General features: G+C 43.3%; 1 protein-coding gene and 1 non-coding gene across 2 annotated transcripts; one reads left to right on the top strand and one right to left on the bottom strand.

Moving 5' to 3' along the window:
* Nucleotides 1-93356: 93356 nt before the first annotated feature.
* Nucleotides 93357-285320, top strand: LOC124567300 (uronyl 2-sulfotransferase-like). Its single transcript, XM_047131034.1, has 5 exons — nt 93357-93866; nt 258635-258792; nt 263151-263345; nt 269804-269970; nt 284732-285320. The coding sequence occupies exons 1-5, from the start codon at nt 93357-93359 to the stop codon at nt 284866-284868; spliced, it is 1167 nt and encodes a 388-aa protein (XP_046986990.1). The 3' UTR covers nt 284869-285320.
* Nucleotides 173944-174017, bottom strand: Trnat-ugu. Its single transcript has one exon. It is a non-coding gene; the product is annotated as a tRNA-Thr (tRNA).
* Nucleotides 285321-288358: the final 3038 nt, after the last annotated feature.

Here is a 288358-nt window from a genome sequence, read left to right as displayed (position 1 = left end):
GCTTTGGAACCCTGTCTATATGGTCTCCGAAGACGGTTGGAGGGAGTGCCGTTGCCACAACTGACCTTTCATTACCGCGCTTATGCTAACGATTTGATGCTGGTGGCACGGACAGGCGAAGAAGTACGTACGGCGTTGGCATGGATACAGCGATACGGGATGGCGGCAGGAAGCGTGCTTAATCTGCAAAAATCACGCTGCATGAATGTCGGTCGAGGATTACAACCGGGGGAGGAAGGCCCGCTCATCTTAGTTAAGACCATAAAATGCCTAGGTATTACGTTCCACACGGATGTGCAGCGGACAGCAGCGGATAACTACCGACGCATATTGAAGCTGATGCGGACAATGGTGCTGTTACAGAAATTAAGAGCGTTGGATATGATTCAGAGGGTGACCTATGTTAACGTATACCTAGCACCGAGACTCACTCACGTAGCGCATGTCCTGCCTTTAACGCGCACAATGGCATCACGGATACAAGCAACTTTCGGAACCTACGTGAGTGTGGGACACCTGTTTAAGATCCGATACACAATGCTTACGCTACCACCTGGAGAGGGTGGACTTGGTCTAGTGAACGTATATGAAAAGGCACGGGCGTTATTCGTCAGTACGATTTTCCGACAGTGGCGCGGTCAATTTCGCAATATCTCGGGTGCGTTGGCCGATGTACTAGCGCCCACTTCAATGCTGCCCCCAGTCGATGTGGGCCATACTTCACCGAAGCTGTCACATTTCAAGTCTTTTTTTTTGGAGCTTAGCTATGTCAGAGATTCCTTCCCAACAACACGACTACCGACGACGCGAGACGTATACCAACTCTTACTGCGCCGGTGCCCCAGGAATACCCTGGAAAAGAAGTACCCAGACAAGAACTGGCGACAGATATGGCGCGTTATACGGAACGTTTACCTCCCAACGTCGGTACGCTCAACATGGTATGTGGTGGTAAATAGGAAGTTCGCAACGAATCAACGGCGGCACGCGATTCATTTGGCAGACACTCCACTATGTTTAGGCTGCGCAACAGTGGACACTGATGAACATCGTTTAGAATGTAATGGGACGGCTCCAGTGTGGCACTTGGCACAACAGATATTGGCGTTCCTGTTACGCTCCGCCCCTCACACAATTTCATCAGAAACACTTTTTTTCCCCCAAGAATCTTATTTCCCGGTCCAAAAAACCAATGCAGTGACATGGGTGCGGGGAATGGTGGTGGGCTACGTGTATAACGAATCGGAAAAGGACAAAATTGATTTTTGGCATTTTCTCCTGGATGGACACACGAAGCTGCAACAGCATAAGAAATATCGGCAAGACTTCGCTAATTACTTGCGACTTACATTTACCGACCCGCCGGCCAGATGGGGTGTGACGGGTGAGAGATGAGATAGACGAAGAAGCCGAGATAGACATCGATCACACTTACGGACCCTTAGTTAATTTCGAGAAGACGACCCAGTCTTACACCAACGTCTGGAGAACGAGTCGATAGATGGTTCTCTTGCTCTATCGAACGTCGGGTCGTGAGCAGGTGTCGCCCCCGACACGAATTTCGTTTCATTGCTACAGGAGCATGTTTTTTTTTTTTGTATTTGTACTATCCGCAATGTCTTCATGTCTTTCATTTGAGCATTTTCAGTTTTATTCAATTCCTTCATTAATTAACTTTCTAATTAGCCACTATTTGTCAACATATGGACTTTGTAGACACTATTTATGCGATAGTACAACAACATGTATGTCAGCAAAGGTGGTAAGCCTGACATTGGATATAAAAAAAATTAAAAAAGAAAAAAAAAGAAAAGAAAAGGTAGCGTCAAAAAAAAGAAAAAAGAAAGGTCGGTAGAGCATTTGCCCGCGAAGAAAAAAAAATAAAAAGATAAAAAACAAAGTTGGTAGAGCACTTACCCGCAAAAAAAAATGGTTAAAGTGGTTGGGTAAAAAAAAAAAAAAAAAGATGTTAGAGCACTTGCCCGCGAAAGGCAAAGGTCCCGAGTTCGAGTCTCGGTCGGGCACACAGTTTTAATCTGCCAGGAAGTTTTACTCCTCAGTTTCTTTGTTGGTTGTGCGTTCTTTGCTTCATACTACCCTAGAACACACTAATAACATCTTTGAAACGTTTACACTATAAGTAGACTTGTTACCCGAAAATGATATCGTAAAAAATAAAAAAGTTATAAACTTAGCTAGAAATGTGGACTTACTTACGTTATAAGTACAACTGTTCGCCAAGAATCAACAGCAAAGTCTGTTAAGGTAAGTTATTACTCCAACTGGCTGACCCGGATCGAACCTGCACGACCGATTAACGACAATGGCTGGTGCCACCAGCAAGTCTGAGAGTGGTTTTTAGGCAAATTCTGGGCGGGCCCCAATTTCCACCACAGAAAGCAACTGTTAAAATACGAACACACACAGAAGAAAGTTTACACATTTCACAGACAGGTGGTGCACACGACTGCCCTCTCTTGAGTAAAGGGGGACTGTGGTGACAGAATGGACATTCGGCCACAACGTTAAATAAAAATAAATTTGCCAAATCTCAGATTAGTAGTAGATGGGACTAACGCTAACGCTAAGAAGAAGAAGAAGGACAAGAAAAAAAAGAAGAGTGTTCCAAATGGATCAGGTTACACTCAACATAAAGTGTATTGTTACGTGCGAAAAGTGATCCGGTCACTTTTATTCACGACTTTTTTAATTTCATGAATCGTTTCTGGAATATTGGACACATCTTCACGAGGTCTGATTACTAATTTTCTAAGAGTTCACAGGTTCTATACCCCCCCCCCCTCCCCACACACACACACAAACAAACAAATATCTCTAGACTTTTTCCACCTCCTACACTCAAGTTAAAGTTCTACTGCTTCGTCTTTGGTAAAAAGTAAAGTTTACAGTGAAAATATACACTCTGGATGTTGCACAAGAGTGTAGATTTATAGAATATTCGTAAGCTGTCTTTTCATTGATAAGCTATCGAACCCACATTATCGATGGTTGTACTCGTACTATCGAATCACTCGTCTAGAGCTAAGCTTCTTCCATAACATTTTCTACTGACAAGGGGAGGCCGCCAATTGTGAAACTCAGATTCGATTCATACTGCGCATAATAAAAGCTCATGGCCAGAGGTGGATTGTGGCAAAGCACCAAGATGCACTTCTCAGCCGTTGTCGAGAAAATCGACAGTTAAAAGAAACCGTTGCGGTGAAATACTCTCGACGATTACTAATTTTCTACAGCGTCGTGGCGCAGCAGTAAGCGCTGCGGTTCGTAATCCGAAGGTCGCCGGATCGAATCTCGCGCCATGCAATTTTTTTTTATTATTAGTTTTTTGTAATTCAAATTATATATATATATATATATATATATATATATATATATATATATATATATATATACTCCTGGAAATTGAAATAAGAACACCATGAATTCATTGTCCCAGGAAGGGGAAACTTTATTGACACATTCCTGGGGTCAGATACATCACATGATCACACTGACAGAACCACAGGCACATAGACACAGGCAACAGAGCATGCACAATGTCGGCACTAGTACAGTGTATATCCACCTTTCGCAGCAATGCAGGCTGCTATTCTCCCATGGAGACGATCGTAGAGATGCTGGATGTAGTCCTGTGGAACGGCTTGCCATGCCATTTCCACCTGGCGCCTCAGTTGGACAAGCGTTCGTGCTGGATGTGCAGACCGCGTGAGACGACGCTTCATCCAGTCCCAAACATGCTCAATGGGGGACAGATCCGGAGATCTTGCTGGCCAGGGTAGTTGACTTACACCTTCTGGAGCACGTTGGGTGGCACGGGATACATGCGGACGTGCATTGTCCTGTTGGAACAGCAAGTTCCCTTGCCGGTCTAGGAATGGTAGAACGATGGGTTCGATGACGGTTTGGATGTACCGTGCACTATTCAGTGTCCCCTCGACGATCACCAGTGGTGTACGGCCAGTGTAGGAGATCGCTCCCCGCACCATGATGCCGGGTGTTGGCCCTGTGTGCCTCGGTCGTATGCAGTTCTGATTGTGGCGCTCACCTGCACGGCGCCAAACACGCACACGACCATCATTGGCACCAAGGCAGAAGCGACTCTCATCGCTGAAGACGACACGTCTCCATTCGTCCCTCCATTCACGCCTGTCGCGACACCACTGGAGGCGGGCTGCACGATGTTGGGGCGTGAGCGGAAGACGGCCTAACGGTGTGCGGGACCGTAGCCCAGCTTCATGGAGACGGTTGCGAATGGTCCTCGCCGATACCCCAGGAGCAACAGTGTCCCTAATTTGCTGGGAAGTGGCGTTGCGGTCCCCTACGGCACTGCGTAGGATCCTACGGTCTTGGCGTGCATCCGTGCGTCGCTGCGGTCCGGTCCCAGGTCGACGGGCACGTGCACCTTCCGCCGACCACTGGCGACAACATCGATGTACTGTGGAGACCTCACGCCCCACGTGTTGAGCAATTCGGCGGTACGTCCACCCGGCCTCCCGCATGCCCACTATACGCCCTCGCTCAAAGTCCGTCAACTGCACATACGGCTCACGTCCACGCTGTCGCGGCATGCTACCAGTGTTAATGACTGCGATGGAGCTCCGTATGCCACGGCAAACTGGCTGACACTGACGGCGGCGGTGCACAAATGCTGCGCAGCTAGCGCCATTCGACGGCCAACACCGCGGTTCCTGGTGTGTCCGCTGTGCCGTGCGTGTGATCATTGCTTGTACAGCCCTCTCGCAGTGTCCGGAGCAAGTATGGTGGGTCTGACACACCGGTGTCAATGTGTTCTTTTTTCCATTTCCAGGAGTGTATATAAGTACTAATGAATTGCTTATGCATGTTGGTGAAGGCGGATCGCTCTCCAATTGTACCGCCTCCATTTTTCCGTTTTTTTTAACAGGGTGTACCAAAGCTCTCCCGTCCGCACTGATTTTCGACAATGTTATAAGTTGCGCTAGGGACCGCATCTACCTTCTTTCGAAGTTAGCAGGCAACTACGCTGTTATGCCGCGGCACGTTTCGGCCCATTCAACATCTGTCATTCAAGTGTAACGAGCAAGTAACGGAGTTTATATTTCATACCCGCCACAGCAAATTTGTGTTCGTGGGGTCTCTATTCTAATTCGAACGTTTGACTTACGCTGTACCGAGCGAGGTGGCGCAGTGGTTGGACACTGGACTCGCATTCGGGAGGACGACGGTTCAATCCCGCGTCCGGCCATCCTGATTTAGGTTTTCCGTGATTTCCCTAAATCACTCCAGGCAAATGCCGGGATGGTTCCTCTGAAAGGGCACGGCCGACTTCCTTCCCCATCCTTCCCTAATCCGATGAGACCGATGACCACGCTGTCTGGTCTCCTTCCCCAAACCAACCAACCAACTTACGCTATACGTATTCGTTTCGGAATATCGTTTCTACGTCTTCCGTTAACTATGCGTGGTTAACATTATGAAGACAATTAATAACATTTGTGAAATACAACTTTGTTTGCGTAAAACATAACGATGTTCGAAGTCGCCAGTTTTTCCACGACAAACGACTTTGAACAACTTATTATATGCGTAATTGTTGCAACTGATTGCCGGGAAGTATATATATATATATATATATATATATATATATATATATATATATATTTGTTGCGCATTTCAATAAAACAGGCTCTTCGCCAGGCTGTCAAGACCCAAAGGATGTCTACCGGCCGCCTTGTTATCCTCTGCAGTGTGGCGTCATAGGGACGCGGTATGGGGCGCATGTGACCAGCACGCACGCATATATATATATATATTTGAATTATAAAACACAAATACTAAAAAAAAAATGGTTGCATAGCGTGAGATTTTTTTTTTTTTTTTTTTTATTGTATTTTACTAAAACATACATTTCAAGTATTCAACAGTACAATTAATGATTAAACCATTTGCAACATTAAAAAAAAGAACCAGTTTTAAACTATTTATATGCTAAAACAAACTTTAAAAGTGGTTACAGTATAAACTTTGCTCAAGATAACTGAGATTATTCTAGGTGCAAATTATTGTCACCCAATCAGTAATTTGTAAACTGTCCATTGAATAAAAAATAATAGCATATTTAATACCAGTTTTCTTGACTATGAACCAGTTTAAATACAATCCAATTAAACACATACAAAAAAAAAAAAAAAAAAAAAAAAGAAAAAAAAAAGTTCCGGAAGCAATGTTAAAGTAAATAATAATAAGGAACCAAGTGACTCTTATTTTTCTTCTGTTCGTTCTCGTTCAAGGTGTTGTAGTGGTTTCACATATTTAACCAACACCCATTCTTTCAAAAATGATCTTCAGCATGTTGCCATAGTGCTTCTTGTGGTTGCGATACGTGCTGATTTTTGCATATTCACACTTCATGTAAACGCGGAATTCTATCTCGTTGTCCGACCCAAGTGTGTGGATGACGTAACTAACATATTTTCCCAGTAACCAGCTAATGGCGTTGGTTTTTAATTTCGGAAAGTATGTCATGTCCGGTCTCAGGAGGAGCGACGGCGTTATATATTGCGTAGAGGATCTGGTGAGAAAGGCGATTTGTTGCCTGATCCAATTCCAGTTATGCACATTGCCACCACAGGTGAATCTGTGGCTGAGTGTATCCACCAGGTTGCATTTTCCACAAAGGTGTGTCTGGTTTAAACCGATCCCATATAGTCTCTCGTTGGTGCTGATGACATTATTAACTGTTTTGTACCATGCGGAAATAGCGTCTGTAGATAGCCCGGCATAGTTGATGTTCCGCCATACAGCTTTCCAGTCACAATTTGGGAATTTCGTTTCAATTTTGTTTCTACCCTCATTTAACTTCCTTTCAAGTATGATGTCGCGCGCTGTGATACGTGTGTTGCTTCTGATTTGGTCACTAAGATAACTTGCTTCGAGGAAAAAGTTCCTCACATACTGCAGACGGGCATTAATCCTTCGCACATCAATCGGTGCTTGCAGGCTATGGGGTGTCACAGCCTCAAAGAGCTTTGCGGTTATACATTGTGGAAGTTCTCTGAGTATATGGAAAGTCCGTTTGAGGAACAGAGCAGACGCTTTATTGCCAATATGCACCAAACCGAGGCCCCCGTTTCTGACATCCAGTATAACCGTAGTCGCACCAACCCTGAATATGTCTCCTCTCCATAAATAATTGGTAACAGTGGACATGATCCCTTTCGCTACTAGTTTAGGGATTGGAAATACCTGCGCAGTGAAATACGCTTTAGACAAAACGCAGGAGTTGATGAATCTGACTTTTTGCACCAGGTCCATAGTTCGATGGATGTTCTCCATTACAGCACCATGAACTTTCCTCCTAGTTTCCGTCCAGTTAAAAGCAGCCATCCGCATCGGACATGCCATTAAGGTGATTCCCAAAGTTTTATGTTTGTTGTCTTGTTTTGCCCATGCCAGTCGAAGGTGATCTAGGCCCCGTAGATTCAATATTTGACTTTTGTTTTCATTTACTGTCGCTCCCGACGCTAGACAATATCTTTGGATTTCTCTTTCCAGTGTAACTGTCTCCTCCCTATTCCTTATTACAACGCCCACGTCATCAGCATAAGCTAGTATGACAGTTTTCTCACCACTCAATGTTATGCCTGTTAATCTTTCGTGGACAGTGCGGAGGAAGGGCTCTAAAGATACTGAAAATAAAAACATTGATAAGGGACTGCCCTGTGGAACCCCTCGCCTTATCTGTATGGGTTTAGATGTTTGGCCATTGATTGCTATTTTCGCATTTACACCTGTTGCAATATTCCTTAGCATGTTCACAATCTGGGGGTGGAACGCCATTCTTGACAGCGTCGCAAAGAGGTATCTATGACTAACGCGGTCAAAAGCTTTGTTGAAATCTATGAAGATTAAAGCACATTTTATACTTGTCACTGAGGTAATTGCAATGACGTCTCTGTATGCAGATAGACTTTCGAATATCGTTCTGGTCGGAGAGCAAGATTGGTGATGACTCAATATTTTGTTGGAAAAGGCAGAGAGTCTTTTGTTGATAATACGCGAAATTATTTTGTAATCAGAATTTAGTAGCGAAAGAGGCCGAAAATTGTTTAAGTTGGTTTTGCCTTTACTCTTAGGAATCAGTACTATTTTACTTTCCTTAAACTCTGCAGGGACCGGTTTTCCGTTCAGGACCTCATTTGCCATGGAAGTGATCTTGTCCCCAATTATAGACCAGTAGCGGGCATAAAACTCCACAGGGAGGCCATCAAGTCCCGGAGATTTGTTGAGAGGTGAGTTACGCACTGCCTCATGCGCTTCATCTTTAGTAATAGGTGACAGGATGTCAGCGTTGTCTGTTGCCGACAATTGTGGACCTAAAATAGTGAGAAAGTCCTCGAGAGCTGCATCTTCCACTGTGGTAGGGGCATATAAGGTTTCATAGTACCTGTGGACTTCGTCCAGTATTTGTTTCTGGCATGTGAGCCTCGTACCAGTATGCGTCTGGACTTCATCAATTAAAGTTTGACGTCTGTTTTTAGCATGCCGCACCAAGTGATACAGAGAAGCTGTTTCATCTGCTACGACTGATGTGGCTTTCGATTTAATTTTGAGTCCCTCCATCTGTTGCCGTTTAATGCTTAATAACTTGGCTTTTATTTTTTTGATATCATTTAGACGAATTACGTCATCATGGGCCTGTTGATATAAGTCTCTTAAAACTTTATAATAAAACTCCATTGTATTCCTCAACTCCCTGTGCCTGGCTGCACTATACTGCATGACAACTTTCCGCAGCCTTGGTTTAGCCCTCCTTGTCCACCAGTCTATGACTGTTGGGTGCTTGTCTACTGTGCGGAGGCACATAGTCCACGCAAACCTTATTTCCTGTTCCAGTTCTTCGTCAGTTAAAACAGAGATATTTAAGTTCCATTGACCTCTGAATCGACGGGTTGGTTGTACACTTAGATTAAAGCAAGTTAAAAGTGTACTGTGATCGCTAAAATACACTGGAATAGTCTCAACGTTTAATAAATAATTTTGCAAATTTGGTGACACGTAAATTCTATCTAGTCTGCTGCGGGAGTGGCTGGTTATATACGTGAACCCGACTGACGTCGGGTGCTGAAGTTCCCACACATCCTTAAGGTGTAGATCACTTACTAATTTTTTTAACTGTGGCGAGTAGTTGAAGTTGGGTTGTTGATCTTTCTGGTTTAAAACACAGTTAAAATCTCCACCTAATATAAGAGAACACGGATTTTTCCTCAATAAATAAATCAGTTCATCTTGAAAAAACTTCGCACGATCCAATTTGTGGGAAGTTCCTGATGGGGCGTAAAGGTTAATCACTGTCACATCGAAAAGTTTTATGCCTATGGCTCTTCCTGATTCTAGTCGTTCGATTTCAGTCACCGGAATGCCTTCCCTTATAAGAATGGCTGTACCGATATTGGCTTCCGTAGAAACATTAACAATTTCAAAAAAGCCTGGGATCCGAAATTCCGTTATCGCAACTTCTTGTAGCAACGCGATATCTGTTCCGGACTGGTACAAGAATTCCTTTAGTGCTGCCAATTTCAAGGGTGACTGTATTTTATTAATGTTAATAGTAGTAATGCTATAAGCTTGCAGCACAGACATACCGGAAGAAGCTATTTGGGATGAGGTTCGGTATGATTATAGCAGCAAACGTGCTTCCCTACAAGGCACGATCTTTACAAGCTGTGTGCCCATTACATGTACTAACTGGCTAGAAAATTTGCACTGCTTTTAAACAAATAGCTTGAGAAGAAAAGTATCCTGAAATCCTGACAATGCATTACTATAAGTCACTGTGGCCATTCTCTTTCTCCTCGTCAGTGTTGGACCTGATGACTTCATATTTGATATTCTTTTTCTTGATGTCTTTCTTCTCTGGTGTGACTTTCGCTTGAGGACGCGTGACAGCAAGGCCCGGTGTCTGTCGCAGCCGCCGGCGGTGGCTAAATGGGGCAACGGCCGTGGCTTGCGAGTCGTCAATGTTTGGTTCCGGCGTGGTGTCTGTTGTGTTGTTTTGCTGGCGAGGCGGTGATGCTTGTGTATTTCCTCCTTCGGCGCGGCGTTGCGCTTCGGAGTCAGCAGGTTCTTTACCTGGTACTTCCTCGTACGGTTCGCACTGTGTGGGTTGTGCACTTGATGCGGTTATTTCAGCCGTGACCTCAGACTCAGGGTCACATTTCCGTGAAAAATCACTACCCGCTGCGTCACTATCTGTTCGTGGCGGTGTAAGTCCTTGTGCGGAAGTGGGAGCCACATCGACCTTCATTCCATCTCCTTTTTCCACTTCCAACAGATCTTCAGGACTGGGCTTCTGCCTCCTGGCAACGGGTGTTTCACAGGAAGAGTCCTCATCAACATTTCTTTCAGTGTCCTCTAGAGGACGCTTTTTTGTGGGAATCTCGCTGTCACGGGACGGAATTTCAGCAGTTAATGCAGGTTTTAAAGACGGAAAGTCATTAACATTAAGTGCAACATTTTCAGAGGTAGTAACAGGATCCACGACCGCCGCTGGCTCTGTTGTATTACTGGCTGGCAACAAATCGTTGAGTGTCAATTTCCGGCGTTGCGTAAGGTTATTTGTTAGCACAAATACACGGCGAGGGCAGTCCTGACGGAGGTGACCAGACTCGTTACATACATGACATGTAGGGGTTTGTCCTGAGTACATAACATGCGCCTTGTGCCCGTCAACAAAGATGTGGGAGGGAATGTTTGCTTTCACTTCCATCTCCACGGAGCGAATGCCGTTAAAGCACTGCAGCTTGAAATGCGAAGCCCACCTTTCGTTGACTATTTGCCTGACAACCCCATACTTTGAAAGGACATCTTTAATTTTCGAATTGTCTACTTCTATGGGAATATTCAAAACCCTAACATTCCTAATTACAGACTCGGAATTCCGGAGTTTGACAGTACTTTTAGTACCATCACGGTGTATAAATTCCGTTTGATAACCAAATTTTGCCAGAAAGCGGTCTACACTCGCGGAATCGTTAAACTTTACAAAAATGCAGTATTCATCAGAGTCCAGCTGCATGGTATGAACAGATTCAGAATGAAGGCCAATTACCTCGGTAATCCAGTCGTGTATTTCAAGTGCAGAGGGCTGTACTCGACGGGTGTACTTGTCGAAGGTGAAAATCACGGTGTTTTTTCTCACGGAGTTTGCCATGGTGTTCTGCAGCGAAGAAATCTCGGACAACGCCGAAATCCCAACGGCACTTCGTAGAAAGATGACACGAAAGAAGACCAAATGCTCAATTGATAACGCTTAATTCACGTGCAAAACGTCAATAAACGAGCACAAAACACGAAAACACTGACGTAAACACTGAATGTTCACGGAGCAAACTTGAGGAGCGTGCGACCGCTGCGGCAGCTAACGCCAGACTGCAAGGATCGCGATCGCGTATTCGATCCGGCGACCTTCGAATTACGAGCCAGAGCGCTTACCGCTGCGCCACGACGCTGTAGAGAAATTATTAATCGTAGAGAGTATTTCACTGCAACGGTTTCTTTTAACTGTCGATTTTTCTCGACAACGGCCGAGAAGTGCATCTTGGTGCTTTGCCACATTACACCTCTGGCCATGAGCTTTTATTATGCGCAGTATGAATCGAATGTGAATTTCGCAATTGGCGGCCTCCCCTTATGAGCAAGAAAATCGGTCTTCGAACTATTGTGTATCGCACGTAACACAACGGGACCCTTATTCTTACAGGAGACAGTAGTGGTCAAACTAGCAAAACAGTCCAACAAACGTACGCTCGGGAACATGTGCTTCTTGAGATGTGGGCCATTTTACTTGTGTGAGAACGGCCAGGATCCAGAGGTGCGGGCTATTTACTTGTTAACACCCATTGCTCATTTCTTGTCGGTTGTGTTAACCATTATCACTTACTGCGTGTGCAAGCTGTCAGGGTAAAAAACTATTATGCCACAATACAGCTCTGCCTTAGCTTGAATTTTATTTGCAAATGAGGGGCAATACACTCGAGATGGGATAATATATTACCATAATTACCACGTGTGGGTAGATGAAAATCGTCGAGTGACCATGGACGCACATCATCAAGTTCGATTTAGTTGCAACGTGTGGACTGGATAAATTAACAAGTTATGTTTATCACCAGTTTCTGCGCGAAGCATTTCCCTCGCTATTGGAATACGTTACCCTTGAAAACAGACAAATGGTTCAAATGGCTCTAAGCACTATGGGACTTAACATCTGAGGTCATCAGTCCCCTAGACTCAGAACTACTTAAACCTAACTAACCTAAGGACATCACACACATCCATGCCCGAGGCATGCTTCGAACCTGCGACCGTATGCACATAGAAAACAAATGTGATTTATACATGAGGGGGTGCCACCTGATTTTCCACGTTACGTACGACTTTACATAACACGTTGAATGACCGATGGATTTATTGAGAAAGTCTAGTAGCGTGGTTTCCCCACACACCTGGCCTCAGTCCCTTAGAACATTCTAAATTTTAGATGTTTATATTGGTAAGAACCTGAAGTGGAAGTCACATCTTGCAGATCATCTTAGACGTGTAAGCTATGAAACCTTTGCGTTACAGACATCATATTTTGGATGTGAAAATGTCAAAAATATGACCTTTTTCCCTATTTTCGTTCACTAATGTCTTATGCCGTCATATTCGGAAGCAATTCACCCTTGAGGAAAAAAGTGATTGTTCCAGGGAAGTGTTTAATGAGGATTAGGATGGCGCCCGCTGTTGCGTTCACGTAGAGTGTATGGCCTGCATAGATCTTTTTGTTTTCTTTTAATCTAATTTTTACGCTGTTCACAAATTTCAACAGCTTCTAAACTTTTCACGCTCATTAAGGACATATAAGCACGGTCTTTCCCGAATGTACTTCTGACCAACAAGCGACTCGTAACTGGAGTCCAAATTTCGTTAAGCATGCCTTTTGCGTTCTTCTGGAAATATTTTCTTAGAAACTTTCTCCCCCAAAGAAATATTTCTTTATACCTAACCGAGAAGTGGAATAACAAATTTCATATATTTTTTAACGTAAGGAAATATTTTCTTAATAATTTTCAGCACCTGCTTCACTCCTTTAGGGGTTAATTTCCAAATACACTGAAACACGTTTTTTTTTTAATTTTTAACTGGGAAGTAAAATTCCAACTTTTTATAGATGTAGCTTTAAAATGCTTCAGTAGTTCTTATTTTCAAAAACACTTTCACCCACTACTCCATCCCCATAGTGGTTGAATTTCCAAAAACGCTGAAACACGATGTTTTTTTTTTTTTTATTCTAGAATGAGAAATCCAATACCATTTTTCGTAGTTCTAGTTTCAAAATTGTCTTAATAGCGACATACTTTCAAAAAGCCTCTCATCTTCTGTTTCACCCTCTTAATAGTGGAAATTCGGACATGATGCCTCTCCAAATTTCAAGTTTCTGTCCTTAGTGGTTTCCGCTGGGCGATGAGGAGTCAAGGATTCAGTCAATCGGGACACTGCCTTTTATATATAGAAAAGAGAAAGTGTGCTGTCCGCCCTAGGAACTATTGCAAACAGCTCTTTAAACAGTTGGTCGTACTGAAAACACTTCACAGTACATTTACTCCTTTGTGAAGTTCGTTGTCAGCACTAAGTCACAGTTTCAAAACAGCAGACCACTCACAGGTATAATACTTGAAATTCAAAGAGTTAGACTGTCCATCACTCAGCCTTAGTGCGGCACAGCAGAGTACAGACGTAAAAATCTCTGACCTCCAACGCACTACCGTAAAACATTTAATGCGTACTAACATTAACTTCTAACACAAACTGAAATCTTATCTGCTTCACAAATCCCACAACTCCATAGAATAATTTCTGAATGTGTGCTAGTATGGTTGCTGTGTGTGTGTGTGTGTGTGTGTGTGTGTGTGTGTGTGTGTGTGTGTGAGGGAGAGAGAGAGAGGGAGAGAGAGACAACGAACATAGTTAAGTATAAAGCACTGTATGTATCTAATCAAGTACTTAAGAAACCATGAAAGTAGTCAACACGTCGCCGTTTTCCTTGTGACAAAATTTGTGCAGAGAGGGTGAATTACCTACAACTCGCACTGCAGGTATAGAGGAAATTGGAAAATGCTATTGATGTGCGGCTTTCGAAGAATGGATTGATAGTTAGAAGCTCGTATTGTTAACCAATCAACAGGATGTAATAATGATTAGGAAGTGTATTTCTTTGGGCGAATATCCGCTTTTTCAAATGGAACAGTATCTATTAACATTGGTATACTAAAGGAAGGATTTTACAAGATACCGTATTTTGAAAAGTTGCCACACTAACACTTGTAGAATACCTGTGACAGCACACATAAAAAACAACACAAGTCCATGCACTTTGTTATGTGGATTCTGACCAGTAACGAGACAACTGACCATCTCTGGTTCTGTTCAAAATAACCATCGGCAGCTGCAATACACGCTCCCAGTCTGCTAATACAAGCTCCCAGTCTGGTACGGAACGATTGCTCCACACGTGCTAGCATTTAAGCGGAGATGTCTGAGCAGGCTGAAGTAATATATCGTTGCGTATCATCGGGCGTAGTTGGTATGTCTTTGCAGAAAGCGTGTTTCAACATTCCTCAAAGAAAAGAGTCAACAGGCGTCAAATCTTGGAAACGGTCTGGCCAGGTTCCAGGTTCTCTGCTCATAATCAAATGATTTGGAAACAACTGGTGAAAACATGCTGTAGTAATCCGTGAGCTATGGACTGGACAGGATCATGTTGGTACCACAGGTTCTTCCTAGTCTGGAGAGGAACGTCTTCTAGCGTCTGTGACAGATTGTCTGTCAGGAGGCTGCGATACTTGTGCGCATTCAGTGTTTTGTCTACGAAAAACCGGCTCATGAGCTGATAGTTCACTATCCCACATCACACGTTAGTGGTGGGATGATGGCGGCATGGGTGCAATTTTGATACCAAATTGATATGCTAATTTATTAAATTTATCAATTAATCACCCCCACCCCATCCCCCAGATGACGTCACGTGTTTCCCCAACTTGAATGTGGGTCCCCTTCATCTACCCGTCCGCTCTCCCATCTACCCTGCTGGCAGAAATTTCGAATTTTCGTGGGAATTTCGAATTTTGGCTGGAATTTCTAATTTTTGTGGGAACTTCTTTGTCCTAGGGCTGTGACGACGCCCCACCGCACCAACCACCCAGGAATTGGGCGGAAATTAAAAATGGTGGTGCCCTTTCTGGGTCTTGAACCCCAGTCCTTCTGGATAGAAAATCCAAGTGCACCCTCTAACGCACTGAAACTGTACCGATGCAGGAGAGTAAGGTTAGGTGAATGTTCTTTACTTATTTTCGTTGGGACACCTGAAGTAAAGATCGGGCCTAATTACGTAATTAATCATCCAGATCGGTCCCAATTACACAACTGTATGCATAGCGCTACACAGGGGGTGCCAAAAGTCGCAGTACAGCTCAAAAATTGGCGATGCCATACAACTGGTGTTATCTTGTTCGGAAAAAATTACACAATACCACTCGAAACTAGTGGCAGATGTACTCAAACTCTACACTTCATATAGATACGAAAAAGGGGTTACTATTCAACTACTGAGTTTCAACTTACTTTTCAAGGTCACCTAACTAGCCACTTTCCCCATCTGAAATACATGCATATGGATTATTGTACATAGGAAATGTCTTAGGTTTTTTTGTAGATTAGCGAATAAGACAGGAAAATATTCTAGTACCAAATCTTTGTTTGTTAGGTGTTCAAAAATGGTTCAAATGGCTCTGAGCACTATGGGACTTAACATCTGTGGCCATCAGTCCCCTAGAACTTAGAACTACTTAAACCTAACTAACCTAAGGACATCACACACATCCATGCCCAAGGCAGGATTCGAACCTGCGACCGTTGCGGTCACGCGGTTCCAGACTGAAGCGCCTAGAACCGCACGGCCACACCGGCCGGCTGTTAGGTGTAGTTTTAATAATGTCCAATTTAATTTTTAACTTATAACTTAAATCCACATCTGAATCATTTGCTTCTTCCTCCAGCTAGTAATCTCACAAATATAGAGAAGGTATCTTCTAGATTTCTCTGATTTATTTCCTGTAAACTACTTCTTTTATTGCTTTAACGATTAGTTCTGTTTATTTCTACGTTTCTCCTAGATGAAAGCGTTCGGGGGTTTTAATTTTTCCTCTTATTTCCTGTATGACACTGTTGTTATGACACTCCACATCTTCCTGGCTGTAGATTGCCAGTTCTTCTGCTGCACGTTTTTCTGGAATTTGGGTTTAGAACTTTTATGTTTACAGCTTTTGCAAACGAAATGATATTAAAGATTGTTATTCCGTTGGTTTTAAGCTCTGCAGACGGTAGTTCTGTTACTAACTGTGGCCGAGCGGTTCTAGGCGCTTCAGTCCGGAACCGCGCTACAGCTGCGGTCGCAGGTTCGAATCCTGCCTCGGGTATGGATGTATGTGATGTCCATAGGTTAGTTAAGTTTAAGTAGGTCTAAGTTTAGGGGACTGATGACCTCAGATGTTAAGTCCCATAGTGCCTAGAGCCATCTGAACCATCTGTTACTAGTGTATGACATCAAGCCCACCACATTTCATTATAATGCATCCATCCTTTTTAACCAGATCCAAGGAGGAATGGAGTTTGATAATCAGATTTTTCGTGTGTTCTTTAACATGGTAAATATGCTCCAATCCGTTGTTTTCGTCCGGGACTCCAACATATGGCCACTTACCACTGCTCTTTACACTAAATGCTACTACCATGTATTCGCCAGTCGTAGTAAGATTTATCCATACACTGTGTTTAAAGCCATATATAAACCCGGCCTGCACCTCCGGAATAGCTTCTTCCTTTTCCATTTTCAGCTTATATTCTTCCTTTATAGCAGTTGTCTTTTTCGTAAGCTCATGTTTTCTTTTCTTTAGTTCGATGTGCTCCATTTCCAGTTACTTTTTCCGTACGCATAACACATTAACTGTGCTTGAAGGTGTAATTTCTTTAATGGGGAATGGTTTAAGTCTGTGTGATACGTTTACTCTTTTTATTAGGACTTGTGGAATAATATTGTTCATGTCAAGCAATCCCGATTCTGCAATATCTATATCGCACGTATTCTGGAGACCAATGAGCACTGATAAAAATAAGTTCCTCCTGCCTTAACATGAAACTTTTGTATAATACTTACATCGTCTTTATTGGAGTCAAAGTTAAAAATCTTCACGTAGTTTATGGGTAGATAATTAAAACTGTATGCAGACAGAACAAAGCTGATAAGCTTTTCTCGGTGTGGAGTATCTGTAAGACTGACTTGTTCACCTGCCAATTTTCGGGTACACAAACTGCAGAACGTTATTAAGCACAACACAACTGTACGTTCGCCGTTAATGATGCCACATGGAAGCAAGAGGGACATAGTAAAGTAGAGCACATTGTCTTGTGCTTGTGACAGCCAGAGCGAGAGCACCAGCAGCAGCGAGTACTGTTTGTATAAAGCGTTTATTTTGCATTTTGTTTACGACCTTCCACTAAGGAAGGGATTCTATTTGTGTTTATCTGCTCTGCATAGTAACTAACAGTTCTTGATAAAACTTTACGTAGTTTTCGTGTTAGATTTCTTAGTGTTTTCTTGATCGTTTAGAACAGAAAGCGCCCTAAAACCGTCTTTTGTTTGTTTCGCGGCCGTTAGCCACTAGTCACTTGAATCAGCAGTTGTCTTGTGACAGCCAGAGCGAGAGCACCAGCAGCAGCGAGTACTGTTTGTATAAAGCGTTTATTTTGCATTTTGTTTACGACCTTCCACTAAGGAAGGGATTCTATTTGTGTTTATCTGCTCTGCATAGTAACTAACAGTTCTTGATAAAACTTTACGTAGTTTTCGTGTTAGATTTCTTAGTGTTTTCTTGATCGTTTAGAACAGAAAGCGCCCTAAAACCGTCTTTTGTTTGTTTCGCGGCCGTTAGCCACTAGTCACTTGAATCAGCAGTTGTCTTGTGACAGCCAGAGCGAGAGCACCAGCAGCAGCGAGTACTGTTTGTATAAAGCGTTTTTGTACTTATTTGCTGCGCTTAGCTTTTAAATAGTTTTTCTGGGAAAACCTAGCGTAGTTTTCGCGTCTCGTATTTCAGTGAGTGTTTCTTGATTATCAGAGTAGCTCATCAGAAGATTATCTTGGGAATTTGTCACCGTATAGAGTAGGGTAAACATAGTCATGTGTAGGGACTGTGGTTGTTGTGAGCGGACGCAAGGAGAATTGGCCACTCTTCGGGGGCAGGTGGAGGCTTTGTCTGTTAGGCTCATCGAGCTCGAGGCGCAGGCGTCGGCTCGTAGTGGCGTTGGGGCAACTGTGGTGAGACCTCTGCCTACTTCGGTGGCCTTGGAATCACATGGAACCCCTGATGTCGCTGCGTCTTCCGGCAGTGAGCATCTTACCGGTCAGCCATCACTCCAGGGTGAATGGCGGACAGTGGTGGGCTCGCGCGTGCCTGGCCGAAAGGCGAAGGTGGGATCTGGCCGCGTGGCAGCTGCCTTACCCCTTTCCAACAGGTACGGGGTGCTTCCTAGTGGTGATGACATCGTTTCCGAGCCACCACAGGATGCCTCGCCTGTTGGGCCAGTGGCCGATTCTCCGGCAAGGTCCCGACAGTCACAGAGGGCGGGCCTATTAGTTATAGGGAGCTCCAACGTTAGGCGGGTTATGGAGCCCCTTAGGAAAATAGCGGGTAGGTCGGGGAAGAATGCCAGTGTGCACTCGGTGTGCTTGCCGGGGGGTCTCGTCCGTAATGTGGAGGAGGCCCTTCCGGCAGCTATTGAACGCACTGGGTGTGACCGGCTGCAGATAGTAGCACATGTCGGAACGAATGACGCCTGCCGCTTGGGTTCTGAGGCCATCCTTGGTTCCTTCCGGCGGCTGGCTGATTTGGTGAAGACAACCAGCATCGCACGCGGAGTGCAAGCTGAGCTTAATATCTGCAGCATAGTGCCCAGAGTCGATCGCGGTCCTCTGGTTTGGAGCCGTGTGGAGGGTCTAAACCAGAGGCTCAGACGACTCTGCGACTATAATGGTTGCAAATTCATCGACCTCCGTTATTGGGTGGAGAACTGTAGGGCCCCCCTAGACAGGTCAGGCGTGCACTACACACCGGAAGCAGCTACTAGGGTAGCAGAGTACGTGTGGCGTGCACACGGGGGTTTTTTAGGTTAGAGGGACCCCCCCTTGGGCGGAACGATAAAATACCTGACGGCTTACCAGAGAGGGCATTATCATCGTTGATAAAGAACGTCCGTCCTCAGAGACCAAAAACAGGAAAAGTTAACGTAATATTGGTAAACTGCAGGAGTATCCAGGGCAAGGTTCCTGAATTAGTATCTCTTATTGAAGGAAATAGTGCGCATATAGTATTAGGAACGGAAAGTTGGTTAAAACCGGAAGTCAACAGTAACGAAATCCTAGACACAGAATGGAATATATACCGCAAGGATAGGATAAACGCCAATGGTGGAGGAGTATTTATAGCAGTAAAGAATTCAATAATATCCAGTGAAGTTATTAGCGAATGCGAATGTGAAATAATCTGGGTTAAGTTAAGTATCAAAGGTGGGTCAGATATGATAGTCGGATGCTTCTATAGACCACCTGCATCAGCAACCGTAGTAGTTGAGCGCCTCAGAGAGAACCTGCAGAACGTCGTGAAGAAGTTTCGTGATCATACTATTGTAATAGGGGGAGACTTCAATCTACCAGGTATAGAATGGGATAGTCACACAATCAGAACTGGAGCCAGGGACAGAGACTCTTGTGACATTATCCTGACTGCCTTGTCCGAGAATTACTTCGAGCAGATAGTTAGAGAACCAACCCGTGAAGCTAACGTTTTAGACCTCATAGCAACAAATAGACCGGAACTTTTCGACTCCGTGAATGTAGAAGAGGGTATCAGTGATCATAAGTCAGTGGTTGTATCAATGACTACAAGTGTAATAAGAAATGCCAAGAAAGGAAGGAAAATATATTTGCTTAACAAGAGTGATAGGGCACAAATCGCAGAATATCTGAGTGACCACCATCAAACGTTCATTTCTGAGGAAGAGGATGTGGAACAAAAATGGAAAAAATTCAGAAACATCGTCCAGTACGCCTTAGATAAGTTCGTACCGGCTAAGGTCCAAAGCGAGGGGAAAGATCCACCGTGGTATAACAATCATGTACGAAAGGTACTACGGAAACAAAGAAAGCTTCATCATAGGTTTAAGAGTAGTCGAATCATAGCTGATAAGGAAAAGCTGAACGAAGCGAAAAAGAGCGTAAAGAGAGCAATGAGAGAAGCATTCAACGAATTCGAACATAAAACATTGGCAAACAATCTAAACAAGAACCCTAAAAAGTTTTGGTCATATGTAAAATCGGTAAGCGGATCTAAATCCCCTATTCAGTCACTCGTTGACCACGATGGCACCGAAACAGAGGACGACCGAAGAAAGGCAGAAATACTGAATTCAGTGTTCCGAAACTGTTTCACTGCGGAAAATCGTAACACGGTCCCTGACTTCAGCCGTCGCACGGACGCCAAAATGGAAAATATTGAAATAAACGATATCGGAATTGAAAAACAACTGCTATCACTTAGTAGCGGAAAAGCATCCGGACCAGACGAGATACCCTTAAGATTCTACAGTGATTATGCTAAAGAACTTGCCCCCTTTCTATCAGCAATTTATCGTAGATCGCTGGAAGAACGTAAAGTACCTAGCGACTGGAAGAAAGCGCAGGTCGTTCCCATTTTCAAGAAGGGTCATAAATCAGATGCGAATAATTATAGGCCTATTTCGCTTACGTCAATCTGTTGTAGAATAATGGAACATGTTTTGTGTTCTCGTATTACGACGTTCTTAGATAATACAAATCTCCTTCATCATAACCAACATGGATTCCGCAAACAGAGATCATGTGAAACTCAGCTCGCCCTATTTGCCCAAGAAATTCACAGTGCCGTAGACACTGGTGAGCAGATTGATGCCGTATTCCTGGACTTCAGGAAGGCATTTGATACGGTTCCGCACTTACGTTTAGTGAAAAAAATACGAGCTTACGGAATATCGGACCAGGTTTGTGATTGGATTCAGGATTTCCTAGAAGAAAGAACACAACATGTCATTCTTAACGGTTCAAAATCTGCAGATGTAGAGGTAATTTCGGGAGTACCGCAGGGAAGCGTGATAGGACCTTTATTGTTTACAATATACATAAATGACTTAGTTGACAACATCGGTAGCTCCGTGAGGCTATTTGCAGATGACACGGTTGTCTACAAGAAAGTAGCAACATCAGAAGACTCGTACGTACTCCAGGAGGACCTGCAGAGGATTAATGCATGGTGCGACAGCTGGCAGCTTTCCCTAAACGTAGATAAATGTAATATAATGCGCATACATAGGGGCAGAAATCCATTCCAGTACGATTATGCCATAGGTGGTAAATCATTGGAAGCGGTAACGACCGTAAAATACTTAGGAGTTACTATCCGGAGCGATCTGAAGTGGAATGATCACATAAAACAAATAGTGGGAAAAGCAGGCGCCAGGTTGAGATTCATAGGATGAATTCTAAGAAAATGTGACTCATCGACGAAAGAAGTAGCTTACAAAACGCTTGTTCGTCCGATTCTTGAGTATTGCTCATCAGTATGGGACCCTTACCAGGTTGGATTAATAGAAGAGATAGACATGATCCAGCGAAAAGCAGCGCGATTCGTCATGGGGACATTTAGTCAGCGCGAGAGCGTTACGGAGATGCTGAACAAGCTCCAGTGGCGGACACTTCAAGAAAGGCGTTACGCAATACGGAGAGGTTTATTATCGAAATTACGAGAGAGCACATTCCGGGAAGAGATGGGCAACATATTACTACCGCCCACATATATCTCGCGTAATGATCACAACGAAAAGATCCGAGAAATTAGAGCAAATACGGAGACTTACAAGCAGTCGTTCTTCCCACGCACAATTCGTGAATGGAACAGGGAAGGGGGGATCAGATAGTGGTACAATAAGTACCCTCCGCCACACACCGTAAGGTGGCTCGCGGAGTATAGATGTAGATGTAGATACTGATTTTTTTGTTGCCTAATACGCGTAAACAGTAGTGCTCAGGGTGATCAAAATGAAGAGCTTTGTGGGAAATTCGGAACGAAAGTAACCCTATGGCGAGGCTACTCTTGACGCTTAACATTTTAGTGGTCATTTTGATGCGTATGTTTTACCTCAAAATGATGACTTTTCTATTATAACACTCGTTATTCAACCTGACTGCGTTACACACACTACATCTGACTCAGCTGTATCCAATTTACGGACAATGTCTTCTGACTACACTTATTGCAATAGTTGTAGGGAACGTCGTGCTATATTCACTGATGTTACAAGGAGGAAGCATTTGAAGGATTCGTCAAAAAATATATAGAAAATAGGCCATAAGTGAACAGAGGAGCAGCACTAATGTACCATGGAATTAAGCCAAAAGAACATAGGGCAGCGAATGTAAGATATGACCTAAACAATCTTGGAAGGCAAGTTAAGGAACGCGCTCACCAATGGGGAGCCACATCTAACTCGTTTATGAGAAGTAATTCGGAAGTATTTTATGAGGTCAATAGTAACGTAGTTTTAGGGACTATGAGCTAATAATGTAAATACCGTAAAACCCTTAAGTGGAAGGGACAGGCTCACGAAATGTGCTGCAGTGTTGGCAAGGTGCAGCTCCCGCCCTTTGACGCTTCACCCGAGCCTCTTTAGTCTGCTTACTGGTTGGCACCCAGAGCATGTCCATTCCATAAATCGTATTCGAGAGTACAGGGGCTATTTTCAAATGACATCATTTGGTACCAAGTAGATTAATAAGACGGTTTCATGCCGACTTGAAGGTTCAAGGGCAAGTATGTCATTTGGCAGGAAGTCTGTTACCGGAACTTAAGCAGGAAGCACAGTTTCTTCAAACGGATTTTATGAGCGAGGACGAAAGAGAAGTACGAGTAAGTTTGAGATGCAGCAGCTTTCCCGGCGTGAAAATAACATTAGCAAAATCTCTGAAAAATGTTACATGATGTTAACAACTACATCAAACATGTAAAAACAGCTGTAGGAAAGGTTCTTTCAAAGTGTAAGTAATAGCCATCATGGTCGCTTTAATCCACCCAATGCAAACTTGTTGTTACCCGACAGTGACAGCTTTTCCAGAGCCACGGCAATATATTGCAGCACATCAACGAAGTCCATCTGTGGTACTACGCTCTACAATCTGCGTTGATTTTTTGTCGTGGCAGATATGTGCACTCTATAGATTTGCCCCAGTTAGACCCTGAGGCCAAACTGCCCCTCAAAAATATTTTTGCTGCCGCAAATTTCTACTCCTGCCGTATAATAGTTAGGCAAGGAGAAGACAACCATCTAATATACTGTAGGTCTCTATTAGCCAATATTTAATTGAAATGTACGCTAAAACAGAAACTGAAAGCTTAAACTATGTGAGAAACACCCAGGCGCAACTGAGAGTGGATACCTCTGCGCATCTCAAAGACGCCGCTGCGAGATTGGATGCCGATGCTACCCAGCTTGGTCAGATGATGACACTGCCTTCATGTTTCATTGATGGCCCACGTTATTTGTATGAACGTACTCACGGCGCTTTGACTTATGTCCGCCATTACGGCCGTCGTAATTTATTTACAACGTTCACCTGTAATCCCAATTGGACTGTCACGACACCTTAGCGTTCCATCTTAAGTTTAAGAAAATGCTGGACCTCTTGACTAAGGGAAATATGTTCGGACCAGTGCAATATTTTATATTCTCTGTGGAGTCGTAAAAGCGGGGATTACTACATGTTCGCATATTGTTGTGATCCGAACAAACCATTAGCCCTGACATAATCGATCCTGAACAAGACACAATGCTTCACGATATAGTTAAGGCTAATATAATCCATGGACCATGTTGTAGGTTAAACCGAAATTCATTTTGCATGAAAGGAAACAACTGCAACAATAGGTACTTCAGATCATTTCTTAAAGACACCCAAAAGGGTGAAGACATATATCCACAGTACTGAAGGAGGTCACCTGGTGACAGTAAAAACTATGAACCGTTGGGCGGTACCTTACAACCCAATACTTTTATGTACTGTCAGTGCTCAAATTAACGTCGAGTACTGCATTCCGTCATATCTATTAAATACATTTGTAAACATGTAAATAAGGATAGTGATCAGGCAGAATTCTCCTTGTAAAACCAGAAGATGACATAAAATTTTATGAAAGTGGTCGTTACATCAGCAGTTCTGAAGCAGTCTGGAAAATGTTGGCCGTTCCTAATCGTGATAGATACACTACAGTCAACCATCTTTCCGTCCACCGTAAAACGGTCAGTGTGTTTATTTTTAAGTCCGTAAACGTGGCTGAAAAGATCTCCCCACAAATCACACTACTGACCTTCTTTGAATTATGCAAAACCGACCGATTTGCAAAAACTCTATTGTACTCTGAAGTCACTTGCTACTACGTACAGAATAACGACAAGTTTTACGCGAAGGAAACGGGGTTGGGAGTGACTGGTTGGGCAAGAGTGAAGAAAGACCATGCACTTCGAAGAGTCTACACCATTGATCGTCAAATATTCTGGCATTGTGAAGTGGCTCCTCGGGTCGCATATGTACCTACAGAAATTAGTATGTTGTGAGTCCCCAAAAGAATAGCAATAGTAATGGCGCGGTAAGTTCTTCGCTGGCCCCATGTGCTTATCATTAAAAGTCGGCAGCGTTCGGAACACTTTGCATCAACTGTTCTCTGTTTCTGATTGCTGTCACCCTCGGTGATCCTGAAGTTGTGACAGCGTAATGGCCTGACGAAATATTGTTGTGTTGGTGGATGATTAATTGATTAATAACGGTAAATGTTCTCATATTTAAATGCTTTATGCAATATGAGATACGATCACAAATGTTTAGTAAATATTATGAACGTAATTTTCCTTCTGCTGACTGCGTGGTATTATGAAGTCTTATTTCATATTTCTTGCTACAAATATGTACCACCCATTTGGTTGCAGAACGCTGCAGCTGTTTTCGTAGATTACACTGTAGGAAATACTGCAACTAGCCACAAGTTTTTTTAATGATTTTGTGGTACCATTGCTAGATTCGGGCCTGAACCCTTCGTCAGATGGTATAATTGAATTATTTTAAGATTGACATTTGTGTCCTAAAAGATAAAAAAGTTTTTGTGATCTTTAGTTTACAAAAGGTTTTACAATTGTGTCCTAAAATATAACAATGTTTTTGTAATTACATAGTTTTAAACTTACATATGCTCTATACATTTTACTTCCTCAAATACCGTTCTTTACATATTAGAACGCAGAGGTTTGATTTTCTTTTACAACCCATACTGATCAATGAACTGAACTAATTACGAGATGGTAGATACATTTGTTTACATCGACTGCTGATTACATGTACCACATGATATGTGTTCAGATATGGCATACTTCTGGAGTTACGTCAAAGATACTTCTTCGCAGCACAGGTAATTTTATACAGAACGTCTAATTATTTAGCTTTGAAAGATGTTGGTAATGCCCAATGAAGAATTTTCTCTCTGCCAATTAACTGTTATTCTAACATTTCAAATTATAGGAGTTGTACGAAATTTTGGAGGTATATTCGTTTTTTTAAATTCTAGTTGGTCATTCAGCATGCAGTCAGGTTCATAGTGGATGTAGTTATAAATTTGTAACTCCTCTAAAAATTCATCTGTATCTCTAAGTTTTTTTCGATGTTTATCTCTGTATTTCCTTGTTGGGCCAAGTAAGTGGCGGAAGTTGACTTATTTAGGTTGTTGAGCCTGAGAGCATCCATGTCATCACGGTACCCTATGCTGAAACTCATACCAGTTTGGCCAGAGTTTTGAGGAGCTGTTTCCGCTAAAGTGCTGTTTTTTTATTTTATTTATTTTTTGAGGGGGTGAGCTTAAGACCTACCTTTGTTATTAAGTTTGTTTTTATACTATTGTGAAGTTTAATGAGTGTGTCACAGCTGTAACCATTGTTGTGGCCTGTTAGTTTGATATTTTTTTAGTTCTTATAGTTTATCTTCAGTGTACAAAGAGATTTTTTTTCCATTCTGTTGAGCATTTTCCTACAATATGCCATTTTGTGTTGCTTGGGCTGACATGATGAGCTGTTGAGTGTATAATTTGTTGTAGTGGGTTTTCTATACATTTTAAATTAATGTTTATGATTGTGTCTATTAATTTTTAGATCCAAGAAATTTATGCCATTATCAGTTTCATGCACAAAGTAAATTTTAGATTTGGTGATGTTTGTTAAGCTCTTCTGTAAACTGATCATTTTCTTCCACTGCTCCATCAAATAACTGTGTGAGCCACACAGCGTTTGTAATATATTATTTTTTCTTTATTGTCAAATTGGCATTGAAAAAGAATATTTCTAAGTGATTTATGTAAATGTTGGCTAGCAGAATAGCTTGGCAATTGCCCATTTGAAGGCCATCATCCTGTTCATAAGTTTTTTTATTAAAGGTGAAACAATGATGCGCTCAGGCTCGAAACTAGTAATGATACAATAAAATCATTTCAAAAGAACTTGTGTCTGGATGCAGTGTTTCCTACAGTATAATTATCAGATTTGAAGACGACCACCCCTATAATGCGCTTTCACGAATTCATATTACCAGAATTTCAAATTTATACGATAGCAGCTCCCATCAGCTGTCAGAACTGAAAGACAAACAAGAAAACAATTTCACTGTCACGTCCTCACTCCCCACAAAGACAAATCCGCCTGTCCCTGACCCAGTTTCACCCCTGAAGTAACTGGCCAACTTTTCAAGTGCCTACTATAATTCCTCCACTATATTTTTGATTCGACGAAGGAGTCAGCTACAGCCAGTAGTTACAAATGGTATTTATTCTTTATGGGTTTAGGGTGTGCATAACTTATCCTTCTTCAGAAGCTATTAAGCGTTAACAACTCTTATAAATAGAAACGTATATTTGAAACTGGTAAGGAATTAACATCGGTAGTTACCATTCACTTCTGTTGGCTATAGCCAGGGTTGCCTTACATACGGGTTTCCCCGGATTTGTTCTAGTTTTGAGGGTGTCTTGTACACGGATTTGCCACAATTCGTAATTGAGAAGAATGAGAAGCCGCCGACAATCGACGACCTCGTGCAACTCACCGCCAGAGATCAGAAACAGAACAAGTACAAGTCTAATATTGCGAGCTGCATACTTAAAAAATAAAGGCGCCGGTGTTACATCTGTGCTTAACGGTCATTCTTCGTTTCCACTGCAGTTCTGCGGGTATGACGAGTCTGAGAACTGTGGCGCTGTGGTCGCTTCATAGTCGTCGACTCGTTCGCTCTTACTGAAGCGTGCACGAGTGTGAGAATAGTCATAACTTATTGCTAGTCCGCAACGTTATTACACGATGTTGCTGCTGTAAAGTATCACTGTCTATGCAAAATGTAAAACGATGTACAGACCTAAATCTACTGGAATAAATATGTATGCACAAATCCGTAAAAACACACAAAAGTGTAGGGAGTAAGGTGGAAAAAGACACGTCAGGATAGTGGTCACACATGAGAAATAAACACATCGGGATAGTGGTCACACGCAAGATAGGAAGAACACGACTATAATTTGGAAAACATGAAGTATGTAGTGACCAAGGTTCACATCAAAGAACACTTTATTCAGCTTGTCAAACGTCAGTCTATGATTATACCTACTGTGGTCAGTAATTAGCATGCTGTCTGCTTATATTTCACCCTTTAGTTCTTGCACATTTTAATCCTTTTGCCTATAATTTTATCACACTTTCAACAAATATCACTGTTTACTGTACTTTTTGCTTCTTTCTGCTATGCTTCACACGTACTCATTACGTCATATTATTTAGCCCCATTGCTCCATCTAACCGCTTGTCACCTTTGCTCTACCTAGCCACTCCATCTTTTCCCTCCCTAACCTACTTCTCTTTGTTTCCTCCTTACACATCTTTCATGAATACTTATACATATTAAATGAGTTATGGAAGCTCCCTACAGTACTATACTTAAATATTATAATAATAGTGACGCATCCTATAACAATAGTTTATGCAGAGAATATGCTTTACGAAAAAACTCAATGATTGATGGAAGTGAAAAGGCAAATACAACCTCAAAAGTCCTTAAGTTAAAGCAATGCAGGTTATTATGTTACATGATATGTTAATACAAGAAGATAGTTTGCAGTGTCACACATGCTAATAGAAAAATAGATATAAAAGAATATTACACTATGCCATGGCAAAAAAGCTTAAACATAAAAGAAAAATGGTTATGTAAAGCTGAAAAGTAAGAAACATCATCATTAGTATCCCACATACTTCCTTTACATTGTCTGTCCATGTGACACCTCGCTGGTGATGAATTTCATATTCACTTCCAAAATTTAAAATTTCCCGAACAAGTCGACTGTTATGACAGCGTTTTATACATAAACGTTACTTATCTATTAGAAAAAGAAAAGACAGATTAGTTCTATAGAATACAGTGGAAGTTAAATTTTTTGTGAATATAGCTATATACAAATCAGAAAAGCAAACCCATCGATAAACTAACTCAGAGACAAATCATAAAAGTACAGTAAGGAACCATACAATAAAAGAGTCACGGTTCAGAGTAGCAATCAATGCTGAGCCGTATCTTTTTACAACGATTTTTCGTGCACAAATGGAGAGAAAAATAAACACTTCTCCAATTATTGTAACGTATAACTGTTGCATGTTGTGTTGTTCCGATGAAAAAAAGGCAATATATGTTTAGAACCAAGGTTGAATGAATTGCATCAGATAATTATAAACTCCACATCAAAGAAATAACTGTGTTGTCTTAAGTCACGTTACCTTCATTCACTGTTGTCATCCAACCACATCTTCTCAAAAACTTTACTTTTAAGCTTATAAACACGAAATGCATCCATGTCGCATAAAACTGACTAATAAGAAACGAGTTCCCTAAGCCCTAACCATTACTCACTCTTTCTCTTCATTAACAATCATAATCATTGCCTCATTCTATTACAGTCTGCATTACAAATCTCATAATTGTCTTCTTATGTACCTCAACAACAATAATCTAATTATCCTATTACAACAATTAAAGAATCAAGGAGCAATTAGAACAGGAGTTAGGTGAATATCGGGGAGGTTTCAGACCATGGAGAAGCTGTGCAGAGCAGATAACATCTGTAGATTTTAAGAAGGCATATGACTGTCTCCACAGACCATCAGTACTCAAAATTTTGAGAAATCTGGGACTCCATCTAAAACTAATCAAAATAATACAACTCACTCTAACTAACACCAAATCAAAAGTGAAGTTTAGAGGAGAAATTTCGGAACCATTCCTCATAAAAACAGGCTTAAGACAAGGTGACTGCCTATCACCATTACTGTTCAACTGTGCACTGGAGTACATAATGAGAGACTGGAACAAGGACAATCCAAAGATGATAAGAATTGGAAGTGCAAAAGATGATATTAGCTTAAACTGCTTGGGATTCGCTGATGATCTTGCTCTCCTAGCCAACACCGTTAAAGAAGCCAGACAACAAGTGAAATCACTACAAGAAATAGCAGAGAAAGTAGGCCTTAGAATATCATTTGAAAAAAACGGAGATTATGCTAACTGATCCACCACTTGCAAACAAAATTACAATAGGAGAACAGGAAATCAAAATTGTTGATACATTTAAATATTTAGGTGAAATAATAACATATAATTTAAATGAGAAACCATCATGACACAATAGAATAAACAAACTGAACTACGCAAATTACATTACCAAAACTACATACAACAAAAAAAGCGTATCTATAGATGCAAAATTAAAACACTATAAAACAGTTACACAACCGGAAATAACGTATGCATCTGAAACTATCTTCAAAACAACTAATACAGCAGAAACTGACAGAATACTAAAAATAGAAAGAAGAAGAATTAGGACATGTAAAATGAACAGTATAAAATACATGGACATTGGAGAATAGCAACAAATGAAACAGTATATAAGAAAATAGAACCAGTCATGAGCACGATCAGGAAGAAACGCATCTCATTCTTTGGACATCTGATGAGACTCCAGAAAACAGAATTAGTAAAAAAATAATACAAAAATTGTGGAACAGCAAGAGCGACATTAAATGGATCACAGAAATTAAGGAAGATATAAAAGAACTCCAAATTACAGTAGATGACCTAAAAAAACAAGACAGAGAAAACCAGAATACTGCAAAACCCACAAACCAGACTACAAATGAAAATCAATAAAAGGAGTACAGGAAGAGTGGTCTCAGATGAAGAAAGAAAGAACATATATGAAAGAATGAAGAAATATTGGGCAGACAGAAGAGCAAAACACAATTCATATAAGAATAGACTCTAATAATTATATTACCTAAATATCATAAGTTATTCTTGAGCCAAATTGTATCCCTGTGTAACAACTTGTTTTCAACTTTGTATTTTTGACTAGAGTGGTCCAATGAAGGCCATAAAATAAAAATAAAAAACATTAATCATATTCACTGTATTCGTCTAAATATACACTTCAAATAACAATTCCCTGCTCTGCTTTTGTCCACTTATTTCCACATAAACAACACTTCATAGCTATAATCGTAAATATTACAGTTCAGTAACCACAGCATCAATACCTCACGATATATCCTCAAAAACGTCTTACATCCAAAGACCTATTACTCTTAACAATCTGTATGTATCAGCAAAAGAGGTAGAAAATGATATATGACTCTGTATTTTCATCACTGTATAAAACCACAAATATTTATAAAGTGAGCAACACACTAATGATAACCTGTGTAATCTCTCAGAACTGGTGTAAAAAAATACTGTGTGTTCATTTTATTAAAAATTATTTATTATTATTCAGATTCTAGATGAAATTTCAAAGTTCATAGTGGTTTGTTTAGCGTACGCAGCTTTCAGTCGATAGAGTAACATGGAGAGCTGCACCAAACCAGTCCTTGGGCTGAAGACCACAACACGCGTCGTGGCAGAAAATCGCTCGAGTTGTTGCAAGATAAATGAAGTTTGTTGTTCGACGATAATCGACCGACGCTTTTCAAAATCTGCTTGCCGAGCGAAAGGAGTCGCTTGTCATACGGTGGAACAGCATTATTTACCGCCAATTGTTGGTGGGCGCTGCAACGCAATAAATATTTTAGGACTAGGTAAATGTAGTTCTCTCATATGGATACCGCTTCAGAGAATAGTGTGTTGCCTTTTACCACGCGCGCGTTACTTACCATTTCATATCTCTGTTGTGCTACTAACCACATTACTATTCATCAAAATCCCTCTACTTCATGCATGCTAATGAAATACATCCATGCAAAGGAAAATGAACTTCATCAGAAACAGGGTCCTTAACATATGCCCTAACCATTACCTACTCATTCCTCATGACACATCATAATTCCTAACCATAGCATTTTTCTAATATATTATGATCATTATCCTCATAATCATCATCATAAGTATTTATTAAGACCTTCAATATTATCTCTAATGTATCATCATTACAATAACCTCACATCTCTAATATCCTCATATCTTGTAAGTAATCGATAGTAAATACTCTCTGCTCTGTTTCATTAATCAATGCTTACATGTGAAATAGTCCACAATCACACTTCATTAATAACGCTACTGAGCAAACAAGCCTTCATTACTGTCCAACTGATCGTGAAAAGAAAATCTCCGCAAATTACATATCACCTCGGACGCTGATAATTTCCTTCAGACAACACAATTTTGCTTTTAACAAGCTGTAATTATTCCTTGAACTGGTAGAAAATCCTTCATAAATTGCAGTTCATCAGTATTACTGTTAGCTTCAAAACACACTTTTCATCTGGACAACACAACTTCTATCTCCTTAATCTGTAAACCTCATCAGAACTGGTGCTAAATCTCTCATTTTATGACTCATGACTGCTACTGCTGTCTTAAAAGTGGTCGCGTTCAAAGCTTTGTACTTGTTTCGCTAATTTGTGTTTCACTTCCAAAAATTTCATATCAGAAAATGTTTACTGAGAGAATTTCTGTGACGATCAGTAAGATGTACCAGATATTTCTAGAAGTGATCAACATTTAGTGCTGTAACAGCGGCATATTTTGCATAAAGTGACTCATTACGTACTGCCGGAATTGCAAGTCGCTGTTCTGTTCAAATGGTTCAAATGGCTCTGAGCACTATGGGACTTAAGCTTTGAGGTCATCAGTCCCTTAGAACTTAAAACTACTTAAACCTAACTAACCTAAGGACATCACAAACACCCATGCCCGAGGCAGGATTCGAACCTGAGACCGTAGCGGTCGCGCGGTTCCAGACTGAAGCGCCTAGAACCGCTTGGCCACACCGGCCGGCGCTGTTCTGTAGTACGTTCAAATGGTTCAAATGGCTCTGAGCACTATGGGACTCAACTGCTGAGGTCATTAGTCCCCTAGAACTTAGAACTAGTTAAACCTAACTAACCTAAGGACATCACAAACATCCATGCCCAAGGCAGGATTCGAACCTGCGACCGTAGCGGTCTTGCGGTTCCAGACTGCAGCGCCTTTAACCGCACGGCCACTTCGGCCGGCTGTAGTACGTTCCTTTTGCGTATTGTTACGTATGTGCCACAGTCGAAGTTCAACGAAAATGCCTGTTGTTTTTCTCTATATCTTTTGCTAACGGGATCAAATATTTATTTCATGCGAATGATTGTTCTTTTTAACATTTTTAAACGGTTGTGTTGCTGTCATTAACTGCATGTAATCAAAGTTTTCAGTTTGTATGTACCGGAATGTACTTTGTCGCCAATGAGACACATTCTTAACCGTATCTCTTAAGTCACTAAAATTACTTTCAACATATTTACATTAGGATAGTACAAGAAAATTCCTTATACTTATCAACTAAATGGATAGTAAGAGAAGGCTGGTGTACAAAGAAACTGAAAAACATTTAGCAACCTGCTCAGGAAGTCATCGTTCGCCAAACGAAGCATCCAAAAAGTATAATCGGTCCCCTACCTACATTTGTACGTAATCAAATGCATGGAATTCAGATTGTCACTTCTTTTCGTAATTATCTTTTCTCCAATGCTCAGTATAATTGCGCGCGGATTGTTCACTGTCTTGTGGGTAAGTGTATTTTTTTATAAGAAAGTAATCGCGTAAGTTTTCTGCGTGAAAATGATTGTAAATATACGTAACTGTAAACTTTCTGTATTCACAAAGCTTCGCTGGTATGCCGCCAAGTCCTTACTGTTTCGACTGCAACAGAAACTGTGTTCTCGCGAAACGTCACCTAAATGCCATAAATTTGTATGGGCACGGAAGCTTTCTGAATATGAATGTATACAGTCAAATTCGTCTTTTTCGTCGTCGCGGTTAAGCTTTGTTTCAAGACGCTCGAGTTCGCATTAGTACTGTTCCTATAAGGGTTATTTTCTCGATTAATGTCCACCTGCTTAGCTACGGCCTTCCATGCAGCGGGCCCGGGTTCGATTCCCGGCCGGGTTGGAGATTTTCTCCGCTCGTGGACTGGGCGTTGTGTTTTCATTTCATCCTCATCATCGACACTCAACTCGCCTAATGTGGCGTCGACTGAAATAAGACGCGTTTGACGGCCGAACCGGAATAGGGCCTCCCGGGCAACAATGCTAAAAGATTATTTCATTCATTTTTTCCTCGATCAATTTTCTCTTGGTTTTCTTAAAAATTTATTAATGATTGATATTCTGCCGAGTCTGAAGATTGTACTGGCATTGTGTCATTTGAATCTCTGTCTGCATTGGTTGACAAATTCGCCATTTTCTTTGTCAGGTCATCAACTTTTTCTTTGTGTTCAACTGTTCTTTTTGTTCTTCAGAATTTAGTGTCAACAATTTCCACTTGTTTTCCAATTTCTTTTATCGTTGTCTTAGGATGTTCGTTTATCTGTGTAACTGTCGCACTGAGGGCTACGGTGCTGATTTTAGCTAACAATTCGTCCTTATCATTACACTGACTTGTCTTCAAGTTTTCGTGCTCACGGTCACGTATTGTAGTTTCAAAATGTTAATTATTGATTGAAGGTCTTTTTAATTTCTTCCCTAACCTAAACTGATAAATTTTGTATTTTAAATTTCGTTTCTTCCCGTGATTTTCTTTCCTCTTTCTGTGTTCTTTATTTTTTATTTTTTCCAGAACTTATTTAGTATTTTCTTCGTGTTATTTTCTATTCTCATCTTGTGTTTCCTTAAGCATCTGACGAATTGATTCTGGAAAGTTTGTCGTATTCGCGCAGTGTGGTTTTATACAACTGTTCACTAAAGGTGCTGTGTGTCATGTTCGTTCAAAAGACATTGACACAAAACCTGTTTCTGTTCTGTCTGTTACCAGCTGCACGGCAGTGGTGACTTTTGTTAGCTTTCGCAAGACTGTGGCGACTTATCGCCGACAGACTCAGCTTCACAATTTACGTGTTCATTTCACATCGTTTGTTCAGTTTCATTATTGTTCGCTTAACTGTTAAATTTCGGGCTCCATACAATATTAATCAAATTGATAGAACTCACCTTAACCAACACTGTATCAAAAGTCAAGTTCAGGGGGGAACTCTCTGAGACATTCATCATAAAAACAAGTTTAAGACAAGGAGATTGCTTGGCACCCCTGCTGTTCAACTGTGCTGTAGAATACATAATGAGGGAATGGTTCAAGATTAACCCAAATAACATCCAAATTGGAAGACCCAAAGATTGCGTAAGTTTAAACTGTCTAGGATTTGCTGATGACCTTGCTCTCTTGTCCAACAGTATTCAGGAAACCAAACAAGTTATCTCACTACAGGAGATAGTACAGGAAATTGGTCTTGGAATATTCTTTGAAAAAAGTCATCACGTTAACTGACCCACCATTCATAAACAAAATTGCCATAGGAAATGAAGAAACGAAAATTGTAGATAAAGTTAAATATCTGGGAGAAATCATTACATATAACCTCAATGAAAAGCCAACATGGCATAACAGAATAAACAAATTGACTAGAGCAGAATATATCATATCTACGTCAGTGGAAAAAAGAAGAAACAGCGTAAAGTTTTCTTCTTTTGGAAAGCAAATAAAAGTGTCATTAATGAATATCTTCATAGTCATCTCCAAGCTTTCACCGCGGGACACAAAGATATTGAGCATCTTTGGGCGGAGTTTAAAAGTATTGTCCACCACGTGCTGGAAAAGTAATTGCGTAGCAAAAATATAGGGGATGGAAAGGATCCACCTTGGTACAAGAAACATATTAGGAAGTTGCTGAGAAAGCAGGGAATTTTGCACAGTCGTTTTAAATGTAGTCACTGCCCCACTGACAAACAAATTATGCGAAATCGAAGCAGCTGGAAGGAGGTCAATGAGAGATTATTTTAACGAATTTGAAAGTAATATTTTATCTGCAGATTCTAAAAATAACCCCAAAAAATTTGGTAGTACGTAAAATCTATAAAGGCTACAAATAATTCAATACCTTCTCTTCCTGACAGTACGGGTAATGTAACGGATGATGATAAACAGAAGACCGAAATTCCAAACTTAACTTTCAAAACCTCGTTTACGGTAGAGGACTGCAGCACCATTCCCCCTTTCATTTATCGAACAAACGCAAGGATGGCTGACAGAGTTTAGCATATCTGGGATTCTAAAACAGTTAAGATCCTTAGATGCCAGAAAGGCATCTGGCCCAGACGGTATCCCGGTTAGATTTTATGTTGACTATGCTACAAATATAGCTCCATTCTTATCCATCATGTATCAGAGATCATTGTAACAGCGAGAAGTTCCATGGGACTGGTAGAAGGCCCAGGTCAAAGCGGTCTATAAAAAGGGGAGAAAATCGGATACACGTAATTACCGCCCAAATTCACTGACATCTGTTTGTTGTAGAATCATGGAACATATTTTGTTTTCTGACGTAATGACCTTTCTAGACTCTGAGAAGCTCATCTGCAGAAACAAGCACGGTCTTAGGAAACAGCTGTCATGCGAGACACACATCCTCTTCCATTTCCATAATATTGTCCTCAAGTACATTGCCCTTGTATTGACCCTCTATATACTCCCTCCACCTTTCTGCTTTTCCTTCTTTGCTTAGAACTGGGTTTCTATCTGAGCTCTTGATATTCATACAAGTGGTTCTGTTTTCTCCAAAGGTCCCTTTAATTTTCCTATAGGCAGTATCTATCTTACCCCTAGTGAGATAAACTTCTACATCCTGACATTTGTCCTCTATCCATCCCTGCTTAGCCATTTGGCACTTCCTTCGATCTCATTTTTGAGACGTTTATATTCCTTTTTGCCTGCTTCATTTACTGCATTTTTATATTTTCTCCTTTCATCAATTAAATTCAATATTTCTTCTGTTACCCAAGGATTTCTACTAGCCCTTGTCTTTTTACCTGCTAGGTCCTCTGCTGCCTTCACTACTTCATCTCTCAAAGCTACCCATTCTTCTTCTGCTGTATTTCTTTCCCCCATTCCTGTCAATTGTTCCCTTATGCTCTCCCTGAAACTCTGTACAACCTCTGGTTCTTTCAGTTTATCCAGGTCCCATCTCCTTAAATTCCCACCTTTTTGCAGTTTCTTCAGTTTTAATCTACAGTTCATAACCAATAGATTGTGGTCAGAGTCAACATCTGCCCCTGGAAATGTCTTACAATTTAAAACCTGGTTCCTAAATCTCTGTCTTACCATTATGTAATCTATCTGAAACCTGTCAGTATCTCCAGGCTTCTTCCATGCATACAACCTTCTTTTATGATTCTTGAACCAAGTGTTAGCTATGATTAAGTTGTGCTCTGTGCAAAATTCTACAAGGCGGCTTCCTCTTTCATTTCTTAGCCCCAATCCATATTCACCTACTATGTTTCCTTCTCTCCCTTTTCCTACTACCGAATTCCAGTCACCCATGACTATTAAATTTTCTTCTCCCTTCACTATCTGAATAATTTCTTTTATTTCATCACACATTTCTTCGATTTCTTCATCATCTGTAGAGCTAGTCGGCATATAAACTTGTACTACTATAGTAGACGTGGGCTTCGTGTCTATTGGCCACAATAATGCGTTCACTATGCTGTTTGTAGTAGCTTACCCGCACTCCTATTTTTTAATTCATTATTAAACCGACTCCTGCATTACCCCTATTTGATTTTGTATTTATAACCCTGTATTCGCCTGACCAAAAGTCTTGTTCCTCCTGCCAGCGAACTTCACTAATTCCAATTATATCTAACTTTAACCTATCCATCTCCCTTTTTAAATTTTCTAACCTACCTGCTCGATTAAGGGATCTGACATTCCTCGCTCCGATCCGTAGAACGCCAGTTTTCTTTCTCCTGATAACGACGTCCTCCTGAGTCGTCCACGCCCGGAGATCCGAATGGGGACTATTTTACCTCCGGAATATTTTACCCAAGAGGACGCCATCATCATTTAACCATACAGTAAAGCTGCATGCCCTCGGGAAAAATTACGGCTGTAGTTTCCCCTTGCTTTCAGCCGTTCACAGTACCAGCACAGCAAGGTCGTTTTGGTTAGTGTTACAAGGCCAGATTAGTCAATCATCCAGACTGTTGCCCCTGCAACTACTGAAAAGGCTGCTGCCCCTCTTCAGGAACCACACATTTGTCTGGCCTCTCAACAGATACCCCTCCGTTGTGGTTGCACCTACGGTACGGCTATCTGTATCGCTGAGGCACGCAAGCCTCCCCACCAACGGCAAGGTCCATGGTTCTGGGGGGGGGGGGGGGGGGACGATTTACATAAACGATCTGATTGATGGTATTGACAGCGTCATTAGACTGTTTGACGATAAGGCTGTAGTCTACAGGAAAGTAGTATCACACGAAAGTTGTGAACAAATCAATGAGGATTTGCAGAAAATAAGTGCATGGTGTAATGACTGGCAGTTATCTCTCAATGTTAGTAAGTGTAACCTACTGCGTATAACAAGGTGAAAATCCCCATTAATGTACGAGTACAAAATAAATGCCCGGTCTTTCTAAGCGGTAACATCCGTCAAGCATCTGGGTGTGACTATTCGAAACGATCACAAATTGAATGATCAGTTTACAAAAGTAACGGGCAAGGCGAGCTCTAGATTTCGGTCTGTTGGTAGAATCCTGAAACGATGCAATCCTTCAACAAAGGAAATTGCTTGCAATACGTTGATTCGTCCTGTCTTACAGTATTGTTCGTCCGTATGGGACTCTTACCAGTTGGGTCTCATTCAAGAGATTGAGAAGGTCCAAAGAAGAGCGGCAAAATTCGTGACTGGTACATTTAGCTATCGCGATAGCGTTACAAATCTCATAGATAGTTTGAAGTGGGACACACTTGCAGATAGACGACGCGCTAAACGGAAGGGGCTGCTCATTAAATTCAGAAATCCGATCTTCCCCGAGAATGTAGAGCATATACTTTTACCACCAACTTTCTGATCGCGCAGCGATCACCATTCAAAGATAAGGGAAATTAGAGCTCGTACTGAGGCGTTCAGACAGTCGTTTTTCCCTCGCGCGATCCAGGAGTGGAACAGAAGGGGGGGGGGGGGAGGGGGGGAATATGACCTTGGCGCGAATTGTGCCCTCCGCCACACAAGGCTTGGTGGCTAGCGGAGTATGTATGTAGATGTAGATATCACCAAGAACACCTACAACAAAAACAGCATGTCAATAGCAACAAAATAAAAACACTACAAAAACAGTCACTCAACTAGAAATAACTTATGCAAGAGAAGACATTTTCAAAACAACAAACACTGCACAAATAGACAAAATACTCAAAACAGAGAGAAGAATCATCAGAACGCGCAACAACAAATCGTACCAGAAAGATGGACACTGGAGAGTAGCTACAAATGAAACAATCTACAAGGAAGCAGAACCGGTGTTGAGTACAATCAGGAACAAACGCATTTCATTTTTCGGGCATCTAATCAGAGCACCAGAGAACAGGATAATCAGGATAATAATAGAATAATTGTGGAATAGTAAGTGCAACATTAAGTGGATTACAGAAATCAAGGAAGATATGGATGAGCCACAGATTACACTGGAAGAAACAAAACTGACAAAATCAGGAAACTCACAGACAAACAAACCAGACTGCAAACGTGAATCAACAAACAGACAATAGGAAGGGTGATCTCCGATGAAGAAAGAAGGATGAGATCCGAGAGAATGAAGTACTGGGCTGACAGGAAACTGAAAAATTCTTTGTATAAATTTGGCTAGAGTGGTCCAATGAAAGCCATAAAATGTAAATAATAGTAACAAATAAAACTGATAATAATTGTGGATCTGCGCAATTTCCTGCAATCTCATATAAACCATTCTCATGTAAACTATTGGTATTTGCTAATTGCTCAAGGTGTTTTATCTCATCCTGTACCGACTCGTTATCTTGCAACTCACTGTGTTGTCTTGTGCTGTGACGAACTTACTTACTGTTTTTGGTGTACCAACCATGATGAGACACTATTTCTTGGAAAAACAAAACGCTTACAACGCCCAAACAAACGAAATTCTACTATCTTGCACGCAAATGATGAAAGAAATCCTCACAGAACCTGTACTATTATGGTAACTGATTACGTAACGAAGTAATCGATAATCGTCACACGACACAAAATTTTCTCAAATTGGACACAATTTTGAATGAATTGCCTGAAAAAGAAGTACAACATTAGTAAAATTAGTGCAGCGGTATTTTTGCTTTCGAGAAGTCCTACACTAAGTGATTACGTATTACCAAAAGAACTAACGAAGGTCGACATATGTAACCTCCCAACTATATTTTTGTTTCAATATGAAATTTAGACCAACTTTACCTCCCACTCTATAAAATCCACGTATTACCAAAAACCATGTATTCATAAACTGTTATCGAAGTTACATTCGTATGATAACCTTTGACTAAACAGAACGTAATTTTAACTGAACTGTAACTGATCTGAATGCAACTTGCCTTTGTATTAAATAGGAAACGGAAGTACAACAATTATATGGCCGTAATCAAAATTTCCACTTACCTCGCGTCTTGACAACACCGTTGCAGATTCTACATCTACATCTACATTGATACTCCGCAAGCCACCCAACGGTGTGTGGCGGAGGGCACTTTACGTGCCACTGTCATTACCTCCCTTTCCTGTTCCAGTCGCGTATGGTTCGCGGGAAGAACGACTGTCTGAAAGCCTCCGTGCGCGCTCTAATCTCTCTAATTTTACATTCGTGATCTCCTCGGGAGGTGTAAGTAGGGGGAAGCAATATATTCGATACCTCATCCAGAAACGCACCCTCTCGAAACCTGGCGAGCAAGCTACACCGCGATGCAGAGCGCCTCTCTTGCAGAGTCTGCCACTTGAGTTTATTAAACATCTCCGTACCGTTATCACGGTTACCAAATAACCCTGTGACGAAACGCGCCGCTCTTCTTTGGATCTTCTCTATCTCCTCCGTCAGACCGATCTGGTACGGATCCCACACTGATGAGCAATACTCAAGTATAGGTCGAACGAGTGTTTTGTAAGCCACCTCCTTTGTTGATGGACTACATTTTCTAAGCACTCTCCCAATGAATCTCAACCTGGTACCCGCCTTACCAACAATTAATTTTATATGATCATTCCACTTCAAATCGTTCCGCACGCATACTCCCAGATATTTTACAGAAGTAACTGCTACCAGTGTTTGTTCCGCTATCATATAATCATACAATAAAGGATCCTTCTTTCTATGTATTCGCAATACACTCCCTGCACCAAGTGCCTATCCGCTGCAGATCTTCCTGCATTTCGCTACAATTTTCTAATGCTGCAACTTCTCTGTATACTACAGCATCATCCGCGAAAAGCCGCATGGAACTTCCGACACTATCTACTAAGTCATTTATATATATTGTGAAAAGCAATGGTCCCATAACACTCCCCTGTGGCACGCCAGAGGTTACTTTAACGTCTGTAGACGTCTCTCCATTGATAACAACATGCTGTGTTCCGTTTGCTAAAAACTCTTGAATCCAGCCACACAGCTGGTCTGATATTCCGTAGGCTCTTACTTTGTTTATCAGGCGACAGTGCGGAACTGTATCGAACGCCTTCCGGAAGTCAAGAAAAATAGCATCTACCTGGGAGCCTGTATCTAATATTTTCTGGGTCTCATGAACAAATAAAGCGAGTTGGGTCTCACACGATCGCTGTTTCCGGAATCCATGTTGATTCCTACATAGTAGATTCTGGGTTTCCAGAAATGACATGATACGCGAGCAAAAAACATGTTCTAAAATTCTACAAGAGATCGACGTAAGAGATATAGGTCTATAGTTTTGCGCATCTGCTCGACGACCCTTCTTGAAGACTGGGACTATCTGTGCTCTTTTCCAATCATTTGGAACCCTCCGTTCCTCTAGAGACTTGCGGTACACGGCTGTTAGAAGGGGGGCAAGTTCTTTCGCGTACTCAGTGTAGAATCGAATTGGTATCCCGTCAGGTCCAGTGGACTTTCCTCTATTGAGTGATTCCAGTTGCTTTTCTATTCCTTGGACACTTATTTCGATGTCAGCCATTTTTTCGTTTGTGCGAGGATTTAGAGAAGGAACTGCAGTGCGGTCTTCCTCTGTGAAACAGCTTTGGAAAAAGGTGTTTAGTATTTCAGCTTTACGCGTGTCATCCTCTATTTCAATGCCATCATCATCCCGTAGTGTCTGGATATGCTGTTTCGAGCCACTTACTGATTTAACGTAAGACCAGAACTTCCTAGGATTTTCTGTCAAGTCGGTACATAGAATTTCACTTTCGAATTCAATGAACGCTTCACGCATAGCCCTCCTTACGCTAACTTTGACATCGTTTAGCTTCTGTTTGTCTGAGAGGTTTTGGCTGCGTTTAAACTTGGAGTGGAGCTCTCTTTGCTTTCGCAGTAGTTTCCTAACTTTGTTGCTGTACCACGGTGGGTTTTTCCCGTCCCTCACAGTTTTACTCGGCACGTACCTGTCTAAAACGCATTTTACGATTTCTCGTAAGCACAACAGCAAACAGCAAGCAGGCAGCGGCTAAGCTCAATTTCTGTCTCTAAATATACATTGAAACTGTTGCATGTGATAATTCGTAATGACAAACAATGAGGTGGGGAGAGTAACTATCCCTATGAAATGATATTCCAAGACAATGTTCAAAAGACAGAGTAAAACTTCGCGTGGTCTTCACGCCTAACATTGGTCTCAACAATACTATGCTTAACAACGTGAACAATGATTTAAAAAGGGTACAAAGTTAATAGGGAATTTCTATAAAAAATCAAACAGCTTAATCAATTAACATGTTAATCAATGACGCTGGGAACTGGGGTGGACTTTCTCTCAGCTCCGATTAAGTTAAATAGCTGACATTAATAATTTCTAGCTGTCTGAAGCGTTAATGAGTTCAAATACACTTAGAACACAACAATTCCTTAGGAGCATTGCATGATACTCACTGATATGACAAAGTCGAGGAGGGGGCAAATTAGGGAAGAGGGAGTGGCGACCTCAGAGGCGGTGCGCCCCAGTTCTTGTCGTTTCCCTCGAGCGCTTCTTTCTAAGTACGCCTCTAACGTTAACGATTTTTGTGCTTGGGATTTGATATCAGGTGCAGTCAGTGTTAGCCGAATTCGCCGCCAACACAAATGCATCATTGCCACGGTAGATGGCGCTGACAAGTGAAAGTTCCTCTGACCACGCGTCGTGTGTTCCTTGCACGTTTCAAGCCGTGAGATTGACGCAGCTTACTCTAAGCAGCAGAATGGCCCGGTCTTGATGTCGACCCGAGGTGATGTTTGTGTGTGGCCAAGTAGATGGAAAAGGTCGAGAGGTAGCACGACTATACGAAAACAAGTACCCTAACAGACACCAATCACATCACTCAACGTTTCAAGCCCTTTTTGGGTGTTTGTGTAATTACGTGTCCTTTCAGACAGACGAACGTGTAGGGAGGCGGCGGACTGTGCGTACATTAGTTTTGGAGGACCGGGTTCTGCAGGTAACTGAGACGAACCCTAGTAAAGCTCCACGTAAGTGACCCGCCAACAGGGTGTAAGCCAAAGTATAACTACGAGTATCCTGCATGACAACCGCTACTATTTCTATCACCCACAATGAGTGCATGAACCATCAGCAGTGGATTTCCCTCTACGGGAAGGATTTTGTCGATAGTTTTTGCACCAGACCATCACTGTTATGGGATTTCTGTCATCAGTCCTCTTTACCGACGAGGCGAACTTCACCAGAACTCGCATCATCAGTTTGCATGATTCTCATCTGTGGACTACAGACAATCCTCGGGAAATGTTTGAGGCGTCTCATCAGCATCGGTTCATCCTCAATATGTTGGCACAAATTCTTGGCGACCATATACTAAGACAGGTTATCATTCCACAACGCCGCGACGGAGGAACTTATCTAGACATCTGCGAAATACTCTTCCTAGGCTGCCTGAGAATGTGCCTTTGGCAATACGACAAGTTATGTGGCTTCGGCATGAAAGAGCACCGACTCTCCTTCCGCATTACAGTTTGCCTACATCACAACAACATCTTCTCTGGACGTTAGGACGCAGAGGCCCTCTAGCTTGGCCTGCTACTACTAGATCACCGGACTTAAACCACCTGTCATTGTATCTCTGGGAACACCTGAAAAGCGTTGTGTTTGCTGAACCAGTTGCTGTTGTGCACACTCTTCAACGGCTCGTTCAGGACGCAAATAATGCTATTAGGAAGGAGGCAGGAATTGCGGAAATTCGTACTGCGACGTGTGAACGCGTGCATTATGTCCCGTGGAGGCCAACTTTAACATCTGTTGTGATGTTGATGCGATGATGCTCTGTACTGTGATTCGGCACGATTTTTTGCGTTGCATGTGCACCGTCCATTTCAGAACACGTGTTCACAGGGCCTTTTTTCCTCCATTTTCAGTCAGGAATCCGTTCCTGCAGTTAGTCGGTTTTACTAACATTCATCCTATATCTATGTTTTCCCGGTACACGTATTGCGACTGAGTACGTGAACGCCTTTAAATAAAGTACACGAGGCTCCAAATCGCTCATAATCACATTACCACTATGTTCCACAAGACCACCGTTATTGTGAAAACAGGCTTCAACACGTCACTTCATTGATGCTCGTAGACGTTCCAAAATCCCAGACGTGTTCTGATTGCATTAAAAACCACCCATAATGTGGTCTCAGAATTCATTGACTACCTACAGGACTAAACTATACCAAAGCTTTTGAATACACCCATACAAAAAAAAAAAAAAAAATGAACCCAACGAGTTCAAGTTGGAGGACGAGACAGGTATAATATTTACGATATACGATCGATACACTTGTTTACGAAATGCTGTTTACCAGTACTTAGGAATGCCGATTGATAAAAGGAAACAGGCCAGTTTATCACATTGTAATTTACGTCTCACTTCCTGTGTTTCTATATAAACTTAGCCTTAGACACTAACAGTGTTTTAACGTTGGCTGCTACGTACTTGAACACACGTCGTATCGGGGAAAACATTGGTTTCGTCAAGCAATTTCGGGCGTCAATTAGCGGCACTGCAATGTGCAAAATTTTAATTTCTTTTCTTTAATTATAGCTGTGGGGCATAAGCGTGCAGAAACAGTAAGATTCTGTGTAGGGTTTCTTGGATGAAGAATTTTCTTCCGGAAACACCAACGTCTGTGCAATACCCAGAAGCGGAAAGTGAGCGCTACCCGCCGTGATTTGCGATTACGCTCAGGTACCGCCAGATAACGCTTTCTAGCGGCGTGTCCGTCATGCCAGCGAGGCTCCCCGACAGCCATCGCTCAGCTCTCGTGCTGCATACACGCCACTCATGCTCTCCTTGTAAGCGAAACGTGAAAGGAGCTCATTTGCAAGGAGGCTGAACATTCTACAGAAGTGGTTACAGGAAATGCAAAGGTATTTCTACAGTTCTTTTTTATGTACCTGGCTTATTTCTCAATTTCTTGTTTCTTATCAAATTTCCCTTCTACTTAATTATTTATATAGACTTTACAAACTGTCAATTAGATGAATCACGACAGCTGAATTATTGGAATTTGATTTGTAGCAGTTCGAAGCAACACTTTTTCAACTGACGACCAGTTTCTTTTAAGAACCGGTACACTTTCATTAGTGTTCCTATCTACCCATGTAATCTTCAACATCCTTCTGTAGCACTACAGTTCAAAAATTTCTTTTCTCTTGTTTTTTTTCAGAAAAAACTTCCTAATACTTAAATTTATGTTTCATGTTCTTGTTCTCTTTCTCAGGAAAACTTTTCTTCCTGTTCCCCGTGTCCATTTTATATTCTCTCTACTTCGGCCATCGTCACTAATTTTGCTCATCAAATAGTGGGTCTCGTCTACTACTTTTAGTATCTAATTTCATTATCTTATTCCTTGGCATCGTTTGATTTAATACGAATATATTTCATCCCTTTTTTTATTTTAAATTACGTGTAGTTATTTTAAACCACACGATAAAAATTGTATACGACACCATAGCCGCTGCAGAGCAACTGATTGCTAGTATGGGCTTTACATATCGTACATGAGTCACTAATTAAATTGGCAGTATTTATATGGAATGCGGAGATATATACACTCCTGGAAATTGAAATAAGAACACCATGAATTCATTGTCCCAGGAAGGGGAAACTTTATTGACACATTCCTGGGGTCAGATACATCACATGATCACACTGACAGAACCACAGGCACATAGACACAGGCAACAGAGCATGCACAATGTCGGCACTAGTACAGTGTATATCCACCTTTCGCAGCAATGCAGGCTGCTATTCTCCCATGGAGACGATCGTAGAGATGCTGAATGTAGTCCTGTGGAACGGCTTGCCATGCCATTTCCACCTGGCGCCTCAGTTGGACCAGCGTTCGTCCTGGACGTGCAGACCGCGTGAGACGACGCTTCATCCAGTCCCAAACATGCTCAATGGGGGACAGATCCGGAGATCTTGCTGGCCAGGGTAGTTGACTTACACCTTCTAGAGCACGTTGGGTGGCACGGGATAAATGCGGACGTGCATTGTCCTGTTGGAACAGCAAGTTCCCTTGCCGGTCTAGGAATGGTAGAACGATGGGTTTCGATGACGGTTTGGATGTACCGTGCACTATTCAGTGTCCCCTCGACGATCACCAGTGGTGTACGGCCAGTGTAGGAGATCGCTCCCCACACCATGATGCCGGGTGTTGGCCCTGTGTGCCTCGGTCGTATGCAGTCCTGATTGTGGCGCTCACCTGCACGGCGCCAAACACGCATACGACCATCACTGGCACCAAGGCAGAAGCGACTCTCATCGCTGAAGACGACACGTCTCCATTCGTCCCTCCATTCACGCCTGTCGCGACACCACTGGAGGCGGGCTGCACGATGTTGGGGCGTGAGCGGAAGACGGCCTAACGGTGTGCGGGACCGTAGCCCAGCTTCATGGAGACGGTTGCGAATGGTCCTTGCCGATACCCCAGGAGCAACAGTGTCCCTAATTTGCTGGGAAGTGGCGGTGCGGTCCCCTACGGCACTGCGTAGGATCCTACGGTCTTGGCGTGCATCCGTGCGTCGCTGCGGTCCGGTCCCAGGTCGACGGGCACGTGCACCTTCCGCCGACCACTGGCGACAACATCGATGTACTGTGGAGACCTCACGCCCCACGTGTTGAGCAATTCGGTGGTACGTCCACCCGGCCTCCCGCATGCCCACTATACGCCCTCGCTCAAAGTCCGTCAACTGCACATACGGTTCACGTCCACGCCGTCGCGGCATGCTACCAGTGTTAAAGACTGCGATGGAGCTCCGTATGCCACGGCAAACTGGCTGACACTGACGGCGGCGGTGCACAAATGCTGCGCAGCGAGCGCCATTCGACGGCCAACACCGCGGTTCCTGGTGTGTCCGCTGTGCCGTGCGTGTGATCATTGCTTGTACAGCCCTCTCGCAGTGTCCGGAGCAAGTATGGTGGGTCTGACACACCGGTGTCAATGTGTTCTTTTTTCCATTTCCAGGAGTGTATTATCAAGAAATTTAGGGGTAAGCCCTGCGTGTGCGATACATCAAGTGAGTAGGTCATGGGGCTAAAACAAAACAGTTATAAAGATCAAATGTGATAACAGGATGTATATTGAAATGTATGATTACCAAGCATCTGTATGAAGTTAAAAAAAAGCTCATTTTTTTTCACCGAGCAGTTGCCCTGTTTTATTTTATTATACCTACATATCAGATTAGAACGCACCAAGATTTTCTTATTTATTTTTAACAAGTCTGACGACATTCAGTAATTGAACGAAACCCATCTTGTTAAAAGTGCGGTATTAGTGCAATTATTTGCTGTGCTGCTTCCATTTTACAGAGTAAGATAGATCGATAAATCTATTATGACTAATAAATATTGCACTGTTATTCCGTCTCTCTCTCTCTCTCTCTCTCTCTCTCTCTCTCTCTCACACACACACACACGCACACGCACACGCACACGCACACGCACACGCACACGCACACGCACACCGTTTTCCGATGTACTTGCTCGTTTACCGAACTCTGGTTATCATTGAGTACCTGTATGACCGGTGCTGCATCAAGCAGTAGCTGGAAGAAATGCGATGTTAACTCTACCGTTGCTCTCAGCTTAGTCTTCGGACAGCCAAGCATCAGCGTTTGGTTCTTTAAGTATGGTACCCTATCGGAGACCATCACGGAGAACTGAGCACTGCCAGGTAGTGCTACGAAGGATACCAAACTGGAGCTCACATCGCATTGATTAGAAAATAAAGAATTCCTTTTAGGGAGTTCCTGCCACGCCGACATTGTTAATTTCATGACAATATTCCGGCAAGCATTATCGTTACGGAAAAGAGCGCAAAAGCAGTTTCTCATCCTTTAGTACTGACTGGCTGCTTTTTATCACTGTGGAAGACCTGAGACGGCAGTTAGCGGAGATGTGGCGCAGCGAACCAAACGTTCGTTCTCCCTCGTTCTGTCCAGGTCGGAGCTCACAAAGCCTCCTTGGTCCTTTCTCACGTTCATTCTGAACATTTTTTTGTGTTTCCAAAGTCTTCTTCTAGTAAGAGCAGCCTTTGGTTGGTTGGTTGGTTGACTGACTGGGGTTGAAGGGACCAAAGAGCAAGGTCATCAGTCCCTTGTTTTAAGGGTGGGACATTCGGACGGATTTACATCTCACATAACGATAAAAGGTAAAAGGCTAAAAAACGTAAAAGTGCAGTCGTGTTGTCAATGGTGAAAACAAAAGGAGAGAATTCAGCAAGTGGGCAACCCCAAGGCTATGTCAGAGGCAGGAAATATCCCACCCCTGAGGCGGTACAGGCAGGACCACCTGCTATTTAAAATCATTCAACCGCTAGAATGTAAAAGTGTGTATTGTAAAAGGAAACTAACCAAATCTAAAAAGCGTTAAAAACAGAGTAAAAGGGAGAGAAAAGGGGATCTTGGCCAGGGAGGGGAGTCAGGAATTTCCAAACACAGCTTACAGTAGGAGGCACCCCAACCCTCACCGCCCTGCCCCTACTCCAGAGGGAGATTAAAAACCTTAGAACTGAACATAAAAACCACTTTCACGGAGAACCAGTTCCACCATCCGGGAATCGTCTGCCAAAATTAAAGGTAAAGTCCGGGGAAGTCTGTACCTATTATGCAGAGCCAAAAGAAGGGGGCATTCCAACAAAATGTGGGCTACTGACTGGAAGGTCCCACAACCACAAAGTGGGGGTGGCTCATTACGCAAAAAAAAAACATGGGTCAGCTGGGTATGGGCGATGTGGAGACGATACAGGGTGGTCGAGTTCTTTCGGGAGAGGCGGAAGGAAGAACGCCATAGGACAGGCGTCACTTTAAGCGCACGAAGCTTATTAGACAGGGAGATAGCCTCCCAAAAGTTGGCCCATGATTGTGCCAAGTGGGATTTGATATGAAGCCTTAATCCGCCGCAGGAGGGGTTACAGGGAATGGAGGGGTAAGTGACTGCTGCCCCAGCCAAACGATCAGCAAGCTCATTACCTGGGATACCCACATGGCCAGGGATTCAAAGGAAGCCAACAGAACAAGCAGCATGGTGAAGATCAGGGAGACGGTTATGGATGGCCGAAACCAAGGGATAGCGCGAAAAACACCGGTCACTAGCCTGAAAGCCACTCATTAAGTCTGTACACAACAAAACGCGGTTAAGTTGGGACTGTTTAATAAAGGTAAGGGGCCGGGAAATTGCCATCAATTCCGTAGTAAACACCCCACATGCAGCTGGCAGGAGGTGATTTTCCATGCCAACACAGGACGTGAAGGCATATCCCACACGATCAGCAGATTGAGAGCCATCGGTGTAAAAAACAACAGCATCCAGAAACTCCCAAAAAATTCGGCGGAAAACAACAACGGAACACCAGTGGGGGAATGGAATCTCTCCGACCTCGGCAGAGATTCATCCGAATCTGGGGCCGAGGTACTAACCAAGTGGGGGTGTTGAGGAGGAAACGTAACGTGGGAGACAGGGCAAAGAAGGAAGCTGAAAATCACCGCGAAGAGACGCAAGGCGGGGCCCAACAGGCAAAACCCGCCCAAGGGCGGGAATTAGGTGGGCAACGTCCTTGGTCTGGGAACAGGATGGAATAGGAAGGGTGAGTGGGAGAGGAACGGACAGCGATTGCATAAGAAACCAGAAGCTGGGACCGCCGAACAGAAAGGGGGCGGGGATCCCAGCTTCAACCAGGAAAGGAGACTATGAACAGGGTTAGTAGGGAAGCCACCAGTGGCCGAATGGATACCATGATGGTGGACCAGATCCAAGGGGCGTAGTGTGGAAGAAGCAGCCAAACCATAAACTTGAAAATCATAGTCCAAGCGAGAGAGCACTAAAGCCCAATAAAGGTGGAGAAATTCAAATGGCTCTGAGCACTATGGGACTTAACATCTGAGGTCATCAGTCCCCTAGAACTCAGAAATACTTAAACTGAACTAACCTAAGGACATCACACACATACATGCCCGAGGCAGGATTCGAACCTGCGACCGTAGCGGCCGCGCGGTTCCAAACTGACGCGCCTAGAACCGCTGGGCCACGTTGGCAGGCAAAGGTGGAGAAGAGTGGAACAATGACCCGCACGCCGAGATGTGTGGGCAATGAATCGAAGGACATCGAGTTTATGGAAACATCCTATCTTCAGAAGTCTGATATGAGGCAGCCAAGTGAGCTTGTTGTCGAAAAGAAGACCCAGGAAACGAAACTGTGGGACCACAGGTAATCGTTGTGCATCGAGGTAGAGCTCTGGATCGGGGTGGACCATAGTATGGCGACAGAAGTGGACCACCCACGATTTTAAAGGAGAGAACTGAAACCTGTGTGAGAGGGTCCACGCAGGGGCACGCCGTATAGCACCCTGGAGCTACCGCTCTGCAGAGGCCATCGAAGAGGAACTAACCCAAATGCATAAATCATCCACATACAGACCTGGGGTGACCAAAGGACCAATGGAGGCCAAAAGTCCATCTATAGCAATGAGGAAAAGAAGTACACTCAATACGGAACCCTGGCGGATGCCATTCTCCTAGGTCTGTGGTGAACTAAAAACAGTACCAACCTGAACCCTGAACGACCGATGGAACAGGAACTGGCGGATAAAAATCAAGAATGGGCCCCGAAGACCTCACTCATGAAGTGCAAGAAAGATATTATGGCGCCAAGCTGTGTCATAGGCCTTGCGTAGGTCGAATAATACTGCAACTAAATAGCGGCCCTGGGAAAAAGCCTACTGAACTGCAGATTCAGAGCGAAGTAAATAATCGATCGGAGACCATCCCTCTCGGAAGCCACACTGGTAAGGGGACAACAGATCCCGAGATTCGAGTACACAATTGAGTCGACGGGCTACCATCCATTCAAGTAACTTGCAAACAATGTTTGTCAGACTAATTGGCCAATAGATTTCGACGAACAGGGGTTTCTTACCAGGCTTAAAGACAGGAATCACGATGCTATCCCTCCACTGAGAAGGGAAGTCACCCTGGAGCCAAATAGGTTAAACACCCAGAAAAGATGCTGTCATTGTGGAGCCCTGAGTTGTTGAAGCAATTGGTTATGAATGAAGTCTGAGCCAGGGCCCATATCATGAGAAGAAAGTTCAGAAAGAAGTAAAAGGTTTGGTGTAAGATTCTGACTGACAAGGGGCAAAACATAAGGTGGAAGCTTCAGCCTGCTGTTTCTGGTGAAGGAAATCCGCTGGACAGGAGTTTGATGCTGTTGCAAAATGGGTAGCAAGATGTTCCGCGAAAATCAATGGGTCCGTGCAAAGGCCATCCAGGAGGGCAAGGCCCAGGAGAGTAGATTGCCAATGGCAACCTTGGAGAGAGCAAAGTGTAGCCCATACCCGTGACAGAGGGACAGTAGAACCGAGGGAAGAAACAAAGCATTTCCAACACACCCATTTGTTCCGTTTGAGTAAGTAAAGGGGCTTTGGCGCGAAGGAATTTAAAGGTAATAAGATTGGCAGCGGATGGGTGCTCTTAAGGTGTTGCAAAGCTCGACGGCGATCACGGATAGCCGTCAGCGAAATGGTCCAGATAAACGTGGGATAGCAAGGCTAGCAGTGTGAACAATCGCATATGACACGTCACGTAGAACGTCATCAATACAACCCAACAAAGACGGAGAAAAAACGACCTGTGTGGTATACAGAGGTCAATCGGCGCGTTGGAAAGACCATCGAAATAATCTGTCGATCGGGGAGTGGGAAGGTAGCGAGAGAATCAAGAGGAAATGGTCACTATCGCAAACGTCGTCATGTGGCGACCAGTGTAACGAAGGGATGAGGGAGGGAGAAGAAAGAGAAAGATCAATTGCGGAAAAGGTACCATGGCCGGCACTGAAATGTGTAGGGGAGCCATCATTAAGAAGGCACAAGTTGTAGTCTGAAAGAAACTGATCTAAGAGAAGATCCCGACTAGATGGAAACGCGCTACCCCACAAGGGATGATATGCATTAAAATCCACAAGAAGGAGGAAGGGAGGAGGAAGTTGCTGAAGAAGATCAGTTAAGGCAGAAGGTGTAAGAGTCCTGTCAGGAGAGAGATAAAGATTGCAAACTGTGAACCCAGAGTCAAGATGGACTATAAGAGCAGCTGCTTCCAATGTAGTTTGAAGAGGAATCCACATGCTAGCAACATCCATATGGACCAATGTACAAACGGCAGCAGAGGCCACAGGGGGCCGACCAGATTTTGGCAGAAAGCACGGAACCCACAGAGGGTCAGTGAGTGATCATCAGTAAAATGAGATTCCTATAGAACCACACCATCTGCAGAGTAAAACGAAATAAGGGATTTCAACTCGGGAAGGTGACTGCAATATCCATTACAATTCCATTGGATAACCACAGAACGATGATTCAAATGGGGAGTGAATAGGCTAAAGCCAGTCATGCCGCCGGGTCACCAACCGTAACCGACAAGGAGGTGGCGACATCCATGAACAGCAGGTGAGAGTCAGGTTGCAAAGGTGGAGACGGGACCTCTGGCGACACCAGAGCCTCCTTGTCCCGAGATTTATGTTTCTTCTTCTTTTCTGTTTGAGATCAAGGAGGGCTGCACTGCAAAAGGGCGACAGCTGCAGCAAGATCTGGATCAGAAAGAGAGCGGGTGACCTGGAGGCCCACAGACTGTGGTTCTCACGGTCGTCATGTGACAGTAGACCTTTGGCCTGGATGGTACCGGGAAGGGGGGTCTTGGGAGGGCACCCTTGATGGGCAGACGCCAAAGAAGTGGGACACTTCTCCGCGAGGAGTGGCACCCACAGGGGGTGGTGTGGGAACTGCAGGGGAGGGAAGCGGAAGAGATGGATTCGGGACAGTGGTAAGGAAGGGAGAGGAAGGGATGAAGATGTAACTAAACCATAGCTAGAAGTCATTGACACAGAATCAAGACGTACATACTTCTTACAAGCCTCAGTGTAGGTTTGACAATCAAGAGATTTATACTTCTGTATCTTCTGTATACCCGTGGTCTAGGGGTAGCGTCTTTGATTCATAATCAAAACGTCTTTGGTCCTGGGTTCGATCCCCGCCACTGCATACATTTTGATAAATAATCAGCATTGGCGGCCGAAGACTTCCGGCATAAGAAGTCAGCCTCATTCTGCCAACGGCCTTGTCAAAGAGGGTGGAGGAGTGGATAGAGGTTCAGGGCACTCTCTTGTCCTAGGGGTGGGAAATTGCCCCTAAGGCGGAAGAATCAGCAATGATCAACGACATGAGGATGCAGAAGGCAATGGAAACCACTGCATTGAAGACACGTAACGTGTATCCACAGGACATGGGGCCTGTAATTGAAGAAGTGTCATGATGATCTCTCCATTGGCAAAAGATTCCGGAATAGTCCCCCATTCGGATCTCCGGGAGGGGACTGCCAAGGGGGAGGTTACCATGAGAAAAAGATTGAATAATCTACGAAAGGATAACGTTCTACGAGTCGGGGCGTGGAATGTCAGAAGCTTGAACGTGGTAGGGAAACTAGAAAATCTGAAAAGGGAAATGCAAAGGCTCAATCTAGATATAGTAGGGGCAGTGAAGTGAAGTGGAAGGAAGACAAGGTAGGGCAGAGGGTGTGTTACTGTGAACAGTTCAGTGAACGGGTTGTTCTAATCAGAATCGACTGCAGACCAACAGCGACAACGATAGTTCAGGTATACATGCCGACGTCGCAAGCTCAAGATGAACAGATAGAGAAAGTGTATGAGGATATTGAAAGGGTAATGCAGTATGTAAAGGGGGACGAAAATCTAATAGTCATGGGCGACTGGAATGCAGTTGTAGGGGAAGGAGTAGAAGAAAAGGTTACAGGAGAATATGGGCTTGGGACAAGGAATGAAAGAGCAGAAAGACTAATTGAGTTCTGTAACAAGTTTCAGCTAGTAATAGCGAATACCCTGTTCAAGAATCACAAGAGGAGGAGGAATACTTGGAAAAGGCCGGGAGATACGGGAAGATTTCAATTAGATTACATCATGGTCAGACAGAGATTCCGAAATCAGATACTGGATTGTAAGGCGTACCCAGGAGCAGATATAGACTCAGATCACAATATAGTAGTGATGAAGAGTAGGCTGAAGTTCAAGACATTAGTCAGGAAGAATCAATACGCAAAGAAGTGGGATACGGAAGTACTAAGGAATGACGAGATACGTTTGAAGTTCTCTAACGCTATAGATACAGCAATAAGGAATAGCGCAGTAGGCAGTACAGTTGAAGAGAATGGACATCTCTAAAAAGGGCCATCACAGAAGTTGGGAAGGAAAACATAGGTACAAAGAAGGTAGCTGCGAAGAAACCATGGGTAACAGAAGAAATACTTCAGTTGATTGATGAAAGGAGGAAGTACAAACATGTTCCGGGAAAATCAGGAATACAGAAATACAAGTCGCTGAGGAATGAAATAAATAGGAAGTGCAGGGAAGCTAAGACGAAATGGCTGCAGGAAAAATGTGAAGACATCGAAAAAGATATGATTGTCGGAAGGACAGACTCAGCATACAGGAAAGTCAAAACAGCCTTTGGTGACATTAAAAGCAACGGTGGTAACATTAAGAGTGCAACGGGAATTCCACTGTTAAATGCAGAGGAGAGAGCAGATAGGTGGAAAGAATACATTGAAAGCCTCTATGAGGGTGAAGATTTGTCTGATGTGATAGAAGAAGAAACAGGAGTCCATTTAGAAGAGACAGGGGATCCAGTATTAGAATCGGAATTTAAAAGAGCTTTGGAGGACTTATGGTCAAATAAGGCAAAAGGGATTGATAACATTCCATCAGAATTTCTAAAATCATTGGAGGAAGTGGCAACAAAACGGCTATTCACGTTGGTGTGTAGAATATATGAGTCTGGCGATATACCATCTGACTTTCGGAAAAGCATCATCCACACAATTCCGAAGACGGCAAGAGCTAACAAGTGCGAGAATTATCGCACAATCAGCTTAACAGCTCATGCATTGAAGCTGCTTACAAGAATAATATACAGAAGAATGGAAAAGAAAATTGAGATTGCGCTAGGTGACGATCAGTTTGGCTTTAGGAAAAGTAAGGGGCCAAGAGAGGCAATTCTGACGTTAAGGCTAATAATGGAAGCAAGGCTAAAGAAAAATCAAGACACTTTCATACGATTTGTCGACCTGGAAAAAGCGTTCGACAATATAAAACGGTGCAAGCTGTTCGAGATTCTGAACAAAGTAGGGGTAAGCGATAGGGAGAGACGGGTCATATACAATATGTACAACAACCGAGAGGGAATAATAAGAGTGGACGATCAAGAACGAAGTGCTCGCATTAAGAAGGGTGTAAGACAAGGCTGTAGCCTTTCGTCCCTACTCTTCAATCTGTACATCGAGGAAGCAATGATGGAAATAAAAGAAAGGTTCAGGCGTGGAATTAAAATACAAGGTGAAAGGATATAAATGATACGATTCGCTGATGACATTGCTATCCTGAGTGAAAGTGAAAGTGAAAAAGAATTAAATGATCTGCTGAACGGAATGAACAGTCTAATGAGTACACAGTATGGTTTGAGAGTAAATCGGAGAAAGACGAAGGTAATGAGAAGTAGTAGAAATGAGAACAGCGAGAAACTTAACATAAGGATTGATGGTCACGAAGTCAATGAAGTTAAGGAATTCTGCTACCTAGGCAGTAAAATAACCAATGACGGACGGAGCAAGGAGGACATCAAAAGCAGACTCGCTATGGCGAAGAAGGCATTTCTGGCCAAGAGAAGTCTACTAATATCAAATACCGGCCTTAATTTGAGGAAGAAATTTCTGAGGATGTACGTCTGGAGTACAGCATTGTATGGCAGTGAAACATGGACTTTGGGAAAACCGGAACAGAAGAGAATCGAAGCATTTGAGATGTGGTGCTATAGACGAATGTTGAAAATTAGGTGGACCGATAAGGTAAGGAATGAGGAGGTTCTACGCAGAATCGGAGAGGAAATGAATATGTGGAAAACACTGATAAGGAGAAGGGACAGGATGATAGGACATCTGCTAAGACATGAGGGAATGACTTCCATGGTACTGGAAGGAGCTGTAGAGGGCAAAAACTGTAGAGGAAGACAGAGATTGGAATACGTCAAGCAAATAATTGAGGACGTAGGTTACAAGTGCTACTCTGAGATGAAGAGGTTAGCACAGGAAAGGAATTCGTGGCGGGCCGCATCAAACCAGTCAGTAGACTGATGACCAAAAGAAAAATCTTCTTTTCCTTCTTGTAAGTGGAGCAATCCGGTGAACATGGAGAATGATTGCCATGACAATTAACACACACAAGAGGGGATGCCAGGAACTCCCCTCATGGAGTGGACGTCCACAGTCAGCACAGAGAGGGGTCTGTGGACAGTGGGAAGACATGTATCCAATACGCAAGTACTTAAACATCTCATAGGTGGTGGGATGTACGGCTTCACGTCACATCGATAAACCATAATCTTGACCTTCTCAGCGAGGGTATCCCCATCAAAGGCCAGGATAAATTCACCAGTGTCAATGCAACTGTCGTTCGTGCCATTGTGAACATGCTGAATAAAGTAAACACCCCACCATCATAGATTGTCCCAAAGCTCCTCATCAGTTTGAAGGATGAGGTCCCTGTGAAAAATTACACCTTGAACCATATGCAAAGATTGGTGGTGGTGGGGGGGGGGGGGGGGGGGGAGGGTAATGGATACAGGAATTGTGCCAAGATGGTCACACGCACGAAGGGCTGCAGACTGGGCAGCTGAAGCAGTTTTGATTAACAACGAACCCGACCACATCTTGCTCAGTGAGTCCACTTTGCCAAGCTTGTCTTCAGTGTGTTCCACAAAAAATAAAGGTGTGGTAGTGGTGAAAGTATCGCCATCAGTCCTGGTGCAAACCAGATAGCGGGGGAAAGGTTTCTCCCCTAGCCAACAAGCCTGACCCTCCTCCAAGGGGGTAGCCATGGAAGGGAAGGCCAAAGGGGCAGAAGAAGCAGCACTAAAAGAATCATTTCCATTCAAAGAGGTGGCCGTAGAACGGTCAGAGTGCTGGACCCATATGCATTTCATTTGCATAGCGTCCGCCCTGATACCACCCACTCCGATCAGGGGCTCTCCCCACATGTGCCATCCAGCCACAGCAAGGGCGGTCCGGCAGGGTGGCCATTGCCGGGAGTTCCGATTGTCCAGGATGACAAGCAACCACTCCAATGCTTACATGAGGAGGTCACAGCTCAGGTATCAGAAGTGTGATCCCTGCGTTTTCAGGAAGCTCAACCAAAAGGGTTCGTAGCAACCCCACCACACGGACTGGCTACCATGCTGGCTATGTACTCTAGCATCAGACAACGTCGTGAAGGAAAAGATGGAAGGAACTAGGAGGATATGCGCCGGAGACACTAGGTAAGGTACCCTTCCCCAAATGAGTAACACTACAGAACAGTAATTTAGTAATGGAGGTCAAAGCCCTGAGGAGGACCAGAGAATGCCAAAAGGATGATGTAATTACTCAACAAAACCAAATTGCAAAGCCAACATAACCAGAAGGATAGCGGGGCCAAAATAAACAAGGACACCAAGAGAGGGTGAGGAGAGGGTGGAGAGGAAGGAGCAAGGACAGGAAATGAGGGGAAGGGGAAGGAAATGCAGCTTGGGAAAGAAAGAAGGCTGCGATAGCTCGGGGCCCCGTGCTCGCCACGCACGTCCTCACGAAAGGACTGTGAGACCTCTGGAGGGAGCAGCCTTTGGCGGCCCAAACGTAGGACAGCTCACCTTACCAACGGTTATTTTATCACGTAAATTTCGCAGTGCCTCCCTTTCCAGTTGTATCGCTACTCCTGGATGCTTCAGAAGAAAGCTGCAGAACGCTATGTTCGTTACGTTGGTCCTTCGTTTCCTTGCCTCGGACTAATCTGCCATCTAGGATCATTTAAACTGGTCATTAAATAAGTTACTGGAGCTCAATAGTTCGTCCACTACAATAGTTTTTTGCCATGAGAATGACAATATTAAAAATTGGCTTCATGTTTGAATTAAATTACACGTGTATTAAAGATATTAAAAGACTGACTTAAAAATAACTTTTCTTCGGCAATTAATAATTATATAAACGCTAATTTGACACACATTTCCACATTGTGGCTTGCTGTTGAAGCACGATTTCCCCATAGTCAAAGGATTCTCCGACAAGGCCCTGAATAGGCGTGCAGCTATTGCTAGAGGCGTTCAGAAGTAATGTAACGCATTCTTTCTTCGGCCAATTTCAGCTGAAAAAACGCGGAATTTGTTTTGGGACATCGTGGAATATTCCCGATTTAGCCCCTATAGTTTCATGAAGTTCCAATAGGTTCAGCGCTCCAAGTCATGTCCATCAGTTCGAACCGGAAACAAAACCGCAGTCCATCGAGTGGCGCCACACAACCTCTCCTACGAAGAAAAAGTTCAAAGCCGCACCCTTAGCCAGTAAAGTCATTTCGACGGTCTTCTAGGACTCTGAAGGGGTTATTCTGTTTGATGTCCTCCCTTATGGGGCAACGATCTACCCTGAAGCGTATTGCGCTACTCTCAGGAAATTGAAGAAACTGCTTCAGCGTGTTTATCGCCTCGAAAATGTGAATGAACTCTCATTCTCCTCGATAACTTAAGGCCTCACACAGGTCTGCGAACCTGAGAGGAGCTCACGAAACTTCATCGGGCTGCTCTTCCTCATCCACCTTACAGCCCAGACATCGCACCTTCCGAAGTCCATCTGGGTGGCCCAATGGAGGGTGTGCTCCGCAGGACGTAGTACATGGATGATGGGGAGGTTATTGATGCAGCAAAACAGTGGCTCCGACGTCGACCAGTAGAAAGGTACCATACTCTCATACAGGCCCCCATAGTAATGTGGCGTATGGCCGTCATATTGAATGGAGATTATTTTAAAAAATCAGGATTTTTAGCCAAGATAGTAGCGAATAAAGAGCGGTATTGTAATCCTGAATAAAACTAACCTGCTTTCAGAAAAAAGTGTTGGATTACTTATTGAAGGCGCCTTGTAACACAACTAATCTGACAGAAAATAAACTGCTGTAAATTACAGCGCAAAGACAATTTTCCTTCTGTGTGAGACATGAGTGCTAAAATTAATCCGTTAAACTTCGGTTACATGATAAATCAGTCAAATCTTTCTCGTTGCGGAGCACTCTTCTCACGAAATTCCAATCACTGAATGCGAAAATATTTTGTTGACGCCGACCTACATAGGGAGAAACAATCACTATGATAAAATAAGTGATATCAGAGGTCATACGGAAAGATATAGGTGTTCGTTCTTTCCGCACGCTATATGAGATTGGAATAATAGAGAACTGTGAAGGTGGTTCGATAAACCCTCTACCAGACGAATGTGATTTATAGAGTATCCATGTAGATGTAGACGTAAACGTAACGATTGCTGATAACGTTGTAAACAGTTCTGAATGTGTTACAGCAAGTTGTTCGGTGCCTGAAACAAATTCATCAGGGTAGTCTCTTGGAAAGTGTATGATGACTTTCGGACGCCGTATAGAAACATTCTTCTTCGCAACAAACACTGTTATGACGTGATCATTTTATTTCAGTGTACTGCATCTACTGTTTTATACACTGATGAGCCAAACATTACATCACAATGATTCATTAGCATTTGCAAATTGCTGTGATCTACACCGATTATTCAACTGCAGAAAAGCAATGAGAATACTTAAAAAAAAAAAAACAGCCTTATGGCTCCAACTTTAAATTAATAAAAAGTTACTTTACGCAAATATAACTTTAACAAAACTGCAAATATGAGCTCACTAGTTGTGACATTAAGTCAATTATCAGGCCTTGTGAATATGAAAAGTAACAGTTTGTAAAAGCTATCAGGTTTAAAAAATACTCAAATAATATCTCAAAGACGTGAATTAGCTATTACGGGAAACATTCGGCAATATGTTTTGATAGCCTGAAAGCTCTACACAGCAATCAGCACAGTCTCGACGTCTGGCGTTCACATCGGCCGCGCGTCTGAATTCCGTGCTCGAGAGCTCAAGCGACAACAACAGGCAGGAGGGCCTGCGTACACCAATAATGGCTTCTAGAACACGCAAACCCACTATTAATACACAGTTCACTAAAATACTGAAACCAACAGCCAAGCTTTGGGTAGCGCCAAATGCAGGAAGAGATGTTAGACGTTATAATGTGACAACCGCAGTTACTATTAACGCCCATTAAACAATCTCCAAGGACGTGACATTTCACATGATAAATTTATAAACCACAACTAGCTCAAGGTGATAATCACCAGACAATCCGGACACTACCTTAAATACCAAAGCACCGTTTAACGGCGCAAAATTGTTACTATTTTAGTTGCCAACAACGAAGAAGTTTACAATTTCAATTTAAATTAGCGGCTGAAGTTTTATAGAGAGAATAAACTTTGATTCATAAAATTGACCACTTAATATATTAACAATAATAGTAAAAAAGGAATTGCGGAATATCGGCCACACTTGTAACTCAAGACAAATGCAACGGAACCAGGGCACAGCGCAATTACAAGGACTTGCAGAACCAAGTATCCCGGACCCACGTCCAAGTGATTTAAGGAATGACTAGCGAAAATAAAAGTGGCTACACGGAGCAGTCACATCCAAAAGTGCCACCACAAAACGGCTCACCATTTAAAATTAATCCAGGAGCTTGCTGTTAAAATGCACGCCAGGGTAAACTCCCGCGCTTTCCTCAGGATTCGAGATAGATACGACTCTTAAACAGAGCCTGTGTTGACAGGTGACTGCTTCCGCAATCCAGTTCCGCTCGCCGCCACAGCCAGGTGCCGGAATGTCAACACCGTGCGTCCTCGCAGTACGCCAAGCGCCGACTGACTACTCGCGATGCTCCGTGTGCTGTCTTCCGTCACTACCCCGAACCGAGTCTCACCTCGCTAGCCGCAGTCTTCCTAAATAGAAGGCGCCAGCCAACCAGGATGCCACAAAGGGCCTAACTTCGACAGACAAACTATCCTGCCAAGAGCATCGCAGGAAGTCACGCTCAGCATCTATAAATAGTTTGGCAATCGCAAGAGGGGGGAATCCCTTCAAATCCTAGAACGCCATGCGTGCCGATTGGCCTATAGCATCCGTCTTCCCTCCCCCACCTCCTCCTTTTCCTCGAACGGAAACGGATTCTCTACACCTCCCGTAAACTTGATCCCCCTCACCCGCTTGTCTCTCCCATCCTCTCCCACCCCCGTCCGCTGCCGCGCCTGTATTTCCATCTCTCCACTCTCCATACCCTCACCCAAGGTGGCTTCCACCAACTCCCTCTCCTTGATGATGCCCTCATCACCTCCATCTACCCCTCCTACCACCTTTGATCCTCCCCTACCACACCCTGTGTTTTTTCCCAAGGGCACCCTCTCTCCCTTCTCTCCCTCCTTCCTTCTTCCCTCCCTCCTTCCCCAGAGCTTCCCCTACCCCCCCCTACCTTCTTTCCTCCCCCTCACATCGCCTTTTCCACTGGCATCTGCACCCTCCCCTCTCCCTCCTCCCTCACCTTTTCCCCTTTTTGGCAGGTCCCCGGACTCGAACACGTAAAGTGAACAGTCGCGCGCCAGAGATCGTCGTGTGCCATCGTATTAGTGATTCAGTGTTTCGTCATTTGTGCTCCTTCGTTCACGTGCGCCATTTCTATCGTCTCTGTTTGTGTCCGATGGCTGAACGTTTTTATTTGGACGTTGCACCTGTGAACGACTTCATATATTTTAAATTTGTGTGTCTACTATTGTCTATCCATCGTGTAGTTTCGTTTTTCGATGTCTCCACTTGTATGGAATGTATTGTCTGTGGCCTAAGAGCGGCGTAGTTTTGCCGCTGCCGGCCTACCTTTTTTGAGGTTTCAAAATGACAATAAAGGAAAAAAAACAAGAGGGGGGGATATCTAAAAATTGTAGGAAAATCCTAAGGTTGACTATAACAAGTACCCTGAAATGGATATAGGTTGCAGTAGTTACGCAAACATGAGGAGACTTCAATACCATTAGCTTGGAGAGTCGCATCAAACAAGTCATCGGACTGAAGACGATAAGAACAACTACAAAAACAACGGAAGTTCTGTAAGTTTGTCAACTGTGTCCAGTTTCTGCGTTGCTTGGTCCATTGAAGAAGACATGCTGCTTCATGTGCTTGTGAACAATGGCCTATTACGATGTACCAAACCCCAAATGTCCACTGCATGTAACTCCCTTTGCAATGTTAGCTCGGAAACTTGTTGAGGTGGACCTCTACTCACTAATCACAGCAGTTTCTGTCGAGTTTGAAATCGACGGTCACTGACAAAGCGCGACACTCATCTCCGGCCTCTCTCTCTTAGGATCATTTTGCGACCACTTTTCTTATGCCATGTCAAATGGATGCGAGAGGTACATCATTTCTTGTAGGCATGTTTGACAGTCCATGTTGATACAAAACAAATCGGTTATCTTCAATCGCGATGTGCTCATGGTCACATTTAAACATTACAGATCCAATCTGCCATTGTGTCAGATCTTCACGTCGAACCATCACACTGAGCTTAATCCATACAAGCGACTGGCACATACACATCGCTTCACTGAAATGACTTACTTCAGTGAAACCGACTGATAGCTGTCCTACAGCCAGTAGCTTGATCTTTTATGACAATTACTAATACACTCAAGTTAAAAAAAAAAAGAACACCTAGAACGACTATAGAGAGGACGTTCATATTCACAGGACATGTCCATCAGTATATTCTGCAGAAATTATGAGCATTTCAATCACCTTGTTTCAGCATGTGCCCTGTTGCCTAGTAGGCATAGGGTCTACTACGGGCCCTGATTATTTGTTCCATGAGTGATGGCATCGACACGTATAAGGCGCCAATGGCGTCCTGTTGTATAGCCACCCATGCTGTATTCACTTGGTTTCGAAGTTCATCTGTGGTGGTTACCATTAGGTCACAGTGCAGTACCCTACGTTTCATTATGTCCCACACATTTTCGATTGGCGACATGTCTGATGATCTGGCGGGACAGGGCAACAGCCTGATATTCTCTGACACCAAGAAGGCACGTGTTCGTGCGCTGTCTTGCTGACAAATGGCGTCTGGAGTGTTGTGCAGAAAGAGTATGGCTACGGGTTGCAGAATGTCATTCATGTAGGTCACACTGGTCACAGTGACCTGGATACGCACCAACTTTGGTTTATAGTTGTGCCCAATAGCACACCACTCCATAAGTCCTTGGTTTGGCGCTGTATGTCTTGTGATAATGCAGTCACTGTGACCCCCCTCCCCCCGTCTGGATTCGTCCTAAAACCCTATCTGATGCCACTCCTGTGGCCAGTGTCGTCGTTCCATTCACCATTGCCGTCTAGCACGTTTCTGCACATGCGTTAAAGGTAGGCGAAGTGGACGACGCTCACGTAACCCATTCCGTATAAACCCCTGATTGTGTGCGAAGTATTATACGGTTCCACTGTTGCACCAAAGTCGAGGATGACGCATGTCTGTCCTGCAATGTCAGTGGGATGAGGTGTCGATCTTCTCGGAGGTGGGGAGGGGGAGGTGTGCGGTCTGCGTGGTGCCACGTGACCCATCTCTTCGTGAACCTTCCGTGAACCATTCTGCACACACTTGTTGCACTCCCGAAACACTTCGCACCACACGAGCAGCTATTTCCCGTATGGATGCATCACATTCTCTCATGCCAATAATGCGCCCTTTTTCAAACTCACTGATTAGACCGTCCGCGTACGGTTCACGCATACGTCTGCGAGGCATCCTGCACGTCTGCTCAGGTCGCACTGATCCATTACCTCCGGTTCATAGCGACAACGAGAGCGGCAAGCACATTTGACCAGCAGGTGGTGTTGCGCCGCGATATCGGTGTTGACCGTAAACCCGTGGGCTGACATGATGGCAGTGCTAATCATATCTATGGAACATAATAGTGTACATGCCCTGTAAATATGAACGTCCTATCAAATGGTTCAGATGGCTCTGAGCACTATGGCACTTAACTTCTGAGGTCATCAGTCCCCTAGAACTTAGAACTACTTCAACCTAACTAACCTAAGGACATCACATACATCCATGCCCGAGGCAGGATTCGAACCTGCGACCGTAGAGGTCGCGCGGTTCCAGACTGAAACGTCCTATCTCTAGTCTTTCAAGGTGGTCTGTTTTTTTTCTGAAGATGAGTGTATTTTGACTCGTTATATTACATTACCAGTCTTTCCTTATAGTTGATACCAATTTCTCTACGAACATCTATTATCTTGCACCATTTTCCTGCGGAACTGTTCCCTCAGCCCTGTCCCACCCAATCCGCCCCAACCCCCCTACTGTTCCTACCCTTCTCCACGGTTGCTTCCGAGGTTGCGCGCGCCCTCCTGGCTGCAGAGGTTGGACCATTACTAGACGTCACTTGCTGGCTTCCATTTTTATAAACGAATATTCCAACTAAATATTTTAGTCTTTGAGGAAATACATCTTGGCTCACTAACTGTGAAATAGAGGTTTTACAAGGGAGGCGTTTATCACATTGATATAATATCTCAGTACTTCTGCTGAAACACAATTAAACCAAGTTACTACTTTTCAGTGATATATTTGCCATCTCTTTAACAGATGATTCAGCAAAATTTATGTCTGTTAGTGGACTGTGGAACTCTTGTCTAAGTAAACATAATGAAGCTACTTTTTATGCTCCATTGGTTATATCTGTGTTTTCTGCTGCTGTGAATCAGAATTCATTGACTTTAGTTGTCAGTGCCTGAAATGTCTCACAGGTACTGACAACAGTGACTTTTATATGTTTTGAGTTATTCGTTTCTTAGCTAAGAATGGATAAATCGGGGTTGCTTTGTTCTTGTAATTCTGTATTTCAAGCGCATGGTGGATGGTAATTGCTTCCTTAATGACAGATTGACGAATTTTGCAATATTTTTTGTACTGCACTTTTAAATCTTGATCAGCGCTGTTTCTCTGCATTAAAACTAAACTCTGTTGTCCGGTACAAGATATTTTCATTCAAGATGTTGTTGTCCTTTTTTGTTTGAGTCGTCAGTCTTCTGATTGGCTGACTGGTTTGATGCCAACCTCTTCATCTCAGAGTAGCATTTGCTCTGTGTCCTCAATTATTTGTCGACGTATTGTAGGCTCTGTCTTCCTCTATAGTTTTTACCCTCTACACCTCCCTCTAGTATCAGGGAAATTATTCGCTGATGTCTTAACATATGTCCAATCATCCTGTCTCTTCTTCTTGTCACTGTTTCCGACATGTTCCTCTCTTCGCTGATTCCACGGAAAACCTCTACTTTCCTTATGTTATCAGTCCACCTAATTTTCAACATTCTCTAGTAACACCACATCTGAGACACATCGTTTGCCTTCTGTTCCACTTTTCCCACTGTCCGTGATTCGCTGCCATATAATGCTGTGTTCAAAACGTACATTCCCAGAAATTTATTCCTCAAATCAAGCCGATGTTTGATACAAGTAGTCTTCTTTTGGCCAGGAATGCCATCTTTGCCTGTACTACTCTACTTTTTATGTCGTAATCGCTTCGTCCGTCAAGTCTGTCTTCAAAACAGTAGAATTTCTTAACTTGCTCAAAGATGTTAGCCTCCAATGTAATTACCTGAATAACGATAATTAAAACCAACAGCTGTGTTGTAATCCAACGCAGTTTACTCAAAAAATGCTACCAGTTTCGACGCCAAAAAGCGTCATCTTGAAGCCGCAAGTGTAATATGCCATCAACGTACGAACCGCAATGGCAAAGACCATCTAAGTCCTCAAATGGAAACAATATAACTTATTAAGGATGTACGCGAGCATATGCAATCAACAAAGTCAAGTTCAGATGGGCCAAAATCAATTGGATTCCGTTTCTTCCTGGCAGTAATAAACGCATCCGTAGTCAGACGACTGACCGTTGTTGGGCTTATTGGAAACAGTACAACTTATTAAGCATGTACGCCAGGATGTGCAACCAACGAAGTCGAGTGCAGTGGAGCAAAAATCAACTAGATTCCGTATGTTCGTAACAGTAACAAACCCACCAGTGGTCAGACGACTGTCCATTGGTGGGCTTATTGCTGCAGTGAAGATATGGAATCCAGTTCAGCTTGGCCCCGCTGCACTCGACTTTGTTGGTTGCGCATGTTGGCGTACATGCTTAATAAGTTATATTGTTTCCATTTGAAGATTCCGTCGGTCTTTCCCATTGCGTTTCGTATACTGATGGCAGATTACGCTTGGGGACTGAAAAATTTTTGGAAATTTTTGGTAAGATCTTATGGGACCAAATGTTGTTATTTGCAGCTAATTACATTTTTACTTGTGAGCTACAGACAGTATAGGTTAATGGGCAACCTTAAGTTCTGTGCTAAGCTATACACACTAATGCCTACTTATAGCTAATCTCAACTGCCTGCAGCGTCACAGGTGTCTCAGTGTGGATATAAACCTACTGCAGTGCCTTGCTAATCGAGTGAATCCCGATGAGCGTGCCCCTGACACTACGCAGATCAAAATTACTAATCGCTGCAGGTTCCTATTCCGGTTTCTATTTCTAAATCCTACTAAGTACTAACTAGCCTACGTCAAGTACGGTGCATGTCGTTGTTGTGAAGTTAATGCACCCCACTCCCCCTAGCCCTGCACGTGGCGGATTCCAACTTACAAGTCGACCTGTCTACGCACAGGCGGTACAGGATTACGGTACTAGGACGCGTTCGGTAGTTTGCTATTGATCACGAATGTCCCTCAAGTATGCTGTCAGAACTTTTCGTGATATCTCGTTAGCCAGATGTCTCCTCGTGTCTCAGCAAGTCGTATGTGTCGTTGTTTGGTAGTTGCTGTCGTAATATAGCTGCTACATCATCGTAAAGGCGGCACTACATTGTCGGGAGAACCCTCCGATGAGCCACAGTCACACGCGGGCGTAGCCCTCTTCCCAAACCGGCATAAATATGTCGGATAGGTCCCATGACCAGTGAGAAAATGGATCAAACCCCGGGTTGGCTCAAAATACCCCATACCTAGCATTTCCTTTACATTTGGTAAGAGCCCTTCTGCCAGATTCGTCCGTTTTCCATGATTCCTGCCATAGTTCTTCGCCTCTTTTCCTTATCTCACCCTTATCCCTAACCCGAACTCTCAAAAGTCTTCTATTTTCATATCATCACTTTTCTGAGCCCAATACCATGCGGCTTGTTCCCTGATTTTGATGTCCAGAGGACAGAACCCCATTATCACTAATAGCCCCCCCCCCTCCCATCTGGAGATGTCCTGCAAGCCCCCGCCCCCACAGACCTTAACAACATGTTTCTCTGTACTCTTCTCACTGTCATGGCGGGCACCACCCTCGTGAGCCTGTGTGCCTAGACTCCAGAGCCGTAGCCCACTATTGACGTTAGTATGTTATTGTGGTACAATTTTATCAGGTGAGGGGGAAGGTGAAATCTTTTATGACCTATAGAGATGAGGTTATTAAGTACTTGTGACGCTCTTTGGGTCACGGATTCAATGCGCCTTCCGAAGTTCCACTTTTCATCGATGATAATTCCCAAGTAGCGTGTCTCACGTCGCCTAAGGACTGGTGAGCCCTCAATTCTCACAGTAGGATTTCTCACTAGCTGTCCTTTTAGCAGAAGGTAAGTTGATTTTGTTGGTGAAATTGACATCTTGGTATTTCGGCACCACAGTTGCAATTTTTACATGGCCCTATCTATTTTCGGCTCAATGTCTTCGCGGCTCCGGTCGCCATCAGCAGGAGGAGGTCATCAGCGTAGGCTATCACCTCTAGCACCTCATCACTCTGTTGCAGGTTGTCCAGAAGTGGCTCCATGTGGATGTCCCAGAATATGGGACCTAATACGAAACCCTGGGGACATCTCTTCGTTAAGGCTTTTCCAATTTTACCGTCAGGGTATGTTAGCCAGACCTCCTGATCCTCACAATAACTCCTCAGGCAATCATATAGCGGCCCTGGACACTCTTTCTCCCGCAAGCAGGAGAAGAGCGAAGGCCACCACAGGTTGCCAAAGGCGCCACTGATGTCGACCATGATGCCAACAACGTACTGGTACGGGGCCGAGCCGCAAACCTCAGCCGCCAGGGCGATTGCATCAGTTGCCGATCGCCCAGCCTGAAGCCGAACTGCCTGCTGCTCATCCCGCACAGCACTCGGTGTGCAGTCAGTCTGTCAGCTAGCAATTTCTCAAGTAATTTTCCATATATGTCTAATAGCCAAATAGGTCTATAGGACTTAGCTTCAGCTGGGTCTTTATCAGGGCCTTTCTTAATAATTACCACATTAGTGACTTTCTGGATTTTCGTGAATCTTTCCTACCTGAGGCATTCATTGAACAGGTGGGTAAGTGGACCTATCCAGCACACTATTTAGTCTAACTTAAACTGACTTACGGTAAGGACAACACAAACACCCATGGCCGAGGGAGGACTCGAACCTCCGAGGGAGGGAGCCGCGCGGACCGTGACAAGGCGCCTCAGACCGCACGGCTGGGGTCTGAAGATGACGCGTTTTGGCGTCGGAACTGGTAGCATGTTTGGAATAAACGACGTGGGTTACATACAGTTGTCGGTTTTAATTATCATTATTCAAGAACTTCATGTCCGAGTGCTGTCCTACTGTGCTCGATGAATTACCAGAGCCCACTGTAATTGTCCCCGACCTGTTGCAAAGGAGAACTGCAGTAATTTCCACGTGCTGCGAGGATAATTTTAGGTAGGGATTAATTTCTCGTCTACTGCGTGCTCTTGGGAAACTTATTCCCCGCGTTCGACCTGTAAATTCTTTCTGAATGATGCTACTAAAGTCAGAGTTGATGATCTATGAAACTGTCCTTTTCCCAGTTTAGCTAAATTTGATTGACAGAGATGCTTTAATGCTAACATTTGACCACGGTTGGAAGACTATTTATTATGGTGTCTCATCTGTTTCACGGTAGCTGTGTTTAGAAATAAAATTTTCTATCGCTACTCCATCCATTGTTTAGTTCATTGCTACATGTCGCCTGCATCACGGTAATATTACGAATCTCTGCACGATCAGTCTTATGAGTAATTTGTTTTAAATGTATTTAATTTCATCTTTTATTTTCCAGTAAAACGTAATAAAAGCGTGTGTGAGATAAATCGTGTAAACAGTTTCGTAAAATACGTTTGTCGCTAGAGAACGTGGTAGATATGTGTTTATTTACCAATTTAATGTGACAGCGACGTGGTTCACTGTACACCTATGGGGCAGCCACGACCTTATGTGTGCTCGGAACCTGTATGTTAGTAGGCACACATTCCTGGACAAAGGCACTCTGTAGTCGTTGATCATAGCAGAATGTCAAGTCACAAGCGACCTTTTTGTAATTTTTCTCGAATTTTGCAGCGCCACTACTGCGCAACACTTCCGTTCAGAACTTAACTTTAATGTATAAAGGACTACTGAGTCCGAAAATTATCGTAACTGTTACGAATGCAAATGCGAAAGTTCCCTTTACACCGTAGCTGGTGATTACGCTGCTAACGAAGTAGCGCATTGACGTCCTTGGAACTTTAGAAGCGCAGTCACAAATATAATTTCTCTGGAGAAACTACATCGGTTTTGATAAAACAAAAGTAAACGACATACAACACTCATATGTGAAATATAAGAATTATATCCAGAGTGTAGAACATGAAACACAGCACAAATAAGATATGGAAAAACTGCAGAAACATTATGTTAGTCCGCAGAGTTTGTCTGAAAAATGTGGCATAGATGTGTCAGTTTCGATTAGAACATGTGGCGTCAATACCGAGTGTGAGTTGCCCGTGGAACAACGCGCCTCTTGTACATCTTAATACTCGGCACGGAGCGAGGTAGTAGAGTGATTAGCACACTCGCATTCGGAAGGACGTAGGTTCACATCCTTGAACAGGCTTTCAGACATAGGCTTTCGTGATTTCCTTAAATGACTTCTGGTAAATACAGGATGGTTCCTTCGAAACGGTAAGGGCGAAAAGTTTTCTCACCCTAAAAAAATTTCGAGCCTGTGCTGCGTCTCTAATGATATCGATGTTCACGGGACATTTCCTTCCTCTTGTTAATGGGGCTGTCTATAAATGCCATTCTTTTTGCAGGCATGCACCAACTCGCCACAAGTCTGGAGATTAGGTCTGTGAGAAACGTCATATCGGTGGTCCAAGTAAAGGAAATAGGAATACACTGAAGAAAAGTCACGGGAGACCGATATGCACATAAACAGATGGCGATAGTATCGCGTGCACGAGTTCTAAAACAGCGGTAGTTTGGAGAAGCTGTCATTTGTAACCAGGTGATTCATGTGAAAAGGTAAACGATGTCATTATGACCACGCGACGGGAATTAGCAGACTTTTAACGTGGAATTGTAGCTGGAGCTAGAAGCTTGGGACAATCCATTCCTGAAATCGTTAGGGAATTCAATATTATGAGGTGCACAGTGCCAAGAATATGCAGAGAATACCAGGTTTCAGGCATTACCTCCCACCACGGACAACGTAGTGGCCGACTGCTTTCACTTAATTACCGAGAGAGGCTGCGTTTGCACAGAGTCATCAGTGCTCACAGACAAGCAACACTGCGTGAAATAACGGCAGAAGCAATGTGGGACATACGACGAATGTATCCGTTAGTACAGTGCCGCGAAATTTGGCGTTAATGGTCTATGGCAGCAGACGACCGACGCGAGTGCCTTTGCTAAAGCACGACATCGCCTGCAGTACGTCTCCTGGACTCGTGACCATATCGGTTGGACTCTAGATGGCTCGAAAACCGTGGCCCGGTCAGATGAGTCCCGATTTCAGTTGGTAAGAACTGCACCCGTGGTGTAGCGCTTTGATTAGTTCGAAATCCGCCACCGCTTAAATTTTGGTCAATAATCAGAACTGGCGGGAGAAAGTTCCGGCATAAGAAGTCACCATCATTCCGCCAACGGCCTTGTCAAAGAGGGCGGAGGAGCGGACAGAGGTCCAGGGTACTCTCTTGCCCACGGGACGAGAAACTGCCTCAAAAGGCAGAAGAATCAGCAATGATCAACGGCATGAGGACACAGAAGGCAATGAAAACCACTGCTTAAGACACATAACGTGTATCCACAGTACATGTGGCCTGTAATTGAAAAATTGTCATGATGAAGAACTCTCTATTGGCAAAATATTCCCGAATAGTCCGCCATTTGGACCTCCGAGAGAGGACTGCCAAGGGGGAGGGAATCATGAGAAAAATATTGCTTAGCCAACGAAAGGATATCGTTCTATGAGGCGGGGCGTGGAATGTCAGAAGCGTGAACACTGTAGGGAAGCCAGTAAATCTGAAAACGGAAATGCAATTGCTCAATCTAGATACAGTAGCGGTCTTTGACTGAAATGGAAAGAAAACAAGAATTTCAGGTCAGATGGTTCAAATGGCTCTGAGCACTATGGGACTCAACATCATAGGTCATAAGTCCCCTAGAAATTAGAACTACTTAAACCTAACTAACCTGAGGACGTCACACACACCCATGCCCGAGGCAGGATTCGAACCTGCGACCGTAGCAGTCCCGCGGTTCCGGACTGCAGCGCCAGAACCGCTAGACCACCGCGGCCGGCTCTGGTCAGATGAGTACAGGGTAATGTCACCAACAGCAGAAAATGGTATAAAGGAGTAGGATTCGTTATGAATTAGAAGGTAGGGCACTGAGTGTGTTACTGTGAACAGTTCAGTGATAGGGTTCTTCTTACGAGAATCGATAGCAAACCATCACCGACAACTATAGTTCAGGTATACGTGACAACGTCACAAGTACACCATCATTAGATAGAGAAAGTATATGAGGATACTGAAAAGGTAATAAAGTAAGTAAAGGGAGACGAACATCTAATATTCATTGGGTACTGGAAAGCAGTTGGCGAGGAAGGAACAGAAGAAAAGATTGCAGGATAATATGGGCTTGGGACAAGGAAAGAGAGAGGAGAAAGGATAATTGAGTTCTGTAATAAATTTCAGTTAGTAATAGCGAATACTCTGTTCAAGAATCGCAAGAGGAGGAGGTATACTTGGAATAGGCCAGGTAATACGGGAAGATTTGAATTCCACTAATAAATGCAGAGGAGAGAGTGGTTAGGTGGCAAGAATTCATTGAAGGCCTCTATGGGGGTGAAGATTTGTCTGATATGATAGAAGAAGAAACAGGAGTCGACTTAGGAGAGATTGAGGTCCAATATTAGAGTCCGAATTTAAGAGAGCTTTGGAGGATTTAAGATCAAACAGGGCAGAAGGGATAAATAAGATCCCATCAGAATTTCGGTAATCACTGGAAAAAGTGGCAACAAAACGGCTGTTCACGTTGGTGCACAGAATGTCTGGCGACTTACCAGATGACTTTGGAAAAATATCATCCGTACAATTCCGAAGTCTGCAAGAGTTGACAAGTGCGAGAATTATCGCTCAATCATCTTAACAGCTCATGCATCAAGTTGCTGACAGAGATAATATACAGGAGAATGAAAAAAAATTGAGAATCTACATCTACATTTATACTCCGCAAGCCACCCAACGGTGTGTGGCGGAGGGCACTTTACGTGCCACTGTCATTACCTCCCTTTCCTGTTCCAGTCGCGTATGGTTCGCGGGAAGAACGATTGTCTGAAAGCCTCCGTGCGCGCTCTAATCTCTCTAATTTTACATTCGTGATCTCCTCGGGAGGTATAAGTAGGGGGAAGCAATATATTCGATACCTCATCCAGAAACGCACCCTCTCGAAACCGGGCGAGCAAGCTACACCGCGATGCAGAGCGCCTCTCTTGCAGAGTCTGCCACTTGAGTTTGTTAAACATCTCCGTAATGCTATCACGGTTACCAAATAACCCTGTGACGAAACGCGCCGCTCTTCTTTGGATCTTCTCTATCTCCTCCGTCAACCCGATCTGGTACGGATCCCACACTGATGAGCAATACTCAAGTATAGGTCGAACAAGTGTTTTGTGAGCCACCTCCTTTGTTGATGGACTTCATTTTCTAAGAACTCTCCCAATGAATCTCAACCTGGTACCCGCCTTACCAACAATTAATTTTATATGATCATTCCACTTCAAATCGTTCAGCACGCCTACTCCCAGATATTTTACAGAAGTAACTGCTACCAGTGTTTGTTCCGCTATCATATAATCATACATTAAGGATCCTTCTTTCTATGTATTCGCAATTCATTACATTTGTCTATGTTAAGGGTCAGTTGCCACTCCCTGCACCAATTGCCTATCCGCTGCAAATCTTCCTGCATTTCGCTACAATTTTCTAATGCTGCAACTTCTCTGTATACTACAGCATCATCCGCGAAAAGCCGCGTGGGACTTCCGACACTATCTACTAGGTCATTTATATATATTGTGAAAAGCAATGGTCCCATAACACTCCCCTGTGGCACGCCAGAGGTTACTTTAACGTCTGTAGACGTCTCTCCATTGATAACAACATGCTGTGTTCTGTTTGCTAAAAACTCTTCAATCCAGCCACACAGCTGGTCTGATATTCCGTAGGCTCTTACTTTGTTTATCAGGCGACAGTGCGGAACTGTATGGAACGCCTTCCGGAAGTCAAGAAAAATAGCATTTACCTGGGAGCCTGTATCTAATATATTCTGGGTCTCATGAACAAATAAAGCGAGTTGGGTCTCACACGATCGCTGTTTCCGGAATCCATGTTGATTCCTACATAGTAGATTCTGGGTTTCCAAAAACGACATGACACTCGAGCAAAAAACATGTTCTAAAATTCTACAACAGATCGACGTCAGAGATATAGGTCTATAGTTTTGCGCATCTGCTCGACGACCCTTCTTGAAGACTGGGACTACCTGTGCTCTTTTCCATTCATTTGGAACCTTCCGTTCCTCTAGAGACTTGCGGTACACAGCTGTTAGAAGGGGGGTGGGGGGGGGGGGGGCAAGTTATTTCGCGTACTCTGTGTAGAATCGAATTGGTATCCCGTCAGGTCCAGTGGACTTTCCTCTGTTGAGTGATTCCAGTTGCTTTTCTATTCCTTGGACACTTATTTCGATGTCAGCCATTTTTTCGTTTGTGCGACGATTTAGAGAAGGAACTGCAGTGCGGTCTTCCTCTGTGAAACAGCTTTGGAAAAAGGTGTTTAGTATTTCAGCTTTACGCGTGTCATCCACTGTTTCAATGCCATCATCATCCCGGAGTGTCTGGATATGCTGTTTCGAGCCACTTACTGATTTAACGTAAGACCAGAACTTCCTAGGATTTTCTGTCAAGTCGGTACATAGAATTTTACTTTGGAATTCACTGTACGCTTCACGCATAGCCCTCCTTACGCTAACTTTGACATCGTTTAGCTTTTGTTTGTCTGAGAGGTTTTGGCTGCGTTTAAACTTGCAGTGAAGCTCTCTTTGCTTTCGCAGTAGTTTCCTAACTTTGTTGTTGTACCACGGTGGGTTTTTCCCGTCCCTCACACGTACCTGTCTAAAACGCATTTTACGATTGCCTTGAACTTTTCCATAAACACTCAACATTGTCAGTGTCGAAATAGAAATTTTCGTTTTGATCTGTTAGGTAGTCTGAAATCTGCCTTCTATTACTCTTGCTAAACAGATAAACCTTCCTCCCTTTTTTTATATTCCTACTAACTTCCATATTCAGGGATGCTGCAACGGCCTTATGATCACTGATTCCCTGTTCTGTACATACAGAGTCGAAAAGTTCGGGTCTGTTTGTTATCAGTAGGTCCAAGATGTTATCTCCACGAGTCGGTTCTCTGTTTAATTGCTCGAGGTAATTTTCGGATAGTGCACTCAGTATAATGTCACTCGATGCTCTGTCCCTACCACCCGTCCTAAACATCTGAGTGTCCCAGTCTATATCTGGTAAATTGAAATCTCCACCTAAGACTATAACATGCTGAGAAAATTTATGTGAAATGTATTCCAAATTTTCTCTCAGTTGTTCTGCCACTAATGCTGCTGAGTCGGGAGGTCGGTAAAAGGAGCCAATTATTAACCTAGCTCGGTTGTTGAGTGTAGCCTCCACCCATAATAATTCACAGGAACTATCCACTTCTATTTCACTACAGGATAAACTACTACTAACACCGACGAACACTCCACCACCGGTTGCATGCAATCTATCCTTTCTAAACACCGTCTGTACCTTTGTAAAAGACAACGATGAATTTGGCTTTAGGAAAGGTAAAGGCGCCAGAGAGAGACAATTCTGACGTTACGATTGATAATGGACGCAAAGCTAAAGGAAATTCAAGACACGTCCACAGGATTCGTTTATATGGAAAACGCGCTCGACAGTGGAAAATGATGAAATGTGCTCGGAATGCAGAGAAAAATAGGGGTAAGATGTAGGGAGAGACGGGTAAAATACAATATGTACAATAGACAAGAGAGAATAATAGGAGTGGACGGCGAAGAACGAAGTGCTCAGATTAAAAAGTCTGTAAGACAGGGATGTAGTCTTTCGCCCCTGCTGTTCAATCTGTACATCTAATGTATAGATTTTTATTTCCCAATGAGGGAAATAAAAGAAAGGTTCAGAAGTGGAATTAAAATTCAAGGTGAAAGGATATCAATGATACGATTCGCTCATGAAATTGCTATTCTGAGTGAAAGTGAAGAAGAAGAATGTGATTTGTTGAATGGAATGAACAGTCTAATGAATACAGAATATGGACTGAGAGTAAATCGAAGAAAGACGAAAGTCATGAGAAGTAGCAGAAATGAGAATAGCGGGAAACTTATCATAAGCCGGCCGAAGTGGCCAGCCGGTTCTAGGCGCTATAGTCTGGTACCGAGCGACCGCTACGGTCGCAGGTTCGAATCCTGCCTCGGGCATGGATGTTAGGTTAGTTAGGTTAGATAGGTTTAATTAGTTCTAAGTTCTAGGCGACTGATGACCTCAGAAGTTAAGTCGCATAGTGCTCAGAGCCATTTTAACCATTTTTGAAACTTATCATAAGGATTGATGATCACGAAGCAGATGAAGTTAAGGAATTCTACTACCTAGGTAGCAAAATAACCAATGACGGACGGAGCAAGGAAGACATCAAAAGTAGACTATCACTAGCAAAAAGAGAATGCCTGGCCAAGAGAAGTCTTCTAGTATCAACAACAGACCTTAACTGGAGGAGGAAATCACTGAGAATGTACGCTTGGGGCACACCATTTTGCATGGACTCAGGGAAAACTGAAACAGAAGAAAATCGAGGCATCCGAGATGTGGTGCTACAGACGAATGTTGAAAATTAGCTGGACTGATAAGATGTGAAATGAGGAGGTTCTGCCCCAGGATCCGAGAGGAAAGGAATAAGCGGAAAACACTGACAAGGAGAACGGACAGGATGATAGGACATTTATTAAGACATCATGGAATGATTTCCATGGTGTTAGAGGGAGCTGTAGAGGGCAAAAACAGGAGGGGAAGACAGAGATTGGAACACACCCAGCAAATAACTGAGGACGTAGGTTGCAAATGCTACTCTGAGATGAAGATGTTGGTATAGGACAGGAATTCGTAGCGGGCGGCATCAAACCAATCAAAAGACTTATGACTCAAAAAAAGAAGAAGAAGAAGAGAGAGAACTGATAGTAGAGCTCGAGTGTGGTGCAGAGCCCACGAAGCCATGGACCCAAGTTGTCAACAAGGCACTATGCAAGCTGGTTGTGGCTCCATGATGGTGTGAGCCGTGCATATAAGGAATGGAGTGGATCGTCTGGTGCAAGTGAACCGACCATTTACAGGAAATGACTATGTTCCACTACTTGGACACCGTTTGCAGTCATTCATGGACTTCACGTTCCCAAACAACGATGGAATGTTTTATGCATGACAGTGCGGCATGTCACCGGGCCACAAATGTTCACGGTTAATTTGAATGACATGCTGGGCAATTCGAGTAAATGATTTGGCCACCCAATCACAAGACATAAATGCCATCGAACATGAATGGGACATAATCGAGAAATCATGCAACACTTTCGCAAATGTGGACGGCTATACAGTAAACATGGTTCAATTTCCCTCCAGGGGACTTCCACAACAACTTCTGGAGCCCATACCAAGCCGAGCTGCAGCACTGCGCCGGGCAAAAGGAGGTACGACTCGATATTAGGAGGTGTACCACGCTATTTGTCACGTGAGCGTATACGTCCCAGAATCTTACGTGTCTTCGATCCCTTTGGTATCAGCGCCCTTTGCGATCAATGAACGATTTCCTGATGACCGTAATAATTTAACAGTCATACAGATATTTCTCCCTCACTTGGAAAGGAAACATCTTTCAAATAACTTTTGACCTTGTTTACGAGATGTCGGTGCTGTCATAAGGACATTTGGGGCTTCAAAACAGAGTCTCAAATTCTCGGTCCAAACTCACCATGGTTTCTTTTAAAACTACGAAAAGTCGGATGGTCAGTGTGGAAAAAAACCGTTTTGATCGTCGTACCAGCGTACAAGAAACGTCTGGTGATCTCAAAGGGCTCGATGGCACAGGTACAGCCGTGGAATGTATACGGCTTTCGACTCTGGAAGAACTTTGTGAGAGGATTTTCACATCTAATTCTTTTGAATGCTTATGACGTCAATCTCCATTTCAAAAACAATACAGTCAAGCTGTAGTCACTAGTACACAATTAATTTTCTTCTCCAAGACTGCCGGACATTGTGGCCGAGCGGTTCTAGGCGCTTCACTCACATCCATGCCTCGGGCATGGATGTGAGTGGTGTCTTTAGGTTACTTAGGTTTAAGTAGTTCTAAGTCTAGCGGACTGATGACCTCAGATGTTAAGTCCCATAGTGCTTAGAGCCATTTGAACCAATCTCCAAGACTTACCAATGTACTGAAATTTGCCAAATACAGAACAGCATATTTCGAGGATCACCCGTGGTAGATTTGAAACCTGCTGTATTTTGTTTTATTATGTCTTCTCCATCGTGTATATTACGCGAAGAAATTTCGTTCATTTCATGTGCCTGGTGTGAAAAAAAGTTATGTTTTAAGCATTTCTTTACAAATTAAGATTATTGTAATTAATTTCTATTGTAGTAACGAGTTACTTATTATTTTCAATTAACAAAATACACTAAGTGAAAAGATAATCTAGAAAACAAAGAAAACATGAATATAAAACGTGAAATAACAATTTTAAACAAAAACAATTGTAAGAAAAATATATCATTAGAATTTTAGTGAATGTTCACATTACCTTTCGTAGTGTGTTTTACGTAGTAAAAGTGAAATTGGGTGCAAGCAACGAGACACGTATTGCCAAGTTCATCAAGACCTTATACTGACACTTGGGAAGTTTTCTTTGTAAGTAAAGCTGAAAACAGAGAAATGGAGGTTTCAAATGAAGAGCAAAGAGCGTAGTCTGTTCCCTGACAGTAAAAGCAGCGTGGGGGCCAGAAATTCATCGGAGAATGGCAGAGTGTATGTAGAGCACTGTGTGTTCCTGACAAGGGTCAAGGAGTGACACAGGCGCTTCAAGGAAGAGCGGACGTCCTTCGCCGGTGACTCGCGATCTGGAACGCGACACCGCATAACCGGTACCGTTGACCGATAGGTGCCTGCCCTCGTTAGTGAAAACAGATACGGTGGCAGTCATCGCCGCAGAGGTCGGATTGAGTGTCGGATTTGCGAAGAACATTCAGTGCTTTCCGTACACTTGGGCTATTCTTCGATGAATTTCCGTTCCGCATTCCTCTTTGCTCTTCTACTGAAGCATCTACTTCTACGTTTCCAGCACCATTGAGTGCAGTGGACGCCCGAAGCGTGCACGTTCTCTCTGTTGTCACGTGATTGTGCATCCTGTCGCTCCAGCGAAGAATCTGGAGCCTCAGCGCTCTTATAAGAAACACACCTTCTTCCGTAGGCAGTGGCATTACGATCCCTTAGGTGGTTTTCATTTTACAGCCACCTGCTGATATTTTTCTCTCACTAATAAGAGAGGGGGGGGGGATAATTCCTCCGACACTCTATAATCGCCAACATCATACAAATTCAGTACGCAGGATATGCTTTCCCTTCATGCAGCCAGCAGGTGTGACTTGTATCCCCTTTGGACAATGGAACAAAAATACAATACCATTTACGAGAAGAGCGCTTGGTATTTCAAACAGAGGCAACTGCATGCTAAAATTCTGAATCAAGGGAAAAATTCGTTGTGAAACTGTACGGTGGAGACATGAACAGAGATACACGATATGATATCGCCTACCTACTGGCTTGGCTGGGTAGCGAAAGGATTCCATCCGTTTGGGGTTGGACACTGTCAAAAAGAGGACTAATTCGTAAAACAACAGAGAACAACACATCTCCAGTCTACTTGCTTTAAATTTCTCGCGAATGCACGAAAGCATGTAGGACACGTCACTGCAGCATTTAAAACGAAAAACAGTAATCCTGATACTCTGCCGTTGTCAATGTTATGGCCATATATGCGAATATGACAGAGTTCACCATTGCCAGACCTCAACGAGGAGGATGCTGAAAGAATTACGACGACGGGGAAACCCTAGCTGACGCCGAGGCTCCAACAGATTCCCCATATATATATATATATATATATATATATATATATATATATATATATATATATATATAGAGAGAGAGAGAGAGAGAGAGAGAGAGAGAGAGAGAGAGATGTCTATGTAAATGTATCTGTTGCTTGTGTCACTAGTCTCTCACAAGGAATTGTGTTCTTTACATGGATATGACCTTTCTTTTCCTTTTTAAGTTACAAATGCATGTGCATCTCAATCTTCCCAAAATCCTTGTTCTATTAGTTACCCTGTGGTGAGTGACTGAAACGAGTGATGTTAATTTTCGTGAGAGTATCCAGTAGCTATCTCCTAATGTAGTTTCGTCTGCTCCCCCAGTTTTGGCAACATCTTTAGGAGAAGAAGAAAGGCAGAGATGTCTAGCTTGATCATCAGAGTTGGTACAATATCACGCAAAAGAGTTAGGTTGGCAGGTAAGACGTCTAAGACGTCTGCATCTTTGGTCCCTCCCACCACCACAGGGGTAGCGGAAGCGGCAGAGTGGGGGACTGAAGGTGTTACTATTCTGCTGGAACCTGGTGAGTACTTACTGATATGTGAGCAGCCCACGGATAGAGGTATTTGAATTTTTTAGCGTGTGAATTTCAATCATTTTTATTTCAGTTACATTGGTAGTAAGGAGTAATCGTGCTAGTTATCGTGGGAACACTTTCATGTGAAGGTTTAATATCATTGTTGAGTTTTTAATTAAGAACACTTTGTTTATAAGTGAGCTAGGCTCGACGGGTAGCGCACAACAAAAATACTTTGTTTTGCCAGACCGGTAGTGCAGCGGATTAATTCTCAGTGTATACGAGAGACACGAAATTGAATTTTATATTGTTCATGAGGTTTTTGAAGCTTCCAAGTCAGTTGTCATGTGCAGCCACACTGCCATGTGGTCGATGACAGAGTCTAAGTCCATTCTTTGTTAACGTACAGTAAATGTGTGCGCTTTCAGTGCATGAGTATTGCATCACATGCATTCCGATTTCTACTGAATTTTTCTGTTGTAAATCAAAGATTTTCACTATGGAAATTTGAGTTTCTCAACCAAGTGTGAGCAGAGTAAAGCGTATTGCATCTTTGCAATCAGTAGATTGATTTCAGTCTGTAGTGTGAAATATGTATTTGCTTAGTCAAGTTATTTTGCGATTCAAGAATTGAGCACTTCATAGTACTTTCGCTGCTCGTGGGACTTGATGACATTTTATTACTTTTACACCAACTGCTCACTCCTTGAGCATTCGTATATCGTTTGTATGCTTTTATATATTTCTGTAAATTTTGTTGAAGTTATAACTGGGGCTTTTCTTTGTATGTACTGTATCATTTGCGACCACGTGTTGAGCAGCCTACGTTCTATCTAACGTATTTAGGCAAGGTACTCTCTGCTGAGTAGTCATTGTATTTTGTGATAGTTTTGGTAGTACTAAAGCGATGCTTATTTCAGTGTGTCGGTGTGTTGTCGTATAAGTGAGTGTGTGAGTGTTAGATTCATTTTCTTAATTCCTGTTCCGCTTGGTTTTCTAACCAATCCACATTATTGTTCGGTTTGGTGCTCTTACGTGTTTGATTGAACCTTCGTGTAAGGTAGTGGACTACTTTGCGTTAGTCAGCCAGCCAGTCAGGCAGCAGCAGCCGGCCGAGACATACGCAGCATCAAGGAAGTAACCGATTTTGTAACTTTTACGAGTTCCTACCCAGGAGCGAAATTTATAATATCATCTGTGTGCTTTAATAGTTTATTTTCTTGTGTTTCTGCGTGTTTTTTAACATCTAATAGCCACAGATCCAGAATTTTCGTTTGCTTTGGAAAGGAATCCGATTTTGTGACATATTACAAGTTCCTAATCAGGGTCCAATTATTTAGTTTCACCTGAGTGCCCCAGTAGTTAGGTTTTTGAATCTCTGTGTATTAATCAAATCTATTAGACACGGCTCCTGAAATTTCGTCAGTGTCTACAGTAGAGTACCGCAGAATGTGCCGATAGTCTGTTTACCTACATAGTTTAATTTTCCACGGTCTTTAGTACGGACAGGGACTACGATTGTTGTTTGTGGATGCAAGCCGAGTTGGTGACACTTGGCTCTCAGCTCCAGGCTTCAATGGCTTCGGTTCCACAGCTTGAAGCTGCAGTGGATCGGCACCACTGTTGTGTGCCGGCCGTGGGGATCCAAAGGACGTCCAGCACGTCCGAGTCCTCCGATCGGTCCTCACCGATGGCCAGCCTAGTTACTGCTCGCACTGAGGTTGGCACCTCAGCTGTGGTCGAGTAGGAGGTCGCCCCGGGGCGTAGCAGGCGGCGAAAGATTCTCAGGCGGCCGCACGTAAGGCCTCCCCAGTTTGTCTGACAAATAGGTTCCAGGTGCTGTCTGTGGCTAACACTGTCACTGAGCCAGATGCCACCGCCTCTTCTGTTTCGGAGGATACCTCTCAGCCTGCAAGATCCGGAAATCACAGAGGGTGGGATTATTGATAGTTGGGAGCTGCAACGCTAGGTGCGTTATGGGGCCCCTAATAGAAAGCACTGATGCTCAAATCATTATAGGCACTGAAAGCTGGCTAAAGCCGGAGATAAACTCAGCCGAAATTTTGGCGAAGAAGCTAACGGTGTTCCGAAAAGATAGGCTAAAAACGGTTGGTGGTGGCGTGTTTGCTACTGTTAGAAGTAGTTTATCTTTTCCCGAAATTGAAGTAGATAGTTCCTGAGAGTTAGTATGGGCAGAGGTTATTGTTGGCAACCAGAATAACATAAAAATTGGATCCATTTACCAGACTTCCCAGTTCAGATGATACAGTTGTATCTGTATGTGTATGGAACTGGGGGCCTAGAAATGAAGGAGAAGCTTCGTCCCCGCCGTAGCCCTTCGTGGTTCGCACCCCCAAAACAGGCTACCGCAGTCCACCCACCCCACCGCCGCCCCACACCGAACCCAGGGTTATTGTGCAGTTTGGCCCCCTGTGGCTGATGGCTAGAAATGAGTTGCAGAAACAATTCCCAAATGCTGGATCGGACGCGGAGGAGATGTGTCGTGGCCTGTTCGTTCGCCAGACTTGATGCCTCTGGATTTTTTCTTGTGGGGATTCGTAAAAGATATTGTTTATAAAGACGTTCCAACTACACCTGAAGAAATGCGAGAGAGGATTGTCAGAGCATGTGCTTCGCTAAGTGCCAAAGTGATAAGAAATACCACTCAATCCATGATAAGAAGATTGAAGCACTGCAGTGATACCTATGGTCATCTCTTCGAACACCTTCTGTAAATGGACATTCATGCCACCTATTTGACCTTCGCTGACCTTCAGAGACCTTACTGTTACACATCATTGGATTCGTCTCAATGGCCGCTATCAGAAAATAAGTACCAAACTATAGCATCCCATTTAAAAAAACAAAATTGATCTTCATATCTCTGACGCGACCGCACCTAGCAACAAAAAAGCAACGTCATATTGTTGTTGTTGTGGTCTTCAGTCCTGAGACTGATTTGATGCAGCTCTCCATGCTACTCTATCCTGTGCAAGCTTTTTCATCTCCTAGTACCTACTGCATCCTACATCCTTCTGAATCTGCTTAGTGTATTCATCTCTTGGTCTCCCTCTACGATTTTTACCCTCCACGCTGCCCTCCAATACTAAATTGGTGATCCCTTGATGCCTCAGAACATGTCCTACCCACCGATCCCTTCTTCTGGTCAAGTTGTGCCACAAACTTCTCTTCTCCCCAATCCTATTCAATACTTCCTCATTAGTTATGTGATCTACCCATCTAATCTTCAGCATTCTTCTGTAGCACCACATTTCGAAAGCTTCTATTCTCTTCTTGTCCAAACTATTTATCGTCCATGTTTCACTTAACGTCATATTATGGCCCCCTTTGTACCAGGCAACATTTGTTCCACAAACTTTTCAGCTCCTATCATACTTTCGGAGTTATTCTTGATGGCAACAGTTAGTGGCTCACGCTGTATATTCAGACATGAGGGAATAACTTCTCCGTTTCCACAGGGAGCCATGCAGGGCACAAATTATAAGGAAAGACAGAGACTGGAATAACTATCTGACCAAATGTGTACGGAAACCCCTTTTTAATGCAGAATTAACCACTAGATGTCACGAGAGGCGGACCCGCCACTACAAAAGGAGGCGCGGACTGCCGAGTTGCCAGAAGAGAAGCGGTAACAGCAGAATGGACCGATCAGGAGAGCTCTGTGACTTCAAACACGGGCTGCTCATTGGATGCCATCTGAGTAAGAAAGTAAGCAGGAACATTTCAACCCTGATGTTATTGTGGAGTGGAAACGCGAAGGAACTACCACAGTTCCAGCGAGATCAGGCAGAGCTCAGGTACCGACGGACAGAGATCCTCGACAATTGCGAATACTGGTTATGAAAATCGAATTAAATCAGCGGAAGGCAGTCGTGAGCTCCAATGTGCTACCAACAACTCAGCGACCACAGTTAATGTGCGTAAGTAATAAAAATAATAGTAATAGTATCTAGAGCAACGCCTCTGGACAGTGGATGACTCTGAACAAGTGATTTGGAGTGATGAATCACAGTATACCGTGTGGGAATCCGACGGAAGGGTTTGGGTTTGGGGTATGTCTGGAGAACGGCAGCTGCCACCATGCGTATTGCTAGCAGTGAAGTACTGAGTAGTTGGTGTTACGGTGTGGAGGTGTTTTGGTAGATAGGGTGTGGTCTCCTTATTGCCCTTCGGAATACGCTAAATGCCGAAGCATAAGAACAGTGTTTACAGCATTGTGTAGTGCGTAACAGAAGAGATCAGCTCAGAGATGATCACTGCTTTCATGAGCACGCCAGTGCTCCGTTTCACACAGCAGCATGTGTGAGGCAATTGTTTGAGGACAATAACATTCGTGAAATGGACTGACCCGCCGAGAATCGCAACGTGAACTCAGTTGAACACCTTTTGGAACGAGTTCGAACCTCGACTTCGCCCCAGACCTGACCGTGAAACACCAATAACATAAAGGAGCCAAATATGGTCCCTTATCCAAATATGGCCAACTTCTGCAAACTCTCCAGCAAGTGGCACATTCATGCAGTACTGGCATGAACCACTTCAGAAGGCGCTGATAAGACAGAGTGCGTGAAACATGAAACTTTCTTTGTAACTCTCCTGCATCTTTTGTTTTCGAAGCAAAGGGAGTTTTAGGTAAGTTTTGGTTACATAATGTGTCTCACTGTGAAATGTAAATACCAGGAAACAAGTTTTTTAATCGGATAAAGTCAGCGTTCTTTGCTTTATCTAGGATCTGATGAATATATTTTACATCAGCTGTACCTGTGGCAGCCGGCCACTGTGGCCGAGCGGTTCTAGGCGCTTCAGACTGGATTCATTTGAACCATTTTTTGTACCTTTGGCATCTAAGTCCCATCTGCAGTGCTGCCCGTTCTCCTACTATGTCCCCCATAATACATGCTGGTGATGAAAGTGATGGTGGTGAACACGCAGCATGCCCACTGCGGAATGAGCTATGTTCGCAGGATAACAACGGACAAACATGAATTCAACGCATACTGTGCAATTTGTGGAGCCATGAAAAATGCCATGGATGTGTTTCACGTAATACTACAGTTATGTGACGAGTGTTCATCAGAGACAATATTGTTATCAGGAGTGCCCCAGCCAACTGTGGTAGGACCACCGTTGTTCTCTATATACATAAATGATTTGGCGGACAGGGTGGATAGCAATCTGCGGTTGTTTGCTGATGAAGCCGTGGTGGACGGTAAGCTATCGAACTTTAATGACTGTAGAAAGATACAAGACCACTTAGCAAAAATTTTCAGTTGGTGTGACGAATGGCAGCTAGTCCTAAATTTAGAAAAATGTAAATTAATGTGGATGAGTAGGAAGAACAAACCTGCAATTTTCGGGTACAGTATTACCAGTATCCTGATTGACACAGTCAAGTCGTTTAAATATCTGGACGTGCCGTTGCAAAGCGATATGATATGGAACGAGTATGTGAAAAATATGGTAGGGAAGGTAAATGCTCGACTTCGGTTTATTGGGAGAACACTGTACGGTAAATTGTGGAGCAGATGTAAATGATCAGGACAATGCGTCTAAAGCTGTGAAAAATCGTAATGTTAACATCGCATTAAGGGGCGTACGCGTTACCCCACCCGCTTCTTTGGCCGAGATTTGCTTAGTGCGTACGGGTGGCAAATCAGAGCCAACGAAGCGGTTGGCCTTTGTTACATTTCGGTCTGTTGGCGGCTACATAAAAGTTGGTGGGTGCATGGCGTCGGGACCGCTCTCCCAGCGTGGATGCCATGGTCGAATGGTCATTGGTTCAGTAGCGATTTGTGGTATCTCCAGAACGAAGTTTTCAGGACAGCCACAAGTTCCACTTAGTATGTTTTACTGACCCGTTTCGCTCTTTAGGTTAACATGAGCATCATCAGAAAACTGGAATTTACATCTTAAAATACAGTAGTTGGCTATTAAATGAAAGAGCAAAACCAGTCAATAAAACGTGCTGATTGCGACTTATGGCTGAAGTGAAAAATTTAATTTCAGCAGTCTCTGTTTCCCCTGAATGTGATGCCTGCAATCGCTAAAGGTGTGTACAGAGGCTGTTTTCAGCTCAACAATGGTTGTGGGGTTATTGATGTACACCTTGTCTTTAATACAGTCCAACAAAAAGGAGTCGCATGCGTTTAGTTCCAGAGAATATGGCGGCGAATCGAGGCCCATGCCAGTGGCCTCTGGTACCCCAGAGCCAGACTGCGGTCCCCAAACTGCTCCTCCAAGACATCAAACACTGGTCTGGCTCGGTCTTGCACGAACCACAACCTGTCGAAATCATGGTCACTTTGAATAATGGGGATGAAATCATCTTCCAAAACCTTTACGTACCGTCAGCTAAATCACGGTGCCATCAAGGGATATCGCACCGCTTATTCCATGACTGGTCGTTGCACACCACACAGTCACCCGTTGAGGGTGAAGAGACTTCTCGATCTAGAAATAAGGATTCTCATTGCACCAAATGCGCCACTTTTGACTTATTGACGAACCCATCCAAATTAATGTCGGATTCATCGCTAAACCAAATCATAGTCCCATCAAAGAACTGTTTGTCACTCTGCGGACAATGGCGTTGGCGACACCCAACCGCTGTTCATGGCTTTGGGGCTTAATGGCTGATGGGTTTGACTCTCGTGCGCGAAGAGATGCAGGTCTTCAACAACAACTTGTCGCAGTGTCTTCCAGTTGACTCATACCTGTTGTAGCCGGCCGGTGTGGCCGAGAGGTTCTAGGCGATTCCGTCTGGAACCGCGCGACCGCTACGATCGCAGGTTCGAATCCTGCCTCGGGCGTGGATGTGTGTGATGTCCTTAGGTTAGTTAGGTTTAAGTAGTTCTAAGTTCTAGGGGACTGATGACCTGAGATGTTAAGTCCCATAGTGCTCAGAGCCATTTTGAACCACCTGTTGTACAACTCGTCTGATCAATTTCCTAGGGCTGGTTTGAACCACAACGCGTGTCTTTTCGATGTTTTCAGGCGTTTTCACCGACATTGCCAGCAGTTTCATCACGAACACCATCCGTCTGCTTCTAAGTATACAGATGCGCCAACCACCTCACCACCACATGAGTGCAGCTACAAGAGCACCATGGACTACCCCACTCTAATGCCCTTCCTAACACAAATTTCAGTTCACACCTCCAATCCATTTTCCCCACTTTAAATCGTCAGTATTACCAAGGCTCTCCACCATTGGAACATCACCGCAGCTTTGTACGCAACGGGAAAATCCTGCCTGAATCCCAGATGTATGTTAGGGATGGGCAAAATACATCGATATTTCAAAATGTCGGTATCTTTTCAAGAAAAAAGCTGTAATTGTCAGGGTCTTCTAAGTCGTCGATATATCGATTAATCGATATTAAAATACGAGTTTTGAAAGTTATATTTTTTAATGTCCGTCTTATCTTGACTCATAGACACTATAGTTGCCATTGGCAGTTTTCTTGCCCATTCCAGCTATTACCAATGTTTGCAGTCTAACAGTTAAGGTATTGCAACAGACTTAATCTAATTTCATTCAGTGCTACAAGTGAGCACCAGAATTGCATATGAGTGTATCTGTGCTGCATATTCATGCAAGTTTGTTATTCCGAGTGTCATTTCTACCATTGTAAATGATAGACACAAGGTGCAAAAGGAACACGTTTGGTGACAGCAGTGTACGAGAATGATGGAAATTACCACTCCCTGCTCCCAACTATGTACGCCTTCCTTACTCTTTGAGTGCCTAGATCAAGAAAAGATAGATGCGCTGTGAAAGTAACGTAGATTCGGCACAAAAGTCACACACATGACTGTATTGGTATTTAATGGAAAACGGACTCTTGTTGTCTGAAATGTTTATGGTAAATACAATATTTCATGGGCAGAGCACAAATCAGAAGTGAGTGACTCCAGAGACTTTTCGCGAGTAGGTATGTGCCAAACATATCGGTATTTGAAAATGTTGATACTTTTGTCTCGACTATGTCGATGCCTTCTATAAATATCGACATTTTTAAAAACTTACCCATCCCTAGCGTATGTGGTCTATTGACCTGATGGAATTATATTTTCCTGGAGATGTATGAACCTCATCTTCGGTAAAGATAGAAGCTGAAGCAATGAATTAATTTTTGTACCACTTTTAATTCATTGCTTCATCTTTTATTCTAATCGGAGATAAGGTTGAGACTCATACGTCTCCAGGAAAAATGTAGTTGCATATTTTTCTGATGATCAGTTTCTTGCAGTAAAATAAATGCTGCACGTGTGACGACTGCTAAATCCTGTTCTTCCCTCGTAATAGCGGCCGATTTAAATGGTAATTAAAACGTTACTTCATAACTGTAATAGAGCGGGAGCGACGTCCCGCGAATTATCAGAGACAACTGCGATTGCATATGGGCGAAGCCCTTGGTCCCAAGCCCTTCGTTTGGTATGGATGAGAAACCGAACTTGGATTCATTAGCGACCAACGATCAACCGGAACAGATCTCTGTCATTCATTGGCCTTCGTTGGCTTAATGCAGTAGTCAAATAGCTCTGATCATTATGGGACTTAACTGCTGTGGTCATCAGTCCCCTAGAACTTAGAACGACTTAAACCTAACTAACCTAAGGACATCACACACATCCATGCCCGAGGCAGGATTCGAACCTGCGACCGTAGCAGTCGCGCGGTTCCGGACTGAGCGCCTAGAACCGCGAGACCACCGCGGTCGGCAAGTGCAGTAGTCGTCACACCTTTTTGCCCAACAGCCAATACTGACATTGTGGGCGGCACCTGGGGTCGCATATGCCCCGATCATCTCATTGATTGGTAACCTACATAAATTACTACATTATGGGCCCCCAATACACTACTTACAATATGGGCTCGGTAACTTGGCTGCTGGCTCCAAAGTACTGATCGATAATAGTCGGCATCGCTCGGGACAGTCGGTATCAAACTGCTGCCGCTCTCAGCGACGTCAGAACTGTGACACTATAGTTGCCTGACGAAGTGTTGTCGTGTTGCCTTTGTGAGTGGATGAAATATAAAAAACAGAAATTTTGCTTGTATTTAAATGCATTGTTAAATATTAAAGACGATATTTACTAAATGTTTTGAATGTTATTTTTCTTATACTTATTGCGTTGTGTCACAATAGCCTTATTTTCTTATTCCTTTTGTAAGTAGGCTGTTTAGGTTTTTATGTTGGTAACGCGACGTAGCGCTCTGTCTGAAAATCACTGACTATGTTGGTAAACTTCTACGTTATTTGATTTTCAAACAGCTTAGCAAAACTTAACGTACTCAAACAATTTTCTCTTTACTTATTCTGATCATCACTAAACTGACACACAATATTTTTAGCGCAACGCAGTCTGACTTTCAATAATCACTGCGAAAGAATGGCCCTGACTAACAATAACCTATACCTTTCATGTATCACTTACCTCACAAAAATCTTCGTTACTCGAACTACTGCAATACAGCGAGCGCCAATACTGCCAGCTAAATAAAAGATTCAAACTACTGAAGGCACTAACTACCGATAAGCATAGTTAGCAAAAATGGTTCAAATAGCTCTGAGCACTATGGGGCTTAACTGCTCAGGTCTTCAGTCCCCTAGAACTTAGAACTAATTAAACCTACCTAACCTAAGGACATCACACACATCCATGCCCGAGGCAGGATTCGAACCTGCGACCGTTGCGGTCGCGCGGTTTCAGAGTGTAGCGCCTAGAACCTCTCGGCCACTTCGGCCGGCTGGCCTGTGTTCCTAACCGTCATGTTACTGCGTCCTGTTATGAATACTTATAATTTGGTTTTAAAATATTCCACACATAAAAACAACTATTATTTATACGACTCATACTTAATCTTCTTCATCATTTTCATCACGTAGCATTAAACCGCTAGATAGAACATATCATATATTGAAAATATGAGTTCACGGAAGTCAACAAAATAAAATAAGTTATGTTACTGCACAAGAAATCAACAAATGTATATCTTATTGAAGAGCAGCGTTTTGTTAGCAAATGAAAGATTTTGATAGCGAACAAACAATTTATTTACCTTAATAATGTTCGAAAGTCATCATATATATCTATCAGTTAATGACAACCATCGTTACAAATTTCCTTTTTCTGGCGGACACACGTCCAGATCGTCTGCTTATAGTAACCTCTCAAAACTGTGGCATCTCTCTCTCTCCATATCCACCACTGCTGGCGGCTCACCTCCAACTGGCCAACGTCACGTGCTGTTCGCGTCCAACTGTCCAACACTACACAAGCGAATATTCCAACAATGAGTCCAACCAGCCACATACTGCACACAACACAGTCAGTGATTTTCATACAGAGCGCTACGTGGCGTTACCAACATAAAAATCTAAACAGCCTACTTACACTTTCTACAAGTGTTGTATTGCATATTAAGATTGCCATTTCTAAAACGCATATTTACGTGTCCACGTTACTTTCGTTTGACATTTGTACCACATCAGCTGATCGGTACGAGTCGCACACGCCCTGAGTGCCAGTATTGGTGGACAGACAATAAAAGCCCTCCTCCGCCCCTCCCTCTCACATCCTCTAACCACCGAATGGGCGCGCGACTTAACCCTATGCCCCTGAGGTAGTCGACCAACAATCTTTCTTCTTTCTCTATTTACTGAGCAGAGGCAACGGCCTTGCCGCAGCGGATACACCGGTTCCCGTGAGATCACAGCATTTAAGCGCTGTCGGGCTTGGTCGGCACTTGGATCGGTGACCATCCAGGCCGCCATGCGCTGTTGCCATTTTTCGGGGTGCACTCAGCCTCGTGATGCCCGTTGAGGAGCTACTCGATCGAATAGTAGCGGCTTCGGTCAAGAACACCATCATAACGACCGGGAGAGCGGTGTGCTGACCCCACGCCCCTCCTATCCGCATCCTCCACTGGGGATGACACGGCGGTCAGATGGTCCCGGTAGGCCACTCGTGGCCTGACGACGGAGTGCTTTTTTTTTACTGACCAGGAAAATTATACTCTTAAGAAGCTCTCACCGTTGGCTGACGTTTTTGGATTCAGCTGTTACTTGCTAAGTGTACAGGGTGTTACAAAAAGGTACGGCCAAACTTTCAGGAAACATTCCTCACACACAAAGAAAGAAAATATGTTATGTGGACATGTGTACGGAAACACTTACTTTCCATGTTAGAGCTCATTTTATTACTTCTCTTCAAATCACGTTAATCATGGAATGGAAACACACAGCAACAGAACGTACCAGCGTGACTTCAAACACTTTGTCACAGGAAATGTTCAAAATGTCCTCCGTTAGCGAGGATACATGCATCCACCCTCCGTCGCATGGAATCCCTGATGCGCTGATGTAGCCCTGGAGAATGGCGTATTGTATCACAGCCGTCCACAATACGAGCACGAAGAGTCTCTAAATTTTGTACCGGGGTTGCGTAGACAAGAGCTTTCAAATGCCCCCATAAACGAAGGTCAAGAGGGTTGAGGTCAGGACAGCGTGGAGGCCATGGAATTGGTCCGCCTCTACCTATCTATCGGTCACCGAATCTGTTGTTGAGAAGCGTACGAACACTACGACCGAAATGTGCAGGAGCTCCATCGTGCATGAACCACATGTTGTGTCGTACTTGTAAAGGCACATGTTCTAGCAGCACAGGTAGAGTATCCCGTATGAAATCATGATAACGTGCTCCATTGAGCGTAGGTGGAAGAACATAGGGCCAAATCAAAACATCACCAACAATGCCTGCCCAAACGTTCACAGAAAATCTGCGTTGATGACGGGATTGCACAATTGCGTGCGGATACTCGTCAGCCCACACATGTTGATTGTGTAAATTTACAATTTGATCACGTTGGAATGAAGCGTCATGCGTAAAGAGAACATTTGCACTCAAATGAGGATTGACACATTGTTGGATGAACCATTCGCAGAAGTGTACCCGTGGAGGCCAATCAGCTGCTGATAGTGCCTGCACACGTTGTACATGGTACGGAAACAACTGGTTCTCCCGTAGCACTCTCCATACAGTGACGTGGTCAACGTTACCTTGTACAGCAGCAACTTCTCTGACGCTGACATTAGGGTTATCGTCAACTGCACGAAGAATTACCTCGTCCATTGCAGGTGTACTCGTCGTTCTAGGTCTTCCCGAGTCGCGAGTCATAGGCTGGAATGTTCCGTGCTCCCTAAGACGCGCATCAATTGCTTCGAACGTCTTCCTGTCAGGACACCTTCGTTCTGCAAATCTGTCTCGATACAAACGTACCGCGCCACGGCTATTGCCCCGTGCTAATCCATACATCAAATGGGCATCTGCCAACTCCGCATTTGACTGCAAAACCACGTTCGTGAAGAACACTAACCTGTTGATGCTACGTACTGATGTGCTTGATGCTAGTACTGTAGAGCAATGAGTCGCATGTCAACACAAGTACCGAAGTCAACACTACCTTCCTTCAACTGGGCCAACTGGCGGTGAATCGAGGAAGTACAGTACATACTGACGAAACTAAAATGAGCTCTAACGTGGAAATTAAGCGTTTCCGGACACATGTCCACATAACATCTTTTGTTTATTTGTGTGTGAGGAATGTTTCCTGAAAGTTTGGCCGTACCTTTTTGTAACACCCTGTATATTATTACAAAATACGGCTGAAAAGCACGGGCCGCAGTTTGACGAGCAGTGGCCTCGTGAATACGCGCCTTTACGGAAGCTGGAAGCCGAGTGCAATCGCCGTCAAGCGTAGCTAAATGGCTCGTAACAGATGATTATCTTCGGTTGCGTCCGATTAAGCGCCTGCGCAGCCAGCCGACAGCGCGGAGAAGCGCGTAGCGACTTCCTGCTACTGGTGGCAGGGGGCGGGGCGGGGATGGAGGCCGTGTCGTGTGGCCGCAGTCGCGTGGCGTGCCGGAGTGAGAGTGGCGGCGGCGTGAAAGTGAAGCTGCCGCGGCGCGCGGAGAGAGCCGGGGCGCCAGTGTCTGCGATGCGGCCGCGGCGCTGGCAGCTGTGCGCCGCGCTGGGCTGCGCCGGCTGGCTGTCGCTGGCGCTGCTCGCGCTGCTGCCCGCCGGGCCAGACGCGCGCGCACCCCGCCAGCCGCAGCAGCCTCCGGACGCCGAGCCGGCAGCCGGCAGCACCTCCCCGCTGGCGCCCGCCGCAGACCCGCGGGTCCTGGCGTCCAGCCCCGCGGCGCGCTCGGCCACCAAGTCGCTGGCGGAGGTGGCGGCCATGCCGCCCTCGGCGCACGTGCTGCTCTTCAACCGCGTGCCCAAGGCCGGCGGCGAGATGCTGGTGCTGCTGCTGCAGTGGCTGCAGGGCCGCAACGGCTTCCGACACGTGCGCCTCGGCCCGGGCCCGCGCAGGATGACCCGCTCGCAGCAGGTAAGCGGAGACAGGGGAGGCAAGACTATAATACAAGTTGTCCCAGCTGCAACGGCCAGAAATAAGGGATATGCTACTGTTATGCCCGTACACCCACCTGACGATGGAGATTAAAGCTTCGAAACGCATCTTGAAAAAACATTAACAGTGAATGGTAACAGTAAACTTAGTGTTTCTTTTGTGTCGGCAGAAGAGCCAACACCGTGTTACGAATCGAGGCCGAAATGCACGTGTTTTAGCTCACGCAGGCTGGCGTGAGGAGGGAAGAACTATACTGACGTGAGGTCTGGAACATGACAAGGAATGAGAATTCAGAAAGCGGACGTAATTAGTTTGATACTTAACTTTAATCCATTAATGATGAACGTCGCTCTTGACGGTACATGATTCACAATATTACCTGTTCAGAATACATTCTTGAAGATGAATATGGCGCCTTGCTAGGTCGTAGCAAATGACGTAGCTGAAGGCAATGCTAAACTGTCGTCTCTGCAAATGAGAGCGTATGTAGACAGAGAACCATCGCTAGCAAAGTCGGCTGTACAACTGGGGCAAACTCTCGACTAGACCTGCCGTGTGGCGGCGCTCGGTCTGCAATTCACTGATAGTGGCGACACGCGGGTCCGACGTATACTAACGGACCGCGGCCGATTTAAAGGCTACCACCTAGCAAGTGTGGTGTCTGGCGGTGACACCACAGTTTCGTTGAACAACTCGTTAATGCATGGTGTCCTAGGAGGAACGTAGATATGACGGAACGATCATTCGAAGCAAAAACTGCCGGGAGTAGTGGCACAGCGGTTCTAGGCGCTTCAGTCTGGAACCGCGCGACCGCTACGGTCGCAGGTTCGAATTCTGCCTCGGGCATGGATGTTTGTGATGTCCTTAGGTGAGATAGGTTTAAGTAGTTCTAAGTTCTAGGGGACTGATGACCTCAGCTGTTAAGTCCCATAGTGCTCAGAGACATTTGAACCATTTGAAGCAAAAACTTGCAGTAAACATGGGCTGTAAAATGCATATCTTCATCCTAATACAGTGGGTCGCGGTTTTTCGCCACTCGGGGACTGTGTGTTTATGTTGTCCTCATCATTTCATCATTATTTCGGAAATGACGAAGACTGGAAATGGAAAGATTGGAAACTTTTACGGGTTTTGATGACCACAATGGTGAGCACCCCACAAACCTCCACCACCATCACCATCCTAATACTGTAAAACAAATTCATTCTACTGCAAGCTCTTTGCTTTCCATATTCTGGAGGAGGTAGTACGGACCAAAACAAGAAAAAATATCAAGTAAACATGAGCCCTAAAATGGGTGCCTTAAGAACTCTAGCACTTGCGCTGTAACAGTAATGTGTTCACACTAGCAAAGATGAACAAATGCACACAGCTCTCAATGTGTGCCATTTAGAGCCCATGTTTGCTACACTTTTTTGCTTCCCATGATCGTCCCTGTCATATTCCTGAATGCTGAACATTTATCCTCGGACAACCAGGGTAAATGAGTTAGCCAATGAAACAAAAAGTGTACTGTTACCAGTCACTGTTTATCTGTTTCTACAGTGCGTCTCGAAGCTTTAAATCCCCATCATTAGGAGGATTTATGCGGATTAACGTGGCATGTATATGTTCTGTTACGACACTGGAGTAACCTGTGACAATGTCTCCAGTGCTCGAAAGCTTGTTACTCTGTCAAAATATATCACATAAAAATGGCTCTGACCACTATGGGACTTAACTTCTGAGGTCATCGGTCCCCTAGAACTTAGAACTACTTAAACCTAACTAACCTAAGGACATCACACACATCCATGCCCGAGGCAGGATTCGAACCTGCGACCGTAGAAGTCACGCGGTTCCAGACTGTAGCGCCTAGAACCGCTCGGCCACTCCGGCCGGCTATATCACATACACCTTCAACTTTGTGACAACCAAAACGTAACACATACTTTACATACCATATTAAACCACGTAATCCACCTGAACGAACCGCGTTGTGGAAATAAACAAACAGTAATTGGAAACATTAAACTTCTTCTTTCATTGCATAAATAATAAAAATCACGAATGAGATTTTCACTCTGCAGCGGAGTGTGCGCTGATATGAAACTTCCTGGCAGATTAAAACTGTGTGCCCGACCGAGACTCGAACTTGGGACCTTTGCCTTTCGCGGGCAAGTGCTCTACCAACTGAGCTACCGAAGCACGACTCACGCCCGGTACTCACAGCTTTACTTCTGCCAGTCCCTCGTCTCCTACCTTCCAAACTTTACAGAAGCTCTCCTGCGAAACTTGCAGAACTAGCACTCCTGAAAGAAAGGATATAGCGGAGACATGGCTTAGCCACAGCCTGGGGGATGTTTCCAGAATGAGATTTTCACTCTGTTCGAGTCTCGGTCGGGCACACAGTTTTAATCTGCCAGGAAGTTTAATAAAAATCACGTTATGGTAAAGCCTTACCAAATATCTTTAAAAATAAATGAGATGGTCAGTTCTCAGACATGCCATGCCACAAGAAAACAATTTTACATGTGACACAAAAAATGTGTCATGTCCGGAGAAATGATGATTATCTATGATATATGATAATTCTGTGATGAATAAAGGCCTTGTACTCTACATTCCAGACGAGGGAGAGGGAAAGGGCAACAAGTGCCTCCTCTTCTCTTGTACACTCTGTTTCCTACAGCCTCGTCCATTTCTATCAATATTGTCCTTCTTGTGTTCAGTAAAACGCTCAGAGTAACTTATAAATGGTTTCCCATCCATCGCAATGAAATGAAATGAAATGAAATCCATGGCAATGAAATGGATAGTTACAGCACTGGACATTTCTTTTTGTTTATTTACTGCAATATGGAACCGTGCTCTATTGTGTGTCCAACGCAGGTCGTACAATACATTCGCAACATTGAAAATTCTCTGTATAATGGTATTTTTTTTAATTCTGTACTCTATCACTGCAATAATAAATATATTAATTTGTACAACGTAACTTTACAACAGCTATATAAAAACCAAACTTCTTTTACCATTAGCTCTGTATGACATCTAATTTCTCTAACTTTCTCGTTCTGATCGTTTCACGACACCTGTGTGGGAGGAAGCAGTGCGTTGCCCGACCTTTCTTGGAACGTTAACGCTCTAAATTTCAGCAGTAAGCCTGTCCGTGATGCACCGGGTTACTCTTGCAGCGTCTGCTACTGAAGTTTGCTGAGCATCTCGCGCCGAGTGATCCATTCCATGACGAAATGCGCCGCTGTTCTTCGGCCTTTTATATTACTTCTATTAATCTTGCTTGATAGGGGCACGGATTGATGACAAATACTCAAGAATTGGTCGAAAGAGTGTTTTTCTGAACCACTTATTTCGTGGATGAATTACATTTCCTCAAGATTCTCCCAATGAATCTCAGTCTGGTATCTAATTTTCTAGTGTTTGTTTTATGTGGTCGTTCAATTTCAGATAGCTCCGGGTGGTTAATCCTACGCACTTTACAGTAGTTACTGTTACCAGTGACTTGTCGGCCTTAGTGTAATAGAATAGTGGTGGGTCTCTTCGCCTAGTTGCGACCAATATGTTTAATGTATTTACGTCCAATGCCAACTGCCATTTCCTACACTAATCGTCGATTCCTAGCAGGTCTTCTTGCATTTCACTACAGGCTTCGGGTGTCGCAGCCTTCCTATGACAACAGCAACCCTCCGCGAGTAGCCTCACAGAGCCTCCAACGCTATCCACAAGTCCATTAACAAACTTTCGTAACATTCCTGTGAGGTGTTCCCGAAATTATCTTTACATTTGTCGATTTTGTTCCGTTTCGAGCAACATGTTGAGTTCTGCCTGCGAGAAGGTATTGCATCCCTTCACAAACCCGATCCGATACCCGGTGAGTACATATTCCGTTCTCTAAACGACACTGTGGAATTGTGTGGAGCGCCTTCCAGAAATCAAGGACCACGACAATAACGGCGCCCTGGATCTCACCCTCTATTATAGTGAGGTGAATTTCGCAAAATTTCTGCTTACGGAATTCGTGTTTTTTCTAAAGGAACGTCTAGAAGAACGTCGTAATGCGTGTCCCTAAAACAGGTTTCAAAATTTTATAACACATTGAGTTCAGTTATCCAGGACTATAACTACATGCATATGTCCGATAGCCTTTCTTGAAAACTAGAATGACCGGCGCTTTTTTATAAATCGCTAGCTATCCTTCGTTGCTCCAATGTCCTAAAATAAACTCCTCCTGGAAGGAAAGCAAGTTCTTTCGCATAATCTCTGCACAACACAACCGATATCTCATCTACTCCACTTGCCTTTCCCCTGATGAGCAGCTTTAGCTGATTTTCTATTCCCCCATCGCTTATCTCAATATCTGCCACTGATCGTATGTGGTCTTCCACAGAGAAACAATTTCGGCAGATCGAATTCAGTTTTCGCCCATCTCTCTATTATCTTTTGTTGAATAGGTGTATTCAGTCCACATACTGACTGGCTGCACTTCGCTCCTATTTGTCTACTAAGCTTTCACTTCGCTTAAATCGCAGACGAAATTCTGCTTTCGCGGCTACTGAACAAAGAGGCGGGGGTGGGAGGATGGTGGGAGGGAGGAGGGGGGGGGCAACTGTCTTCAACCTTCCTCGGCACAGTTGTCGAAGGCATATAGTACAATGCTTTTTAATTTTATCCGTTTGTGCTCCGTATCGTCGTCCTCAGAATACTCAGTTTATAACATAACACAATATACTCCTATTTGTTCATAAGAGCTTTTGAAGAAGTCGTATTGTGCACGTATCTTCCAAATGGATGAAATGGAACAACTTGCCCTTCTGAAGTTCTTGTGGTGGTTGGTTCATCCTCAGGTGAAATTCGTCTAAAGTAGGTGAAGTTCTATAAGGTGAAAAGACATAACAAAAATATCGCAAAATTTTTTGTGATTAAAAAAAAATGACGGCAGATTTTCTCGAAGAGAATTATGTCAATTTTTGAAACATCACAAACAACTTGCGACTACGCGTCTTTTTGAGTCCAGTGAAGCAGTTGTGCCAAATGAGTATTCCGATGACCTTCTTGAATTGCTGACGAACGATGGAAAACTTTCGACAAATTGCTTTGACGCAAAAGTAGGCTACACCTAAAATACGCTGTTTCATGACCTCAGAAAAAAATTAAAAAGTGTGTTTCACTGCTACGCCGACAATTTCCTCCTTGCCGATGTGCATCTTCACACTAATGAAGGTTGCATATAATTGTGGGGGAACGTACCAACATCTTACAACATGGCACAATTGTTCACGCATACGTGCCGCAGCACTGTTCTATTTCTACAGTATTCCAGCGTGTAGCGTAGATGACTGAAACCTATATTACTAATTTGTGTTTGATAAAGCACGTGTAGATGACGTTTAATATTGGAAATTGCGTTTGCAACGTGTCACACTAGGCGCTAATGCGGTAAGTAATCTCTGGGTGTGTCAGCTGCGAGACGCCGCCTTCAGCCGGTAGATGTGTGCTGGGCACGCCAGTGCTGTGAGAGCAAATGGCAGAACTACGGTCTAGTTATTCCATTTATCCATTTGTTAACAAAGCAGTGTGCGGCACAAACTTGAACTTGTCAGTATTTGAAAAGCGACACGATGATCACCAGCTGGTGCGAAACGCCTCTGTAAAATCGTTCTGGTATCTAGCTTAAAACTGGAATCGCGTGTTTGCACATTCTCACCACGCTCTGTGCTACACTCTTCTAGCAAGAAATAAAGCCTACGGTTGTTCACAAAAAGATTTCCTTAGGTGTGTGGAAGATATGCTGTTATGTGCAGAGTCTTTGGTATAGCAACAATTCTGTACTAGTTATTTTCTTAAAACGGAAAGGCTATAACATTTCAGCAAGTTCAGGCGTAAAGATTTGTAAGAAGTGATATGTGTGATTCATTTATCACTGACGAAATGATTTCTTATCTTTATGTACAGAATATTCTTTCGTTTTAGAGTGGCTATGTAGAAGACACAGAAGGTCGCACTGATTTGACACCGCATTTTCTTTTAAAACTGGAAATATTTACAACGACATTCTCAGGAGTGTTAGCATGGACATAAATATCCTAACAATACATATCCATGGCATACAAAAAGTGCGACCCGTGCGATATTAAAAATATTCAATTTTATTCGTGTTGCCACCTTAGTGGCCACACTAGCGACATTTGTATGTTTGAACACGACTGGACCCCTTCTTTTCTGCCCTCAAAGCTACGATTTTTTCACTGGAAGCCCGCTGAATTTACTGCGTCTACATCCTTTTCTGATTGTTTCCATAATGGATGACTGAAGATTCTCATGAAGTGTCTGTACCGTGTTGACTTTTAGGAAGTCATATCGTTTCAATAAAATAGTGCCAAAGGCAGCCTTTGTCTGTCATTTTAGGTACACTGCACACAGCTTCTAAAATCCGTTTGTTACTAACTTCTCAACAGTTTTCTTAATTATATCAACTGATTGTAATTTTGCTATTATTCTTTAAACCTATACTAATCATCTACAGCCATTGAACCCACAGTAATGATAATAATAATATCGTAGTTGTATAAAATGCTGCAAGAAACCAGAAATGATCTTAAAGAGATGAGAATATTAAGCCACTAAATTCTAGACAGAGATGCGTTCGGGGTTTAGACTCAATTTCCAGAAGAAACGAAAATGACGACGTGTTTTTATTATAAGTGAGATAAAAATTCAGTTCATTAACATGTACCCTGTTGATTTCCAAAGCAAATTTTACGGCCAGACTAGAGATCTGCTCTAGGAAAGCATGACTAATTGATATGTCACTGCAATACCGAGAGGGTGACGGGAAGATGATAGCAATATATCACTGTTTCCATAGATACGGATAAACGTCTGAAGCAACAAGATAAGCGAAATACATCAGTCCACTGTGTCTTCACTATACTTTCAATGTATATTCGGGTGATATAAAAATTTGAATGAATACTTTAATAGCAGCTTTCACCACAATACCAATTAAGTCGTTTTTGATATGACGGCGGAGGTTTGATTGTAAACCGACAGGGGCTGGCCACCGAGGTAGGTTATTCTTTATCAAAATACATCGACAAACAACTGAAGCAGAGATAGCTGTTGCGTTAGAGGCGCCACGACTATTGGAATAGTCCGACGTGAGAAGTGTCACGCCATCGGGATGTCATCACATGATAACTCAGTGCAGGACTTCCAGAGCATGTGATCGCAGCCAAAACCTAGGCTCCAGATATATCGAACACTAAATTTTCAGCGTCGAGCGTGGATCGAGTTTACCACGTAATACCCTGTTTGGGCGTACCACGAGAACGTCAATTTGGGGAAAACAGACATCGCTATTAGCCTAATGGCGCGGGGAACAGTGTCGATGACATTGCGGATAATAATACGTTGTTCCCACAAATGTATCTGACTTCCCAAAATGGTGGTCTGTTGTGGACGTCATATACGGTTAGGAACATTGTACATGAGCCAGAACGACGTCATCTCTCAATTCGTGCAATTAAGTACAATTCAGTAAGGTTACTGTTGTTCTGCTGAATACTGTATGGTTCTCCCGAAGAACTGCTCAACATGTTGGATTTATTCCTCAGCCGTGTATCGTAGGTCTACAGCAAATGTACAGTCTCTTCACTCTACTCTCAGGCAGCAGTTGCGTAAAGATTCACACCTAGAGCGCCGCTTACGACGAACACCTATTCCTGAACGTATGGCGTCGGCAACACAGATTCGGAGCAATATTGCACCCACTGTCAGCTGGAACCATCATTAACCTTCTGCTAACAGATGAGCTGCTACCAAGGGAGTTTCTTTTCTCACGTTTCGCCTCTCAGTGGAAATTGACACTTCATGAAGCCTATTATGTTACAGTTCCCACAAGGCCAAGGAGATGTGCTTTTACAGCAGCAAAATAGAATTAAACACACTTACCATTTTTCACAGTGTCTTGGTTCGTCCTAACAAAGAGCTTAATAATTCTGAGGGAATACGATACGTACACAAGTAACAATCAGAATGGTGTTCAATGTATATGCAAATACATCACCTTGCAAACCAGTTCGTAGTGGCCTAGTTTAGTAAGCAAGGTTAAGGTCTGCCTTCAAATTATTTAGGGAACTCACGGAAAATCTAAGTTAGTTTGGTCAGACAGGAATTTAAACCATCTGAACCGCATACGTTTTCTGGGAGACTTGCTGAAATACTAACGCAAGCTCCATCTTCTGTTCTTTGCTAACTATGATGTATCAAGTAGGTATGTGTATCGAGTGGACGACTGCGATGAATTATCCCTCATTGTACTGTTGGGCTGTTAGGAAGGACTAGCGACTGAAAGGATAGCAATGAGTGAAACACAGGGCTGGCAAACACAAATTTCCATTCCTCACAAATAGCACCAAAGAGCTGCTCAAAAGTAGTCCCCTTCCGACACAAGAATCAAGATAAACTGCTTCGCCGTAATTCGACCGCCTGATAGGCGCTGTACGCCACTACTTCACTTGAAACTTCCGGTGTGATAGGCCGTTCTCGATGCATAACACTTTCCTCTAACATTTCATCTCCTTTTTTCTTTCTTTCTTTCTTTTTCTGAGCCTTGTCCCGCAGTTACGCAGGCTCGGCCATGGTCAATCAGATGTAGCATGCTAAGTGTAAGGGGTGGCCGGATGCCCTTCCTGTCGCCACCCCATACCCCCCGGGAAGGCATTAGTGTACCCAGCTGTCTGTGTCTAGTGTAAGCCATGGAAGAGTGCGAATGTGTTGCAAATTTCTGCGAGTCGGGTAACTGAGGCGGGACGTGGGGACCAGCCCGGTATTCACCTAGGGGGATGTGGAAAACCGCCTAAAAACCACATCCAGGCTGGCCGGCAACCGGTCCTACGTCGTTAATCCGCCGAGCGGATTCGATCCGGTGCCGGCGCGCCTACCCGACTCCAGGAAGCAGCGCGTTAGCGCTCTCGGCTACCCTGACGGGTTCTAACGTTGCATCTCCGACTGCGGGAAACACCTGCAGAGGTATAGTGGCTAACTGCAACGAGAACTCGAGGGAGCGGAGGCAGTGTTGAGGACACGACAGTCTATCAAATGACGTCGGCTACGAGATTATCTCTCGTAATGCCAACATTCTCGATTGCAAGTAATCGATCGTTATTCTTACGTTGCAACGTTGTCATCCAAATTTTATCCTTTCCTGTTAAAATCATTACGGTGTTTATAATTCTCAATAGTCCCCTATACATGCACGCATGATAATGCGATGTTTCCGATATAACCCTCCTCTCCTTAACTTTATTCCATAATCATCCTCTTCGTACACATGTTCCGCTACTACCGATTTATCCGTACTCTTCTTTTCGTGGTACCAATATAAACCAGTCCACAATTACAAGATATTTTATGCACTCTGGCCAGCCAGAACATTATGACCACCGACCTATTATCGATACAGACCGCTCCAGGCGATAGCAGCGTCATCCGGCGAGGAATGCCTGCTAGTCAGACACACGCTCGGTGCACGCAGTATCAGTGAGTGTGCTGCGCATGTGTAGAATGGGGAAGGCGCGCCATCTATCTGAGTTTGACCGAGGGCTGACAGTGATGGCCCGGAGGCTCGGCACGATCGGTTCGGAAACTGCGCGACGTGTCTAGTGTTCGAGGAGTGCTGTGGTGAGTGTCTTCAACACATTGCGAAACCATGGTGAAATCACGTCCAAACGTCGGGGAGCCGAGGGGGAAGGGGGGGGGGGGGGCAGCGGCAGGCGGAACTGACATCAGGCTTCAATGCTGGACAGAGTACAAGTGAGTCTGAACACACAGAGCACCGAAAACACCTAACGATGGGTCTCCGCAGCCGACGACCCACGCATGGGCCAATGTTAACACCACGACGTCGGCGACTACAACTGAAGTAGGCACGCGAACGTCGGCACTGGACGTTAGCGCAGTGGCAGAGAGTCACATGGTCAGATGAATCCCGATACCTTCCTCATCAAGCCGATGGGAGGGCGCGAATCCGTCGTCTTCCTATGACACAGCTCCTTGACACTTGTACTGCGGGACGGAGACAAGCTGTTGGCAGCTCCATTACGGTCTGGGGAACATTCATGTGGGCATACAATGGTTCAGTGGAGCTCATGCAAGTCACCGTGACGGTCAAGGAGTGTTATGCACAGACAACGTACACCCCTTCATGCCCATCGTTCTTCCCGATGGCAGTGGCATTTTTCAACAAGTGAGTGCGCTATGTCACAAGGCCACGAGTGTTATTGAGTGGTTCGAGGAACACAGTGGCGAGTTCCAGTTTATGAGCTCGATTCCCAACTCGCCCGATATGAACCCGATCGATCATAACTGGGACGTGATTGAACGTGGCGTCAGCGCTCATCGACATCCTCCCCGGAATTTACGGGAATTAGGTGACTTGTGAGTAAAGATGTGGTGCCAGCTCCCTCCAGCGACCTACCAAGGCCTCATTGCTTCCATGCCGCAACGCGTAGACGCTGTTATCTGTGCCAAATGTGGACACACCGGCTACTAGGTAGGTGGTCATAATGATCTGGCTGATTAGTGTACACACGGTATAGCCAAAGAATGTTGCTTATTTTTTGCTGATCTTAACCTTTATCTGACGACGTGCCGATCTTGTCACACTACCGCTGACGTGCGGTCTTTCAGACCGCTGTATTGTTGATGTCGTACAGGCAACAATTCGATTTATTTTTTATTTTTGTATATATAAATACTTCAAATACATGTATAACAATTGAAAGGCATGTAAATTTACTTATGAAGCGTACTGTTTATAAAGGTTTTTTGACATATTCCATGATTGTGTGTTACAAACATGAGCGGAGAAGGAACAACGAAATAAGAATGAAAAAACTACAATTTTTGTTGGCAAACACTGTTTAAAACAATAAATTATAAGGCACTCTGAGTAGCTTAACACGCTAATGACGTATTTCAGTCTTATAATAAAAAAATTGCAATAGCACAACATTACCTGCAATTTTTACATGCAAATGTTGCACATTGTAGACAAATAGCCTTTTTGCACGTATTACACGAATAACCCGTTTTTCTCTTTAGTTTTGAAGGGCAGGTGTAGCGGGTTTGCCTATTTTTACCTCCTTCTTCAGGGTCTGCTGCTTGTTCTTCCGGTGCATCGGGTCCAAGAACTCTGATGATGGTCGCTCTTAATTCCCGTGGCAACTTGTTCACAGCACGTCGTTTCATATGAGGCAACGCTAAAGCTCGTGCTAACATTTTCAGAAAAACTCCTCTTTCTATTGGCTTGGTAAATTGTGTGTTGTAGATCACATACGCATTTACCCCACTCAGATCGAAAATTCTGTAAAAAATTGCCATCGGCCATCGTCTTGTCCTCCGGCTCGTCGAGTAAACTGCGCATTTCTTCCTCGTCCACACCTCCATTCGTGGAATTGTAATAGGCAATAATTTCAGGTTTGTTTGTATGCCTAAATATTTCATTAGAATGGTGCATTGATGAAACTAACACCACTGATTTTTTATGCACATATGAACATAACGTTTTTGTACCGGTGAAACCAAATAACGCAGACTCTTCTTCACGGTTTTTGTTTGGAAGAAATTCATTAGCTAATTCTTTTTCGATTTTTTTTCATTGTTCCAACATACGTAAGGTCCTTATTTATCAAATAATCGACCAACTCAGTAGATGAAAACCAATTGTCAGCAGTAACATTGTGATGTGAGCCACAAATTGGTTTACATAAGCGAATAAAACAGATTGAGTTGGTACCAAACATTTTTCTTCTTCAGAAGATAAATTTTGACCATCAGAACCTTTTCCACAGTAGACGTATCCATTGTAGAAGTAGCTAGTTTTGCTGTCGCACATACTCATAATTTTGATGCCGTATTTGGCAGGTTTTTGTGCCATGTACTGAACAAAGTAAGAACGGCCTCGGAAAGGCACCAACATTTCATCCACAGTGACACTTTCTCCTGAATTGTACAAGCTTTGGGAATTGGACACAATTTTTTCAAATATGAACGATACAGCTGCAAGCTTATCACTCAACAATCTTTCACTCCTGTATGTTGCATCGTCGAACGTAAACAGTGCAGTATTACAAGAAATCGATTTTTGCTCATAATACACCTGAAAATTTCTCGGCCAGAACCATCAGATGCGAAAATGCAGTCAGCATTTTCATGATTTCATTTTAAAACTGACGAATAGAATAATATACCAAAAAACGCTCCCAGTTCTATAGAGTCTAATTCAGCGAGTTCTGGCCGATTTTCGCGTAGGAATTTATTTTTATAAGCAGCTAGTTTTTCATTCGTCCATTTCAAAATTTCATTCATCATTTCAGTATCTATCAACTTGCTCCAAATGGAAAGAAGATCATGCTTCTCATTTTTAGGCAACTTGGAAGAAGGTAATTTTACAATAATATTATGCGCAGGAGCTCTAATCGCTCTGTTCGGTGGATTTTTCGACCACTTGTACCGGTTCTTGCCATAAAAACTATTTGAAATTCTTTGTACGAGATGTAGGTCTTCGTCTTCCTTTTCTGAAACAACCATTTCTGTATCATCGTCATAGACTATTTCCTCATTCTCAGAGTTGTCTAGGGTCTGTTCCACAACACTGAAGTCCGAATCTTCGGTTTCCTCTAACCAACGCTGCACAGTTGTTTCAAAATGTTCATTAGTAACACATATGTGTTGCTGTTGGTCCTTTTTCGACCTTTTACTGCCAGACGGACAGGCTACTTCCATTTATTTATGTGTACAATACCTATAAAGAAGAATGACAAAGTAACTCCTTCGTTGTAAATAATTACACTAACATTTAATTAGTTCTAACTCACCTGTCTAGCGGAAAAGCTGTTTCACTCGCAGTGACGTGAGTCGTCTTGCCCTTCTCAGAAGCTACTGAAACGGTGGCGCGATAGTGAGCGCGGGAAAGTATTTAAATCACGTGATGGAAAACGCGCGTGGACTCACAGACTACACGTCAGCAGTAAAGGTTAAATATTCTTTTACGTTGCTAGTGGGTGTGAAGATCGTTTCAGCACCATGCTTGCTCAACATTTCCCAATACGATCTGTAATCTTAAGAACAGAAAGAAACCTTTCCCCTTGGTGACCGTTATTCTTCGTTGATCCTAATTCTCTCCCTAGGGCGAAGTGCTCGATCTGCCTCCTTCTTAGAATAACAATTATTCTTGAATGTCGACAGTAGGTGTTCAACCTCATCTTTTAAATAAGTCGGTTCACAAATGGTTCAAATGGCTCTGAATACTATGGAACTTTACATCTGAGGTCATCAGTCCCCTAGAAACGCCTAGAACCGCTCGGCCACCGCGGCCGGCAGTCGGTTCACAAATTTTGTACGTCCTGTCTATCAAGATTTTAATCACATCTCTTTTTTGTCTGAGGTGGTGGTTAGAATCTCTATGAAGGTAGCGATGAGTATACTTGGTTTTTCTATATACCCTGTGGCGAAACATCCAGTCTCATCGCTTGATATCAGACACATCCAAGAAATTCAGTTGGCCCTTACTCTCCGTCTCCCTAGTAAATTGGATTTTCGGACTGATATTGTTGGGATGTATCAGGAAGGCATCCAACTCATCTGCGCCGTGCGTGTATACCACGAAAGTACGAGGGGCGTTCAGAAAGTAAGCTCCGATCGGTCGCGAAATGGAAACGACTATGAAAATCCGATAAAGCTTTGCGCAGATGTGTTGGGTAGTGTCTCTAGTATAACCCCAGTTAGCATCACGTCGCTCTTCTCATTTCTGAGCTCGCAGTGAGTGCGTAAAGATGTCTAGAAAATAGTGTCTGCCGCCAAGTACGAGGGCCTGGTGATAAATTTCGCCTGAAGCTATGCAGCTAACATTACATAACTGTCGTGCTGTTTCTTCTTCAAGACAATTCTCAGCCGCATTCTGCAGGGGCAATGAAGATGCTCCTGCATCGTTTTCAAATGGAAATGTGAGATTACCCACAATACAGTCCGCAATTGTCTCCCCCTGAGTTTCATCTCTGGTCACATGACCCCTGTCTTTGAAGACAACATTTTGACGCAGACAACGAGGTGTAGGGCAGCGTGGAGAATTGGCGGAAAGCACTGGCGGCTGCCTTCTATGATGAGGCTATTGAAAAGTTGGTACAACGCTATGACAAAAGTCTAAGTCAGAACGGCGACTACGTAGAGACGTAGCTGAAAGGTGTAGCTAATTGTTACAAGTAAAACATTTCTGATGTTCACTGTGGTTTCAATTTGGCAATCAATCGGAGCTTACTTTCTGAACAGGCCTCGTATCATCGACATAGATGCATCATCTGGCTGGTCTTTTACTGGCAGTCGGCAACGTTCGTTGTTAATTGGTGTCCTTATATAAACTGGCCACAAACGTACTAAGAGGACTGCCCATAGCCACCCCGTCAATCTCTTCATAAAAATTATTAGTGTATTGAAAATAGGTTGTGGTGAGGCGGTGTCTGAATAACTCCACTACATCTACAGGAAAAATATCAGCTATGCATGAGATAGCTTCGTTCACCGGAATCATGGTAAATGACTACAAACATCAAAACTAACAAGGTTATCATCTGGGCCCATGTACAGTTCTTTTAATTTGTCAGTGAAATTATACGAATTTTTAATACGACGGTCAGTACCACCAATATAAAGTTGCAGCAATGAGGCAAGGTGTCTAGCTAACTCGTGGCTAGGAGACCTTACAGCACTCACAATAGGCCTCAAAGGAACCTGTGATTTGTGCGCCGCCGGTAATCCATAGATCTTCATAGTCAGATCCTCCTGAAGTTTTTTTTTTAATAATTGGTGTGATCAAAAATATTGTTCATCTTTTCATGATACTCCTCACTTCTTTTCAAGACAGTGATATCACCGTTGTTTGCCGTAAGAACAATAATGTTTTTATCTCCGTTGATATCCTGCAGCTCCTTCTTTTGTGCCTGAGACAACTTACTATTAGGTGTGCGAGGTGCCGGGGCTAGCAGTGTATTTAACACTAAATTCTTCTAGAATCTTCATATGGAAATGATGCTCTAAGCCCCCCCCCCCTTTTTTTAACTCCGACTTTTGCTGTTGCACATGGATTAAGAAGAAACGCGAACTGACTGTAATCGACTCTGGAAGTGGAGTAGAAAAGAGTTTGGCACCTGCAATAATTTCATTTGATAGAAATTAATTAGATAAAGGAAAGTTTCATTGAGAAATGAAAGGGTTGCTCTACCGATTAACAGAATGAAAGTTCTGTCCAAAATAACAATTTGATTTATTATATCTAAACTCAAAATAATAAACAAAACACATGAAACATTTACAGTGCATCAAATTGGATACTCAAATAAATGCTGTGAAGGTGAGGTTACCCATAAACTAGATTGTGTCATTTACGACCAAGTGGTATGTGGAGCCAATTCCTTGCAACTCAAATCTTAAGAGAAACACCCAGCCAACCAAACATTAATTGCTGCAACAGTAGTGAGAACTCAGACAATGAACATCCAAGGCAGAGCCACGTAAGAAAAGACAGGAACAGGCGCGGTCTGCTGAGCTCTGATTATCACAGAGCAAAATTCCCTAATCTGCCGGTGCTGCGGACGTACATTACCAAGTTGTCTTCTTAAGTGCAAGGACATGATCTGGCGTACTGGAGGCGATGGCTGGTTGCTTCGATGTCCCATCGTGGTGATAATATCGTGGTGATGATAACGTCGTGAGTATAGCCCGAAACAAATTATCCTGGTCTGGTTGTTCCAGACTAAAGACTTCCTATCAATACAAATGCGCCTCTGAGGTAGACGAAGAAGGCATGCCACACGATCGCTGATGGTACAGTGATTGATTTTAACAAGCGAACTCACAGTAATTATGATACAGTCAACTTTAGCCAAAACTGCTCAAGACGGACAACATAGGCCGCTTGTATGCAGAACGCTCAATTGCCAACTGTACTCGGAAAGTTACGCTGAAGTCGAAACTTCAGCAACTTTGTCAAACAGTTACAATTAAATGAAAGTATGTTAGACAGCCAACAGAAGGCAGGCTGTCCAGAGCAGCAAGAGCTCAGTCTTGTAACCTACCACAACTGAAAGGCGAGAGCTGACTCTCTCATGAGCACCCGCACAAGCCGAACACAGAACATTCCCGCCCCCACAACAGTGGCCGTGGTTAAACGTTCCAATCGGCAACTCGAAAACCGGCGGAAAATTCCACTCTATTGCCGATGCACTACTATTCCACCAATGGAGATACTTGGCGCCAATTTCTGCGCCGATTTTGCTACATCACGGAGCTATCCCCTGAGCAAGCCAATCACAGTTATGATTTTGCAGAAAACGCGCGAATTTGCCCGCCAAGACTGCCTGGGAACACAAGTCATTCCCACGCCTCGCTGGTAGCCCGCCAGAAAGTGTTTTCACTAAGTTTCTGCAAAGTAACAGAATCTGTAGACCAGCCGCTCCGTCAGGCCCCTGTGGGCGTGTCGACCCCGCTCCTATGACAATGTTGGTGTCTGGAAAGTATCCACTCGACTCCCTCACACTCGTCGGCTTAACCCTTTCAAGATCAGCAGAACCCACCTGTCACCAGACCACCCGGGTGATGAGAGACGCTGCGTGGGAAGTCCGCATGTGAAAGAATAGCAACTTTTCACCACATGCAATTAGAAAGGAAAATCGAATTACTCAGAGTAAGATAGAAATATGAGAGGAGGCTCATGCCACCTCTCAGGCGGGTTATATATATGCAGAATCCAAGCTATTTCCATCTGAATTACATGAGAGGACTGTTGTGAGAGCCAACGGACCCCTGCCTCTATATTTGCTACAAATCCTCTGTGGGTATTTCTAGTGACGTCACAGCTAAATTGCCTCTTTAGGCTGGTACAGAAATTTCAGCTTCAGTCAACTCAGCGACCGTTGTGACTGCACCTTCAGAGTATACACTTCTGGTGAAAAGCAGTCTACAGCACCCAGTTATTGTATGGATCCTATGATACAAGAGACAATTGCTCGAAGTACACATTTGGTTAACGGTAGGTGTTGTGGATTGGCAAGAGAGCCTAGCCACTATGAGAGGAAGCCGAAAGGCACACGTTTTAGCTCACGCAGGCTGGCGTGAGGTCTGGAACAGGACAAGGAAGTTAGACTTTAGCAAAAAAGGACATAGCTGTTGGAATACTTAACTTTAATCCATAATTGGTGAACATCGCTCTTGACGGTACATGTTTTACAGCATCAATAGTAACTGGTAATGTCGCCTTGCTAGGTCGTAGCAAATGACGTAGCTGAAGGCAATGCTAACTATCGTCTCGGCAAATGAGAGCGTATTTTGTCAGTGAACCATCGCTAGCAAAGTCGGCTGTACAACTGGGGCGAGTGCTAGGAAGTCTCTCTAGACCTGCCGTGTGGCGGCGCTCGGTCTGCAATCACTGATAGTGGCGACACGCGGGTCCGACGTATACTAACGGACCGCGGCCGATTTAAAGGCTACCACCTAGCAAGTGTGGTGTCTGATGGTGACACCACAGTAGGAACTGAAGATGACCCAACTATTGCGTTGAAACTAGTCGTCTGAATAATAAATACTCTGAAAATACGAATGTGGCGTTCCATTCTTATATTACTTAAATCTGTAGGTAGGAGTATGAGTCTCTCATTATGGTTACATACAGTTCACTGCGTTTCTAATAAGTGAAAAACTCGTTAAAACGAGACTCTTATTCAAGGTGTTTACCTTTAAATTTCCGCTAGTGTGTAATACGCATGAAAATTGTATGTTTATTGCACGAAAACTGGCAAAATGTAATATGTAGTGCTGCATTAAGAATTAAGAACGAGAAATTACAGAAGCCTATCAACAATGCTAAGCAAGAAAAGGGTGAAATTAGTGGTATATCCGGTAATGTATAGAGATAGTATTAACTTGGCATTAAAAGAAGCATTAGAGGGGAGGAAATGTATAAACAGACAAAATATTAAAATATGCACTGCAGCTTAAGGTACCTCGCGTGCAGTAGATCTGCAGAGAAGAGGTTAATGCAATATTTGTGTTGCCACAGCTCATCACAGACGTTCGAAACCAGTACCTCAAGAGCTCGTTCAACTAGAACAACTGAGAGACGTTGACACCATTCCTTGAACTTTCAGAATAGAACTAGGCAAATAACCCGCATATCTAAGCACCACAAGACTGTGCAGTTGACATTAACCGCAATGCTAATAATTACTCGTTCCGTTTCCTTTCCCTCTGCCTCTCAAGCATCGCAGAAACATTTTTCACGCGCTGTTTTTTCTTATACGACGCACATGTATTTTTCTTCCTTCCGAAAAACGACTGACTGTTCGTTCGCTGAAGCATCCATTAAAAAACTGACATTTTCCCTTCTAATGCTGGCGATTGTCGCAATTTTAACGAGTGCCCGAGGACGTCTCGTGGATAGGAGATTGTTAAGTCATCAAGCTGTAATCACCCAGTCACACTACGCTGCAGAGTAGAATTGGTCACACTAAGCGCCTGCGAATCATTGTTTATCTCTTAATTGAAGTCATTGGTACTTCGAAAGAAAGAAACCTCTATTAGGACGTTTCGAAAGATATCCTTGCAGCACCCAACATTTCTCAGAACTTATTGCGAAAACGTGTCACTAATGAATTGCCTGTAGGATTGATGACCACGGAATTTCGTACAGCAAAAACTGTTGTGACCAGACAAAACTACTTTCGTCCGGCCAGAACTGTGAGTTCTTTGATTGCTCTGGGAGAAGGCGCATCAAACTAGAGTAGGTGAAATATTAGTTCACTTTATTACATAAATAAATAAAAGATTTACTTACCTTTGGCACACTTCTTTGTCACACGAGCACTGGATAATCAGCGACTGCCATTGACTATGAAAGCATCACTGGATGCACTAAGTGGCAAACTATTGTCTTGAAGTACAATATTCGACATCTACACCTGTACAAGTTCATATGAAACTTCGACAGCTCGTTGGCCCTACACGACGACGCTGACTGCTTCAGCTAAGGTCACAAACTGAGCAGAGCCCTTGCATGCTCGACACTATATTGACCTCAGCACGAGGGCGATGCTACAAGGAACGGGAGGATGTGTCTTCTGGAGTATCTACCATTGGTTATTGCGGAATGCAGTGAGCTCTCGCTAACGTCTCTGGTATAGATTCGCGTTGCTGACTTTGGTGTGGCACCACTATCTTTGAACGATACCACAAAAACTATTATCATTACCACCACCAAGAATTTACACACATCAAAAACAGTTTTGCATCACCTCGGTTCGAGAGTTCCGGAACCTGTACAGAACATTGGAATAGAAATCAACATAAACATCATTTCCGCCCTTCTTATTGGTCATGAAAACCACACATTGCATGTTGTACCACCATACAGCGAGACCCTCAGATGTGGTGGTCCAGATTGCTGTATACACCGGTACCTCCAAACCAAGTACCTCGTCCTCTTGCATTGATGCATGCCTGTATTCGTCGTCGCATACTATCCACAAGTCCACCAAGGCACTGTTGGTCCACATTGTCCCACTCCTCAACGCCGATTCGACGTAGATCCCTCAGAGTGGTTGGTGGGTGACGTCGTCCATTAACAGCCCTTTTCAATCCTGCCTAGGCATGTTCGATAGGGTTCATGTCTGGAGAACATGCTGGCCACTCTAGTAGAGCGATGTCGTTATCCTGAATGAAGTCATTCACAAGATGTGCACGTTGGGGGTGTGAATTGTCTTCCGTGAAGACGAGTGTCTCGCCATTATGCTGCCGATATGGTTGCACTATCCGTCCGAGGATGGCACTGACGTACCGTACAGCCGCTACGGTGTCTTCCATGACCACCAGCGTTCGGCCCCATATAATGCCACACCAGAACAGCAAGGAACCTCCACCTTGCTGCACTCGCTGGACAGAGTGTCTAAGGCGTTCAGCCTGACCGTGTTGCCTCCAAACACATCTTCGTCGATTGTTTGATTCAAGGCTTGCGCGACACTCATCGGTGACTAGAACGCGATGCTAATCCTGAGCGGTCCATTCAGCATGCTGTTGGGCACATCTTACCGCGCTGCATGGTGTCGTGTTTGCAAAGCTGGACGTCGGGAGTGAAGTTGCAGATCATGCAGCCTATTGAGCACAGTTTGAGTCGTAACACGACGTCCTGTGGCTGCGCGAAAAGCTTTATTCAACCAAAGCGATGTTGTTCGGACATGGAGGAGATACAGAGAGACAGGAAGTGTCGATGACATGCCTCGCTCAGGCCGCTCAAGGGCTACTACTGCAGTGTATGACCTCTACCTACGGATTATGGCTCGGAGGAACAGTGACAGCAATGACACCATGTTGAGTAATGCTTTTCGCGCAGCCACAGGACTTCGTGTTACGACTCAAACTCTGCGCAGTAGGCTGCATGATACGCAACTTCTCTCCCGACGTCCATGGCGAAGTCCGTCTTTGCTCATCACGAACATTTTTGCTGTTTTTTATTCTAAGAAGTGTCTAACAATATACTACTTCCTCACACATGTAATTCGTGAAATGATCATTAGTGGAAAGTTAGAGAAATTCTCGAGCCCAAACTGAGACTAACCAGCATATATTCTTCCAGTGCCCTGTTCGAGAATGAGACAGGAAATGGGATACTCAAGCCCACACACCTACATATGGCTTGTAGAATACAGAAGCAGTTGTCGATGTAACACTTCCGGTCTAACGAAAGAAGCCGAACATTGCTGCATACTTGTGACTTCTGTGTGGTAGCATTGTGATTCAAATACTGCCCGACGCGGTCTTCACTAGTTTCCATCCGTGACTGACTGCGAGTACGAACATGGTTCATTGGAAAATTTAGTTGACTATTCGTCGCCTCTTCTTTACCCACTGAGATAGGCGTCTGTCTCAAACAACCACCAGCTGGATATACATTACAGTCTTTTTCCTCAGCTGGTCATGTCGAACGAATCGGTCCACCTAAAGTCACATATTAGAAGTATGGTGCATGATTCTTTTACCAAAATCGATGATCTGTGAACCAGTACATCCACCACCGCAATAATAGTACTATCTATTTATCATTGTTTCAACAGTGTCTGAAATTTATGCTTAGTCTGGGGTTGGCGTGAATGCTCCGTTGTGACAAGGTAGTCTACATCGCATGAATTATAGTAACAAAATTGCACTCATTTAGCGTGTCATGCTAGCACTAACATAGCCGCGTGGTCTCAGGACCCTTGCCACGGTTCGCGTGGCTCCCGCTGTCGGAGGTTCAAGTCCTACCTCGGGCACGGGTGGGTGTGTGTTGTCTTTAGAGTAAGTTAGTTTCAGTTAGATTAAGTATTGTGTAAGCCTAGGGACCGATGACCTTAGCAGTTTGGTCCCATAGGAACTTTCCACATATTTCCATAAAGCATTAACATAATGTTCCATGATTCGGAGGCACGGGTAGGAAATGCTGAAATACTGAAGAAGAAATCCTTTCCTTTCCCGTAGTACTATGTGAAGTGTGTTTTATTAACGGAAGGATGGCTGCGATATATGTTTTTAAAGTGTAGTGTACAGTTTTTCGATACTATGTCTAGAAATGTACTCGGAAAATCAACGTACTGTATATAGTATGGGATACATGGCTTGCAAATTTATTTTCCTTCTTTGTTAAATATGCGGACATTGCGCAGTGGTATACACTACCTGATAAAAGTATCCAGACACGCCTATCTAATGTCGAAAGACCACTAGATGTCATGAGAGGTGAACCCATAAGTATAGAAAGAGACGGAAAGTAATAATAGCAGAATAGATCGGCCAGTAGAACTCAGTTACTTCGAACGTGGACCAGTCGCTGGATGTCACCCAAGTAACATATCCTTCGGGAACACCTCAAGCCCTCTAAAACTGCCAACAAATCCTTCAGGAACATTTCAGCCCCTCCAATGCTGCTCAAGTCGACTATTGGTGATGTGATTTATAAAGCAGAAACGCGAAGGAACAAGCACAACTAAAACATGACCAGGCAGGCCTCATGCACTAACGGGCAGGGACCATTGAGCATTGTAGAAGGTGATTGTAAAAATCGCGTGAAATCTCCTGAAGTAATTATTAATTAGTTCCAAAAGCTACCAGTAGTCCAGCTAGCACAATGACTGTGCGTAGGGAGTTAGAAAAATTGGGTACCGTGGTCGAACAGCTCCTCATAACTCGCAGATTAATGTAGTCAGTGCTAAGCGGCGGTTGAGATGGTGCAAAGAGTGTTTCTGTTTTACAGAAGTCCGAAATATGGAGCGTACTTCAATGCGAGATGCTTTTAATAATTCCCACAACGAATTTATCTCTCGAAATCTGGCAGAAAACCTAAAGAGATTCTGGTCATACATAAAGCACACCAGTGGCAAGACGCAATCAATACCTTCACTGCGCGATAACAACGGTGAAGTCACTGGTGACAGTGCCACTAAATCAGAGTCATTAAACACGGTTTTCCGAAACTCTTTCACCAAAGAGGACGAAGTAAATATTCCTGAATTCCAATCAAGAATAACTGACAAGATGAGAAACATAAAAGTAGATATCCTCGGAGTAACGAAGCAGCTTAAATCACTTAATAAAGGCAAGGCCTTCGGTCCAGATTGTATACTAGTCAGGTTCCTCTCAGAGTATGCTGATAAAATAGCTCCATATTTAGCAATTATATACAACCATTCGCTCACAGAAAGATCCGTAACTAAAGACAGGAAAATTGCTCAAGTCACACCAATACCGAAAAAGGGAAGTAGGAGTAATCCGCTGAATTACAGGCTTATATCACTAACGTCGATTTGCAGTAGGGTTTTGGAACATATACTGTATTCGAACATTATGAAGTACCTCGAAGAAAACGATTTATTGATACATAGTCATCATGGTTTCAGAAAACATCGTTATTGTGAAACACAACTAGCTCTTTATACTCATGAAGTAATAAGTGCTATGGACAGGAGATGTCAAATTGATTCCATATTTTTAGATTTCCAGAAGGTTTTCGACACCGTTCCTCACAAGCGTCTTCTAACCAAACTGCGTGCCTATGGAGTATCGCCTCAGTTGTGCGACTGGATTCGTGATTTCCTGTCAGAAAGATCACAGTTCGTAGTAATAGACGGAAAGTCATCGAGTAAAACAGAAGTAATATCCGGCGTTCCCCAAGGAAGTGTTATAGGCCCTCTATTGTCCCTTATCTATATTAACGACATAGGAGACAATCTGAGTAGCCGTCTTAGATTGTTTGCAGATGATGCTGACATTTACCGTCTTGTAAAGTCATCAGATGATCAAAACGACTTGCAAAATGATTTAGATAAGATATCTGTATGGTACGAAAAGTGGCAATTTACACTGAATAAAGAAAAGTGTGAAGTTATTCACATGAGTACTAAAATAAATCAGCTAAATTTCGATTTCACGATAAGTCACACAAATCTGAAGGCTGTAGATTCAACTAAATACTTAGGGATTACAATTACAAATAACCTAAATTGGAACGATCACATAGATAATATTGTGGGTAGAGGAAACCAAAGACTGCGATTCACTGGCAGAACACTTAGAAGGTGCAACAGGTCTACTCAAGAGAGTGTCTACACCACGCTTGTCCGCTCTATTCTGTAGTATTGCTGTGCGGTGTGGGATCCGCATCAGGTGGGATGATGGATAACATCGAAAAAGTAAAAAGAAGGGCAGCTCGTTTTGTATTATCGCGAAATAGGGGAGATAGTGTCACAGACATGATACGTGAATTGTAACGTCTCCCAGTGTAATGTCTTGAGCATTTTTATGACACTCTCTAGCTACCCAAACAGTACCGTGATGAATCGCACAGTTGCGGAGGTGCAGCGGATGTCATACTGGACCCATATTTAAAAATACGACGGTCCAGGTTGCTTCCAGTCATCCAGATTTAGGTTACCCGTGATTTCCCCAAATCGCTAAAGGCAGCGCACGACCGATTTCCTTTTCCCATCCTTCACTAACACGCCTCTAATGACATCGTTGTCGATGGGATGTTGAATGTTAATTTTCCTTCCTTCCCAGACTGATGCACAATACTCAAGAATATTAGACTAGCGAGGGTTTTATAAGCGAGTCCTTTCGCGGATGAATTACACAGTCTTAAACTGCGGACGTGGACAGGAAATCCATCGTCACGAGACACCGCGCTGTTGGCACACGAGACTCTCTCGGAACTCTCCATTGTCAATTGTCAGTTGCATCTGGCTCCCAAACCAAAAAGTTTGTTTACGAAAACGGACGCGATTAAAATTTCTACTTTAAATTAAAACGAACATTTTCTCCCTTATATGCTAGTCAGGTTGTTCTCTCTTTTGTCAACATAAATAAAAATTTCAATGGCCACGAAAATGTAACAAGATAAAAGGAAAAGCTACATGTCAGTCAGTAAGAACATTAGCTTATAAAAGTCCACAAAATCGATCAAATTCACGCCTGGCAGAGAGTGCACTTACATAACATCAAACGTTATAGAGGTTATTTCTATTACTTTTGAATACATTACGGGAAAAGCAGTGATCAATGTCTTATGAATATTTACTATTACAAACAGTCTTGATCACGATTTATTTATCAAGGTGACCGGTTTCGACCACTACTGTGGTCATCTTCGGACCATTGAATAGGAACCTCTTTCTGTTGGAGAGTCACTACTCTAGTGATTCTCCAACAGAAAGAGGTTCCTACTCAATGGTGGCTGGCTCTGAGCACTATGGGACTTAACATCTATGGTCATCAGTCCCCTAGAACTACTTAAACCTATTTAACCTAGGGACAGCACACAACACCCAGTCATCACGTACTCAATGGTCTGAAAATGACCACAGTAGTGGTCGAAACCGGTCACCTTGATAAATAAATCGTGATCAAGACTGTTTTTAATAGTAAATATTTATTTCTATTAATTCAAAAAAAATGTTTCACAACTTTTTAGAAAAGGCGAATGTGGAAAAAAATCTAGCTGTAAAGGCACACGAACTAGCTACACACCGTTCCTTGCCCCTACCAAGTACGCTAGGCTGACTTTTTGCAACAAAAACGAACTTCTATCTTACGTTACGGTTTTTTGAAGGCTCTAATCGCCGATATATCATTTATTGATTTTTAATAATTACAAATCCTAACAACAAAAACCAAATACTCGTTTTTAATGAATCTTTAATGTGCCTTTGCCTCAAGACCGCATATACGATAGTTTATGAGCGGGGAAGGGGGCAATACTTCAGGGTATTGAGTATTTTTAATATTTTGGAAGTTGAATTGCGGCTTTAAGTATGCATTAAAAGTTCTACGTCGGCCCCTTTCAAAAGCCACGTCGTACCGACTTTTAAATCATTTTCTTGAAAGAAAAACATCTGATTACACTACACGTTTTCTCTTCCTTGAGAGCTTGGTGAGGTAGCTGCGGCGTCTTCTTCCCACCGGGTGTGACCCTGTTTTGCTTTAAAATGGTGTATTTTTAACCACCAATTTGACGTTCCCTGTCATTTCATTACAATAAATCATACCAATAACGACGCGTTCTCCAGGAATTCAACGTGCTGGTGCTTGTAAACAGCATTTATTCGTAAGGTATAGGTCATAACATAAAACCCACCAAAGATGGTATTCAGCTGGATACGACAATTTCAATACGGCGTCTCTGCTTGTGACGTAGTTAGCGTTCTTGCTTCTTACCGGTTCTACTTTTAGTGGCACATTGCCGAAATATCGCAGAACCTATTTTGTGTTTCACTTGATAAAACTGCTCCTCGACATGAAACAGCATGAAGTGACGTCAACAAAACTCGTAGAGCGGCACGTCACCGTTAGGATTATTCCGTCAAATTTTAGTCTGGTATTTTCTTTCCCAGTGACTAAAGTTATCTCGTTTCACTTTCAGTCGCTGTGAACAGATGTTCCTGTATGCTCCATGGTTGGGGCAGACTTCACTGGTCGGTTGTCGATCGAATAATATAATGTACTGCGCCTTTTCGCCACGCGCAGTTATTTATGGTGTGGATCAGTAACGAGTCTTTCCATAAAGCGTTGATCATGTTTTCCTGGATTTCATAATAAATTTCGAAAGATATGATCTCTCTGTACACAACCGCGTCATCTGCAATAGGCGCAGAGAGCTCAAAAGTACGTACCTGGATATACAAAAGAAAGGAAGGAGGAGGTGAAATCCGATGACATCACGTAACTTACTGTTCTCAAATAACACGTGAGCTAAAGCCCCATTCAGCGGACAGATTACCAACAATAGCGTGACGTTATCGTACTCTGTGAGGTAATTCGAAGACGTTCATATTAGGCGGCCGGAGTGACCGTGCGGTTCTAGGCGCTACAGTCTGGAACCGAGCGACCGCTATGGTCGCAGGTTCGAATCCTGCCTCGGACATGGATGTGTGTGATGTCCTTAGGTTAGTTAGGTTTAATTAGTTCTAAGTACTAGGCGACTGATGACCTCAGAAGTTAAGTCGCATAGTGCTCAGAGCCACGTTCATATTTGCAATGTTACTGGCTGAATCAGTGAGCACATTACTTTCCTCTGTATATAGATATATTTCAGTCAAACAGTTTTGTGAGCATTGACTGAAATTAGCTTTATAGGGCAATTCGATTATATTTGGGACTTCACCAGCATCATTATAGCAGTCTGTCGATCAGGAGTATTCCACCCTTTACTGACAAAACATGGACGCTGAAGATATCTTTAGGATATTTGACTTTGTACGTACAAATCGGCGTCACCACACTAACGTTGAGCAATGACTTCAGTTACGGAAGCCGGTAGCTATACGATGGGTAAGTAGATTAAAACACCAGTTGGATAAACAACGTAGAACGTGTAAGAGCCTCACTTGCTGGTTACGAATGTTATCTTAGTTTTGCTTGGAGTTTGTGACATTTCTTGACTACTAAACCTTAAGTAAGCAATTTATAGATGAAGCTTGCGAAAGGTACTCTTTCCGCCCGAGAGCTGGACACTTCTTGGCTGTGAACGCCTGACCTTGGTGTACTCTGAAGGCCTGGGTGGTGACGTAACGGACGCATCAACAATCGCAGCATGCTGAGACACGGCTACTTTGTTCTCTTTTTCTTTGCTGCTAAACGTCTGAGCAGCTGAGGAGCTATTTCTGGAGAGAGTGACTTGCTGTTTTCTAGTGTACCTGACTGTGTACGAACTTTCGTTTCAGAACAGAGAGGTGTTCACGAAAGCAGGCGTACATGGAGAAGCACGGAATGGAAATTTGCCCACTGGGAACAGGTTAATATATACAGCGCTCATTCACAGGATGTCTGAAACCTTTTGGATCAAATTGAAACAGGTGATAGTGCGTCCACAACCGATTATATTCGGATGGGGAACCAATGGTCAGAAACGCACATTCGTTGTCATATGGACACACACAACGTACAGCGGTGCATGCCGTTCTGCCACGTTGTTGCCAAGATCCCCGTGTTTGTTGTGCACTGGAGCAGGCAGCGGCTGATTAACAGCGTACACCTCTGACTGCCACCAGACAGACACACTGTATACGGCTGAGCTCATTTCGTGCGCGTCATATGACGACCGCATGCATCGAAAGGCATACTGCCTTGTTTGACTCATCCGTGTTAACTGGTGTTCCTTCGAGATATGCTATCACAGTTCTTGGAGACTGTGTCCATTGTTGCCCACGTAAGGATGTGGTTTCATCGTGACGGTGCACCAGCGCACTTCGGTGTTAATGTTCGCGTGCACCTAAGGAACACTTAACCCCATCACTGGATTTGGAGGGGAGGTCCTGTTCCACGGCCAGCGTGATTGTCTGATCTCACGCCTCTGGACTTTTCCCTCTAGGATTACGTCAAGGCGTTGGTGCATGACACCCCTGTAGAAATGGATGGAGACCTGCATGCAAGGGTCCAAGCTGCCTATCTCCTGGTATAGCAGACACAACGGAGCATTGAGAGAGTACAGCAGAACTTCACGAACCGTTACCATGATTTGTTGAGACTGGCGGTTCTCATTTTGAACAATTATATGAGCTATATCGTTGCTAAGGGGTGTACGCTGTGTATGTCCGTAACACAATAGACATGCATTTCAGACCACTGGTTCCCTATCTGCATACAATTGGTTGTGGACCCACTAACATCTGTTTCCATTTGACGCAAAAGGTTTGAGACACCCTGTATAATACCTGACCTCTATGTGGACAGTGTTCATTATTGCTCTGATCGAAGCCGATAAAGCGCTTGAGCTTCCAAATGTAGCCGGTTCCATTCTTTGCGCCGGCCGTTGTGGCCGAGCGGTTCTAGGCGCTTCAGTCTAGAACCGCGGGACCGGTACGGTCGCAGGTTCGAATCCTGCCTTGGGCTTGGATGTGTGTGATGTCCTTGGATTAGTTAGGTTTAAGTAGTTCTAAGTTCTAGGGGACTGATGACCTCAGATGTTAAGACCCACAGTGCTCAGAGCCATTTGAACCATTTAAACCATCCAGTCTTTGCGGTCGAAGATATTTTCTTCGTCGGGGTTTGTCGCAGAACGAAAGTATGTTCATCAGTGTCAGGGGTCACATTCTGAACTTCTAGGCGTGTGTCGCGCAGCAGTGATATAAAATAAGCAATAGTGATTCGTTTGCTATACACGGAGGATAGCCTCAAACTATCTAATTGGTAAGTTACAGACCACCTCCATGTTCCAAACTTTCCCTTATTTTCAGTACATTTTCATCCAAAATACAAATATTTATAAAGAATAAACTAGACAAATATAGCAGTACACATGTCAGGCAATCACTGCAGTCAGTCACACACACACACACACACACACACACACACACACACACACAGTGAATGGATAGATACGTAGGAACTTCAGAAAGTAAGCTACAAGTGTCGTTTCACTCTAAGACGATTGGGCAAACGCAGTGTGCGACTGTATAACAGCGGCAGCTCCAACGTACTCCGTAGTTGAAGTACGTGGGATGATGCCTGTGGGCAAGGCATCTAAACTGCACACAGAGATTTAGTATAATGATGCCAAGAAATTTGACCAAAGCCGCACAGACGTAGGTGATACTGATCGAGAAGTCCAGATCTTGCATCACATACTCTCTGTCTTTTCCGCAAGTTGAAAGTACCTCTGGGGGGAAAGAGATTTTCCAACGAGAGGTATGTTCACACAGCCGTTCGAATGGCACTATGACTGAGGAGCGGATTTCTGTCGACAGTGAACTGAGAGATTGGTAGAACGGTCTGGCCGTTGTTTGCTGAGACTTAGTAAGTTATGTTGAATTATGGTGTCATGTATCTGAGTCACTTTGAATAATGTTTGTCATACATTTTGAAGTCTTCTCCTATTAGAAACGCCATAGAAAGAAGACAATAGTAAGCCACCTCAATTAGGGAAGTTACTATGTTGTTGCAGAGAGCATTCTTAGTCTGCGCTGATCAAAATTAGTAATACAATATAAGTCCGGAAAGACATGTTGTTGACATTCATTTCTCGTTTCTTATTCGTTGTGTTTGTCTCTGTGTATTACTGTCAAACTGTTATCAGATATAGGATTTAAAACTGTCTCCTACATCAGTCACTTCGTACGTCATTGCGTTGGGATCTGGCCAAGCTACTGATCCCGAGGAGCGTGAACATTGTAAATAATGAAATTAAATCCTAATATTAAACGCGGGAAATGGCAGGTATGATATATTGCTAAGGTTTAGTTAACGGACCTAACGGAGAGGTGCGTGTCATTTAGGGGCAAGTGTTGTAGCTCAGAACACTTCTCAGAATTTCGCCTCTAGCCAGCCCTATAACACAACAGAAGTGTAATACGTTTTCTTACTGCACTTTTGAATAAAAGCATTAACTTTTTGTGCGCTACTGTGTTCATTACGAAATAACAAAGTTTATTCCGGAAAAGAAAGATTTTTCCAAATGCGAAAAAATGTTCCAGGGTATAACATGGTCATGTGGCTGTGAATAAATATTCTATCAAACTTGAAAAATGTTACAGTCATGAAAATTCTGTCAATACTATATTTAATAGCCTAGCTGTTGCATTATTACTCTCTTACATATCATTAATCAGTATGTGAGATTAAATTAAGTGGAAGTATTATCAATAGTTTGCAGAATGTGTCATGAAATAGAAGCTATTGGAGAATAACACAAATTTCCATTTTCAATGTAGGTAAACTTGGAAAGACTGTAAAGAAACTCAATTCATTAGCGAATGTTGCATGTTCCATGGTATTGGATCTTACGTTACAATGTACAAGATGATGTAACACCGACGAAGTATGGCTTACCTTCGTCGTTTTCAGAATTCTATTTTTTAGGAAGTATTACGTGTACAAATATGACTGATGCATGAATAGGATCAAATAATCACCAAGTTTGCATTTTGCCCGCAAGTAGGCGCTATGCCTTCGATTTAGCATACCAATGCAGGAAGCATTTGAAGATGAACATTTCTCCTCCAGGCTGATGTTCAGCGACGAAACAACGTTTCATTTATCTGGAAAGGCTAATCGCCACAATGTGAGAGTGTAGGTCACTGAAAATCCTCATGAAATTGTGGCGCATGAACGAGATTCTACGAAGATTAATGTTTTCTGTGCAGTGTCGCAGTCTAAGCTGTATTGACCATTTATCTTCTGCGAGAACACTGTGACGATTACCCCTTACCTTGATATGCTGGAGTTATGGTTGTTTCCCTAAGTGACTGCTGATTCCCAGAATTTCAAGATGGAGCACCCCCTCATTGGAGCACCCATGATCGTCGCTACCCAAAAGACGAACTTCCGCATCACAGCATTGGGCGAAGTGGTGAGAATATGGTTTTACCCCTTGGCTCCTCAGGTCGCCCAACTTAACACCCTGTGAGTTTTTCCTTCTCGCATACATTAAGGATCATGTGTACGTACCCCACCTGTCAAGAACACCGAAACAGCTCAGAGAATGTATCAATGCTGCTGCGATGACATTGCCACATAAGGAGCGGAACGAACTTGACTACTGTTCGGACGTGTGTCGCGTAACCAGAGGAGAACTCATAGAACATTTGTAGAGTACAAAACACAAACTTGACGAGTTTCTGACTCTGTTTAAAAAATCTGTGTATTTGTACATGTAATACTGCGGAAAATGTAGGGCTTGGAAAACGAATGAATCATTTATAGTAGCCCTATATTATACAGGACTTCCGTATATAGAATTCGTAATATTTACAAGCACTGCAAAATGCATTACTTCAGGTATCATAACAATTACAAAAACAAAAAATGCCAGAAATTGCATCTTGCGGTGCCTAGTGCGCATTCCTTCGTGTGATTCCAAAATCAATCACTAGTTTGAAAAACAGACCAGAAAATACCATGTGTTCCTAGGTAATTCTCACGGTACAGCAGTACCCTCTATTCCTAATTACATCCTTGATGCAGCATTCTACCAGTAAAACTGGCGTTAACAGGTTGTTCTAGCTACTTGCAGACACAGGATCTTTCGCAACAGGAACAAAGGATCCCGTTGGACCTCGCACAGTTCTCATGCCGGTACATGTAGGAGGGAGGAGCGAGTGCTGCGACGGGTAGAAGGTGTTCTCAGACAAGTGCGCGAAGTCTTGAAGCTGCAGAAGACGTAAAACACGCTGTTGCATGGTCAGTTCTACAGCAGCATGGCCCCCTCGTTAGCCTGACCTTCATCCATTAGGTATCCGGCTATGAACACATTTAAAGGTATTGTAAGTATTCCCGACTCACTGACAACGTATCTTCGTCACAGGAGTCTGTCCCACGCATGTAATCAAACCCTAAGGCAACCAGGTGTGTTCACACGAGTTCGTAATTCTGTGTTAATGATGGCTGAGGGATACATAAGAACTCACTGAGCAACTTCTAAACTGTCAACAGACAGATGACTGGCATGGGTCAAAATGGCCTAAAACTCAAAACATATTTGTTTCTTGGCGTATGTTTGTACATCTTTCCTAATTTTGACCAGTTCTGTCTCCTGCAAGAACATGGGATTTTTTTTTTAAACTACCTTTATAGCGAAAATATTCTGCTTCTTTCGTAGTTTTTTTCCAAATTTTGATGTTAAGCAAGCCGTTATTCTAATTCCTACTATTCCTCGTCAACTAAGTCTGTAAAAATCTTATGTTAGGTATCTAACGCATTCCCTTTAGCCGGCCGGAGTGGCCGAGCGGTTCTAGGCGCTACAGTCTGGAACCGCGCTGCTGCTACGGGTGCAGGTTCGAATCCTGCCTCGAGCATGGATTTGTGTGATGTCCTTAGGTTAGTTAGGTTTAAGTAGTTCTAAGTTCTAGGGGACTGATGACCACAGAAGTTAAGTCCCATAGTGCTCAGAGCCATTTGAACTATTCCCTTTAACAATTTCAACTTCCCTTGCTTTTGGTCAGATGAGCTGTGCTGCCTGCGAACTTAGCAATAGTACGCATTCATCACAAACTTTTAATGCCACTTGCAATCTCCTTACACTTCGTTCGTTGCTTATTTCACGTAAAAGTTGAAGAACATTGCTGCTAAAAATTCCTCTCACTTTTTAATTCCTGTTATAAAAGAGGCCTCTTTTGTTCACCCCTGCTCATCTCCTGATTTTTTGTACTACTATAAACGATCAGAGGCTTAAATCTAGGTACAAAAACGCTATCGGTTCGAAGGCCACACCAATTCCTTGCCTATATGTTGGTGGTTATATACCTGTACCTAGCATCGGAGACGCGCAGAACTGCCTGTATGTTGCAGCAACATCAGCAAACAGAAAATTTTTGATCGTATCTTATACATGCTCGACGCAATTTTAGCTCATCAAGCCTAAATACTCTCATTCGGATCAAGACTTAATGCCGATTCCGTATTTGCTGTATCCGTGCGCAGTCGTTATGACCCTGAGGGACTCGCTTTCTGGAGAGGGGGGAGGGGGGGGGGGGTTTCAACTCCCCGCCCTGTTGTTCTGATTTTGGATTTCGGTGATTTCCCTAAATTCGTGCTGGTGATTCCGGGTTGATTGCTACAAAAAAGGTATCTCCGATTCTTGATCAACCCCTCAACCACTCCTTTACCAATCCGTATTGATTCTTACAACAAGCATATATGTCAGATTCCTCGACACATCCAGCGGTCCGTCACCACCGACAGGGTGTGCAACATCCCTTCCTGCTATCGTTCCCTTTGCGTCTTGGGAACCTTACTCAGTACTGCCATCCTCCATTGACTTACTGCCAGGTTCCCAGGATTTGTGGAAAAGAAGACAGCTGGACTGACAACAAAATGTCCTGAGATAAAATAAAAAATCTGTTGCTGGTGCTAGAGTTTAGCACAAAGTACTCTAACTTTATTTTGTCTACATATTATGCACATTATTTTTAAGTCTTTGCTTTCATCATCTGGTGCAACCTGGTGAAGCTGTACGTTTATCATTAAATATCAGTCAGACTTAATTTTAAAATTATATAATGACGCTTCTCATTTACGGTTCACCATGGAGAATGACCAAACGTTTAATCTCATAATCGTTTACCTAATGATGTGCGATAGATTTGTAATTCATTGCGCAATGTGTATAATGGCAACAAAGATGTGTACGTCAGATCCAAGACGAATATTTTCATGTACAGCTTCATAAACAAATTATAATACAGTAGGACCTCTTCTCAGGTGACTTACCAGATATGATGAACATTACCACGGCTTGCTGAGCTTTTTCAAGTTTTAAAATTGAATCACTCCCTCTTTCTCTGAGGATGGCTTCAGTATTAAGAGAGGAAGGTACAGAAAAACACATTTGACTTTGGCGTAATCAAATGGTTCAAATGGATCTGAGCACTATGGGACTCAACTACTGAGGTCATTAGTCCCCTAGAACTTAGAACTAGTTAAACCTAACTAACCTAAGGACATTACAAACATCCATGCCCGAGGCAGGATTCGAACCTGCGACCGTAGCGGTCTTGCGGTTCCAGACTGCAGCGCCTTTAACCGCACGGCCACTTCGGCCGGCTTGGCGTAATCACCCACAATAAAAATCTCCAAGAAATTAAATATCAGCCGGGAAAGCCTGTATTTTATAATTATTCTCGTGTAAATTATATACTTGTGCACTCGTGGATGCGTATGTGTAACAGCTACGAATTGGTTTGCAGTTATAGTAGTAAAAATTATAACGTCACCAATATCACGGGAAAAATATAAAACTTCCAGATAAATAGTGGCGCTGACATTCCCTTGTGTAACCAGAACACAGCAGTCGACTTCTATTCCTCAGTCTCAGTTGCGCTTTTCTTTTGCACAAAAAGTATACAACTGAGACTGAACAATATATGAGCATAAGAATACAATTGCTGATTCTCTCGGGACGAATATATCAGCTATAGTGAAGATTGTATCATCGACAGGAAAATGCATTTGTGGCTTCAGAGTGAGAAAAGATAGGAGAGAAAACCATCTGTTTGAGTGACCTTGAGAGACCCGTAAACTGAACAAACTACATTGCAGGGCCAGTGGCAGATTGTAGGCATGTGAAACTCGCAGGTAGCCGGACATCTGAATACTGACTCACCTGTTGTAGCAATCTCGTTCCTCCGGTTTGCTATTTGGAAATTAGTACAAGAGCCATGACGCATTCTGATGACTGATGTCGGTTGTTGTGCACTCGAAGGAATAGGTCCGATCACTGCCGCGGCCCGTCCTTGCTGCAGCTGCCGAAAGAGTGATATCATCGTGTAAACGTGCAGAAGGCTTCATGAAGGCCATAATGAACTCGAGGCGACAAGCTACGTGGAGCATACAACTCGTCACAAAAGGAAGCGTCTTAGTGCGCGAATGAACACGTAAACTGGAAAGCAGGTCAGAACGGACCGTTTCTTCATAAGTAAACAACGGTGCAATTCACAAAGAGAGAACAAATTTATACAGACACAGGCCAGTGCTAATTTGTGCGCTGGAAACTGTATCAGGCAGCGCAGACTTCCTTATCTTCTCAGATGGAAAGAGATGATTTACTTCTACAAGGCGATTTCATTAGACAACAAAGGAATGTTCTGGTGCGCAAATACCGTGAACAAGAAACAGTTAAGAGAACGGAGTGGCCAGTTGGAACCTCTGGCCTTCGTCCCATTCAGGAACACGGTCTGAGATGCTATTGGAAGAAATTTTGCTACTGTTGTTGGTTCTCTTGACCCGGCCATTACTGTGACAAGAACAAGTATTCAAGAAGAGCTCGCAAACAAAGCAATTAAAAGCATGACACATCGTAGTAAATGCTGTAGCTCTCACTTGTACATCAGATTACTACGTACATTCGCACTTGGAGCTAGGTTTTCATACACACATAAAAAAAAAAAAAGTTTTGCATCACCCCGGGCGCAGAACTCCTGAAGACAGATGTTGAATGTGAATATACTATCACAGATACAGTCCCTTTGACTGTTCAGAGGTGTCACTAAACCCGCCCAAAGATGTAAACGACCATGCATGAGCAGCGCCTATTAGACGGAGGGGTCCGACAGCCCATCACTTCCAGTCATTCCACCAGGAAGGAGGAACACACCTCGTGATGTCTGTAGTTCAACCATTCCTAGAAGGTCAATACCGCGGTTCGATCGTGTGCGCATTGTTACTTTGGGCCAGGAAGGGCTCTCAACAAGGGAAGTGTCAAGGCGTCTCGAAGTGAACCAAAGCGATGTTGTTCGTACATGGCGGAGATACAGGGAGAAAGGAACTGTCGATGACATGCCTCGCTCAGGCCGCCCAATGGCTGCTACTGCAGTGGATGACCGCTACCTATGGATTATGGCTCGGAGGAAACCTGACAGCAACGCCACGACTTGAATAACGCTTTTCGTGCAGCCACAGGACGTCGAGTTACTACTCAAACTGTGCGCAGTAGGCTGCATGGTGCGCAAATTCACTCCCGACGTCCATGGCGAGGTCCATCTTTGAAACCACGAGAACATACAGAGCGGTAGAGATGGGCCCAACAACATGCCGAATGGACCGCTCAGGATTGGCATCACGTTCTCTTCACCGATGAGTGTCGCATATGCGTTCAACCAGACAATCGTCGGAGACGTGTTGGGAGGCAACCAGATCAGGCTGAACGCACACTGTTCAGCGAGTGTAGCAAGGTGGAGGTTCCCTGCTGTTTTGGGGTGGCATTACGTGGGGCCAAAGTACGCCGCTGGTGATCATGGAAGGCGCCGTAACGGCTGTACGATACGTAAATGCCATCCTCCGACCGATAGTGCAACCATATCGGCAGCATATTGGCGAGGCTTTCGTCTTCATGGACGACAATTCGCGCCCTCATCGTGCACATCTTGTGAATGACTTCCTTCAGGATAACAACATTGCTCGACTAGAGTGGCCAGCTTGTTCTCCAGACATGAACCCTATCGAACATGCCTAGGCAGGATTGAAAAGGGCTGTTTATGGACGACGTGACCTACCAACCGCTCTGAGGGATATGCGCCGAATCGCCTTTGAGGAGTGGGACAATCTGGACCAACAGTGCCTTGATGAACTTGTAGATAGTATGCCACGACGAATACAGGCATGCATCAATGCAAGAGGACGTGCTATTGGGTATTGGAGGTACCGGTGTGTTCAGCAGTCTCGACCACCACCTCTGAAGGTCTCTCCGTGTGGTGGTACAACATGCAATGTGTGGTTTTCATGAGCAATAAAAAGAGCGGAAATGATGTTTATGTTGATGTCTATTTCAGTTTTCTGTACAGGTTCCGGAACTCTCGGAACCGAGGTGATGCAAAATGTTTTTTGATGTGTGTATATTAATTTTGCATTTTATGTTATGGGCTTTCGCTACATTTCATTAAATTTGACCTATATTTTAGGAGTTACCGCTATTTTTTTTATTACATGATTTATAGAATGCAGCGTTTTATAATATTTTTAGTTGTACAATTCCGAAAGTTAAATTTTATCTAAGCTTCCAAGTCAGTTACATTCGACAAACTTGGCCATCATTCCACGGCGAGTAATGTAATACATTTCTGCTGCAAACGACGCGACCCCTCGTTTCGTAGTTTTGCAGACCAGCTCCCGTCTTTTATACACTTTGACTGATGACGCCGTGAAAGAGCGACAACGAAAACATATCTCAATGTTGAACAACTGAGAAAGAAAACAACACTCTAGAAATTTAGTGGTGTTAAAAAAAGTTTAGTAATAGTGCTGGAAGACATTACCATGTTTATAGCCAAAATTATTTCTGTATTGAGACACAAAGTTATCTCTCAACTCTAACAGCTTAACAAAGTTGTATTAAGTACTCGAGCTTCTTCTCATTTGAACTTATCTGTAGCTCACCATGCTCTTTCTGTGGCGAGACTCCATTTGCGTGGAAGAACAGCTGACAGCTGAAGCCGCGACGCGCTTGTCTGGCAACGAGGCGAGACATGCTAATGCGACAGGTTGCCTCACGTGAGCGTGACTCACAGATCGGAGGAATGAACCCTGGGCCCACCCACCTTGTAGGTCCTGCTGAAAGTCGTCACTGAGTCATAAAGCTGAACACCTCTGGCTTTCTCGCTGATTTCTATACGTATCCACTACAAAACATTCCAGGCGAAACGCCGCTTCGAAAATGAAATCAATGTTACACAACTGTTCCTACTACAAAACTGTAATTTTGGCAATTCAGTTCTTTCTGTCTCCTTTACCTGTTTATATCACTAAGCGGCTAACCGGAACCCAGTGCTTCTTGCGAGCTGCCTATCTGACTGCTTCCCGGAGAACGAAAGTTTTATTTTCAAGATCTCGCGTAGGACTTCAGTATCAAACATGACGTTTCAATCAATTACTTCTTTAGTACGGACTCTATTCGCAACGCAGTTTGCGTAAAATATCCACATATACCACTGAATGTACCTGAAAAATTACATAATTGTACGACACATAGTTCAGAAAATACACGCAATAATGTAGGAGATAGAGAGAGACAGGAACTGCCGATGACATGCCTCGCTCAGGCCGCCCAAGGGCTCCTACTGCAGTAGATGACAGCTACCTGCGGATTATGGCACGGAGGAACCCTAACAGCAACTACACCATCTTGAATAATGCGTTTCGTGCAGCCACAGGATGTCGTGTTACGACTCAAACTGTGCACAATAGGCTGCATGATTCGCAACTTCACTCACCACGTCCATGGCGACGTCCATCTTTGTAGCCACGACACCATGCGGCGCGGTACAAATGGGCCCAACAACATGCCGAATGGACCGCTCGGGATTGGCATCACGTTCTCTTCACCGATGAGTGTCGCATATGCCTTCAACCAGACAATCGTCGGAGACGTGTTTCGAGGCAACGCGGTCAGACTGAACGTCTTAGACACACTGTGCAGCGAGTGCAGCAGGGTGGAGGTTCTCTGCTGTTTTGGGGTGGCATTATGTGGAGCATATGTACGCCGCTGGTGATCATGGAAGGCGCCGTAATGGCTGTACGATACGTGAATGCTATCCTCCGACCAATAGTGCAACCATATCGGCAGCATATTGGCGAGGCATTTATCCTCATGAACGACAATTCCGGCTCCCATCGTGCACATCTTGTGAATGACTTCCTTCGGGATAACGACATCGCTCGACTAGAATTGCCAGCATGTTCTCCAGACATGAACCCTATCGAACATGCGTGGGACAGATTGAAAAGGGCTGTTTATGGACGACGTGACCCACCAACCACTCTGAGGGATGTACGCCGAATCGCCGTTGAGGAGTGGGACAATCTGGACCAACAGTGCCTTGATGAACCGAGGTGACGCAAAACTTTTTTTGATGTGTGTATAACCACATAGACATTTAGATGCGTGAAAAGCCAGCTTTTGCTCAAAATAACGAGCAGTGTAATTCCCACATCAGGTATGACATTTTAATTTGTTACTCCTTTACTATTAACTCTATTCACAACACACTTTGCGGACAATATCTACATATATCACTGAATGTACCTAGAATTGTATCACTGTACGATATTCTCGAGATATGACACTATAAACATTTAGATGCGTGAAAAACTCACTCTCGCTTAAAATTGAGCGCAAATTACCCAGATAATATGTATCTAATGTTTCATAATGAAAGTATCTTCAACCTAACTTCAGGCATAATTTCAGATCTTTTTTAAATTTATTTTCTCTCTTACATGCTTAGCACATTAACTCATTTGTAAAGCAATCACACATTAGAAGCTAATATATTTCGATTCTTTAAAGAATCTGAGGTTTACTGGTATCATATAAAACATTAAAAGACAAAGAAAGAGGTTGAAGTGCTGCTCTTGAGAGCATATAGTCTATACCTTTGGTCATAGTGCAATGAATTCAACAACCGACTAGTTTTGTTTGAACAGTGCACTAATAATAGTATCTACCTGCTATTTTGAGGTCTTCAATAATCGTACGTAAAATACTGAGTCAAATAGCAAATCATCAAAGGCGGAACAAAACGCTGCTCTTCAATAAGGTATACGTTTGTTGATTTCTGGCGCAGTAACATAATTTACTTTATTTTGTTGACTTCCGTGAACTAATATTTTCGATATTTGATGTGTTCTATTTAGCGGTTCAGCGCTACGTGATGAAAATGATGAAGAAGATTAAGTACGATTCATATAAATAATAGTTGTTTTTATGTGTGGAACATTTTAAAACCAAATTATAAGTATTCATAACACGACGCAGTAACGTGACGATTAGTAACACAGGCCACATCACCCGACTAAAAGCGTTCACTGAAGCACTTTAATCCCTAGAAAGTGAGCTCTCTGAAGAGTACCTGCAAGGACTGTTAACGGAAATATAGCGTTGCATAAAGGTGTCAATGCCATCATCAACAGCAAAGCGACTCCTATGCAAGACGTTTTTCACCAGGAGAGGTTGGCGTTTGCGGTTGCTCGCAGTTCTGTATCGCCAAGGCGAGTAGAAAACTGCCGTTAATGATTCTCGCGAAGTGTGTCATCTGCCGCCAGAGATGTTGTCTGCATTTGGCAAGCACTAATTAGCTTCCCTGAAGTTGACGTTGGGAAATGGCAGCACTCCTGATCTTAACTGCTCCCAGAGAGTTAACTAGGCTTACAGAGCACATCATTTAAAAATGAAAGCATAAACTTCTCTTTCATAAAAATGTTGTTCTTTTCTAGGCTTCAGACATTATCATGATTTATTGTCTCATTACAAAACGATCGGCTGTCGTAAATCAATCGCTGAATATTACCTTATTGTAGATGTCCCCAGGTCTTGGCCCGCTTCTGCGTATTTGCTCTCGTTATTGATGTGTCCAATGTTTCGAAGCAACGCGGCAGCATTATGTGGTGAGGCTTACATGGCTGATGGACTGTGGTCACGCGGGACTGCATCTCACCAATGGTTACCTTACGCCCGGAATTGCACCGGGTATATTAACAGTCCCAGTGTTCCCTCACGCTCGGTCATTATATGGGACCGCTGAATGTGTTCAACCTCTCTCATAAAGCTCTTATAATCCCAGAGTATTCACAGCTTGTAAGAGCTCCCCTTTCGATTCCTGGAGTTGTATCGTTTCTTTGCCCGCATCTCGTGGTCGTGCGGTAGCGTTCTCGCTTCCCACGCCCGGGTTCCCGGGTTCGATTCCCGGCGGGGTCGGGGATTTTCTCTGCCTCGTGATGGCTGGGTGTTGTGTGCTGTCCTTAGGTTAGTTAGGTTTAAGTAGTTCTAAGTTCTAGGGGACTGATGACCATAGATGTTAAGTCCCATGGTGCTCAGAGCCATTTGAACCATTTTTTTGTATCGTTCCTTTATTAATCAGAGTTACTGGAACACCGCTTCCTTTCCCTTTATTTGAACGCAAAACATCAGTACAAGTTCGGTGCAGGTGACAGCTCTGTGTACAATACAATCTTATGGCTGGCTGCAGCTACGGAAAGAATGGACAATGCGAGACACTGCAAGTCCGTGAAAAAGGCGCAAGTCTGTCATACTGTTATGAAAAGTCCAAGCTTGCAGCATAGCTTGTTAACAAGAAGGCAGCCTCTTTTTGTGTTTGTGTGTGGATCCAAAGTGCTTCTTTTCATTGAGATTGACGTTGGACTTCTGCGCTGAGGGAAGTTAGTGATTCAATTTTGACTTTATTTAGGCGTGAGCAGGGGCTAGGCTCGTGGCTCGGAGGCCCTTGTGTACTGGCGGTTTCTGCAGTTAGTTTGTAGTTTCATTAGGGCACCTTCACAAATGTGCGAGGCACTTTTACACGGTGCCATTGTTTTGCGGCGACTGAGCCTGTGTAGTCCAGACATCTGCTCGTGGGGCGAAATGTGTCGATTTTTTCCAGTATGGTTTGTGTTTTAGTTCTGAATTGGTCGCAGATCGGTAGGAAGTGGAGTTGTTGTGTAAGTCGCTGACTCGAGCTCATCCCAGCGGGCCAAGGGCGAGTCTTAAACACCTGTTCTGGTTCACGTGTTGTGGCTTCAGATTCGTGGTGCTAGTCATCCACGACCTTGAGTAATGTGGGTAGGATCATTACCTTTTATAATCTAATCTTTTCTTTGTCTTTATGTTCCTTTGTATTCTAGCCAGTTGTGGGACGTAACTGGTGCAGGAAATGTAATGATTGCATCGGTTTAGATTGGATGTGAAGTCTGAAAAGTTATTTGCCGTCCAATGATACCAAAAAAATGGTTCAAATGGCTCTGAGCACTATGGGACTCAACTGCTGAAGTCATAAGTCCCCTAGAACTTAGAACTACTTAAACCTAACTAACCTAAGGACATCACAAACATCCATGCCCGAGGCAGGATTCGAACCTGTGACCGTAGCGGTCTTGCGGTTCCAGACTGCAGCGCCTTTAACCGCACGGCCACTTCGGCCGGCTCCAATGATACCCCCAGATACTTAACTTCATTGGTCCAAGCGACTTCTCGGTTGCCGAAAACACGTCTGTCAGGCAGGTCGGGACGTCGGCGAGTGAACATGAGTGCTCTGGTTTTTTCACGTTGAGTCTAATGTGGTTCGTTGCTGCCCATTCTTCCGTGAAAGTGAGTTGAAATTGTAATGGCCCTGAGAGGGCAGCTGGCGCGTATGTTGTAAGCGTTTGGATTAAATGCGACATTGGCTTGTTGAATGTGTGCAGACAGCTTTAGCCCGCTGCAGAGACCACGGGATCACATTACGTGACGTGACATGGCGGAGGAGGGCGTCGCCTCGGTCCCTTGCGGTGTGCTCACCACCTGCCGCGCGTATTGACCCCGTCGTTTGTGGGAGTGAGTAAGTAAGTTTCGCTACCGCGTCGCTGCCTACAATAAATTTGTATCTGCAATCCAGTTGTTAAGTATTTTTTGCAACTTTTCTTTGTAACTGAAATTATATTTGCGTTTATAAAACTTAATTGCTTCGCGAGTACTACGGGTAATCCCTCTCCTGGTGCTGACCACAGACGTTTCTTCGAATAAAACACCGTGGTTCTTACAGAGAGCCTGGTCGGCTATTGTAGACTTATTACTGTACACCAGCCTACATTAGCTTCCAAATCCGACTAACAAAATTCCGTGCAAATGTGCTCAGATGCGTAATGAAACTACTAAGAAAAGGATCGACACATAGTTAAGTGACGGCAGAAATGACAGTTGACTGAATCTGTCAGAGCAGAGCACGCTGTCGAAACGACACACGATTCAAAGAAACCTGTTTGATTAGCACCACGATAAAGCTGATGTCCAGCATTAAATAAATTTTGAAAAAAAATTGAGGCACTGTCAGGGGATCTGATGGGAGCTGTTAACAACAGTGAATAAGTTGTGATCGTGAGTGGAATACAAAAGGATTGTTAAACACACTTAGCAGAGCTGTATTTGCGACGTTTGTCGGAGGAGCGTTAGGTTTGGGAAGACGTCCCGCGCAGCTCCAGAAGAAACGTCAGAGATAAGCTACACACCTGTTAAATAACGATATATGAAAAACCATTTAGCTCTTTCCATATCAATGGCAGAATCGTCCATGCGCCTTGTTGCCAATTAGTGCTCGTCTGGGGATCTTCGGCTGACGGTCGTTTACTTCTGATCCTTCTCCAGCTCGAGTAGCTAACATTGTCAAAAAAAATTTCACCGTCCATTGAGTGCAGCATACTGGAGTCGACGATATGGTCGAAAGGTTATATGTATTTGACGTTCAGCCGTCTGGAGCCTCTACCTTGTCATTTACCGATCGAGGTGGCGCAGTGGTTAGCACATTGGACTCTCTTTCGGGAGGATCACGGCTCAAACCCGCGCCCGGCCATCCACATTTGGGTTTTCGGTAATTTCCCTAAATCTTTTCAAGTAAATGCCGGGATGGTTCCTCTGAAGAGGCACGGCCTACTTCCTTCCCCATCCTTCCCTAATCCGATGGGACCGGTGACCTCGCTGTCTGGTCCCCCTCCCCCAAATCAACCAACCAACCAACCAACCAACCAACCTGGTCCTTAGCGCTGTAGTTATCCCTGTGCTACCGCCAACAGTTGTTCACCATATCGACGGAATCCTGAGTCATCGAAAATCTCATGTACGACAACAGTTTCTTATGCAACTGTTGTCTTACTTGAGATTTTCGATGGCTTTTATGAGTAAAGAGGTGCGGTAGCTCTTCCATCCTGCGAGAACCTGCGTGTAGCCTAATTTTATTACATGATCCCTCTCAAACAATGTGTGGCCTACCAATTCCTCCATCTGTCCCATCCTGCAAACCCGTTTACGTTTGCTAATCATGTTACTGATGGGTTGTCCAGTATTTACATCATAGATTTTTCCACAAGTACAAGGTATGCCACGTAGTTACGACACTGCGATTGAGTCCCAACTCTCCTTTGCCGATCTGAGAAACTCTGTAATGTTCTCAGTCGGTTTGCACAGAGCCTTTAAGCCAGCCGTGTCAGCGCAATATACGGCCACTCTGTCACTCTGGGGACGTACGGCAGAAAGCCCGCGATCAACGTATATCTTTCTACAAATGAAATGACACAGTTTCAAAGACGTTACTGGTCTCATACAGATATAATTTTATGTGTATAGACTGAAGTGGAGAGTGAAAATTGTACCAACACTGGGAATCGAAATTGGGTCTCTTGCTTGCTAGGTAGGTGCGCTAGCTACTAAGTGGCACAGTGGTTCGCACAACTGGACATATTACCTAGCACACCTTCCTCTTCAATCCAAATTCTCCGTCACTCCAATTTACTTTAAATTTCCACTTGCACACGAATCGCCAAGGCTCTCCATGTCGTCGAATAGCACCTCTACATCGAATGTGAATGGGGGATCCAGCCTGAAACCCTGGTGCAGGTATTTATAGAAATGAAACGACAAAATTTCAGAGACTTTACTGGTCTCATTCAGATATGATTTTATGTATATGGAGCGAAGTGGTGACTGAAAATTTGTAATCCGTGCAGTTCTGTGAACCGCTGTGCCAAGGGGGCTTAGTGGCTATCGCACCTGCCTAGTAAGATGGAGACCCGGGTTCGATTCCCTGCCTTGGTACAAATTTTCACTCACCGCTTCAGTCTATATAAATAAAATATATCTTTTTGGTTTGTCTCACTTCACAGTGTGTTATGTTTCGCGACACTTGTAACGCCTGTGGTGAAGTACCCACTGTCCCTCAGAACGCATTCCATCTAGCTTCCGAGGTGCTGCGTCTTTTTTGGGTCGGCTGTGTGGATTCGTCGGTGTGTGTGTGTGTGTGTGTGTGTGTGTGTGTGTGTGTGAGTGTGTTTGTGTTTGTGTTTGTCGGTTAGTGATACACACTGCAGCTCAGTTTCACACCATTCCTCGAAACCAGCACGTCCAGAAAGGGTAACTGTTGATCCGTTCATAGCTCCGTAGTAATTTTAATGCTGATAAGGAGACCTTTCAGACGTGCCGTTCCTCACAATGGCTCCACACAACGAAGGTGTTTGCGAAGTACCTTTGCCAAATCCAGTTCCTGTCTTCCGAAATGCTCCTTGAAGAATTTGGCATCCACCAGACTAAATAGCCTACCCATGGCGACCCGTTCCGCATGAAGTAGTTCGTGATAAGGCATGCGCGAAAGAACTTGGTGATGACCTGGCAGAAAACGGAGACAGTGTGTTCCAGAGAGTTTTAAAGTGGGACTTGGGCAAACGAAGAGACAACATCAAAGCTGGTCATGATCTCGTTTAGTTCAAATTTCTATTTCTGCAGCCCCTCGAGGAAATATCTCCAGTCCTTTATGGACGTGACGGTGGATAATACAGGAGACCAAGTGTTTCACCACTTTGTACGTCGAATTGGCATCGTATCGAAGATTTATGCCGCATAGAGGGAAAGTGGAGAAACATCATCTGCTATGTCAAAACGGCGACAAAAATGGGTGTTTAATGGCTGTGACAGATGGTGATTGAAGAGAATTATGACGAAAAATAAGTATCCGTGCGGTCTGAGGCGTCTTGTCTCTGTTCGCACGGCTCCCACCGTCGGAGGTTCGAGTCCTCCCTCTGGCATGGATGTGTGTGTGTGTTGTCCTTAGCGTAAGTTAGTTTAAGTTAGATTAAGTAGTGCGTAAGCCTAGGAACCGACGACCTCAGCAATTTGGTCACATAGTCCTTACCACAAATTTCCAATTACAAAAAATAAGAGCTCGACACCTGCAAAAGTCACCGCAGAATTTAATTCGCACTCAAGAACCGTGTCAGCATGAAAACAACACGAAGGGAGCTTCATAAACAGAGAAATGCGGGGCGATTTGGAATTCGAAAACGACTTATCGCTGATGCATGTGCTGGTAAGAGGAAACATTGCGCCAAAGCCATAAAAACTCGACTTTGGAGCTATGGAAGAAAGTGATTGGTCGGACGAGTCTTGTACCACACTGCTTCTAACCTCCGCTCAAGTTTACGTCGCAAGAGTGAAACACGCCGGGAGCGTCCATATCGCGGTATTGCGTGGGCGCTGTGGTTACTCTGCAAGGTCGCCTTACTTCCAAGGGCTGTGTGACTATTTTGGCTGATCGGGTTCATCCCATAGTCAAGTGTTTGTTTCCTTACGTTGATGCTGTGTTCCAAGACGATGGGGCCCCGTTGACACACCACGCATCAACCAGGATGAATTGTCGCATCTCCACTGGCCAGCATAGTCTATAGCTCTCAATATCAATAGCCTTTGTGGTTCAAAAAATGGCTATGAGCACTATGGGACTTAACAGCTATGGTCATCAGTCCCCTAGAACTTAGAACTACTTAAACCTAACTAACCTAACGACATCACACACATCCATGCCCGAGGCAGGATTCTAACGTGCGACCGTCGCGGCCGCGCGGTTCCAGACTGAAGTGCCTAGAACCGCTCGGCCATTGCGGCCGGCCGCCAATGGTTCCCTAACATATTATTCGTGGTAATGTGTTGTGTTTTTTGGTGTTTCTAAAATTTTGCCATCCCTCCCCCCACCCCCACCCCACCCCCTGAATGTCACATTTCAGTAAGTATTCCACTGATTGCATCTATCCACAATCACACTGGTATCTTCTTGTAGACCTCACGCTCCTATCATCTTCCTTGATCTGTCCATTCCCGTTCTCGCAAGATTCAACGCCATCCATAGTTTTCAAGTGAGGGTCACTCACAAGGTCATGGTTTCGAGGTTTGTTTATGTCCCAAATCTCCTTCCAAAACTCCTTTGCATCTAAGTTTAGTGTTCTGTATGTCTGCCATTGTGGGAGCCTGAGTTGGGGTGGTTAATACGTACGAGATCCTGATATACGAGAATATCGGAAGATCAGAGTTGTTTTTGATTTCCTAGTACTCGACAGCTGTCTTTAAGGCTCTTCTGCGCTGTCGGACAAAAAAGTGCACGTGGTCTGATGTTAATGTGACTTCGTACAGACACATGCATCAGCAGGTACATAGCACAGCCACCAGAGGACTTTAGTTCTGTTCCCAGGCTTGATACGGGGTATAATGGGAGTGAACAGCGTCAGATGTTTAGCATCACCATGAGGGATCGGAGATGCCGCACACTCCTGTGAGAAGCGTTATCAGCATCTGACAGAGTTTGAAAGGGGCCACATTGTGGGTCTCCTTATGGCAGGCTTATAGAATCAGGCAGTATCCAGATGTGACAGTGGTACGACGTTGCCTGCGTGGCAACGTGAGGCCAAGCACACTCGTCGCCAAAGTTACGGTCGACGGTGTCAGACCACCACATTAGAGGATCGGCGAATTGTGCACCAAGCATATCGTATCCCCTTCACATCAGCACCTGCCATTCGAGGACAAGTAATGGACTCCTGCAACATTCTCTTCCATCCGACACCATTAATCGGAGACTAGCAGCATCCGGACTAAGAAATTACCGTCCCATATGTAGGCTGCCGTTGCTAAAACAACACATTTGGCTGCATGTGGAGTGATTTCATGATCAGGAAGCATGGACTGTTGATGAATCAGAGAGAAACTGTGGCTCCGCACTACACCAGATGACGAACGTCGGAGAGAAGGACGAGGCTTCACTCTTCCAATGTTATGGAGGTGGTGTGGGGACCCATCTCGTGTGACTTAAGGTGACTAACGGAAGTAGTGATTGACGGAAGTCTGCTAGCACAACGGTACATCACGGACATCCTGCGTCCTAATGTTTTACCTCTCATGCGACAGTATCGTGGTGCCATTTTTTAAAGGGTTATACCCGTCCACACACAGCACCTGTCTCTATGAGCTGCCTCAAGATGAGGTACTCCCCTGGCCAGATAGACCCGCAAATCTGTTCCCGACAGAACATGTGTGAGACCAGCTTGGACGTCAACTGAGTCCCAGCATCAGTATCCAGAGTATCAAAGACCAGCTACAGCAGTTGTGGGCCAGCTTGCCTCAGGAGAATATGCAACGACTTTGAGATATCCTTCCCAGTCGAATCGGTGCATTCATCTAGATCAGAACCGATTCAGCGTCACACTGATAAGTGGGCTCATATTGTTACGTCCTTTATAGATTTGACTCTATATTTTAGTCACTGCAATGACATCAAATACCCTCTGAACACGATGAAGTTTCATTCTGTTTCCTGCTCACTTTCTGAGTAGTTCGATTTTCGTCAGACACTGTATTTGCATAAAATCCGTCGTGGTTGTTGACTATATGCTGCTGTAAAGCAAACCACTGGTTTCACACATGATTAGGCCTGTATTCCGGAACGTCAATAATGTGCCTAGTTTTCATGGAAAATGCATCTGAAAGTAGCCAGTTATTAGGCTAATGACATCGATGCGCTGAAAGGGGGACAGGCCGCACTGAAAAATAATCGGATATCAAGTGATAAATTACGCCAGCTTAGAAGCGAAACTAAAATATTGCTATTTTTTCTTCTTTCCCGCTATGCTGACTACTTACACAACTGCATACAGGAGAGAGCGACACAGCTGGTGAGATCAGCGACCCCTGATACAGAGGTCGCGACTCATATCCCCGTTGTAACTGGCTCTGGGAAAATCTCAGACTGACGCAGTTTGTTGCGCAGAGGAAAACCAGAAGGAGAGTTTCTCCTCCAGAGGTTCAAGGCTAGACCACACCGTTCCCATTCCGCGCAGTGGCCACCGTCACGACACTGCTCTGCCTGTATGTGCGTTACCGGTTCTAATGCCAGTTAAGCTTCCGACCCAAAAAGGCCTCAGCTGTCATATGTAGGCAGACTGAACCGTTCATACTCTCAGTTTGCTGATACATATAGACAACTGAAAAAACATGCTAACAGATCGTACAGTAGCTATAACATAAAGATTTACCAATAACAATGTCATGAAACTTGTTGAACAGATACCTACACCTACACCTACATCTACGTCTCTACGTCTACATCTACGTGATTACTTTACTATTCGCAATAAAGTGCCTAGCAGAGGGTTCAATGAACAACCTTCAAGCTGTCTCTCTATCGTTCCACTCTCCAACGGCACGCGGGAACAGCGAGCACTTAAATTTTTCTGTGCGAGTACTGATTTCTCTTATTTTATCGTGACGGTCATTTTTCGCTATGTAAGTGACTGCCAACAGTATGTTTTCGCAATCGTAGAAGAAAATTGGTGATTGAAATTTCATGAGAAGATCCCGTCGCAACGAAAAACTCCTTTGTTTTAATGATTGCCACTCCAATTCACGTACCATATCTGTGGCATTATCTCCCTTATTTCGCGATAATACAAAACAAGCTACCCTTCTTTGAACTTTTTCGATGTCATCCGTCAGTCCTACTTGATACGGATCCCACACCGCACAGCAATACTCCAGAATAGGGAGGACAAGCGTGGTATAAGCAGTCTCTTTAGTAGACCTGTTGCACTTTCTAAGTGTTCTGCCAATGAATCGCAGTCTTTGGTTTGCTCTACCCACAAGACTATCTATGTGATCGTTCCAATTTGAATTATTTGTAATTGTAATTAGTTGAATTTACAGCCTTCAGGTTTGTGTGACTTATCGCGTAATCGAAATTTAGCGGATTTCTTTTAGTACTCATGTGAATAACTTCACACTTTTCTTTATTCTGAGTCAATTGCCACTTTTCGCACCATACAGATATCGTATCTGAATCATTCTGCAATTCGTTTTGGTCACCTGATGACTTTACAAGACATAAATGACAGCGTCATCTGCAAGCAATGTAATAGGGCTACTCAGATGGTCTCCTATGTCATTAATATAGTTCAGGAACAATAGAGGGTTTATAACACTTCCTTGCGGAATGCCGGATATTACTTTTGTTTTACTCGATGAGTTTCCGTCTGTTACTACGAACTGTGACCTTTCTGACAGGAAATCACGAATCCAGTCGCACAACTGAGGCGATATTCCACACGCACGCAGTTTAGTTAGAAGCTGCTTGTGAAGAATACATCTTCTGTGTCAAATTGGTTTGTACTATTCCCTTGTTCTACATTGATTGTTCAGTAGAAACTTAAGATTTTCCTTTGTCTTTTGTGTTCACAATTAATAAATTCGTCGCAATGAATCTGCTAATCCTTAATTTATACTTCACAAGCTGCAATCTATGTCGTTAAGGGAGCGTCCGGATATTTTATTTGTATCATAACTCCACCATAACTTTACATTAGAAGACTGGTGCGCTGAAAAAGCGACTCCTCCTATGGTTCCTCATATGGATTATATCTTCTAATTTTACTTGAGCTACAGGAAAAAAATTTCTCGGTTAACTTCCTGCGCTATATTCGATTAAATCATAAACTAATGGTGATGAGAGCAATCATCGAAAGCTATGTAATTTATTCGAATTAGACGCAGCAAGTTAACCGAAAACTTTTTATCCAAGAATTCTGTCGCAGAGGACTTCGTAGTCACATTTGATATATAGTTCCCCAGTTCCTCTTGGAATGATAATGTTGAGGTTTTCACCCTATATAATTATTAAAGAACTGTGATTTAGCACTTTCACTGGATTTTGTTGAGTAAATTTATCGAGCCCAATAAGTAAATGTCAGATCTGACATCGCTTTTTCCTCCTGTCGCTGTCTTCCGTTGTCTTGTTTACTCAGATCCTCAAATAGGGGTTCATTACTTTCTCTACTACCAAAATGTCTCTGCTGCAGGTGCACGCCCATGTCTAGTAAGCAGAGTACTGCCGTACCGAATACTGTAATACAAATGGAATTTGACTGAAGACTTCTTAGCAGGCTGAACTTACCATGGGTTTCTTAATGGGGAGGTATCATTAGAAGCAAAGGTAGTTTTCGTCATACGTCAGCGGAGTGTGACAGGGACTAATGTCAAAGTTATAGAGGGTTTGGCGGCAGGAATGGACAACATGATATTGCATTCAAAGCAAAAAATTCTGGTAAATATGGGCTCTAAAACGCATACCGTAAGAGTTATTAGCACTTCTTCATCCTCGATACTGTGAAACAAATCTCTTGTACTGCAAGGCCTTTGCTTTCCATACTTTGAGAGATGGTAGTACGGACTAAAACAGGAAAAAAAAGTCCAGTAAGTATAGACTCTACAGTGCATACCTGAGGAGCTTTGACCACTAGTTCATCGTCGCTAATGTCAAGCACATCTCCCCTATTGAACAAGTGCTCATAGCGCTTAAGGTATTCATTTTAGAGCTCATGTTGACTATACTTTTTTGCCTCGAATGATCTTTCGTGTCATATTCTCTGAATATTGACCATTTCTCCTGGAGCAACTTGTATACAGGGTGGTCCATTGATCGTGACCGGGCCAAATATCTCACGAAATAAGCGTCAAACTAGAAAACTACAAAGAACGAAACTTGTCTAGCTTGAAGGGGGATACCAGATGGCGCTATGGTTGGCCCTCTAGATGGTGCTGCCATAGGTCAAACGGATATCAGCTGCGTTTTTTTAAATAGGAACCCCCATTTTTTTATTACATATTCGTGTAGTACGTAAAGAAATGTGAATGTTTTAGCTGGACCACTTTTTTCGCTTTGCGATAGATGGCGCTGTAATAGTCACAAACATATGGCTCACAATTTTAGACGAACAGTTGGTAACAGGTAGGTTTTTTAAATTAAAACACAGATCGTAGGTACGTTTGAACATTTTATTTCGGTTGTTCCAATGTCATACATGTACCTTTGTGAACTTATCATTTCTGAGAACACATGCTGTTACAGCGTGATTACCTGTAAATACCACATTAATGAAATAAATGCTCAAAATGATGTCCGTCAGCCTCAACGCATTTGGCAATACGTGTAACGACATTCCTCTCAACAGCGAGTAGTTCGCCTTCCGTAATGTTCGCACATGCATTGACAATACGCTGACGCATGTTGTCAGGCGTTGTCCGTGGATCACGATAGCAAATATCCTTCAACTTTCCCCACAGAAATAAATACGGGGACGTCAGATCCGGTGAACGTGCGGGCCATAGTATGGTGCTTCGACAACCAACCAAAAAAATGTTCAAATGTGTGTGAAATCTTATGGGACGTAACTGCTAAGCTCATAAGTCCCTAAGCTTACATACTATTTAACCTAAATTATCCTAAGGACAAACACACACACCCATGCCCGAGGGAGGACTCGAACCTTCGCCGGGACAAGCCGCACAGTCCATGACTGTAGCGCCCTAGACCACTCGGCTAAACCCGCGCGGCTGACGACCAATCCACCTGTCATGAAATATGCTATTCAATACCGCTTCAACCGCACACGAGCTATGTGCCGGACATCCATCATGTTGAAAGTACATCGCCATTCTGTCATGCAGTGAAACATCTTCTAGTAACATCGGTAGAACATTACGTAGGAAATCGGCATACATTGCACCATTGAGATTGCCATCGATAAAATGGGGACCAATTATCCTTCCTCCCATAATGCTGCACCATACATTAACCCGTCAAGGTCGCTGATGTTCCACTTGTCGCAGCCATCGTGGATTTTCCGTTGCTCAATAGTCCATATTATGCCGGTTTACGTTACCGCTGTTGGTGAATGACGCTTCGTCGCTAAATAGAACGTGTGCAAAAAATCTGCCATCGTCCCCTAATTTCTCTTGTGCCCAGTGGCAGAACTGTACACGACCTTCAACGTCGTCGCCATGCAATTCCTGGTGCATAGAAATATGGTACGGGTGCAATCGATGTTGATGTAGCATTCTCAACACCGACGTTTTTGAGATTTCCGATTCTCGCGCAGTTTGTCTCCTACTGATGTGTGGATTAGCCGCGACAGCAGCTAAAACACCTACTTGTGCATCATCATTTGTTGCAGGTCGTGGTTGCCGTTTCACATGTGGCTGAACACTTCCTGTTTCCTTAAATAAAGTAACTATCCGGCGGACGGTCCGGACACTTGGATGATGTCGTCCAGGATACCGAGCAGCATACATAGCACACGCCCGTTGGGCATTTTTATCACAATAGCCATAGATCAACACGATATCGACCTTTTCCGCAATTGGTAAACGGTCCATTTTAAAACGGGTAATGTATCACGAAGCAAATACCGTCCGCACTGGCGGAATGTTACGTGATACCACGTACTTATAAGTTTGTGGCTATTACAGCGCCATCTGTCACAAAGCGAAAAAGTGGTCCAACTAAAACATTCATATTTCCTTACGTACTACACTAATATGTAATAAAAATGGGGGTTCCTATTTTAAAAAACGCAGTTGATATCCGTTTGACCTATGGCAGCGCCATCTAGATTCCTCTTTCAAGCTAGACGAATTTCGTTCTTTGTAGTTTTTTCGATTGATGCTTATTTTGTGAGATATTTGGCCCGGTCACGATCAGTGGACCACCCTGTATATTCCCCCAGATCTGGGCTGTTCTCCAAAGTAGGCCGGCGATGCTAGGAGCTTTTATTTTCGCTTCCGCACACGTTCTGCCTCTCGCAAAGCACATCCGATCATCGGCCCTCCCTGAAGACATACGACGTCCCTCGGTTTGATTCTCTACACCCAATTAAATATTTTTGCTGTACTCTACGATAACTTGTTTTATGGCCTCAATCGCAATACCATCCGTCGATAAGAATACTTAGGAAAACACATAAAAAAATGGTTCAAATGGCTCTGAGCACTATGGGACTTAACTACTGAGGTCATCAGCCCCCTGGAACTTAGAACTACTTAAACCTAACTAACCTAAGGACATCACGCACATCCATGCCCGAGGCCGGATTCGAACCTGCGACCGGAGCGGTCGCGCGGCTCCAGACTGTAGCGCCTAGAACCGCTCGGCCACTCTGGCCGGCCGAAAACACATCAATCCTCTGGAGTGGTTTCTGGCACCACAAAGCGCAAACGTTGCAGCGGAGGGAGAGAGAGAGAGAACTGAAGCGACAAGCTGACGACAGAACACTCTGGACAATGGTTATAGCAAACTATTCTGTTGGCTGAGCACTGAAAAAAATAGATGGCAATTGATGCATGCTGACTGAAGAGTTGAGTCGCGGAAGAAGTCGGCGCGGAAGTGCGGTCAGACGCGCAAAAGGCACGGAGGCGGCAACCAGCACGCGGCGTGCTGGGGGTTAAGGCCGCGACACCAGAGGAAGACTCAGTGTCAGCGGGCCACGAGGCAAGGAGCGAGGTGGAGGGGAGGCTGGCAGGAAGGAACAGGCCCGCCGGAAGGCCGCGGGGCGTGGGAAGCGGGCGCGGCCCGGCTGGGAACCTGACCTATTGCCCACTCTCCGTCCTGGCCGGCTGGCTCGCCGGGTGGCACACCTGGGCCCAACTGCCGCCAAATAAATGTCACTTCAGCCACAGCGTTTCACACATGGAGGTAAAAATAACAGGAGTAGTCATGACGTCACAAACTTGAAGCCGACCCAAGTCAAGATCTGCCATGTTAGCTACCGCAAAACATTCGCTACTTGTGGTTTGATTCCGTGTAGTCGTGAAGTGTTTTGATAAAAAATGCTGGCGTGAGTCGCTTACGGATGTACTAATCGCTCTGATTGTAGTCTATAGTTTAAACAAGTCACATTTCATTCGTAAGTGGACTTATTTAAGCGCTATTTTCTTATATATTCTTGAAATCCTGATGCACTGTAAAGTTTTACGTTATGATTTTATTTCTGTGATTTGACTTTAGATTTCCTACCAGTCCAACGCGAAGAGCTCTCTGGAGGTGAGCAGTACACTTGGTTTTCAGTGTTTGGTTATTCCCAAGTAACTGAAAAGTCCTGGCAAGAAATATCCTGGAAATGGAGACTAATGTTTTAAAATGCGATAGTTTAATATAAAAGTAATGTAACTACATGTAGTTAATTAAATCTTCAGTTAAATGCGTGGAACACCTGTTACAGTGGTTAGATTAAAAGTACTTAAAGAGTTACATATTTGTTTAAGCAAAGTTCCCTATCTAAGTCCAGGCTATTTAGATCATTACATTAATCACTGTGCTGTCGTGTTACCCTGTAACTTGCTGTTATTTGCCACACTGGATGTCGCTTGGTAGGTACAGTTTAAAAACGAAGCAGATACGTATACTACAATGGGCCTAACAATCTTAAATTCAGTTCTTTTCCTTCGTAATTTAACGAATCTTTCACTTTGTTGACATGACAGCTGACTTGTTTATATCATCCCTGCATACATCTATGGGACACCATACGAAATAAGGTAAGTTTCTTGCATTTAAAATTTGCATTTGACTTGAAAATGCAACGAATACAAATCGGTGCCTCTAAACTATCAATCATTGCTTTTGGAGCTCTGGCTTTATCAATTATCGACACAAACACAATGAAAGTGAATAGAAATGGATTACGAAAGCACGCTGTTCATAGCACATACTTCTCGGTTATTCGAAGTGTATAAACAAAAAGGAATTACAGTACTGAGGCCAGAAGCGTCGTATTTTCGTGTCGTATTACTGTATCAAATACGCATTTAAGACCAGAAAAACGTTTGAAGTTGCGTTCCTTATGCTGTGTTGTTCACTAAAACAGTGTAACGTTTACTATATAAAATAAATATCGCGTACACAAGACAGAAACAACGAACAAGAACCAATTGTAAACACTCGTCTGCTAATTTTTTGGGGGATCCAAGATGGCGGTAGGCCCCGTCCACTGGCTTCAACACAACGTACAGCGTAAGTCTGTAGCGCCATCTCCCCTTATTCTACCTCCATGGTTTCACATGAAGACGCGGAGGGCTTGTCCACAGCCAGGAGCTGTTTGGTGAAAATCGGATTGGGAAGGGGAGGCGCGGAAAGAGGGGGGGGGGGGGGGGGAGGAAAGGTGGCTTATACTTTGAAAAACAAATCTTTCTTCAGTTTCCCACGCTTATGTGCCATTCCCCTCATTTTGAATGGGCCACCAATGAATAAGATCATCATAACAATAACAATAAAATATATAAAATGTTTTGATGTTATTCTGACACAAAAAAGACGCAAGAATCATCCCAACGGCGCGCAATCGGTGGATATGATGTAGATGCACAGGCAAACAAATGATCACTGTTTCACAAAAATTGGATGATTTATTCAAGACAAACAGCTTCATAAACCGAGCAAGTCAATAATGCGTTGGTGCACCTCTGGTGCGCCGGCCGATGTGGCCGAGCGGTTGTATGCGCTTCGGTCTGGAACCGCGCGACCGCTACGGCGCAGGTTCGAATCCTGCCTCGGGCATGGATGTGTGTGTGATGTCCTTAGGTTAGTTACGTTTAAGTAGTTCTAAGTTATAGGGGACTGATGACCGCAGATGTTAAGTCCCATCATAGTACTCGGAGCCACCTCTGGTGCTTATGCAAGCAATTACTCGGCTTCGCATTGATTTACAGGGTTGTTAGATGTCCTGCTGAGGGATGTCGTGTCAAATTCTCTCCAATTGGCGCGTTAGATCGTCAAAATCGCTAGCTGATTTGAGGGGCCTACCGACAACGCTGCAGTTCTCGGCTCACATTTCAACAAGATAATGCTCGTCCACACACGGTGAAAATTTCTGTTGCTTTTCTTCGTGCTTGACTATATGGATCTGCAAGGTCGCAGGATCCCTATCCAATTGAAAACGTTTGGAGCATTATGAGTAGGGTCCTCCAATCAGCCCGTGATTTTGACGATCTAAAACTGCAATTGGACAGAATTCGGCACTATATCCCTCAGGAGGACACCTAAAAACTCTTGTCAATCAGTGCCAAGCCGAATAGTTCCTTGCATAAGGACCAGAGGTGGAACAACGCGTTACTAACTGGTTCAACTCATAAAGCATCTTCTCTTGAAAAAATCGCCAATTTTTCTGAAATTTTAATCATTTGAATGTTTGTACATGTACATCATATCCACCGTCCGCCCCCGGTAGCTGAGTGGTGCCGGCACGGTAGCTCATCGTGTTCGGTCAGAGAGCTGGTTGGCCTCTGCAATAAAAAACTGAGTGGAATGATCAACAGACGAACTTGACCGGATGTCATGCGACGTGCGCAACGATCAAATACAACGATCAACAACGAACAAAATGGAGAAAAGAAAAAAGAGGAAAAGAAAAGTGGTCAGCGCGACAGAATGTCAATCCTGAGGGCCCGTGTTCGATTCCCGGCTGTGTCGGAGGTTTTCTTTTATACATCTCCACCCCCATTCCCTCTCTAAACTTTTCCCCACATCATCTTCTTTTCACGACTCCTACTTCCCCCCCCCCCTCTCCCCCTAGCCCTTATTCTTTTGTACTTGCTTTTTTTCGTCTGTCGCAGTGCTACAACTTCACGAAAACACTCCAAGGCATGCGCCCCAGTTGCCTTACTCCAGGTACACTGCTTTCTGAATCAAACCTTTGTGTGAACTGTAGATTAATAAGCTAGGGGACAGGTTATCACCCATCCTCTTCAAAGGTTCTTCGAGAGATGTCATCAGACAACGGAGAGAAGCCTTCAGAAGAAAACAAGAAAAAATTGACTACGTTTCAGAGCACAGAGAGAGTACTGATAAGTCTGGTAAATTTATACGAAATACCAAAACAATTATTATGCGGCCCGGCAGTTGATAACCTTGGTTCTTGTAACTATTTTGTTTTAAACATTCAAGCAGATGGAGAAGCGTTTGTTGGGAGTCATCTGCAGTAATCGGTATGACACAGAGTTGAAATAGGTAAGACAAGTAATGTACACAGTCAATGTTTTGATCAATCACGGCCGACCACCACAACAGAGGATCGCCGTATTGTGCACCAAGCACGTCGTCGCCCCTTCGCGTTTGCACGTGCCATCCGAGAACAAGTAATGGACTCCCTGCAACAGTCCGTGTCAACCGAACTAGGAAATTACCGTCCCATGCGTAGGCTGCCGTTAACATCACGACGCAAACGGCTGCATTCTACATCTACATCTACATACATACTCCGCAATCCACCATACTGTGCGTGGCGGAAAGTACCTCATACCACAACTAGCATTTCTCTCCCTGTTCCACTCCCAAACAGAACGAGGGAAAAATGACTGCCTATATGCCTCTATACGAGTCCTAATCTCTCTTATCTTTGTGGTCTTTCCGCGAAATATAAGTTGGCGGCAGTAAAATTGTACTACAGTCAGCCTCAAATGCTGGTTCTCTAAATTTCCTCAGTAACGATTCACGAAAAGAACGCCTCCTTTCCCCCAGACTCTCCCACCCGAGTTCCTGAAGCATTTCCGCAACACTCGCGTGATGATCAAACCTACCAGTAACAAATATAGCAGCCCGCCTCTGAATTGCTTCTATGTCGTTCCTCAATCGGACCTGATAGGGATCCCAAACGCTCGAGCAGTACTCAAGAATAGGTCGTATTAGTGTTTTATAAGCGGTCTCCTTTACAGATGAACTACATCTTCCCAAAATTCTACCAATGAACCGAAGACGACTATCCGCCTTCCCCACAACTGCCATTACATGCTTGTCCCATTCATACCGCTCTGCAATGTTACGCCCAAATATTTAATCGACGTGACTGTGTCAAGCGCTACACTACTAATGGAGTATTCAGACATTACGGGATTCTTTTTCCTAATCATCTGCATTAATTTACATTTATGTATATTTAGAGTTAGCTGCCATTCTTTACACCAATCACAAATCCTGTCCAAGTCATCTTGCATCCTCCTACAGTCACTCAACGACGACACCTTCCCGTACACCACAGCACCATCAGCAAACAGCCGCACATTGCTATCCACCCTATCCAAAAGATCATTTATGTAGATAGAAAACAACATCGGACCTACCACACTTCCCTGGGGACTCCAGATGATACCCTCATCTCCGATGAACACTCACCATCGAGAACAAGGTACTGGGTTCTATTACTTAAGAAGTCCTCGAGCCACTCACATACTTGGGAACCAATCCCATATGCTCGTACCTTATTAGGAGTCTGCAGTGGGGCACCGAGTCAAACGCTTTCCGGAAGTCAAGGAATATGGCATCCGTCTGATACCCTTCATCCATGGTTCGCAAGATATCATGTGAAGAAAGGGCGAGTTGCGTTTCGCAGGAGCGATGCTTTCTAAAGCCGTGCTGATGCATGGACAGCAACTTCTCTGTCTCAAGGAAATTCATTATATTCGAACTGAGAATATGTTCGAGAATCCTGCCACAAACCGATGTTAAGGATATTGGTCTGTAATTCTGAGGATCCGTCCTTCTACCCTTCTTATATACAGGCGTCATCTGCGCTTTTTTCCAGTCGCTCGGGACTTTACGCTGGGCAAGAGATTCACGATAAATACAAGCTAAGTAAGGAGCCAATGCAGTAGAGTACTCTCTGTAAAACCGAATTGGAATCCCATCAGGACCTGGTGATTTATTTATTTTCAACCCATTCAGCTAATTCACAACCCCAGGGATGTCTATCACTATGTTCTCCATACGGGAATCTGTACGAGACTCAAACAGCGGTATGTTTGTACGATCCTCCTGCGTGAAAGATTTCTCAAATGCTAAATTTAAAATTTCAGCTTTCGTTTTGCTGTCTTCCGTTGCCAGGCCAGACTGATCATTGAGTGACTGGATGGAAGCCTTCGACCCGCTTACCGATTTTACGTAAGACCAGAATTTCCTTGAGTTTTCAGCAAGATCTTTCGCTAAGATATGACGGTGGTAGTGGTTGAATGATTCGCGCATCACTCTTTTTACAGCAGCACGAATCTCTACTAACTTTTGCCTGTCCTCATTCTCCTGATCTTTCTTGTACCGCAAGTGCAACTGCCTTTGCTTCCTGAGCATTCTCCGAATTGCGCTGTTAAACCACGGTGGGTCTTTTCCGTCCGTAACCCACCTTTTCGGCACACATTTCTCCAATGTGTCATTTACAATATGTTTGAAATTTGCCCATAATTCTTCCACGTCCATCCTACCGGAAGTAAATGAAGTCGATTCATTTGCTAAGTGGGATGCATTTGGAGCGATGCCGTAACGGGGAGCGTGGACCGCTAATGTCGCATGGTATACAGCGATGAATCGCGGTTTTGCACTATCCCTGATGACCATCTTCGTCGAGTATGACAAGAAGTCTCATTCTTCGAATGTTTCGGAGAAGCACAGTGGTTTGCTCCTGGCTTCGTGATGTGCCTTAAGGACGTGGCTGGTAGTGATTGACCGACTCTGACAGTGCAACGGTGCGTCACTGACATGCTGCGTGCTCATGTGGTACCTCTCATGCGACGGTACCGTGGTGCCATTTTCTACAGCGCAATGCCCGTCCACACAATGCTACTGTCTACGTAAACTGTTCGCGTGATATTCAGGTAGTCTTATAGCCTGCAAGATCCCCCAGTCCGTCCCCAGTAGAAATTATGTGGACTGCAACTCCGTCCAGATTATCAGGGAGAGGAGAGGATGTGAAGGTTGTATGACACTTTCCCCAGCAATTCAGGGTATTTATACCAACAGGGGGGGGGGGGGGGGGGTGCGACTTCTTGCTGGTAAGTGTATTCATGTCGCCAAATTTTGTAAATTTGCCTCAATATTTCAATCAATGAAATAACATCACTTACTCTTTCAAACCATGACGTTTCATTTTGTTGCCTTCCTCCGTCATGGGAGCTTCACTTTTCCGTCAAACAGTGTAAATGGGTACATAATACTACCAAAACCAAACAGTGTACCGCAAGAGGAGATGAGCACTTCCACCGAGCGAGGTAGAAAATCCCGCCTGGCCTTCCAGATTAGAATATGGTGGTTTCCCTATATCAAGTAAGGCAAAGTAAGGATGATACTTTTCGAAAGGTCGTGCTCAATTTCCCTCAGCATCTTTGTGTCATTCGATACTGTACTCCCATGAGATCGTTATCAATGCTACGCTAAACCCTAATCTTCCTTGATTTCGCGCTGTTGCATTCGCTACAACGCTCTTACTGACTGGACTAGTCAGGTAGGACCTACAACCTCAAAGTCTGGTTCCATCAGCTGGTAGCTCTCCTATCTTTCAGATTCCCACAAGCTCTCCTCTTGTCCAGAAGGTAAAAGAGACTTACCAGCAGATGGCAGCTGTGAAATTGGCAGTGAGTTCTCTTTGGCTATAGCTGGGATCACAAACGATGGTGGTCGACTTTAGGCTCGTTCTGCGAGCCCACGTCACTCATTCTTCGACAGCCAATGAGTGTTCAGTACTGTTCTGAGTGTTCTGCTGTCAATGTTGCACCCAGTTCGAGCAATAAACGAGATGGTAGCGAGTTATTCAGTGAACTTTTATTCCATTTGTTGCGAGTTGTCATGGGTAATGATGGTGGTAAGCGAAAAATTCTACACAAGCAAGTGAGGGACATAATTTGCAGGACACACGATTATATCAGGCGCAAAGCACGCGATGCGCCTACACCAACTGTCGCTTGGAACCTGCTACAAGACAATTTCCGTCCGTTTTCGACTTCCATGCTTCGTGGCTCGGACTATATTAGTAACAGAGTTGCCGTGGAAGCCATGTTCTCGCGTTTGGGTTCCGATGTGGTAAGCAGATGTAATCGTTTAAGAAGGTTCACAAAATCATTCTGGAAAAGCTGAATGATGATTCTAGCTATTTCAGACGCCGTTACGTGACTGTAAACGAAACGTGGATCCAAATACATACTCCAGTACTTATAACTGCTGTAATAATACAGCAATACGTGGTCGGTCAATGGGAGAAAAGATATTAACCATACAATATGATGGGAGAAAAGGTATTAGCTGTACAATATGATGCGAGTACGGCGTACATTTCTTCTTCGCTCAGCCTTAGACATTGTCACTCTTCAAAATTATACGTACAACCCCTCAAAGGTTATAATGGTTATTAGAAATAACACTCATATTTTTTGTTGTAATTCCCTTGTGGAATGGAACTGGTCAGCCCACCTCTTTTTCGTCAAATATAGAAGAATCTGATACATATTAGTGCACAACACAAACCAACGTAGTCAAAATCGTAACTCTGTATTTGTTGTGATTCTGATAACTTATTCTTATATCTTTTATAAACAGAAATAACTCATGAAATTAACTTAAGAATTATTTTTCAGGAAACGATTACTGTATTTCGAATTTAATTCGGAAGTGTAATCACTACATGTGATCCGGACACATGGCTGAAAATGACTTACAAGTTCATGGCGCCCTCCATAGATAATGCCGGAATTCAGTACGGCGTTGGCCCACCCTCAGCCTTGATGACAGCTTCCACTCTCGCAGGCATACGTTCAACCATGTGCTGGAAGGTTTCTCGGGGAATGGCAGCCCATTCTTCACGGAGTGCTGCACTGAGGAGAGGTAGCGATGTCGGTCGGTGAGGTCTGGCACGAAGCCGGCGTTCCAAAACATCCCAAAGGTATTCTATAGGATTCAGGTCAGGAATCTTTGCAGGCCAGTCCATTACTGGCATGTTATTGTCGTGTAACCACTCCTCCAAAGGCCGTGCATTATGAATATGTGCTCGATCGTGTTGAAAGATGCAATCGCCATCCACGAATTGCTCTTCAACAGTGGGAACCAAGAAGGTGCTTAAAACATCAGTGTAGACCCGTGCTGTGATTGCCACGCAAAGCAGCAAGAAGTACAATCCCCCTATATGAAAAATACGACCACACCTTAACATCACCGCCTCCGAATTTTACTGTTGGCACTACACACGCTGGCAGACGACGTTCACCGGGTATTCGCCATACCAACACCCTGCAATCGGATCGCCACACTGTGTACCGTGATTCGCCACTCCACACAGCGTTTTTCCACTGTTCAATCCTCCAATGTTTACGCACTTTACACCAAGCGAAGCGTCGTTTGTCATTTATCGGCGTGATGTGTGGCTTATGAGTAGCCGCTCGACCATGCAATCCAAGTTTTCTCATCTCCTGCCTAACTGTCATAGTACTTGCAGTGGATCCCGATGCAGTTTGGAATTCCTGTGTGATGGTCTGGATAGATGTCTGCCTATTACACATTACGACCCTCTTCAACTGTCGGCGGTCTCTGTCAGTCAAGAGACGATGTCGGCCTGTACGCTTTTGTGCTGTACGTGTCCCTTCACGTTTGCACTTCACTATCACATCGGAAGCAGTGGACCTAGGGATGTTTAGGAGAGTCTAAGTCTCGCTTACAGATGTATGACACAAGTGACACCCAATTACATGACCACGTTAGAAGCCCGTGAGTTCCGCGGAGCACCCCATTCTGCTCTCTCACAATGTCGAATGACTTCTGAGGTCGCTGATCGAGTACCTGGCAGTAGGTGCGCAATGCACCTAATATATAAAACGTATGTTTTTGGGGGTGTCCGAATATTTTTGATCACGTAGTGTATAAATGTCATTCTGTAATTCATTCTGAGTAAAAATTTGACAATAGCTGTAAAAGAACTAATTGTGTATTAACAAATTGTATGTAAAATCTAAATTTTGTAAACTCAATATGCTGCAACTTTTCGCACTATCTTTGTTCTTGTTGGTCTGTGTAAGTAGTTGTTGAAGGAAGTCAGGAGTGATTTGTTGCTACGGAGATGGCGTGAGAAGCAGTTATGGAGAAATTGTTACGAATTCATATGTTAAAATGAGTTGATTGTGTCAGAATGGACGTCAGATTCGTAACATCTTACTGAAATATGAGATGAAGAAAATGAAAGTTCTATTGTAGAAGTTTAATCGTGCAGCGTCCAAATTGTCAAACTTAAAAGAACCCGATCATATCGCCTAGAAAAAATTATTGTTTTCAGCAAGCTGTTTTCTACGAGCCACATTGTCGACGAGGACTGAGAGAACTAGATGAGTAATTTATTTTATTACAGAAGTGCGCCTGAATAATAATTCATGATTTTTAGAAGTGACAGAAGTTCGTAATGCTTGCTGTTTTTCAAAAATAATGTGTGTGGCGTGTGGTATTGAGTGAGTGACATCCGAAAGGGTAGTTTCGTCTTCGGCAGCGCGTTCTAATGGACTCGCTCACACAAGGCCTCTCCTACATTGACTCAGCATATTTGCAAATGAGCATCATGTTGTGAAGTTTCTCCAGAGAAGGTTAATGGTCCACCAAAGCCCGTCCCACTGTTGGTGTTGCGCGTCGAAAATAGAAAGCTACGTCCTCATGTGCGTTACTCGCAATGGAGAACAAATTTGGGGTATTTTAATCCTACATCCCTATTCTTGTCTCCAAGCTTTACACTACAATAAGGCAAAATTGTAATTTGATCTAGACAAGATCCTATAGTTAGGAATTCGTCAAAAACTTTTACATCGTTCCTGACTTCTAACTGCCTGTTGTTGAATTTATGTTACGCTACCGTCATTTAGAATGTGTCGCGAAGTTAATTTGCAGTGGAAGACGTGGGCAGTTTACACAGAATATTGCCTCACTTTATGGTATTTATGAAATCCAGCCGGAGGCACACTGGTAACAAAGATTCTTCCATGGTGACCTGCGATTTTGGCGCGTTAGGTACTGTTCTTAGGCACAATTTTCTATCTAACATCCATCTCTAGCTGTGGGAGACAAAGGTAAGGACTATCGAGACCAGTGTCTAAATTTTCTTCTGTTAACTTTTAACCCTTTACTGACAAAAGCAGTGAGTAGAGAGATGCACTCTTTTTCGCATGTTTTGGTTGTGAAGGGCCCGACAGCAATACCTGTTCCAAAATTGTTGTATTTCAAACAAAAACAGCGACGAATGCAAATTGTTGAGGAATCGTGAGATGAAGCCAGCAACGATGGAGATGTGTCACAACATGCGATGAGAACAGGTTTATAGATATGACGTCGAAACCAAGGTTCAGTCGTGCCAATGGAAGCATTCTGAATCGTCAATACCGAAAAAAGTTCGACAACTGTGGTCAGGTGTGAAGATTACGCTCACCGTGCTGTTCGACTTTAAAGGCACAGTGCACCATGAGTTCCCACCAGTTCGAACGGCCAAGCAGCACTTCTTACAAATGATCGCCGTTTGCATGAAGTAGTCTGGAAAAAAATAATACTCTCTGATCTGTGATGAAGCAATTCATGTTTTCGCCAAATGACAATGTACCTGTTATCATTTTTCTGCGCTTTCGTGAATTTATGGCCAATACAATACTACAGTGAGCTCCAAACTTATGTTCGTGAGCCATGACCCCATGTGACGAAAATTTACAAAGACATAACTTATCCTCAACACTCGTAACTTACGAGACTTTAAAAGAAATACTTTTGTAAGTGCCCGAAAATTCTCGAAATAAACCTGTTTCTCACACAATTATAAAATGAAATCAGGGAACGACTGTTTCTGAACGACCATACTCTTGCTGTTGTCAAAAATTCGCAAAAAGAGCACTATTTAACTTTAGACCTACATGTGACGATAACACAGTGTAACGAAGAAATGACCGTCCACGAAGGATTTGTACGAAGGGGACGCAAATCGGTAGATGTCATGTACAAGTACAGACAAACAAACAATTACAATTTCAGAAAAAATCGACAATTTATTTAAGAGAAAGAGCTACATAGATTGAGCAAGTCCATAAGACGTTGGTCCACCTCTGGCCCAATTACAAATAGTTATTTGTCTTGACATTAGATTTATTAGAGGTCCTCCAGAGGAATGTCGTACCAAGTTCTATCCAATAGGCGCGCTGGATCGACAAAGTGCCGAGCTGGTTGGAGATCCCGTCCATAACGCTCCAGACTTCATCAATTTAGGAGAGATCCGTTGACCTTGCTATCCAAAGTAGGGTTTAGGACGCACGAAGACGAGCAGCAGAAGCTCTCGCCGTGTTCGAGTGAGCATTGCCTTGCTGAAACACAAGCCTAGAATTGCTTTCCATGAAGGGCAACAAAAAGAGTTTTTGAGCTAAGTGCCATTAACAGTGAGGCATTAGATTTTATTTGTGATAATACATGAACAGGAATACACCAGTAATGTTTTAACTAGTAGCACTAATCAACAAAAAGTATTTCACATACCTTGTAATTTTTTGGCAAGAAATAAGAGAATTAAATTTTAAAAAAATCTTCCAGAATTGACTCCTGTTTCTTACACATATCCATTCTTGAGATCAGATGTTGCTGTGTTTACTGCAGAGTTCATTGTGCTGTTGAGGAAGAAATGGATTTTCGTAACATTTGTCAGACACATGTTTTGTCTCTACACTTCTCCAACAGTTTTACTATTTTTGAAACCCAATTATCTCCTTCCCTTAGAAAGATGTTTTATTGATACATATAGAGACTTACAAGAACTATGCTTACCACACAAACTGAGCATCAAGTAAACGAAAGAGACGCATGGGTCTTGGAACTCCAGAGGGAAGCACTGCTAAGCACGAAGTCCATGCGGCATCTAGTAATGAATGTCTGAAACATTTTCTTCATGAATTGGCACTTGGAACAAGTCTAATGACATGCAACAAAGTACTGAGAATACAAAATGACTAAAAAAGCGTTTTGTGAAAGAATGGCACCTGAAACTTTAACATTTTCGCTCCTCAATATTATTTAATTTATGATGAAGCAGGATGTAGAGCCTCGTAAGTCGGACCAATGATAGAGAAATGTTTCGCCACAAGTAATATTCTAATTGGAGCCGGCCTCTGTGGCCGAGCGGTTCTAGGCGCTTCAGTCCGGAACCGCTCTGCTGCTACGGTCGCAGGTTCGAATCCTGCCTCGGGCATGGATGTGTGTGATGTCCTTAGGTTAGTTAGGTTTAAGTACGAGGGCAGTCCAATAAGTAATGCAACACATTTTTTTTTCTCGGCCAATTTTGGTTGAAACAACCGGAAATTTCTTGTGGAATATTTTCAAACATTCCCGCTTCGTCTCGTATAGTTTCATTGACTTCCGACAGGTGGCAGCGCTGTACGGAGCTGTTAAAATGGCGTCTGTAACGGGTGTGCGTTGCAAACAATGGGCAGTGATCGAGTTTCTTTTGGCGGAAAACCAGGGCATCTCAGATATTCATAGGCGCTTGCAGAATGTCTACGGTCATCTGGCAGTGGACAAAAGCACGGTGAGTCGTTGGGCAAAGCGTGTGTCATCGTCGCCACAAGGTCAAGCAAAACTGTCTGATCTCCCGCGTGCGGGCCGGCCGTGCACAGCTGTGACTCCTGCAATGGCGGAGCGTGCGAACACACTCGTTCGAGATGATCGACGGATCACCATCAAACAACTCAGTGCTCGACTTGACATCTCTGTTGGTAGTGCTGTCACAATTGTTCACCAGTTGGGATATTCAAAGGTTTGTTCCCGCTGGGTCCCTCGTTGTCTAACCGAACACCATAAAGAGCAAAGGAGAACCATCTGTGCGGAATTGCTTGCTCGTCATGTGGCTGAGGGTGACAATTTCTTGTCAAAGATTGTTACAGGCGATGAAACATGGGTTCATCACTTCGAACCTGAAACAAAACGGCAATCAATGGAGTGGCGCCACACCCACTCCCCTACCAAGATAAAGTTTAAAGCCATACCCTCACCCGGTAAAGTCATGGTTACAGTCTTCTGGGACGCTGAAGGGGTTATTCTGTTCGATGTCCTTCCCCATTGTCAAACGATCAACTCTGAAGTGTATTGTGCTACTCTTCAGAAATTGAAGAAACGACTTCAGCGTGTTCGTAGGCACAAAAATCTGAACGAACTTCTCCTTCTTCATGACAACGCAAGACCTCACACAAGTCTTCGCACCCGAGAGGAGCTCACAAAACTTTAGTGGACTGTTCTTCCTCATGCACCCTACAGCCCCGATCTCGCACCGTCGGATTTCCATATGTTTGGCCCAATGAAGGACGCAATCCGTGGGAGGCACTACGCGGATGATGAAGAAGTTATTGATGCAGTACGACGTTGGCTCCGACATCGACCAGTGGAATGGTACCGTACATGCATGCAGGCCCTCATTTCAAGGTGGCGTAAGGCCGTAGCATTGAATGGAGATTACGTTGAAAAATAGTGTTGTGTAGCTAAAAGATTGGGGAATAACCCGGTGTATTTTAATGCTGAATAAAACAACCCCTGTTTCAGAAAAAAAAGTGTTGCATTACTTATTGAACTGCCCTCATAGTTTTAAGTCTAGAGGACTGATGACTTCAGATGTTAAGTCCCATAGTGCTTAGAGCCATTTTTCTAATTGGAAGAAATCTATGGCCTTGGACAGATACAAAAGACGAGTATCTTTTCTTCTCCGGACCTTGTAAGAAGTGTGTCTCAGGTATTCCGTGAGTGACCACTGTCCACATATGTAACACATACTAAGAATGAGTGTGCGCTCATGAAATATCATCAAGAGTAGCGGCATACGCACAGACCATACTGTTCTAACAGGTCGGTACATCTCATACAAAAGTGTTAACAGAAATGCTCGGAGATCTTTTACTCCAAGGAAAAAAATATCATTCATATAGCTATCGACGGAACGCGCAAAACTGTAAGCTTTGGCGGCCTATGGATGAATGTGAGACGCTGCAGAACATTTTCACCGCGTACGTGGCAAGGATTGTAAACGGGGGAGATGCCGGTATTAGGGCAAAAAGTCGTTGCGTATTTTATTTTGTGTACTCAGCTGGATAGTAACTATGCCTCGCAGACAGGAGCTTGAACAATACATGCATATGTCAGCATTTGAGAGAGGACGTGTACTTAGGCCCAAAAAAGCCGGTTGGAGTACTCAGCGAATCGCTCGACATTTGAATAGGAGCAGTGTCTCTATTCAACGATGCTGGTAGAATATGCGAAGAATGGCCAAACACAGCGTCACGAAAGAAGCGGTCTACCTAGAATGACGACAAAACGTGAGGATCCAGCAATCGTCAGAGAGTCACTCAGAGCCACGGATTCATCACTATCATCGATCCGATGCGCATTTGGTGCTTCAGTGACGACAAGGCGGCTCACAGAATGGGAGCTGAGGTCATGGCGCCCCTTACACCGACTACCATTGATCTCTGTACACCAACAAGGCCGTTTGCAGTGGTGTCGGGTACATTTGGCCTGGAATCTCATTGACTGGAGTAGAACCGTCTTCAGTGATGAGCCCTGATGACCTGCGAAGACTTCTCCGAAGACGCCCCAGACAGCGGTGGGATTCCAACCTGACCGTCGCCCGCGTTACGGCAGACAACCATCAGCGATAGTCTCGGATGCCATTTTATTTAATAGCAGGACCCCTTTGGTTGCCATGTGCGGCACTCTTACAGCACAATGGTACGTCGACGATATTGTACACCCCACTTTTGTTGCTCTTCGAGGAAAGGCATCCTTGGCTTACTATTCAGCAAGATAATGCCCACGCGCACACGGCGAAAGTTTACACCACTTGCCTTGATGTTTGCCAAACACTATCTTGGCTAGCACCTTAGCCGGATCTCTCCCTAACCGCGGCCATTTGGAGCATTATGGGCAGGGCCCTCTAACCGGCTCGAAATTTTCCCGATCTAAAGTGCCAATTGGACACAATTTTACACAGCATTCCTCTTAAGGACATCCAACAACTCTGTGAATCAATCCTCAGCCGAATAACTGTTTGCATAAGGACCAGAGGTGGACCAACGTGATACTGACTTACTGAGTTTGTGAAGCTCTTTCTCTTGAATGAATCATCACATTTTTCTGAAATTGTAATCGTTTGCTTGTCTATGCATGTTCACTAAGCCTACCGATTTCCGTCCCATTCGGATAATTCCTTTGTGGTGGTTCTTCTTTTGTCTTAGAGTGTAAATGGGAATCCCTTGGAAAAAAAAGACGAAAATCTCGCGAAACGCTGTTGGTTAAATTTAGTGACGTATTCAAAGATGACTGTGCGATCAATAGGTTGCTACCGGTGCATATCTTGCATAGGGGTCATGGGAAAAAGATGAAAGAGGTTACGGTGCCTTCAGGGGCATTAGGATGATCGTTTTTTCCATCGTTCAGTAGGTGAATGGAATATGAAAGAAAGTTAATAATAATGGCACGATACATCCTGAGCCATGCACTGTACAGCGGTTTGCGGAAAATTTACGTAAATGCATAAATAGAAAGAGAAGTTTCATTACAAACTGAGCAAAATGACAACAGAGTCGCGAGCAATGTTGGTGCAAGTGAAAGGAATAGACTACGGGGGTTGGAATTGTGTTCATGGCTGGTTCAGCCATACTTTTCGGTCTATATTTTTACTTACATCATTGCTTTATAGGTGTCGTATCAAATGATCAAAAGGATGGAAAGAGCCTTTACCTAGGAACAGCTGTGTCACCACTGTAGACGAAACCTTTATAACAATGGGAAAACTTGAAAGCTTCATTCACCGATTTATGTAAACTAGCCAACGGGTACCTGATAATTCTAGAGAAATCTGTGCCCTCCGAGTGTTTATTTTCAAAGACAGGCAGTAAGTTGTTGAAGTCACGCAATAGAGTATCGGCAAAACAGCTGGTTAAAATATTGTTTTTGAATGGCTATACGACGAAAGAATGGGAAGTTTAGGTAAGATTTAATTTATTTACTTTTGGATATTATTCAGGCGTTTTTCTAGTCAATACGGGATGGGCAAACTAAGCCTGGCCAGGAAAATTTTCACGCGCCTTAAGATAGACAACCCAACTTACATCCACCTCAGGCGCAGAATGTGTGTTTCCCATATTGTCTTCAAATGAGAGCTATCTTACACTTAGCAGTAATTGCTTTGAACTATTAGATTTTGCAATGAAAAAAAAAACATAGTGACTTTGTTATATAGACTGGCAAACTAAAGCGATAAGTCCTGTTCACGAATCAAACCGCACAGCTAAGAGCGAATATTGAATCACTGCCATTTCTGATGATGAACTCACTCACCTCGTTAGAATAGGTTACGCTGATGCCTCACTGCCTCTACTATTCTGATTAGTCTTAATATACCAAGTGAGATAGATGTTGGACGACAACCTATTAGCTGAAATCACGGGGAACGGATGCTACGCAGCTAACACGCTCAAGCCGGTATCCTGCCTCATTGCCACAAAGACACATCCTAGGGCAGACAGCAGGTTGCACACATCATGCACTGCCGTTAAGCGGCCAGATAACGCGAGATGATTTAGCGTTGATGCGTCTGGTCTTTGCGATGTGCATTGTAATGGCACTGTGTCTGATCTTGACCATCACTGACAGTGAGAAATGTATGTCTCAGACTTCTGGAATGTGTGATGTTACAAAATAGAAGTGATGTTGCTATTCAATGGAAAGTTGGAAATTGAGATTTAACTAACTGTTTTATCAATCACAATTGGCGTAAGAATCATGGATTGACCATTGTCATAAAATATTGCATTATGAGATGTGAATAGTTTTTACTTGCGGTTTCGCGTGGCTTGAGGCAGTCACAACTAGCGTGCTATTGATTAAGAAGTTGCGTTATCGTCTTTCTAATTACTTCATGATCGTAGATACGATCATACCCGGTTGTGAAGTTATTGTTATGACAAAAAAAATTTCCTAAGGGACCAGAAAGTTCTTAAGGGCGCAAAAACAACTGTAACATCACACAAAAGAGAAATTCAATATTAAAGCTGATGCAAGAAGACGATAAAACAGTTTTCTTTTTATCAAGGTAACACGCACATTGGACTGCTGATCTTGGAGTCTGTAATATTAGCAAAATGCATATTTAAAATGAAAATAATACTGAGGAGATAATAGAAATGAGCACTGCTAAATGATTCAGTATTCCCAGAACAAATATTTATTATAACTAAAACATATATCGTACCTTAAGCTTAATACTACAATGACGGTAGATTTTTATGTCCATATCATGTCCATTGAGCGCTCTTTTATATAGCCATTGTCCTCTTGAGTCGCTCGTGCTTCGTCACGGTAAGCTACAACAGTTCTTCTTCCTACACTTCACTCAAAACTTAGACGGAACACGTTTTTATTTATTTAGTAAAAATAATTAGATCAGACCGCCACAAATCTGCGTCCGTCTTACTCGAGAAAAACAGTAAAAGTCTTTTTAGCGCTCAAGGCTTCATTTGTTCTCCAGCGAACAAAATAGTGAAGGATCGCATATCCATCCGTACTTTTCTGTTTATATTGCCGCCCAAAGACGACGAATTACATTATCTAGAAAATTCCACCGTCGCCATGCGACGCCTTATTATATATTAATCATTCTTTATAAACAAGTATTTGCCTTCTGGCTGAATTTGCTGTTTTAATTAAGCCAAAAATAGCGAATATCACAAATGCCTTGATCTTTAATTGCATGATATAGCCACAACCCGGAGAAAATAAACTGTAAGCACCGAAGAGGATTTTTTCTTACCGACCTAATGATTTTTAGCGGTTCTTTCAGTAAGTCCAACAACATACACGCAGTCTGGAAACTCGCACGAGGTCCGCAGAAAATCCCTCCAATGCGTAGGACAGACAGTGTTGTACACGAGTTGCCTATTCTCCTTCCAGTAAAATATCACTTTAACGATGGCACCACAATCAGTTGTGTGGAAAAGACGTGCTAAATGGTTCCCGCGCGCTGTGAAATTCAAGAAGTAGAAACTGAAAACTTAAATTAACAATCGGGATATCCATTGGTGTTATTGATCCAGGTAGTTATGGAAGGCAGACGTATGCGTATTTCGCTTAATAACTACAATATGGATACCTAAACATATAATTTAATATGGATAACTTCAGTGAAACCAGAGTTGAAATTTACACAGTATATGATTAGCAGAATGTAGCTGAAAGCTAGCTGACGCTCACTGTTGCGAAGTGAGGAACATTGCACATCCTGTCGCAAGCCTGGCGTTGTTACGCCATCCTTTTAGCGTGTCGCCGAACGCGACCGAGTGTCTGTGACACAGCACGCCGGCTCGAAAGTCAACACTTTGCCTTTAAATTATGCGGCGTCGTCTTCCAACTGGTGTCCAACCGAGTATTTTTCTTTGGTGCACATACAGCAAGTAATGCAATGTTAGCAAAGGCCACTGTTGATGGCTTTGCATTATAGATGATGGACATGGACATTTTGCACTTTCAAGTTTTATTGTGCTCATTACTTCACCCAGCTACGACATTATTTTTATTTACAGTCATCAACTACGTTATTGTCTCTCTCCTTCCCCCTTTCTCTGAACTCGGTAACAAAATTTGTATTTACTAATTTCGTAGATCTACATAAATACTCTACAAGCAACTATAGAGTGTGTGTCGAAGGATACTACGTACCAAAATCGGCAGTTTTCTATCCTGTCTCATCTTCGTGTTAACGAATGAAGAATGACCGCCCTTCTGCTCTGTATGAGCCCTACAGCTTCTTGTCTTGTTCCAATGATTTCTACACGAGATATAAGATGGCGGCAGCAAAATTGGCTCATATTCATTCACAAATACCGGTTCTCTAAATTTACGAAACAAGATTTCGCGAGAAATATGCCTTTCTTCCAAAGATTCTTATTTACGTTCCCTGTCCATCTCACACACTTTCATCTGGGCTATATCATCTGTTGCAATCATAGTACAGCGTCTCCGAATTTGCACAACCTCTGTTGTCATACCTACTTGATAGATTAAACTGTAGGCAATACTGCAACCAGTCACAAATTTTTTTTTTATGATTTCATAGCATCATTACTAGTTTCGGGCCTGAGCCAACTGTCAGTTGATAGCGTTGACTTCTTTTCAAGTTTTATATTTGAGTCTTCATTGAAAGTCCTCATTTATGTTTTATAAGCCAAAGGTTTGATTTTTTTTTTACAATTCATGTTGATCAATGAACTTTACTACATGCAAGATGGCAGGCACGTTTTTCATGAAGACACAAATGTAAAATTTGTAAAGAAGTCAACGCTACCATGTGACGATGGGCTCAGGCCCAAAACTAGTAATGGTGCAATAAAATGACAAAAAACTTATGGCTGGTTGCAGTTTTTCCAGCTGTGAAATTTACGGAAACAGATGTGGTGTGCTATAACCAAAATGAATAAAATAACATTTGATAAGGAGTCCAAATGCTGGACCAGTACTCCAAAACGCAGATTCAATGCACTTTTCCAGAACCATTCCAACAAATCTGCGTCTTCCACGCATTTACCTTTTACATACTTCATTTGTTTGCTATACATTGCCTCAGAAAAAGGCACAGCACCCGGAAAGGGAAGAGCGACCAAAATGAAATGAATTTTATTTCAGTGAGTGTAAAATCGACTCATATTTACAATGATTTTGGCAGTATGAGCCCACTTATAAGCATGACATTGCACTCTCTCTGGCCTGAACGTAAGCACTGATTCAGCTGAAAGCGTGTCATAAAGACATTGTATCCTCTCCTGAGGCAAGCTGGCAACTGGATAATGGCGCTGGAATGGAGTGGCTGTCCGAGACGGTTCCACATATGTTCGTTGGTGTACAGATCTAGGGAACTTCCTGGACACCGGAGTACCACATCAGCACGCAGACTGTTCGTAGAGACGCGTGCCATATATGGACGAGCATTGCCCTGCTGAAAAATGGCACAACGAAATCAGCCCGGACATTCACAGTAAAACGTACTTGATGGTGTGACTCTACTACAGCGTGAGGGTTTTCCTCGTCCCACACATGGCTATTTCTGCTGTTCGAAATACCATCACGATCAAATTAGGCCTCGACAGTAAATAGCACGATTTGGACGAAATCTGGTGGATCAATCCACTGTTGGAGCAACCACTGACACAATGTGATCCTTGGTGCAAAGTAAATCACAAGCACTGCATAGGCTCGTTGTGGGTGAAATGGGTGTAACTGTTGTTCGTGGAGTACTCGCCGCACGCTAGTACGTCCACCGCCCATTTCAGTGCAATACGACGAGTACTCGTAATGGGGTCCTCTGCAAGACGTTCCAGCACTCCCTCTTCAGAGTAGGGTGTGCGAGTGGTCTTCATCTTGCGAGGGCGCCGTTTCTTCTTGCCAATGAACTCGTCTCCCGTACTCGTCGATCGGATGATGCTTATTAGGCAATCTTTCCCTGAACAGTCGTTCAACAGCGGGGCCATTGCAACGTACTTCCCCATACACAAGATGCATGTCCATGATTTCAGCGAAACTGTACTGCACCATCGTACTGTACTGTACGTCTCTAAATAGTACTGAGTAATGAATGGCTCTGTCGTTAGTTCGTAGCATGTTCTGTGATGGGACAATGTAAATACGATACAACAGAGCCACCGTACGGACAAGTAAAGAAACAAAACCTGCGCCATGACTTCCTTGTAATCAGACTCGTCCTTGTTTCCTTGCAGGCAATAAAGAACGTACATGGAAATAAACAGCACAGTTCGTGTAAACTTGTACGTATGTTAGTTGTAAATAAGCTCGAAAACAGTAATGCTAGACAAGGCGGCAGACAAATTTACTTCCATATCCCCTTAAGCTGGTTTCTTCGACTCCCAAGTTTATCGACCGAGCGAGGTGGTGCAGTGGTTGGCACACTGAACCAGCATTCGGAAGGACGACGGTTCAAATCGCGTCCGGCCATCCTGATTTAGGTTTTCCCCGATTTCCCTAAATCGCTTCAGGCAAATGCCGCGATGGTTCCTTTGAAAGGACACAGCAGATTTCCTTCCCCATCCTTCCCTAATCCGATGGAACTGATGACCTCTGTTTGATTCCCTACTCCCAAATCAACCAATCCCAGGTTCCCTACCTCAACTTGTTCAGTGGCGTATTCTGTATGTCGTATTAGATTTTTCCACGCTATATGGAAACACTCTGTATATGGCCGATTCCCTCTGAATCAAATTCTCTCTTCTCTTACTGGTGCTTCTCTCTCTTTTGATATCTCAGCTTGTCACCTTTTTTCTCTCTCTGTTTCAAAAAATGTGTACCAAATATGTGTGAATTCCTATGGGACCAAACTGCTGAGGTCATCGGTCGCTAGATTTATACGTTACTTAAACTAACTTGTGCTAACAACAACACACACACCCATGCCCGAGGGAGGACTCGAACCTCCGGCGGGAGGGACCGCGCAATCGGTGACATGGTGCCTCTAACCGCGCAGCCACTCGGCGCTGCCTCTCTGTTTCTCTCTTTATTACTTCTATCTACAACGTTTCTCTTTTCGTTACTATCCTGCCCCTACTGACACGTCCATTGCTCCCACGGCTTACAGTCTGAATATACTTGCCTGTAAATTACCTTCATTATACTATTCTTCTCAAACAAGAAAAAACTATGGTGCTGATGCTGTAGCATTATGGTTTTTTATGATGTCTTTGGTAACTGTTTCTAACAGGTGCTACATTGCATACTAGATGTGAAGCCTCTCATACCGTGTATGTCTTAATGAATGCATTGTGAAATATTAAGAATGCCTTGATAGAGTTAAGAGAGATCCTTTGCCAGGATCAGTAAAGAAGCAAACATAAATTGCTTCCCACAGTAACGTTCGCGCACAGATAAAGTCACCGCACGAAATATGGCACATCCTTAAGAAGGCACACTGTGTGCTTTGGAGCGATAAATATATTATAGGCACTCAAGTGAGCTTCCACCGCTAGCGTGCGTCGTGGCAGTGAAGTGAGTAAATGTGGCAGTCCGTTGTATGGAATCAGCGCAGTTAAGATGGGTCGACATGAAGACTTGACTAAATGGCAGAAAGGAACCGTCGTGTATGCATGTCCGCATGAACACACAGTGAAACAACTTGGCCCATTCGTTGATGTGTCAATGGGAACTGTCGAAATGTCTACAAGGAATGGTGAACCACTCGCAGCTTCGTATCAGTGGCCATATGAAGATCGTAACCAAAGTGGCTCAAATGGCTCTGAGCACTATGGGACTTAACAGCTGAGGTCATCAGTCTCCTAGAACTTAGAACTACTTAAACCTAACTAACCTAAGGACATCACACACATCCATGCCCGAGGCAGGATTCGAACCTGCGACCGTAGCGGTCGCGCGGTTCCAGACTGAAGCGGACAGAACCGCTCGGCCACACCGGCCGGCAAGATCGTAACAATCAGGGACCGAAGACCAATGTCGTGACTTATCAATGACATTCGGTTTCACGACCTTACATGGATTACTGCTCTCAGTGAAGGCAGATCATCTCGACAAGTTTGTGAGCAAACATTGTTAAGCGAAGTGTGTGCAGTGCATAAATGGAGTCGTCCATCTCACAAAATGTGGTTATTCACAGCGGTGCAGCCAGCTGTAATCTTCAACGAACGAAACACATAAACCGGACGCTAGCTGACAAGACACGAATAGTGTGGTCCAGCCAGTAGCGATTTTGTCTCCTTTCAAATGATGCAACGTGCCGAGTTCGCCGGTGGCTCTATGAGGCGTTACACTCATTGTATGGAGGGTGGGGGATGACTATGATCTTTTGGGGGTGTTTTTCGTGCCGTGAACTGGGCCCACTCATTTAGGTTACCGTGTACGTGAACCAGGATGTTTGTTTCAACATTATCGGAGACCAACTATTGCTCTTTCTTCTACATCTTCATGATGTGTATGTTGTGGACACTCCCATCTTGCAAGATAACAACTGCGTTCGCAGGACTGCATGCATACGCTCCTGGTTCGCGGAACGGTCAGTCACCCCACTGCTCCTCGACTCGCCCGACCCCATAAATCATTAAAACTTTATCTCTTAGGAGATGTCTGGTATATTTCGGGCAGCAGGTGAAGCATAGCAGTGTATATCCTTACAGTTCGGTAACTCTGCGGAATTATTAATCGCCGCGCGGTATTAGCCGAGCGGTCTAGGGCGCTGCAGTCATGGACTGCGAGGCTGGTCCCGGCGGAGGTTCGAGTCTTCCCTCGGGCATGGATGTGTGTGTTTGACCTTAGGATAATTTAGGTTAAGTAGTGTGTAAGCTTAGGGTCTGATGACCTTAGCAGTTAAGTCCCATAAGATTCCACACACATTTGAACATTTTTTAAGTATTAATCAACGAGTGGTTTCAGTTCGATACAGCGTAGCTGAAGAAAGTTCTAGACACGCTCGCCGAAGTGAAGCCATTGTCAAGGCCAGAGGCGGTGTTAAATGTAAAAGCGTGGTTGCTGCTCGGAGCGACTAGTTTTTTGCCGGTGTGCTGACATGGTCACTGCGCCAATGATTGCAGTCGACCGGATACGAAAGCTGATGGCCGACGGTGAAGAGAAAATCCAATTAAAACGGTGAGGCGCTTTCTCGCGGAGCACGGCAGCAGCTCGATCGACAAGCGGACAGTGGCCAAACGAGTAACTGGAGCGAGTCGTAACACTTGTTAGTCACTGATCGCTCCGTATCAAAATAATTTCTCTTTTTTTTGTTGCCTCGTTAGCAACGTAGTTCTTAAGGAAGACAGAAACCCTGTTTCAGCATCGTCCTTCTTTTGAACAGTTGGCCATATCTTTTCTTATAAGTGGCTATCAAAAAGTATTCGTTCGAAGGGCGTGCAGTTCAGAATCGGTATGCCAAACAGGCAAAATCGCTTTGAGCACTGAGGCAACCAGACCACCAACGAACCAGGTTGCAGATATCAGTTTGCTAAAACGCCGTGTCCTGCTGCATGAAGAAATCCGACCGAGCGAGGTGGCACAGTGGTTATCACACTAGACTCGTGTCCGCGAGGACGACAGTTCAAACCCGCGTCCGGCCATCCTGATTTAGATTTTCCGTGATTTCCCTAAATCGCTTGGTTCCTTTGAAGGGGTACGGCCGACTTTCTCCCCCGCTCTTAACAAATCCGATGTAACCGATGACCTCGCTGTTTAGTCTCCTGTCCCAAATCAACCAACCAACCAAGAAATGAAACTTCCTGCTAGATTAAAACTCTGTACCGGACCGAGACTCGAACTCAGGACCTTTGCCTTTCGCGGACAAGTGCTCTACCAACTGAGCTACCCAAGCACGACTCACGGCTCGTCCTCACAGCTTTACTTCTGCCAGTATCTCGTCTCCTACCTTCCAAACTTTACAGAAGCTCTCCTGCGTTTGTAAGGTAGCAAACGAGGTATTGGCAGAAGTAAAGCTGTGAAGACGGGGCGTGAGTCGTGCTTAGGTAGCTCAGTTGGTAGAACACTTGCCCGCGAAAGGCAAAGGTCCAGAGTTCGAGTCTCGTTCAGGCACACAGTTTTAATCTGCCAGGAAGTTTCATATCAGCGCACACTCCGCTGCAGAGTGAAAATCTCATTCTAGCAACCAAGAAATCCCTAACCGCCTGCTGCATATCTTCGTCCGACGGGAGAAGTCGATTCTACAGGTCCTTTTTTAAAGGACCGAAGGATTGAGAATCGCATAAGGAGAGGTCAGGGCTATGGACTGGATGCTCGAGTGTCTCCCACTTAACTTGGCGTAACTTCTGCGTTACGGCTTTTGCTATTTGGGGACGTGCGGTACCATGAAGCAGCAGCATTTCTTCTCGCACCATCCCACAACGATGATTTTCGACGGACATGGTGCGCCGCAAAATTCTTCATTCTCCCATGGATGTCTACCGGTGCATGTTCTTCGGCAACCAAAAAAAAACTGCACGTTGGTCCTGTTTGGACACATTTGGTAATAACGTCGCATAATTCAGTTTCCGCAGTTACCGCACCCACGTCGGAAAGACACAAATCTCACACTGGTACCTAGCCTACATCTCTTATTAAAGTCTACTGAAAGCAAGATGCATTGCGCTAACAAGCTGGTACCTTGCACATCATTTCAATACATTGTAAGATAATATTCAAACACTCGATAATTATAGAACATTGTATAAAGAACAAACATAGGGCTATATTCGGCAACTTCCTTCAACTAGTATGAACGTACCTTTTCCGCTCTCCCAGTTCTTCATTTTATGTCCCACTTATGCACTAAAATTTCACATGAGGATATTTTTATGAGATTTCTTACAGTCCTGCATCGGAGTCTCGCTATGTTGCATATACGCTGCAACAGCGCACTCAAACGGAATCTTTTTGATCGCCCCCTTGCATTTCGCCGCATCCTGCATAACATGAGCGTACATAGACATTCTCTGGTGAGAATGACGGTATCGTCGGCCCCTTTAGTGCTTCTGGGGAGAAGTAGAGCAGTTACAATGAAATGAACACCCTTAGCTGCTTACAGGCGTTGACATACGTCAACGGGGACAGATGAAAATGTGTGCCCCGACCGGGACTCGAACCCGGGATCTCCTGCTTACATGGCAGACGCTCTATCCATCTGAGCCACCGAGGACACAGAGGATAGCGCGACTGCAGGGATTTATCTCTGGCACGCCTCCCGCGAAACCCACATTCTCAACGTATTGTCCCGCACTACATTCGTAGTGCCCCCGCCCATTATACTGATTACTCGCGGCGCGTTGCCGATTCCCGTAAGAGTTCGGACACTGTTTGTGCATTCGCACAGAAGAAGAAGAAGATGGTCAAGTGGCCGGTGAGCCTTAACTATATATATATATATATATATATATATATATATATATATATATATATATATATCCATCTGAGCCACCGAGGACACAGAGGATAGCGCGACTGCAGGGATTTATCTCTGGCACGCCTCCCGCGAAACAACAGATATATATATATATATATATATATATATATATATATATATATATATATATATGGTATCTGTTGTTTCGCGGGAGGCGTGCCAGAGATAAATCCCTGCAGTCGCGCTATCCTCTGTGTCCTCGGTGGCTCAGATGGATAGAGCGTCTGCCATGTAAGCCAGAGATCCCGGGTTCGAGTCCTGGTCGGGGCACACATTTTCGTCTGTCCCCGTTGACGTATGTCAACGCCTGTAAGCAGCTAAGGGTGTTCATTTCATTGTAATTTCATTCTAACGAGCTGTATGGTCACCGATGGTATCTGTTCTTTCGGACATGTCCGTAAGAACAGATACCATCTTAGTATATATAAGTAGAGAAGTTGCCTGCAGCAGATTTCGCCGCCCTGTACGTGATCTCAATCCCCTTCTCGCCATTCTGACATGTTTACGGCGGCTTCCGTAAATCTCTTAAAACCAATGTCGCTATGGTTCTTTTGGAAAGAAAACGATCACTGGGCGAGGTACTGGGTAAATTACTAAGAGTCACGAACAAGTTTATGCTCGTATGTGTGTGCAAAAGTTCATTCCTGTACCTTTGATCGCTATATTTTGGGTAGTGGTATATAATATTAAAGGAGCTGGTGACTCAAGAACCAAGTGTTCAGACTGGAATACATGCACAAGAATAAAGCATAATCCGGAGGCGTTTGGCACAAAAAAAAAAAAAAAAAAAAAAAAAGTGATGCAGTTTGTGACTTTTGCATGACGCCAACTAATTGTTCTCTCCTGTTTCTGCAAAAAATAAAGACACGCCCTGTGATTCAGAATTCAAACAGCTAGCCTGCAGAAATCTCGTAAAAATATCATCATGGGAGATTTTAGTGCAAAAGTCGGACATAAACTGAAGAATTGTGATAGCGGAAATGGCAAGTTCATTCTGGTTGCAGGAAGTTGCCGAATACACCATTATGTTTGTTGTTGATGAAATGTTCTATATGTATTGAATGTTTGAATATCATCTTACAATCACCACGTACATTATCGGATTCTGCGGTTAATCTCTGCACAAATACACACATCAAAGAAAGTTTTGCATCACCCCGATTCCCAGAACTGAGGAAGATAGACGTTAACTGTGGATATTGTATCACAGATAAAGTCCCTTTGACTGTTCAGAGATGTCACTAAACCCGACCAAAGATGTAAACAACCATACATGAGCAGCGCCTATTAGATGGAGGGGGTCCGACAATCGATCAGTTCCAGTCAGTCCACCAGGAAGGAGGTACACGGCTCGTGTTGTCTGCAGTTCAACCATGCCGCGGTTCGATCGCGTCCGCATTGTTACTTTGTGCTACGAAGGGCTCTCAACAAGGAGCGTCTCAGAGTGAACCAAAGCGATGTTGTTCGGACATGGAGGAGATACAGAGAGACAGGAACTGTCGATGACATGCCTCGCTCAGGCCGCCCGAGGGCTACGACTGCAGTGGATGACCGCTACCTATGGCTTATGGCTCTGAGGAACCCTTACAGCTACGACACCATCTTGAATAACGATTTTCGTGCAGCCACAGGACGTCGTGTTACGACTCAAACTATGCGCAGTAGACTGCATGATGCGCAACTTCGCTCCCGACGTCCACGGCGGGGTCCAACTTTGCAACCACGACACCATGCAGCGCAGTGCAGATGGGCCAGGCAAACAACATGCCGAATGGATCGCTCAGGATTGGCATCACGTTCTCTTCACCGATGAGTGTCGCATATGCTTCAACCAGACAATCGTAGGAGACGTGTTTGGAGGCAACCCGGTCAGGCTGAACGCCTTAGACACATTGTCCAGCGAGTGCAGCTAGGTGGAGGTTCCTTGTTGTTTTCGGGTGGCATTATGTGAGACCGACGTACGCCGCTGGTGGTCATGGAAGGCGCCGCAACGGCTGCACGATGCATGAATGCCATCCTCCGATCGACAGTGCAACCATATCGGCAGCATATTGGCGAGGCATCCGTCTTCATGGACGAAAATTCGCGCCCCCATCGTGCACATCTTATGAATGACTTCCTTCGGGATAACGACATCGCTCGACTAGAGTGGTCAGCACAGCATGTTCTCCAGACATGAACCCTATCGAACATGCCTGGGATAGATTGAACAGGACTGTTTGTGAATGACGTGACCCACCAACCACTCTGAGGGATCTACACCGAATCGCCGTTAAGGAGTGGAGCAATCTGGACCAACAGTGCCTTGATGAACTTGTCGATAGTATGCGACGACGAACACAGGTATTCATCAACGAAAGAGGACGTGCTACTGGGTATTAGAGGTACCGGTGTGTACACCAATCTGGACCACCAGCTCTGAAGGTCTCGCTGTATGGTGGTTCAAGATGCAATGTGTGGTTTTCATGAGCAATAAAAAGGGCGGAAATGATGTTTATGTTGATCTCTATTCCAACTTTCTGTACAGGTTCCGGAACTCTCGGAAGCGAGGTGATGCAAAACTTTTTTGATGCATGTAGTTCGTTATGACACTGCAAGACCAGTGAAAGCTGATAATTCCTCGGAAATACTACACGTTTTTTTTGTGCATTTGCGATAAAGTTTATAGTTTAACATCCCGCTGGTGACGAGATCATAAGAGACGAAATTTGAATAAACCTTCAACACAAAAATATATAGGATGTGATATAATATGCAGTTCTCCACAAGCACGCGAAAGCGTGCGCGCTTGTTTGACTGTGTGTGCGTGAAACTGTTCAAAGTTCTTTTTGGATGTGGTTGAGTGATTTTGAGCGTTTTTGTTGAATATTTGTTACGTATTTTTAAGGTTGTTGACGAGTTTTTGTTGAGTGTTGTTGGCAAGCTCTTTTGTTCCTTGTTTTGTGTGTTTTTTTCTTTTCTTAGTATTTTTTAGTGCTGTTGGTGAGTTTTGTGTGTTTATGCTGAGCATTGTTGGGTGTTTCCCGGTGCTGATCACTGATGTTCTGTGTTAGTATTTTCGAGAGTTGATTGTTTTTAGTGCTTTTAGGTGCGGTTATTGAGTGGTGTGTTAAGAACAGTTGTGAGCCATCTCAGCGGCTGTATGGATTTTGTTTCCAACGTGAAACAATTGCAAAAAAGTAATTTTGAATGTTATTAGAATGTGGATGCTAGGAACAGGTTATATTTCTGTACTGCACTCCCGCGACAGCAGACTCAAGAGCAAATGGTCTCTCTGAGAAACATTTTCTTGCTTTCTCTCCATTGTGTAGTGCCGAAAAAGTCACTGAGTCATAAAGAAAATATGGCTACAACTCCTAAGAAGTAATACGTCCCATCTAAATTCCAGACGAAAATAAATAATAAAAGAAAACTGATAAGATGTACAAAATACAAGGATTTATAAAGCACTGTAAGGGAACTTCATGAAATTGAGAGCAGAGGGACGTTTTGAAACACCATGTCACTATTAGATTTGAAGTACGTTAACGACTTATGAGATTCATCCCACTGATTTCGTCAGGACGAAGTTGCGCTCACTGCAGAGAAAGGGAGTAAGGAGGAGACGAGCCTGCTGTGTATTTTTCGTGCCAATTACACGGCTGTCAGATGTCGCTGATTGCGCAGTCTTCAGACATCCAGCGAAAGGAAGGCATCGAACAAACGGCGCGGAAGTGAAGGTGCGTCGCGAATGCGGCCCGTCTGGTGGGCTGTCGGCAGGCGATGCTCACCTGTAATTGCCACACGCTCCTGTGCCAAGCGCCCTCCTTTCCTAAGGCCGTGACTCTTTTGCCAGGATTTTAGGCAATCTTCAAGAAGAACGCAAGTGAGTGGACACTACCTTTCCCCATGTAACTGTTCTCTTAATCAGTGGTGCTAGAAATAATATTCTACACTAATAGCAAAGTGTACGAAAAACAGAAGACGGATAAATTTCAAACGATTCTGTTGCTTGATGACTAAAAACACACAGTTTATTCAGTCAGTGTCAAAACCTTCTATTTTTTTAAAACCACAACACATAAAATGATGAGCAATGCAAGAAAAGAAATGAAAATTCACCACGCTTTGATGAAATAACGCTCTTCATGTGTGATATTAATCAGATAACGGTAGTCCGATATGAAGTCGAGATCAGTCCCTACTTTTTCCTAGTAATTTTGTGACACTGTAGCAGCTATCTGTTATATAAACTCCACCGGTTTCTGTGGTAGTTGTTGTCAGCAAACATGATTTTAACGTCAACTTCCAAAGAGGGAAAACATATGTAGGTAGGTAAAGGCCGGCCGCGGTGGTCTAGCGGTTCTAGGCGCGCAGTCCGGAACCGCGCGACTGCTACGGTCGCAGGTTCGAATCCTGCCTCGGGCATGGATGTGTGTGATGTCCTTAGGTTAGTTAGGTTTAAGTAGTTCTAAGTTCTAGGGGACTGATGACCACAGATGTTAAGTCCCATAGTGCTCAGAGCCATTTGAACCATTTGGTAGGTAAAGCTAGCAAAACGATCAGAAATACCAAGAGACTGTAATGACACATTCCGACGCAGAGACATACAATACTTTAAAGCCTGCGCCAAAGATTAAATTGAGAGGGATGTAGAATATAATCTCTGTGATGTTCATATTGGATTCTCTTTTGTTTCATACTCCAAGGAGGAGTTAAGATACACTTTCTGTTGTTACCTTGTAGGGGATGGACGTAATTTTTGGTGTGTGCGTAAAGGCAGCCATCTTGTTGGTATTTATGGTTTGTGCGATTAGCAGAGCAAGTCTTATTGTCTTGTGAATAGAAAATAGTGAGAAGTATCAAAGTTTTACGAGCATTATTTAAAGCGACGTAGCATTGTATTCCTTGGTTTCCACAGTCTTCGTGAAGTAAACCGATGCTGACTTAGGAAGACACACACGGTCAACAAAGAGAAGAACATCGATGGCAACTAATGAATTAATATTGTGTCAGAAGGACTAATTCTACGTCAAAGGTGAGAACTCCGATTAAATCAACACTGACGTAGAATTCAAAAATGTAATTAATCGGAATTGTAAATTATATTACAGGCAAATTTCACGCAGGACTGAATTTGTCCGCATTCAAGCCGGTCAATAAAGTCCGTAAAAAACCCTTTCAAAAATTCTGAAGTTAAAGTTCCATATCCATAATTTTTTCTCTTTTCAAAAAATCAATAAATTTAACTTATTATTTATTTCGCCACAAGACGTACATGGAATGAGAAACTTTAAGAAGCAAACAAAGCATTCAAGAAACACAAATCACAAGTCTTTTTCAGAGAAATGAAGAGAAGAATTGAAGGTTTCGAGGCAAAAGAAACCTTCATAATAGGACAAGATGACACACTAAAAATTGGCGAGGAATACGTGTGCGAGGAAACGGCTAGGTATTTTAGGGATTTTCTGAATGCAGAAGCACCGACAGTAAAGTGGGCACACTTACGTTCTAGGGACGAAAATCAGGATAGTCTAGACAATGCACCCACCAGGGCAGAAGTAGCAGAGGCAATTAAAAACCTCAAAAACAACAAGGCATCAGGTAATGATGGTATCTGTGCTGAAGAGATCAAGTGGGGTGTGCCTGAAGTACAAAGAAGTACAATATAATAATGGATCTCTGGAGAAATAAGAAAATACCCATAGGCTGGAAAGAAGCCATTATAATACCACTACACAAGAAAGGGGACAAGAAAGTACTGGATGACTACAGGGGCATCTCTCTCTTAAACAAAGCGTACAAGGTTTTGTCGAGAATCTTGGCGAACAGAGTTGAAGAACAACTGGGGCCTACAACAGGAGAGTACCAGTGTGGCTTTAAAAAAAGGGAGGAACTGTACAGAACAGATATTTGGAATAAAAAGGATTATAGAACACAGACACAGGAAACGAAAAAAGACAATAGTGACATTTGTGGAAACGTTAAGCGACACTACTGCCAGGATCAGGCATCGCAGTACGCTGTCAGGCAGCTTCGAAATAAAAACAGGAGTCCAGCAAGGGGATGGACTGTCACCAGCATTATTTAACCTGGTTTTAGACGAAGTAGTGAGACAGTGGAGACAACTAAATAGTAACATGAAGATCAAAGGTGTGCAAATAGGGTACAAGATCAAACATAATGCTACAGTGGGCTGCATGGAACTCGAAGATGACATGGCACTCGTAAATGAGACAGAAGAAAAGGCAAAGACAGCACTAAAAAATCTAGCCGAAACAGCAGAAAAGGTCGCACTGAACATTGCATATAAGAAGACCAAGACATTGAACACTGAATCTGACGGGAAGATAGCTGGTCAAGTAGTTGAGAAAGTCAACAGTTTTCGTTATTTAGGGGAGAAAGATAACCAGCGGCATACAGAGCAACAGTGACGCAGTAGACAGGGCACATCTTTTGCAGAAGCTTCGGTATGCATTGAAAACAACACAGGGCAAGAAAAATCTGCCAGGGAATGCCAAATTGCGATACTAGACAGCAACTGTAAGAAATTCTGCTCTGTATGCATCAGAGACGATCACATTCGGCAAGAGAGCTTGTGTACAGTTGGAGGAGGAGGAGCGGAAAATTTTGAGATACATATGGGACACCAAAAAATATGGGGATATCAGGATACACAGAACACGACATGAACTGTATGAAAATATTGAACCCATATCGAGCGAGATACAGAAGAGGAGGTTACGATTTGGTGGGCACATCATGTGGATGGACGAGGAGGGGTGAACTAAGAAGGTATGGAATGTAACATGTCATACGGGAAACAACTGGGTGAAGGAAGTCAGAGATGACTGGAAGGCTGTAGGAATAAAAGAAAGGAATCGGCAGCTAGTGGTACAGGACAGGAAGAAATATAAAAGGTTGGTGGATGGTCACAGATGGCCGGACACCAAAATCAAGATTGTCTTAACAGAAGAAGAAAGAAACAGAAGAAGAGAGAGAATGAAGAGGTATTGGGACGAAATAAGACGTACAAAGCAAGCCACACGTGATCCTGAAGGGTCCTAAGGAAGCAAAAGAAGAAGGTAACAAGGGAGCGTGGATTGACTAATCTCTCTTCACCGTTCTATCAGACGAGGTCGGTCACTCTGCGCTTTTCGTTAGCACAGTGAGTTTCCTCTGAACCAACCATACTGCTGTACAGTGCTCTGCTTACCGCGCCCTTATTAAAGTCTTTTGAAAGCAAGCTGCATCACGCTGACAAGCTGATACTTTGTACATTTCAATGCATTAAGTAAAGTATTCATCAATCCGAAGATCGTTTCGAACGCCACCAGGGCAGGAGGCAAGGTGGGGGCGGGGGGTGGGGGCCTATGGGGGCTATAGCCCCCCCCCCCCCAATCGAGTATCATATTACACTGGATAAAATAACTTCAGAACCCAGCGACTATATTGCTCCAACAGATTCAATCATTTTTTTTTATAATTATGTACGAATATAGGTTGCAATGAATTTCAGACACATTTTAACAAAAGAATAAGAGCGGCAAATAGCTTATTATCTAAACCAATACGTATCATTTAACTTAAAATTGGCGTCTTATTATTTATTAATACACATTTTTTACCCTGAACGCCAAAACAGCTACCAAAAAATACTCTAAGAAATACCAAATTTACCAATTTGCCGGTGGAGGACCCCACCTCTCCTTTTGTTAAGCGATATTCCATTCCCCCATACCCAATCCCCCCCTTAGCTCCCCCCCCCCCCCCCTCCTTGCCGCATGCCCCCCCCCCCATTAGCTCGTTACCTCCACCCCCGCTCCTTGACCGACTTCTAGAATCGGCCCTGAACGCCAAAGTGCTTTACTGGGCATGGTCCTGTTGGAGGTGGTATGCCGCTACCTTCCACCAACCTTTGAACTGATTTACATAGCCAGTTATAGATGGAACTACAGTTTAACGTGGATTCCGAAGTAAGGTAAAACTCGGCATTTTTCACAACAATGAACTTTTCCAGAAGTGAAAGAATTAATGTCCCATGACACACGTTGAAGTTCGTCGTTGATCCATTCATTTAGGTTTTTATTACAGAGGTCAGCTAACCCTCTCACCGTACACGCTGAGCTATCATGCCGGCTACCACTGATCCACCGAGCTAAGAAATTCCGATCTATTAAGACACATCTATTCCCACTTATGAGCGATTCTGTTGTGAATTCATCCTCAGTATGACACATCCAAAGATTTACTACCACCTAATGGCGAAAACGCAGACGCTTTGCGTTTTCGGTACATTTCATGTACCAATCATCACTGTAGAGCAGGAACACACTGACCACGGCCCGCGGGCAGCATACGGTCGGTCATTTGATGGCGGCGTGCCCCTCGCTATCCGTTATTGTAAATTTCCTTACTCATCTTTTATTGCTGCATGAAAGGAGAGAGTGGACCCTTAAAAATGTAGAACCTAGTTCTTTTAAGCCGCGCCAGTCGATAGCTAGCATTGGGCCAGAGGGATCCCAGTTCGGAATAATAGTCTCTTACGGCACGTTATTTTTTAACTTCTGCACTACTAGCGCAACGGTGCAGTCGCGGTAAGAAGAGCTACACGAGGACCTGCAGGGAACGACTTTGTTTAGTTGTCTGTGGTTCGTCTTACTATAGAGTGGTCAGAAACAGTCTAACTTCAATGCTAGCTAATTCGGAAGCGGCACAACTTGCCGAAATTTTTCCCCTAACTGTAACGTGGGACACACGCTCAAGGATACTTCAACTCAATACAGACAAGGCAATAACTACTAATCAAAGACCAACTCTGGTTTGTAGTGTCCAACAGATTTTAATTTAACAATTTCATGACAACAGCAAGCTGCTGCTATCCCAGAACAATATACATAATTGCCTAGAATTTGAAACATAACCAAACAGACAAAATGTCTATGGCCGTTAAAGCCCACCCCAAACGATAAATAGTTTTAAAACCCTGTTTACATAAATTTTAAGAACGATACAAATATTTTACTGAGAAAACTCGTACAGAAGCAGGACACCTTTTAAGATATGACAGCAGAAGCAACTCACAATTTCTCTTTCTGAATAAGATTTTAAAAACCCAGCACGATGAAAGGAATCTGATCAGGTATTACAAAATTTCAGTCACAAGTAATGGCACATCAGAGGTGCGCGGAAACTACAACTCTGGTGGAGCCTGAATGAAAGCTGAAAGGAGCGGTGAAGAAGGAAAGACGGACGCCTTGAAACGTCTCCTTAGGAAAATTATTGAATTACTGTGCTGATAAACCCCTTACGTTATTTGATTTTCAAACAGCTGAGCAAAACTGAACGTACTCAGACATTTCTCTCTTTACTTATTCTGATCATCACTAAACTGACACACAATGCTTTTAGCGCAACGCAATCTCACTTTCAATAATCCCTACAAAAGAATGGCTGTGACTAACAATAACCTATACCTTTCATGAATCACTTACCTCACAAAAATCTTCGTTATTCGAACTACTGCAATACAGCGGGCGCCAATACTACCAGCTACATAAAAGATTCTAACTACTGGAGGCACTAACTACTGATAGGAATAGTTAGCAAATGAAAGATTTTGATAGAGAACAAACAATGTATTTACCTTAAAGTGTTCAAAAGTCATAATATATATCCTCTCATGACATCCAGTCTTACAATTTACTGTCTCTGATGGACACAAGTCCAGATCATCCGCTCTCAAAACTCCGCCATCTCTCTCCCCACATCCACCACTGCTGGCGACTCACCTCCAATTGCGCAACGCTATGCGCTGTTACCAGCCAACTGCCCAACACTACAATAGCAAATTCCAACAATGCAAACCAGCCACAGAATGCACCTACCACTGTCAGTGATTTTTATATAGAGCGCTACATGGCGTTACCAACATAAAAACTTTAACAGCCTAAGAATGCACCTACCACTGTCAGTGATTTTTATATAGAGCGCTACATGGCGTTACCAACATAAAAACCTTAACAGCCTACTTACAGCCTCGACATTACCAGGAACAAATAATAAAATATTCAACTTAGATTCACCGAAGAACTGGAGTCTAGTGATAAACACATCGACCGTGCTCTCGATTAAAATTCAGACTGGCCTCCACCAAGGCCTGTCCCCCAGTTAATTGACCAGCCGCAACGGACGACGCGCACCGCTGATTATACCACTGAAACAACAACATAAAACCACACAGCATCTGGGCAGTATCCAGAGTAACACAACAACAGTTCACACTCCCTTTGCACAGAAACCACGATACATGAAAATTTACCATGAGAACATTGCAGAAAGTGTAGAAACCGGAACACATATTCTGTCCTATAATCGTAAATAATAATTACACACAAGAAGAAAAACCATGTCACAAATCTCTTAATTTTACCAAAGAATGCCACTGTAGGTAGATTACACTTAATAGCAAAAGGCAGAAGGAAGTGCCAGAAAATCGAACCTGTGGTTATCTCGGAATGCACAGACACGCCCTTAGATATACACTCCTTGCCAGAATCTCAAGTACGTTCAAAACAGACAACCTTTTTCACACAGGTAACTACTGTTGTGCATCAGTGATCAACACGAAACAGATGACATGGGCGTCCAAGCACTGGGAGAGGCGTTAACTGCAAACAGCACTAAATTCAGCATACATATATACAACAGGACTTTAAGAAACTGAATAATTCCCACAGTTTGACTCTGTGGCGCATCCGGTTGCAGGCGGATACATTCCAAAGCCACTTTTCACAGTTTCACATCGTTTAGCAGCACAGACGAGACCATCGCCCTCTCACTAGACTTAGTACACATTCCCGAGCGCACGCACATCTCCGTCCGCGGCCCTATTGCCCACGTGACAGAAAGAGGCAGAGCATACGCAAAGAGCGACCGCCGACAACCAGACTGCACACCAGCCAACCAAAACCAGTCCTCTCCCCACAGCGCCGTGCGCTTAAATAGCCGAAAAGCGACCAAAGAGGAGAAGCGCGGCCACGCGGTACAGAGTCGATCGCAGAGATCTTAAATGAAAACTGTGGTGTCACCGCCAGACACCACACTTGCTAGGTGGTAGCCTTTAAATCGGCCGCGGTCCGTTAGTATACGCCGGACCCGCGTGTCGCCACTATCAGTGATTGCAGGCCGAGCGCCGCCACACGGCAGGTCTAGAGAGACTTCCTAGCACTCGCCCCGGTTGTACAGCCGACTTTGCTAGCGATGGTTCACTGACAAAATACGCTCTCATTTCCCGAGACGATAGTTAGCATAGCCTTCAGCTACGTCATTTGCTACGACCTAGCAAGGCGCCATTACAGTTACTATTGATGCTGTAAAACATGTACCGTCAAGAGCGATGTTCACCAATTATGGATTAAAGTTAAGTATTCCACCAGCTACGTACGTTTTTTGTTAGTCTCATTTCCTTGAGCTGTTCCACACCTCACGCCAGCCTGCGTGAGCTAAAACGCGTGCCTTTCGGCTTCCTCTCATAGTGGGTTGGCTGTCTTGCCAATCCACAACAAAAACAGTGAAGCGACTGGCGCCAAGAGTGCCACGTATCACTAACAATTATTTCTCAGCCCAGTCTACTCTACAATGCCCTTACAACCTTTTCGGACTGTTTCTTATCATCGTATATATTGCCGAACATCTGCTGCACATCTTATAGTCTTTAAATGTGTCTGCTCCTTTGCCCTAAAATACATATTTCTTCGTGTACTTTCCCTGAATTTCACCAGTTTTCGTTACGGTTGGACCCCATTCCAAATGAGGAGCTTGAAAGCCATGTTGAAAAGTCGCCTTTCTAGTTATTCGTTCCTAAGTGAGTTGTGAATTGCTAAGCTACTGCATAAACGTTCTGTACCAGAGTTCTCGACTTCTAAGCGTAATACAGTCTCCGGCTGACGAAGTGAAAGTATATCCGTAGCCACACTTTGAATAAAAAAAGTTGGCTGAACAATCAGGTGCCACTGTGGCAGAGTTCGGTCGAAGCGTGCATTCTGCTTTCTGCGTTCTGTTTGCTGCACTCGGCATTTCATGTTGGCGGTCGTGCCGGACCTTCACGCATTTCGGGACTGGCTTGTGGACACTGTGTACTTAGTTGAGGGTACGTTCCGAAGGCCACACCCATGTTGCTGTAAACTACAAGAATTACGGCGGGGTCGTGGCTATGCTAGCAAGCCTGGGGCCTAATATTTTGTTTGAAACGCTTTCGGGGTTACAGATGTACACTATGTGATCAAAAGTATCCGGACACATGGCTGAAAATGACTCACAAGTTCGTGGCGCCCTCCATCGGTAATGCTAGAATTCAATATGGTGTTGGCCCACCCTTAGCCTCGATGACAGCTTCCACTCTCGCAGGCATACGTTCAATCACGTGCTGGAAGGTTTCTTGCGGAATGGCAGCCCATTCTTCACGGAGTGCTGCACTGAGAAGTGGTGTCGATGTCAGTCGGTGAGTCCTGGCACGAAGTCGGTGTTCCAAAATATCCCAACGGTGTTCTGTAGGATTCAGGTCATGAATCTGTGCAGTCCAATCGATTACAGGGATGTTACTGTCGTGTAACCACTCCGCCACAGGCCGTATATTATGAACAGGTGCTCGATGGTGTTGAAAGATGAGATCGCCATCCCCGAATCGCTCTTCAACAGTGGGAAACAAATTGTGCTCAAAACATCAATGTAGCCCTGTGCTGTGATAGTGCCATGCAAAACAACAAGGGGTGCATGAAAAACACGACCACACCATAACACCACCGCCTCGAATTTTACTGTTGGCACTAAACATGTTGGCAGACGACGTTCACCGGCCATTCGCGATACCCACACGCTGCCATCGGATCGCCACATTGTGTACCGTGATTCGTTACTCCACACAACGTTTTTCAACTGTCCAATCGTCCAATGTTTACGATCCCTACACCAAGAGAGGCGTCGTTTGGCTTTTACCGACGTGATGTGTGGCTTATGAGCAGCCGCTCGAACATGAAATCCAAGTTCTCTCACCTCCCGCCTAACTTTCACAGTACTTGCAGTGGATCCTGATGCAGTCTGGAATTCCTGTGTGATGGTATGGCTAGATTTCTGCCTATTACACGTTACGATGCTCTTCAACAGTCGGCGGTCTGTGTCACTCAACAGACGAGCTCAGCCTGTTTACTTTTGTGCTGTACGTGTGCTTCACGTGTCCACCTCGCTATCACATCGGAAACAGTGGACCTAGGGATGCTTACGAGTGTGGAAATCTCGCGTACAGACGTATGACACAAGTGACACAATCATCTGCCCACGTTCGAAGTCCGTCAGATCCGTGGAGCGCCTCATTCTGTTGTCTCACGATGTCTAATGGCTATTGAGGTCGTTGATATGGAGTACCTGGCAATAGATGGCAGGACAATGCACCTAATATGAAAAACGTATGTTTTTGGGGGTGTCCGGATACTTTTGATCACATAGTGTACCTTCAGCCATGTTCAGACTTTACTTCCATTGTTCAGAGACAAAGGTCTTATTTCCTGCTCGCGTAACACTGTCGGTATTTGTTGTATATCCGTAAGATTATCATTCGTTACCTTCTCACTATTCTACAATTTTCAGAGTATTCTGTAGGGTATCGAGTTTCCAATTGATTTGATTCGCATGTACCGTTTAATTATGCACCACGTTATGCCTCATAAGACAAATGTAATTTTATTGTTTGCCACTGCTTATTGCGTTACTTATCAAGAAACAGGAATTTCTCTAAAGCAATTTCGATTTATTTTCGTCTCGTATCAAGTTTGTACGATTTTTGAACTGTTTATAAGTGGCTCCATATTTTTACTTGAGACAGTATTTGATCTGAGAACAACACATTACGTACATTCCGCCTTCGGAAAACTTACTAGTAAAAAAAGATCTGCCATGAAGCAGTAATTTGAATTCGTTGCTTGCTTTTATTTTCAGCAAGGTAAGTCAATGTTAGCGAGTCTTCTAGTCTTCATGCAGTTACAAACCGTTTTGGATGTGACTGATAAACATATTCATTTTGTGGATAAGACGTTTGCCTTCGAAAATGAGGTTGTACTATCTCACTGCACGTAATCTGCCAACGAGGGAGGTCACTCTTACACTTATGAATCATGATAGGAAGATACAAAATACAACTATGATCTTGGATTCATTGAAATATTCGTCAAGCTCCCTTTTTTCCACTGAGCAATGAAAGCACTTCCTACTGCTGAATATTTTAACTAAACAATTATCTGAAGTGTTAATAAACTATTCTTGGGTCAAAATTTTTGTGGTAGAGGGGAATCTCTTCGAGTTGTTTTGCTGAAATCATTTATTTTATGTGTTCAATTTAGTTCAAGGAAGAGGAACACGAGGGTTTCAAGCTGACAAAATTTAGTGGTTTCGCTCCCGTCTGAAATAAATTTGGAAAAAGTCACGGTCGCCATGTTACTGATGTCATTAATATGGTTATTTCAGATTTAATCGCTTCTACACTAAATTCATGTTTTGTTGCCATGAATCTTCTAACAAAAGCGGTAAAGTTAAGTGTAAAATGCAGAGCTGAACAGGATTGTGAAGAGCAGCGATGCGAAGGATACCCAGGTGTAGACTCTGCCGCGCATCCTTGAAGCGCGCACAGACGGATCCGGTAGCTGGCTCAGTCATCTGCAACGCAAATGACTCACTGGCCAGAGCCTCACGGCCGCGCTGGTGGACAGCAGCACAGCACGCGCCAAGTCTCGCAAGATCGAGCAGTAGAAGCCGACTGCCAGACAGTGAGCTAGCGCAGTACCTTGCTTCCTAACCGGCTCTATATTCAATGAAATACGCTTACAAGATTACACTTACGAAGATTTGCTAGCAGCTGTTGAAACAACTGTCACTAAAGATGAGCAACATGGTGATACATTACAGGAAAAGCGAGAAACCAAGTTTTATTTATTGAGTGAACATCATAAAATAGCACAATAAAAGAATATTTTGCGAACTCTAACGGACACAGACCTACCATCACCGCTCAGTTTGAGAGATCGCTTTCTGTATCGTCAGGTTGAAGCTCACACTTATGTTCGAGTTTGCCTACAAATGTTTGGGTTTTTGGGTAAATGCCGCCTTGAGCGAACACAATTTTCTTCTTTTTCTTACCTACGCATTTTCTCTGAAGTTACAGCAGCCTCAGGGCGGTTTTATTTTCTTTCAGTTAAATAAAAGAAAAATTGCTCTTTTCTATCTGTAGATATAGAATTTCAGTTTTTAAGAAGAGAATCTAACAAATTTGAAAGCAACACAAATATTTTTGATATGTTTGCCTTGTTAACACATGCCGTGGTTTCAGTGGCTTTCTGCATTTTGCTTTGTAGTTCTTTTCTATCACATTTCTTCATCTATAACTATAGATAGATTAATGTAGGAAATCATTCATATTGAAATTTATGACAAGGAACGTTATGGTTCAAATTATTTTAATGTACGTGAATTTGTGATTGTGTGTGTGTGTGTGTGTGTGTGTGTGTGTGTGTATATGTGTGTGACTGAGTTCGTCGCGCAATATGTTTCTACTAAATTTGTCAAGTTTCTACATTTCACACAGTTCATGTTTATAAGTGCAGTTTCGCACTGAAGAAAATGGGGAAACCTGAAAACTTTCCCAGTCGTAGTTTTCAAAGTAAATAATTTCCTCCGCTAAGCTCTCCATGGTTGCTGATGGCAAACCGTGAAAATCAGAATGCTACAATGCCAAACACAAAAAACCACAAAAACAACAGCATGTGTTAACAAAGTACAAATAAAAAATTGCATCTGCTTTTATGTCTGTGAATACTTTTCTTGAAATCTGAAATTCTGTATGTGCAGCAAGTAAAGATCAATTGTCCTGTTGGTGAACGGAAGGGAAAATCAAACACCGATAATGCTGTAACTTCAGCGAAACGTGTCTTGCCAAAAAAGAAAATATTGTTTGCTCAAGACGGAACCTACCCAAAAAACAAATTTATCCCTTAGAACTACGGAATCACTTCATCGGAACTCTGTCAACAACTAAACAGACTGAAGGGAAAACTGCTCTCAAAAATGTTATTTTTACATTTTGTAGACAAAAGGTTGTGGGCTATATAACGCCGATTATTGTTGTAAATGTTAAAATCATCGATGTTCAGAGGTCGATTACCAGCCTCGATGTTCAGAGGTCGATCACCAGCCATCAATGTTTAGTCGTCGATGATGAAATCCAAATCAGAATCTATGATTTTCCAGTACAGCCCATCCCTAAGAGAGAGTAGCAAGGGTGCACAGCTCGGTCATTTTGGACTGTCGAAAGAGGGACCACTGGAAACCATTCGGAGGTGGAAGTATTCTAGTTTAGCTAATGTTTTCGTGGGATGAAATGGGGCCAATCACTGGTGACCTGTACAGAGACCTATGCTCCAGTCTAACTGCAGCAGGAGAGTGCATCACTCCTCCGCTCTAGAACTGTCACAGCTGTGTAAGAACCAGTCAAAGTACATGCGAGTGCTTGAGTGGCTCATTAGGTCACCTAATCTCATATTTCTTGAGCAAATTTACGACCTCTTCGTGGGAGAGGTGCACATCATGGACACAATTTCGAAGACTCTCGTGAGATTGACGGTTGTTGAGCGGTCCTGGATCAGCATGGACCCACAACGCAAGTTTATACTGTGACGGTTGACTACTGCTATCAGGCCGTGAGTGCTGTTACGAACACCTCCTACGTGTTTTGTATACGGCTTGTATTTTATGGCGCAGGGCTACGTCGCATGATGTCCAATGGTGAAACAGAAATACAAGGCTAGCGATCAACACGAAGTTTCATCATTGCTATCATGAATTAAGATGACTATCATCTGAGCTATAAAAACAGATGACATCGGTTTTTGCATTGTAGATAGTAATATTTTTCAACGGTAAACAAGGTGAACGGTTTGCTTGCCCTTACAGTAAAATTGTGTCGTAAGGAAACTACAGTGACACCATTGTAAATAACTACAGAAACTGCTGAGTCTCAAGCACTATCAGTTACCAAAGTAACAGGCTGTTGTGAAAGCCAGCATCCTTCAGTAAAACATTATATTGTCTAAATCAATTAGTATGCAACTAGACTTCTATCTACCGCAATAGTACAAAGCGCTCTGGAGCACTCTGGCCCCAAATCAGACGGATGGTAAACGCCCGCTGTAATTGATAAACATTTTGCAATCGTTACTGCAGAAACATAAAAAGATGGCAACAGTATTATGACTGTCAGATTATTTCCTGGCATTCTCTGGCGCTTTTGAGCGTGAATTCATGCTAAAAGAGCATGTTTCCTCCCTATATAATGATAGCCTTCCTTCTATAGAACAGAATATTTTTAGTTTCACATATGGCCTGAAGTGTCTGCAAATAGCTCGATAACACGATCAAGACTTCAGAATACATTTATGTCCCAAGAATGTCTCAGACCTAAAATTAAAATTCCGTTCGGGTGTTGACTTTAAAACTGTTATGGAGTGTAGTTGACAAGATTTTTGCTTTGACTAGTGTTGTGTGCACATTATAAGGTGAGTGCGATATGAGACACACTAAGAGACAGAGAATACTTTGCAATGTCACCAGAACGTTCTCTTCGTCTGTTTCATACGAGACTAGAGGTGGGTAACAGGAACGGGTCTGTAGGAACAGTTCACTAAACTGAATGAAAGGACCAAAGAACGATTTCTAAGGAACGGTCGTTATGCGTTCCCTTCAGGTCGATCTCATTTTCACCCCAGTCTCGTTTAGTCGGTGTAGTCGTTTGTCGAATGATTCCTCATTTCTCGCTCCGGCTCCACAATTCTTCGTTCAGTTTCAGTGTTTTTCGTTCACTGCGTTCGCTTGTTCTTGCCCAATTTCAAACCGTTCTCAAAATTTAGATTTCTAATTCTTTCCGTACACCGTTCAGTGTACAAAATTTCCATCCACTAGAACTACCTTTTGGATGTTTTAGTCCGTGCTTTTGAAAATATAACGCCCATAATCCCAACATAGTTTTACCAAATAATATTTATCATGTACCATCTTCACTTCTTTACGCCTGAGGCACAGCTGGTTATCTTTTGAAGGAATTAAGGAGCATTCGGACTACCTAGAGCCCATTCTCACCTGTTTCATTCTCTTAATTCATCAACTTTTTTAGTTCTAATTTCGAAAATTTCTGATCCCACTAAAGTTGGGTGCATATAACATACTTATCAAACAAAGGGCCCTTACGGACTGATCAACCCTCTTCGATTTTCTTCATATTTCAGGTTTTGAAAATCAATGCCCAAATATTAGGTTGTAAAGCAGTACGATGCAATTCTGAAAAACCTCGATAAATCGGCTTTGTAGACTGGAATATTTCTGAGCTCTGTTATGTACAAAACGACTCAGGTTTAGGAGTGCAGTTATTGGCAGCCATACGTGTAACATAGTAGTTTTGTAATGGTAAAGCCGCTCCTTCTAATCGTACTAGGAGGAACTACTTTTTATTTTTATTTAAATTTCATGTGCATTAAAAATAGAAAGGTTAATTTACAGATATTGAATTACAATTTTCAATAAAAAAACGTATTTTCATTTTTAATTACTGGCCATAAACGAGTATTAACAAAGATCTACAGTATTAAATAATTAGATAAAAAAGGTGCAGTGAACGAATAAACTTGATTGGGTCCCAAAAAGGACCAGTCACCAGTGAACTAGTTCCCGAAGATAAACGAATTTGCCCTCTCTACATCAGAAACGTCAGCTGTTCTGTCCCTAGGCAGTTGACACTGGCACACATTGAAAATACAGGGTGTTTCTTTATTGAAAAAACATACTAAAAACATGGGACGAATTGCAAAATACTCACAAAATCTTAAAGTTTCATCTACGCTATTACAAATGCTCTATCTTTTCATCAGCAGCAGCACGAACAACATCTAGATCGATGGTTCCCAACTTGGAGATAATTACCCCTGAGGGGTAAAATGAAATTTTCTGAGTGGTAAAAACTAAACGATTCGATTCTGTTTCAGCCACTAAACTAAATTATTTTCAAAAGATCGTTAGTACTATCACAATTTTGTGAGTCCCTAATACTGATTATGTAAGTTATCAATAATTACTTTTTCTCAATTAGTAGGATTAATCCGGTTATACAGATTCCTTATATAGCCCACTCACTACACACATGTAAGTTGTGCTTTGTCCGGTATTCTGCTGATGACAAAAGTGAGACATACACGTAAAAAATGCTAAATATCTCGAGAAAATGTCTTCTCCAAGTTGCAGATAGTACCTGCGTTCGTCTCTCTTCAAACTGGCGATACCAACGACAAATGTTTTTGCGTGCAGGTGGATCAGCGTCGAAATCCTGACGAAAAGCACGCTGGACTGTAGTCTATTTGCAGCGTCCATTCCGTCCGCCTGTGACATCGGCATCCTGCACGACAGAAGAGAGGTGCGGGATGACTTCATCACAGCGAACGAAACCAAAGCAAACGAAAACACAGCCTCGTGTGTCAGCCAGAGGCCGTCAGAGCCCGCTACCTGAGCACCGCCGATAGACAGCAGCGCCAGACGTCGCCATCAACAAGCCAATTATTTTCCTACGCTACTCACGTGATCAAAAATAGTCCCAGAAGATCCATCCGCCAACCAGCTAAAGCACATACACCGCCGGCCAGAAGGCAGTTTGACACGCCTCCCGGAATTGTGGGTTCAATATGGTTCAAATGGCTCTGAGCACTATGGGACTTAACATCTGAGGTCATCAGTCCCCTAGAACTTAGAACTACTTAAACCCAACCAACCTAAGGACATCACACACTGAGAGGGTACAGTACCGCCCGACATTGAAAATAGGTACAACATACTTCATTATTTTTGTCAGAACAACACATTTTTTTTGTAAAATAACTCAATTTCAATTAATACAGCGAAGCCGGATACCAGTGTGGGAAAGAATGACAATTTATTTATTTAATTGATCACATGTGCACTCCCACAAAATAAATCCCTACATCCAGTTTGGTGAGATCTGTGAAATGAATGAATGTATGGTCGTCTGCTAACTGCAGATAGTGAATGTGAATATATGATCATCTTTGAGTCGATCCTTTGGCCACCTTTGGTGGGACCAAAGAGATGTAATTTACCAGAGCTTTGACCGCCTGAAATGTGGCTGACCAATACGGTAAGAAGGTGTTCCCCCCACTTCGACAGAGGTGCGAGAGCACCTCGAGAACGGCCATATTTCAGCACTCTGCCGCTGGATCTTGTGCTGTTAAGACCTGTTTTTAGTTGTGCTCCGTAATGACGAAAGAGTGGAGACATGGTATGCATGTGGAATATTTAAGAGTAGTTTGAAATATTAATTTCTCTATTTCAGGAACTATTGTGGGGAGAATTAGATGTCAGGCAGGTAATATTAAAGGGATTGTAGGAATCTTCGGAAGTGACCAACGGTCACAATGAAACCACGTGTAGCATTAAGTTGAAATACTTCCGTGTGCTTAAGTTAACCTGAGTTACTAGCGAGTGTACAATAAGATGAAATATTTAAGAAATAGCGTGTGTACCATAAGTTGAAATATTTAAGAAATGGCGTGTGCAGGACTTGAAATTAGAGACGAGTACTTCCACGTGGTGAGTACTGTGTGAGTCTCAAACTGTGTATGAGACAAAAGATAAAGAGAAGTACTCGTCCATGGTATCAGTTGAGGACTCGTGTGTGTGATGTTCTTAATGTTAAATCGTGTGATATGATTCCGTGTGACGCTAGATTTAAACTCTGAGAGAGAATCAAGGTGAGTCGGCCGTCTATCCAGCAACGCCACTTGGCTTGCATTGCACAGGAAGACGTGCATATATCTCCAGAGTTCACAGTAGGAAAGTAGAATTACAAAGTGGGGCAGTGTCGTGTGAAACTGGGATAAATAGTAATTGAAGTGGGAAAGCTGAAAGTGATAGTGTTGTGACTATTTAGTGTTTTATATTTCTTATTGCAGTGTGATGTATGTCATGTAATTTGGGTATGTGTGGTTTGCATGGGAGAGTAGCAAGGCAGTTTCAAAAGATTAGTGGGTTATGCTTGTTCCTTCTGTATCGCTCGATCTGGAGGAAAGCTTAGTGATGATGATTGTGAGAGTCGAAGTGTGAGGTATAATAAAAGATCCACCATCCTATCCAGAAAGTGCACTGTAGCGTTAAAAGTAATTACGAGACCATAATATAGAGATTCACCATTGTAAAGCCATGCCCACTGGGCGGAATTTCTTATGTGTTATTGTTGTAGGTTGTAGAATTTGTGCGTTTAGGTTAGAGAATTTATCGGAATAAATAAGATAGTGAAAAGAAAAAATATTGGTGACTTTTCCTTCGAATTGTATGTTGTAATAATGTCCCGAATTTATAATGTGTGCGCCATTCATATTCAGTGCGGTGGCCACGTGTCGATAAAAGCTGTTAAATAAAAGACAAAAAAGAAAATGTGGTATTGCCAGTGCGTAGTGTACAGTCAGAGTTCTGTAAATTACTGGTAGTCAGATGCGTGTTTCCGTTGCGTATTAATCATATACACTCCTGGAAATTGAAATAAGAACACCGTGAATTCATTGTCCCAGGAAGGGGAAACTTTATTGACACATTCCTGGGGTCAGATACATCACATGATCACACTGACAGAACCACAGGCACATAGACACAGGCAACAGAGCATGCACAATGTCGGCACTAGTACAGTGTATATCCACCTTTCGCAGCAATGCAGGCTGCTATTCTCCCATGGAGACGATCGTAGAGATGCTGGATGTAGTCCTGTGGAACGGCTTGCCATGCCATTTCCACCTGGCGCCTCAGTTGGACCAGCGTTCGTGCTGGACGTGCAGACCGCGTGAGACGACGCTTCATCCAGTCCCAAACATGCTCAATGGGGGACAGATCCGGAGATCTTGCTGGCCAGAGTAGTTGACGTACACCTTCTAGAGCACGTTGGGTGGCACGGGATACATGCGGACGTGCATTGTCCTGTTGGAACAGCAAGTTCCCTTGCCGGTCTAGGAATGGTAGAACGATGGGATCGATGGCGGTTTGGATGTACCGTGCACTATTCAGTGTCCCCTCGACGATCACCAGTGGTGTACGGCCAGTGTAGGAGATCGCTCCCCACACCATGATGCCGGGTGTTGGCCCTGTGTGCCTCGGTCGTATGCAGTCCTGATTGTGGCGCTCACCTGCACGGCGCCAAACACGCATACGACCATCATTGGCACCAAGGCAGAAGCGACTCTCATCGCTGAAGACGACACGTCTCCATTCGTCCCTCCATTCACGCCTGTCGCGACACCACTGGAGGCGGGCTGCACGATGTTGGGGCGTGAGCGGAAGACGGCCTAAAGGCGTGCGGGACCGTAGCCCAGCTTCATGGAGACGGTTGCGAATGGTCCTCGCCGATACCCCAGGAGCAACAGTGTCCCTAATTTGCTGGGAAGTGGCGGTGCGGTCCCCTACGGCACTGCGTAGGATCCTACGGTCTTGGCGTGCATCCGTGCGTCGCTGCGGTCCGGTCCCAGGTCGACGGGCACGTGCACCTTCCACCGACCACTGGCGACAACATCGATGTACTGTGGAGACCTCACGCCCCACGTGTTGAGCAATTCGGCGGTACGTCCACCCGGCCTCCCGCATGCCCACTATACGCCCTCGCTCAAAGTCCGTCAACTGCACATACGGTTCACGTCCACGCTGTCGCGGCATGCTACCAGTGTTAAAGACTGCGATGGAGCTCCGTATGCCACGGCAAACTGGCTGATACTGACGGCGGCGGTGCACAAATGCTGCGCAGCTAGCGCCATTCGACGGCCAACACCGCGGTTCCTGGTGTGTCCGCTGTGCCGTGCGTGTGATCATTGCTTGTACAGCCCTCTCGCAGTGTCCGGAGCAAGTATGGTGGGTCTGACACACCGGTGTCAATGTGTTCTTTTTTCCATTTCCAGGAGTGTAGGAGGATAACTTGTAACTTAAGTGTGAGTACTAGAATCCATGTTACTCGACAAATAAGAAAGAATCCGCTCGCTTGGCAGACCACTCATCTTGCAGGCCTGACTGCTTGATGCCACAGTATGAGCAAGGCATGTGGGTGCCTCTCAACACATCCATGCCCGAGGCAGGATTCGAACCTGCGACTGTAGAGGTCACGCGGTTCCAGACTGAAGCGCCTAGAACCGCTCGGCCACATCGGCCGGCCTGGAATTGCGGGGTCTGCCATCCCGCACGCAACATACACGCTCCTCGTCTGTTGGTAGTCCCGTATCGTCAGGAGTGGTTGCTTCGGACTGTCTCAAGAGTGTCATGTAACGATGGTCTGGCCTCCCTGGACTTTTTTGTAGTAATGCTGTACCGACCACTCTCTCCTAGTTTTGTTTCCGTATTACCTTTTGTGGACTCTATGGAGCGAGAGACTTGTGAGGAAAACATTTTATTTTGTTATTCTTCTGTTATAAGAACCGAAGTGGGGTCCATACTGTGTTTCTTGCTTAGATTGTGTTTTGTTTCGACGACATTGTCGGCATCAGCATTGTTCTTGTTTATGTGGTTTTTTTTTTCAATAGAAACAGAGAAACTTAGTTCGCGTTTTGTCTCTGGTACCGCAGATACAGCCCAATTACTCACTGTTTGCAAACTGCAGCACACAAAACGCCTTCTGTTGAGCAGACGTCATCTTACTTCTGACTGACTGCAAACTGAGAAAAAGCACTGACTGACATCCATCACCGATTTTCTGAAACTGTAGGCCACGCCCATTCAACCGACACACATTTCCTTGCCAGTGTGTCCCATGTTTCCTAATCATTACCGTCAAAAATGTCTCATTCTTTTTTAATTACCCTGTATTATACAGCTGGAACACTAACACTGTGGATTGTTAACATAATACTGAAACGTCCCCTTGGAACAATTATACTAGACTGTGCTTAAACTGACATACAATATTTTTAGCGCAACGCAATATGACTTTCAAAAATCCCTGCAAAGGAATGGCCCTGAGTAACATTAAACTATACCTTTCAGAAACCACTTACCTCACAAAAATCTTCATTACTCGAACTACTGCAGTACAGCGAGCGCCACTACTGCCAGCTAAATAAAAGATTCAAACTACGGAAGGCACTAACTACTGATAGGGATAGTTAGCAAATGAAAGATATTAATAGAGAACAAACAATGTATTTACCTTAATATCATCATAATATATATAGCAGTTCATGACAAATTACAAAACTCCGCCATCTCTCTCCCCACATCCACCACTGCTGGCGGCTCACCTCCAACTGCGCAACGCTACGCGCTGTTCACAACCAGCTGCCGCTGCCCAACACTACAATGGCAGACAACAATGCAAACTACCCACAGACTGCACACAGCACAGCCAGTGATTTTTCATATAGAGCGCTACGTGGCGTTACCAATAAGAAAACATAAAAAGCCTACTTACAATACATCTTTGTTTGCTTAATTTCCATAATGAATACAGCCATGTCAGAATAGCCGTCACCAGTTGTGCGCTAACACTAAAATCAAAACGCCTAGTTCAAGGCACAACAAAGCAATTACTGCGAGTGCATATAATGGCAGAATTTAAATATAGCAAAAGAAACGCAAAACAGGATGTCAAGAACAGCACTAATGGAACTAGATTATGATGACTTTAAATGAATTCTAATTTTCGAGTATTTTGGTTGTCCTATTTCGCTTACCTACGACGTTTGATGCGAGAGTATTTCAACAAACGACTCATAAGCGATCTTTGTTAACAATCTAGTGCAAATAATCTACGTCGATACTGTGGCGCAATTGAACAATAATTCATTAAAGAACATAGTCTAACAGAACTTGTAAATAAAGCTCTTGTATCAATTGATAACACGTAAAATGTTTTTTAATAAAATGCAGAGTGTTCCAAAAGAAGTGCGAATACTTTGAGAGATGTTAGTACTTCAAAAAATGGTTGAAATGGCTGTGAGCACTATGGGACTTAACGTCTGAGGTCATCAGTCCCCTAGAACTTAGAACAACTTAAACCTAACTAACATAAAGACATCACACACATCCATGCCCGAGGCAGGATTCGAAACTGCGACCGTAGCAGTCGCGCGGTTCCGGACTGAAGCGCCTAGAACCGCTTAGCCACAGCGGCCTGTAATGTTGTGTGTGCCTCACTGTTTTTTTTCTTTAACTAATTTGTGCCTGATTTTAATATGACAAGCTCAGTAATGTATGTAAATACTGAAAATGTAAATGTGATTCAAAAAGTACTTCAAGTGAAGTGAAGCGCAGCTGGACAGCAACAAACTCTTTAGCGCGCAATCCCCGCAACGACTGTAATAGAGAATCTTTGAGTGTGGACTCTAAAAAATAAAATAAAAAGACAATTGATTTTATTAAAAAAAAGACTGTCAATCTGTATCTTGTGGAAAGAGGACGTGTTGCTAGGCCGTCGCTCACAACGTATTGTTATATTTAATGCAAATTGATATTTTACTGGTAAAACCGAGTGAAGTATGTGTAAGAGTTGCCAAACATTTACGTATACAAATATTCTGGAAGTGAAGAATAGAAATGTCTTTGTTTTTGGAAAAGGTGGTGAACTTCATTGTTGTCGCCGTCTATCAATTGACAGAATTGTAAGTGTACCAAGTTCACTAAAATGCCGGAAAAGAAATGCATTCTCTATAGTTTTCATTCAATAAGTAACAACCTCTCATAATTTCTTAATTACAGTAATAGGATTATGTTCTTGTACAATAGTATGGTGCTGAACTCCACTGACCAATTTTGATGTAACAGGACGTGTAGTTTGAAGGAAGTTTGTGTGTCTCCTTTTCTCACGAAAATCAGATTGCTGTTTGATCTTACTTACTTACAACAGTGGTCCCTTAGGTATGAAACGATACGAAAACTTGGGCTCAAAGCTATTCGCAATACGGCCAAGTAACTAACAGAGTCGTATTTTAAACCTTAAAGAACAATAACTTCCTCCAAAATGCAATACGTCAACAACAGGTGCAGAAGCTGATCATTCAAGGAGGCAGCAACCAAAAATTCAGGTACCAGTTACGACTTAAAGTAAAAATCTCAATCAAAAACCAATCTCTCTCTCTCCAAACAAATATATAAATATTGATATTATTATAAAAAAAGTCATTTTACAGGCCGGCGTGGTAGTACTTATCGAAACAAGAAAAATAAGTCCAATAAACAGGGATCCAGACACGCATAGTTTCTATGATAAACACGTGTTTACAGGTGGTGGTCAACGTGGCGTCCATTCATGACAATACACCCCTCTGCCCTCTAGCGTAAGAAAAGACGCACCCTTCGAAGTATACGCGGTTGTTGTTGTTGTACCTGCTGGCACACATTGAGGGCGCGACTGTGTAGCGTACGCACAACGTTGATTGGCATGGCGTAACCCAATTCCTTCAAGTGTCCCCATAACCGATAGTCTTGGGGATTTAGTTCTGAGGCACGAGCACGCCAAGGTGATGGGCCGCCCAGACCAATCCAGTAGTCTTGAAATATCTGTGTCAGATGTTCGCGGACTTCGTGAAGAAACTGTGCTGGTTCGCCATCATGCATGAACCACATTCGTATTTGTTGCTGCGATGGTACAGTCACCAGCGATGAAGGCAATGCATTAATGAAAAAGTCCACGTAATGTGCCCCAGTTGACCTTTGCTGTAGTGTGTATGGTCCTATTAATCTATCAGCAAGTGTGCTTGCCCATATGTTGATTGAGAATCGGTGTTGATGCCGTCTTTCCTGAATTGCTTCGGGATCTACATCTGCCCATACATACCGGTTGTGGAAATTCACATCACCATCTCTTGTGAACCCTGCCTCATCGCTAAATAAATTCTTGGATGTGAACAGTGGATCTGCGGCACACTCCTGCAACAGTGATTGACAGAGCCGCCGTCTGCCATGATGATCCTGTGGCGTTAGGGCCTGGACGCGCTGTAGATGATATGGCTACAGCAGTTGTTCATGAAGTACTCCCCAGATAACAGAGTACGACACGCCTTCTGCTGCTGCCAGTAGTCGCTCACTGGTACCTAGGGTAACTTCCACCGAACGTAGAACACGCTCCTGCTTGTCAGGCTTGTGGACTGTAAGGGGCCTTCCACTTCCACTGTCAGTCTCCCGCCGTGCAAGGATACCTGCGTCCCTCAGACGCTGTAAAAGTTTTCCGAGCAGATTATCAGAGAGCACTCTGTGCTGTGGATATTTCTCAGCATAGTGGGCATGGGGATAGCCGTGTCCCTCAGATTCTGTAAAAGTTTGCTGAACAGCTTATCAGAGGGCACTCTGCGCTGTGGATATTTTTCAGCATAGTGGGCACAGGAATACCTGTGTCCCTCAGATGCTGTAAAAGTTTGCCGAACAGCTTATCAGAGGGTACTCTGCACTGTGGATAGTTTTCAGCATAGTGGGCACGGGCTAGCAGGCTACGTTCATTTGCTAAACAATAAATATCTCCTATTTCAATTGTTGTGTAGTAGGCTTCCATTGCTAACAAGTTGTGGAAGAGAGAAAATGTAAATGTACTACACCATTTGTATATACAGACAGCGCAATAACAATAAACACATTAGCGAATAGCGTTTGGAAGAAGGTTAAACACCCTGATGCTTACCCGTGGTTGACAGTACTGTACAATTAGGCACACAAACACGACGAAAACTGAAGTAGCCCACGACATGACTCGAACCACGCAACAGACTGCAGACCACCTAATCGTAGATTGAGTACTGTAAAACATCATAATACCCCGCTGACACACTTGAAGGAGCGTCAATGCAACGATTGTGCTAATATCTGCAACCAAGCGTCGCGCAGCTCTTTCTGTAAACATGTGTTTATCTCGGAATGTATGCGTTTCCGGACCCATGTCTATTGGATTTGGGCAGGCCGGTGCTGCCGAGCGGTTCTAGGCGCTTCAGTCTGGAACCGCGCGACCGCTACGATCGCAGGTTCGAATCCTGCCTGGGTCATGGATGTGTGTGATGTCCTTACATTAGTTAGGTTTAAGTAGTTCTAGTTCTAAGAGACTGATGACCTCAGGTGTTAAGTCCCATAGTGCTCAGAGCCATTTGAGCCATTGTCTATTGGATTTGCTTTTCTTGTTTCGATAAGTACTTTCACCTCTCAAAGTACTCTACACTTTTTCTGAACACCCTGTATTGTTATGCAGAATGCATCATTTATGCATTAGGGCAGCCCTCGGTCTCGCTGGAGATTTGCCCACCATCCTCGCAGATACCGATACCAGTTTTAACAGAGTGGCCAAATTTTGTGAACGGTCAGACCTCATGCTTAAACTGGTAGGGAAGGGCGGCAGACTTTAGAACGTCATAAACTGCTCCGCATGTGGGGACAGACTACGTCCCCACCCATGAGATTTCATGTTGACTTTTCGTCAGGGCGCTGATGAACATGATGTCGAGTGCCCCCTCAACTAAATCATCATCATCATTCATGCATTCAAAAACGTACATAATTTTATGTCAACGATATATTATTCCAGTGCGTCAAAAATACTGAACAATCATTTCGTTCAAAACGTTTATGGTTAACTTTCCCCCGAAAAAGTTCACATTGCGGCGCGGGATCCCTGAAAGCACGGGGTGGAGCACGAGATACGTTAGGTGGCTTAGTTGCTTCTGGATATCTTTGTTTTTTGTCTGCCTCGAGCTTATGCTGCATCCCCTTCCTTCACAACACCTCAATGTATTAGCGAAGGCGATGCATACGTTATAGAGGAATGTGACTTCGGCTTACGACTACATGACTGTACGTTCCAGTTAATGAGAGGGCATTATCGGCAGCTCGCAGTAAATGTGACACAACTACAAGCAATGCGTTAGCTCTCGTTATCTTAGGAAGGTGTGTGAATAAAGTCTTGTTCATTTGTAGCACTAATCGTTAACGACTAAAGCAAGAAAGCTGTAAAAATGCCTCTAACGTTAGTTAGTATTTCTCTCTAGTACTTGACTTTATCAGTTGGATGTTCTAAACTGACATGTTTATTGTTGAAGGACGTAACTGAATTATGCAATAATTGCTGGTGAGGATGAGATTTTGCGCCGAGCACATTAAAGCAGACTGCAGCGTCACGAATGGTATGGCTAAAGTGCAAGTGAAAGGTATTACTTAAAAATCTGCGACATTTAGTTGAAGCGCACACTAGCCAACTTCGTGCGATGCTGACGACTGATGGAGAAGGAATAAATACAGCGAGAGGATTAATGTTCTTTGAGGAACGTAAGCGTGCACGTGCAGACAACAGTCTTCAACTCCGACACCGCACTTCATAGAAAAGCGCTGAAAATGCGGCGTCGGATTGCTACCGCATCCTAACACTGGAAGTAATGGACATTTTATTTTTGTTGGTGAGTCGTCTTCTTGTAGCCATCATGATTAAAGCGCGAGTAACGCCTGATTCCACGCTTCACTTGCGTTACATCGCGTACATCTGTTATCTAAATGATTACTTGTGTGGACGTGGGCAGCCCGTTTCAAGACACAGTCCCGCAAAGAGTAAGTAGTGAAGAAAGTGTTCATGGTCCATCTTGTGTCCTGCTGAGGTAAAGAATAAACAGAGCTACATAGGATAAAAAAATCGGAAGCTACTCCTCTACGCCTTTGTATTCAGTAACTCATCCGACTGTCAATTAGTGTGTATATCAGTCTGCACTCTCGTCTGTGTCCTTGATGGCTCAGTCGGATAGAGCGTCTGCCCTGTAAGCAGGAAGTCCCGGATTTGAGTCCCGGTCGGGGCGCACATTTTTCAACTGTCCCCGTTGATATTTATCAACGCCTATAAGCAGCGAAAGGTCTAGATTACACTATAACTTCATTCTTCGAGAGCTGCAAGATCACCAATGATATCTGTACAGGTACCAGCTTCATATAAGTTTATAATTCGTTGTGTAACATTACCCTGTAAAGTTTCATATGTGTTATTTACATGCTATAATGTTTATTGTGTATTTTAGTTGACTGAGAGTTTTGACAGTTGCCTCTTACGTCATTTGAAACGTAAATATGATAATTTTAACGTTTTAATATTCTATTTCTCATATTTTCATTGTCGTTCTACAGAGTGCTCTGTTATCAGGTTACTGCAGCGAAATACGAGGGCGTGCTGAAAAGTAGCGCCGAATTTTTTATTCCTTTCTCAATTTCGGCTTACTCTCTCGATTTACCGGCTTCGCTGACGCCAGTTGCAACCCTCTGCCGCTAGAGAGCTCCGAATCGTAACGTCTAACATGGCGGTTCGTAGCGTAACTTCGTTGGCGCTTGAGAATCGGAAAGATATAATCAGGGACGCTCGCAGGGGTTGCCAGTGGGGGCAGCTGCCCCTAGTGAAAATTCATTTTAGTAGTATGGAAAAGATCTTTAAGCACAGGACCCAAATTTTTATGACCTAAAATAACTCGAAATTTAATATCAAATTATCTGAAAATATTGATGAAAGGACGTAAAAATGTTATTAAACATATGTAAAGCGAGGTATAAAATAAACTAAACTAAATGCAAAAAATTTTAAAGGAGGTTGGAACTGAATTTACAAAAATGGTAGGTAATGTAAAACCGCAATTTTTTCTTGTACGAAAACTGCTGTATAAACATCTTAGAGCTATTGCAGTATTCTTGAGCAACATCGATGCGTTTTTTCTACAGCCTCATGCATAGTTCTTCCTTACCAACATTGATAGAATGAACTGTTATGTCAAAAATAAACATAAAACACAAACAATTAAGAAAATAAGTAAAACCTTAAAAATGAGATTGTCCTACATGACAAAACTGCAGAATTAAATTGACATACCTGTAGTCAGAATATTCGAGATCTCAGTACTTGCGAATAATGTGTAACTCATACGTAAAGAGAGATTAAATGTCAACAGTCTCCGGACATACCTAATAAGCTATAATAAAATGGAATGAAGACGTCGATTGACTGAGAGACGTAACTAATACATGGGTATCGGTGCAATTAGGAACCCTAATAAAGTACGGGGCGTGTAATGTTCGCCGCAAGACTGTTATGCAGCACTTGTAGCTTCTGAATCTTGTCTGAAGCAACGATAACTACGCAAGCAGCGTAGGCCCACCCGGCTCACTGCGATATCACACAACTGGATTAAAATTAACAACCCGAAAAAATATCAATAGATTTAAATCTGTATACTTGGTCAAATTTACTTTAAGTACAGTGAAAGTGTTGTTGAACGCATCTAACAAATGTATTGCACAACTACATTGTTCAGTAACTGCGAATGGTTGTTTCAGGTGCAGTTGTGTTAGTTGTTCAAAAAGGCAGAATGTGGGAAATGTTGTACATACCAAATTTTCAACGGCAGGAAAACAGTTAATTGAGAAAACGCGTCTTTGGAAGGGCCCAACGGAAAATAACGTAAATGACGGGAAAATGTCTAATCTGTGAACACAAAAACAGGTTTTACTATAATTATACTGTCAGCTCGTTCGTGTTTGTAACACTAGTAGGAGAAAATGATGAGTAGACAACAACGTCCACAGAATTTCTTAATCACGTTCATAAATAAAATGTTCTGCCGCTACTGACACGAAAACTTGCGGGCGCCCCTAACTATAACTGAGTTCCTAGCGGTAGGAAACGTGCCTCCAATTGAAATCCGTAGAGGAATGATACGCGACGTTGGGTTGTTCGTGCTCGTAATGGTGGAAACGGTGGTGCTAACCTCCGTATGTGACACAAAGCTCGGAATGGACGGCCGCGTAAGGAAACCTACGAAATTCACGGAATCTGGTAGATGAACTCATCTGCTTCAGCATGAGAGTGACAGATCACGCACGAGCGCTGCGACATCTGCAACAATCAGACGCCTTGACTTTTGTTACCGATCATCCCCCATACAGTCCCGACTTGGCACCATCCGAATGTCATTAAGTTTCCAAAATTTAAAGAACGCTCTGGAGGACTTCAGTTTGTTAGTGATGAAACAGAGCAAGCAAAGGCGAGGTCGTGGCTCCCTCAAGAAATTTAAACATTTTACAGTGACGCTATCAACAGACTCGTCTCTCGTTGGAAGTTTCGTTCGTCGAGAGTGTGACTATGTTGAAAAATAAATATATAGGCATGAAGAATAAAGATATAGAACATTATTAAATGCTTGAAGAGTTTTCACATCACAAAAACAGAAACACTACTTTTCAGCTCGCCCTAGTACTTCCTTTCGCTCATGTTTATTTTTTTTATTTTGTTTACTCGTTTATTTATTTGCAACAACATTTAACGCACCGCTGTAAATGAAGGTAATTTCCAAGAATGATTGCCTATCGAAGTGGCGGGCTCCAAACGATACATATCGAACGTGCGATCGTAAATCGATCATGCGACACTGGTGGCGGGCGTTATGAGTATGTTAACGGTGGTCGCTACAGCAACGACAGAAGGAGAACGTTACAAAAATACTTTTAATTGCAAAGGGGACGACTTACCTTACTCATCGTCGGTGTTGGAATCATGTGAAAGCCCATTACGGTGGTCTGGATGGATAATTTGGAAGAGTCGAACCATGTATTCTTCCCGACACCCGTTCGTTTTCCGCACTGTCCACAGTGAAATTGTAAACGGTATTTCATCATCGAAACTGTTCTTACGAAGTTTTACACACTTCGCACCGCCACAGTCTACACAGTCCCTTCTTTCCTCGTCCAGTAATGCTCCATATTTGCGACAAAAAGTCGAACAATTTTCTACGATGGATAAACATGGAATTAGATTTTTCCATGTGAGAGAATACCAGACGTCCCACTCACTAACCACATAAGTCGTCTGGGATTCCCTAGCAACTCACAAATAATTCGCGGAGGTATGTAATTTAGAGCAACTAAGGGAACGACTGGAAACAGATAAAATGACGATCACAAATAATTGATCACAACGCCCGCCACCAGAGTCGCGTGACCGATTTACGATCGCACGTTCGATATGTATCGTTTGGACTCGTTAACTTCGATAGGCAATCATTATTGTAAATTACCTAAATCAATGTTCTCGTCTCTACATACTTTCAGAATACCTCTTCAAAACAAAACAGAAATTTAAAAACGATCACGTCCGCTTTACGCGACATGCATATGAAATTATTACATTATTAGTAATTCAAATACTCGCATCAGCGTAACCGCAATTGAAAGCTCATCTCTATTGTGAATCTGGCAATGAAACCAGAAAACAGGAGCGATTGCTGGAAGGGTTATTTCTGTAGCGATGACCAGACTGAAAGTGAGAGAATGGTGCTGTCAGTTGTTCGTGTCAACTCCGTAACAGTTGTATGGCATGTCGCAGCAAAGATATTAGCTTCAAACAGGATTCTTAATGGATAAACGTGTATCTGAATGAAAACACTTCTGTCGAAATAGCGCACATCATGGTTCAAATGGCTCTGAGCACTATGGCACTTAACATCTGAGGTCATCAGTCCCCTAGAACTTCGAACTACGTAAACCTAACTAACCTAAGGACATCACACACATCCATACCCGAGGCAGGATTCGAACCTGCGACCGTAGCAGCAGCGCGGTTCCGGACTGAAGCGCCTAGAACCACGCGACCACAGCGGCCAGCACGCACATCATGGTGCGAAAAGGTTTTGTAGGTGGCTCGCACTAGCATTACACATTTTCTTTCATTATGCAGTCCCTACACTATCCCTGCTGAAAAACTTAGGTTTATAAAGTACTTGAACAACTCGCGAAAATTGTGGTACATAGGAAGTTCTTCCCTTCGTCATTAGAAACATCACTGAAAATAACTGGCGTCACAACTTATTTTGCAATAGACTTTCTACGTCTGACAACTCTTTCGAACTTTAAATGCTGCAAACTGTTACTTGATTCTTGTCTTGCTGGCGAAGTAAGTGTGGCTTCTTGGACCTAGTCTGCTATATCCTTTTTAACAAGAGCAGCAGGAATAACCAGTGTACCTCGCAATAAACAGCGATGATGATGATGATGATGCAGTTTAGATGTGTACAGTCTCTATAGTTACAAACGAATGAAAACTGGTAGAAGCCGACCTCGAGGAAGATGAGTTTGGATTCCGAAGAAATGGAATACGAAAGGCAATACTGACCCTATGGCTTTATCTTACGAGATAGGGTAAGGAAAGGCAAACCAATGTTTCTAGCATTTGTAGACTTAGAGAAAGATTTTGACAATGTTGACTGGAATACTCTCTTTCAAATTCTGAAAGTGACAGGGGTAAAGTACAGGGAGCGAAATGCTGTTTACAATTTATACAGAAATCAGATGGCAATTATGAGTAGAGGGGCATGAAAGGGAAGCAGTGATTCAGAAGGGAGTGAGACAGGGTTGTACCCTATCCCTGAGGTTATTGAATCTATGTATTGAGCAAGCAGTAAGAGAAACAAAAGAAAAATTTGGAGTAGAAATTAAAGTCTATGGAGAAGAAATAGAAACTTTGAGGTTTGCCGACGACACTGTGATTCTGTCTGAGACAGCAAAGGACTTGCATGAGCAGTTGAGCGGAATGGACAGTGTCTTGAAAGGAGGATATAAGATGGAAGCCAAAAAAACCAAAACGAGGGTAATGGAATGTAGTCAAATTAAATCAGGTGAGGCTGAAGGAAATGGGATACTTAAAGTAGTACATGTTTTCTTATTTGGGAAGCAAAATGACTGATGATGCTCGAAGTAGAGAGGATATATATAATGTACACTGGCTGTGGCAAGGAAAGCGTTTCTAAAGAAAGGAAATTTAACATCGAGTATAAATTTAAGTGTCAGGAAGTCCTTTCTGAAAGTATTTGTATGGAGTGTAGCCATGTTAAGAAGTGAAACATGGACGATAAATCGTTTAGACAAGAAGAAAAAAAGCTTTCGAAATGTGGTGCTACTGAAGAATGCTGAAAATTAGATGGGTAAATCACAAAACTAATGAGGTACTGAATAGAACTGGGGAGAAGAGGAATTTGTGGCACAACTTGACTAGAAGAAGGGATCGGTTGGTAGGACACATTCTGAGGCATCAAGGGATCACCAATTTCGTATTGGAGGGAAGCGTGGAGGATAAAAATCGTAGAGAGAGACCAAGAGATGAATACACTGATTCAGAAGGATGTAGGTTGCAGTAGTTACCCGGAGAGGAAGATGCTTGCACAGGATAGAATAGCATGGAGTGCTGCATCAAACCAGTCTCTGGACTGAGGACCACAACAATAACATAGCCGATATGGACATTTTGGCTTCCTTGTTTTGATATGATTTACACAAAACAAAGCTTGTTTACAGAATAGTAAACAACAATGCAGCGACAGTCAAAAACTGCTGCCTATTATCACCCATGTGTGCCATTTGCCAGCTGTGTTTACCGAACATTATTGATTCCAGTATATGCGACCAGAGTCCCAAAGAACAATTGCGTGGAGTTAATGTTAAAAAGCGCGCAGTGATAATGTGAATCATAAATTACGTATTAGCTGCAATGATTACTGTACTAACGTCTGCTGAAGTTTCGCCATCAAAAATACATGTGTCTGAAGTAAACTTTTTCGTTACAGATTAAGTACGTGACAAGAGCCAAGTGATTAGCATTACATAACTACGTACGGTCTCTGTCTTAAAGAATTTGTTATGATATAAAAGACTGTCATGCTGTACCCAGAGCGTCCATAAAGCCTCATGTACATTACGCGAGTCTTGCTTCGCAAGACAGTAGCGCGGAGGAGAGGGGATGAGGTCATGGAGACTGACTGTCACCTACACCGTTCGAAGAACTGAAGATGTTTGTATTTTTCATATGTCAGTTTCTAAGTTTCTCAGCTGGATTTCGTGAAATAAAGTAGCATGAAAACCGAGTCTCGAAGCTAGAGAGGAGTTATAGAAAATTGCGAGCTACTCATATGTTTAACACAGCGTAGGCCTAATTTTCAGTTAATCGCCTGGGGGTAGCCCACGTGGACACGCTTGCAACCTGACCGGTTGCAGAGAACATTCCAGCCAGGAAAGGGTACACATTCACGGGTTGAACGTACTTGCCAAAAATTCCAAAACAACTGGTAAGCCGCACGAAGCTGAGTGCAGTAAGACAGGGAGAGGGAGATCCGCCGTTAAGAAAAAAATAAGAAGAGTGGTTCAAATGGCTCTGAGCGCTATGGGATAAGAAGAGTGACTTCCTAGAAAAGATAGGTGTGAACATGTGTTCTATGATTTGGAATTTTTAAAGTCCTTCTGCGTTTCCTTGTAGAACTAGATTTGATTTTTCTGTTGTACCCATAGCCGTGTTTCTTTCTTTTTTTGTTAGTCCATTAAGATTCACTCTGAAGATGTGCCATAAAAATCGACTCTTTATCTTCATCATTGTATTTGAGAGTTTTCGGTTATTTGGTAAAGATACATTCCTGATGTGAGTCCGTATGTTGTTATGGAATTTTAGGTCTAGCATTTTTCTTTCTTTGATCTCCATCCTTTAAACTGGGTGTACAGGGCTCCTGGTTTGATTACGATATCATATTGTCCTTTTGTTGTATTTCATGGGTGGGACTTCATGTTGTGTGTTTTTGGTGCCGGCCGGAGTGGCCGTGCGGTTCTAGGCGCTACAGTCTGGAACCGCGTGACCGCTACGGTCGCAGGTTCGAGTCCTGCCTCGGGCATGGGTGTGTGTGATGTCCTTAGGTTAGTTACGTTTAAGTAGTTCTAAGTTCTAGGGGACTGATGACCACAGCAGTTAAGTCCCATAGTGCTCAGAGCCAATTGAACCATTTATTTTTGGTGAATTGGAAGGCTAGTTCAACTTTATTTCTTATAGATTCCATTACCTTTTTCTCAAGAACATTCCAGCTGGTACAGTCGCTACGATATTTCAGTTCTTTGGCGATTTTTATGTTTTTTCTCCCACTTTTAAATGTTTCGGTTGGTTTCTCATGTTTATCATTTTTTTATCTTTTCGAAAGAGATTTTGAGACCTATTTTTTCTGCTTGTTTTTGTAGCTCAAGAGTCTGTTATTATATTCAAACATTTTATGTATGTTATCTTTATTATTAAAATTCTAGTAATTTTTGCTACACTAAAAGTGTGGATAACAGCTAACCATATTTGGTTGGGAAGGACGGGGAAAGGAAGACGATAAGAAACTGTGACTCCTCCCCAGAAGTCCACCCTGATCCCGCACATGCCACGAAGAGGGATGTTAAATTGTGGGGTGTCGGTTGGGACAAGCATGCTCTGTTATACCCTCGGCTGCTGCATCTGCGTTCATCCTCACAAAGATATACATTTTCACTATCTATAAACAATGCTCTTTTACTATATCAGTTTTGTAATGAAAGTAAGCTATGGAGCATTATAAAATAATGAGTGTACATAAATATACAAAATTTACTTAACCAATCTAGTAGCCTGCTTTGTTGTCAAAAATGGCTCTGAGCACTATGGGACTTAACATCTATGGTCATCAGTCCCCTAGAACTTAGAACTACTTAAACCTAACTAACCTAAGGACATCACACAACACCCAGCCATCACGAGGCAGAGAAAATCCCTGACCGCGCCGGTTCAAATGGTTCAAATGGCTCTGAGCACTATGGGACTCAACTGCTGTGGTCATAAGTCCCCTAGAACTTAGAACTACTTAAACCTAACTAACCTAAGGACAGCACACAACACCCAGCCATCACGAGGCAGAGAAAATCCCTGACCCCGCCGGGAATCGAACCCGGGAACCCGGGCATGGGAAGCGAGAACGCTACCGCACGACCACGAGATGCGGGCGCTTTGTTGTCCCTACATCTTTCACTTCTGTATGACCCCAACAGAATCATCATTTTTTATTTCAAAGTTGAGACTGGCTGCTGAAGGATTACGTTCATTTCCTTCCAGACATCCTCCCTTCTGTTCTTTCTCATTGGGATCTCACAAACAAGTGTAGGATTTGTACAGTTTGATGAGTCGGATGTTTTTCTCCTGATTCACTGCCTCACGAAATAAGTAACGTCGTTTACAATACCGAAACGAGACAGGCCACACGGCAAAACAGCGGCGCGCAACACATTTCGCGGTGGAAAGCACGTGTAGTCTATGTGAGACTTGCTTCGCACCTCTGTTCACAAGGTTAATGTATAGTGTAGGGGCACAGTACAAAGTGGAAAAAAAGGGACTTTATTATATTCTTAAGAATCTCCCTCCACGTAGTTTATATCAGATGTCGCAATGCATCAACAATGAGTGCTAGAGGGCAATGACAAACAAACTGCAGATAAATAATATCCTAGTCATTTCCGCCAAATATGCTGGACGGAAAAGCAGTGGTACACATCATTCTTTGAAGAAAAACATTCCTCACCGGTTGTGGCTGAACATTGTTCTGCAGAAATATAGCGTAACTGACATTCCAAAATTCATTTGCATTCCCTGTTGGCTTTAAATTTTGTAGTTACATCCAATAGCACGCCCAACTACCGTACGTCTCAATTGTCTACCTTGCCGTTCATCAATGCTGGCTGCCGGGTTGTCGTCCCCTTGGAACCATTGGATAAGTACGAGGCCATCACTGTAGGACTGCCAGCCGGGGTGGCCGAGCGGTTCTAGGCGCTACAGTCTGGAACCGCGCGGCTGCTGCGGTCGCAAATTCGAATCCTGCCTCGGGAATGGATGTGTGTGTTGTCCTTAGGTTAGCTATGTTTAAGTAGTTCTAAGTTCTAGGGGACTGATGACCTCAAGTTAAGTCCCATAGTGCCCAGAGCCATTTGAACCATTTGAACTGTAGGACCGGCTGAAGCAGGAGTCGTCCGAATACAGAAAAACACTAATTTCTGCTACTCTTTCATTATTCATTAGATATTCGATGACGTTTAGTTATCGTTGTAGTCTCATTCATTTCAGTCTCTCTCTCTCTCTCTCTCTCTCTCTCTCTCTCTCTCTCTCTGCCTCTCTCTTATATCGGATTATGACATATCAAATTCCCGCAGACCTACGTCGTGATGTCGTGATATTCTGTCTCATTCGAACTCAGTCACATGCTGATAATGTGCTCTTAGATGAGGCGTACTACCGCTTGATCGCTCTTCTCTGAATGAAGTTAGCTTAATATGACTTTCCAGGTTCCAAAAGAGAGGCCGCTGTAGAGCGTAGGTCTGCGACATTGTCATAGCAGTCGTATGTACTTACCGGTACGGATTCACAAACTTGATTATTGCCATTGTTTTTAAATCTTCATTTATGGGGCAAGCAGCAATAAGTTAAGTTGAAAATGCCCTTGAAAAGCCCAAAGTTAAGAGAGAAAATCTTTCGAATGCAGCAATTGTGGTGTCACCACCAGACACCACACTTGCTAGGTGGTAGCCTTTAAATCGGCCGCGGTCCATTAGTATACGTCGTACCCGCGTGTCGCCACTATCAGTGATGGCAGACCGAGCGCCGCCACACGGCAGGTCTAGAGAGACTTCCTAGCACTCGCCCCAGTTGTACAGCCGACTTTGCTAGCGATGGTTCACTGACAAATTACGCTCTCATTTGCCGAGACGATAGTTAGCATAGCCTTCAGCTACGTCATTTGCTACGACCTAGCAAGGCGCCATTATCAATTGCTATTTATATTGTGATGCATGTACCGTCAGACCGATGTTCGCCAATTATGGATTAAAGTTAAGTATTCCAGAAGCTACGTACTATTTTTGCTACTATAAAGACCTTGTCCTGTTCCAGACCTCACGCCATCCTGCGTGAGCTTAAACGCGTGCCTTTCGGCTACCTGTCATAGTGGATTGGCTGTCTTGCCAGTCCACAACAGCAATTTTCTTAAAAGTTAGTGTAGAAGAAGAAGCGGGTAGGAAGTAGGAGCCTAATTAATAGGCCTTTTTGTATCGGTGCAGTCCGTGGAATACGCTGAAATTGTTATTCTGGAAGACGTGCAGGAAAGGAGTCAGTGAGGTTCTGGAAGGTACCGATAGAGATGTGGAGTGGTGCTGACTCGACTCCAGTACCGTGGCCAGCTCAGTTGAGGATCCATGCGCGAACAAAATGGTTCCAATGGCTCTGAGCACTATGGGACTTAACATCTGTGGTCATCAGTCCTCTAGAACTTAGAACTACTTAAACCTAACTAACCTAAGGACATCCCACACATCCATTCCCGAGGCAGGATTCGAACCTGCGACCGTAGCGGTCGCGCGGTTCCAGACTGTAGCGCCAAGAACCGCTCTGCCACCCCGGCCGGCCATGCGCGAATAGCCCGATCAAAGTGGTCCCACAGACTCTCTATAGGGTTTAAGTCTGGGGAGTTTGGTGGCCGTGGGAGCACGCTGAACGCATCCTGGTACTCTTCGAACCACACACGTACACTGCGCGATGTGTGACACGTTGCATTGTCCTGCTGGTAAACGCTGTAACGCGAGGAAAAAACAAGCTGCGTGTAGGGGTTGACATGGCCCCCAAGGATAGATGCATACTTGCGTTGATCCGTTATGCCTTCCATAATGACGAGATCATCCAGGGAATGCCACGAAAACATTCCCCAAACCATCACGCTCACTCCTTCAGCCTGCTTGTTACAGAGTGTTTGCTTTCAGACGTTTCACGCCGTACGCGCCAACAGCCATCTATCAGAAGGAGCATAAAACGCGACTCATCTGAAAAGGCCACCTGTAGCCACTCCATAGACATCCAGTTGTAATGTTGGCGTGCAAATTTCAGCCTTCGCCATGATGAACAGCAGTGAGCAGGTGTGCATGAAACAGGCACCTACTGCAGAGGCACATACGCAGCAAGTTCAGTGAACGGTCGTTGAGAGAGACACAGCAGGTAGCCCCTTTGTTCATCTGGGTGGTCAGTTGGTCAGCAATTGCATGCTTATTCGCCATACACATCTACGCCAACAGTCGTTCACCCCTGTCCTTTTGGAAATTTGTGGTAAGGTCTTAGGGGACCAAACTGCTGAAGTCATTGGGCCCTAAGCTTACACACTACTTAATCTAACTTAAACTAACTTACGCTAAGGACAACACACACATCCATGCCAGAGGGAGGACTCGAACACCGCGCGGCTACCTCACGCGGCACGCCTGTCCTCTGTCCTCCATGGCCCGTTGTGCACCACAGTTTACTCGACGCCGATTTTTGATGGTTTCCTTCTGCCTTGCACGGTATACTTTAACTACTGCGGCACGCGAACAGTTTACAATCTTAGCCGTTTCGGAAATGCTTCCACTCTTGGCACGAAAGCCAATAATCGCGACCTTTTTGACGTCATATGAATCGTTCCATTTCCTCATTACGACAACTACTGCGCTGTTTTCCGCGTCTTCCTTCGACACGCTTTATCTACGCTCCACTGCTAGTGCTGCCACCTGCTGTCTGTGAGTGGTTATTGCGCGTTGATATCGAACAAAGGAGGTGCGACTGGAATGAAAAAATTTACCAATGAATTAGATGAGAAGTTTTAATGGGTACAAAATACACCTGATAATCTGAACTCAAGTTGGGGATAATCCATGTTGTAATCAGATCAGCATTCTTTTATTAAACAAGCACGTACACTGCTTTGTTAATGCCAAGTGTAACTCCATCCTTGGGTCATTGTCACACGGTTTCACTAGTTGTTTTAAAGTTTTAGCTCTTCCTGATGTGTTCGTATTTGGAAATTTGTGGTACGTTCTATGGGACCAAACAGCTGAGGTCATCGGTCCCTAGGCTTACACACTGCTTAATTTAACTTCGACTAAGGCTAAGGACAACACAAACACCCATGCCCAAGGGAGAACTCGAACCTCCGACGGAGGCAGCCGGGCGAACCGTGGGAAGGCGCCCATGACCCTACGGTCGTCGTATTACTTACGGGATATTAAAACCATGCGTTAGCTTCGATTGCAACAAAACGATGTAAACATTGTTTAATAAATACGATCAGGGTTATTTACATATTAAAACTAGCAATGTTAATAGTACATGCAAATAATATGTGTGTGTATACTGAACGACTGTTGTGTTCCGAAAGCTACAATTTGTCTAAAAAAAACTCTAAAAAAAATTTTAACGACTGTTTCATAAGTGGCAGAATGTAAAATTAATCGTAAGGCTTATTATTATTCCTCGCACAATCATATTTTATAACACAATCGCAACAGGTTTCGCCCTACATTGGAAATCTTCAGACGCTGTTAGTAAAGGGCAGCATTTGGTGAACACAAGGTTCATTACATACTCTAGGAATGCTGGATAGCAGTTGGTTATCACACAGTTATATGACAATTAGAAATCAAAATATTCGAATCTATAATACATAGACGGAAAATAAAATCCCAACATCAAGGAATAATTAATGTAGAGTAATGAAATTTCGGCAGTATATTTGTCTAGGTAACATATTTAAGTGATTGACAATACAAATTTACAGGTTATGTAAACGCGAGAAAAGTTGTTGCAAATGTGAAATGCTGGTCCTTTAACAACCGGCGTAGCTGCTAGAACGTTGTATGAAACCATGCAAACGTGCATGCATTGTGTCGTACATGTGCCGTATGTCAGTTTGTGGAATGGAGTTCCCTACCTGTTACACGTGGTCGGTCAATACAGGGACTGTTAATGCTGGTTCTGGATGACGCTAGAGTTGTCGTCCGATGATACCCCATATGTGCTCGCACTGTGTGCTGTGTACAGTAGAAGAACAGTTCTGAGGCACTGACTGTTTGTATCTCCATGACAGCGCACCCTGTCAGCAAGCAGTATTTGTGAAGCAGTGGGTTGTGGAAGACAACATCCCTGACCACCCTCCCCATTCTAGATCTATACCCCATGGGACAGTTTCGGGACGAGTTAGAACGTTGACTTCGCTCCAGAATCCAGCGTCCGAGATCACTACCGTCTCTTATCTGGCCTCCTGGAGAAAAATGGTCTATCATTCCTCTGCGAACATTCAGACACGTTACTGAAAGTGTCCCCATCAGAGTTGAGACCCATTTCAATGTCCCCGAACAGGTGTCCCGATACTTTCTGATGAGACAGTCTAATTGTACTGTTACCTGTTCCATATGTAATTGAAATTTTGAATGAGATCTCATCGAAATGATGGGAACTACGATCTGATCATGTACAGATGAGGCGTTCTGGCAGGAAAAGCAGTAAGAAGCCGCCACAACTCCACAGCGCAGCGGAGCTTGATCAGAATGAGTGCATCTCTACATATCTTTAATGAATACGTACACTACTGGCCATTAAAATTGCTACACCACGCTGATGACGTGCTACAGACGCGAAATTTAACCGACAGGAAGCAGATGCTGTGATATGCAAATGATTAGCTTTTCAGAGCATTCATACTACGGCGCCGGTGGCGATACCTACAACGTGGTGACATGAGGAAAGTTTCCAACTGATTTCTCATACACAAACAGCAGTTGACCGGCGTTGCCTGGTGAAACGTTGTTGTGATGCCTAGTGTAAGGAGGAGAAATGCGTACCATCATGTTTCCGACTTTGATAAAGGTCGGATTGTAGCCTATCGCGATTGCGGTTTATCGTATCGCGACATTGCTACTCTCGTTGGTCGGGAACCAATGACTGTTAGCAGAATATGGAATCGGTGGGTTCAGGAGGGTAATACGGAACGCCGTGCTGGATCCCAACGGCCTCGTATCACTAGCAGCCGAGATGACAGGCATCTTATCCACATGGCTGTAACGGATCGTGCAGCCACGTCTTGATCCCTGAGTCAACAGCTGGGGACGTTTTCCAGCGCATTCTCCAGATCTCTCACCAACTGAAAACGTCTGGTCAATGCTGGCCGAGCAACTGGCTCGTCACAATACGCCAGTCGCTACTCTTGATGAACTGTGGTATCGTTTGAAGCTGCATGGGCAGCTGTACCTGTACACGCCATCCAAACTCTGTTTGACTCAATGCCCAGGCGTATCAATGGCGTTATTACGGCCAGAGGTCGTTGTTCTGGGTACTGTTTTCTCAGGATCTATGCACTCAAACTGAGTGAAAATGTAATCACATGACAGTTCTAGTATAATATATTCGTCCAATGAATACCCGTTTATCATCTGCAATTCTTCTTGGTGTAGCAATTTTAATGGCCAGTAGTGTATTTAAGTTCCCCACCACGTTTCTCTGTCTCTAGGCGAAGACTAATTTCAGGAACTACAATAGGGACTATAATTCGGTTTTCACTAAGAGACCCTTTCTAGAGGAAGGTTTATGTATATTACCACCTATTATAATCAAGTCCGCCACCCATGCGAAACTGGGGGGAGGGGAAGGGATTGCTAGTATAAATTATTCATGAAAAATGTGCTTCTGCGCTACGTTTTACAAAGACTAACAAATACTTCTATCCTGAACGGTCAGTGAAGAATTGCATCATTCTCAGAAAGATAAACTCATTCGATAAACACATAAAGGAATTGTTGATTTTAACAGTGGTCTAACACAGGAAACATCTACAGTAAGGTGTAGGAGCCTTTTAGATTAATATTGATGTAACTTTCGATATCGTTTTACAATGTAATTATTTGACCACTCCATGTGTTTACAAATTCAGTAGTTACACCTACGTATTTTAATATGTCAAGTATACTGCTACGGTGAGAAAACCTGCATATGGGTTGTACCTTCAAAATTGTGACAGTACCTACTGCGGTTGCACTTAACTCGCGTTAGGAGCGCCATCATACATTGACTTTTCTCACGCTGTTATATGTATCGCAACAATCTGTTAAGTAGTAGTAGTAGTACACGGTGATTAAGAAGGTACGCCGTTTCTCAACTTTTTATAATAACTTTATTATGGCCGAGCACTATAGGACTTAACTTCTGAGGTCGTCAGTCCCCTAGAACTTAGAACCACTTAAACCTAACTAACCTAAGGACAACACACACATCAATGCCCGAGGCAGGAATCGAACCTGCGACCGTAGCAGTCGCGCGGCTCCGGACTGGAGTGCCTAGAATCGCTCTGCCACAGCGGCCGGCAAAACTTTATTAATGCAGGTCTTCATGATGTACAAACACAGACGTATTATTCAGTCCTTGAAGTTTCATACGATGTGTAGCACTTGCATCTGAAAAGACAACATCACTAACAAGGGAACCTCCCCATCGCACCCCCCTCAGGTTTAATTATAAGTTGGCACAGTGGATAGGCCTTGAAAAACTGAACACAGATCAATCGAGAAAACAGGGAGAAGTTGTGTGGAACTATGAAAAAAATTAGTAAAATATACAAACTGAGTAGTCCGTGCGAAGATAGGCAACATCAAGGACAATGGGACTCAAGGAGCGCCGTGGTCCCGTGGTTAGCGAGAGCAGCTACGGAACGAGAGGTCCTAGGTTCAAGTCTTCCCTCGACTGAAAAGTTTAAGTTTTTATTTTCAGTTTATGTGACAAACTCTTATGTTTTCATCACTTTTTTGGGAGTGATTATCACATCCACAAGAGAACCTAAATCGGGCAAGGTAGAAGAATCTTTTTACCCATTCGCCATATGTACAAGTTAGGTGGGTCGACAACATATTTCTGTCATGTGACGCACATGCCGTCACCAGTGTCGTATAGAATATATCAGATGTGTTTTCCTGTGGAGGAATCGGTTGACCTATGACCTTGCGATCAAATGTTTTCGGTTCCCATTGGAGAGGCACGTCCCTTCGTCTACTAATCGCACGGTTTTGCGGTGCGGTCGCAAAACACAGACACTAAATTTATTACAGAGAACAGAGACCCCAATGAACGAACGGACAGATCATAACTTTGCGAAAATAAAGAATGTAAAATTTTCAGTCGAGGGAAGACTTGAACCAAGGACCTCTCGTTCCGCAGCTACTCACGCTAACCACGGGACCACGGCGCTCCTGAGCTCACATTTTCCTTGATGTTGCCTGTCTTCGCGTGGACTACTTAGTTTGTATATTTTACTAATTTTTTTCAGAGTTCCTCACAACTTCTTACTGTTTTCTCGATTGATCTGTGTTCAGTTTTTCAAGGCTTATACACTGTGCCAACTTATAACTAAATCTGAGGGGGGTGCGATGGGGAGGTTCCCTTGTAAGATGAGCTCCGCCTTTATCGGAGCACTCATGTAGACGAACTATGAACCTTGCACACAAAGCGTTCTCCAGGACAGCAACAAGAATACCGGTTTCTTATCTACGGATGTTGGTTTCCAGCGCCTGGAGGTCTGCACGGCGATTTTCGAACGCTCTGGACCGAAGGTACCCACAAAAGAAAAAACTGGGAGCCGCCAGATAGGATGAAAGTGCGGGCAACGCCACATCACCAGATTGGGAGATGAGACGCCATGGAAACCGTTCATGAAGTCCGTCCATTGATAGACGAGCGATGTACACATTTTCACCGTCCTGTTGATATCATCTGATTGGACGGGGTTGCTATTGTAGCGCAGGGAAAATAAAATTTGGAATCACGGACACATATCACTCGGAAGGCACAGTACGTGCTGCACCACTGTTGTCCCGAAAGAAATGTGGACTGGCGATCCCAGCTGTAATGAGTCCACATCAAACCGTTAATCTCGGGCTGCGTAGCGCCTCTTCATGGACTTGCTGTGGATTCACAGTACCTCAAAAACGCCAGTTTTGCTTGTTAACTGAAGTGTCCCTCGTCAGTCAATGTTAGGTAGACAACAATTCCTGCATTAGCAGTTCACATATTCAGAAACGTATCACAAAACCGGACATGTGTGACCTTGTTGGTGGGCCTTAAGCGTTGCACTACCTGTGTCTTGTGAAACCGTGCATGCAAATCGAGGTGTATAGTGCGTCGTACGGTACCGTAGCTCATGTTCAGTGTCTGCGATCTGCGGTGGAGCGATCGTCGAGGTCCAGCTGAACTGATGCCCGTACACGATCAATGTTTTCCCCGTGTCCTCACATTTCGCGATTGTTCTAGAGATTTGGCATCACGCACTTAGCCACACCTCCGCCACTGAGCTATCCAAAGCCGTGTGGTATTGCCATCTGGGAGGTGACATCGGTGGTTTAATCTGCAGAAGACTCGTTGGGTCGTTACTATTGGCTTCGTTTCAGTGTGAAGCTCTACCAGCTGGACATGGCCTTGCGCATTCCAATTCACCATCGCAACTGAACTTCCCACTCCCTCGCAATGCTGCTAGCATGTAACCGACTACCTCTGCACACACCCGCAGTCACAATGACCAACTGAAAAGAAGCGCTCTTTCTGACTCACCCTGTAGTTCTGCGTTTGGCCTTAGACGTGCCAATCGGGTCCGACCGACCGCCGTCTCATCCTCTGCCAAAGACCTCACTGGATGCGGTACGGAGGGGCCTGTGGTCAGCATACCGCTCTCCCGGTCTTTGTTTGGTTTCTTGCCCTTGGAACCACTAATAATCGAGTAAGTGGCTCCTCAGTTAGCCTTAAAAGTCTGAGTGGATCCCGTACCAGGCCTCCCGCCAAGGAAAAATCCCTGCCAGTACCAGGAATCGAACCCGGGTCCTCCATATAGCAACTACGGAGGCAGGCTTGCTGGAAGCACAGCCATTTTTGGTGGGATGTAGTGTGATAGTGCTCGAGGGAGCGAAATTAGATAACTACCAATAGTAATTAAATAAGGTATTCATTTCGAAATAAAAGAATAGCTTACTGACGAAATGACTTCTTTCAAGGAAGTGAATTATTTTCCAAAATGTAATCCTGTTTTAAGAATTGGACTTGTTCAAGTTGCCTACTTTGTAATAGTCTTGTGCTACTTTCGTCGCAAACTGCGACTGTACTGTGTGTGTGTGTGTGTGTGTGTGTGTGTGTGTGTGTGTGTGTGTCTGTGTGCAGCGATAGCCATCAAATCAGGTAATTAGGAAAGTGGTAGCGGTTTCGTCCGGAAGGTATTTGGTGAAAGTTCAGCCTGCGGCCGTACCACTGTGCATTAGTAGCCGCCTGCGTCTCCAAACGGGTTTCAGCCGGCACCTTGACACTAAATGGCGGCCGTGGCATTAAATAAGGTCCCTGCTGACTCAACAAACTTGTCAACTGCGCCGTTGAAGCGAAATCTACTTACTTACGGTATCTCCTGAATAGTACTAACAATAATAGAGAAAGAACAAAGTAATATTCGAAATTTAAGGCAGCAGTACCTGTACTATAACAATACGTACAGCTGACATAACATACCTGCTCTCTACTCTATTGCGGGTTACAGGTTGTTGTTGTTGTTGTTGTTGTTGTGCCGGCCGGGGTAGCCGAGCGGTTCTTAGACGCTACAGTTTGGTACCGCGCGACCGCTACGGTCGCAGATTCAAATCCTGCCTCGGGCATGGATGTGTGTGATGCCCTTAGGTTAGTTAGGTTTAAGTAGTTCTAAGTTCTAGGGGACTGATGACCTCAGATGTTAAGTCCCATAGTGCTCAGAGCCATTTGAACCATTTGTTGTTGTTGTGGTCTTCAGTCCAGAGACTGGTATGATGCAACTCTCCATGCTACTCTATTCTGTGCAAGCTTCTTCATCTCCGGGTAACTACTGCAACCTGCATCCTTTGAATCTGTTTAGTTTATTCATCTCTTGGTCTCCCTCTACCATTTTTTTTACCCTCCATGCTTCCCTCCATCACTAAATTGGTGAACCCTGATGCCGCAGAACGTGTCCTACTAACCGATTCCTTCTTCTAGTCAAGTTGTGCAACAAATTCCTCTTCTCCCCAATTCTATTCAGTACCTCCACATTAGTTACGTGATCTATCCATCTAACCTTCAGCATTCTTCTGTAGCGCCACATTTCGAAAGCTTCTATTCTCTTCTTGTCTAAACTGTTAATCGTCCATGTTTCACATCCATACATGGCTGCACTCCATACAAATACTTTTAGAAAAGACTTCCTGACACTTAAATCTATACTCGATGTCAACACATTTCTCTTCTTCAGAAACGCTTTCCTTGCCACAGCCAGTCTACATTTTATATCCTCTCTACTTCGACAATCATCGGTTATTTTGCTCCCCAAATAGCAGAACTCATCTACTACTTTAAGTGTCTCATTTCCTAATCTAATTCCCTCGGCATCACCCGAGTTAATTCGACTACATTCCATTATCCTCGTTTTGCTTTTGTTGATGTTCATCTTATATCTGCCTTTCAAAACACTGTCCATTCCGTTCAACTGCTCTTCCAGGGCCTTTGCTGTCTCTGACAGAATTAGTGTCATCGGCAGACCTAAAACTTTTTATTTCTTCTCCATGGATTTTAATTCCTTACAGGTAGCGAATGAATTGCTCATAGGCTAGGTGAAAAATTCCACCGAATGAACTGCTTGGCAAAGTCTTCGAAACTTTGGCTTATGATGCGGAAAGTCTTTCGGCGAGATGTATGATTGGAGTTTTAGGATTAATGAAGACGCACCGGCATTGATGGGTACTGATTGTTTCTGATCCTTGCCATCTTCTTCTAGCAGACTAAAAAATGTTCGTGTCGAGATCCTCGAAAGTTTAATTGACACTCTTCTTTTTCCTGGCCGTGTCTCGTATGTTACGGGTCAGCAAGTTAATCTGGATTTGGCACAGGTACAGAATGGCCGGATGGCTTCCGGACCCCCACCCCATTCCCCCCCGGGCAGAAACTGTGTACGCCATCTATTTACGTCTAGTGTTAGCCATGTGAAAGTGTTAGAACCTATTCGAAATGTCTGCGAATTTTGTAACTAGTGTGGCACTTGGGTACCAGCCCGATAATCACCTATTCGGATGTGGGAAATCCTCAGGTCGTCACGTTAATGTCACTTGATTGTATACTTGCGTACATATGAAAATTCATCACAAAGTACCCTATTAACTTAGCGGAAACCTCACCTCGGCGTACTTACTTGTTTCAGTATACAGGGCTACTATAAATGATCCTTTTGTTTTCAGTGTTTTATATTTTACAAAGTATTACATGCACGTATGTTATTGACGCCTGGATTAAACCGCGTATTCACGGAGTTTCCACTGTGCACACCAGTTGGTGTTACGAGTGCAACGCCTTGAGAAAACTGTGACAAAGCAAGAAAAGAGTTTATGGGTTGTAATATGCGAGATGTTTATCGTTACAACAGTGCAGCGCTCATTCAGGGGGAATTATGGGAAAGAAACACAATGTAAGCAGAACAGCGTGCATTGTTATCGACAATAAAGCAACACATGAAGCCACAAACTTGGAAAAGCCGCAGGCGTTTGTGGAAGATCGTCTGTAGCACTGCCGTAACATAACGCTCGTCAGTTGAACTTTAGTCTTCACGGAGAGGTCTTGCTTACGTACATCATAACGGTCACTGTTGCTGTTAAACGAGACGTCGTTACGGAGTTCTTAGAACTGTGCAAGTAATTCAAAGGTTTGTGGGGTATTTCTGACAAGCGGTATTGTAACAAGGATGCCAGAAACCAGCGACTACAAATCCTTGCTGATGAACTGTAGCCGGTGGTATATTTATAACGAAATACGTTACAGTTTTCACCTCATTAGAAAGCAGGATAATTGACAACGCCCTCAACGAAGGACCATGTCCCAAAAATAAGTTAATATGGTTCTAATCCAGGGATTCCGAACAAGATTTGTGGGAGCTTTCCCTAGGTTGTAAGGCTAATGCCAGAACTGGAAGGCCCCCAGCGACTCTTTAACGGACCAGATCTCGAACAGTGGCACGGGTCAGACTCCCAGCACAAACGTCGATATCGGACTGTCAGTAAGGAATATTCCCTCCTAATGCACTAATGCGCATTTTCCACCTCTTATCCATGCTCTCAAACTGTTACGTCTTAAAGGCAAATGTTAGTCTTGTTTACCTACTTTGGACTGTCTTAACAGGTGTGACGTGTTAATGGTCCAAGAAATTTTGGCACTGTACTCGATAATGGCATAAAAACAGAAATCTAGGTAGGAAAGAAGATAAATACACTAACACACAGTCAAATGTCGGTTTATTCTTTCAAAAAATATTGCATGATTGTGGCTCAATACCATCGATAACTTTCGTTGAAGAGTCATTGATGGATATATCCCACCGCTCCCTCAAGGTGAGTTTCAGTTCTTGCATGGTTCAGGAAGGAGGTGTTAGTTGAGAAATACGTCTACCAAGAGCATCCCATGCACGCTCTATAGGGTTTAGGTGTGGGGAGTATACAGGCCATTCAATACGTTAAATATCTTCACCTCCTAATGTGTCCGATACCTCAGCGGTCTTATGAGGGCAGACACTGTCGTCCATAAACAGAAAGTCGGGACCTACTGCAGCCCTTAACAGATGTACACGATACAGATTAACGTAAATCATCCAGAATACTCTCCCTGCAATACTGCTGTGCTGTACCGGTACCTCGCGCAAAGATATGCAGCGGTATTCGGCCATTGCACATAACGCCTGCCCTCACTTCAACGCCAGGCCATACCGATGATGTTGATGAATATTCTATAATACTTAACGTGTTCTCCTCTCTCTCTCTCCACACGAACTGGTGATCAGAACGTCACTCTGGACCATCGTTGGTCCTAACAACATGCTATCTACACCAACGAGCCGGCCGGAGTGGCCGAGCGTTTCTAGGCGCTTCAGTCTGGAACCGCGCGACCGCTACGGCCGCAGGTTCGAATCCTGCCTCGGGCATGGATGTGTGTGATGTCCTTAGGTTATGTAGGTTTAAGTAGTTCTAAGTTCTAGGGGACTGATGACCTCAGAAGTTAAGTCCCATAGTGCTCAGAGCCATTTGAGCCGTACACCAACGAACACTTTCTCGAAGATGTCGTGATTGAAGGGTGATAGATTTAACAGGCCTCCGAGCATATAAACCAGCCTGGTTTAATCATCGCGAAATGGTTCTGGCAGAGCGGTTGCAAGATCTACAGCGATCCGCCTACGAGGGAGATATCTGTTCCTTTTCGCCACTAGGGCTACGAATCGATTCTCTTCAGTGGGCTTATTTAAATAGCTAGATGGCACAGTGACCCACTACTGTGGCCACAGTCGTGACACTTGGGCCAGCTTCAAGCCGTCTAACTGCTCGTCCACGGTCGTAACCACTGAAATGATATCTTGCAATCATTTCGCCGTACGTCACGGAATGTCGCACTAATCGGTTCCACAACCTTCGTCAAACACCGTACTGCATGAACTATCTAATGCATACAGAGTGTACGTGCAAAGACTTCACTGCAGATAACACGTCTCGCCCTCTACATTTCCTTCTACCACCACTGATCGCGTGTTCCGTAGTAGTTGTCGGCTGTTCCACAACAGTTAGCACTTGTTCGGTAGCAAGTGTCAGTTATTGCTTAGCAAGGGCATAGGCCCTTTGCTGTTCCTTACCTATATAAACGATTTGGGAGACAATCTGAGCAACCGTCTTAGGTTGTTTGCAGATGACGCTGTCGTTTATAGACTAATAAAATCATCAGAAGGTCAAAACAATTTCCAAAACGATTTGGAAAAGATATCTGAATGGTGCGAAAATTGGCAGTTGACCCTAAATAACGAAAAGTGTGAGGTCATCCACATGAGTGCTAAAAGGAATTAGTTAAACTTCGGGTACACGATAAATCAGTCTAATCTAAAAGCCGTAAATTCAACTAAATACTTAGGTATTACAATTACGAACAACTTAAATTGGAAGTAACACAGAAAATGTTGTGGGGAAGGCTAACCAAAGACTGCGTTTTATTGGCAGGACACTTGCAAAATGTAACAGATCTACTAAGGAGACTGCCTGCACTACGCTTTTGCGTCCTCTTTAAGAACACTGCTGCGCAGTGTGGGATCCTAAAGAGATAGGACTGACGGAGTATATCGAAAAAGTTCAAAGAAGAGCAGCACGTTTTGTATTATTGCGAAATATGGGAGAGAGCGTCACAGAAATGATACAGGATTTGGGCTGGATACCATTAAAAGAAAGGCGTTTTTCGTTGCGACGGAATCTTATCACGAAATTCTATTCACCAACTTTCTCCTCCGAATGCGAAAATATTTTGTTGACACCGACCTACATATGGAGAAACGATCACCACGATAAAATAAGGGAAATCAGAGCTCGTACGGAAAGATATAGGTGTTCGTTCTTTCCTCGCGCTATACGAGATTGGAATAATAGAGAATTTTGAAGGTGGTTCGATGAACCCTCTGCCAGGTACTTAAATGTGATTTGTAGAGTATCCATGTAGATGAATAAGTGTAATAATAATAATAATAATAATAATAATAATTTAGCATTTTCAGATGACTTAGCGATTATAACTGTTGTGGATTTTCAGGAGAGCCAACCCGTATGAAAAGAGGAAGCCGAAAGGCACGCGTTGAAGCTCACGTAGATGGTAGTAATATTTAACTTTAATCCATTAATGTTGAACGTCGCTCTTGTCTGTACATTCTTTACAATATCAATAGCAACTGATAATGGCGCCTTGCTAGGTCGTAGCATATGACGTAGCTGAAGGCTATGCTAACTATCGTCTCGGCAAATGAGAGCGTATTTTGTCAGGGAACCATCGCTAGTAAAGTCGGTTGTACAACTGGAGCGAGCGCTAGGAAGTCTCTCTAGACCTGCCGTGTGGCGGCGCTCGGTCTGCAATCACTGATAGTGGCGACACGCGGGTCCGACGTATACTAACGGACCGCGGCCGATTTAAAGGCTACCACCTAGCAAGTGTGGTGTCTGGCGGTGACACCACATTCCTCCCCCGCAAATCGGCGCACGGGTGTGGCATAAGACTTCCGCCCGCCGTGGGGAGGACCCCATGTTGACGTATGCGACGAGGTGGGGAGCCTAACAACAGGCGAGGCTGTGCCACCCGCATCCTGCCATTCGGTCCGAGGGGAGCTAGGAAACGCCTGAAAACCTGCTCCAGGGTGCACGCCAACATGCGGTGTATGCGCCCGGAGAGAGACAGGAGGGGCCGAAGGGTCGACCTCCATCGGGCCGTGGCACCCGACGGGCTAAGACGACATATGGTCCGAAGCGGGCAAGAGGTCCATGTCGGAGGACAACTGGTCACGGGAAGCGATCGGCGGCGCGTGACCCAGGGAGGCGCCCGGCGGTTGCCGCGACGTGTCCACTGCGGGCGTCGCCGGCGGGAGAACAGGCGGCGGCGGCGGCGGCGGCGGCGCGGCGCCATGGGGCAAAATGGAAGGCAGCGTCGGTAACACCTGGGTCTGAGGCGAGCCAGTAGATGGGTCCCCAGGGCGCTGACCGGACGGCACCGTCGCTGAAAACAGACGGGAAGCGGCAGATCCCGTGCGACGACAGAGACGCAGCTGGTTGAGATGCCGGCGCACATCACCAGAGGCCCCCAAAACAAGATACATAGCGCGGCCGAGGCAGCGAAGAATGCGCCCTTCCAGCCAACGCCGTGAACCTCGATAGTGACGATTGTAGACAATGTCGCCTGGAGCAAAAGCAGGCGTCTGCCGCTGCACAGGAACCTGATGCGGCGGATGTAGCAAAGACATCAAGGTTCGATGAGGACGACCGTGGAGTAACTCAGCCGGCGAGCGACCATCTCGGGGCTGAGAGCGATACGAGGACAAAAAGAGCAATAACGCGTCCTCCCGAGAATGCGACTCTTAACTTCAACATCTGTGACTTGAAAGTCCGGACCAATTGTACAGCGGCACCGTTTGAGTGTGGCGAAAACGGCGCGGTTGTCAGATGTTGAATACCATTGGCCTTGCAGAATGACTGAAATTCTGCGGACATGAATTGTGGGCCATTGTCGTAAACAAGAGTCTGTGGAAGACCTTCAATGCAAAAGATAGCAGATAACGCTTGGATGGTGGCAGATGACGTCGTGGAACACATCCGGACAACGAAAGGAAAATTACTGAATGAATCTACCACAACCAACCATCGAGCATTCCAGAATGGACCAGCAAAATCGATGTGTAAGCGTTGCCAAGGGGAAGTGGCTCTTGGCCATGCAAAGAATTTCCGCGACGGTGCGGATTGTTGTTCGGCACACGCCATGCAAGAATAGCATCGATTCCAAACCAAGTACAGTGCTGACGAGCAAGTTGTTTTGTTCTCACTATACCCCAATGTCCTTGGTGGAGAAGCCGTAAGACAGAGGACTGTAACGAACGTGGGACCACGACCCTGGACTGATCATTATCAGAACGCAACAGCAAAACACCACGTCGTACAAAAAGTCTCTCCTTGTGAGCAAAAAATCGGCGAACCAACGGATCCCCGATCCGTGACTTTGACAAGGGCCATTGCGTAGCAACAAAACGCAGAACGGTAGCAAGGACAGGGTCAGCAGCTGTGGCTGTAGCTACACGACGAAAATCAATCGGAAACGATTCGACCACGTCATCAGTTTCCGCATCAATGAACAGGCAAGCAAGTTCGGAGGAATCGAATGCTCTACCATTAGCAACAGGCAAACGAGACAACGCATTGGCGTTTCCGTGCTTAGCAGTGGACCGATACAAGATATACAAAATAGACCAGCGAATGAATTTCTGCGCTGTACGCGGAGGTACAGGCTTGTTCGGATGAAAAAGCGATGTCAAAAGTTTGTGGTCTGTGATGATGGTAAAGTGACGACCATACAAGAAATCATGAAACTTAGTAACACCAAATACGAGAGCCAATGCTTCTTTCTCGATCTGTGAATGATTTCTTTGCGCAGACGAGAGCAATTTGGACTCAAAGGCAATAGGGCGATCGTGCGATCCATCTGTGTGCGCAAGCACAGCACCGATCCCGAAATGCGATGCATCCACCATCAACAAAAGGGGCTTCTGGGGATCGAACGGCGTAAGGCAAGTATTGGAAAGCAACGCCGATTTCAACTGGAGAAAGGCGCGTTCGCATTCCGTCTTCCAGTTGAACGGAACACCTTTACGGCGTAAGCGATGAAGCGGAGCTGAAAGGGAAGAGGCGTGGCGCACATAGCGATGATAATAATTGATTTTTCCCAGCACACTCTGTAGCTGCTTCAAATTCTGCGGCGAAGGCAAGTCTTGTATGGCACGGAGGTGCTCGGGACTGGGATGTATGCCTTGGGCATTGAGTACATGTCCCAGGTAAGGTAAGTCACGAGCAAAAAACACACATTTGTCCTTCCGCAAGCGAAGACCATTTTGTCGCAAGACCTGAAATAATGTTCTGAGATTGGCTAAATGTTCTTCTTCCGTCTGTCCGGAGATCACAATATCATCCAGATAGTTTGCTGCAGTAGGGACCGACGCACAAACAGTTTGCAGATATTGCTGAAACAATGCAGGGGCAGATGCACACCCGAATGGCAGTCGTTTGAATTGATACAAACCAAGATGCGTGTTAACCACCAACGCCGATTTCAACTGGAGAAAAGCGCGTTCGCATTCCGTCGTCCAGTTGAACGGAACATCTTTACGGCGTAAGCGATGAAGCGGAGCTGAAAGGGAAGAGGCGTGGCGCACATAGCGATGATAATAATTGATTTTCCCCAGCACACTCTGTAGCTGCTTCAAATTCTGCGGCGAAGGCAAGTCTTGTATGGCACGGAGGTGCTCGGGACTGGGATGTATGCCTTGGGCATTGAGTACATGTCCCAGGTAGGGTAAGTCACGAGCAAAAAACACACATTTGTCCTTCCGCAAGCGAAGACCATTTTGTCGCAAGACCTGAAATAATGTTCTGAGATTGGCTAAATGTTCTTCTTCCATCTGTCCAGAGATCACAATATCGTTCAGATAGTTTGCTGCAGTAGGGACCGACGCACAAACAGTTTGCAGATATTGCTGAAACAATGCAGGGGCGGATGCACACCCGAATGGCAGTCGTTTGAATTGATACAAACCAAGATGCGTGTTAACCACCAAAACGCGCTGGGAGTCTTCGTCCACCGGTATTTGCAAGTACACATCTGCTAGGTCCAACTTCGAAAAATATTTACCCGGGCACAGTTTGTCAAAAAGATCTTCCGGGCAGGGTAAAGGAAAAGTTGCAATCACTAGTTGTGGATTCACTGTTGCCTTGAAGTCCACACAAAGTCTCAATTTTCCGGAAGGTTTTGGCAAAATTACTAACGGTGATGCCCAGAGAGTAGCCTGCACACGTTCAATCACACCTTGTGATTCCAAATCATTTAATGTTCTTGCGACCTCATCACGCAATGTGTGGGAAACATTGTGCGCTCTGAAAATTTTCAGTTGCGCGTTTACTTTCAGTTCCAAATGTGCTTTATAGTTCGTAGCGCAACCAAGGCCCGGTGCAAAAATGTCTGCAAACTCTTCACATAGACGAGAAACACTGTCTGAAGGCACAGTCTGGTTCACTGATAGGACCTGATTTGCTATAGACAAGTTAAACAACTGAAATAAATCGAAACCAAACAAGTTCACTGCAGAAGAAGAACGAAGGACATACAATGACAAGTTTTTTTGTCCTTTGTATGTTGCAAGAAGGCTGCACTGTCCTAACACAGGAATCGCTTGTCCTGAATAACTACTTAACATTTGCGGCACACAATGGAGGTGTGCCCAGCTGTTTGTACGTGTCGTGATTGATCAGTGAAACTGCAGCTCCGGTATTGAGCTGGAATGGTATCACTTTGCTGTTAATGTCCAAGTCTAAAAAAAGTTTATTGTCCTGCTGACGACAAGAGCGACTGTCTCGTGCAACGTGAACTGACACTGGTACAAAATCACTTGTGACATGATGGGATTTCCGTCGATGTCGATGCACACTATTTGTGGGACGAACACAGTCACTGTTAGAGAGACTGGCACTGGGCAGAGTGGAATAAACTACATGAATTTCCATGGGCGAAGGTTCACGAGCCTGAGTATCCTTGGTTCGAATTCGGCACGAACCAAAGGGCCTGGAAGGGTTGTGAGTGTCCGATCTGAGCTTTTTCTGGCAAACACTCTGAACATGTCCTTTTTTATTACAGAAAAAGCAAATAGCTTGGCGTGATGGACAATTCTCACGCGAATGTCTAGTAGCACACCGCGGGCATGATTTTAGCACTGCATTTGCTTGCCTGCGCGGCACACGTGGCTGAGAGTCAGGCGGCCATTGCGCGGCCGGGCGCGAGGGCTGTTTACTTCTCCGTGCAGCTCGCCCCGCGGGCCGGTTAACATGACACACGGTTGGGGAAGTTTCAAATGATTTCTGAGCAAAGTCAAGTGTGTCCTGCCGATCCAATATGTCCATCACTTGTTCAAGGGAGGGATTGACTAGTTTCAAAATTTGTTCCCTTATACGAACATCAGAAACGTTCTGTGCAATTGCATCACGTACCATAGTATCTGAATAAGGGAGTCCACATTGACACTCAAAAGCACAATCCCTAGTAAGGCCTTGCAAGGTTGCAACCCACTCCCGATTAGTTTGACCGGCTGTGCGTTTTGTACGAAAGAAGGTATACCTTTTTTGCAACTACATTGAATGATTCTTTGAAATATGCATCTAATGCAGACAAAATTTCGTCGCAGGACAGAGTTGGTACATCGCGTCGGGGAAATAATTTCACTATCACACGGTACGTTTGGATGCCTACGGAGGAAAGGAGAAAAGGCTGCCGCTCATTACCTTGAATTCTGTAGGTGGCGAGATGGAATCCAAATTGGCGTGACCACTCTGTCCAGCTTTCCAGTGCAGCATCAAAAGGACGAAAATTTGGTGCAACAGCGTGTTGTGGCTGCGTTAGCTGTGGAGCGGCGGCCGCCGCATCGTTTTGCATCGCACGTTGACCCTGGACGAGCTGTCCAAGGGCATCCAGTAAGGCCTGCGTCTGCTGATTCTGCAAGCGATAAAATTCGGACAGTACATCTGGAGATTGTGGCGAAGCCATGACACAAGTAAATCAGGGCAATATCGATAAGAACGCGGAAAACCTCGTCGCCAAAATGTTGTGGATGGCAGGAGAACCAACCCGTATGAAAAGAGGAAGCCGAAAGGCACGCGTTTCAGCTCACGCAGGCTGTCGTGAGGTCTGGAACAGGACAAGGAAATCAGAACCCAGAAAAACTGACGCAGATGGTGGTAATACTTAACTTTAATCCATTAATGTTGAACGTCGCTCTTGTCTGTACATTCTTTACAATAACAATAGCAACTGATAATGGCACCTTGCTAGGTCGTAGCATATGACGTAGCTGAAGGCAATGCTAACTATCGTCTCGGCAAATGAGAGCGTATTTTGTCAGGGAACCATCGCTAGCAAAGTTGATTGTACAACTGTGGCGAGTGCTAGGAAGTCTCTCTAGACCTGCCGTGTGGCGGCGCTCGGTCTGCAATCACTGATAGTGGCGACACGCGGGTCCGACGTATACTAACGGACCGCGGCCGATTTAAAGGCTACCACCTAGCAAGTGTGGTGTCTGGCGGTAACACCACAATAACCGACTGTGAAGAAACAACAATAAAACAAATCGGGACCCTCAAAGAATGTGCAGAGAAGGTTGATCTGCAAATATCCTTCGAGAAGGCTGAATTCACGGTTCCAAGATAGATACTGAAACTAAAACAAACTATGGTGAAATCAATGAGTCAAACACTTTAAGTATCTCGGTGAAATCACCGAACCAGAAGGACTTGAAAAAATAGCACAAAAACGCAGCTTGCAGAAAATCAAGAAAGATTCCGGACTTGTTTCAGATTTGTATAACAAAAATGCCTGTCAAAAGGCACTGAAATCAGACACTACAACAAAGTAATCAAACCGACAGTCACACATCCAAGTGAAACACTCTCACCAAATCGAAAACTAGATTTACAAGAAATTAAGAACGTAGGGAGAAAGATTATTAGAAAAATTCTGGGACAACGACACACACAAGATGGATAAGTATTACAAACCATCGAGACAACAGGAAAAGGATCAAATATTGAAATTGACATCAGAAGGATACGAATGAAGTTCTATGGACACCTTGACATATTACCTGGAAACCGACTAACTAAACGTTTGTCGGCAGCACCTGAGAGATTTATATCAAATAAATTAACAAACAACGGAGCTGATCCTCCTTGGTACGCAAAACGGGTCAGAAGACTGTTGCAGAAATAACGAGAAAACACGCCAAATTTAAACGGAAGCAATATCTCCAAGATTGCCAATATTTTACAGAAGCTCGAAATTTACGGCGAACTTCAATACGAGATGCTTATAACAGTTTCCATAGCGAAACTTTCTCTCGAAACCTGGCAGAAAATCCAAAGAGATTCTGGTCGTATGTGAAGTATGTTAGCAGCAAGAAACACTCAATGGCTTCTCTGCTCGATAGCAATAGAGATACTATCGAAGACATTGCTGCCAAAGCAGCCTTCCAAAATGCCTTCACAAAAGAAGACGAAGTAAATATTCCAGAATTCAAATCAAGAGCAGCTGTGAACATGAATAACGTAGAAGTAAATATCCTCGGAGTAGTGAAGCAACTTAAATCACTTAATAGAAGCAAGTCTTTTGGTCCAGACTGTGTGTCAATTAGGTTCCTTTCAGAGAATGATGATGCATTAGCTCCATACTTGACAACTATATACAACCGTTCACTCGACGAAAATCCGTACCCAAAGACTAGAAAGTTGCACAGGTCACACCAATATTCAAGAAAGGTAGTAGGAGTAATCGACTTAATTACAGGCCCATCTCGTCAACGTCGATATGCAGTAGGATTTTGGAACATATATTGTGTTCTAACATTATGAATTACCTTTAAGAAAACGGTCTATTGACACACAGTCAACACGGATTTAGAAAACATCGTTCTTGTGAAACACAATTAGCTCTTTACACACACGAAGTGTTGAGTGTTATTGACAAGGGATATCAGATCGATTCCGTATTTCTGGATTTCCGGAAGGCTTTCGACACTGTACCACAAGAGCGACCTGTAGAGAATTTGCGTGCTTATGGAATATCGTCTGAGCTATGTGACTGGATTCGTGATTTCCTGTCAGAGAGGTCACAGTTCATAGTAACTGATGGTAAGTCATCGAGTAAAACAGAAGTGATTCTTGGCGTTCCCCAAAGGTAGTGTTATAGGCCCATTGCTATTCCTCATTTGTATAAACGAGTTAGGAGACGATCTGAGCAGCCGTCTAAGGTTGTTTGCAGATGACGCTGTCGTTTATCGACTAGTAAAGTCATCAGAAGATCAAAACTAATTGCAAAACGATTTAGAAAAGATATATGTATGGTGCGAAAATTGGCAATTGAGCTGAATAACGAAAATTGTGACGTCATCCACGTGAGAGCTGAAAGACATCCATTTAACTTCGTTTAGACTATAAATAAGTCAAGTCAAATCTAAGAGCAATAATTTCAACTATATACTTAGGAATTACAATTAGGAACAACTTAAATTAGAAGGAATACCTTGGAAATGTTGTGGGGAAGGCTAACAAAAAACTGCGTTTTATTGGTAGAACACTTAGAAAATGTGACAGATCTACTAAAGGCAGTGCCTGCACTACCCTTGCCTGCCCTCTCTTAGAATACTGCTGAGCAGTGTGGGATCCTTACCAAATAGGATTGACGGAGTACATCGAGAAAGTTCAAAGAAGGGCAGCACGTTTTGTATTATCGAGAAATAGAGGAGGGAGTGTCACTGAAATGACACAGGATTGCGAGTGCAAAATTGTAGGGTTCCCCTTAATAGATCACACGTGCACTACACGTAGGAAGCGGCTGCTAGGGCAGCGGAGTACGTGTGATGTGCACATGGGGCTTTTTTAGGTTAGATAACCGCTCCCTTGGGCTCAAAGACGATTTGCCTGTTAAAGCAGCCAGAATGGCCTCAGAGAATCTTGGTCCTCGCGGATCAGAGATAGAAAAGATTAATACGATTTTAGTAAACTGCAGGAGCATCCAAGGAAAGGTCCCCCAATTAGTATCGCTTACTGAAGGCTATAATGCACAGATAGTATTGGGACCAGAAAGCTGGTTGAAACCAGATGTCAGTGACAACGAAGTCCCAAGTTTAGATTGGTATATTTATCATATGGATAAGTTAGTCGCCAATGGTGGCGGAGTGTTTATTGCAGTAAAAAAATCGATAAAATCTAGTGACGTTATCACGGATTCCGAATGTGAATTAATCTTCCCTAGGCAAGTATGTTCCGAGTAAGGTTTTGAACGGGTGGGAAAGATCCACCATGGTTTAATAGCCGTGTTAGAAAAGCGCTTCGTATACAAAGAGTACTTCATCTCATATTCAAGAGAATAAAAAACCTCGATGACAAAAAAAAGCTGAACGAAGCAAAAATGAGCGTGAGAGGAGCAATGAGAGAAGTGTTCAGTCATTTTGAAAGTAAGACGTTGTCAACCGACATGAGTAAAACCCTAAGAGATTTTGGTCGTATGTAAGATCAATAAGTGGATCAAAATCACCTATTCATTCTCTCAGTGACCACACCGGCACCGAAACAGAAGATAACCGAAGGCCGAAATACTGAATTCGGTATTGCGAATTTGTTTCACTGTGGAAGAGCCTAATACTGTCCCTCCTCTCAATCGTCGTACGAACGTCGAAATGGCAGTTGTTGAGATAACCGACCGCGGAATTGAAAAGCAGTTCTCGCTTAGTAGTGGAAAGAGGTCAGGACCAGATGAGCTACATATAATATTCTCGTACAGAGATTATGTGTAAGAACTTGCTTCCCTTCTAGCAGCAATTTAACGTAGATCGCTTTAGCAACGAAAGGTACTTAACCACTGGAAGAAAACGCAGGTCATTCCCTTTTTTAAGAAAGGCCTTAAGACAGATCCACACAATTATAGACCTATATCGTTGACGTCAATCTGTTGTAGCATTATGGAATATGTTTTATGCTCAATAATTATGACATTTTTGGAAAATGAACATATCCTCTATAAAAACCAATATGGATTCCGCAAACAGAGATCTTGCGAAACTCACTTCGCTCTGTTCCTCCATGAGATCCACAGGCCGGCCGGGGTGGCTGAGCCGTTCTAGGCGCTACAGTCTGGAAACGCGCGACCGCTACGGTCGCAGGTTCGAATGCTGCCTGGGGCATGGATGTGTGTGATGTCCTTAGGTTAGTTAGGTTGAAGGAGTTCTAAGTTCTAGGGGACTGATGACCTTAGAAGTTAAGTCCCATAGTGCTCAGAGCCATTTGAACCAGTTTTTGAGATCCACAGTGCAGTGGACAACGGCGCTCAGACTGATGTCGCGTTCCTTTATTTCAGTAAGACATTTGACACCGTTCCGCATTGCCGTTTAATCAAAAAAATACGAGCTTACGGAGTATCGGAGCAGACTTGCGATTGTATTCGAGACTTTTGTGCAGATAGAACTCAACACGTCGCTCTTAACTGATCAAAATCGACATATGTAAAGGTAATATCCGGAGTACCACAGGGAAGTGTGATAGGACCGTATATAAATGATCTAGTAGAAAGCGTCGGATGCCCTTTAAGGCTATTCTCAGATGATGCAGTTGTCTATACCAAAGTAGCAACGCCAGAAGATAGTAAGAATTTGCAGAACGAGTTGCAGGGAACTGATGAATGGTGCAGGCTCTGGCAGTTGACCCAGAACGTATATAAATGTAACATATTGCGCATACATAGAAAAAGAAATCCACTACTGTACAGCTACACTATTGATGACAAACAGCTGGAGACAGCGTCTGCTGTAAAATATCTAGGCGTAACTATCCAGAGCGACCTTAAGTGGAATGGCCACATGAAACAGATAGTGGGAAAGGCAGTTGTCAGACTCAGATTCAACGAAAAAATTTTAAGGAAATGTAACTCATCCACAAAAGAAGTGGCTTATAAGGCGCTTGTTCGCCCGATTCTTGAGTATTGTTCATCTATCTGGGAACCCTATCAAGTAGGACTGATACAGGAGATAGAGAAGATCCAACGAAGAGCGGCGCGTTTCGTCACAGGATCGTTTAGCTGGCGAGAGAGCGTTACGGAGATGCTAAACAAACTCCACTGACAGACGTTACAAGAGAGGCGTTGTGCATCATGGAGAGATTTACTATTGAAATTTGGGGACAGCACTTTTCAGGGGGAGTCGGACAACATGTTACTTCCCCCCATATACATCTCATGTATTCGAGAAAAAAGAGCCAATACAGAGGCTTACCGATCATCATTCTTCTCACGCACTATTCACGAGTGGAACGGGGTTGGAGGGATCAGATAGTGGTACCGAAAGTACCCTCCGCCACACGCCATTAGGTGACTTGCGGAATATGACGTAGATGTTGATGTAGATCATTAGAACAAAGGCGTTTTTCGTTGCAGTGGAATCTTCTCACGAAATTTTAATCACCAACTTTCTCCTCCGAAGGCGAAAATATTTTTTTGACGTCGACCCACATAGAGAGAAACGATCACCATAATAAAATAAGGAAAATCAAAGCTCGCCCCGAAAGGTATAGATGTTCGCTTTTTCCGCGCTGTACGAGATAGGTATAATAGAGAATTATTGTGAAGATTGTTCGATGAACCCTCTCCCAGGCACTTAAATGTGATTTGCAGAGTATCCACGTAGATGTAGGTGTAGACGTAGATATGTGACATCACTAAAGCATCAATACTCTGGATAACTGAAGTTAAGAAGGATTTGACAAAATCAAAAATGACGTAGCAAACGTATCAGACAGGTATACATCTAGAAGCAAAATTGGTAAGTTTACTCCAGAAACGGAACGAAAACCATACCGACCAAAGTGGGCCCGAGAAAGAACGAAGGCCTTCGAGGAGAAAATGAATAAATTTTGGGAATATAAGAAGAACCCTAAGAAAGATTGAAAACCACCTGCTTATCGTCCTCCAGTGGGAACACTCGCTAATAATAATAATATTATTATAATAGTAATTCCGTATGCCTCAACAGCCTGGTACAAATCTTTCAGTAGGACACCACTTAAGTGATCTGCGTGTCTCTAACCTATCCCGGTAATTCTACAGGGTAAAGGGGACCCACAGCTTAACGTGGAAGCCGAGTCATGTTCCATTTCTGGTGAAACTTCATATCGCTGATAGGTGAAGGCTAGATTAAAGGCAGCCTGAAAATTCCGTGGTCCGACTGGCATTCGATTCCATGAACTTTCAGATTCCGGATACGCCCTTTTCCACCATGCTCGACTTTGAATGAATGAAGAAAATACTTTTCACATATAAATTGCTCTTTAGTTTGCAGAATTATTCTCGTCGGCATTCGTCTTGGGGGGAAAGCGGTAAGTAGTACATTCACAGGAACATCGTGGAAAGAGACCAACGTGGTTGCCATAAGATTCATATGTGTGGAGGTATCAAGGTAGCCGGGTGGAGCGTCACATCTTCATTGGTGACTAAAAGAGTACTGTTAACGCTCAGAGGTACAGAAATCCCGTACTGCAGCCGTATGTTCAAATACTTTACTTTAACTTTTGAATCTACTTTGAAACGCATCGAGGCTGGCCATACGGCGCTGCACCAGTGACTACAGTCTTTTCATGGTTGTGCTTTTTTTATTTTTGTTAACAATAGGAAGTAAATTTTAGAAGTTTTATTCAGAACATCCCTCTAATATACAGCTTGGCTTTCGCTCTTTGTGAGGTAGCATCTATGATTTAATTATTTAAAGCTTTGTTGTTGTTATAATATGAAGTTGGTTTCTTGTTCTCATATTCTAGAAATTAATTTCGCTAGAAGCAACTCAGTTGAAATTACTGGATAGAATATTAGTTTGTGTCAACTAGAAGTTTTATCAGAAAATGTTTTCTTTTAGAAAAGTCAAGTCGCAGCTTGGAAAGTATCTGCTAGTAGAAAAAGCAAAGAATTACAAAGCAGTGAGTATTCAGACAACCAACCAATAGCAATTGCCGACATTTAAGGTAAAATTTTGTTTCTATTTTTGACGTCCGAGTGGTAAAGAGCAAATTGTTGTACACCTATCAATAGCGACAAAAGCTGCAATGTCCTAACTGGCTCTTTGGCTAACAACCAACAATTAGTGGTATCGTACAGCATCTTTAAACCTAAGTTCCACGACATTTGTACTGGGCTTGAAGCCGCCACCTGCATTATTTGAAGCCAGTGTGACGCCGCTCTGAACTGTGACTTTTCAAATGAGCATCTGATCCAGACTCTCTTTTAAATGGCAATAACGTTCCTCTGCATCGGGCTACTCCGGTGGATGAATTGTTCATGGGTGAAAAAATCCACTGCATAAACTTGTTAGGGACCTATGTGGAACTGAATCTCATACAGTATATCTGGCGTGCACTGGCGAGATGAACTGCGGTCGGTCAGCTGCCACCGAGAACTCTTACATTGTTCCGTATAGGCTTTTCTTGGAAATGAGAAAAATTTACGGTAAGAAGTGTTCAGCTCTTGTTACATTTCTTGCGCACGGGGAGGAGCAAAAGGATACACAGCTAAATTTTCAGAACGCATTTCTCTTACATAAAAGAAGACGAAGAAGAAAATGGACGAAACTAGCGACCCAACCTGTATTCATACGAGCAGCGCTAAGTAAGCCTAATTACAGCTGGACGGGCCTGCCGGAGTGGCCGAGCGATACTAGGGGCTACAATCTGGAACCGCGCGACCGCTACGGTCGCAGGTTCGTATCCTGCCTCGGGCATGGATGTGTGTGATGTCCTTAGGTTAGTTAGGTTTAAGTAGTTCAAAGTTCTAGGGGACTGATGACCACAGATGTTAAGTCCCATATTGCTCAGAGCCATTTGAACCATTTGAACGGCTGGACAATTTGCCTGCCGTAGGAGTAGTAAACTAGGTACACAGATACATTCCACGTGAAGTAGTCTAATTAGAGAAAACCACATCAAAATTTATGCATTAGCTCTTGAGATAAGATTTCACCTACCGACAGAAACACGCGACGAAGGACTTTATAATATACCGATTGAGATCCCGGCGTTGCTAAGGTATATATTTATTCCAATCTTCTCTTAGAGTGGAATATGTACCACTTATATCTCCTCCTACCCTCCCCCCCCCCTCCCCCCTGTCTGTGTACATCTGCTCCTTCCCCTCACTATCTGTCTGTCTTCTCATGGCCCCTTCTCTCTCCACCTCATCACGTTCATCATAAAAGGACACTGGTGGTTTTCACCCTCCCCCCTCCCCTCCCCGCCCCTCCCCGAATTTCGTTCCGTATCATAATTCATATGTGTTCCATATTTGACTGACATCGTTCCATAGTTATAGATTTTACCCATGGCTTTGCACACGTGCGCACATGTAAAATGTATTTCACGTATATCTAACTTGTGCCATATGTATTCGTACATACACAGGAATTTCACTTCTATCTCTACCAGATATCGCTCTGCAGCTTCATTTCCATCCAGAGTAATGTTTATAATGTCGTATCTCCTGAAATATGTATTGCACAATGATAGACGTATTTCTAGGTATATTCAACGGCATTTGTGGACAGCGCCTTTTCAATCTATCCCAGGCGAGTTCGATACGATTCATGTCTGGAGAACATGCTGGCCACTCTAGTCGAACGATGTCGTTATCCTGAAGGAAGTCATTTACAAGAAGTGCACGATGGGGACGCGAATTGTCCTCCATGAAGACGACTGCCCCGCCAGTATGCTGCCCATATGGTTGCACTATAGGTCGGAATATGGCATTCACGTGTCGTACAGCCGTTACGGCGCCTTCCATGACCACCAGCGGCGTACGTCGACCCCAGTAATGTCATACCAAAACAGCAGGGAACCTCCACCTTGCTGCACTCGCTCTACAGTGTGTCTAAGGCGTTCAGACCTCCAGACACGCCTCCGACGGTTGTCTGTTTGAAGGCATATGCGACACTCCTCCGTGAAGAGGACGTGATGCCAATCCTGAGCGGTCCATTCGGCTTGTTGTTGGGCCCGTCTATAGCGTGCTTCATGGTGTAGTGGGTGCAAAGATGGACCTCCCCATGGACGTCGGGAGTGAAGTTGCAGCCTATTGCGCACAGTTTGAGTCGTAACACGACGTCCTGTGGCTGCACGAAAATCGTTATTCAACATGTTGGCGTTGATGTCAGGGTTCCCCCGAGCTATATCCGTAGGTAGCGGTCATCCACTAGAGTAGTAACCCTTGGGCGGCCAGGGCGAGGCATCTCATCGACAGTTCCTGTCTATATGTCCTCCATGTCCGAACAACATCGCTTTGGTTCACTCCGAGACGCCTGGACACTTCCCTTGTTGAGAGCCCTTCCTGGCACAAAGTAACAATGCGGACGCGATCGAACAGTGGTATTGACCGTCTAGGCATGGTTGAACAACAGACAACACGAGCCGTGTATCTCCTTGCTGGTGGAGTGACTGGAACTGATCGGCTGTCGGACCCGCTCCGCCTAATAGACACTACTCATGCATGATTGTTTGCATCTTTGGACGGGTTTACTGACATCTCTGAACTGTCAAAGGGACTGTGTCCGTGATGTAATATCCACAGTCAACGTCTATCTTCAGGAGTTCTGGGAACCGGGGTGATGAAAAACTTTTTTGATGTGTGTACAACACTCACACAAATTATTAGTAATTTATTAGAACTTGGACGTGGTAAAAACTCTGGTAACAACTAGTGTCCACGCCGGCCGGTGTGGCCGAGCGTTTCTAGGCGCTTCGGTCTGGAACCGCGCGACCGCTACGGCCGAAGGTTCGAATTCTGCCTCGGGCATGGATGTGTGTGATGTCCTTAGGTTAGTTAGGTTTAAGTAGCTCTAAGTTGTAGGGGACTGATGACCTCAGATGCTAAGTCCCCATAGTGCTCAGAGCCATTTGAACCATTTTTTGAACTAGTGTCCACACAGATGACATGTGTTTGGTACTGCCTCTGACACTACAGTTACCATTTCGTCACTTCAAAATTAGAGTTCACATCAGATTACAATTGTCTTTGTAAAGTTATGAGTAACTGTTCTATTTGCACGCAGCCAGACCTATGTTAAGACGACAATGTTGTCGTTAGCGATGATTACAAGTCGTCGCTGATTACACAGAAACTGAGCGATTACATAGAGACTGAAGAAGCGGCACAGCACTAGGATATAAAAACGTAGGGAGTTCAGTAAGTGAGGCAACACTTCTTACCTGATACCAGGTTGGTTTTATTCAGTACTCCAATACACCATATTATTCCCTAGTCTTCTGGCTACAGTACCCTAATTTTCAACATAATCTCTGTTTAGTCGACAGCCAAGCGCCAGCTTACTGGGAAGGCTTCTATGCTAGCAAGATACCACTCTGCTGCTCGACGTCGTAGCCAAAGTTTTGCTGCATCAATAACCTCCCCATCACCCACGTACTGCTTCCAGCGGAGTACATCCATCGAAAGTCGGAACGTGTGAGATTCGGTTCTGTGGGATGAGGAAGAACAGTCCAATGAACTTTTGTGAGCTCCTGACGGGTGCGCAGACTTCTGTGAGTCCTTGTATTGTCATGGAGAAGGACAACTTCCTTCGCATTTTTGTGGTGACTGACACACTGAAGTCTTTTCTTCAGTTTCCTGCGAATAACCCCTTCAGAGTCCCAGAAGACCATCACCATGATTACAGGCTGAGGATGCAGCTCTGAACTTTCTCTTGGTAGGAGAAGTGGTGTGGTGCCACTCCATGGATTGCCATCGTGTTTCCGGTTCGATGTCATGAACCCATGTTTTATCGCCTGTGACGATGTTCGACAAAAAATTCAGTCAGCCTCGCAACGCACAAGTAATTCCACACAGATGGTCCTTCGATTATCTAAATGGTCTTCTGTTAGGCGGCGAGGCAACCAGCGGGCAGACACTTTTGTGTCCCAACTGGTGGGCGAGTGCGTCAGCACTACTGACAGAGACATCCAGTTGATCAGCGAGGTGTCTGATTGTGATCCATCGATCACCTCGTATGAGGTTCTAACACTGCAGGAGTCACAGCTGTGTGAAGCCGGGAGGCACGCAGAACATCGAACAGGTTTGCCCGACCTTGTTGTGATTATGACAGGAGCCTCGTTCATCGATTCACCTTGCTTTTGTTCAATGAAAGGTGTCCGTAGACACTCTGCAAGTGCCCATGAACATCTACAATGCTCTGGATTTCCGCCAAAAGAAACTCAATGACAGCACTCTGCTTGGAACGCAGCTCCGTTACAGATGCCATTTTGAAGGTCACTTACAGTGCTGCAACCAGTTGAAACTTCGTGAAATTATGAGAACTGAAGCCGGAATATTCCACGATGTCCCATTAAAAGCTCCGAATTTTTTGCTGACTCACATTATGTAATTGTAAGTAAGCAGAAACAACAGCTTCAAACCGCGTTTCGTGTAAAATGCAAATTAGTTTTCCAACAAAAAAGCAGTTTAATTTTGAAATCTGTCTATAACCGTTAGAAATTCTTACAAATATGTATTAATTCCTGTGATGTATGAATGGATAATGTGTGTTTCTAGGTACCATAGTGTCACGCTCGAATTATTGCAAATGTCTATACGAGTGAATACAAAGATCACTAGGCATTGAAACTTCGTAGGAAAACCTAATTTGTTGTATTCTGATTTGCCTATAATTACAATGTTTGTAAAATTCACGCTTCTCCATACCAATCTGCCTCACACTAAGCTTGATAAACCTTCTTAATGACTGTTCTGCAAAATCAGATTACCCTGAATATAAGTGCAGTATCGAAAATCTTCACATTCATTAAATATAATGGTTCAAATGGCTCTGAGCACTATGGGACTTAACATCTGAGGTCATCAGTCCCCTAGAACTTAGAACTACCTAAACCTAAATGACCTAAGGACATCACACACAGCCATGCCCTAGGCAGGATTCGAACCAGGGACCGTAGCAGTCGTGCGGTTCCAGACTGAAGCGCCTAGAACCGCTCGGCCACACCGACCGGTCATTAAGTATACATTCCTGAGAGAGTTTATTTTGCGATCGTAAATAAGAGCAATCAGTTTCACGCCTGTGGTTTGGGTTCCACGGATTAGCAGAGCTCATATGCTCTTTGAAAGCTTACCTTCTGACTGCTATCGTTGGTCCACGCTCTTCAAGCGCATCGCTTAAGCTATTCTTGAGATTTTGGTGACGGCAGACGGACATCATCATGTCAAAACTAATGCTAAGCAACGGACTACGTCGCTGCATAAATGGGCTATTGTTGATGACTGCGTCATGTCGTCCTATGTTGTTTGCTCTAAGAGGATATATGGAAAATAATCACTGCACAATTAAGGAAACCAGCCGGCCGGAGTGGCCGAGCGGTTCTAGGCGCTACAGTCTGGAATCGCGCGACCGCTACGGTCGCAGGTTCGAATCCTGCATGGATGTGTGTGATGTCCTTAGGTTAGTTAGGTTTAAGAAGTTCTAAGTTCTAGGGGACCGATGACCTCTGAAGTTGAGTCCCATAGTGCTCAGAGCCAATTAAGGAAACCAGCCAAGGATAATAGCAGCGGCAAACTACGCTGGGACGTCTGGGGCAGTTCCTCCGAGTACAATGTGCTACTGGAAAGAAGAAAAAATCAGGGGAAAATGAGAGAAGATTGAAATTGTAAGGAAAAGAGGAAAAATTTAGACGGTCAATACCGCGGTTTGATCGCGTCAGCATTCTTACTTTGTGCCAGGAAGGGTCTCGCCAAGGGATGTGTCCAGATGTCTCGGAGTGAACCAAAGCGATGTTGTTCGGACATGGAGGAGATACAGAGAGACAGAAACTGTCGATGACATGCCTCGCTCAGGCCGTCCAAGGGCTACTACCGCAGTGGATGACCGCTACCTGCGGATTATGGCTCGGAGGAACCCTGACAGCAACGCCACCGTGTTGAATAACGCGTTTCGTGCAGGCACAGGACGTCGTGTTACTATTCAAACTGTGCGCAATAGGCTGCATGACGCGCAACTTTCCTCCCGAAGTCCATGGCGAGGTCCATCTTTGCAACTACGACACCATGCGACGTAGTACAGATGGGCCCAACAACATGCCGAATGGACCGCTCAGGATTGGCATCACATTCTCTTCACCGATGAGTGTCGCATATGCCTTCAACCAGACAATCGTCGGAGACGTGTTTGGAGGCAATCCGGTCAGGCTGGACGCCTTAGACACACTGTCCAGCAAGTGCAGCAAGGTGGAGGTTCCCTGCTGTTTTGGGATGGCATTACGTGGGGCCGACATACGCCGCCGGTGTTCATGGAAGGCGGCGTAATGGCTGTACGATACGTGAATGCCATATTCCGACCGGTAGTGCAACCATATCGGCAGCATACTGGGGAGGCACCCATCTTCATGAACGACAATTCGCGTCCCCATCGTGCTCTTCTTGTGAACTACTTCCTTCAGGATATTGACATCGCTCGGCTAGAGTGGGCAGCATGTTCTCCAGACATGAATCCTATCGGACGTGCCGGGGATAGGTTGAAAAGATGCTGTCCACAAATGCAGCTGAAGATACCTAGAAATACGTCTATCACTGTACAGCACATAGTGCGGGAGATACGACGTCGCGCAGCAAGCTGTGAGCGGGCACGGAGCACGGCGAGCACGGTACCAGCACTACCGGCACAGGCCGGAGAGAGGCGAATCGAATGGACTGTCGAGTGGCGGGCGGAAACTTCGCGTGGTCACCACTCATTAAATTAAATCCGCAACCAGCTGCATGAAAACCATTATGTGAAACATTACTGCTACAAATGAAACAAATAAACGAAAACTACACCTACCACAAATGTTATTAACGCATAGTACTACATTTTTCTTAATTTACTCTGCGAGCTGTTATACAAAAAATGAAGTCATTAAAGTGTGGGAGTCTCAGTTCTCTTTCTCTTTAACAATTTCTCCTTAACAATTGCTTCTATTTCGGAGTAACTGTTCTTGTGCATTGTAGATTCTGCTTATAGTTTTCTATTACTAACAAACAGCCATTTCCTCAGGCACTTACTTTGTTTACGAACGTACATGTAACCGAATATTGACATTATTGTAACAGCCTGTTTGTGGACTCGAGGAAATCGACCGACTCACCGTTACTGCTATTAGACGGCACCGCTGTCACAGCTGACCCTCCCTTATTCGGTAGTATGCGCTTCACTCGAACTGTCGCCACTAAACGGTGCGCGCGCATTTCCCTCGCGCCCCACCACGCGAGCAAGATAGTGAGCAGGCATGAATGCACACGTGAACGAGTTGTTAGCCCTGCTATAGGTCTTAAAAACATTATTTTACCTTTTTCAGATTCCATGCGAATAGTATAGCTACAGTGCTTTTGACCCAGGCCCACGAGAAAGTCAGGCTGCGGCGCGTTCGTCACGAAGGTAAGCCGAGCTCGCTCGCTCAACTCAGTAGAAAAACTGCGTTTCTACACCTTTTAACTCGTAACTGGGTTTGTAAAGTACAAACAAGAATTGCATCTTCTACTCGATTCCACTATTATGGAATTTTACTGTTATTGGTCCTACAATGATAGAAAGTGCATGGGCCTAATACTGAGGGCCGGCCAAAGTGGCCGTGCGGTTAAAGGCGCTGCAGTCTGGAACCGCAAGACCGCTACGGTCGCAGGTTCGAATCCTGCCTCGGGCATGGATGTTTGTGATGTCCTTAGGTTACTTAGGTTTAACTAGGGGACTAATGACCTCAGCAGTTGAGTCCCATAGTGCTCAGAGCCATTTGAACCTAATACTGATTTGTCACGGCTGTACTCCTGTACAATAAAATTAAAATCATGTCAAAATATTAATCAACTGCACGAGGCCCCACATCTTGTATGAAATGAGGACTGTTACGCAGAAGAGACTAAATGCTACAAACAAGCCGTTACACAATTTATGTCGACAATCGATTTTAAATTTTGTTGTGCAAGTAGTAATTAGTAAGACTTTATAATAGCAGATTCCAGTAGAAGACGCAATGCTCGTTAGTACGTACACACCCAGTTGCTAGTTAACAGGTTTAGAAACGCATTTTGTCCACTGAGTCAAGCCAGCGAGCGAGCTCTGGCCTACCTTCGTGACGTACGCACCGCAGCCTGCCTTTCTCGTGGGCCTCGCATTTGACACTATTACATCACGTACGTTGGTTATGACATCATACACGCGAATTGCCTACATGCATGGCAGTATAATGGCGTCACAATACAAGAAAAAAATTGGCTGGTATGTCAAAAATCCAAGATGACGGAAATAGTCCATTTGTACTAGCAGGAAATTAGATAATTACAAGATGGTGGAACAAGCCCAGTTACGATTTGCAACCCTTCTGATGTCACATTACAATACAGCAGAACCATCCCAGTTCAGAAATATCTGAACAAGCTGAGTTGTGTAAAATGAAGCAGCCAATCAGTATGTAGCCCAGAGCCGCCATCTTGGCTATGCTCTCAAGATCAGAAAGATATGAATATTACGTATATTAGCATCACTGTCAAAGTGTCTGAATAACCAAAATTATTTATCAGAAACGAGTAAGCCTCATCTGCAACACACAAACTCTCTTGATGCTGATGTCCAGTCTCTCAATGTTATTTCCACGTCTAAAACATCCGTATCATTTATCAAAAATATACAACGATACTAACAATTCTGGTGTAACTTAAAGTATTTCTACATCTAAAATGTCTGTTTTATTTCTGCAAAGATAAATGAAACTACTGATCTAACTTATAGGTCAAGCTGCACTCGGCAACAGGCAAACTTCGATTTTTGTACCACACTTGTTGCAAGGCACAGTGAAGTTCAAAATTAGATATTTCCACATATAAATTGTTTGTATTATTGTTCTTTAACTGTACAAAGATCACGATAGCTGAAATAACATCCTAATCAGTCAATGCAGTAATAATTAAGTACCTCTTAGGCCTAAATGAAGCTATGTTACTGGTGGTACAAAACCGAACTTTTATTGTTTGATACAGCACCATTTTACAGGGGAGAAGATAATGCAGCATGTACCATATTAAAAATGGGACTTACCTGTAGTTATTTTCCACATGTGTAAAAAAACTGACTTTCAGTTAAGGATGCGGCATTTGCTGATGGCACCTATGGAAAGGCTCTCTAAAAGAGTTTACAAACCACATCTACACAATCAGCTACCAGATAATACTAACATCCGTAGCATGTTATCCACCACATTGTTCAACGCTTTAACACAGCAAAGCGTACTTTATCGTTCGTTCTGGCGAGATCTTTTTTGCTTTGTATCACCCAAACTGCATATTTTGATAATAAGCAAGTATAACTTGCATCAAATACTATGTATTAGCTTCATAAGCACTGCTTAGTTTGTGTATGTCGAAAAACAATGATGGACAAGGTTTCACACAGATCTCTGATCGCAAACGAAAATTCAATCTTTGGACCTAAACAAAATTGTCAGTATTATTCATCAAAATCCGCAAACATTTGTTCTATAATAGTATAAACACATCTTCCACTGCTGATCTAACTTAGGGGGTTAAACACAGTGTGAGGACTGATTTGTGCTGTCACACGGTGGAGACTACACGGCTCTTCTACAAAATAACATACTGAACAGTAGTTTTGATATCTATATAGAAAACACATTCAGTGACATGGGGCCCCAACGAAATTGTAACAAATTGTCCCCATATATCGCCACGCATTTTATGACAAACAAAACTACAATCATCTGGCCATAACTGTGGTTACTTTGACTTCTTTGGGAGATGGCTCATCTGGACAACAACAAATGGAATATTAGTTCACTTTATTACATGAATGATAAAAGAATTTACTTAAGTTGATACAATCCTTTGCCACAAAAAATATTTCAAATGGCTCTAAGCACTATGGGACTTAGGCCCTAACATCTGAGGTCATCCAGTCCCCTAGACTTAGAATTACTTACAGCTAACTAACCTAAGGACACCACACACATCCATGCCCAAGGGAGGATTCGAACCTGCGACCGCAGCAGCAGCGCTGTTTCAGACTGAAGCGCCTAGAACCGCTCTGCCACAGCGGCCGGCCCTTTGCCACAGGAGTGCTTGGTAATTTACAACTGTCATTGACTGTTAAAGCATCACTTGATGCACTTATTAACAAACACTTCTCTTGAAGTATTATGTTCAACGTTTACAAATGAACACTTCCGTGTGACACTTGAATAATTCTGTAATCTCACGTGATGACGACTGCTTCAACTGAGGTCATGAACTAGGGCTGAGTATTCCATGCTTGGCTCCATATTGACCTCCGTGTCAGGGCACTGCTGTGCTTCCTCAGCCTCTCCCATTCGTTGTTGCGGATTGCAACAAGACATCGCGAATCTCTGTGGTATCTATGAGCGCTGCCGACTTTCGTGTGGCACCATGATCTCCGGACGTACCACACACATGACATTGGGCAGGTTGTTACCCTATAAGAACTAACTCTAATGAAATTATAACAAACTGACCCATATATCGCCACGCATGTGACATGCTGCAGGTTGCTACTCCGTAACAACTAGCCCCTCCCCACCCCCAAGAACACAATTAGCACATTCCCCCATACACAATGATGATGACACCTCCAGTTATGTCTCCCAAAAAATTATCGATTCATCTAAGAGTTTGCTGACTAAGCATACGTTCGCACGTTTGCACTGCCTTCAGATGTCACACACTTGTGTCCCCCATCATACCCCTCTCAGCCTCCTTTCTCGCTGCATCCTCCTCGCCAGTTTGGTCGATTTTGGCAGAAATCATGAAGAACCTCAATTTGCATGGGTGGACAGGGACCTGACTTGCCGTCGTTCTGAACGCAAGTCCAGTGTCTTACTGACATGACATGTCACTCGTTTCCTATCAGAAAGAGTTTGCATCGAAGTATCATACAACCAACTACTTGACGAAACATTTAACATCTCTGAAAGATTAGCCATTGAGCGTAATACAGGGTGATTCAAAAAGAATACCACAACTTTAGGAATTTAAAACTCTGCAACGACAAAAGGCAGAGCTAAGCACTATCTGTCGGCGAATTAAGCGAGCTATAAAGTTTCATTTAGTTGTACATTTGTTCGCTTGAGGCGCTGTTGACTAGGCGTCAGTGTCAGTTGATGCTAAGATGGCGACCGCTCAACAGAAAGCTTTTTTTGTTATTGAGTACGGCAGAAGTGAATCGACGACAGTTGTTCAGCGTGCATTTCGAACGAAGTATGGTGTTAAACCTCCTGATAGGTGGTGTATTAAACGTTGGTATAAACAGTTTACAGAGAATGGGTGTTTGTGCAAAGGGAAAAGTTCTGGACGGCCGAGAACGAGTGATGAAAATGTAGCACGCATCCAGCAAGCATTTGTTCGCAGCCCAGGAAAATCGACTCGCAGAGCTAGCAGAGAGCTGCAAATTCCACAATCAACTGTATGGAGAGTCCCACGAAAAAGGTTGGTTATGAAACCTGAACGTCAACTACCCGAGGCGATGGATCAGCCGCTAGGCAGCCCGTGACAGAGCACTTCATCACTGGCCTCCAAGAAGCCCTGATCTTACCCCCTGCGATTTTTTCTTATGGGGGTATGTTAAGGATATGGTGTTTCGGCCACCTCTCCCAGCCACCATTGATGACTTGAAACGAGAAATAACAGCAGCTATCCAAACTGTTACGCCTGATATGCTACAGAGAGTGTGGAACGAGTTGGAGTATCGGGTTGATATTGCTCGTGTGTCTGGAGGGGGCCATATTGAACATCTCTGAACTTGTTTTTGAGTGAAAAAAAACCTTTTTAAATACTCTTTGTAATGATGTATAACAGAAGGTTGTATTATGTTTCTTTCATTAAATACACATTTTTAAAGTTGTGGTATTCTTTTTGAATCACCCTGTATATCTAATAAGCGAATTAAAGATGTAGAGCAGCACATTAGTAAGCTTTGCAAGGACGCGAGGCTGACGGAGCCTGTAACTAGACTTGAAGTAACACTGTTATCTGATATACGGCAACATTAATCGCAACCAAATATCTGGTTTTAAGGACTGCCTGTGGCAAAGATCGTCAAAACGAAGCACATAAGTTTTTCACTGATATTTCGTCATGACATTTCTCTTCTGTTTCTAGAACAACTAATGTTGATAATAACTTATCTTTCTTCTTTGTCCTGCTTCAACGCGGGGTCGGCCGTGTTACTATTGATTTGGCAGTGTTAGTTGCAGAGAGTGGCCGAATGCCCGTCCTGCAGCCACACCGAACCCCCCAGCACGGAATGAGTGTACCCTGGCTGACTGCGTCTAGTGTAAGCCATGGAACAGTGCGAACGTGAGAACTTCATTAAAACACATATCTACAAAATTGGCGTGCAAGACTCAGCAGAAAAAAACTGAATGCTCCTTTTCCAAGCTAAGAATATTTTTAACAATGCTTACACTCTATAAGTGCCGGTTTGGCAGTGCTATGAACAGTGACAGGTTCATTTGACTGGTGAGACCGTGTAACACATACGACGAAAAGCTTTATACACCATGGCTCGAACACGATGTATGTCTTCCAAGAACTTGCTTGAAAAACTTCGACATCCATTTTTCAGGACAGATATCACGACTCTTCAGTCCACTACATAACTGCCCGTAGAGATCGTGCGGATGAAATTCAGCTCATACAGCAGCTCCTCTTCGCATGTTCCATTCGAAAATGAAGCAGGGAACAGATTTTAATGTATGATTCGATAATAAGTACCCTCTGTCAAGCAATATGCCACGAAAATATTCCCCGGACCATAACGTTCCGTCCTTGTTTGCTTTAACATGTTTCACGCCCTACGCGCCAATGGCCATCTGTCCCAGGGAGCATAAAAAGTGATTCATCTGAAGAGGTCACCTGTTGCCACACAGTGGATGTACAGTTACTGTACTGGCGTGCAAATTTCACCCTTCCTCGGTCGGTTATGAGTAGCAGTCATCAAGAGTGCATGAACCAAGCACATTATGTAGAGGCCCAACAGTTGCTGAACAGTCATTGAGGAAACACTGTTACTATAGCTCCTTGGTTCATCTGGGCAGTCAATTGGTCAACTATTATACGTCTATTCACCTGCGCATATATCCACAACCATTATTCATCCCTGTCATCTGTGTCCCACAGTACACCACAGTTGCCTCGGCACCAGATGAGGATAGCGCCGTTTTGTCATGCACAGTATACTTTAACCGTGGCGGCATGTGATCAGTTTGTATATTTAGCCATCTCAGAAATGCTTCCACCCATGGCCCGAAAGCCAATGATCATGCTCTTTTGGATGTCAGATGAATTGCTCTGCTTCCACATTATGACAACGACCGCACTGTTTTTCAAATCCTCCTCAATTCTCTGTATATACCCTCCACTGCTAGGGCTGCCACTTGCCATCTGTGAGTGGTTCATGCATGTTGATGTCCAACATAGGCGGTGGTCACATTAATGTGACTGAACCATGTATAAACAGTTTGGCCTGCTGGGCTTGTTTGAGGTTGAAACTGCTGCCAAGAGTCAGTTTCCAGCCAGGTTGCAGATTTTATCCGCTCAGGGACTGGGTGTTGTGTTGTCTTCATCATTTTATCATCATTGACATGCAAGGCGCCCAGTGTGGCAGCAACTGAAAGGCTTGCAACTCAGTGGCCGACCATCACCAAGTGGGGGCCCCCAGCAATCAATGCCATACGATCATTTCAGTTTCACTGCTACCTGAGTCTTTGTAGCCTTTGATGATGCCTGCAGCATTAGGAAACAAATTGTTAGGCATGAAACCATGCCTTGGACCGTGGCCTAATGTTGATAAAACGAATTTCACTGAGGTCACAAATACAGTCCAGGAAATGCTGCATTGTTTTTTATAAAAATGTACCTTTCTTAGTGCATAGTATTCACCGTGTGTGTGTGTGTGTGTGTGTGTGTGTGTGTGTGTGTGTGTGTGTGTGTGTGTATAGGGGCGGGGGGGGGGGGGGCTGGGGAGCATATGCGCATGTTGGAGGGGAGGACAGGAAAGAGCCTATGAAAGATGACGTGTGGATGAAGAGTTTTGGGCTGACATGAGGGCCGTCATGCAGGAAAGGAAAGGGAGCCCACTTTGTGTACTTGCCCAGGTGCCCCACATGGACATAGTTATGGTCCTGGCTTTGGGGCAGTGACGTCTGTATCCCATGACAAGGAGGTGGTTGTGGCTGGTATAGCTGAGGCTTTGTGATCTACTTTAGAGAGAAGGATGGTGTGATCATTACCTGTCTCCATTATCATCATTGAACTTGCCACTATTTTGCAGGAATAATGGTATAAGATTCCCTTGAAAACCACACAGGACTCATATTTGTTCATTCAAACAAGCTGTTTCCAATGCCAACGGGGTTCCTATACTGCATTAAGCATGGATGTGTGTTGTGTTTTTGGCATTTCCATATCTTTTTCAGCCCCTGCATCTTATAGGAATCTTTAGAAGCAATCACCTTGTATAATGTTTTTAATTTTAAGTGTACTTATAACATATCAGAATTTGATTGTAGTAACTACTAAATGTATCATGGTCATCTGCAAAGGAGGGAGCACTCTTCTCTTATCCAATGCAAAGTACAGAATTTTACTCTTTGCAAAATTCCCATATTCTTCTAGAAATGATTGTCTGATTCCATTAAAACACAGGATTAGGCAGTTTTAGCATAAGGTGAACAACCACAATGATAAGTCATATGGATTTGGTAGCCACATAGCTTAAATTTGTTTGTTTGTCACACTGTTCATGGGGAATTATGTTGTATCTTTGAACACAACTGCATTTTTGAACTGATCTTCTCTTAAGCCAATATGAACCTTTGCAGAACATTGCTGAAACAGAGGTTCCATTCATTTTTCTGTCAATTCTCTTTACCCATTGTTCTTGGATACAGACAATGCACATGCAGATTGTTCAGTTATAGGTGACAGATCACTGGGTTGGCCCCCAAAGACGCCATCCTGTTATACATTAAGTACATTTGCTTCAGTCATCAAAAGGCCTTTGTGTAAAATCGTCAGAAAAGTAAGACGTATTTTCTGAAAGATTAATATACACTTTTTTTTTCGATGTCATAGCCCATAGCATGTGTGACATTACTTTAATTTTCATACATTTTTCAGAAAGAAGTCATCACTTAAAACTTGCTGAAAATTTTTTATTCCAATTTTCTAGATATTTTTATGCTTTCTCAAAACTATACTCTACTGCCTTTTTATGCATTGTGTGGCCCTGGGTTAGGTATCACTGTGCCCTCTAACTCAACTCCAGGTTCACAACTAGCTTGAACTGTTTTGAAGGTCAATAAGTGGGGTTGAAACAAAAGAAGCTCTGTTTTATTTCATACTATGTCATTTGAGTACAATCAGAGCATACTTGTATTCTAAGAAGACTCTCAGTGAGGTGACTGATGGGAGTAGCTGCATTGGCTGAGACTGAATTTTGACACTCAGTATTGACTCCTTTCCAGTCAGTATCAACTTTAGGTAGCAGCCAACACTGTTTAATGGCTCAAGCATGTCAGTGAGTAAGATGATTCCAAAATGAATTGCAAATATATTTCAGTGAATGTTGACTCAGCATATTATTTTTGCTCTCATTCAACCTAGATCAAAGTTTGTTTCACTGACAGTTCCACTGAAGGATTCAGATACCTGGCTGGCTACACTGCGTATCACACATCGAACCATGATGATACACTCAGAACGCTGTTCAGCAATGTTTCTAATCCTCCTCACACAGATTTTGAACATTTTCTTTTTATTGAAGTACTATTTTGCAATGTGTGTACAGTTCTGACATATCACTGATTGCCTAAAGAATTTCTTTTTCAACTTATTTTCAATAAATGTAAATGTTCATAGAGTGTTTAGAAAGGAAGGCAGACTGGCTCCACATGTTGGAGTAACAAATGGTTCAAATGGCTCTAAGCACTATGGGACTTAACATCTGAAGTCATCATTCCCCTATACTTAGAACTACTTAATCCTAACACACATCCCTGCCCGAGGCAGGATTTGAACCTGCAACCATAGCTGCAGCGCGGTTCAAGACTGAAGCGCCTAGAACCGCTCGGCGACAGTGGCCGGCTCAGAGTAACAATGAGCAGTCTTTTGTAATTGTAGCCTATCAGTTTTATCCAATTTCTCATACTCATACAACCAATTTCAAGATTCCTCTCCATCACCATCTCAGAAAGACAACACAGAAAGAGCTAAAATGTACAGAACAAACAAGGGATACGAAAATCACAGAAAGTGAGTATGTACAACTTTCCTTCATAATGGTAACATTTTTTCAGTGAAGGAGATGATATCTAACAACAGAATCAAAAATAAAAAAGGTTCCAAATTTTGGAAGGGTGGCAGCCCATTATTAGCAGATCTTGATACAGTTAGCTGGACTGCAGGCTACAGATGGCACACAAACTGAACTCTGTTAAGACGCTGAAGAAAAAGTAGATGGATCTTTGTGATAAAAAATTCTGTCACTATTATGTGTTGGGTCTTCATTTTATTTTACTGTAGAATACTTCTCATGTGGCAAGAGTGAATTAACTGCAATGTGGTGTTATTGTTAACTGCAAAATCTAACAGACATACATTATGTTCCAAAATTATCTTTAAAATTTTAATCACATAGATTTCAGAAACTGGGACAGGTAGAATTGTGATGTTTATGGCATAATGTTTACACACACATAAAGATTTAGTGCCCATTTAACAGAGTTCATTTTGTGTGCCATCTGTCACCTGCAGTACAGCTAAGTGATATTCCAGGTTCTCCCACGTCAGGCCTAGCATGTCCTCATTAATGTGTGCAATTGCTGCTCTAAAGTGACCTGTCAGCGGAAGTTCTCAGAGTCTCAAGTCCTTACCTTGACTCAGTTTTCCTTTCTCTGTCTAACTGTCGTAGCTCGCTGACATATTTTCCATGGAAATGTCATGATTGAAGATTTACACCACCATATCTTTTGTCACTTTCTCAGAAATTTTGTTTGTGTTTCTTTTGTCAACATATTCATGCATAACAGTTCTTTCAGGATAACCTTTTGCAACAATACAATCAACTTCTTTGATATCTATTATATGTTCTGTTTATATTCAAACAAACTCTGAACTAACAGTCTATCTTGTAGGGCAGGCCACAAGTTGAGTTCATGAAGACCATTTTGGAGGAAGGGGTGGGGGGGGGGGGAGGGCAGCTTTGTTCTTTACAAAAATGAGAATTTTCTCCTCCTAACTTCATCCTCATTTCCTTTGGGCCTTTGTCCCACCGCAGTGCAGGTTCAGCCTTGTTATTACGGATTTGGCAATGTTAGTGGCAGAGGGTGGTCAGATGCCCTTCCTGCCTCTACCCTGTACCCCCTGGATGAAATCAGTGTACCCTAGCTGTCTGCACATAGTGTACGCCATGAAATAGTGCGAACGTTTTTCAAATGTCTGCTAGTCATTTAACTGGTGCAGAATATGGGGAACAGCCCAGTATTCATCTAGAGGGATGTGGAAAACCACCTAAAAACCACATCCAGGCTGGCTGACACATCGACCCTCATCGTTAATCCACTGGGCAGATTCAATCTGGGGCTGGTGCACCTACCTGAGTCCGGGAAGCAGTGCATTAGTGCCCTCAGCTAACCTGGTGAGGTTGCTCATCCTAACTTAAAGAATAATAATTAACTGTAAACAATACCATTGATAACATTTTAAAAGAACTTAGCTGAGCCTCATAAATGACATAAAATTAACTTTTGAACAGAAAAAGGATTCATCTACAATGTTCAGTTTTAAATACACTCAAAATTATGTGATATTTGTATACAAGCAATCAAAACAGGATTCCAAATGTTGTAAATTGTATGGCATTTAATGTGAGCTGTGCATGATTAGTCAATTCTGTATTCAGCAATAAGCTTATATACACATGGTGACACATCCACTGAATAATTTTCTGTGTTGTTTAAAAAATAAGAACTTTATACTGTTATTCTCATCAGGTGACTTACTGATCGAGAAATCTTACTCTTTTAGCAGTAGATTTTTTCCTAAAAATAATTATTAACAAATAGGTTACAATGAAGTGAGAAACTTTCATGAATATTTGCTGCAATTCTTAACAGGGATGTACCAAATCAAGTATAGCTTCTTCAACATTGAAAAACATATTTTATCATTCTTTTCAGAACTGGTCAAATTAAAACAATGTTTATTTCAAGAAATACATAAAACTTTTACAAATAAGAGTTTGTTCTAAAGTAGTGCTTTTCACTGACAAAAAACTTTGATGCAATGGCTGATACTAGGGAACTGATTACTGAATATTTTATAATCTGTATTTGTTATGCCCTCCTGAAACAGACAAGTTCTCAAAACAACAAAGCAACTTCAAGGAATTTGTTCTATATTATCTTTTCCTTTGCAGGAAAGTCTTGTGGAAACGATAATGAAGACCATACGTGATGAAGCTGTCCCAGTTGCTTTCGATCGTCATGTGTATTTTATAAATTTCACACTGTTTGATAAGCAGTCTCCAACATACATAAACCTTGTTAGAGATCCTGTGGATAAAGCAGCATCAAGGTATGAAGAATTCTTTCATATATTTTGTCTTCTCAGTCGTATATGAACCGACACGAAATTACACCAGCAACAGAGGGCACTCACAGAATTTCAGTTGGTACATAAGAATGGTAGATGCTCCTATGATTGTATAGGGTGAGTCAAAAATGACTTTACAAGTTTGGAGTGATGTAGAAATTTATTGGGATAACTTACAGAATACGTAGGTGTGCCATTTTGTAACAAACAACTTCAAGTTTCACATAGAAGTGTCAAGTGTCATTTTGATTTAATGTGACTACCATTTGTGATGCAGCGAACATCCCATCAGTAATAAGTTTCTTCCCACACTCCCAATGCAGCAAATTGTGAAATGGCAGTGTAGATTTGATTTTTCAGGTTGGTTAAATTGTCTGCTGGGAGAGGAACTTACACACAGTTTTTAATGAAATCCCAGAAACAGAAATCCAGTGGTGTCAAGTCTAGGGACTGAGGTGGCCATGTGATTGGCTCTTCAAGGCCAATCCACTGACATGGGAAGCAATTATTGAGCATACCTCAAACTTCTGTGAGGAAATGAGGTGGTGCACAATCTTACTGGTAGTAAACTAATGCATCTCTGTCATCTTCATTGATTTGAGGAGTTAAAAAGTTTTCAAGAATATCCACATACAAAATACCAGTGAATTTTCTCCATGCAGAAGAAAGGGCCTTCTATTTTCTGTTTGTTAAGTGTACACAACATATCAACTTTGGGGCAGTCATGAATGCATTCCATGGCTGTGTGTGGATTTTTGCTGTCTCATTTTCTGCATTTGTGGGTGTTCACCATGCCACTGATATGAAATGATGACTCACTGCTGAAGATTATTGTGTTTAGGGATGTCTCATCATCCTGTACTTAATGCAACATTTCCAAACAGAATTCTTCAACCAGCAACCTTATCTACGTCACTAATGTGCTGTGCCATTGTGAATCTTTATCGTTTCAAGTGTAAATGTCTACACAGTACTCACAAAACAGTCTATTGAGGAATGCCAGTCTTGCGAGATGCATGTCACATTGGTTTTTGTGTACTGCAGGCAAAGCTCTTCCTAACTTGTTTGACATAATCATCAAAATGTGGGCAACCTGGTGATGTATCATGTCACAGAGAACAATCTGCCTCAAAAAATTCTTGTGCAAAGAGCAAATTGTAGGCCTGCTTGGAAGTCCTTTACCTTATTTGGTGCAAAATTTTCACCAAACAGTTGTTGCAGAGTTCATTTCATGAATCCAAAACACATGGCAAGCCCACTGTGCACCAGCCAAAGTAGCCATTTTAACTGTGCACTATGCTGGTGCTCCTGGTGGTGGACTGCAGACTGAGGCACTACATGAATCAAACTTGAGGTTATTGGTGACTGTCAAGAGAACATTACCTGCCATTATGAGTATTGCCAACAGTGAAGTACAGAGAAGGTGATGTTACAGTATAGGTGGTGTTACAGTATAGGTGGTGTGTGTGTGTTTTTTCTTTTTTCTTAGTTAGGATGTGGTCCCCTTATTAGCTTAATAAAACACTAAATTTGGAAGGATATGAAAATATTTTACAGCACTGTGCAGTGCATGCAGGAGAGGAACAGTTTGGCAACCATAACTGTTTGTATCACCATGACAATGCACCCTTTCATAAAGCAGCATATGTGAGGCAATTGTTTGTCAACAGTAACATTCCTGAAATGGACTGGTTGGTCAAGAGTTGGGACCTCAATCCAGTGGAACATCTTTGGGATGATTTAAAAAGTCAACTTCACTCCAAATCCCAGTGTCCAACATCACCACCTTGTCTGGTTTCAGCTCCTGAGGAAGGATGGCCTGCCATTCCTCCAGGCATTCAGAAAACCCATTGAAAGAGTCCCCAGCAGAGTCCAAGCCATCACAAAGTGATAGGGCGGGCACTCCCAATATTAATGTCCACTGACAGGTGTATGGATACCTTTAGTTAAAGTGTGTAGGATTTAAATAACTACAATACCAGACAGGAACACAATTTATAATTTCCAAGCAGATTTCCCCTCTATATCTAGTTTTCAGAGTGGGTTTCTCTCCTCCGTTGTGTAGATCTTCATCCATTTGATAAAGCAAGAAATTGATAAACTCTACAAATACAGAAAAGCATTTAAAAAATTACTGGCTATACTTCTTCCACAAATCATCTAATTATGTAGACTCCAGGACTGAAGATTTCTGTAAGTGGAATGACAAGAAGCAATGTTCATTATGGGACACGGATAACTGCTATTGTGTTACAAATAACTAAACCCATTTCTAATAAAGCATTGTTTCTGTTCTGTACAAATTTCTGAATCTGTAACAAAAACTTATTTTAAAATGAAATTGTAAGAATATGTCCCTAATTTTAATTTGCTTACTATGTATTACTGCAACTGTTGTTTGACCTCTCCAATATCAGTTGTACAGTTTGTGCAGTATGATAAAACTGGACCTATGAAAAAAAAAATCAAATCAAATATCAGTGCAGTCATATACACACTAAACAGATAGAACTGAGGAAGCAGCAGATAGTATCCTTCATATCAATTTTCCAATGCCAAATTTGGTTTGAGTAAGCACAAATAATTTATAGCAGTTCAGTGATAGTCAGTACAGTGTCTGTCAGGTGATCCACTTTATTAATATTTACTTTGACTTGTTACATATCTCCAAAGCTTATCCTTCATGACAGAATCCACAGGATATGGTGAATGAATGAATCTACACTGAAGAGCCAAAGAAACTGGTACACATTCGCAACATTGTGTAGGGCCTACACAAGCATGCAGAAGCGCCGCAATATGATATGGCATGGACTCAACAAATGTCTGAAGTAGTGCTGGAGGGAATTGATGCCATGAATCCTGCAGGGCTGTCCATAAATTCTAAGAGTACAAGGGGGTGGTGATCTCTTCTGAACAGCACACTGCAAGGCATTACAGATATGCTAAATAATGTTTACGTCTGGCGAGTTTGGTGGAAAACAGAAGTGTTTAAGGTCAGAAGAGTGTTCCTGGAGCCACTCTGTAGCAATTCTGGATATGTGGAGTGTCACATTGTCCTGCTGGAATTTCCATAGTCTATCAGAATGCACCATGTACATGAACGGATGCAGGTGATCAGACAGAATAATTTCATGCATGTCACCTGTCAGTCTTTTCTAGGCATATCAGGAACCCCATATCACTCCAACTGCATGTGCCCCACACCATTACAGAGCCTCCATGAGCTTGAACAGTCCCATGCTGACATGCAGGGTCCATGTATACGAGGCTGTCTCCATATCTGTACATGTACATCTGCTCAATACAATTTGAAACCAGACTTGTCTGACCACACAACATGTTTCCAGTCATCAACAGTCCAATTTCTGTGTTGACGGGCCCAGGCAAGGCATAAAGCTTTCCGTCATGGAGTCATCAAGGGTAGAAGGGTGTGTCTTTGGCCATGAAAGCCCATATTGATGATCTTTCATTGAATGGTTCACATGCTGACACTAGTTGATGGCCCAGCATTGAAATCTGCAGCAATTTGCAGAAGGGTTGCACTTCTGTCATGTTGAATGATTCTTTTCTGTCATTGTTGGTCCCGTTCTTGCAGGATCTTGCTCTGGCCACAGTGATTTCAGGGATTTGATGTTTTACTGGACTCCTGATATTCAAGTTATGCTCATGAAATGATCATACAGGAAAATCCACACTTTGTCGCTACCTTAGTGACACTGTGATCCATCACTCATGCGCCAACTATAACACAATGTTCACACTCACTTAAACCTCGATAACTTGCCATTGTAACAGCAGTAACTGAACTAACAACTGTGCCAGACACTCGTTGTCTTATACAGGCGTTGCTGACTGCAGTGCCATATTCTGCCTGTTTATATATTTCTGTATTTGAATACTCATGCCTACACCAGTTTTTTAGGCACTTCAGTGTATATTACACAATTGCAACTTGGGATTTCTATTGTTTCTTTAGATTTAGTCTGAGGAATGCCCATATTACTCCTTCACCAATGTCACAGCTCATCTCAACCAATGAGTGAACTAGTACTAAGTTTGCAATTCAAGAATTATCAATTTTTAACATCCCTCACATATACATAACTGCTTTTCTAAAGTAATAAAAACACCAAAAACAAAGATCTGATCATATGAAACAGCTGCTGTATATGTGGATAATTTCATGAATTATACCATATTTGTTGGTAGTACATATTATTATGGGAAATAGTAAAGTATGAGAGTGTGAATTATCAGTCACAATGAATTGATTTCAGTCTCATTTGTTTACTTTTATTCAGATTGGGTCTTTACAAATGTTTAACATATATTTTCAGGTTTTATTATGCTAGAGTAACACCAGATCCAAGAAATCCTGATTTGCATTATGCTCCTCCAAGGCTCAACAAGAATTTCATCAGCTCTAATTTTGATGAATGTGTTGCACTTCAAGATCCTGAATGTACATTTGAAACAGGGCAGCCATATGATCTAACAATACCTTACTTCTGTGGACATGAGGAATGGTGTATGTAAGTGTTCGTACCTTTGTTATGCTTGTAATGCTACTAATTCACTATCAATATAATAGTATTTCATGAAACATAGCTAATTTTAGAGCAGTAATAATTTTGTTTTTCTTTAGTAATGAATATGATTTCATGGGTATTGAAACCCTACACCTGCATTAAGTAGGAATGTAAACAATAATATTTACACACACACACACACACACACACACACACACACACACACACACATATGTATATCACACGATATTCATAGGACATCACTTATGGATGCACATTACACAGTTCTCTTTAATATTTTAAATAGATAATTTTTATTTACTTTCATATGATGAATGAAACATAGATAATGAATTAATTTATGAACTCTCCATACAGATTATAAACTTTCTGACACAGAATAGAGTAAATACTCATACTGAAACTGGAAATTCTGCACCACTGTACATAACTACTTTAGTACTATACAAATAAGATTATTTCTCAATCAAAGCAACATGTCATAATGACCATTTTGTTGCAGCACACTTTGTAATATCACTTTCTACATCTACATTCGGACTCTACAAACCTCTGTGAAGTGTAAAGAGTATTTGTCATTGTACCACATGTTGGGGTGTCTTCCTGTTCAAATTGTGTATGGCGCATGGAAACAATGACTATCTAAATGCCTCTGTGGATCCTGTAATCAGTCTACTCTTATCTTCACAGTTCCTACAGGAGTGATAAGTGGCTTGAGGTATATTTCTAGATTCTTCATTTAATGCTCGATCATCAAATTTTGTTAGCAGACTTCAGTGGGATGATTTGCATTTATCTCCAAGCATCTTGCACACCCAAGTTTTTCAGCATTTCTGTGATTCTCATTCAAGACCAAACAAACACGTCACCATTCATGCTGTCCTTCAAATACATTCAACAGCTCTTGTTTGTCCTACTTGTAATGAGTCCCACATACTTGAGCAATATTTTAAGAGGGGACATATAAGTGTTTTGTAAACAGCCTCCTTTGTAGGCTGACAGCATTTTCCCAGTATCCTGCCCATGAGCGAAAGTCTGTCAGCTGCTTTACCTATCACTGAAACCATGTGATAATTCCATTTCATATTCACATAAATTTTTACACCCAAGTGTTTGTATGAATTTGGTTGATTCATTTTGGGAATCTTTGATGGTGAATTCAAAGGATTCTGCTTTTCTGTGTCTTGTGAGATGCATAATTTTACATCTACATCTACATGTACAGGGCTACTCTGCAATTCACACTTAAGTGCCTGGCAGAGAGTTCATCAAACCATTTTCATACTACTTCTCTATCATTCCACTCTCGAATGGTGTGTGGGAAAAAGGAACACCTAAATCTATCTGTTCGAGCTCTGATTTCTCTTATTTTATTATGATTATCATTTCTCCCTATGTAGATGGGTGTCAACAAAATATTTTTGCATTCAGAAGAGAAAGTTGGTGATTGAAATTTCGTAAATAGATCTCGCCACAAAGAAAACCACCTTAATTTCAGTGACTGCCACCCCAGCTCACGTATCATATCAGTGACACTCTCACCCTTTTGCACTTTTTCGATGTCCTCTTCCATCAATCCTACCTGGTAAGGATCCCACACCACACAGCAATATTCCAGCAGAGGACGGACAAGTGTAGTGTAGGCTGTCTCTTTAGTGGGTCTGTCGCATCTTCTAAGTGTTCTTCCAGCAAAGTGCAGTCTTTGTTTCACCTTCCCCACAATATTATCTATGTGGTCTTTCCAATTTAAGTTGCTCGTAATTGTAATTCCTAGGTATTCAGTCGAATTGACAGCCCTTAGATTTGTGTGATTTATTGTATTCCCAAAATTTATGGGATTTGTTTTAGTACCCATGTGTATGACCTCAAATTTTTTCTTTGTTTAGTGTCAATTGCCACTTTTTGCACCATACAGAAATTCTCTCTAGATCATTTTGTAATTGCAATTGATTGTCTGATGATTTTACTAGGCAGTAAATTACAGCGTTATCTGCAAAACAATCTAAGAGGGCTGCTCAGATTATCATCTATATCATTTATGTAAATCAGGAACAGCAAAGGGCCTATGACACTACCTTGCAGAAGGCCAGATATTACTTCTGTTCTATTCGATGATTTACTGTCTATCACTATGAACTGTGACCTCTTTGAGAGGAAATCACGAATCCAGTCACACAACTGAGACAATACTCCATATGCAGGCAATTTGATTAATAGTTGCTTGTGAGGAATTGTATCAAAAGTCTTCTGGAAAGCTAGGAATATAGAATCGATCTGAGATCCCTTGTCAACAGCACTCATTACTTCATGGGAATAAAAAGCTAGCTGTGTTGCACAAGAACGATATTTTCTGAATCCGTGTTAGTTATGTATCAATAAGTCATTTTCTTCAAGTTGATTCATAATGTTCAAGTATAGTATATGCTCCAAAATCCTACTGCAAATTGGGGTCAGTGATATGGATCTGTAATTCAGTGGGTTACTCCTATTTCCTTTCTTGAATATTGGTGTGACCTGTGCTACTTTCCAGTCCTTAGAAACACACCTTTTGTCAACTGAGCGATTGTATATGATTGCTAAGAAAGGCGCTATTGTGTCTGCATACTCTGAAAGGAACCTGATTGGTATACCATCTGGAGTGGAACACTTGCCTCTCTTAAGTGGTATGAGTTGTTTCGCAACACCTAAGATATCTACTTTTATGGCACTCATGCTAACAGCTGTTCTGGTTTCGAATTCTGGAATATTTACTTCATCTTCTTTTGTGAAGGAATTACGGAAAACTGTATTTAGTAACTCCGCTTTAGTGGCACCATCATCGGTAGCGTTTCCATTGCTATCGCACAGTGACAGTACTGACTGTTTTTTGCCACTGGTGTACTTTACATATGACCAGAATCTCTTCGGGTTTTCTACCATATTTTTAGACGATGTTTCATTGTGGAAACTATTAAAAGCATCTCGCATTGACATCCGCACTAAATTTCAAGCTTCCGTGAAACTTAGCCAGTCTTGGGGATTTTGCATTATTCTGAATTTAGCATGCTTTTTTCATTGCTTCTGCAATAGTGTTCTGATCTGTTTTGTGTACCATGGTGGATCAGCCCCGTCTCTTATTAACTTATGCGATGTGAGTCTATCTATTGCTGTCGATACTATGTCTTTGAATTTGAGCGATATATGGTCTACATAATTAGCTTGGAAGGAATGGAGAATTTCTCTTAGGAAGGCATCAATCGAATTTTTATCTGCTGTTTTAAATGGATATATTTTGTGTTTATTTTTAGTGGTTTTGGTTGATATTGTTTTGAGACTCGCTACAATGACCTTGTGTTCACTAATCCCTGTATCCATAATTACGGTCTCTATTAGATCAGGATTATTTGTGACTAAGAGGTCAAGCGTGTTTTCACAACCATTTACAATTCATGTGGGCTCATGAACTAATTGTTCAAAGTAATTCCTAGAGAAAGCATTTAGTACAATTCTGGAAGATGTTTTCTGTCTACCACCAACTTTGAACACGTATTTTCACCAACAAATTGAGGGTAGATTGAAGTCTCCACCAATTTTAACTGTATGAGTGGGGTACTTATTTGTTATGAGATTCAAGTTTTCTTTGAACTGTTCAGCTATTATATCATCTGAGTCAGGGGTTCGGTAGAAGGAGCTAATTATTATTTTGGTATGGCTGTTGAGTATAACCTCTACCCATTGTAATTTGCAGGAACTATCTATTTCGACTTCCCTATGAGATAAACTTCTACCAATAGACACAAACACACCACCACCTACTTTATTTAATCAATCCTTTCTGAACACAGTTTGCGCCTCTGTAAAAATTTTGGCAGAATTTATCTCCGGCTTTAGCCATCTTTCTATTCCTGTGTACACTTAAAGTAAGTTGCCAATCTTGGGATCACTTTGAAATCTGACTGGTTACTTAAGCAGCTTTTTTAAGATGGTACTTCAGTAAACACTGGCGGAAAAGAATTGCAACACCGAAACGGAGTCATGCAACATAAAAGTTGGCGGGCGTGTTTCTACATCTGAAAAATGTTGTCTATTCAAATTTCACACCAGTCACATAAGAGTGGCACTAGCAGCCTCACTATAAGGATGCAAATAAGGTTTGCTTTAAATATGTGTTGTGACAGTTGTGAGACTAGGTGTGATCACGAATGCCTTTAAGACAACAAAGATGCCATTATCAACACCTCACTGAATTTGAAAGAGGTCTTGTAAATCTGTATGTCAGTCTGGTGATTCAACCTGTTGTACTGCCATTCATGAACAGTATTCTAGGGGGTGGTTTCCAAGAGGATAGCTATTGCCCACATACCGCTATTGTAACACAACTTGCTCTACAGGGAGCTGAATGTTGCCTTGGCCTACTTGATCACCTGATCTGTCTCCAATCAAGCACATATTAGACATCATCAGACAAATCCAGTGTCATCCATAAACAGCATTAACTGTCCTTGTAATAACCAGCCAAGTGCAACGGGGCATGTAAGTCCATCCCACAAAGTAACATCCAACACTTGTACGACACAATGCATGCTTGCATAAAACATCTTGGCAGTTACACCAGTTACTGATGTACGGGCATTTGCAATGGCTTAGATCTCACTTACATTAACCTATGATCTTGAAATTACAGTCTTGAAATGGCTACTCTGTTTGTAGATGTCAGGAAACATGGTTACATTGAGGAAAGGTGCTGGATCAATTTTTTCAAAAGTAAAATTTATTACAAAAGCCCTTCATGAGAGGTTTTTTTTGTTCCTTGGTACTTACACACTAGAAACAGAGGCATCTAATTTCTACTAGAATTTTACAACACCTTCAATCATTCTAAAAGTATTTGCCACTCCAATAATTAAGAAAGATTCACTTTGAATTATTTAAAAAAAACACTTTAAGGAAAAATATATATAAAGGCATTCATTTTAATAATTTAAAAAACTTTCAATAAAATCTGGAGCTGGGCTGAATTTTAAGGGAACAACTGTCATCATAAAAGGATGTTAAAACATAAAAGGATGTTACAAACAAGTTAATCCTGAACAAAGATAGCTTAACCAACTCTGGTTGCCCATAGAAGCTTGTTAACTAGAACTTATCAGGAGATTCTCAAAATAGCCAATAACAATTCACAAGTCATGACAAAATAAACCTTGTCAATTGCTACAGAATTCCAGCTAGACACCTATAGGCCACAAACATGGCATTCAACCTTAGCCAACACACAAGTTTCTGATATTAACAATACTAGAGAAGGTTACAGAAACCAACATATCCAGTTTACAAACAGTAATGGTTTTCCTTTTTTTAAACCAGTACAGGTTTGTTTTGAGTGCACCCTTTTACCTCAGGCTAAACACAGAATGGTCAAGCCTGCCCCACATCACCTGCTGTCACAAACAGACTTACACACAAAGCTATGTTGTGTAATGTGTCCCAATCAGATAGGAAGGTTTTTTCTTTTTTTTCCCACTAGAATGCTGACATTGCATTCTTCCAAAGTCTAATTGTTCCAAAGTTGGACATGTCACAATGACCAGTGCAGGAACATAATATCGTAAGCATAGTTAAAAGTAATAATATCAATGTGGAATTACTTCTACTGTGGATGGGCAACTTGAGGTAATTTAATGGTTACCAGTGTTGATTACCATAAGGCTCGGAATCTTCACTGGCAAGCATCTGAGTTTGGTGATAGCAGATCATGTTTGTGTGAAATATAATGCAACAAAATAATTTGCATCACACTAGAAAACATAAATGAGACTTCATTAATCAAATTTAGACTGCAAAGTTTCACTACATCTGTATCACACAAATCTGCACATAACAGTGTGCAGACAATGCACAAACCAACAGGAAAGGTAGTCACATCATTCTAGTAAATCACACATAGACTATATCAGAATTTCCAGTTGTTATTTCAAATAAACTACAAGCAAACATAAGAGATGCTTACATTCTGAAAGGTAGAAGAGAGACAGAAGGTAGGAGGCAATTTGAACCTTTCTTATTCGCAACATGAATGTCAAAATTAACAACAATGTTGGCTGTAGAAATATGGTAGTGGTATTGTGCAATTTTATCTTTGCAGAGTGAACTAATTAGTTACAGTTGCTCCTGCATCATCAGGATACTGTAGTTATCTCGGACAATGTCTATGTCTATCTCTAAGAAAATTATCTGACAGGCAACATCTTTCTTTGTATGCCTGCCAACTGATCAATGCTTCATCTAGCACTATGTAATCTTTCTATTTTTTTTTTTTTTTCCACCCAGGACTTCTCTGTATCATATTTTACCATTAGATTCAGATTGAGACTTCTTCGCATGCATCTGTACTGCAATTGATGTGAAATTAATTAGGGAAAGATAACACTATAGTAAATCATTTTTATGTACATTTATTGCAGGCAGCTGAACAACCGAATGGCACTAGAGAAAGCCAAAGAAAATGTGGAACACTTCTTTCCTGTTGTTGGTGTCCTGGAAGAACTGAATGCTACTTTAGCTTCCTTGGAGAGCAATCTTCCATATTTCTTTAAGGGTGTTCAAAAAATGTATTTTGAAGAATTGTTACGTAAGTAATATGAGAGCAGCTGCAGTTTCATGTAACTACATTCATTAGTGTAGAAAAGTATATAGGCATTGCTGATTTATATAGTAAGGAAGTGTTATTTATATAGTTAAAACTTATCAAGTTCTCAGGAATTCTATTCATTCAATGACATGACAAATCACAGAGATATTTAAACCTCAGTGTAAATCAAGTTTTTCAGATGTATGAAAATTAAAAAAGTCAACAAAAATGCCAACTAAACATTAATTACTGTTAACTGAGGAATGTTGCATTATGTAGTATCACAATGTGAGTGAAATTAGATAACATCATAATAGAATTAGTAATTCATTTTGAGAAAGAAGTGAGAATTAAATGTAAAGGATAAGGCAACGTAAATGACAACTAGTGTCAAGACATTGTTGTCATACAGTGCCAGAAACATAGCAATATACTGATATTAGTAACTGAATTGTAGTGAGCTGTGTTCTATAAGCAAAGTAAGGGCTGTAGCATGAGAAGTTAGACGTACTTCTCAGTTCTTTAGTACAAGGATGGTACAGAAAGTAACTACCATTCTAGCATGGTGCTAGTATTTGTGTGTGGAGTGCTGCCACTGTCACATCTGCATTTTCTCTGATTCAGTAACCATCTGGCTGTGAAAGTATGAATCTCAATCTTTTGTGGGTTCATTTAGTATAACAGGACTATAAGAGTGCTGTAATAAGAGATCTCATGAAGTGTGAGCAGTAATAAGATTTCTTTCAGTGCAAAATGTCTCAGCAGCAGACATTTATCGTCAATTGTGTACTGCATACAGTCAAAACATTAGTTTTTAGTGTGAGCCATATGGGGAAGAACTCCCTCCCTAGCATTTTCAGTGTGAACTCCTTTCCCCTCTTCCTTTCCTTCTCCCTTCCCCACTGTAGCACCCTTCCATCCTACTAGGTCACCAGCACGTGTAGCCAGTCCGTGTGGTGGAGCTGTTATGCACCCATATGGCTCAGCCCCCTGACAACACAGGAATCACACTACTGATACCTGAGCTGTTCCCTCCCCATGTATGCCAAAGAGTGGTAGTTTATCTTCTTGGAGCATCAGAACCCCCAGCAACAGCCACCATGCCAGTCATCCCTTGCTCTGTGGCTGGGTGGCGCCCATGGGGAGAGCCCCTGGTTGGAGCGGGTGATATCAGGGCGGATGCTTAGCACATGAAGCATATCAAGCTGCAAAAATCTGGCTGTTCTCAAATGGCTCTCTATTCGAATGGTGAAGGATCATTGATTACTGGAATACTGCTTCATATGATCTGGCAACCTTTCCGTCCCTGTTCCCTGGCTACACCATTCGGGAAGGGGGGGGGGGGGGGGGCAGGCTCACTGTCTTGGGATGAAATACTTTCCCCATTACTTCATCTGTACTAGGATGGATGGGAACACATTCACCACCACAAAGCCATTGTTTTTCATGGAAAATATCAAGGACAAGTTTGGTGAAGTGGAGTCTCTTCGTGAGATGTGGTTGGGCTCCCTGTTGATCAAAGCTGATCCATAGCTCTTCATGTCAGTGATTGTCATGGCAATGTCCAAGTGTCCATAACTCCTCACCAGTCTCTGAATATGGTCCAAGGAGACATTTTTCATAGGGACCTCATCCTGCAAACTGATGAGGAAATCCAGGTTAATCTGGCACAGCGTGGCATTCATTTTGTTCAACGTGTGCAGATGGGTCACAAAGACAACTGCACCAATACTGGCGCCTTCATTCTGACTTTTGAGGGGGATACCCTGCCACAGAAGGTCAATATGTGCTACAAATATGATGTGAACCTGTACATCCTTCCACCTATGTGGTGCTTTCGATGCTTGCATTTTGGGCATATGTCTTCCCACTGTCTAGCAGACTCTTTGTGTGGTGACTGTGGCCACCCACTCCGTGAGGGAAGCCCAACTGTGTGTGTCAATTGTGCTGACTGCCTCTCCCCTTGCTTGCCAGATTGCCCAGCTTACAAGAGAGAAAAGAAGATCCAAGAATACAAGTCCTTAGATCGCCTGTCTTATGCTGAGACTCGCCAAAAGTATGAGAGCTTCCATCCAGTGACACTATCTTCAACCTTCACCTCTGTTACTTCATTTCCTCCTCCTCCCCCTCATCCTTGACCCAGCCACATCCCTCTCTCCCTGAAGTTCCCACGACCTTCCATCGGGGGGCTACTCCCCCTCCTTGGCCAAAGAAGCGCCCCCTTTCTTCAGCATCTGCCAGTGATCGGGCTCCCTCCCAGGACTTCTCTCTGTGGCATCTCTCAGGCCAGAAGATTCTTACCACCACTCAGCCATGAGGCACACCATCTGTATGCCCCAAGCTCGTCGACTCCTTTCAGTTCCAGATCTTGCAGAAGCCTGTACTCCCCCTCTGGCCTGCCCTCCTCTACCTCAGAAAGAGAAGAAGAAACATAAATCCCAATATAACACACCCCTCAGTGCCCCTGGATGTGCCATCTCCCTCCTTGCAACCTGAGTCATCTTATTTATGGATGTCACCCCATCCTCCTCGGCTTCTTCATGTTAATCTTGGACTTTCACCACATAATCATCCAGTGGAATTGCAATGGATACTATTGTCACCTACCAGAAATGCAACATCTTGTCTCTTTCTATTCTGCATTATGTATTGATCTTTAAGAAACACATTTCCATGATGACCACTCTCCTAAATTTTGCAGTTATCAGGAGCTCTGTCAGAGCTGTGCTGGCCCCAGGATACCATCTGGTGGGGTCTGCACTTCGGTTTGCTCTGATGTCATTAGTGATTTGATCCCCCTACATACCAACGTGGAAATGATAGCAATTAGAGTGCACACGACTCCAGCAGTCACCATTTGCAATGTCTACGTCCCTCCAGGTAAGCAACTTCCTTACATTGCCCTGTTTATCTTAATCCGACAACTCCCGTCCCCTTTTCTCCTCCTGGGGGATTTCAATGCTCTCCATCCACTGTGGGGGAGTGTCACTTCAATAGGTATGGGTATCCTAATTGACCAACTTACCACGGACCTCAATATGTGTCTCCTCAATGATGGTTCCCCTACCAACTTCAGTGCTGCTCATGGCACCTTCTCTGCTATCGATCTGATGACCTCCTCCCCTGCTCTTGTGTCTTCCCTACACTGGTCATCCCATGATGATCTTTGTGAAAGTGACCATTTCCAGTGATTCTATCATTCCCCTGCTGCTGCCAGGCAGACAGGCCCCCAAGCTGCGCATTCCACAAGGCCAATTGGCCTTTATGTCTTCTGTGGACTTTGACACTTCCATCTCAACACCCATTGATGTAGTTGTGCAAGACATCTCTGCCACTTTCTCCATGCTGCAGGTACTGCTGTCCCCCTATCCACAGGTCCCCCTCATAGTCGACTGGTACTGTGGTGGGCCAAGGAAATCACAGTCGCTGTCCAGGACCGCCAACAGGCACTGCAGTGATTTAAGTGACACCCTTCACAGACCAACCTCCTCACTTTTAAGCCTCTCCATGCCAAGGCTCATTACCATATTAAGCGGAGTAAAAAGGAATGCTGGGAGCACTATGTTTCCTCCCTGGGGACATATGCCTCTTCATCGCAGGTTTGGTCCAAGCTTCATAGCTTTCTGGGCTGCCAGTGACAGTCAACTGTCCAGGTTCTGAACCTCCAAGGTGATCTGCGTACTGATCCATTGGTCCTTGCAGAACACCTCGCAACACACTTTGCAACAGCATCATCATCCTCTTCCTACCCTACTACCTTTCTCCAGCAGAAATGCAGAGTTGAGCAGACACCCCCCCCCCCCCTCTCTGTTTCGTCCCACACCACATTGAGCCCTGTAATGCACTGAAAGGGAATTAGTGCAGGCTCTTAGGTCTTCCTGAGACACTGCCTCAGGCCAAGATTCCATCCACAACCAGATGATCCAACACTTGTATGTTCCCCAGAGGCAACAGCTCCTCTGGGTTTCAACCACATTTGGCTCACAGGTGTTTTTCTGTCACAATGGTGAGACAGTATAGTTACACCATCCTTATGCCCAGAAAAAACCCAACTACTCTAGACAGCTACTGCCCAATTAGCCTGATGAATGTACTTTGTAAACTGTTCAAAAGGATGGTCAGCTTCAGATTATTTTGGGTACTTGAATCTTTGGGCCTTTTGCTCCATACCAGTGTGGCCTCCAGGCAGGGTGATCTCCCACTGACTAATTACGCCAATTGGAATCAGCCATCCAGCAGGCTTTTACTCACTGCCGGCACCTAGTTTTGGTCTTCTTTGACCTACATAAGGCACATGATGTGGCTTGGTGCCATCACATTTTAGTTACCCTCCATGACTGGGACTTCCATGGTCCCATTCCAATTTCTATCCACAAGTTTTTATCTCACTGGCTTTTCTGGTTTCGAGTTGGCATTTCACTCAGCACCCCTCAGGTTCAGGAGAATGGTATCCCACAGGGTTCTGTGCTAAGTGTCACACTCATCCTCATTGCCATCAATAGGCTTGTGACCTCTGTTGGGCTTCTGGTTACCCCAGCATAGTACGTCGATGATTTTTGCTTCTGGTGCAGCTCCCACTTGGTAGCATCTGCTGAGCAGCAGCTTCAAGGCACCATTTGATGGGCCTCTGCATGTGCCACCACCCACGGCTTCCTGTTTTCTCCCTCCAAAATGCGGGTTATGCATTTTTGTCATCAACCCACAGTACATCCTGATCCAGAACTTTATTTAGGCAACCAGCTTCTCAATGTTTTAGCACAGTCCCCTTTCTTGGGCTTTCTGTTTGATAACAAGCTGACATGGCTGCCCCACATTCACCACCTAAAGACTACATGTATGTGGAAGCATAATGCTCTCCGTCTTGTGGACCACACGTCTTGGGGTGCAAACCATTCTATTCTTCTCCATATTTACCATGTTCTGATCTTGCCCAGACTAGATTACGGTAGTCAGGTTTATGGCTCAGCAGCTCCTCCCACTTTGAAACTCCTTGACCTGTCCATCATTGTTGGGTGCATCTGGCTATTGGTGCCTTTCACACTAGTCCTGTTGATAGTCTCCTCACAGAAGTGAGGATTTCCCCTCTATGCCTCCAATGGAGCCAACTCCTTGTTTCTAATGCAATCACCATTCGCCATCCTGACTGTTTTGTATACCCAGTGCTCTTCCCCCTCGTAACACCCATCCACAAGTGGGATTGTCAGTTGGCGTGCATCTCACTTCCCTCTGTTGGGATCTATATCTCCACTTACTGGACTGCACCCCCTGTCTTTCCTCCTCCCTGCCCCCTCCCCCCCCCCCCCCCCCCCACCTTGGATGGTGCTAGACAACAGATTAGGACCAGTCTGTTCCAGGGTCCTAAGGTCTCTGTTGCTCCATTGGTTTTCCGGCATCTTGTTTTTCCATCCCTGAAGGGTTCCATTGTGCCACAATCTTTCACCCTGATGGTTCTAAGACAACTGATTAGATGGGTTATATTTTCACGTCTTCTACTGGCTTCAAACACCATTTATTGCCGGGATCATGTAGTGTGGTCACAGCAGAGCTTCTAGCCATTCACAGGGCCCTCTTTTTTGTTTCTCAGGCCTCCCTCCACAGTGCTTTAGTTTGTTCAGACTCTATGAGCAGCCTGCAGGCTATTGACCGAGGCTACTCTTGTCACCCTTTGGTCTCTGCTATCCATGACCTTCTCTTTGCCCTTGTATAAGCCACCTGTTCAGTCATCTTCCTCTGCGTCCCAAGCAAGTCATGTGGGCACCCCAGGGAATGAACTGGCTGACCATTTGGCTAGAGAAGCAGATACTTACCACCCATTTCCTTTCATGATTCCAGCTGCTGACATTTGGATCAACATCAAATTTCTCTTTGGCCAAAAGTGGAATGTCATCTGGAGTGCTACTGCTCATAGCAATTACTCCACACAATCAAGGAGTCTACAGCAGTTTGGCACTCTTCCTTCTGCTCCTCTCGGAAGGATTCCACTGTTTTTTGCTGTTTATGCATTGGTCATATCTAGCTCACCCATTGTTTTCTCCTACGTAATAACCCACCCCAAAGTGTGGTTGTGGAGTCAGACAATATTTCTCATATTGGTGGACTGTCCCCTTCTTACAGCCCTTTGAGTTAAGTATAGTCTTCCTGATTCCTTAAATTTAATGTTAGCAAATGATCCACAGATGGTTGAACTGGTCCTCAGTTTCTTCCATGAAAGTGGTTTTCATTTCCAGATATAAGGTTCTACTTAAGTCTTGGAGCAGGGGCAGGTTGGTCATGGTTGGGACTTCTTTTACAGTCTTCTTGGTCTGTGACCCCATGACTGCCCCCCTCCCCCTCCCCCTTCTTCTTCCAGTTTTTAGATTTGGTCTCATCTTTTATGCATTTATTGTGTGTGTTTAATATTCATTACTTTATAATTTCACTCCCTTGACTGGATCCATCCATTTTTAGCAGATCCTTTTTCTTCTGTGACTAATTTCGGAATTGCAGGACTGATGACCTTGCCGTTAGGTCCCATAACCCCTCTCAATCAATTCAATCAATCAATTATATACAATACTGTACATCTCTGTTTCTTTCCTGAAGTTCTTCAAGGTCCAGGTTCATCTTCCTTGGACTGCTGATTGAGTGATCAGCTATATTGTGGCATGTACACTGTTCCCTGGCTCAACATGGACTTATTCCCCCTCCTGATAGTACTACCTGAGTTGGTAAGAGTTCTTGTGCCTCATTGATTTGAGATTATCTATGAAGGAAGCACTCTCCGATGGTGTGAGGAACCTAGTTCATTATTTGGTAACCTGCTTATCATTTCATTTCTGTTTAGTGTAGAGCCTTGATTTTCTGAAACCAACTTTTAAATTAGAAGGTCCATTGTCAACCAACCTGTCCACCAACTTCCGTAACAGTGATGGAATAAATCTTTTGAGATACCACCAGAATTTCATAGGATAAAAATAAGACATGTGCGGAGGTTGGGTCAGGTGCGTTGCATATGAAGGTAAGGCATTGAACAAAATATCATTGGATTCACCCAACTTAATAATCCTTGGACTAATATGACTGCTTGTATTGTCCTCTGTAATAACCTTACATCTTTCTTCTTCAGCTCAGGTAAAAGTAAAGCCATGAACCAGTTTTCAAAACTGGTTCAGTCAAATCAACCACTTTTCATGGGCTATATCTGGCTGATAGAGGGCTGTCTTCCATCCAAGTATCCCACATTTTCTCTGATGTATAACTGATACGTGGTGTAAGATGTCAGCCACATATTCACACATCATGGCAAAGCCCAAAGTTTTGCTGGAATTCACTGTGATTTTTATATTCCTGTTTAGTTAAGACCCTTTTCTTGCCCAGGTCATTAACCAGGTTTGTCTTATGGCCACCATGAATATTTTCAGGAGCAATGAGTTCCAATTGCTTCCCAATGTTCTCAAAGTAAACATTTATGATGTCTATGTTCACAGCAGCTCTATTCCTCTTAATATAAAATGACAATCATTGTGATTATTGGTCACGGTGTTGCTGAACAATTGACTCAGCCCAACATTTTTCAGGAAACTTGTTGGTGAATCTAAATTCTTCATGGCCACGCGAACCCAGGTACAATTTTACAATGCAGCAAAGGTCAAGGGTGGAAATCAAGAATCTGAACTCACTCATTTTGACAGCATGCTGTATATATGACTTCTCCTCTTGCAAAGTAAATGCACAGCTTTGTCCAGGTTGTGCCAAATTATTTCCCCATACAGCTTTCATTTTAAGATTTGTAATGTGCAGTTCCGTGGACTACTGCAGCCTTGTGGAAGGATAGTCTCTTTTGCTTTGATATCTTAAAAATACTGTTGTATCTCTAATTCATTTTTATGCTTTTAATTACTTGGTGAGAAAACTTCTCATCAGGCAATAACATGGAACACAACAATAGTTCACACTGGAACATGGACCATAAATGTGTTCAAGTTACAGATTTTACTTTCACTGTGCAATTCTCTCACATATTTCCAACAGATAACCACCAAACTAAAGATAATATATCCCAAATATATTATTAAGTAAATAAAGAAAATTCCTTTCAGCACAAAGGAAAGTAGGATGAACAAGTTGAAAACAAGCATCTTCACATTTATATTTTGTCTGCCAAACCTGGCAGTTTCTAACCCTGCTGGTAGGTGGCACACCACCCTAAATATTTCAGAAGCGATGGTAGCACTTGGCTAGTAGTAAATCGTGCTCTGTGGAGCTGTGTAAACACAGTGCAGTACCATAAATGTTTCATGCACAACACTCATCACTGCTATAGAGCAAGGGAAATAAAAGGAGAAGGTAGGAAGCAATATACGGTATGAATGTTCCAGTGAAGCAATGAAAAATTTTGGGTATGAATTTTTGTAACACAATCTGTTTATTATATCAGGCAAACTACTAAACATTATTTTTTAAAAAATTATAAAAAATGATCAGTACACCTATTTGATGCATGATTTGCCCAGCTGATGTCCTTAGCTCATCAGTTTGAGCACAGAAACAAACATTAAATTTGTAGGTGGGCCTTCACTAAAAGTTCACCCCTTGTATCAGGGCCTGGGCTTACAATGTGAGGACCAACCCACGAATGCAAATCACACCAGGTACAAACCAGCAAAAACTATTTAGACACAACAAAATGAATAAAGTTCATAATCATATTGTGGCATCGATAGGTCATATCGACCATAGACAACATTAATCTTTGGGACTCAGGTCGCTCATCTGAGCCGCCATGTTTATTCAGTCTGTTCTTATTCATGTTTTATCCATCTCCACTGCAGGATGTGATTTTAGTGTATTTTTGCTTCTGATGAAGGTCTATTTAGATGTACCAAAACTGTGGTCAAGGATTGCAATAAATCCTTATCCTGCAACTTTTTGGCTATTATCATTTACCATGAAGATCTTCAACAGTCACTGCTTCAGCCATGTTTAAAATTTTGAAACCTTGTATAACAATTGCAAATGACACTTAATCTAACATGAATAGGGACTTTTTGTTCCAGATTTGGTTTTTAGTAACTAATTTAAAAATGTTAGAGGTAGCTTAGTGCCGTCACATAGTTATTGTTTTTATATCAAACTGAGTCTATGTATGAAGTTTCATATAGTAATTAGTGCCTTCTAATTTTTATAAAAACACCAGTTTTGACCATAATATTGCTCTGATCAAGTTGAGACTTGTAATTTTTGATTGTGACATGCATTTGCACATTCTGACCAATTTTTGACTTTCTGGCTTTATTATTTAGTGCCATTTATTTTTTCTTGAAATAATATATTTAGCAAAACATATTCATCTTATCCTTCTGAGATTTAATAATTTTAACATTAATATACTGAAGCATACAGTGACAAAGTTTGCAGAAGCTATTTCAATTTTTATGTTCACTCTTAGATTATGGCACAATACTTTGTACGTTATGCACAGGTGCATTATGATGACATGATGCTAGCAGCAATGAACTGGGGTCAGTCCCTGCACACTCACTCACCTCTGTATTTCTCAAACGATACAGTGCTTATTTCTCTGATCCTTCTCACAAAGTGAAATAAAACTAATAATCAACTCTGTCTATTGCAAGACTGCAAGGAGAAAATATTTATATTAACTAAAATACAGCAAATATTACAGCAAATAAAGGTCCACACTGCACATTCTATGCCAAATTCTTCTCATTGTGAAAGCCAATGTACTAATTAACTAGTTAAGCCTTTCCTGATCATTCATTTAACAGTTAGTAAATTAACCCATAATAAAATAAAAAATAATATACTGTCATTTGTATTCAGCATTAAAAGATGAGTGATACCACAATAAGCCTCATAAGACTGGATTCACAAGTGTAGTGTAGTTCAATATGATGTGAATCATAGAATTCAACTGATACCTAGTGATGGATGATGATGGAAGAAAAAAATCTAACAAGGAACTCCTCGAGTTTGAGGTCATAAAAGGCTAATGATGCTTATGGCGTTTGATAACCCACATATTGTCTATCATGCAACCACAATATTGGCTGCTAATGGCAACAGGGAGCTGGACTTGGCCATCCAATGGTAAGCACAGCCTGAGGCTTGGAGCATAGTTGAACTGCTTAGTCAATGAGTAACTCACAATTGTGCTAGAGTGCTAGTGGTGTTGATACAAAGCAGAGCAATGACAACGATAAATGAAGCAAACATTGCATTTTATCTACAACAACAGCTGTAAAAGTTGACATTTCATCAGTAAGGAAACCAAGGAATTTCACAGAGTGAGAAAGAAGTGGCAGATGAAATATTAGCATTTCTGTAAGATGAATCAGTGGAATGTGTGGTGTCGTATAAGCTCAACTGTGCGGACAATGTACATGAGGTGTATAACAATTGTGATCCATGCTTAACACATAAAACTGATATTGAAACAGATGTTGATCCATACAGTTCATCACCCTTGCCACATAGGGAGCCACAAATCCAATCTCCAGTGAACTGTAATAAAGGACAATCTTTGTCCAAGGAGTGAGTATTAAACATCATTATGTACATGGAAGACCACCTGCAGCATTGTTAAAAAAGAACAGGTTTTGAATAAATTCACAGCAATATGATCTTGTAGTGCATAATAAAAATTACAGATATTTAAGGGAGCACAAGGCACACTTGTTACAGAAACTGGTGTTTGCGCACTTCAAGTATGCTCAATAAAATTTACAAGAGTGCATGATAGTGACCTACTATGTTATGCACATCAAATTGCACATGACATAGACTGCAATGATCTCAAGGGAAGCACAGGGTGGTTGTAAAACTTCAAACAGTGCTACAGAATTGGAAAATGTAAGGTAACAAAATTTCAAACAATACATCAACTTGATGATGCACAGCAAACTGCAGAATTGGTCTGAAAATTTGTAGACAAGATAAACTAACTTATGCCATCATTTCTGGATGGCAAATTGGCTGGAAAGTTATTTATGTGCCACAAGAAGTTGGAGGTGCTGTGCTGCCTACAAGTATTTCTCATATGCATGATATTGCATGGGCAGTAGGGAATATTTATGTCACAGCAAGCAAGAGTGGGAAAATGGGCATAACAGAAGTACAACTATGGTATGAGCACTGCTCTTGGCCAGTAGCTGGTCAAAATAATTTGCTTTTGCCTGATTCATGGTCTGTTTATAAAAACCATCCTCCTTTAGAGCAAACTATCCCTCCTGGAAAATGTATGACATTGCAGTTCATACCACCTGGAACCAATGGACAAATTCAGTCTGTGGATCTTTCTTTGTTCCATATCTATAAAACATTATTGCACTTACTGCTGTTATGCCTTAAAGCAGGGATGGGCAGGAATCCTGCACCTGTGCAGTGCACTTGCTCGTGCGCAGTTAACAGGTGTTCTGCGTGCACACAGAGGCAAGCTGACCACCCACTTCTCTCCCCTCCCCACCACACCATCCCTCCGCTCCTTTCTCTGTAATGCGTTTTGTTTCCTAACTTGCTTTATTGAATGAAGGAATAAGATTAGTAGGAGTGCTTGAAAGAAATCATGGTTTGAAAGAGTACCTATTACCTACAATACGTTTTATTTAATTATCACAGGGGGGTTTACAATACGTTTAATGTCTGGAACAAAATTTCTACATACAGACAAATGCAAACAGTTATGTAAATTTTCATCACTGATGTTTGCTCTTAACAGAGACTTAACAGAAAAAAATCTCTCACAAATGTATGTTGAGCCAAACATTGACATTATCTTTGCGGCTTCATGATAGAGATGAGGAAACTCTTGCAGTGGAAAGTCGTGATAAAAGTGTATTACACTTCTTGCCAAAAGGAACTTGTCTCTCAGACGAGAATTACACTGTAGATCTATTAATTCCATTTGCAAATTGGGATGAATATCATCTACAGAAACAGCAAATGGTCTTGAGAACCATTCAGAAGCTTGGGATAAATATGATATATCCCCAAATCGCTTGAGAAATTCCTCTTTTATTGCACTATGTACGGAAACATATTCTTTGCAATTCTGTTCTCGCACAGTAGACAGAGTAGGGAAATGCACTGCATTCCCTGATGAGAGATGTCATTCCCACAGCTCAAACTTGCTAGTGAAAGCTTGCACCTTTTCAGCCATTTCATAAATTAGCTGATTTTCTTCTTGCAAACTTGTGTTCAATGCAGTCATGCGCCCGGTAATGTCCACTAAAAATGCAAGGTCGATAACCCACTCTGAATCTTCTAACTTGGGATCATACCTTCCTTTGTCCTTTAAAAACTGATTTATTGGTATTCTCAGCTAAAAACATCTTTTAAGTACATTACCACAGCTAAGCCAGCGGCCTTAACTGTGGCATGGTATGTCACCATACTCTTCCCCAACTTCAGCTAAATATGTGTGAAACTGTCTATGATGTGTAAGCCATGGGATCTCAAATAATTAACTGCCAGAATAACCACTTGCGTGACATCCCCCAGTTTTGCTGCTTTTGCACAGAATACTCCTTGGTGCAAAATGCAGTGATGTTTTGCAATGATTCTTCTGTACGTTGTAGCTTTTTTCTTAGTAATCCAACAAATCCCATTTGTTCCCCTTTCATTGCAGGTGCTCCATCTGTTGTCACTGATGCCAAACGTTCTCAGTTTAAGCCAGCTGAATCGACAGCTTCTTCAACAGCTTTTAGGATGTCCGCGGCAGTGGTCATGCTTTTTAAAGATATCATATCTAAAAAATTCTCTGTTATGTGCAGAGCAGTGTCCATGCCACGGACATAAATCACTAATTGCGCAGTGTTTGAAATATCTGCGGACTCATCAAGTGCAATGGAAAATGCAATAAACTCCTGCACGTCACTCCTTAATTGAGGGCAAACGTCACCTGCCATGGCATTTATTTGACAACTTACAGTCCGCCAAGAAAGAGTGATAGCTCAAAACTGATTTGAATTCAGTGAGAAAAGTAAATCAGCAGTGTCATTGATGCACTCCTTTATAAACTCACCTTCAGCAAATGGTTTTCCAGCTATCGCTATATTAAGCACACACTTATAACTTGCACGTACCGCTGGGCTATCATTGTTGTCGTCCTGAAAAACTGAAAACAGTGCTCCATAAAATATTAAATCAGTTAGATGAGAGACATGACAAAAGAAAGTCACAGATCTCTGGTGACAACAGTAACTTATGTCAGATTCATCTAGTATTGTCACATCACTCTTCTTAAGATCAGTCGATTTCCCCATCCACTCAGAATCTGAGAATAAATTGTACTCGTCCTTGTGAAATTTGTTATAATGGCATTCAACACTAAACTTCCGCTGACCTGTGAGAATACTGCCACATAATAAACATTTCAAATTTTCACGTTTTTGCACAAAGAAAAAATGATCCTCCCATTCCTTTTTAAAAGATAGCAAATCTCCACTTCTCCGTTTCCTTGATTCACTCTGCATTTTCCAGTTCTTGAAATACAATGTTCACTACGTAGTGGTCACTTTGCATCAACGTCCACAGCCTATTCTAGTACTACACTACCGCAATATGCTGGCTGTCACCACTGCCCCGGTCAACGATTGCACGCGAGCACCACACGTGCAGCGCTGTGCACTCGTGAGCCACGTGCAACATTTGCTCGCCCCTGCTTTAAAGGATAGCCACTTTTATGATAAGCTCTGTGATAGACTGTTTTGCATTCAGTTGCACGCCATCACTTTTCATCAGTTCTCATCACCTCATTACACCAATATGATTCTGTATGCGTTTCTATAAGGGTCGATACTTAGCTGAATGCCCTGCACTGTTTCTAATTCCCAAAGAGTTCAACTCTGATCTTAATTGTGCAAACCCTTGTGGTCACTTGGCACACCATTTTTCATTCAGTGCTTGTGGTCAAAGTTAAACAGTTTGTTTTGAACATTACTTGAATGTCAATGCATCCAAAATGGTTCAAATGGCTCTGAGCACTATGGGACTTAACATCAGAGGTCATCAGACCCCTAGAACTTAGAACTACTTAAACCTAACTAACCAAAGAACATCACACACCTCCATGCCCGAGGCAGGATTTGAACCTGCAACCATAGCAGTCACGCAGTTCCAGACTGAAGCACCTAGAACCACTCGGCCACTCCGGCCAGCTCAATGAATCCATTTTATGAAGTGTAATACATACATCCTGGAGTAGGTTGGTCTGTGCACCTCCCACACACTCATTTTCTGTCACATTCCTGATGCATGTGGTGAGTCATTAGCAGCTAATATTTTTCCAGTCATAATTGTTAACACAACACTTTCAAATGAGCCTTACCAAAGACCAACTTGTGACTTCACATTCAAGAGGTTCCTTGTACACCAATGTTTCTCAGTCACTATGTCATGACACATGGGTGTGCCATGAGATTTTTAATGTCTTCTAATCTTCCTCAGACAAAATAACTAAAACATAAAAAAATATTACCTAATTGTTTCTTGGGGTGGCCCAGTTCACAGGAAATCACCCATCATGTACAGATTTATAGATGTTTCATAATAATTATACTTTTTTTTTTGCATTAAACTCTAAAAAGAATGATTCATCAACTCTAAAAAGAATGATTCATCATCTCACAATCATGCCATAATTAAAAAAAGTATTGTATGTATTTTGTGTATTAGCTTTTTTACCATCTGGATCTCTGCTATCAAAAATAATGTAAAACTCATTATATAGCTCTACAATTCATGACACAACTTTTCTTTACAGAACCACACAAAAATAGGAATCGAAAGAAACCACCAAAGGTTGCTCACAAAACTCGAAAGTGGCTACATTCACAACTGGAGCTTGAATATGAATTTTATTATTGGTTACGAGCAAGATTACTGACTCAAATACAGTGATATAATGATAAACTGTCAAATTGCAGATTGCAGCATCAATTTTATATAAATGTGACCTGAACTGAAATTTTATACCAAATGTGGTGTGCAATCTCTGTATTTTATTGCTGAATCAGCTATTTTATTTATGACTCTACTTTCTGAATAATAAGTACAAATTTATTTATGTATATTTTCATCTATTTGTAGTGTATTTTTTAATGCAGTGTGCTGCATTATGCTTGTAGCTAGTGTACACCTCTTGCCAGATGTTAGATGGACTGGTTGTTTCCTGTGTGTAACTGTTATCAGGTGTCCTTCATGGAACATATGATGTGTGAATGATCTACGAAGAAAATTTTTCATAATTTGCAAATAGTTATGTTTTAATTTTAAAGATGTCTGACTTACCATGTTTTAAGTCCCTTTGATACCATATATATCAAAAATAGAAATGCTAATTTCTACACACAGATTGTCAAATGTTTGCATATAATTTGGTTGCACGTTATTCAATGAGAAGAATAGTTGTAAATATGTAACATAATTGTTGTATGTCAGGGCAATAATATTGTACTTGCATTACAATTGTAACTTGCCAGTATGAATATAAAATCATTTATAGTTTCGTCAGCCATGCATGCCCAGTAATAAATGAGTGTGCAATGTCTTCGAAAAGTTACCAAACCATTCATCATATTTGAAATGATTTTTATTTGAAGAGCATTTTTAAAGGGATTAGACCAATAACACACCTCATATGGTGGTTAATGGATGTATCACTATACCCAAAATATAGATTCATTACCATAGAACAATAGACTTTACTTGTACGTCATTTAACTATGAATTCTTAGGAAGATAGTGGGAATGTAATTTTCATGCCAAAGCATAAACTATCATATGTAAAAGTTTAATATCCTAGAACCAGCAGGCATAAAGTGAACCTCAATGTTTCATTTGGATACTGTAGTCTGTAGATCAGGTATTGAGAGGCAATTGGAGGAGGATGAATCCTAATGAAGGTTTAGCTCACGGAGACTGTGACAGCAGGGGATACACAGGAACAGTTCCCATCAGAGTAGTTGGCACTGAGTAAAATCATAATAGTACTGGTGTCTAAGTAGAATGGAGCATGTGGAAGAACTGTGGTTCAAGGTTAAAAAAACAGTTGACCGTACACTGGATGGACAGGTAACAAACAGAACAGTAATGACTGGAAGAACCCTCCATAATATACAGCCACTATAAAGAGACTACTGCATAATAAGTGTATATCAAAGCATATGGCTATACATAGAGAGATAGTGCATTGGACATATTTGGCTGTCAAGAGGACAACTCATGAATCCTTCAACAACTACCATAATAGAATATTACTTAAAGATCTCTCTCAAATCCTGCAGAAATTCTGGTCATACATAAAGACTGTTAGTGGTATCAAAGTGGGTATCCAGACTCTCATGAAGGATAAAGGGGCTGAAACTGGGGATAGCAAAGAATAAGGGCATATAATGAACTCCATTTTGAAATATTACATCACAAAAATAAAGAATCCATTAGTATTGCTCCATTTTCATTTTCACACCACTGCACACATGAGTGAAACAGATTATGATTGGTGGCATTAAGGAACTGAAATTCAATGAAGCTCTACACCCTAGGGGAACCCAATTCCAGATTCTACAAAGGATCTGCAGCTGGTTTAACCACACTTTTTAACTGTAATATGTTGTAGATCCCTCAAACAAAAACACTGTGCCCAGTAGCTGGAAGGAAGCAAGGTTGAAACTTGTCTACAAGAAGCTAGTGATATGATGCATAAAACTACCACCAACATCCTCACATCCATCTGTTGTAGGGATTAAGAACATATTCTGAACCCAAAAATAATGGGATATCTTTAAGAACATGACCTTCTCCATAACACATAGCAGGAATTCTGAAAATATCTGTCATACAAAACCCAACCTGTGCTTCTCTCACATCCTGAAAGCCATGTTTCAAGGCAGTTGATACGTGCAGTTTTCATTGATGTCTGATAAACATTTCACTTAGTACCACATCTTCACTTATTATCAAAAGTATCATCGTATGGTGTATCAAGTGAAATTTGTGACTGGAGCAAATATTTCTTCATAGGGAGCACACAGCAATGTTATCTTGGATGGAGATTCATAGACAGATATAGATGTAACTTTTTTATGTTCAAGTGAAGTGTGTTGTAGCTCTTGTTCTTATGCTGAATATTAATGAAACAGAACAACGACATTGGTTCTGTCACAGGAAAAGCAGGTGGCAGAGTTTGGTTTATTGGTAGGACATAAGAGAATGTGGTTCATCTACAAAGGAGACTGCCCACAAAATACTTACATCCCATTCTAGAATATTGCTTGAATGTTTGGGACACATACCAATTTTGGACTCACTTGGGATACTGAATTTATAATGAGAAGGGCAGCATGAATTGTCACAGATTTATTTGACCCATGGAAGAGCATCACAGAGGTACTGGAAAAAAATGATCTGACACACTTGCACACAGAGAAAAACTACCCCTGAAAGCTTACTGGTACTTACAAAGTTTCAAGAATCAGCTTTAAGTGAGGAGTAAGGAATATATCACATCCTCCTAAGTATCACTCTCAAAGGGATTGCAAAGACGCAGAATACTTATTGCCTGCAGAGAGGAGCTTAAGGAATCATTCTTCCCATACACTATACATGAATGAAATGAGAAGAAGCCCTAATAATGGACAGAGTGGAAAGTACCTTTTACCACACACTTCACAGTGGCTAGCAGGGTATAGATGTACATGTAGTGGAATGGTGAATATTCAGCAGCTGGATGCATAAAAAAAGGCATAATTGCACATGTTTCTCATTGCAATATAAACCACTACAGTCTGTTACATGAGTCCACCTGTATGCTGCTAAACACAGTTTTATCAAGAATAGCCACTATTTGCATACAGGGCAAATCACTTAACACTTGCACCCCATTTATTTTTAGAACAGTTCCGCACATTGAAATGTGATTTTCAGCAAATGATTAATACTCTTTAACTCTCATACCTACCAAGATATTGAAGCAAGTACATCCCTTTTAAATGGAATGATATACTTTATAATGGCATTCAAAAGCTCTTGGAATATGAATACAGTGGCATAATGCTCATTAACATTGGTGTTGATACTTTTCAAAAAAAGAATCAGAGACATGTACTTAAGCTTAGACATAGGCCTAGTGGCAAGAATTAGCTATTTCATTGTAAACTCTGCCAAGTGGGACTCTCATACCAGGCACTGTTGTTATATGCAGCAAGAAGATAGTCCTACTCTACTAAGATAAAAATATTTCCTCTAGGCCCTATTTTATATGACATAAATACAGTATTGGCTACAATTAGTGCAAATTATACTAACTTCTAATGTATCAGAAGGGGCTACGAAAATTATTTCAAATGTGTGTGCAGATTTGCATTTAAGTGAACAACATTTGTGGAAACAA

This window comes from Schistocerca americana, chromosome 1 (genome assembly GCF_021461395.2).
Source record: "Schistocerca americana isolate TAMUIC-IGC-003095 chromosome 1, iqSchAmer2.1, whole genome shotgun sequence".
Taxonomy (NCBI): Eukaryota; Metazoa; Arthropoda; class Insecta; order Orthoptera; family Acrididae; genus Schistocerca; species Schistocerca americana.
This window is presented reverse-complemented; position numbering and strand designations above follow the sequence as displayed.

Excerpts from the sequence above, each read along its gene's own strand:
- LOC124567300 (XM_047131034.1), top strand. The coding sequence starts at position 93,357 with ATGGAGGCCGTGTCGTGTGGCCGCAGTCGCGTGGCGTGCCGGAGTGAG. Across the intron at positions 263,346-269,803 it reads GGACATGAGGAATGGTGTAT|GCAGCTGAACAACCGAATGG; the intron begins GTAAGTGTTCGT and ends CATTTATTGCAG. Across the intron at positions 269,971-284,731 it reads GTATTTTGAAGAATTGTTAC|AACCACACAAAAATAGGAAT; the intron begins GTAAGTAATATG and ends TTTTCTTTACAG.